The sequence below is a fragment of the Dermacentor variabilis genome, chromosome 9 (assembly GCF_050947875.1).
Source record: "Dermacentor variabilis isolate Ectoservices chromosome 9, ASM5094787v1, whole genome shotgun sequence".
Lineage (NCBI taxonomy): Eukaryota > Metazoa > Arthropoda > Arachnida > Ixodida > Ixodidae > Dermacentor > Dermacentor variabilis.
This window is the reverse complement of record NC_134576.1, coordinates 92,093,467-92,310,757: the sequence shown is the minus strand read 5'-3', so window position 1 is coordinate 92,310,757 and position 217,291 is coordinate 92,093,467. Positions and strand designations below refer to the sequence as shown.

Sequence of the window (217,291 nt, the reverse complement as noted above, 5' to 3'; positions counted from 1 at the left end):
CCGGCCTTGACTTGCAACGCTCTTACGATAAATACAGTTTCGTTTTTTGTGGAGTAAATATAGATTACGAATGCTTTCTTTTATTTATAATATATATAAAGCAATCGCTTTTCAATATGCTTTTTTTATTTTAATCTACGTCTTCAAAAAACACGTTTTAGTCGGTCGCCATTTTTTTTATGCGAGCGCACTCTGTTTTCCTGTTTAGCACCGCATAGCCTAAGTGTCACTCAAGGACCCGAAGTGCGCTCCCCATGAGTGGACCTAACTTGCCCGCTTGACAGGGGTATTGGTCATTTGTATGGCCACGTATGTGTTTATCGCCTATTTGCAAGGTAGGACTGCGGCAGTCGCACCTGTTGTTTCGGAGGATGGTGAGCTAAGCACGGCTCTAAAACAGTAAAACTAGGCATTAAACACTAGATGCTCAAACTTAACACGACGTGATCACGTGTTGTACCAACCCTTTTGGCTTCGAATGTGTTCAGCCAAAGCACCCTCTTTGTTACTTCCTCCCTCCATGCCTTATCGGCGGAACCCGCCACGGTTGAATGATATTGTAACGTAGAATGAAGACGGAGTCTTACAAAACAGATGCTTCTGTTTAATGGCGGTCCAGGAGAAGAACATGCAGTTCACGCGCTTCATCGTGTTTCATGGTGCCGACCTTTGCGCGCGCCGTCCCGCGGTGCGGAAGCCCCACATCATTGCGTCAATTGCCCCCCATGCGAAAAGAGACCGTCTCGGTCGCGTCAAAAAGTTCTTTCGGCGACAAGAAATGGAGCTCCTCAGGTGCATCTCGGCGTTCACGTACGCGCATAGTAAGGTTTCACGTGCACTACATGAACAATTTCAGCGCGAGGACGACCAAGGAGCAAACCGGGGTCAGAACTGCAGGGGATGACTTCGTAGGTCATGTCACTGCGGCGGCGTGTAACCTTGTAGGGACCAAAATACCGGCGGAGCAACTTTTCTGAGAGTCCACGGCGATGGATGGGCGTCCAGACCCCCACGAATGCGCCGGTATTCTAATGGACGTCGCGTCGACCCTGGTTGTTGCGAAGGGTGTCGGTGGGTTGTTGGCTCCGGATACGATGCCGAGCAAGCTGGCGTGCTTCTTAGGCTCTTTGTACGGATTCTTCCGCGTGTTCGCTCGGCGGGCTATTATCAACCAGAGGTAATATGGCGTCAAGTGTTGACGTGACGTGGCGCCCGTATACAAGTTCGAACGGCGTAAACTGCGTAGTCTCCTGTACAGCAGTGTTATACTTGAAGGTTATATAGTGTAAAATCTCATCCCACGTCTTGTGCTCTACGTCGATATACATGGAGAGCATATCAGCCAGCGTTCTGTTCAGACGTTCAGTTAATTCATTGGTTTGAGGGTGATACGCATTGCTCTTGCGGTGAGAGCAATGCATCAGCTGGAGAACGTCCTCCATAAGTTCGGCTGTGAATGCTGCACCGCGGTCGGTGATGAGAACAGACGGCGCACCATGTCGTAGGACGATGTGGCGTACAAAGAACATGGTCACTTCATACGAGTTTACTTGCGGAATAGCTTCGGTTTCGGCCTACCGGGTTAAGTGGTCGGTAGCGACGACTATCCATTTGTTGCGCGAAGAGCTCACTGGGAATGGCCCAAGTATATCCAATCACGGCACGTCTTGACGTACCGTTGCACAGAAGAAAAAAGCCGGGACCAGTAATACTTCTGGCATATCCTTGCTAATGTCTTAGCGAATCTCAGGTATCCCGCACATGGCCCATCATGACCGGATTGCAAAATGTCTTGGCGCAGCGCCGATGGCACGACAAGGAGGTACGTATTTGGACCGCTTCCGCAGTTTTTCTTGTAGATGACGTTGTTTTGCAAATATTACAATAATAAGCCGCGCACGAATGACCGAGGTAAGACACCCTCAACTCCTTGAAGGTGCTTGATCAACGGCAGCAGCTCAGGGTCAGAGCGCTGGTGCTCAGCCATCTTTATGGCGTCGATAACGCCGACAAATGGCTGGTCATGCTCAGGGTCCGAGGACGTCGTAGGGAGTGGTGCGCGTGACAAACAGTCGCCGTCGCTGTGCTTCCTTCCAGATCGGTTGACTACTGTAATGTCGTACTTTTGTAAGCGCAGACTCCAACGGGCTAGTCTGCCTGAAGGATCTTTGAGGTTGGCAAGCCAGCACAGGGCATGGTGATCGCTGACAGCCTTAAAGGGTCTACCGTACAAGTAGGGTCGGAATTTGCCAATCGCCCACACAACCGCCAAGCATTCTTTTACAGTGGTTGAGTAGTTTTTCTCAGCCTTGGTGAGACTGCGGTTTGCATAAGCAATGAGGCGCTCCGCACCAGCTTGCCACTGCACATGAACTGCGCCGAGACCCATATTGCTGGCGTCAGTATGAATTTCAGTGTCAGCGTCTTCGTCAAAATGAGCAAGTATTGGGGCCGCTTGCAAGCGCTTGCGCAATTCATTGAGCGACTGCTCCTGATCATCCGGCCAAATGAAAGGCACATCGTCGCTTGTGAGCCGTGGCAGAGGCTAGGCGATTCTCGAGAATCCCTCGTCGAAGCCCATATAATATGCGCACAAACCAAGGAAGCGTTGGACAGCCTTCTTGTCTTTGGGTGGCGAAAACTCGGCTACGGCAGCTAATTTGCCGGGGTCTGGTCGGACGCCTTTAGGACCAACGAGACATGGCCAAGAAATTTGAGCTCTTGGATCTCGAAGTAGCATTTTTCAGGCTTGATGATCAGGCCGGCAGTACGGATCACCGCAAGGACACTCTGGAGTCGTGCGAGATGTTCGTCAAACGTGCTCGAGAACACGACGACGTCGTCCAAGTATACGAGGCAGGTTTGCCATTTGAGTTCAGCAACCACGGTATCCATCATCCGCTGAAAGGTAGCAGACGCTGAACAGAGACCGAAGGGGAGAACTTTGAACTCATAAAGCCCGTCAGGTGCCACAAACGCTGTTTTTTCACGATTCTGTTCATGGGCTTCAGTTTGCCAATACCCTGATTTAAGATCCAACGAAGAAAAGACATTGGCATGTTGTAGACGATCCAATGCGTCGTCAATGCGTGGCAATGGATAAACACCGCGCTTGGTGACACGGTTCAACTTTCTATAATCTACACAGAAGTGTAGTGTGTTGTCTCTCTTTCTGACTAACACTACAGAGGAGGCCCACGGGCTTGTGAACGGCTGGATCACGTCATCTTGGAGCATATCTTTTACCTGATGCTTGACCGCTTCCCTTTTTACTGGAGACACTCCGTAAGTGTGCTGACGACCAGGACGTGCAGACTCGTGCGTTATAATGCGGTGCTTTGTAATGGACGTGCGCCGTGCTTTTGGACGATGTTGATTAACAGTCCGCAAATTCATTCACGAGACTCAGTAGACGGTCTCTCTGATGGTCTGGCAGAGCAGCGTTAACGTGAATCGTGAATCCGTTATTTTAGGCTGGATAACTCAGATTGCTGAGACGATGCGATTTCCAGTGTGGAAATGTCAGTAACATCAATGACTTTGCGAAGAAATGCGATTGTCGTTCCTCGTGGTACATGCCGACATTCGTTGCTAAAGTTTGTTAGCAAGACGACTGAACATTTGTTGCGCACCTGAAGAAGCCCTCTCGCTATGCAAATGTGGCCCTCAAGAAGCAGAGGGATGTTTGCCTCCGCAATTCCTTCGGCATCGTCCTCCATGTCGTATCGGACAAGGGTAAGCACGCTGCTCTTGGGTGGTAACGTGACGTGATCGTCAGCTACGCCAAGCGAGATATCACCGTCGCTGCCGTTCTTGTTCGCTATGGCTTGCTTAGTAGCGCAGCTGACTCTAGACTCTTGCAAGTCGATGATGGCGCCGTTCGCCTGAAGAAAATTCATGCCTAGTATAAGGTCCTTCAAACATTCAGGAAGAATGACGAAGTAGCCGATGTACGTGAAGCCCAGAATGTTGACTCGTGCCGTGCACCGGCCCGTTGGAGTTATGAGGTGCCCTCCTGCGGTAAGAATCTGAGTCCCGGTCCATTGCGTCGAAACTTTGTTCAGGATACGCGCGAGATTCTGGCTCATAACAGACGTGTCCGCACCCGTGTCGATTAACGCCGTGACTTCATGGTTTTCTTTGGTAAGTGGTAGGTTGCCAGATACTGACACCGAACTAGACTGCTTTCTCTGCGTCCCAATTACGTCATCTCGCGGTCGTCTTAGTGGAGGATCTTCAGCGTTCACAACGTCAGAGACCTCACCTCCGCAGGTCGCTGGACTCAGTTCTCCCGGAAGGCAGGGCTGGGTGAGCGAGGCCTTGTTGCGCTCGGTGTGAAGATGGGGCTAGAAGACCTCTTTCGGGCGGGTTACGGTGTCCGAGGGACATTAAATCGCGGAGCACCACAATTAAAACACAAGGGCCTCCGGTCTGCAGTGCGCCATACGTCACTCTTGCGGGGTGGTCGTGTTTCAGACATGAATGGCGTGCGGCGAGTCCTCAAGTCGCCAGTTGTTTCTTAGACGGCGCGCACACCATGAAAGTCCGGGACGTCGCGCACATCGTAAAAAGTCGGGGTCAACGAACTTATCGCAGCTTCCACATAAGATATGCGAGGCTGTGGCTGCCGTAAGTCGTGCTGTTGTGTCTCGCTTCGCTCCGGGACTTGTACTGCCTGCCTGATTTCCTTCCAGACTACCTCAGCCAGAGGGAATCGCGGTACCGATACTGGAGCCACCTGAAGCTTTTGAAGCTCTTCTCGGACAGCAAGCCTAATGAGCTCCCGCAAGGCGTCGGTATTCTCCAAGGGTATAGCGACAGGGTCGCGCGATAGGGTCGCGGTTGCCTTGTTGGCTGCTGCAGTGCCTTTTCTATGGATATGGCTTCTGCGAGAAACTCTGCAACGGCCTTTGGTGGGTTGCCTATTAGTCCACCGAATAATTCTTGCTTGGCGCCACGCATCAAGTTCCTGAGCTTCTTTTCTTCCGGCATGGATGGATGCGTGCGTCGGGAAAGTCGGCACATAGCTTCCACAAACATTGCGACGCTTTCGTTCGGCCGCGGCACTCTCGCCTGAATTGCAGATTCAGGTCGCTCATTGTGATCGAGGCTGGCGTATGTGCTGATTAGCTGCCGTCGGAATTCGTCCCATGTCGATAGGGCAGCCTCACGGTTCTGAAACCATGTCGGCGCATAGTCTTCGAGGGCAAAGTAGGCGTTGCGTAGCTTGCTCTCTGGAGTCCAGCCATTGAATTCTGCGACACGCTCAAAGTGATCGAGCCAGTCCTCAACATCTTCGAAGGTGTCTCCATGGAAGGATGTGGGGATTCGCGGCTGGTTAAGGACGACCTCGGTCGGTGAGGTCGATGAAGAAGACGGAACTGAGGTACTCATCCTTATGACCCGATTCAGTCCTCGGCAGTCCTTGAAGTCTACGGCTTGTCCGTACGTGAACTGGAGTCAACTCAAATGGACTTCGTACTGGGCTTGTAGGCGGTGTTCGATCTGGGAGTGGTAGCATGTACCCAGCTCATGCGGCTCATGCTCATGATCGTATAGTTAACTCGGTATCTACCAAAATTAGCATAGTATGACAACAGTGTATGACAAATATAAATGATAGATCATGACATGAATATCATAACATGTGTGTCACGTAGGTCATGAAACAGCCACCTACATCTTGGTGCTCTCAGGGCCGTCCGTCAACTTGGTATGCAGCAAAATTGGCATAGTACGACAAGAGTTCATGACGAATATAAATGATAGATCATGACATGAATATCATGACATGTGTGTCATGTAGGTTATGAAACCGCCGCCTACGTCTTCGCGTTCTGATGGTTGTTTCGTTAAATTGGTAAGCTCGCCGCACACTCCTTCGCTTAACATCGATTCCCACAGGATATGGGACCTGTCCATTTTTTTAACCGCACCGGTTTGGTGTTCTTAAAAAAAGTACAGGTAAACTCTGCCCTTAAAGGTGATGAATTGATAGCGATAAGCAAACAAAATAACCTCAATTATCTGGGGCACTGGAAGACTGCCTGCTTCAAGCCAACATCGTTCTCGCCTCCCCCTCATAAGCTTTGCCTAGCACCCGCAACATACAGTGCGAGATGCGCGATCTTATCATACTTGCACTTTATACGGAACGGCATTGTCAATATGTTCCGTATATAGTACAACTGCGATATTGTGCCGAAATTGGAACCACGGTCCGAGGAACCTACTCCCGCATTAGTAATGGGGGAGCGAATTCTATTTCCTCTCAGATAGTTATTACTTGACTTGACCTGGCTTTTTAGGGTACAGCCAATGAGTAGTGCGATCTAAGGTCACAAGCCGATGCACTCCTTCTGCTTCGTGGAGCACAGGTAGTTTGGTGCATTGTTAAAGGAAACATAACGTCAGTATTTCGGGTATGATTATGCCCAGTTTTGGCAGGAAAGCCTCGGCAATTGCTGTTAGCAATAAGATACGTGTACTAACGCCTTGCACGAAGCACTGTTTACCCGCAGGGGTTGGAAGTGGCTTTGGTGTCGCACTGCCAAGCACGAGGTAGCGGGATCAAATCCCGGCCACCACGGCCGCATTTCGATGGGAGGCGAAGGCAAAAACAACCGTATACTTATATTTAGCTGTACATTAAAGAACTCCAGGTGACCAAAATTAACCTAAAGTCCCGCATTACGGCGTGCATCATAATCAAATCATTGTTTTCACACCTAAAACACCATAATTTAATGTAATTTTAAGCACTGTTTGCTCATGAAGTGGACACAATGTGCAAGTTACATTGCTTTCAATACTAATGAAGCGTTTCTGTTAAGAGTGTACTAAACCAAACGTCCCCAGCAACGTAAAATATCCTTACGTAAGAAATTCGGGTACAACCTATCTCTCAATGAATGTCGACGTTAATGCGATTAGCATTCCTGCAATTTAACGGCACACTGTCTTGCCGCTGCAGAGGCGCGTTTTGTATGAGGCATGTGTGCAGTACGGTTCCTCTCACGCGTTCTCTTTCGACATGCTGCGCCATTTAGCGCCACCACCGCAAACACCGAACGTGCATATCCTGACAAGGTTATCTGAATGTGTGATGCGGGGTCTCGATTCCGCCCTTCAACGGAGATGGTCATATTTTATCATTGAGGACATGCGCATGCCTTAGTGGCGCATACACAGTGACTCAAGTTGGCATCGAATGACTTTATACAAGAGCGGCACATAGCAAGTGTGTGCAATACCATAATCAGACAAACAGACAGGCGAATAGGCAACAGAAAGCGCTTGGCAATTCCAATCTTAATCGCATAAAAACGAGGCTTTTTTACAAAGTTCACATACATGACCTGCATATCGTGCTGTATTCGTGTCCCAAACCTCTCGCGATATTTCGTACATATGGTCATGGTTTCCTTTGCGAAAAGCCTTAAAAAGCTCACTGCTGCAATGCAAGTGGAAAACCGAAGCCATGAACGCCCCTGACCGCTGAGTGGTGCCAGAAACGTTTGAAGCAAGGACTTCATATTATGTTTACATTGTAAACAATGGCCAACCCGCCTGCCCCCATCAATACTTTGTTCAACGCAAAACAACAGACACAAGAAAGACGACAGGACAAGGTGCTCTCTTTCTTGTGTCCGTAGTTTTGCGCTAAACAAAGTAGTTGTGGATTCGCACCAACTAGCCCGCCAACTCCTTGTGCTGAACTATCCCCCTCCCCCCCCTACCTGTGTGTAGGTGCCACAAGTTGAAAGTTACAGCAACATTTGGGGGGTCGAAGTGTGTAGGTCGCATACCACGCCAGTTGCCAACGCCGACTGTTTTCACGTTCGACTGCGGCTGAGCTGCTTCATGGCTGCACCAGGGAGCTGCAAGTTAAGCGGAGCGTAATTTCGATGGCGGAACTACCAGCAACAGTGCCGCAGTGCGACAGTTGAGAAGGACCGTATCGAGTGACTGTGGCTGACGACAACAATAAGGAACGCTTTTGGCGTGCACTGGTAAGAATCGGCGTTTCCGAGAGTTTGAGAGCCTGGGCTATAATAAACCGTCAATACTATCCGCAGCTTTCAGTGACTGTCAACCTACTAGTGTTGAACGCGATCATGATCGCTGTGCTCGCGAAGAAATCTGTTTGTGGCAATAAAAGGAATAATAAGGGGGCGAAGCTTCTGCGTATGTGTAACTGTACCATGTAGCCATTCCCAGGAGACCGCTTTTTTAACACGTACGGAATCGGCGTAGCTTCCACGTGTGACGGTTTCGCATTGTCCCGAACGCAATACATGATTCAAGAAAAATAAGTCATATGTAACAATTATGATGTACTTGTGGGATTTTTTGCTGTTTGGAAAAAAGTAATTATGTGTTTTCCTCTTTTTTTCTCTTCAGCAGTTCGAACTTATAAGCGGATGAGAATGTGGGACTTCTTCCAGGAGCGCTCTTGTATGCGCTTTGCTTCCCTACCTTTTCCTTCACTGCCACAGAAATTTGGGTTTTAGTATAAACAGAAAGGGTAACTAACGAAAGCGCCGCACTTCGCATGCCGTCAAAGGCATAAAAATGCTATATGCTTGATGAGTGAACGTGGCACCCGTGGGCGCATGTTCGCGCCATAACGTAATTACACCGTGCCCGCATTTAGAAAGCGCCTCAATGTCGAGTGCTCTCTACAACGCAGATCATTTCCGATGGGTGGACTTTTCCCGCGATGCGTCGTCTAAGAAAAGCACGGGCGAATGAGTAGGCTGTACGGCTTTAATGAAAAAGATATTAGCGAACTGCAGCCATCTTCAAATACTTACTTTATGCTGATAAAACATTTTCTTTTTTTTCCTATTTTTCTGTCGTTATCCCTGGTGATTTTCTTGAGTCCGATTATGTTTGCATTCTTGCGGAACTCTAGGCGGATGTGCAGCAGCAACATTTCTTCAGCGGCGAACTGGTGTCTGAAACTTCTTCTGGAAATGATTCGCCTTCCCTATAATAGCTTCTGCAGGACATACAGGCTTCATTGGACATGGAAGCTCTAGCAGGATGACGGGCTCATGCTTCACGTTGCTAATTGCGCGGGTTACACGTCGTCCTGACGTATACCCTCTCTGTTTCAAATCTGACACTCCTTTCATTGTTGCGTTTCCATGACTAGGAGCACTACTTGAGCCATATTCCATGCTCAATTTCTCATTATGTGCGGTGACGATGAGCAAAACCGCGGTCCTTGATGACAAAGCTGCAATGAGTGAGCTCCTTAAATTAGTAAAAGAAGCTAGCGGTGGCAGTGTTCGAACAAAATCCACTCAAGCAAGCATGCCACAGGCAATCGCTGATGTTAAACTTGCACACCTGTCTATGCGCGCCGTCATCTCTGGCACGCACGAGAGCCTGCAAACAGTTGAAAGCCAGACCGCTGCTTCTGAAAAGTTAAGAACAATGGAAACGGAACTTTGTAAACGTGAAAGATGAGGGCTTAGCGCTTCGCAGTCACCTTAACGACGGAGAAGACCATGTACGTCGCGATAACTTACTTTTCTTTGGTATCCCTGACAGCTTATCAAAAACATCGGGCCAATCCTAAGAAAAAAATTATCGCACTAGCCTCTCACTAGCTCGATATAGCATTACTATCTGATTGTGTAGCGCGTGCCCATAGAATTGAGTCCTTTATTTCCGGTAGCCGCAGGCCACTAATTGTCGAGTTTGCAGAATTCAAAACTAAAGAGCGCATCCTTTCAAAACGGGTGTTGCTGAAATCAAGTAGAATTAACATGAGTGAGGACTTTCCTTCCTCCACGCGTCGCGCTCGCGAAAGGCTACTTGAATTCGCCGAAGGACTTAACATGCACTTGAACCTGCACTATAAGAAACTGACGATAACAAGTGCTGGATCTACAATGCTGTCGAACATAAGGTTATTGGAAAGGTTCTAGTACTAGCTTCAGTTTCTGTAACCACCGGTCCGACGTCATCCTCAACGTCAGCCTCGACTTCAAGAAGTACTCGCCCTCCCCATGGTCGCAACACAAATAGGACGGAGCGAGGGGTGGTAGCTCTAAAGCAATGTTCTTTACACTAATATTCGCAGTCTCTATCACAAAAAGAATCAAACTGAATGCATTATTAAAAACATTGTTATGCGCACATCGTTGTACTCACAGAAACTTGGCTTTACGATGAGTCTGCACAGACCATGCAGGAGTCTGTCCATCTTACGTTCAAAAGTAGCTGGAGCATTAGATAAGCCGAAAGGCATGACTATGAACTGCTATAACCCATCGGGCGTTATAGAGGCAGTCTTGTCACGGTCCATGTCGTCGACGACAAACTCCCAGTTGCCAGTTCAAAGGTCGATGGTAGAAAAGTACTTCGCACCTTCGAGGCAGTCGAGGGCGTCATCAATCCGTGGTATAGGTTAAACATCTTGGGGATATTGTTGAGGTGTCGGTAATCCACGCATAAGCGCCAGGTGTCCACTTTTTTTTACCGATAATGTCAGGGGATGCACAAGTACTGGAGGACGGCTCGATAATACCTCGAGAGAGCATTTTCTCGACCTTCGTTTGACTGACTTGTCGTTCATGCAAAGACACACGGTATGGTTGCATGTGAATGTGTTCGTCACCGGTATCAATACAGCGTGTCGTGACAGAGGTCTGGCCTCAGGGGCGACCATTCAGTTCCAAAATGGCGCAGAACAAGGCAAGCAGGTGGCATCGCTCGTCGGCGTGGAGAGACGGCAAGTTGGGAGCAATCATGTTTGTGAACTCAGGAAAGACAGCCGACAAAGAAGATGAAGTGTAAACGAGACACGACGAAACATGAACAGTCAAGGCTGATAAATGGCAGTCTTAAGAGGAGGACAGCGTACTTAAGGCTTGACCTTGTAGTAGGACATGGTCGCCAAATCCGAAATTAACGAGAGGAAGGCTGCTGGAATTGTTAGTGATAGTGACGACGCTGTGCGGAGGAGCAATGTGATGGGCAAGGAGGACGTGCGCGAGAGGAGAAACAACATGGTCACCGTCAGGCAAAGGTGAAGCAGGAGGAAGGAAGACCCAGGTCATGGTTTGTGGGGCGGGTCGAATGAGTTCAGTAGAGCAGTGTCTCCTGGAAACTTCTTCGGGAGGGTCTGGACGAGACAAATCTAGTTGGACAAGTCCAGTGGTGAAGTCTATAACTGCGGAGCGAGCACTTAGAAAATGAAGGCCTAGAATAATGTCCTGAGGACACTTGAAAAACAGTAAACAACACAGATGTTTGGCGGCCAGCAAAACCAACGTGAGTGGCGCACATTCCTATTGTGGCCAGTGTTCTTCCATCAGCGATTCGCACAACACAGTAGGCCGCAGGTGTTAGTTACTTTAGTGAGCCGTTGACGACGCTGGTCACTCATCACAGAAATATATGCGCTGGTATCAAGCAGAGCAGTTACTGAGACACCATCTATGTACACATCAAGTACATTATTATCCGTCGGTAAGGTCAGTACAGCAATTGAAGTCTGGGCCGTTCTAGCAGCGTTACTCCTCGGAGCTGCACCCGTCACTTTCCCGTAGAGTCCAGTACATGGGGTACTGAGAACGGCGAATAGTTGGCGAGCGATAAAGAGCACATCGCGGCGAGGCAGGACGACTCAGCCGTGCAGATGAGAACGCCAGAGTAGAGTTTTACGGCGCGGCGGAATCTTCCGGTGGCTAACGAGTACCTGGTAAGCAGCGGTAAGGTGAGAACGCAGACTGATATTGGGTAGGCGTCCATGCACTGCGGCAGTGGCGGGAAATGCGGCGAAGGCTTCGGCAGTTGAAGCAAATTGACCGCTCATAGGATCTTCGCCATTCCGCTGGGTTGCGAAAGGGTCGAGAGGGCTACTGGCGTTGCGAAGACGAGAGCGCAAGAAATGCGTAGGTGTCCGATCGATTGACGGAACAGAAAGACTGAATGCCATGGTCCGCCAACTTTTCGCATGCGATAGCCGGCACAAGAAAATGGTCGGTCGAAATCGCTAGAATAGGTCGGGAAGGCAGCGGGTGCCACTGATTCGATCTCTGGGTGGACAATGCGAGGAAGGCTCTCGAACGTTGGCAGCTAACGCGGAGAGTGAAGGGCCTCGCACGACGACGTCCCAGCTATATTTGGAAGGCGCTTGAACTGGTGTGAGATGCGACGACTTTTTGCTTCTTCGATGCGTCAACATCCATTAGCCACGTCGAGGATTGTTGAAAACTTGTGCACTAAAAGGTTAAAAGCGTCGTCCGCATTGCCCTTCAGTACGTGGTTCGATTTATCTTCTACTGACATCCTCCCGTCGACCTTCTGGCAAAGAGCCCCGCAGGGGCGTCTGCGTCAGGAGGCGTTTGGTGTGTTGCGACACCACGTACCCGAGCACACGAGGGTTGGACCCTCCCGCGTGTAGCCGTGCGCGGCTTAGCCGTGTCTGGGGAAAGGGGGATCCTGGGGGTTGAGCTGATGCTGGGTGTTTGGACCTTTAAGGACCCCCGGCGGAGGCAACACACCCCTTTGGCCTCTGCTTCCCATAGACGGCACCTCCAGACTGACCCACCTGGAGCACATCGGCAGTCGCCTTTTCCTGTCTCTCCCTCCTCGAATCTTCGTCTTTATCTCGCACTTTTTGACCTTTCCTGTCTCCTTCTCTCTTCTTTTTACTTCCTTTCTCCTGGCGGCGAGGGTTAACCCTGCGTGGCTATCCAACCTTGGGTATACCATATTCGGTTATAATGACGGCGTACGACTGGGGTCGTGCAGACTTGTATGCAAGCTCTGCCGCGTCCCCTCGTTGGGCTCCGTGGTGGGCGGTCGGCGCTGTTGCCGAATATATACATTTTTTCATGGAAACTTCTTTCCCCTCCCTTGCTGATCGCCCTCAGAAACGAGGGCGCACCGAAAATGTCTTCAAGTTTTTTGGACGCCAAACCCAGAATTTTCCCCGCTTTCACGTTATTCATTCTGAAAAGCCAAACAATGTAGTCCGAAACATTTCACCGTTCCTTGTTTCAAGATCCCTGACTGATGTTTTTGGTCCAGGTTACAAGGTGTCGAGGATGGCAAGCGGCGACCTCCTCTTGGAGCTCCGCGATGTAAAACAATATGAGAAACTACCGCAACTAGTGTCATTTGGGGAAACCCCCATAACAGTAACCCCGCACCATACAATGAACACCACCCGTGGTGTTGTGTCAGATGATGATTTGCTTGAGCTGACTGAAGCGGAACTCCTGGAGGGCTTCAGCGAACAAAATGTGATCAATGTCAGAAGAATTAAGATGAGGCGGGATGGTAAAGAGATTCATACGAAACACCTAATAATTACTTTTGGATCAAGTATCTTGCCCGAATCAATCGAGGCCGGGTACATCAAGCTTCGTGTTAGGCCGTACGTGCCAAACCCACTCCGATGTTTCAAATGCCAGCGCTTCGGTCACAGCTCGCAGAGCTGCCGAGGCCGCCAAACTTGTGCAAAGTGCAGTGCTCAAGAACAGACCTCTGAAGTTTGTGAGAACGCTCCACACTGCGTGAACTGTGATGGCAAGCATGCCGCATACTCGCGGTCGTGCCCGTCTTGGAAGAAAGAAAAAGAAATAGTCACTATCAAAGTAAAAGAAAACATCATTCAAAGAGGCACGCAGGTGGGTTGCATACCTTCCTAAGGCCAGCTTTGCCGAAGTGGTGCGTCAGGGGGTTGCGTCACAACGGCCTCCGGCGGCTGTCCGACCCACAGGTAGTGAGTCGGCAGTTACGCCATCTGCCCCCGCGGCGGTTGCAGCTCGCGCTGCTCCATCAACCCAGCAGACGGGGCCACCGACCCCGAAGATGGGTGCAGCTGAGGCTGCCCCAACCTTCCCGGCGCCTTTCAGCGCTGGCATCAGCCGGCGCAGCCAAATCCCTCCGGGAGCCCCATCGACCTCCGGGCTGGTGGGCGCAGGGGCCTTGCCCTCCAAGGCGTGACTCTCTCTTGTAACTTCTCGCTCGCAAGAGCACTTGTCCGGCGCTTCACAAGAGGCAATGGACACTACACCTGTCCTCAAGGCGCACCAAACGCCTAAGGAGCGGCGAGGCTCCCTCGAACGCTCCAGAAAGGGCAGAACCCCCGTTACAGGGCCTCGGAAGAGCTCTGTAACCTAAGGCATCACCTCCGTTTCCATACACACAGCCCTTATTTACATTCAATATGGATACACAAATTATTCAATGGAACGTTAGAGGTCTTCATGGGAACCTTGATGACGTGCAAGAGCTTATCCAAAAACATAATCTAAGAGTGCTGTGTTTACAGGAAACACACTTAAAACCACAACACACAAACTTTCTGCGACCGTATGTCAAGTTCCGCAAAGATCGCGATGATGCTGTCGTATCATCAGGCGGTGTTGCCATTCTTATTCATAAAAGCATCGCCTGTCAGCGTTTACAGCTACAAACGCCCCTTGAAGCAGTGGCGCTTGGAGCTGTTCTTCTAAATAAACTCGTCACCATTTGCTCGCTTTACGTACCCCCACACTACAAATTAAACAAACGTGAATTTCAGTCATTTATAGACGAATTGCCAGAACCTTATGTTGTTCTTGGCGATTTCAATGCGCACAGCTCCCTGTGGGGTGACTCTCGTATAAATGCGAGAGGTCGTCTTGTTGAACAGTTCCTTTTTTCTCCTGGTGCGTGCCTTCTGAATAAGAAGAAACCCACTTATTACTGTCTTGCAAACAATACCTTTTCTTCAATTGATTTGAGCATAGTTTCCCCGTCCATACAGCCTGAACTCGAATTGGAAGTTACGAACAATCCTTACGGAAGCGACCACTTCCCCATACTATTAAGAACACTTAAAGAAAACGAATATCCACACAGGCTCTCAGGTGGAAGATTGACACAGCAGACTGGGAGCAATTACGAAATTTAACTAGTATATCATGGGATGACATGTCTTCTTTAGAAATCGATGCTGCTGTGGTGTACTTCACAGCTTTCATAACAGTGCTGCATCTAAATGCATACGTGAAGTAAGTGGCTCGGCATGCAAACGGCATGTCCCGTGGTGGAACGATGAATGCAGAATCGCACGTAGGAGTCAGAACAAAGCCTGGGGGTTGCTACAAGCTTCGCCCACTGCAGAAAATCTTGTCAACTTTAAAAAAGTAAAGTCCAAAGGCAGGAGAAGCCGCCGACAGGCTAGAAGAGAAAGTTGGGAGAGGTTTTAATCAAGTATAAACTCCTATACAGATGAGGCCAAAGTCTGGAACAGGGTAAATAGAATTAAAGGGCGACAAACATATTCACTCCCTCTAGTAAATACACAGGGCGATACACTGCAAGATCAGGCAGACTCACTGGGGGAGCACTTTGAGTGCGTATCAAGTTCAAATCATTATTCGCAATCCTTCCTGAAATGTAAACAAATAGAAGAACGTAAGCCATTAACAAGAAAATGTCGAGAGAATGAGCCTTACAACCGTCCTTTTAGTATTGCCGAATTGAGAGCTACCTTGAGTGCATGCAAGAGCTCCGCACCACGATCTAATAGAATCATGTATGAAATGCTCAAAAACTTACACAATGACACGCAAGTTACACTACTCACGCTTTTCAACACCATCTGGGATGCAGGGTACCTTCCAACCGCATGGAAGGAAGCCGTTGTGGTCCCTGTTTTGAAACAAGGCAAAGACCCTTCCTCAGTGGCAAGTTACCGCCCGATAGCCCTCACAAGTTGCATTTGTAAGGTGTTTGAAAAAATGATAAATCGGCGACTCATTCATTTCCTTGAACAGAGCAATATGCTTGATCCTTATCAGTGCGGATTCCGAGAAGGGCGCTCCACAACCGATCATCTCGTACGTGTTGAAGGGAATATCCGGGACGCATTTATGCATAAACAGTTCTTCCGATTGATATTTCTCGATATGGAAAAGGCGTATGACACAACGTGGCGTTACGGAATCTTAAGAGACCTGTCACAAATGGGCATCCACGGTAACATGCTTAATATAATAGAAAGCTACCTGTCCAATCGCACCTTCCGGGTAAAAGTCGGCAATGCACTCTCACGTCCTTTTACGCAAGAAACGGGTGTACCCCAAGGAGGCGTGCTCAGCTGCACGCTCTTTATCGTGAAGATGAACACGCTTCGTGCTTCATTACCACCGGCCATTTTTTACTCTGGCTATGTGGACGACATTCAAATAGCTTTTAAATCCTCTAACCTTGCAGTGTGCAAGAGACAGATACAGCATGGTTTGAACAAAGTGTCCACGTGGGCAGACAAAAATGGATTTAAGATCAATCCTAACAAAAGTTGTTGTGTTCTTTTCACAAGAAAGAGAGGCCTGATCCCAGATCCTTGCTTAGAACTATGTGGACAACAGATACCTGTCAACAAAGAGCACAAATTCCTAGGTATTATACTTGACGAAAGACTCACTTTCATTCCACACATCAAATATCTGGAAGAAAAATGTCTAAAAACAATGAACTTAATGAAACTTCTATCTAAGACTACGTCGGGCAGTGACAGAAAGTGTCTAATGAATCTCTACAAGAGCCTAATACGGTCACGATTGGATTATGGCGCCGTAGTGTATAACTGCCGCCCCAATCGCGCTAAAAACGTTGGATCCTGTTCATCATCTAGGTATCCGCCTAGCCACTGGCGCTTTCAGAACAAGCCCGATCGAAAGCTTATATGCCGAATCGGATGAGTGGCCGCTCCACTTACAGAGATCATACGTCACCTTTACATATTTCCTTAAAGTGCACTCCAATCCTGAACACCCATGTTTTAATACCGTTACCGATATGACGTGTGCTACACTTTTCCGCAATCGTCCATCTATAAGACAGCCTTTCTCGTTGTGTGTGAAGGAGCTTAGCGATGAAATGCGTGTCCCACTCCTCAAGCATCGCTTAATCCACCTAACCAAGCTCTTACCTCCTTGGGAGTGGCAGGTGATACAATGTGACATATCCTTTACAAAAGTTACAAAGCACGCTCCTGAGGCTGAAATCCGAATGCATTTCCTAGAACTTCAGTACAAGCACTCCTGCGCAGAGTTCTACACAGATGCTTCGAAGTCAAATACCGGAGTATCCTATGCAGCCGTCGGCCCATCTTTTTCGGAATCCGATGTACTGCACCCGGAAACAAGTATCATTACGGCCGAGGCCTACGCATTACTCTCTGCTGTGAAGCATATAAGAAAAACGAAGCTTTTAAAAGCAGCGATCTATACAGACTCTCTAAGCGTCGTGAAGGCCTTAATGTCACTCAGCAAACATACAAATCCCGTATTTAATGAACTATATTCGGTCTTGTGCAAAGCGTACTCGTCTAACCAGAATATCATAATATGCTGGGTCCCTGGCCATAGGGGAATCGAAGGTAACGTTCTGGCAGACCAGATGGCTACGTCAATTGCACCCCCTGCTGGTAATAATACTGCTTTGGTGCCTCTCACAGATCTGAAACGTTACATACGGAAAAAACTGCGAAACCACTGGCAACGCATGTGGGACGCAGAAATAAATAATAAACTACACGTTATAAAGCCACAGTTAGGTTTCTGGCCCTCCCCAACAAAATCTCGGCGAACAGATGTCCTATTCTGTCGCCTCAGAATAGGACACACATTTGGGACCCATCAATTTCTACCTACTGGACGGGAACCTCCAACCTGTGGTAGATGCGGTGAGAGGCTGACCGTCCTCCATGTCCTCTTGGAGTGTCGGAAAGCCGAACCTGAAAGAGAGAAACATTTTCCATTTGCATACCGTTATTACATCCCTTTACACCCGGCTATGTTTCTTGGTAAGGAACCGCTTTTTAATACCAAGGCAGTCCTCGACTTCTTAAAGGATGTAGTTCTACACGTTATAAGCCCATTAAATTCGTAGAGCATCCTCGCTCCAGAGGATGCCACTGCGATAACAGTTTTGCGTAGCACAGGCCTCCAGGCCCTTGTTTTTCAAGGGCTCTAAGGAGGCAGTAGTGCTCTAGCATATCTTATAACCTTATATATTTTTACACATCGTATCATTCTTTTTAAATGCATCTTAATGTTCATAGTACACGTCATAAGTCATCGCCATAATCTTATTATACAGATTTTACGCACTTTAGCGCCACCATTTTTAAGGCCCCTCTACAGCCACGTCACACCAACTTCATCGAACTCATGAACACTGCGAAGTCATTACCACGGACATGGCGCTCTTTGGCCATACTTGGCCCTTGCGCCATAAAACATCAAACATTCAAGATTGTGGCAAAGGCGGAGAACGTCCGTGATATATGTCACATATGTTAAGGTCGACTATGGAGGTTGCGAGGCCTACGATGCCACTGGTGGCGGTCCTCGTTAGGGCAGCGTCCTGAGACGCCTGGCAGCTGCCGGGGCACCTTTCCTTCGCAGTTGCCATGAGCGCTGCGTCGCACCAACGTGTCGCACCCGCTTGTGGTTAGAACACCGACCGAGTAGTTCGAGCGCGATGCTAAATTTTGATTTACCTTGCAGTGTTTCGCCCTTCCAGTGCTACGGTCATTTTCCTCGTTAATGCCTGAGCATTAAGAGCATCGAAGTGGGAAAAAACGTGTATCTATGGGAAATGTGGGAAGTCGCTCACGTGAATTGAAATGAATCCTGTGGTTTTTCGTGCCACATCCATGATTTGATGCTGAAGCACGCCATAGCGGGGAACTCCGGATTAACTTTGACTAATATTTAGCGTGCCCCCACTGCACGAAACACCGGCGTTTTTGCATTTCGCCCCCATCGAAATGCGGCCGCAGCAGCTGCTAAACCGCAGTGGCGGGTCCGGTCACGTGGTAGAGGTAACAAAGGGCTTCGGCAGCTTAGAAGAGCGTGTATGTGTTTTTATATATACATATACATAAACGAGGCCAAAGAGCGAAAACCGACGGGCTCAATTCTATAAAGCCAACTCAGAGGCGGAAAGTACCGGCGTAGTTAGCGGTTGATGAAACTGAAATGTAGGAAACAATAAATAAAAGGGAAATTAATAATAATATTTGGGGTTTTACGTGCCAAAACCACTTTCTGATTATGAGGCACGCCGTAGTGGAGGACTCCGGAAATTTTGACCACCTGGGGTTCTTTAACGTGCACCTAAATCTAAGCACACGGGTGTTTTCGCATTTCGCCCCCATCGAAATGCGGCCGCCGTGGCCGGGATTCGATCCCGCGACCTCGTGCTCAGCAGCCCAACACCATAGCCACTGAGCAACCACGGCGGGCAAAGGGAAATTAAACTGAACGACAAGATAACGTGCCGCCGGTGGGAGCTGAACCCATTACCTCCGAATTATGCGAGCGTTGCAGTTGAAATTTCGCAGCGGCGGCGGCTATCAATCCGTCTACTAAGTTGAGTATTTACATTTACTAAGTCTAGCACTGGGAGTTTTAGCCAGCGCGATTCAAATCCATTGAAAGCGGATGGACACCCTTATTTGTTTTTGCCTGATGACATCATGTAACATGCAAACTTAGGGGAGCAGGCACGGGGCTATCCTATGTGCGTGGCGAAAAGACTCGTATGCTAGCTACTGGATGCCAGATTCGAGACGCTTGCTGTGAATGAACGAGAGAGACGGGAAACCGATGGGCTTGATTTCAGTTAATCACGGCCATCTAAAGAAAACAGACAACGAAGCCAAGGAAAGAAGCGGGAAATTAGCTGTGGTTGAAACTGAAGTGTACAAAATCGCAAATAAAATGGAAATGAAAGTGGACAAAAAGATAACGTGCCCCCGGTGGGAATAGAACCCATTACCGCCGCAGTACGCGTTAGTTGCCCAAACAATTGTGCTGCGGCAACGGTGAGGAATCCGTCCACTAATTTAGGTATTTATTTTTGCTAGGTCCTGCCCTCCGAGTGTTAGCCAGTAACACTGAAAACAATGGTGGCGGGACGTTGAGATAATATATATATATATATATATATATATATATATATATATATATATATATATATATATATATATATATATATATATATATATATATATATATGAATAACTGCACGCACGCGTACAAAAGCTCAAATATGAACTTTGTTTTTTGCTGTGGTGTTCTTCAGGTCAAAATAGTATTCGGCACACACGTTCCGATTTAGGGTGGACATCCTATGCCACACGTAGTCACCAACCTCCAAATTGTAGGTACTAATCATTGGAAAATTAAGGCATAGGTGGCAAACTCTGTCAATAAATAGCTAAATATGTAAAGAAGCAAAGAAATGAGAAGTAATTAGGGCTTGAAGTAAGAACAACTTTAATGGGTAACTAAATGAATCATTCCAACAACTGTACCCCTCATGAATCAACGGAGGTTCGCGTTGAAAGCAACACCTAAGACGTTCACCTCCGCAAAAATTCCAGTGCGTACACTGCGAGATCTCTGGTTAACTAGCGAACACTTTGATTAAGGTATAGAATGTCAGGTATGCATTGTCCCTGACTTCGCAGCTGGATTGGATTGGACGAACTTTAATGAAGGTCGTACAGGACGCACGTCAGCACACAGTGGGCGTCTCCCACGCAGGGACCTGGCGGCCGCTGCGCGAGCCTGCTGGACGGCCGATTGCTTGTCTTGTAGGAGCAGGCTTGCAGCTGGCTTCAGTTCACAAACGCATATGTCTAGCCGTACGAGCTCCATAATTTATTTATTCATTAAAAATTTTAAAAATGAATGTTCTTTAGCTAGGTTGAGAACTGCGGTATAATGGCTGCGTCCCAGCCTGGCTGCTTTGGAGGTCATTATATCTTTGCAGCTTGAAACCGCTTCAAGCGTTCTGCTTTTTTAATTTCCCTCGGAGCCTGCCTATTTGAGCAGCAAAAAAATGCTGTTCGCCCTGTCCCATGCACTTAATTAATTTGGCTGCATGTCAGCTAGAATCACTTGGTTCCCGTCAGCTAGGCAACCTTCTCAATAACGTCATCGTCCACTGTAAACAACAGCTGACGGCATAATTACCGTAAATCTCTTCGAGCTCACGCCTCAAGTCACTTTCCAAACATGTAATGACCGGAAACGGTGTTCTAATGTGAAGAATTATTAGGAGCAATACCCGTAGTTTTTCATATGCTAGGTGGGGCATTCTTCTTTCTTATTTTTGGCATAGAATCTCGTGGGAGTAAACACACCTATGCTCTGCGCCGCAAAAACCAATAAGCCAGGACAAAAGGTATCTCTGCAAAATAGCATCGCAAAAGAAAACAAGGAGAAGACGGATCGGATGAGGTATTTCTCAAACACAGGTCTGTTGTAGTTATGGGGAATGCAATCTATAATGGAATTGAATAGAAGGTTCATTTCATAAACAGGACGACACATGCCACCTGCTCTCGCCAGCAGCACTTCGTTTTCATTTTTATTGGAGCGGGTTCTGCTTCGGGCGTCGGAATTCTGCGTTCTAAAATTGAACTTTTAATGGCGCCCTATGGAGGTTGACGTCAAAGTAGCGGAATGTCAAACTGCGTTTGTGGCGTCTATGCGAGCTCTGCCAGAGAGAGGTAGTAAAGCGCGTAAACTTCGTTCTAGGTATAGTATACGTCGTCGTATTTGTGCGAAAAACGAATATAATCGTTAACTAGGCTTACAAGCAGAATAATTAGACATTTCAGTGAAGGTAACCGCATTTATTTGCTTGCATCTGTCTCAAGGAATTTATTAGCTTTCGAACATTTGGAATTGAAGCTTAAATTTTATATTCCACAGCTTTATCCACCCCCTCCCCAATAATACGCATAAGCGACAAGTTCAGAGGCCGACATCAACAAGGACAACACGAGAACGGGATAAAACAAATGGCTTCCTGTGTTCATGATCAAGGCAGCGGCGCTCGACCTCCTAAACACCCGAGTACAATACAAGCACCGTTATGTCCTGTTAGACTGTCCTGTGTTTTCCCACAGTCCCGTTTTCACTTTTAAATAAACACGCAGGGGGCGTGTGACTCATCATATGTTCGCAAGAGGGATTCAAAATTTCATTGTGCATGGCTATGTCTCGTACTTAAGTCTTGACGGGCAGCTATGCAAAACAAGAGCAGCTACGAGGGCTTTTCTGCACTAAAATGTTCAGAGCGCCAGACTGAACTGTTGGCTTTAAGGAAACCACTGTGCTGCGCGGATATTCTGAGCGCTCATCCCTTCCTCGGGGAGAACTAGTACTAGAGTCGTCATGCAATAAATTATTTGCTTGTTTCTCCCCTCGTCACGTTACATTATCTCTTGTTTCTTATCCTTCGTTCCTTGTGCTACGTACCAGGCCAGAGTATACCAGCTTAGGCCAGCATGTCTGCCTTTCTCTCTCTAACGAGTGAAATATTGGGTTTGTCGTGCTTTTGTTGGGAATGAACTTTTTAAGGATGGTAGGAAATATTACATGCAATTATGGGCGTGGCTTGCACTAACTCAATAAGAAAATTGGCTTAATATGACCAACTGCAAATCGTTTAAGTAATTATGCGGTGGCCATGTTGTAATTAAACGCCAACGTTAAACAGAACAGGATTGAAGTAATGTCTGTTGAACCAAAATCCTGACACTCATGGGCAAATTGCTGCGAAAAAAAATGCATCAGCAAAAGTTATTTGTGCGTGCAACAATATGATTCGTCTTTACATCATACGGTGCGCCTTCTGTACTTGTTCAGGGAAGCTGTATTTATTGAATTCTTGGGTTTTACGTGCCAAACCCACAATTTGATCATGAGGCAGACCGTACAAGGAGGACTCCGGATGAAATTTGGCCACCAGGAGATCTTTGACGTGCCCCCAATGCACGGGACCTCGCCTCAATCAAAATCCGGCCACCGCGGTCGGGATTCGATAATCGCGGGATCGAATCCCTGCCGCGGAGGCCAGATGCGGTTATGGAATGATCTCGCCATGGAATGATTTCTCCGTACCTTAAAGATATGAATTTAGCCTCAAACCGAAGTCCCCCACTTGAAGATCTCTCAGCCGCTTGCCTTTCGTAGCGCTAGGGTCAAGCACGCCCTGCGATGGACACTGATAGAGCCACCTGTCTTTTTGACATTCCGCCTCCCAGGGGATGTTGCTCTGATCACACCACTTTATCATGCTCGGAACCCGCTGTCTAAGTTGTTCGACTTTGCAACTTCTGCCGTCGGCTCTGTGAACCTCCATTACGCGAGCAGCAACGCCAGTCGACTAACTTGACACCCGAGTAAACGACCTCACCTCTTGTGTTTGTGTTGAGAGTCGGTGCTAACGACATCCCAGTGTCCCTACGATGGTGCTTAACAAGTCATCAAGCAAAGTACCAATGCGTTCACACTCGACATAAGCAGCCGAAGCTACACGGATTCCATCGATTGCTTGAAACAGGTTTTTCCGGATAGCTCTCACTAACTTAAGCATTACGACGAAGGTCTGCTCAGTGCATCGGTGTACACCGAGGCGTTCCTTTCGCATGCTAGTACTATGTAGGCCGGTGTTGTTGAGTCTGAAGCCTTCGTCTGAACGTCTTCGCTAAAGGAGAGAATCCTGTAGCAGACTAGTGCCTGCCAAACGCAAAGATGAAGACCACCGCCCGCGATAGCCAATGACTGGAAATGTCGCCACGAAGCTGGTGCCCTAAGCCTCGTGGGATGGGTTCGGTCGTTGAACAGCCTGCCTCACGCTGGTCGCTTGAGTCCTCCTTAAGCACATAATTCGCTGGCTGGTCCTCGGTATCTTCTGTAAACTTTTACCCCTTTTGTAGTGTGCACCATGTCCTTCTGTTCCCACCGTATACTTACCGGCGAAGAACAGGAAAAAACTAGGGTCTCCGATATGAAGAAATTATCAGCCAAAAAAACATGGAAGCTACAAATACCAAGGATATGAAGGGATAAACGGCCTACACAGAAAAGGTTACATCGTGTTTCGAAAAGAAATTGTTAGTGGAGGCGGCCATTCCAAAATTGTCTAAGAAGTCGAACCAATACAATCTTTCTATGGTTGGTGCTGAGTTCATAACACATTTAGCTTGTCATCGTCGTAACGGGTAGCTGCATTTTTGGCAAGAAACGTCCGGCTGACTCACCTCAGTTCTTCATGTGTACAAAACCTTTAGGCTGGTCGCTATAAGTGGAACAACAATAGTTCTTTTCTCAAAGAAATGTCGATTTTAGTGCCCATTCTAGCTACGCTCTTGACATGGGTCGTGCTCGAAAACGACCCAGCTAGAATACCTCAAAATTAAGCAGAAAGTCCATGACGGATTAACGCCAAGCTGTCTCAGCGAATCTCTGATACTTTCCACCTTTGCACGCATGGGTGCCCAAGTATTGGCTAGCCAATTTATTTTAGAGTACATTATTTCGCTACATTCGTGGAAGCGCTTGAACTTTTTCATTCAAGTCAAGAAATTCACAGGCAAACGTTTTATTTGGAGTGTTTTGGAATACATACAGAATACCCGGGAAGAAGAAAGAAAAAGGCTGTGAGCACATAAAGTGCCCCAGTCAGTGCGTGTATTTAGAAATTGCTTAAACTATCCTAAGTAAAGCACAGTGAAATACCATTCCCAGAAGCTATACAAAAGCTCGGCACATTATTATCGGAACTTAAGACAGATGCGTCTCGTAATTATTCCACCCTTTTGCAGCCACTACGAGAGCCAAACTTTAGATATCATCGCAGTTAATAAACAGCAACCACGAGAATAGAAGAATGGGGACCGCAGCCCTTCACAATCTCGAAGACCTCCACGAAGATTTCATTATCGAAAGAGGGAACTCAGGGTTTCGTTTCCTCTAGGCAAAACTGATAAAAGTTGTAGCCAAGAAAGAAATCCACACTGCTGCCGAGCAAACACTTCTGGCTGTTCGCTAAGAATTGGCTCTCGCAGTAGATCGGCAGAAGGAAGATTCAAAGTAGAGATTGGTGATATTGGCTACCCATATAAATTAATCAGAGAGTAATGAAACTGATGTAGGTAACGAGTGTCACATATGTAGCCGTTAGTTGAATTACGTAATAAACGAAGTGGGCTTACGTTCACATTAAAATACTACAGGTGGCTTAAAATCCCATAACAACTCACAAGGGCTTTGAGAAACATCATCATTCGGTGCCCCGGATTAATATCTGTCACCTGGGGTACTTTGACGTGCTCTAAGAGAAGCCACAAACAGCGTTTGCGTCATTTTCTGCGCTTCGGTATAGATGTTGAGATCAGTCGATGCTGTCTGGAATGAAATAACTCACCGTATTTATTCGAGTACGGTCGACATTCCTTTTTTTTCGGAAGTGCTCCCGAAACGAGGTATGGACCTAGAGAGAGATAATTTAATTTAAAGAAGGCAGAGAGGTCGGCCTGAGCTAAGGCGCTCTAGCCTGCTACTCTGCACAGGGGGAGGCGGAAGGGGGAAATAAAGGTGTGATGAGGGATGATGATGACATAGCAAGAGGGATGCGCAACGGTGAAAGCAAGTTCAACACTCTGATGATAAACATTCACAAATGTCATCCATGAAGCCACTATCAGGTTTCCTACCAAGCCTGTAGTCACCAATTCAAGAGAACTTAAATATAGAGGCGCTAGGACGAAGCTGGTGTGTGGGCCTCCCCTGCGTGAACAGCGCAAGCGCCAAACAAAATCTTTGTAGCATATAAAGAGCTGCGATAAGCGGCTCTAGCACGGCGAGCACTTGTAGAGCACTTTTAGCGGCCGGAGTCTCGAGACCACCAAGAATCACGCGCATTGACTCTACTAGATGCTTCAGCATTTTTTGTACACTCTCCTTCTTTTTGGGTTCATCTTTTGCTTGCCCGTAGTGCCACCAGTTTCATTGGCCCTATAATTCTTGGCTTCAATGCGCAGAAGACCACTAGTGCCCGCTGGCATTGCCGTGGGCCTAGAGGGCAGCAAAGGCCATTGCGTGTCTGTGTCAGCCGGTGGAAGTGAATGTTTGCCGCGTGCTCTCGTCGACCTTGATTTATCAGCAGACGCCGTTACAGTCCTTGATGCACGCACATGCAGATGTGGTCGTGGTACCTGTGCCTAGCTAGAGAGTTCTCCGGAAATTGCTTTGTGGTGCTTTTGTTGCGAGCGTTGGTCACTTTGGCGAACAGATTGAGCAGCCTCTTTACGTGAAGATTGGTCTCTTGCCATTTTTCGAAGAATACGAACCTCTTGTTTCATCTTCGGGCATTCCCTCGAAGTTGCTTCATGAAGGCCAGTACAGTTGGGACATTTATATGAGGACGTCTCACAGTCGGTGGTATCATGCTCTCCGCCGCAACGCGAGCAGGTGGCTTTGCTTCTACAAACAGCGCTCACGTGTCCTATCTTGTGACATTTCCGGCACTGAATAGGCCTCGGAACGAATGGTCGTACTCGGTGCACAACGTAGCCCACTTTGACAGACGCTGGTAATGTCGAAGAAGCAAATATTAACTTGATACATCGGGAGTGCCCCAAGCGGTGAATGTCAAGAATGCGCACCGATGACCTCAAAAGACTGTTGAGGTCCGCATGCTTGATTTCAAGCTCAACGTCGCAAATCACTCCAGTTGTTGTCTCCTTCCCGTAAGTAATACAGGAGCGGACGGGGATTGCGCTTAATTGTGGAATGGTCTTTAACTTCTCAAGTATTGCGTAATTTTTCACATCTATTGTCGGGACGTTCTTTCGAGTGTTGATCCTGATCTCGTTAATTTGCCCAGGGCGACCCTTTCAAAATATTTGGTTACAAGCTGCCTGCTGAGGGAGTTCATGCTGTGCGACGTTGAGAGCGGCACGTAAGAAACCATGAAGGATTCTTGCTCACTCTGATGCGATGAAGTCGCCTCAGTCGACATACGGCGCATCTTCTTCATACGGCGGCCCATAACTACGGTGTATTCGCTGTCAGAGTCCATGGCTTCTGGCGCTGAGCTCTCCCGGGAATCGAGCTGGTCCGAGTTTCCAAAGGCACGTCGTCCAAAAATGAGCGATGAAGTAGACGACTGACCTTGTTCAGGTGGTCGTGGGAACATGTTCTTACTCATCCTTGATGCAATGATTCTCACGAAAATGGCAAGAACGTAAAAAAAAAAATGCATAACAGCGAGAGGCCCAGAGCACCAGTGAGCTCTGGGCACTTCTTTCTCTCATGTTCGTGACCAAAGAACCTCACCTCTACCTATATTTGTGAACGAAGCTAGCTAAAGTACCAAGCTAACAGAGTCCCTTTCTCGTACCCACCACGAAGTCAGTCGGAAATTCTCCATACTGGTTTTCCGAAAATCTGGACACCCAACGCACTCGATGATAGGGAGGACGACAACGCTTGGGGTTCCGCTGACGCCTGCGAGGCATCCTGTGACTACGACCTCACTGGCAGTTTCGACGAACATGCCTATTGTAGCATTGACAAGAGTGATTTAGTAGCGCAGCTTAAGGTAATAAAGGTGTCATGCTCAAATTTTTTCGTGTCTTTAAAAAGATAGGGGTGAACCTATACTACACAACTTTTTTTTGTCGGCGGGTTCAATACATAGTTGGTCGATCTATATTTGCGTTCGACCAATCTTCGAGTAAATACGGCATGTTCCTACGGCTTCCACCAGAACTGCATCAGCGTATTTTGCCGCAGGTGTGTGTTTGCTAACGGAAGTTTCCTGGAGAATAATTTTTGGCTTAGTGCTTCATTTCTTCGATTGTCCTACGTGGACTTCCCTATGCAAAGTCTTTGTTCTATCGAATAAAAATTTGGGTACGTGGGGCTAAAGACAGCCAAGTGTAAGCGTCCATTGCGATGCTCTTTACAAGACGCCGCCAGTTGAAAATACTTGTTTACTGGATGCGCTATTTGTCAGCACTGACCTAAATGAAATTTACAACCACAATCAGCATGTTCGCGTCTGTGGGAACCGCAATAATTCCTAGATTCAACCGTGGCCATCATTTGACTTGCAAATAAGAGTATCCCTCAGATATAAATAAAATGAACGCAAATAATCAAACAAGATAAGTCGCCTGCTGCTTGGCTTTAGAAACTACGTACATAATGTACTACGCCATGACTGTCTTCTTCCTGTTCTCTAATTCGCAGAATAATGAGACACAAACCACATCGCAGGCAAATACCTACATAATTTTAATGATTATTATGTCAACTGTGCTTGGGCTGACGCCGCTACAATAAAGACTTGTGAAGTCTTTTCCAAAGCACACGAACTGAACAGCAGAGTACACGAAGAAACATTATTCAGAAGCACTATTGCAAGCAAACGCCCTCTGGGAGCTTCATACGAACATGAAAAGAATCTGTGAAGGGCATTTGGAGCTGTTCAGTGAGAGACATTGACAATGGCGATAGCACGACCACGAGAAGGACAACCTTTATGCAGCGAGTCCAAGTTGTTTTGCGACGTCAATGGCTGACGCACTTGTACGAACTTCGCCGGCGATCAGCCACGCTATGCACCTCAGAGATGAGCCATGGCCGGCTAGATTTTTTCAGTGTTTAAAGGACATTTGCCAGAGGCTAAAACATTACAGGCTCCATTTCTTCAGCTCATTAATGGTGTGACGCAATTCGGGCAGCTGCAGTGTTACTGAGAGCTGAGTACAAATCCCTACGTTCATGATCCTCGGAGGGCTCGATGCCACATTGAAAAGCCCATGCTATCGTAAAGGCCCTTCAAGTAGTAATGGCATTTTCAATTACGTGATGCGTAGCAGCTAATAGGTTGTGTGATACCTCAGTAATGAACTTAATTCATATATAATTCAATGCGATTCATTATACGCACAAGAATATGTGAAATGCGCATACGGGTTACTTCATAAAGCACGCTATATTGATGATAACAGCATGAAAAACAGTGACTGGGACGCTAGAAATGTAGTGATTATATAAATATGCAGACGAGATTAAACATTCTACAGTTTATGTAACGTCGCTCTAGCCGTAGGGTACACAGTTTGCTCCCGGAGCACGGGCTTCTACTCGACATGGCCAGGAAGGAGCATAGCGAAATCAATTAACACCCTGACGGACCGAATATCATCGCCTGCACCCGTCGTACTGCAAAAACCGAGGGAACCACCCATTGTCCGTGGAGCTTCGTGCGAGGACTCGGAAAGCTGGCTCGATACATTCGACAGCGTTTCAGACGTCACTTATTCAACGTGACAGACTCCGTCAGCGTGACATCTATTCTTCCGCACCGTTCCCGTTTTCCCCCACAGCGTTGCCGGCCGCCTGCAGTTTCGCAAAATCAGCGAAACTACCGTGGCCAGGCCGTCTGTGAAACTTTGGCCGGCGTAGCTGCACCGCCCGGCACCAGGAGCCCTTAGTGGTCGCCCGAATCCTCACCCTCACAACTTTCGCTTTCTCGCATCCCAAAGGTAAAAGAAGTAACTCTGAGAGGAAGTTACGCAAGAGAGAATGTCAGTGGGAGCCATCTCAGCTTTACTGTCAACGTCAATTCGATTCACGATACAATGTAGTGACTGACTGTATTGCCACCGCTGAAACTCATGATGTGTAATGCTCGCACTGCACCCACATTACTTTCTCGCACTTCCCTCTGTACACTCTGCGCCATCTAGCAACAACGCTGCGATGTCTGCTCGTGGCACGTGTCTTTATATATATCCAGACGAGGTTATCTGCGTATTTATTAATTAATTTATTTATTTATTTATTCATGCTTTACAGATACTTCTATGGCGCAATGGCATTGCGAGAAGTGAAGACAAATATAATACAAGGCAATAAAAGAATAACAATTAAAATTTGCATCGTACATTAGGCATCATATACGGCTGTCTTAAATAGCTTGTCGTTAATAATGGCGACGATGGAAGAGGCAAGGCTGTTCTATTGCCGGCTGGGTATTCAGAATAAAAAAGTACTCATGCAAGTTAGTTTGGCATGCTGGCACTCCTTTCTCAAACACCTGATCGCAGTGAGAAGAGAAATGAGAACAGACATGGGGGCAATGACAACCGTGGTGCCATCCTGCGGGAGTGCGCCTCTGACGTGGCATGAGAAATAACACGGGTGGCGCTCGTCATAGTTTGGCTGCCGCAAGCACCCCAGATGCCGTTCTGTAAGTGCCATAAAAACAAGGAAAGTGGGTAACTGAAATTGACTGGTCCTGGACAAACTGTCAACACAGCAAATAAGCCGCATCTTCGCAAAACAAGACTTAAAATTCCGGGCCATTGGGTGCGATTGTCACAATAGAGTAGGCCGAGCCGGTATTTTGTGGGAAATAAGCTGCCCAATATAATACGAGTTGAACAGTGTAAAAGGGCAGCCATAGTCTCTGTCAAGTGCGTTATATACACGCACTTAACGAGCCGTCGCATGTGCGAGTATAGGTCATCATGCAATATTTACATTTCGCTGCGAGTAGTACCGTTCTGTACCTCACTTTTCTCTTCTATTTTCTGTACTTTTTTGTTTTTTAGGTTGAAACATATTTTCTCTAGATCGCCTGCGAAAGATAACTCAGTTTTGGTGCGTTCAAGTAGATTACATAAAATGGTGGAGATTACTTGAACGACACACTGGGATGACAATTTAATTAATTAAAAATATTGCCCTAATTATTTCTTTAACGTAACCACTAATTGTAAATGGGAAATGAGGCAGAGACGTAGTGAAGTCAATTTGCCCAGCATAAATCCTGAAACTACCCTCACATTCGAGATATCTCGCCCCAAAATGTGATAAACTTTCCATTGGAGTTATAATTATTATGGTTTCGAACTACCAGAGAACTACTCTTGTGAAATTGTTAAAAGTAACGCTCATACATTTCGTAGCAGATTTCGGAGACCTGGATATCTCTACTGGTGCTAGCGCTAAAATTTACACTAGTCAGGCATGACTTCACAACTGCTCAATTTCAACATCCAACAAAGTGAAGAATTGAAAAGGCATTTGGTGATTCTTTTATTGCTTATAGCTACCTGGACACTGTGGCTTACCGTGGAAACTAATGGCCACCTCTTGAGATAGCCCATCTCAAGAGGCGATTTCTATAAAGAATATTCACTATGCGTAAAAACATCAACAGGAGAATAAATCACGGTGTATAGTAAACACGTCTGCATCTGTCAAGTGCCACTTCACGCTGGCAATTGACAGATGCCGGTTCTTTTCTTGCAGTGAAAACACGATGCATCCAAAACAAATCACAACAGTCGTGCACACACCCGCGGTTGATGATGCAGGTTGCATGTGTGCGCAGTCAAGAGACATCTACAGCTACTATAGCTATAAATACAAGACATACTATAGCTACCGCTGCACCGAAGGGCTATGCAGTGGTTCTTCGACGGCCTTCTATGAACTGAAATCTCGTCACTTTCACGCAGAAACGTGCATCTCGAAATAGTTTCGCAACACGCAACACATTCAAGCAGCTCCACGCCGACTTGCACAAGCCAAACTCCTCGCCAAATGAAAACTACTATGCAGGGGGCAAACGTTGGGCGATACTGGCGTCGTCAGCGTGACGTATCCGACGTCGCCGGCTGCTGCGTGACACGCTGAATACGTCAGACTACAAATTCCCCTGAGCGATTCCTAACGACAACATGCCGCCGTGTCGCAATCGCGCCGAGGCCCCGCGCATTCGACGGGCCAGTGAGAGTGTCGACGAGCGTTGAGCACATGCGTCGGCCATGCCAAGAATTCGGCCGAATCTCGCGAGGCCGGTCTCACCTAAATGCTTGATTGGCATTGCGCCCGCCAGAAGCCGCAGGACCTCGGGCAGTGTTTCGGGGGCCAAAGAGCGACGCCCAACACCAATTCGCGACTACCGAAACTTCTGAACGATACTACGCGTGTCTACTACGTTGCAGAAGGAACAAGGAGGCCCGTGGGTATCATCATAATTGCGCATGAAATACGACACAATACAGATACAAACTAGGCGAATAATAAACTTGAAAACTAGACAGATAGAGACATATAATCAACATTCAATCGTACAATCAGTTGCACAACCGCATACGTTGACTTCGTCATTGACTTTGGAGAGCGTCGACACTTCGTCGATAATGTCTTTTCCTTTGTTATTTTTTACGTCATTTTATTTATCATAAGTCGGCAACTAACCCCATGCAGCACTCATGAGGCTTCTATGACGTCGGTACTGCTTTCGTTCTCGGCCCAATCCCCTAGTTTCGAAGCAGCCGACGCGGCAGCTGCGTGCACGTCATCTCTCATGCCCCGTCATGCCGAATGCAGCGCCAGTCTTTCAGGTGGTGGACCTTTCCCCAAATATGACATGGTTTCGACTCGTCGAATTCCGAAGTATCTTTTTTTCTAATCGAAGAGGCGACACATACTTAGTGGCACATACGCAGTGACCCAAGATACCGCCAAAGATGTTCACAGATATACTGCACATACCGAATGCGTCAAACCAAGGGACCCAAGTTGGTACGACGGTTTGTTTTAACCCAGTTGTCTAATCACAGAAGTCGCACGTCACAGGTCACAGAAGTCACAGGTCGACTAATCAGACCGCGGGCTGGCCAGTGAGCCAAGCTGACGGGAAAGAGGTTGACTAAAGAGTAGCACATGCCCAGCGTCACCAACTCTGCGACTAAGTTAGTCCCACGGTTGGTTTCGAACCCTGTTCCCTCAACACAACGGCCCGATGCGCTACCCATTGGACCAACCACTACCAAGTGAGCCAAGTTGGCATGAAAGAGATTAATCAAGGACGAACCTATATGGACACACCACAAAGTGGGTGCAGCTCACAAAAAAAAAATGTTAATCCCATTTTTAACGAATTATGAGGTTTTACGTGCCGATCGCACAATTTGATCATGAGGCACACCGCAGTGGTCGACTTCGAAATAATTTTGTCACCTGGGTTTCTTTACCGCGCACACGTAAGCGAGCATTATTGCATTTTGACCCCATGAAAATGCGGCTGCCGCCAACGGGAATCGAGCCTTCGACTTCGTGCTCAACATCGCGAAGCCATATCCATTTAGACACCGCAGTAGGTTTAAATTCGTGCAGTAGTAAACAAAAAATAATTTCGGTGGGTTCTGCATACAAATACTTTTCTCGTTTCTTTACTTACCTATGTATACACGACGACACTTGAAGCTTTGTTTGAAATTGAGCATCTCACAAAAAAGAAGTTTATAAATGCTGAGCACTTTATTTTCTTGCACGGCTACTTTTGCAATACCTATTTTCCGCATTGTGTTATTTATACCGGTATATCTTTTAGTGAAATGCTTGATATTTTTGACGACGCACTCTTTCTTGTGGACAATACGGACGCACTTGACAGCGCAACGTCGCTCGAGGCGAGCCGTAGATATGTTTTGATTAGCTCTAGCTCGAAAAAATTCCTTTCGTAAGAGTCAAATGAAGCACCGACAAGGAACAAACAAAATACCGCAGTCATTCTTGGAATAGTCTCAATGTTCCCTTTGGTAATTCTACAAACAGCTTTGCCGCACATGTCTGCATTTTAGTAGGATACTTCTCAGCAGTTTTACGAGCCTTCGCGGTCGAAGGGTCTTCACAATAATTTCGTGACCTTAAAACGCATAAAAATCAGTGACGCTTTGTGTCAACGTCACAAGTCTTTCTTGAATCTTAAATTCAACATACGCATGCTAATGACGCAGAAAACGGACGTCACTTCGGCCAGCGCGCCAGGCAAATTCCTGCTATTCGTGAAAAAAAAATTCAAGCTCTGTGTTCAGAGACTGATCTTTTAGTTTACTCTGCTAATGCCAGGCGCTGACATTTCTTGAGGCATCGTCCTATGATATGCGGACATTTTGTTTTTTCTGGTTTCTCTATACCGATCACCTCACCGGCCGCTGTAAATATGGTGATTGCCCTTTCCACTGCCTCAGCTTGCTTGCCTGACCTGCCGTGTTGTGGTGGTGGCTTTGGCATTGTCTTGCTAAGCCCGAGCTTGTGGGATAAAATTCCGGCCGCGTCTACCGCATTTTGAAGAAGCGAAATGCAAAAACGCCCTTGTACCGTGCTTTGGGGGCATTTTCAAGAACCCCAGGTGGTCAAAATTATTCAGGAGTCGCCCGCTACGGCGTGCCTCATAACTACATCGTCGTTTTGGCCGCGTAGAACGCTAGGATGTCATTTCAGTTCAACTTGCTTTCCTGGCAGGAACATCCTTTAAGGTTTCATCTTCTAAGTGCAGTACTCAAGACACTCCTGCCGTCATGAAGTATTCTTGTGGTTGGAGACTCCGTGCAAGAGTTCTTACAAAAGAATACATAAAAATAAATGATATGCAGGAGCAACCAAGCTCAGCGCAGCCCTCGTTGTTTCCGCGTGGTACATTGAATCTTGTGACACTTTCACCGTCATCATTGTTGCTCGTAGCTGTTTTACGGCGGCACGAAGTGCTTCACAGTGAGCGCTCCAATTTGTCCGGTTAGGACATTTAACTGTTAAAATACAATAGTTCACTAATTCTCATCGCAGATGCAGTTCTCTCATGTCACTAAGCATTATCTAGTTGCCTCTGCCACATTTACTGTTACTACAATGTTTGATTGTTATCGCCTTGCAAGATTTCTAGCTACGTTTGCTCATTTTTCCTTGTGCTTAAAGTAAGATTTGTTCGTTTATCAACGCTGTAAAGCTGCGCTTTCAAAGGAAGCTTTAGCATCTTAATTTAGCATTTTAGTTAGGTTTCTTGATTTAAAGAAAACGTTCAAATGGGCACTTCCTACAGGGAAGCAGGAACTCAATTATTAACTTTATAATTACGTAACTCAACATAGACAGCGATATCATAATTCTGTCGATTGAACATAAAAATGCAACTAAAGCATATCAAAGTAATGTATTATACACTGTGATGAAATATGTCACTAATTTGTGGATAAGACTTTTTCATGATAAGTCATGACTGGGAGTTCAGTGTCATGCTGTTTTCTCAAATTTATCAATAAAAAGTAGAGGTGCGTGTGATGCGATCATTTACAGTGATTGTGTTTATTGAGTTTCCCACCTGCAAGTCGTGTTTCTTGCCGCCCAGAGCCGCGTTCATTCTCCGGTATACCTGTCATCATCATCACCATTCGTAAAGACAGCGAGAAGCGCTGCAACATAGCAACAAACTCTGCAAATATAATTGAACATCAGACGTTGAGGCTGCTTGTTGCCTCTACAAACTGATAATCCAGCCAGCTGCGCCAGCACGTTTATTTTCTGCTTGACTGTACATTGAGAATGCCAAGTCATCCCATGAACATGCAGTCAAATTCACAGAGGTTGGTTCTTCCATTCACCCCTCCCACCCGTGCGAAGACGGTGAGCTCTCCCGGTCCTCCGGTTAGTGCTCCCAGGTGGCGGATCTTGGCTGTCGCCAAAGATAACGAGGCATCTATTTGCAGATAATATATATTTGCGAGTCTATAGGCAGCAAAGCATGTCGAATGCGCTCAGTATATGCTTTCGACGTGTAGGGCTGCCATTTATGACACTATAGCGGTACACGCCACCACCATACAGCCTTCGCACTCAGCCCGCAAGAGGCCCTTCAAGTTCGATTGACAACAAATGACTTCGCTAGATTGTGCACCTCTCACTGTCCTCCGTGCGTCACTGGCGCGCACTCGCACTCGCACTCGCCTCTCTCTCTCTCTCTCTCTCTCTCTCTCTCTCTCAATCCGTAAAGCCGGCCCTCCACTCCGAAAACGAGTTCGCAGACAGCCACAAGATGCCAAGGTGCTTCGTATTCGCCCAGGCCGGGAGCACATTCCCCCTTAAAGGTCACGCGGACATTTTCAGCCTCCCGGCTTTTGAAGAGGGCTCTACGCGAGCGAGCATGCAAGCAGGCCTTACGTATACCTTCGCGGTTGAATTTTAATTGCGTCAAGTGTGTATGAGTCAGTGTCACTATAAAAAATAAATGAAGATACCTGGGCTCTGCACAGCAACTTTAACGGCGACAGCATAAGAAATCACCTTCCATGTGTGTTACCTATAGTGAGCTGCCAAGCATGCTAGGCCCTCTGGGGGACTTGACGCGAACTCGTAGAACGTTTCTGAAAAGCGCACTGCGCTCAGCGACGGAACACAATGACGACGGCGACGTGGCAGCACGGAGGACGACTTTTTTGCGTGGCGTGTCCAATCTGCTTCAGCAAAGGGACGTTGGCGGAGCGCTAACTGCATCAGGATCCAGCATGCGCGAGCTTTGCTACGACGCCCGTCGCCTGCAACACTTTCTAGTGCTTGAAGTTAATAGGTATCATTCTTAAATTGCATGTCCCATGAAATACAGTTTCAATTTGTGGCATGGGTTAGGCGCCCGCAGGGTTAAGTAGCATATATTTAAAAGATCCCGAAATCCTGATAAGTAATAACTATTGTCAGGCAAAACTGGGTCATTTCAAAGCCAAAAGAGCCTATTAGCTTGGCAGGACGCCCGTCTAATGACCAATCATAAAATCAAGAAAACAAACTATCCTTTTTGTAAGTGGCAAATCATTCTATAAAGTTTTACTCTCTCTCTAGAAGTACACTTGTTGAAAGAAACATGCGAATACAGAACATTTACTATTAGTGAGCATCTAAGTACTACACTGTAGTAATAAATATCCACGCTCTGACAAGCGCGACAAACTCAGCCGCACACGGATGCACATTTGCAACACCCTTTTCATAGGCCGACACACAGCACATAACACGTGGTGGCTGATTAACACGGGGTCGTAGTGCAATACATAAGCAGTGAGGACGAAGGACAGCGAAGGCAGTGTTATGAAGGGTGACACGAGCAAAAGAATGGCCGGCAACCACTGGTTCGCCACAGCTGCAGACAACTGGATAAATCTATACCCGCCCTGTAGTACATAATAAATTAGTATGATTATATAGGTTCCGATCAGCTTACTGTCCGTTGCCTACAAAGTATTTACTAAGGTAATTGCAAATAGAATCAGGAACACCTTAGACTTCTGTCAACCAAAAAACCAGGCAGGATTCCGTAAAGGCTACTCAACAATAGACCATATTCACACTATCAATCAAGTGATAGAGAAATGTGCAGAATCTAACCAGCCCTTATATATAGCTTTCATTGATTACGAGAAAGCGTTTGATTCAGTCGAAACCTCAGCAGTCATGGAGGCATTACGGAATCAGGGTGTAGATGAGCCATATGTAAAAATACTGGAAGATATCTATAGCGGCTCCACAGCCACCGTAGTCCTCCATAAAGCAAGCAACAAAATCCCAATAAAGAAAGGCGTCAGGCAGGGAGATACGATATCTCCAATGCTATTCACAGCGTGTTTACAGGAGGTATTCAGAGACCTGGATTGGGAAGAATTGGGGATAAAAGTTAATGGAGAATACCTTAGTAACTTGCGATTCACTGATGATATTGCCTTGCTTAGTAACTCAGGGGACCAATTGCAATGCATGCTCACTGACCTGGAGAGGCAAAGCAGAAGAGTGGGTCTAAAAATTAATCTGCAGAAAACTAAAGTAATGCTTAACAGTCTCGGGAGAGAACAGCAATTTACAATAGGCAGCGAGGCACTGGAAGTCGTAAGGGAATACATCTACTTAGGGCAGGTAGTGACGGCGGATCCGGATCATGAGACGGAAATAATCAGAAGAATAAGAATGGGCTGGCGTGCGTTTGGCAGGCATTCCCAAATCATGAATAGCAGGTTGCCATTATCCCTCAAGAGAAAAGTATATAATAGCTGTGTCTTACCAGTACTCACCTACGGGGCAGAAACCTGGAGGCTTACTAAAAGGGTTCTACTCAAATTGAGGACGACACAACGAGCTATGGAAAGAAGAATGATAGGTGTAACGTTAAGGGATAAGAAAAGAGCAGATTGGGTGAGGGAACAAACGCGAGTTAGTGACATCTTAGTTGAAATCAAGAAAAAGAAATGGGCATGGGCAGGACATGTAATGAGGAGGGAAGATAACCGATGGTCATTAAGGGTTACGGACTGGATCCCAAGGGAAGGGAAGCGTAGCAGGGGGCGGCAGAAAGTTAGGTGGGCGGATGAGATTAAGAAGTTTGCAGGGACGGCATGGACACAATTAGTACATGACCGGGGTTGTTGGAGAAGTATGGGAGAGGCCTTTGCCCTGCAGTGGGCGTAACCAGGCTGATGATGATGATGATGATGATGATAGGTTCCACGAGCATTGCACCTCGAAGAAGATGCCCAACATAATATGCGTAGAGGGCTCGCTTCCAACTCATCTTACTACAGCAAATAGAGCGTGAAACACTGCTAGTTTTACTGCTCGCAATGTTTCACTAATTATTGCTCTTCACTTTTTCCCTTCCGTTGAAGCTACTTAAAAGGAAAGTATAGCTTAGGAGATTATATCTAAATTCCTCGGAACGGAGTAATCGTTCTGTTCGGCAACCATTGCATTTTTTTCTTTTTTGTGCATTTAAAAGAAACGTTCAAATTTGGCGACTTTAGTGAGCAGGAGCTGAATTAGCAAATATCGTTCGTGGGTGCTATTTGCCATTGATCGATCACTCGCGCAAATAATATGTCCAGCATGAGGATTGGGTTATCTTTGCACTTAACGAATACATTATAACGTACGATCTTGTTGTGAATACGAGCCCAGGTTCTTTATTTATAGGCCATCAATATTTTTACAGATTAAGAAACCACAAGCATCAAGTTTTCAACTCCGTATATTCTATGTTTCGTTTCTTTACCTATTTATTTATAATTTCAAACTACAACAGCATCTCCATTCTGTGCACAGCACCTAATAAAACCTTAAAGCAGACAAAAATGATTTATTATACGCAGCATTCAAATATGCGACAACCTGGGCCGCTATGCGGCGAAAGACGGCGGAGGCCCGTGCCGCTGGAGCGAATGCAAAAATGCATGCGTCAGCGCACCATCTAAATAACGAGTCATCACTAGCGCCACATCCATTGTACGAATTTAAAAGATTGATCACAGCGACGTCGCCAATGATCTCCGCACTATGGACGCGCTGCCATTTGTAATAGTGTCACAGGTACCAGAATGAAAACAAACTTGAAAGTACCTACCTTTGCTTCTACTAGCCAGACGAAAAAATATTGCTGTGGTTTGTGCTATTCGCAGTGATGTAGCTACAGTGCGCTCTAACTGGGGCTAGTTCTTGAAACAGTGATAATTTGATCTTCCCTCGTCCAAGTTCGTGTGCGCAGTTACTAATGTATTGAGTTATAAGTAGTGTTTCCAAGTCCTCAGAATTCGACATCGGAAGACCTTGCAGTGCGTCGGACCTGTGCAAAAAGGAACGTGTGGGGTTTCTTTGCAAATTTATTTATTTAGTAGTATAAGGTTCTCGTTGGTATAGGAGAAAGCAAGGGGAAAATCCAGTAGTAGCTTGGGCCACAGTATTGTACACATACGTCACGAAAGGGAGAACTTGGTCCCAGTTTGAATGATCAGCGGCGACGTACATCGAGACCATATTGCCAAGAGTACGGTTGAAGCGCTAGGTCATGCCTTTAGTTTGCGGATGGTATGCCGTACTGGTGCGGTGGACGATTTGGCAGTCGTCGAGTAGTGCCTTCGAAGCATCGGAAGAAAGGCGCGGCCTCTATCGCTCAGAAGTTCGCGAAGGGCACCGTGGCGAAGAAGGAAATGTAACAGAAACGATGCAACGTCGCGAGCGGTGGCAGTCGGCAGAGCAGCTGTTTCAGAATGGCCGGTCAAGTGATCCACTGCAACAATAATCCAGCGGTTGCCTGGCGGAGTGGAGGGTAGCGGTCTGTGTATGTCCATACCAACACGATCAAAGGGCCGACTAGGGCAGCGAAGTGGGTTTGATGGGTAGTCTTGTCCGGGAGGTAATTTTCGGCGTTGGCACGGAGCACACGAGCGAATGAACTTTCGGCCATAATTATACATGCCGCGCCAATAAAATCGGATGCGTAGTTGAGCATATGTCTTGAAGAGGCCGGCATGCGCGCACTGAGGGTCAGCGTGGAAAGCATCGCAGATAAGGTCACGCAGATGGCGGGGTATCACAAGAAGCCACTTACGACCATCACAGAGGTAATTACGACGATAAAGAAGGCCCTCGCGAATGCAGAAGTGGGTAGCCTGGCGGCGAAGAGTGCCAGATCGCGAAGAGGTGAATGGATCAGAAAGGATTCTAATGAGAGCACTTATCCAGGGATCCTTGCGCAGCTCCGACGGCATGTTGCGCAGTGCATGAGATGTGAGTGTGGGCTCAAGGGCGGATAGGCAAGCGCAGTCAGCGGAGACCGATGAGCGAGAAAGGGCGTCAGCGTCCACGTGTTTGCGGCCGGAACGGTAGAGAACGTGGATTTCGTACTCCTGTAGCTTAAAGACCCAGCGAGCAAGTCGGCCAGATGGGTCCTTAAGGGTAGACAGCCAACATAGGGCGTGATGATCAGTAACGACATCGAAACGATGACCACACACATAAGGACGGAAGTTTCCATGGGCCCAAATAATGGCTAAACACTCTTTCTCTGTAACAGAGTAATTAGCCTCGGCCTTTATTAGAGTTCGGCTCGCGTAGGCAACGAGATATTCATCAAACCCCTCTTTTCGTTGCACGAGTACGGCGCCGAGTGCGACGCCGCTAGCATCAGTGTGGACCTCTGTCGGGGCTGCAGGATCGAAGTGGCGGAGGATAGGTGGTGAGGTTAGCAGGTGGCCTAATTTTGTGAAGGCGTCATCACAGGCGGGCGACCAAGCGGAAAGTGCTTTGTCGCCATTTAGAAGGGCTGTCAGAAGCGAAATTTCTAATGAAACGTCGGAAATACGAGCATAAACCAAGGAAACTTTGAAGCTCCTTTAACTTATTTGGTTGTGGAAAGTCGGTGACAACGCGGATCGTGGCTGGATCCGGAAGGAAGCCGTCTCGCGATACAACATGGCCAAGAATAGGGAGCTTTCGGGCGCCGAAACGGCATTTTTTAAAGTTGAGTTGAAGCCCCGCGTCAGTAAGGCATTTCAGAGCGTGCTCGAGACGGCTGAGATGTGTTCGGAAATCTGCGGCAAAGACAACTACGTCATCCAGGTAGCATAGACATCTGTTTCATTTGAGGCCGCGTAAAATAGTATCCATCATTCTCTCAAAAGTGACTGGAGCGTTACACAGGCCGAAAGGCATTACGATGAATTTTTATAATCCGTCAAGTGTTACAAATGCTTTTTTAGGTCGATCAGATGGTGCCAAAGAGACTTGTTAGTATCCGGAACATAAATCCAGCTAAGAAAAGAACTCCGCTTCCTGCAAACAGTCGAGGGCGTCATCGATGCGTGGTAACGGGCAAACGTCCTCGCGCATTATCTTGTTCAGACGTCGATAGTCGACGCAGAATCTAATAGAGCCATCCTTTTTCTTAACTAGAACGACCGCTGATGCCCAGGGGCTGTTGGAAGGCTGCACAACGTTACGCTTGAGCATGTGAGCAACCTGGTGGTCAGTGACATGGCGCTCAGACGCGGATACTCGGTAAGGGCGTTGCCGTAAAGGTACATGACTGCCTGTGTCTCCCTAGAGAAAAACGGTAGATGTGGGGCTCAAACCGGAAGCATTGCTGTCGAAAGAAGTGCGGAACTTCCGCAGGAGAGCGATACGCTGGCTTCGCGTTATGAAGATGACGTTCGATCGTCGATGGAGCAGTGGAAAGCATCAAGGAGCGACTGATCAACCCCAGGGTCACAAGTAAGTGCGCCTAGGTCCGCAGGAGTAGAAACGGCAGGAGCGTCAAAAATTCAAAAGGCGTCGACCGGTTGAACGAGGCCTAGGCATCCACCATGAACTAAAGGTAAGGGGCAGGCCGGAGGATTCTCGACGACCATTTTCCTGACGCCACTGCGAAGAGTAAGGAGAGCAAAGGGCAGCGGAGAACATCGGGGGCGAATTAACACCTCAGAGGGCGTAAAGAGAAGTGTGCCATAAGAAATATCGGTGCATGACACAGGCACAAGCAGGGAAGAGCGTGGAGGGACAGCATTGTCTTCGGACATAAACAGTTTAGCACTATGAGGGCCGTTTTCGATAGTCTCAAGGTCAGGAAGTGCAGAAAGTTCGAGTTCGGCGTGACAACAGTCACTAACGGCGTTATTATTTGCAAGGAAGTCCCAGCATAATATAATGTCTTGAGAACACGAGCGCAGCACGAAGAATTCGACGGTATACAGTAGTCCTTGAATCAAGATGCGAGTAGTACAGGCAGCAAGAGGCGTAATATCGTGAGCGTTCTCGGTTCGAAGGGTGAAGTCGGAGAGAGGCGTCAAAACCTTTCGTAGTGTGCGGCAGAGTTCGGAGGAAATTATGTATACGGCGGGTCTTGTATCTACAAGTGCTCGGATGGCGATTCCTGCAACAGACACTTCAATTACGTTGGCTGGAGAGGGATGAGGATTTGGGCATTGCGATGTGGACGCAGTTCGTGCCTCGGGAACAGTCGCCATCAGTTTTCCTGCTCGGTGGACATGGGATGGCGCCGCATCGGAGAAAGTGAGTGACGACGGAGAGATGGTGAACGGTGGGTGGATGCGGTTGGGCAGTCAGGGGAAAAGGAAGAGGTGGGAAGGCTGGAAGGCGAAGAGGTAAACGGAGCGGAGAAAGGTGGCGCTCGCCGAATGTTCCAAAGAGGAAGCATGCAACGACGACAGTGGGGCTCCATATGACCAGCTGCACTACAAACAAAACATATTGGGCGGTCATCGAAGGTGCGTCACTGGTAGGGGTAAGGTCCGAGTCGCGGTTGAGGAGTCGGAAAATGCTGTCGGTCGGTTAGCGGCATAGGAGGAAAATGCTATTGGTCGGGAAGCGGCATAGATGGCGGCAAAAATGTCCGCGGTCGATGCATAGAGGGGTGCAAGAGCGTTTGTGGACGAAATCGGGAAACTGCTTAAGCGCAAGTGAGAGGTGCAGTGACTGGCGCCTGCCAGTCACTAGAGAAACGGCTGGAGGAACGGCTTGAGATACTTGCTTTTGAATAAAGTCACGGATCGTAGGAGGCAACGCTGGTGGTGGTTCCGGGACAGAAGATATCAACGATAGCTGGCGGGTTACCTCTGCGCGAACGAATTCCTAAATTTTTATGAACGGAGCAGCATAGTTGTCGTCGTCTCCGAAGTTCCATGGTAGTCGAAATCCCGCACCTCCACCACTTGCTAAGAGATTTATTAGCAACGGACGCAGGCGAATGGGTAGCAGTCACAAGCGTTCGGCCAAGGACAGCAACCACGAGCTGATACCGGTAGTGATGGTGCTGTGGCGCAGGCAGGCTACTCTTCTTCGTTACAATTTATTTATTTATTTATTTATTTATTTATTTATTTATTTATTTATTTATTTATTTATTTATTTATAACTTCACTCGGTGGTGGTGGCAATGGATAAAGCGGCTTCTCACTAATTGCTGCCATCTAACTTTGCAGGTTGACGCAAGCTTTATATTTTCACTGAAATTGATGCTGTTCGCCACCACCTCCACCACAGTTGGAATTCTTTCCTGTTGATGGCCACTGCAGTTGTGGTTATTGCGTGTTTTATGCTTTTCCGATCGACGCGTCTGAGTCTTAGACCGGCCTAGGTTGTTTTGAGTTAGTCCCAAAGTACGGCACCAAGTATCTAACTTCGTCTGAATGAAACTGCGTCTATCATTTGGGAACATGCTCAGAGGCAAGCAAGACGGATTCTTAGGCAAAAGATGATACAGTGTAGCTTTTTAAAGACGAGCTGCTAAAAATAAGATAAAAAACGTTACATGTACCACAAATACGCGCTGGTCCTTCTTTGACTGTTTGGTGGAGGTGCTGTCTCGAAATTATACCCGGTCTCTATCCGACGTGTGTGTCGAACTCATGATTTGTGATGGGACAGCCTACATCATATTTGTCATATTTGGTTGCTGCGACAAATGCAATTTACAAAACTGCAATATCTATTTTTTGTGCAAAGTTGGCTGTTCGTACACTACACTTCTTCTTTAACTACGCTTATCAAGTTTCGTGAATTTTTGTAAAGATATCTACGCCATAAACATAAATTTCGCTTAAGCGATGTCATAATTGAGCGTTTTCGCTCAAGTGCACCAAGGTTCATTAAAATCGGCCCAGGGGTTATTTGAGAAAAGTGCTTCTGCACTTTACATGTATTTGAATAGGCGGCGTTGGAGTTGTGGCCGAGGTAACGCTTCCTCTTATTAGGAGTTTCCAGCTGAAATTCAGGCATTAGCATTTTCTGCAGCCGTACTATTCTCCAAATTTAACCGTGACCATCATTTTACGTGCCGATAAGAGGCGGCCTAAGATATAAAATAAACGCAAATGATTGAATACATCAAATTCCCTGCCGTTTGGCTGCATCAACTGATGATAGAAAATAACATGTCAGGACTGTCTAGTTTATTTTCTCTATTCCGAAGTAGAATAAGAAACACAAACAATGTCGCCGGTGCATATACCGGCATGGTTTGCATAATAATTACGCCAAGTATGCAAAAGCTGACAATGGTTTATTAAAGGGACACTAAAACAAAACAATAAATCAGTTTAGACTAATGAAGCATTGCTTGAGAACCCTGCAGGCAGTTATTTCAGAAAGATAGTTTGATTATTAGATGAGAAAATGAAGGTCCAAGTATCAGTATTTGAATTTCGCGCCGAAACCCCAGCGCCGGTACGTCAGCGTGTCGTCAGGGATTCCATAATATGTTTTCGCATTTCCGCCACGTTGGCTGAATAAAGGTTCCCGAAACTTGCCATGTTTAATATTTGGTTCCTTTAGAACACAATGCAGTCAATCTGTGCGGCTATATATAATTAGTGGGGCCTAGAAGATGCCATCAAAATCCAAGACGTCACAGCCCCCAGGCGCAGGAACTTAAGTAGGCGTCGCCACCCGTATTTCGTTCTTGCGCTTTTTCTGGCTTACCAAACGTCTTATCGTTGTAAGAGTGGTGTTTTTGGTGTTGTAGAACGGTAATTTACTGATGCAGAAGAAATCATCTTTCACTTTAGTGTCTTTTTTAATAAAAAGGAACTCTTCCGCAGCGCACAAATATTGCGCACCCGTAGAGGAATAAGACATCTTGAGAGAGCACCATATGGAGCAGGCTGCGCCCGCTGGCAACTTGAAATGAACACGAAGTAAAAATGCGAGGAGAAGAATGCTGCGCTCTCAGGCTAGAATAAATTATGATGACGACAACACGACAGCGAAAAGGATGACCAGCTGTTTTGGCTGTGCGACGTCGATCGCTGACGCGGAGTGCACTGCTACGGTAATCGGCTTGGTTACGACTGCCAGATTTTCCGGTACTTAAGCAACATTTATTTACCTGGAGCTAAAAAATGTTACGCTCCAATCTTATGAGGAGTGGCATGTTTCAGGGAATTGCAACGTTACAGAGAATAAAGTACAAAACCGTGATCATTGGAGGGCTCGACGCCAGATGAATATGAATAACCATCGAATCAAAAATTCCTGCGATCACAAAGGCTATTCAGAGTAGTAATAGAATGTTGAATGACCTGGATCGTAACGGTTAAAGAATTGTGTCATACTTGCCGAATGAACGTACACGAGGTAACATTCACTGTGGTGATTAATAAGGAAAACGTGTAATGCAATATGCGTACGAGTTACTTCATAAAGCACGCTCAATTGAACACAATATTGCTGCGAGACAAAACAAGTCTGTCGCAATAAACCAGCATCTGTGAAGAAGACGTAGAACTGGCAATTGCAACGTTACAGATAATAAAGTACAAAACCATGATCATCGGAGGGCTCCATGCCAGATGAATATGAATAACCACCGAACCGAAAATCCCTGCCATCACAAAGGCTATTAAGAGTAGTAATAGAAGGTTGAATGGACCTGGATCGTAACAGTTAAAGAATTGGTGTCGTACTTGCCGAATGAACGTACACGAAGTAAAATTCATTGTGGTGATTAATAAGGAAAAGGTCTAATGCAACATGCGTACGAGTTACTTCATAAAGCACGCTGAATTGAACAAAATATTGCTGCGAGACAAAAAAAGTCTGTCGCATTAAACCAGCATCGGTGAAGAAGACGTAAGAGTGGCTCCTCACCATATTGGCTGCTGTGACTCCTTTGCTGCTCGCCTTATTTGTAAATATTTGTAAATATACGTGTTTTCTGCAACATTTCTGATGGAGGAGCGGGGTACGCTGCCTGTTCATCATTATCATCCCAGCACGGAACTCCAAAGTGTCCCCCATGTTGTTCCCTCGGCGATTGCCACTGAAGCACCCACCGCGCCGGAACTTACCGCGCCGCAGCCGTCCCCACCGCCTGTCATCTTATCGCTTCCAAAAGATCCAGGCACCTTCTGTGGCACAGGTGATGTAGACATTGAAGATTGAATTTCATGGTACGAGCGTGTAAGCAAACAGAGCAGGTGGGACGGTACCCTTATGCTGGCAAATCAGGTATTTTCTCTTAAGGGAACTGCACGTGTCTGGTACAAGGCGCGTGAGCACGATCTCACTAGCTGGGACCTATGCAAATAAAAACTGAACGAGTCGTTCGGCAAGCCCTTGGGTCGTCAACTAGACGCTACAAAAGAACTTGGCTCTCGCGAGCCGTCATCTACTCAATAATGGATTTCGTATATTCAGGATAGTCTAGCGCTTTGCCGCAATGTTGACGGTAACATGTCCGAAGCGGACAAGATCGGGCACGTACCCAAAGGTATCGCCAGCGACGCATTTAACCTCTTGGTATTCAGGAACTGTGCTACCGCGGATGCCATCGTGAAAGAGTGTCGGCGATTCGAACAAGCAAAATTCCGACGTATTCCACAGCAAATCACCACCCCTCCCCCCCCCCACAATTCTGCCGCAGCGTGATCATGCGAGAGAGAGAGAGAGAGAGAGAGAGAGAGAGAGAAACTTAATTATTGACAAACGATTTACGTGCAGTGTTCGGAGACCCTTTAGTCCAAGGCCCCGCTGGCCTCGGCCGCCCACTTGACCTGTCTTATAAAGGACTGTTGTCCCGCCAGGTCTGAGCTGGTTAGCTGTGCCTCCCATTGCTCCATTGTGTGGTTTGTTTTATAGAACGGGCGTGATTCACAATCCCGAGTAATGTGTTGTGTTGGTGTGCATCCGCACCACGGGCAGTCGATCCTGTAGCGAGTGGGGAACATGGCATTCTGGGGAATACCCCAGTCTGAATTTTGCGCCAGCTGGCCGCTTCCTGTATACTGAGTTGTGGGTGAGAGGAAGGTATTGTTTTTCTGGTTGCACGCTGATGAGCGAGAATCTCCCCGGCATTCGTTGGATTCGGGTCATTACAGTGGCTACCAGGGAGCGTCCCAGTCGAGTCGGCCCGGTTAATAATACCTCGGGCTAGCGAATCGGCCAGTTCGTTCCCCTCAAGGCCTGTAGGACCTGGACACCACAGAACCCGGTGATGATGGGCAAATTTCGTCGGTATTATTGAGTGACATGTTATGGTCACGTGGCCACTGAGAAAAAGGCGACATGCTTCTTGTGAGCCTCTTATTATGGTGACGCTCGTTTGCGTGCGTTCTGCATGAGCGAGGGCCATTTCCACGGCGAAAGTTTCGGCAGCCGCCGGAGTACCTGCCTTAACGGATGCCGTAAATCGTTGCTGTGCTTTCGTGTCGACGATTGCCACTGCGTACCTCCTGGTGTTCTTTTGAGCATCACTGGCATTCGAGTGTACGTGCGAATACACTGCTGCGTCCGTGTATATTGTGTTGGACGTGGGATTATTTTCATACATTGTTATAATATGTTGTGCGCGTGCTTTTCGCCTTGCTTTAGTGTATTCAGGGTGCATGTTTTTGGGTACCCAGAATGCGAAGAACCGCCTCAGACTTTACAATCGCCTGCTTCGGACACTTTGACACGTATCGTTCGTCGTGAAATAGAAGCAATTTCACCATCTTGTGCACGATGTCTCGACTGCTAACCAACCTACGGTTTCCTTTATTCAAGCCGTGGTTCGACAAGAAGCCCTTAATCTGTGACTCTCCTCCGTCTGCACCGTGCGCGTCCCACCAGTTACAACAGTCACACCATCAGTTCCAGAAGTCGCACCGATGGGGCCAGCCCTTTTATTCGTGGTATCGCAATCCCGCCAAGTGGAGAATGCCAGGTATTTCACCCCGTATGTTTCGCCTGCTCTCGAGTTGAGCATATTGCGCCGCACTAATAGAGCTATCGGACGTCACCGACTGGCACCCAGAACCCTTGTTCTGAAGGCTACTCTCGTGCATCATCGTCGCTCTCTCTAGCGACTGACACGCCCGATGTCGACCCCTCGCACTAACCCGTATAGCAGGTTGCCATCCCCGCGCGACCACCGTTCTCGCTTGCCGCAAGCCCGGCGATTCCCCTCGCCTTCGCCGCAAGCGCGCCGTTTTCCGTCGCCTGCAAAACCTGGACGCTACGCACCGGAAAACTAACCAGTAGAATGTCCGGAGGTGACGCTGCATTCTTGACTCGGCTTCGAAATCCTCGTCTTACTGTCCCTATCCGCTCTAATTTGCTTGAACTCCAAGTCGACAGTGTTACCGCTACGGCCCTTATCGACACCGGTGCACGAATCTCTGTGATGAGCGCTAGTCTACGTGAGAAGCTGAAGAAAGTCCTGTCACCTGCATGCGGCGCAACATGCAGTAAGAGTAGCCGATAGGAGCACACCTACCGTTGTTTGAACATGCACTTCCCGCGTCACTATACCTGGCCATCAGACAAGTGTTCTGTTTCTTTTGCTTGAGCAGTGGACCATTCGACGTGATCTTGGGCATTGACTTTTTATCCACACATTCAGCGCTTCTCGACTGCGGCGCCGGTGTCTTTCAAGTCGAACTCCCTTCTGTCCCCGATACTATTGCTGCCCGGCCTACACAACTGTGTACTGTCGAGTTTGTGCGACTGCCGCTGCAATCCACTAATGTTCTTTTGACGCCCTCTCCTTCTGTCGTTGATGGGGATTACGCTGCATCCCCTATTATAGACTGTTGTCGAAATTGTCGACGAAGAAGCGTATTTCCCTGAGCTCAACTTCGACTTACCCGCCCTGTTCTACCTTCCAGAATTGCGCTTGCAACGTTTTCATCCCTAAACGACGGTCAGATTTCCTACCTAACATGTGAAGCCCCTTCACGTCCTACGAGCGCTGCAGGAACGATCAGCTTGCCCACCAGTGAATTCTACTATATGATCACTGCACACGCTGCTGATCTTTGCCGTGTGTTAGCGTCGTAGCGGTATTTTTTTTTACTTTGACAAGTGCCCCCTTGGCCCGACAACAGTTGTCATGCATCGAATCGACAGCGGCGACGCAAACCCTATTCATCATCGCGTCTCTGCTGCTGAGCGGGCCATTATACAAAAATAAGTAGACAAGATGGCAGAAAAAGACATAATAGAACCCTCGAGTAGCCTATGTGCATTTCCTGTTGTGCTCGCCAAGAAAAAAGACGGCACCTGGTGTTTCTGTGTCGATTACAAACACATGAACAACATCACTAAGAAAGACGTATATCTGTTGCCTCGCAAAGATATGCCCGCGACTGCCTCCACTGAGGGTTATCGTCCGTCCATCGATCTGCGGTGGCTATTGGCAGGTTGCCATATATCCTATGGACCGCGAGAAAATCACATTTGTAACACCTGACGGGCTATACCAATTTAAGGTTATGCACTTCGGTCTATGCATTGCGCCAGCCACATTTGAGCGCGTGATGGATTCGCTCCTTCGAGGCGTGAAATGGTTGACCTGCTTATGTTACCTGGATGACATCATTGTTTTTCAACATTTTCTAGCCATATTCAGTGCCTTTTGGCCATTCTCCAAGGGTTCCATAGCGCCGGTCTTCTGCTCAGCTCGTCCAAGTGCCACTTTGGTCGCCGCGAAATAAAAGTGCTCGGTTACCTTGTTAATGGCGTAGGTATCCGACCTGACCATAAAAAAATTCGTGTCGTGAAACATTTCCCCGTACTTCCCTCTACCAAAGACGTTCGCTCCTTTATTGGCTTATGGTCTTACTTCGTCGCTTCATCAAAAATTTTGCTGACATTGCACGTACGTCCACTCACTGAATGTCTCAAGAAAGATACGCCTTTTTCATAGGGCTTTCATACGATGTTCTCATACGCTTTCTGCGCTTATCCGCCTTCTCACGACTTCCGCTCTGCTAGCGCACTTCGACCCTTCTGCTCCTATGGAAGTTCGGATGGACGACAGTGGATTTGGAATTGGAACTGTCCTTGCCCAGCCCCAGCATGCTCGTGACTGCGTCATAGCGAATGTTAGCCGCCAACTCTTTGCCCCGCAGCGATTTTACTCAATAACTGAGCGTGAATGCCTTGCCCTTGTTTGGGCCATCTCCAAATTTCGGTCGTACCTCTTTGGCTGTCCATTCACGGTAGTGACGGACCACCATGCGCTCGGCTGGCTTTGCTCACTGAAAGATCCTGCAGGCCGTCTTGGACGCTGGGCTTTGCGGAATAAAGAGTACTCGTTTTCCGTAGCGCACATGTCTGGCCAATTAAATCAGGACACGGACTGCCTGTGCCGATATATCGTTGAATCACCCGACAACCTTGACTCTGATGCCTGTGTTTCTTTAATACATCATGTAACCGCGCAAACAACAAGGGACAAAGAAAGAACACACAAGATAGGCGCGGCTGTCTTGTGTGTTCCTCCTTGTCCCTTGCTGTTAGCGCGGTTACATGACGCATTCCAATATCGACCACCAACTAGCCCGCCTAACCCTGTTAAATATGTTTTTTTCTTTCTCGGAATTTCTTCATGTCGGCGATGAACTGCAGCGTGATCTGGCGTTGCATTCCATCATCGACAATCTCAACTCAAGGGCCTTTGACGAGTCGCTCCGTACTTATACTTGACATCATAGAGCTTTATACCACCTTGCGTACTTGCTGGTGGTGCCCTCCCATATGCGTTCTACCGTACTCCAGCAGCTACAAGACGATCCCAAAGTGGTCACCCTAGCGTAACGCGCACTTATGACCGCGTGCGGCGTCGTTTATTTAGGCCGTGGCTGTATCGCTCCGCGCAGAAGTACGTTGGCAGCTGCGAAAAGTGTCAACGATGCAAGAGTCCACCGACGCTTCCTACCTGCCTTCTTCAGCCTAGCGATGTCTCAGTAGAGCTGTTCTAACGCGTCGGCCTCGATCTGATCGGACCTTTCCCTACATTAGCATCAGGGAACAAATGGGTTGCTGTCGCTACAGACTATGCCACGTGCTACGCTGCTACACCCACGCCTCCAGCCACCTGTGCTACCGATATAGCCGACTTCCTTCTCCGAGATGTGATTCTGCATCACGGAGCTCCTCGTCAGCTGCTGACCGATCGTGGTCCTTACTTCTTGTCCGGTGTCATCGATGACCTCCTCCGTTCATGTTCCACAAAACACAAGGTCAGCACCGCCTGCCATCCTCTTGCAAATGGTCTCACCGAACGGCTTAATCGCCCCATAACCGACATGCTCTCAATGTACAATGGCACCGACCACCACAACTAGGATGTTACATTACCCTTTTTTACCTTCGCCTATAGTACCTGGGGCCCCGATACTGCATGTTGTTCCCCGTTTTATTTTATTTTTGGCCCTGAACCGACACTGCCAATGGATACATTACTCCCATGCCCTCCACAACAACCATCCGAGTACGTACAAGATTCTAGCTTAAGGGCGAACGCTGCACGTCATATCGCACGTGACCGCCTTAAGATGTCGCAGGCATCACAGAAGTTGCGTTACAATTGTCGTCATGAGGATGTGTATTATGCTCCAGGATCCTTAGCGCTCCTCCCGCCACCAACTCGACGAGTTGGTCTATCAGCGAAGCTTCTACAACGCTACAACGGTCCTTATGGCGTTCTGCGCCAAGTTACTGACGTGCCTTATGACACTGTATCAGCAAAGCCAATGTTACCTTCTACGCCGGTCCAGATTGATGTAGTTCACGTTACTCGGCTAAAGCTGTATACCCCGCCCATTGCTGCTGCAATCTAGCCTACCTGAATGGAGCGAGTGTTTTCGCCCCGGAGGTAATGCCGCGAGACATAAGTCTGTTGCATTAGGCTGGCATCGATGAAGAAGACGTTGCTCCTCACCATCTTGGCTGCTGTGATTCCTGTGCTTCTCGCCTTACTTATAAATATTTGTAAATACACGTTTATTGCAACATTTTCTGGGCCCGTTCCCGCGATCCTCCAACGGCAATCGTTGGATTATTGTGTGTGTGGATACCGGACGCGTTATTGTGAGAGGCAGCACTGCCATTTGCAAGACCTGCAGAAGTTCCTCTTTTCCTGTGATATTTGATAATTCTCTGACAATGGCCTTCTCGTATTATAATCAGCCATCGTGAAAAATAGTTTACCGCAGACGTTGTCGAAGAGACCCTTCGTCTGTGTTCAGCTAGCTTCTAGCATTCGACGCCATACCACCCACAAACTAATCGTCTGGTTGAACACACAAACAGAACGATTGCCAACATCCATGTACGTTGATTCTGCACGTTATAACTGTGAGTGTCCTCCTGCCTTTTGTCATCTATGCCTTCAACACCACAACACACCGAGACCATCGGTTACTCACCGTTCTTTTTTATTTACGCTCGTGCGCCTCACTACGTGCTCGGCACCCTGTTTCCTTACTTCGCTCATGACAATGACTCTATTACCAATGTCCAGTGTCGAGCACAAGAAGCGCGACGACTTGATCGGGTACGCACCCTGGCTTCGCAAGACCAGTCAGAGATCCGCTACGACGGCCCTCGCTTACTTGTGTATTTCTATCGTGGTGATCTTGTGTGGCTCTAGACGCTTTTGCAGAAGCGCGGCTTGTGCCAGAAGTTCTTGGCCCACTATGTTGGGCCATACGTTATACTCAAACGCCTCAGCGAGGTTAACTACCACTTTGCACGTCTCACGAACCGTAGACGATACTCAGCCAAAACCAGTCTGAGTCAAAAACTTTGTTTTCGCTCATTCTGACCCGTAGGCTTCACAAGTTGCCTTTGTAAAGTAATGCAGAAGATAGTGAACAGTCGATTGTGATGGTGATGTAAAAATGCGAATGTGCTTTTCGACTACCTGACAGGGTAGCGAAAACGGTGATGTACAATGGTTGCTGTCTTTGGCATTGTCGCATGCGTCTAACGGGAAGGAATTTGGGGAAATATAGCAATCGTAGTATACTTCAAGAACCACACAACATTCAATAGTGTAAGTCCTGTGCATGGACTTGCTACATATTGGAGCTTAACCTAAGTGGCTGGTCAGGATTGATGGATTTCGAAATCTTTAAGTGAAATGGAAGTATTTGTACAGAGAAATGTAGGACAAAGAAAGCTACAGTGCCATGCAGGACGTCCCAAAGCGCAGTCCGTTTCTCTTCAGATGCGCAGTGAAAGCCTTCCTACAGAAACTACTACCTGGTTTGCTGTATTCACTATGCGCATATAACGTCATTATTGTGTATAAGTCAGATTCAATCGACGTTGCAATTTTCAGCCTTTTCACTTTCCTAATGGTAATCTTAATTCGAATTCTCTTTCTCGTCCGAGAAATTTTTCTCAAACAAGATCTTCGAGCATTCGGCTAGCGTTTAAATAAAAAGATTATAAAAGATCTGGCAGGGAGATACGATCTCTCCAATGTTATTAACAGCGTGTTTACAGGAGGTATTCGGAGACCTGGATTAGGGAGAATTGGGGATAAGAGTTAATGGAGAATGCCTTAGTAACTTGCGATTCGCTGATGATATTGCCTTGCTTAGTAACTCAGGGGACCAACTGCAATGCATGCTCACTGAACTGGAGAGGCAAAGCCGAAGGGTGGGTCTAAAAATTAATCTGCAGAAAACTAATGTTCAAAAGTCTCGGAAGAGAACAGCAGTTTACGACAGGTAGTGAGGCACTGGAAGTGGTAAGGGAATACATCTACTTAGGACAGGTAGTGACTGCGGATCCAGATCATGAGACTGAAATAATCAGAAGAATAAGAATGGGCTGGGGTGCGTTCGGCAGGCATTCTCAGATCATGAACAGCAGGTTGCCATTATCCCTCAAGAGAAAAGTTTATAACAGCTGTGTCTTACCAGTACTCACGTACGGGGCAGAAACCTGGAGGCTTACGAAAAGGGTTCTACTTAAATTGAGGACGATGCAACGAGCTATGCAAAGAAGAATGATAGGTGTAACGTTAAGGGATAAGAAAAGAGCAGATTGGGTGAGGGTACAAACGCGAATTAATGATATCTTAGTTGAAATCAAGAAAAAGAAATGGGCATGGGCAGGACACGTAATGAGGAGGGAAGATAACCGATGGTCATTAAGAGTTACAGAATGGATTCCAAGGGAAGGGAAGCGTAGCAGAGGGCGGCAGAAAGTTAGGTGGGCGGATGAGATAAAGAAGTTTGCAGGGACAACATGGCCACAATTCGTATATGAGCGGGGTAGTTGGAGAAGTATGGGAGAGGCCTTTGCCCTGCAGTGGGCGTAACCAGGATGATGATGATGATGATGATGAAGAAAAAGATTATCTTGTGCTTTTCAGCAGAATGAAAGCGTGTCGGGACACTTTAAAACGCGCGGCTACAGCAAAAACAAATACACAGACATATTCCTAGGCCTGACATGAACCTAGAGCTAGAAATTATTGGGATCGAGTGACATTACCTCTCCTAGTTTTGTATGGTAGCTCATTGTGGCCAATTTATAATGTATTCTCACGGCGAATTTTTCTTAATTTGGTTGCAAAAATAAATGTGTAAGCTTTTTTCTTGTTGTTACTGTGTTTGCGATTAAGAAATAAAATAACTAAAGTAAAAAATAATTGTGTTCCGCGTCATTGTACCTAAGCAATGACGTGCCCTAGCTATTACTCTCATAAAGTGAAAGAGGTGTTGTCCCTTATGTCCGCATGAGCATCCCTTATCAGTGCGTAATTTTTGTTAAGTTTCAACTATCTAAATAAGAATGAAGTAATTCTGCTGGCGCACTTCCTGCCGATGTGCTATTGCAAATAAAAAAAAACAAGCCTTAGAAATATTTGTTTAAATAGCAGAGAGAAATCGAGCACAAGGCACCTGAGATTGTCTACTCAGAAAATACTGCAGCAAGATTTTATTCAACCAAAACACTTCCGTGTGATGCAGGGTAACAGCTGGAGCTCGTTGCGCTTTACCTGTTATGCTGTATCCTGTGTTACACTCTTTCAAGCTGTTGGTAAAACACTTTCACCTTTCGATGAGTTAGCAATAAACTCAGTTATCAGGAAGTATGGTTCATCAGGTTTCTCTGCGGCACCATAGTGACTCATGCCTAATATGACAACTTCTGTGAAGTCATGCACTGTCTTCTTATAGCCAGCAAAGCCGTAGTACCCCTGATGCGGCTGCCAAGGATAACGAGGGGTATTTCTGTAGTCAACTGCGTACGTCCAATTCAACCTTCTATAGTAATCCCGTTGGTTTACCGATGGAAAAAGTGCGTCCATTTGTCCGTTGTAGAACAGCACTCTAGATTCGTTTAGCACATGTTCATTGAAGGTGCTGATATCTCTCAAGCTGTCGATAGCAAAAGTCTGTAGCATAACTTCATTGATGATTTGAAAAGTGTTGTTCGCCCCAGCATGCAGCAATACTTTGGTTGCGCTTTGATTTAAAAATACCGCACAGTATAGCATTCGAACTGGCCTGTGGGTGTACATGGGGCTTGCCTGATCATGGTATAAGGTGAGATTCTGAAACAGTGTAGGCGACGCATCATTTATAAATAAAGTGCTGGTGAGCAGCATCAGTGCGTACATTTTAAGGGTAGCATTTTCAGACGCTGCCAGCTTTTTCATGAGCTGAAACCGTTCTCTAAATTCTGTCCGTCCTTTCGAGTCGACCATCGACATCTGGTAGAGGAAGTCGCTGGAGTCGGCTAAATCAAATATAGGGCCCAGGAATCCATTGCCTCCAATCACCCCCTTGAGGTTTAGCTTTGACTCGTTCAACATCATCTGGTTCCAATAGTAAGCGATAGCGACGGAATACCTTGCTGGAAATATAAAATATTGTCAGGTTAGATTAGCACAAGTATGTTGACTAAGTAGCTTGTAAAGCTAATCGCATAACAAGATATTTTGCAGAAATTTTCTAACAATGCCTTTGTCTCTTAAACATATATTTTAAAAGATATATGTTATTTCAACTTAACTATATGCCTCTGCTGTGCTGGATACCGTTGACGCCTAATTTACCCTTGGCATCGAAGATAATCAAAACCATGCAACCGGCTGTAATGTCTCATTGGTTTTACCACGGAGCGTATCATTCATGAACTAGACACTTAAAAGGACACTAAAGTCAAATACTAAGTTGACGTGGACTGTCTAAATGTCTTTCCAGAAACCTCGCTACGCTCATTTCGTGCAAAGAAAAGTCTTCGTTAACTAGAAAATTGTATCTGAAGGATCCGAATATCTTTTTCGAAATTAAAATCTCCCACCTCCCATCCAGGGGAGTGGTGACGTTGCATAGGACATCAGCGTCCTTTGCTGCCGTCGGGGAATGAAACGGCATCCGACAGACGGCGGCACCGTGCCAAGACAGAGCGGTGAATTTGCCGCTCCAGCTGCTTTTTCGTCAAGTGGCGTGGACCGTTCGGGCTTCCCGCGACGTCACATGGAAGTTGAATTGTCTGCTACTTGCAATTTCTGTGAGTTTCGCGAGCCAGCAAAACCAGCGTAGTACTACGCGATCAGGAAAGTACTGAAACCCGAAAGCGCAGGCTGCGCAGAGTTGAATGAAAACGAAACTTTCGACCACCCGCGTCGTTGTCAACGGTAATGTCAATGAGTTTTTTTTCCTAAAAATGAACTGGAACTGGACAAGTAGCATTTTATTTCATCTTATAATACAATACAAGGATGTTTTTTTTTTTTGCAACGAGTAGTTGAGTACTAATGACAGAATTTACCTGAAGAGTGCTTTCGTCATCACGTAAGTGCTTGAATGTCCCGGGGGAGTCTCTAATCATGTCTTGCATTTACCTCGATGTGTCGATTATTAAGGCTCTGTTCGGAATAATATTGATGCCTCAGGGGTTCTACAGCAGTAATCTATCACTTTAGCTTGACTTAGTATTTGCCTTTAGTGTCCCTTAAACAAACATTTCGTGACATCGCAAGTCCACTCCTTTTTATCATTTCTATAAGACCTACTACTACAAACTGATATTGAAACGTAAGCTCTCTGTGCCACATTCCTACATTTCTCGCTCATATAATCAAGCACGCATATAGTATGCAGTTCACGTGCAATCTTCTTGCACAAAATTCATCATTCTTCATCTATTCGATGCAAGTGTGTATACTGGAACCATGTTCCTGAACCTCCCACTGCCATTAGGGAAACTAAAGTTTAAAAACAGCTATTTACCATCCCCCACATTTAACCTAACGCGTTATTCTTTAGGAATAAGTTCTGTTGTTGTATTGAATCACTTTTCGGTTGCACCCACGTGCTGTGAAATTATGAATAACCAATTAAATAAACGAAATAAATAAATAACCTAATATGTGAAGAAGAAGATGGGCACGCTAAAAAGCCCAGTCGCGATCACGTGGCTCATACCCAGTTCGCTCTCTGGCTCCGCCCTCCCTGCTGGTGCTGCGTTGGTCGCTGCTGCTCTACGACCCGAATAAACCCCCTTTACCATTGGTGGAGGCGCTGGGTACAACCGCAATTCTGGAACTTCAGAATCGGACACTGCAGCCTGTCTTCCTTATGCCGGAAGAAGGACCCACCACAACCCGCTGACCGATGACTACCGTCGTCTGCACCGGCTCGTTGCGTCAGCGCGACCCACCCATATCGAGCGGTACCCAAGACCATGACGTAGAAGACTGGCTCGCTGACTATGATCGGGTGAGCATCCACAACTACTGGGACGACACCAAAAAAAACTGAATTACGTGTCGTTTTATTTGAGCGGTGTCGCCAGCATGTGGCACCGCAACAATGAACGTGATTTCCCGACGTGGACGGCCTTCAAAACTAACGTGATGGAGGCATTCGGGCACCCCGCCGTTCGCAAGCTTCGCGCCGAGCAATGTTTGCGTGGCCGTGCGCAACAGTGCGGGGAGACATTTACCAGCTATATAGAAGATGTTGTCGACCTCTGCAACCGCGTTGACGTCACAACGGCTGATGCCGAGAAGATCCGCCATATCTTAAAAGGCATTGAAGACGACGCCTTCCAGATGCTGTTGGCGAAAAATCCGGTGACAGTCTTTGAACTCGTCAGCCTTTGTCAAACCTTCGACGAACTACGCAAACAACGCATAGCCACCCGCCAATCTCCTCCTCAGGCGACTTCAATGTTGAGCTTGGCTGTTGCCCCGAAAAACACGTCGCTGCGGCTACAGATCAAGGAGTTCGTCCGTGAAGAGGTGGCTCGTCAGCTTTCTGTGATTCCACTTACATACAGCCAGTCGAGTTCTCCATTGACGCCCGCTCTCCAATCTGTCACCAAGGAGCAGGTATCCGACCATATTTCGCCTTCTCTCCAGCAGGCTCTGACTGCCGCTCCCCTGACGTACGCCGAAGTCGCTACGAGGCCTGCACCACCGACCTACGGTCCCCTTCGCCCGCCTTTACGCCCGCCCGTATCCCCTACAGTCCGGCCACTGGTGCAGTATGCACGACCTCAACACCATTGGCACACGGAAGATAATCGCCCGATTTGTTTTTATTGTGGCCGTGCTGGACACGTAGCACGTCACTGTCGCCTCCTTACGCCGAACGTTCCCAACAACGTACGTCCATGCGCCACGTGTCCAGCAACACCGCAACTATTCGGACACTTTTGAATCTCCTCCTGCCGTCGAGACCGCATTCTCCGCTCGCCGTTCACCTTCTCGCCGCCGGACCCTTTCCCCCATGCACCGTCGACGGAGCTCTCTGCGCCAGGAAAATTAAAAATTGCAGTTCAGGAGGCGAGAACTGCGGTGTCAGCGAAATGTATAAGGCCTCACATTTCCCCGAAAAATGTTATTCAAGTCGCAATAGAAGGAACATTGACGCTAGCTCTTGTCGACAGCGGCGCTGCACTTTCAGCGATAGATGCCCGTATTTGCCGCAAGATAGGAAAAGTGACGACGCCGCTTTCTGGACTGTCCCTTCGGACTGCCAACGCGGAGCACGTCGCGCCATACGGCGCCTGCACCGCTCATGTCGTCATTCAGGAGGTCCCCTATATCTTAAAATTCATCGTGTTGCCATCATGTTCACACGACCTCGTATTAGGTTGGGATTTTCTCTCCGCACATCATACAATCATTGACCGCGCCCACTCCGAAATCAAGCTGTTTCAGTTTTCGAGCGATATACAGTGAAACCTCGTTATAACGAACAGTTTAAAAGTCGGAAATTAGTTTGCTATATCCATAATTCATAATATAAAATTTCGTAAAAAATACATGCAAGAGGAGCAAAATTCAATCAGAGAAGGCACAGCAACTCGAACGATGCTTACTTGGGTCACGTTCATTTATTTACGCACAAAGAACTGCTTTATCGCGGCCTGCTTCTTGGTGTTGATCGCATTCCGTATCACGCCCTGTTCCACAGTTTTCAAACACTCAACAAGGGCAAACCCACTGCCCTCAATAGCACTGCAGTGGTGGCGCAGTAAATCCAACGCAGCAAGTGCTTCTCGTGAACTCTGAATGTGCTCATCGTCTACAGGGTCAGCCTGAGCTTCGTCTGCGGGATGTTCAGAGACTTCCGCAGCGATTTTGGCGTCCGTCAGTACAGCCGTGGTCTTTGGCTGTCAACTCTCGATGACGACGTGGCATCTGTGGCGCTGTCAGCGCCTGCGAGGTAGCTCTGAACGTTTGTTGCGCCGCACAACAAACTTGTAGTGCAACGAAGCCTGCCGCCTGCTAATAAAGTGAGCTAGGGCTTGGCGTCGCGAAGTTCGTTACATCCGTTTTATGCCAAACCGCGTTCGCTATAGGACGTTAAAAATACATGTGTTTGACAAAAATATTTCGGAAGAGTTCAATATATTCAATAATTCGTTATATGCGTGTTCGTTATATCGAGGTTTGACTGTAATCACTGACCACAAGAACCCTTGTCGCAAAATCGGCGTTTCTCAACACACCGTTATACCTGCCTGGTCTTCCGCTCTTGTCAGTATCTCTTGTGACTCTGTAGATGACGGAACAGTACTCTTCGCTCCGTCTGAACTCTTAGTTCACCGCCCTTCACTACCACTGCCGTTCGCCATCCTCGAGTTCAAAACTGGCACCTTTCTGATGTGCGTGTCAAATCCACCCGCCGAACCAATTACTTTGCGCCGCCGTGAAACCCTTGGCAGAGCAGAGCCCCTGGCCTCATCTTTAATATTTGACACGATGGACGACTCGAGTTATGTTGCCGCTCCGGAGGCATCGCCCCCTCAGTCACTGCCGCGTTCTTTTGCGCCAACTATTGACTGTGACCTCACGACGACGCAGCGCGACAAACTTCTTCCCTTGCTTGAAGGCCTCACTTCTTCTCTGGACTGCCAAGCCACGTCACTCGGCCGCGCAATGACTGTTTCGCACACTATCGACACTGGGAGCCATGTACCCATTCGGCAGCGTCCCGACCGAGTATCGGCAACTGAAAGACGCGTTATCAATGACCAGGTGAATGATATGCTGAAACGCGGTGTCATACAGCGTTCTAGTAGTCGCTGGGCATCACCAGTCGTCCTAGTTAAAAGAAGATGGCACCATACGATTTTGCGTTGATTATCGAAGGCTTAACAAGATTATCCGAAATGATGTATATACCCGTTGCCACGTATCAACGACGTGCTTGACTGTTTGCAAGGAGCGGAGTTTTTTTCCTTCTTAGATCTCCGCTTTGCCTACTGGCAGGTGCCCATGGCTGACGCTGACAGTTCTAAAACCGCGTTTGTAACACCAGACGGCTTGTATGAATTCACTGCAATGCCGTTCGGTCTGTGCAACGCGCCCTCCACCTTTGAACGTGTGATGGATGGCATCCTGCGCAGCCTGAAGGGGCATACTTGTCTCTGATACCTCGACGAATTTTGTCGTCTTTTCCCCTGATTTTCCGACCCATCTTCGCCGTTTACATCAAGTTTTGACCTGTCTCCGGAATGCTCGTCTCTAGTTTAACTTTAAGAAGATCCTATTTTCAGCTCGGAAACTGAATATACTAGGCCATGTTGTCTCCAAAGAAGGCGTTCTTCCTGAACCTGCTAAACTTCGCGCCGTATCCCAATTTCCGAAGCCCACTAATTTAAAAGCACTACGCAACTGCATTGGCCTATGCTCCTATTTTCGACGTTTCCTTCGCACTTTCCCTACTGTGATCGCACCACTAAACCAACTCCTACAAGGCGACAATGAACTTTCTACTTGGTCGGAAGCCTCCGAGAATGCCTTTACGACTTTTCGTCGCCTACTCACGTCTCTGCCGATCTTGCGCCATTTTGATCCAAGCGCACCTACAGAACTTCACATTGACGCCAGTGGTGTCGGCCTTGGTGCCGCACTCGCACAACGTAAGAACACTAATGCCGAATACGGGGTCACTTATGTCAGTCGTGCCCTCACAACACCTGAGGCCAATTACTCAGTAACTGAAAAGGAGTGCTTGCTTTTGTATGGGCTCTCCAAAAATTTCGCCCTTATCTCTATGGTCGACCCTTTGACGTGGTGACGGATCATCCCACTCCTTGCTGGTTGTCTAACTTCAAAGACCCGTCGGGCCGCCTCGCTCAGTGGGCCCTCCAAATCCAGGAATATGATGTCTGTGTCGTCTATCGCTCTGGACGTAGACACTCTAACACCGATGCCCTTCTCGCGTTTACCACTTACTTCAGACAGCAGTGCTTCTACCTGCAGTCATGATATCTCACCACTTGACATCCTGGACATGGCCTCAGAGCAACGAAAAGACCCATGGATCGTCAGGATATTCGAGTTTCGCCAAATTCGCCGCCAGTTTCGGTACCTCAAGCGTTACGGTGACAGGCGCAGCATTTCACCATCCGCGACGGACTTTTATACTGCCGAAACTACCGCAATGACGGCCGCACATATCTCTTAGTAGTGCCCCGTCACCTTCGACAAGATTTATGCTACAATATTCCTTCTCACCCTCACTGTGGACACGCGGAGTGTCAAAAACCTACACACGGCTTCGCCTACAATATTATTGGCGAGGTATGTACAACTTGGTCCACAAATAAGTACGCTCCTGCATTGCCTGCCAATGCCGCAAATGTGTCTCGCATTTCTCCGCCGAACCTCTCCAGTCACTCCGCTGCCCAGCTCAGCCACTCGACCATGTCGGCATTGATTTATACGGGCCTCTTCCATCTACTGGTGCTGGCAATCGATGGATTGTTGTCGCCGTAGATCATTTGACACGAGATGCTGAAATCACCGCCTTGCCTGCCGCATCAGCAAAAGACGTCGCCTCATTCATTCTGAACGACTTTGTTCTCCGCCATGGCGAACCTCGTGAACTGCGCAGCGATCGGGGTCACGTATTCCTCTCGGACGTCCTGCAATCACTCCTAACCGCACTACTACTGCTTATCATCCACAAACCAATGGCTTAACAGAACGATTCAACAGAGCTCTTGGTGACATTCTATCAATGTCTGTTGCGTCTGACCACTCCAACTCGTATCTCATTCTTCCATTCGTCACATACGCCTACAACGCTACCTCTCAAGTCACTACCGGATTCTCACCATTCTTTCTGCTTTACAGCCGCCATCCCTCCAGCACCATTGATACAGTTCTCCCGTACCGGCCGGACCTTTCTGAATGCTCACCTGTTTCTACGGTCGCTCAGTAAGCCGAGAAATGCCGACAACTGGCCCGTTCTTCAACGTCTGCGCAACAGTGCCGCCAAAAAGAGCGCCATAACCTCAGCCCACCCCCTCACCCCTTCCCTATCGACTCACTCGTGCGGCTTTGGGTCCCAGCTGTTGCTGCTCCTGGCCTTTCGTCTAAACTCCCTCCGAAGTACCATGGGCCCTACCACGGAGTTGCTCAACCATGACCAGTTAATTACGTGGTCGAACCCGTATTACCATCTCCCGATCTTCGTCGTCGGGGGCGAGAGACTGTGCACATTGACCGGCTGAAGCCGTATTACGGTCCGCTCACCTATTCCTAGGTTGCCAGAATGGCTACTCTTCAATGCCGGGGTGATTCTGACGAAGAACAACGGCAGCCTAAAAAGCCCCGTTGACCATCGCGTGGCTCATAGCCAGTTCGCTCTCTGGCTGGGCCCTACCCGCTGCTGCTGCGGTGGCCGCTGCTGCGATAGAAACCGAATAAACGCCTTTACAAAAAATCGATTATGATAGGCCTCTAACTCTATTGGTTAAGCACTACCTCTGTCTCCATCTCCCCCCTCTGCATCACACGTCTCTCCTAGCCGACACATAAATAAAACAGAACTAGGTCAGAAACTTGGCCTGTTTGTACGCGACTAAAAGGGCAAACCAGCTAATGTTCCATCTTTCGCTAGTTTCTCCCCCTTCAAATAAAATGCAACGAATCAGTGTAATGTTCGATGAATGACATCTCAATTACTTCACTTCCATTCGCGCCTTCGTTTTTATAGCATATTTTATCTTTTTTGACAGCGCGTGCCCTTTTGAACACTGAGAGCCCATTTGGTGGGCGTCTCTCCGAGCCGTAGTTTTTCGTTACGCGCTCTTATTATTGCGCCACGGTACGTTTCTTTGTCTATTGCCTCGAGCTTACTTTTTGTCTCTAATTTCTTTTGTCAACAAACCTGGCTTGTAACACTCCTTCCTAAGCGTGAAATCTTGGGCCCTGCGAAGCTCTTTTTCCCGTTTTTCTTTCCGCTGTAGCACACATCATATATCAATCGCAGCTCTTCTAATATCGCATTTCAACTGCGCCCATACTTGTATAAAACTGTCTCACTTTGCAGCACGTTCGCCATATAGTTCCTTGACTTTGGCCGCGTACTCTTTATCTTGCAGTATTTATCATTACTCTTCCACAATTCCCAATTAAACTTCGCAGCTATTTTATTCGTACTCATTGTAACCATGACTAGACAGTGGTCACTAAAACTAACCTAGGTCGTCTGGTAGCTAGAACAGAGAACATCTCATAGTAATATACAGAGTGTCCCAGCTAACTTGGACCAAGATTTTGAAAAAACCTATGCGTTCTTCAGAGCAGAAATTGCGTGGATGTTGTTAGCGTTTATCTAAACTTACAGTACCATGTTTTGCTCGTCCTTTTTTTTTGAGTAATTGGCCGAGATAAATTAACATTTTAAATATAGCTTGAAACCTTCAGGCGTCAATGGGAAAGTTGTGGAGCTTCACAAATATTGGCCAATTCAGGTACTCCCAACGAGATAGACTTAGCGTGGCCGCTTTTATTCTAGAAAAACGAAAATCCCGCGGAGTTTAAAAAAATACCACGTCACAGCGCGCTCTGTGCGCCCGAATGCGCCGTAATTACAGCGCTCTCATGAGGACCTTACTTTATTTTTTTTTTTTGTTTTTTACGTCGACTTTCGTTGACACGCCTTTTTCAGCCCACGAGAAAGTCAAAAAGCAAGTATGCCAACTGAAGCATGGGAATGACTTTGCACAATGTGCTACGAGACTCGCGTAGCCAATTCCATTATGACGGATTCTGTTATCACGTTATCGACTGAGTGGTGTTTGAATGACAGATTAAGAGAACACGCTCAAGAAGTAAAAAAAAATAAGACAGACAAATTTGCTCGTCTTGTTGCACATGTTTTGTTTCTGTGGTAGGTGTTGACTACGATTTGGTTAAACGCGTGTTCTCGGCAAAAGCATTAAAGGGCCGTCCCCTATGGCCTAAAAAGCGGCTTTTACACGTAACAATAAGCACCTGTGCATCACAGCGGCTCCGAACAACAGAAAGCTGAGCTTGTTGGTAAGAATTCATAATGCAAAGAAGACGTAAGGCAGACACGAACACAAAAAAAGAGAAGTGGACAACACGAACTCTGTTCGTGTTGCCCGCTTCTCTTGTCTTGGGTTCGTGTCTGCATGCCTTAACCCTTCTTTGCCCAGAGGCTCCTTCAAGAAATGGCCTTGATCATGTATTGCACATGCGCGGCAGTCGTCTATATTAGGAAAAAAAGCATTCGGAGTGAGTGCCTCTCGGAATATGAGGGCTGTCTTTTCTGGAGGTGTATTTGTGTGTGTTTACGCGCGTGCCTGTGAGCGTCTTGTCTTGCGCTTGACACCAAGGTCGATCACCAACAAGCCCACCTACAAGTTCTTTTAAGGGATACTTTTCTGTAAGACATTTTTCTCAAAATCGCACGTTCCACATTTGGAGCAACTTGTTTGAACGTATGCCACGGTGACGTTTTATTTCACGAGGCCCTTCAAAAGCGGAAAAGGTGCAACGATAAAAGTAGCACAGGGCAAAAAGGTTTCATATGTGCGATAAAAATGTAGTATTCACACACTGACCGCAAGTTCAGCAGTTAATAATAGTTATATTTGCCCTAGTAGATATTTCTTAGCAGAGAATAAAATAAAATACCGTTAATCTTTACTGTCTGCTACCAACTAGCAGTTTGTTGATGCGTATACAAAAGCGCGCGCTAGATACGGCAACCTGCGCACTGAAAAAACGACATATATAATCTTCGAAACGTGCATATTGCTAAAATGTACGTACCTCTAGCGGCTCCGCCACTTAGTGGCAACTGGGATTATTTTTACTTTGCACTAGTCATTTCCCAATTTTGTCCTCGGCAGAAACATCTATCCCCCAGTTAGGGGCCATGTCGTAATCGAGTGTGATAAATTATTTCACCCGTTAAAGGCAACTGCGCTAAACAGTCGCATTTTCGAAGTGCCTTAAATGCAGGCTATAGTCGATCTCCCGGAATGTGGACGTTTTGTTCAGGGAGATATCGCCATATTGTCACCAATCTGAATTACTGTCTGCGGCTGGCAGCGATTAGGCAAGTGCCTAATCGTGTAGCGCTACGATGTTCTCGGATGGCAGATCCATACCGCATTGTTAAGCCCTAAAGCAAGCGAGCCTTTAGAACCAAGAATAACTTTTTTTTCTTCGCATTAAGGCAAGGCACAAGTGTAACGAGAAGAAGGAAAAATACTGACCTCCGTATGACTCTCCGGCGAGATAAAAGTCCCGATATTCATACTCAGAGAAGACTTTCATGAATTGGCTCAAAAATTCCTTCACGTGCACTACTATGTCCTCGAGGGTTCTTGGGTAACCGTTTTCTTCGTCTTCTGTGAAGCTGAAGCCAGCCCCCACCGGTAGATCCAGGTATAGGACGCTCATGTTCTTTTGTAAAGTATTAATTCTGGGTTGTAATATTGGATTGTGGCTTGAGTCAAAACCAATAAAATCCAAGGGCCCGTTCTCGAGAAACAGACCAAACAGTGCTGACAAACCCGGGCCACCTTGAGTCCATAGTAAGAGGGGTGCACCAGATGAGTTGCCCTAGAAATGCATGTGAGTGTTAGAGTCTCCTATGACATTTTCGTCACGTACAAAAGTACGAATCGCATTTTCACCGAAGATTCACTCGCAGCCAGTTCATATAGCACCTGTCTTCTTCTTTAAGTTGGTCCAATTTTGTTGAAATAACATCTTACATATACCGTCTTTCGCTTTATCAAATGGAATAATGGAAGACGCAGAAATTATCTGCATAACAATAGAAATATCTAGATACGTGAACAAAAAGAATCATTAATTACCTTTTTCATTATTCATGTAGGCGGGACATCTTATTCCGACATTGAAGTCAAGCAGTTGTGAGGTCATGCTTGCTAAACAGGAATTTTAAGAGTACCAAAACTTCAGAGATATCCAGCCTTAATTTGTTCTACAATGTACATTGGTGTTCCAGCTTACAGTTTCTCGAAAGCGTGAATCAAGCATGGTAACTCACTTCGCTCAATGACTTTGGGGACAGAAACCTCAATAGCAGTGTGTCCGAACAGAACGAAAAAGTAACAAAGAAAACGATAATTTTCATTGGGATGAAAACGTAACCGGAATGTAGTTTACTATTTTGTTTCCGAGTGAAACCGAATTATTTTTTACCAGTTTTCGGTTGAAGCGGAAAGTCGGCAATCCGAAACAAGCGGCGTCAGGCGACGTCCTCATTAGCGTGCATTTCAGCCAGGGATTGTCCGAGCGATAGCCGGTCGAGCGCTCCACTGACCTAAGCCGACCATTCGGTCCGCTAGCTAATCGCTCTAGTAGCAAAACCCAGAACTGGCACGCAGAAGAACTTATCGTTTCATTTTCTGCGAGTGCAGTGATTTGTTACCGAACTTTTATCGTTCGTTTACGTTCGTTCAGGTTCGTTTTATCGGAACAGTGGCCTCTCATTTCAACGAGTACATTCGATGACGTGCGGCTTTCGAGATCGCGCTCCGTGCCTTGACTCAAGGCACTCAGCATAATCTCACAATTCATAGTTCACTTATCGAGAAAAATAATTACTATATTTTTATCATTACTCTGTTTCGAACATTTTCGCATGCGAACCAGAACTGTTACGGACCGTAAAGAATTTTTCACGTTACAGAGCAGAACGGGAACGGAACTTTTTTTTCAGTGGAACGAAACTAAAACCAGATCGAAAAACATTTCGTACCGACATCCTGGTTTGAATGCACATAAATATACTACTTTCTTCAAAACAGAGCCAGCCTCAAAACTTTTTGATATCACCTTATCCGCGCCATCATTTCAGCGCCCTTTCATACTGGCAAATAGTACATGTGTCTGTCAGGAAGAGATACGGCAATGCAGTAAATGCAGAGATCGCTGTTTAATGCCACTAATTTGAGCACGTGACAAATGTAGAGTAGCAATCTTTGATATGTGCTCACTAAGGCTGAATCTTTGAAATAATATAATTGTAGGGAGCTAATAAAAATAATTTTACCAATTGTGCCCACTCTCATGAGAAGTATTATGTATTTTCCGAATTCAATCAACACGGGACGCTGCTGTAGAGTACGAAAAAATCCAAAAGACTTACGTACCTCTACTTCAGTCAGGAGAAAGAAGAGATTGCTTCGAGCAGTTTTGTTCACAGTGATGTAACCAGAGTAAGCAGTAACTCCGAACTCCTGTGCATACTGTATTTTGCTCTTCTCTCTTGCTTCGTAGTAAGAACACTTGTCAATGTATGGAGTGAGAAACAGAGGCTCGGGATCTGGTGGGCTATGCAACACAAAATAACCGTAACTGTAATTTCTTATCGCGAAAACTTAGAAGAGTGCACAGGCGTTTCTTGTAATCAATAGCATATAATAAATGACTGTCTGCTTGAATATGTGTTTGGCTCTTATTTAATAAAAGACAGTTGTTTAAACCGTTCACTTACTGATTAGGATATATGCGAATGCTTTCTGGCTGAAGAGGATGAAGCCTCTCAATTGTTTGAAGAGCTATCCATTTTACTTTCAAACAAGCAAGCATATTTATACTCAGGAAGCGTTAATTTTTTGAAATTTCAAAAATATTCTTAAGACGCTGTATTAGTATTGACACGTGTACTTCTTTATCTTTATCAGGCGACCACTTCTCACCCCCTAACAAATGTCATCGCACAGCGCAGGACGCGTCTGCATGTAAAATAAGTTTCTGGAATGTTATCAATGGTTCCATTCGCTGTCTTTCCCCGCAACTTGTGTAATATGATTGCATGTATGCGCGACGCGAATAGTGTAGAACTTTGTGGAAGACACGCGGGTCCCAGCGGTTGCTCTGGAACATTCGACGACTGATCTATAAAAGCGCGCTTGGCCCGCTGATCAGATTTTCGACGATCGCCGACTGTGTTCGCCGCTATCGTTGTGCTTTAAGTGTACCCTGTCTTTGTGGGTACAGGTTCGGCCAATAAAAGCTAGTTTTGTCTATCACAGTATTGCTACTGTGTTGTTTAACGTCGCTACCACCTGACATCTGGTGGAGATGTTTTTCGTCCATGCACCGGACGCCCCCAACAAGCCATGATCCAAGCCCGGACCACAAAGAGAGCACCAACCTAGTCCCGGACCATCGAGCAAGCCGTCGTCTACAACAGCTACCCCCGGAGCAGGGACTTCTACCTGAGAAGACCAAAAAGATTGTGGTCAAGACAACCATAATGACAGCCCCAGTGTCACCCGTCGTACTTCAACAACCCAGAGAGCCCCCTACCTTCCGTGGAGCTATGTCGGAGGATCTGGAAACCCGGCTCGAAACCTTCGAAAGGATCTCGACCTTTAACAACTGGACATCTGAGGATAAACTACGACATGTGTACTTCTCCTTGGAAGATGCCGCAAGGACTTGGTTCGAGAACCGGGAGTCTACCCTTGCACCATGGGACCCGTTCCGCAATAACTTCCTGAGGACGTTCACGAGCGTTTTCCGAAAAGAAAGGGGCGAAGTTCTGCTGGAAACCCAAGGCCAACTACCCAAAGAGACCATTGCCATCTGCACAGAAGAGATGACCCGTCTTTTCCGGCACGCCGACCCGGAAATGTCCGAAGAGAAAAAAGTAACGTTCCTTGATGCGAGACATAAAGCAAGAACTTTTCGCCGGACTAATCCGAAACCCACCGAAGACCGTAGCTGAGTTCCTGACAGAGGCTACGACGATTGAGGAAACTTTAGAAATGCGCACTAGGCAATATAACCGCCAAGTGCTCACGCCTCAGTGCGCCATCCAAGTGCTGGGCTCCGTTGATGTCCAAGAGACCATCAGGGCCATTGTGCGCGAAGAACTGCGCAAGGTCTTGCCTTCGTCGCAGCCTCAAGTAGCTTCGATCGCTGACAACGTGAAAGATGAGGTTCAGCGATCGCTGGGTGTTCCTGAGGTGCAACCTCGATTACCGCATCCCCAGCCAGAAGCGATGACCTACGCCGCCGTCACACGCCTTCAAGGTCCCCCTCTGCGACCACGCCAGGGCCCTGTAATGCCCCAACCGCTGGCACGCGTCGGAATGCTTCGGCACGCGCCGAAGCGTCAAAAGCGTCAAAAGTGTCGGTCGGGAACACGGCGAAGCATAATGACGCGCAGCGTTTATGTCTACTGCCGATGCTAGAAGTTTGCCGACGCACGGCGAAGCTGCGCCGGCGTGCACCAATGAGAGGCTGCGACGCGTCGCAGGCGTCAACCCATCGAAGGCTGCGCAGCCTCCGGCTGCTATGCCTATAATGGCCGCCCAAGCGAAGGCGCCGGCACCAACGATCGTCCGAGTTTTTTGGACGCACGACGCGCGCGACAGTGTTCCTGAAAGAATGTGTTGTAATAGTAGGCCGACAACGACACGACCGACCGACCGACGACCGTGGGTTGGGGCAGTGCGACGTGGATCCGAAGCGACTTCGAACGACGCCGACTAATCCAACTTGCCCTCTGGGTTCCGCCGGGCTCAGTGCGATCGTCTGCTAAAACAGCCAACCGAATCACGATTGCCGCAACGTCTGTGCTTGTTGTATGTGTATATTGTTGTGCTCAAAACGAATGGAAACATGTTTACGAGCTCCGAAGTCTGGATAATCAACACTCGCCTAGTGCCGATGTTGTTTACGTTACGCGTAGGCCTAGCGCGTCCATCGAGTTCGTAACTGGCGAGTGAACGAACTCACCTGAGAAACTCTGTCGAAGGAAATGAATTTTCAGGTCCGTTTGGTGCTGCAGTGATTTAAAATATGGCACTCTTGACTTCATGTGACCTGTGATGGGGTGAATGAACCGTGTGGAAGTTGGGTTGGTCAACCGCGGCGTGTTTCGTGTGGTGTCGGTTGACTCAAGTTTAACGGGCAAGCTCTGCGCTGTTTCCAGTGGTAAAGATAACTTCCGAAAGCGAAATACACTAGTAGCCGAACTATTAGAAGTACTTACATAATCAGCCGTGCCGCCTGTTTCAGCTGACACTGCGCTCTTCTATTCGGCATGTGAATCCAGTTCAGTACAAGTTCACTGTACTCATTCACTCACTTCTTTCTAGTGCGTCCGTCTTTTGGACTAGTTCGGCATAAATCGCTCGTGTAGCAATCAAGAACACTGACGCACTGAAGCATACGTGACAACGCAGTCATGTTTGAGTCATTGTGTCCTTATAGTAGAGCACTGCAAAAATAAATTAACTGTTTGTAACGTGTGCCCTGTGTGCAGTGCATAGCAGGACCTGCATCATACAAGTCCTATGCATGTAGCAGCGTATACCACGATTGCTTCGATGCCCGCTTCAGAAACAGCAAGTACTGAGTCAATGAAACTGTAATAGATTTTTTATCTTACTTTTTGTTTATGGAAAGTGTAGATGGTGTTAGTGCATTGCGGGAAAGGTGAAAAGGTGTCATCAGTGTTTTGTGCAGTCGGTATGCTTAAACTGCTGCTATCCCTTCAGCTTCTACTAAAATGTTTCTTGCTGCGATACTATAAAATGTAGTCTACTCAAAACCATGTTACTAATGCAACTGCGCAGAATGTGCTTGATTAACAAGTTAACACTTCCACAACAACAATATGCCCATGCACAGCATATGTGCTTACAATAAATACATTCCGTAAAGGTGAACGACTGGGCCTACAACATCAAACTTTGTAGTAGCACCGTAAAAAGTGCTGCCATGCGTATCAGCCACAACGAAACTGCTGCACGTCCAGACTTCTACCTTGGAGGCACCTCTATAAAGACTGTTCGGGCCCTTTCCATTCTGGGTGTAACATTTAGCTCTTCTCTCAACTTTTCTGCAAACGTCACCAGCAATGTATGTAAGCACCGGCCCATTCTTGGGTTTGTGTCCCGTGTCTCCCTTCCCTGATGACCTAAGGTTTTCCTAGCACTCTAAACTTCTATCATTCTGTCACTACTTGAGTACTGCTCATCAGTATAGTTCCCGTACCAAACTCGCGACGCTAACCAACTTAAGCTTGTTCAGCGCCGGACAATACGCACCCTTTACTCCCGTCTTTTCGGTTGTCACAAGCTCATGCCAGCCTTCGAGAATTGCCTCAAACCCCCCAAGTAGCACACCCTGCAATACCAGCGCAGCATTGCACTAGTCGATACTGCAGGGCGCTTGACGACTCTCTGGACAGCACTAATCTTTCTTCAGTTCGTGGTCAGAACAAGTGGTCAGCACAGCCTGAGCCCTCATCGCGCCTCTATGGCCCGACACCACAACTCCATGATTATATCTGGCATACAGAGCTTTATCTCCATCCCCCTGGCCATTTGGATTCTCCTTCCTTGGAACCAGACTGAATTGGCACTCCTGTGTGTTGTGCACCTGTCGAATGTGTGCGTGTGTGCCGTGCTGTGTTATTGAGCAAGTGTGTGTGCACGTGGAGAGAAGGAAGTGTCTTCTGCATCCTGCCAATTCCTGCTCTAGATGGCTGGTTATCAGATGCTCTAACATACAGGCATCAGCCTTTCTTTAGTCTAGTGTGCCAAGTTACCACTAAGATTATTATTATTATTATTATTATTATTATTATTATTATTATTATTATTATTATTATTATTATTATTATTATTATTATTATTATTATTATTATTATTATTATTAGAATCACCACTACGACCACATTGATTGTGTTGAGGCCAGCGTGACACACCATTCAAAATCTTTCTGAGGCTTTGTGGGCTCCCTCTTCTAAAAAGAGTGCCAAAGATGTACGTCTTCTTCGTGAAAATAGTGGTGTTGTCTCGAACACTGCTGATGCCTTTGCAGAACATTTCTGTTTGCTACATGCTGTGAAATATGCTTCCAGTAACCTTCCTTCTCAGTCTGGCACAGTGTATGCTATCAGTCAATGAAAACCTTGTTTCCAAGTATATGAAGTGCCTTAAGCTTTCCCTTAAGCTTTCCCTTTCTTGTGGTGTTGATGGTATTTCCTCCGCAGAGCTTAACCCTTTGAGACGCTGTCTACACAACTGTGCACAGCAGGAGAGTGCATGAATAGCAAAAGCACTGATGAAAGTAATGGTATTTAAAATGTGTTTCATATATCTTGAAAGACTTATTATTGGAACTGTGCTGCAACTTTGAATAACGTGCAGAATGTTTTAACAAAATGAGTGGGAAAGTAGACGGCTGGGTGTTTTTGCTCTGTGTGAGTATGTTGTATGTAGCGGGTTCACTTCTTTCATTGTTTTTTACAATGTCGCGCACGAGGCATAATTTTGAAGTGGCTGGATAAGTGCTTTTCAAGCTTTTCAAAACACGAAATAGTACATGTTCTCATATGTTGTGTTCCTGTAGTGAGTTTTCGCATGGAGTCGAAATTTTGTAAACTTGACAAAACTCGCTAAACAATTGAAAATTCTTAATATTTGCTGCAGGTTTACACTTTCTACGATTCTGAAGATGCAAGAGATGTGGTGAAAGCAACTTTGAAATGAACGGGATAAAGTGGTGTCTGAAAGGGTTCAGACGTATGGAAGCATACTTGTTCCCCGTTCCCACAAGCATCTTCAATAGTTCCCTAATGTCTAGTACCTTTTCTAGCACTCGGAAGGTAGCAAGAACATTGCCCTTGCACAAATCAGGTGCTAGATGGGCGGTTACTAACTGCCGACCTATATCTATCCTCTTCAGTGCGTCAGGTGTTTGAATCGATATGGGATTCCTCGTTTTCTCTTAGTGCTAAGAGCATTTTAATAAATGAACAGCATGACTTTGTGTGCCAACAACTATTTCAGACTGTCAACAGTGTTCACCACTGCATCGACTTCCAAAAAGACATTTTTTCACTCTCAAACTGGTGCAGAAACAATAAGTACTCTTAAAAGCTTCCAACACTATGGCATTAACTTACATGCACAAAACGCACCATGTGAAATTTTGATACACCCTTCGTGATGCTCCACTCCTTAGGATCGATGAAATGAAAGATTTTGCTGTGTACTTCGACAAAATGCTAAGCTTCTCTTCACTTAGATAATTACACAACATGTCCTTCACGCTCCTGGAATTGCATGCCTTATATTGCATGATTTCCATTCACCTGTTGTGTTTCTGAAATTCTGCTGTGTGCCTCCAACTACTAGTGTATGCCTCTGTAGGAGGGGGTGCAATGAGAAAATCTAATTCTGACCTCATTGAACGCATCCAGAATAAATTGATACCTATCTTAAAGCACCACTTTTGCCATTCTGGCGACCACAGTTGAGCCTTCTCAAATACACTTCAACTCGCACCTCTAGATTCAAGAATTAATTAATCACACCTTTTGTTCCTGTATAAGGTGGTCCATGACATTATGATTCCTTAAAGCTTGTTGATCATATGCATTTGTTCGTGCCGCAACAGTATACCAGGTAGCATTCCACATTCGTTGCCTGGGCTTGTTACAAGATTGTGCTAATAAGACTCGACTCCAAAACATACTTCAGAGTTCATTTCCTGTATTTTGTGTATCTGTAGATAATCACGTAGGATTAACTCCCTCTTACTTTTCCGCGTTTCCTTTATCCCTATTTGTTTCTCTGTCTTCCATTTTTTGTCTACTACATTCATGTTTTCTGTACATTTTGTCTCACATAGTGCTCGTTAAGTGCACCAGTACAAAGGCTCTCTAGCTGTTCCTGGGCACTACAATAAAAATTTGAATGATTGATTATTATCGTAGTATAAAATGGTGGTTTTTAAGTATGTACTAGTATACTATTTCAGTGCAGTAGCTTTTGTGCAATTAAAAAAAGGGCATGAATTAAGAAAGTGCAATAATATGCTATGTGCCTGATGATATGCATTGTGTTATTAATTTCTTCTGAGTTTTAATAATGGCTGGCTACTGTATCCAGTGTTGCGCAATAAAATAATATGCCACAGCAATTATTGCGGGCCTCGCGGAACAAATTGAATATATCTTTCTCAGTCAAAACATCATAGCAGGCTGAAAACAATAAACTGCAATTTTTCTTTTTGTGGGGACGAAGTGCATAAATTGTGAAAATAACCTGTTTATATATTTCTTATACTATGCAAATGAGCTGCTCCCATACATTAAGATAAGAGCTTCAGTAGTACGACTTGGCAAAGGGCAACGAAAGACTCCTATTAAAAGCCTCTAATTCTCAAGCTTGTATTATCTGACGGTATGTCATTTCATTATTGTAAAGGAAGATAAACTTGATATGTGGAAACCAGTTACAATAGAACATGGCCCTTACACTGTTAAAATGTTTTTTAGCAATAAACTCGATGTGAAGGCCTGAGGATGCAGTGTTGATGCATCAAAACAACCTAGAATAATAGAGGTGCTCCATGGGCTAGATTTGACAGAATTATAGGGGAGACAAGGTACGAATTACATACGTTTTAGCTATTCTAGTTTTTTTTTGTGAGTGCTACAAGTGTTTTAATTCTGTTTTGCTGATTTTCTCAGAACCCACTTTTTCACGTTTCTTTCATGCATCAACAAGCATAATTATATTGACACGGATGCTTTATCTGTACGCGGTTATCGTATTTCACCGGCTAAAATATGTTAAACGTTATCGATCGGTGCAGGATGCGCCTGAACGTATCGGAAGTTTCGCGAATGTTATCGATGGTTCTGTCTGTTGTCGACGAACCTTGCTAATCTGATCGTCTACGCGACACGAATTGTGTAGTAGTTTATGCAAGACGCGCGGGCACCAGCGAATAGGCTGTAACTTTCGACGACTGACGTATGCAAACCGACGTGCTTGACCCGCAGATGAGATTTTCGACGATTGCCGACATTGCTCACCGCTATCGTTGCGATTGAGCCGGCACTATTTATTTGCCGTCACTACTACGTGGCAATATTTCCAACACAGACTTTTTCAGTTATACTTTGCACGCCTAATTCTTACATAGTTGGCTGTGCAATGAGCTACCAAAAAATGAAATGGAACAACAGTTTTTGATATATGGCATCGCCGTGCAGGTGTTTGCAAAGCGATCTTGCAGACAGACGACGTGCGAGCGCTGATGTCGATATATTGTGCACTATTCTTGCTTCAAAAATAAAAACAAACTGTTCCGGCAGGTGTATATTCATTATTCAAACGTGTTTTCTATAATGACGCGTGTACTTATCTTTATCGGGCTACCAAGTTTCGCTACCTAACAAATGTTATCGCGCAGCGCAGGACGCGCCTGCATGTAAAAGAAGTTTCTGGAATGTTATCGATGCTTCCGTCCACTGTCTTTCATCGCAACTTGTGTAATCTGATTGCATGTATGCGCGACGCGAATACTGTAGAACTTTGTGGAAGACACGCGGATCCGAGTGGTTAATCTGGAACATTCGACGACTGATCTATAAAAGCCGACGCGCTTGACCCGCTGATCAAATTTTCGATGATCGTCGACCGTGTTCGCCGCTGTCGTTGTGCTATAAGTGTAGCCTCTTCTGTGGGCACAGGTTCGCCCAATAAAAGTTAGTTTTGTGTTTCACAGTATTGCTACTGTGTTCTTTGACGTCACGGCCACGTGACATCTGGTGGAGGAGCTTTGCGTTCATCTACCGGACGCCCCCACAAAGCTGTGACCCAAGCCCTCACGCGGAAGACACCAACGTCGCCAAGAACCAGCGAGGTAGACGCAGGCTGCAAGGACTGCCCCCGGAGCATGGACTTTTGTCTGAGACGACTAGGAAGATCGCCACCAAGTCCACCCCAATGGCAGCCCCAGCGTCCCCCGTCGTGCTGCAGCAGCCCAGGGAGCCTCCGACGTTCCGCGGTTCAACTTTCGGGGACCCGGAAAGCTGGCTTGAGACGTATGAGAGAGTCGCTGCGTTTAACAACAGGAACAGCTACGACAAACTGCGACATGTCTTCTTCACATTAGAAGACGCGGCCAGGACGTGGTTCGAGAACCGAGAAGCCACCTTAACGACCTGGGAACTTTTGCGTAGCGACTTCCTGCAGACATTCGCAAGCGTCGTGCGCCGAGAACGAGCCCAAGCGCTATTAGAAACCCGGGTGCAGCTACCTAATGAGACAACCGCGATCTTCACGGAGGAAATGAGCCGTCTCTTCCACCACGCCGACCCTGAAATGCCCGAGGAGAAGAAAGTCCGCCTACTCATGCGTGGTGTGAAGGAGGAACTTTTTGCCGGAATGGTACGAAGCCCACCGAAGACCGTCGACGAGTTTCTTCGCGAGGCCACCAGCATCGAGGAGCCACTCGAGATGCGAAACCGGCAATTCGACCGCCGCACGAACTCGACAAACTACACTGGAGTTCAGTCACTGGCCACCGACGACCTACGCGAGACTATCCGAGCTGTCGTGCGAGAGGAGCTGCAGAAGCTGTTCCCATCATCACAGCCTCAAGTGGCTTTGATTGCAGACGCCGTACGTGAGCAGCTCCAACAACTCGGAGTAGCCCCTGAATCGCCGCAGCCTCAGCCGCAAGCGATGACCTACGCCGCCGTCACACGCCGTCAGGGTCCCCGTCCACAACCGCGCCAGGGCCCCGTAACGATCCACGAACGCAATGTCGTCCACTTTCTTGTCCATGCGCTTGAGGAATGCGGTCGCCCGGGCTAGACGCCTGCCTCAATTGTGTTCAGGATGTACGTTTCGCAGAATGGGTGCGATCGGGACCAGATCGCGGAACTCGCGGGGAACCGGCGTAAAATCCGGTGGATTCTGGGTGGTCGGTGGGAAGGAGCCGAGCTCGCGCAAGAGGTGGTGGCCCGTCGTAGTGGTCGTCAGTCGTATCACCTTCGCTTTCTCCTGAGCCTCAGCAATCTCTTCGAGCGTATTGTGCACCCCGATCTCAAGGAGTCCGTGGTGATCGGGAGCCCTAGGGCCCCCTTCACTACCTTTCGGGTTGAGCTTGTCACGCTCCGATTGTTTCAACTTGCGCATTGCTGCGACATAGGTAAAGTGACATAGGATGAACGCATGTACGAGACGTAGCAGATTGTCTTCTTTGAAACCGTGGTGACAGTTGGCGACTCCGTGTATAAGTCGTAGCGTGTTGTCCGTCTTTGTCGTCAGCTTGTGGACCATTTGAATGTTTGATCCGCCCACCTCGATTATCATTCCCAGGAATCGGATGCAGTCGAACCTGGGGGTGGGGCGACCATCTCTGGTACGGATGGTAATGTCGCGCTCGGTCGTGGGTTTCCACCCCTTGGACCTGTTGCCTTGTCATGTTGGACAGTTCAGAAGCAGCTCCGATTTGGCGGATGAGCATTTGAGGCCCGTGTGGTCGAGGTAGGGCTCGGTGGTTTCGACAGCCTCTGGCAGAGCGGATTCAATAAAACCGTCCGACCCCGCGAAGCACTAGATGGTGATGTCGTCCGCGTATGCCGTATGACTAAAGCCTTCTATCTTTCAGAGGCGTTCGGTGAGCCCAATCACCGCCAGGTTGAACAGCGTCGGTGAGAGGATTGAGCCCTGGGGGGTGCGACGCCGTACGGATTCGATTGCTTCCGACGTGAGGTCTGCGGCAAGGAACATGGCCTTGCGACGAGTTAGAAAACAGCGAATGAACTCGTAGAACCGGCGCCCATGACCTAGATCCGCGTTCACCTTAACTATTGCCGAGTGCTCGATGTTATCGAACGCCTTCTCCAGGACGAGGCCGAGTATCACACGGGTGCCACAAGTTGCCCGGGCGTGTATGATCTGGTGTTTCAGGAGTAGCATCGTATCCTGCGTCGAAAGCCCGGGTCGGAAGTCGATCATGCGATCTGTGAAATAGTCTTGGTATTCGAGATACGGGCCGACTCTGTTCAGTACGACCTGCTCGGCTACCTTACCCACGCACGATATGAGTGAGATGGGGAGAAGGTTATGGGGCGAAGGCATCCCATGACCTTGGGATGCCGATAACCTTGCCCGGTTTTGGAATGAGAATCGTGTGGGCGAGTTTCCATGCGTAGGGTAACTCGCCCCACCCTCACACGTCGTTGATGGCGTCCGTGAGATAAACGACCAAGAGGTCTTCTAATTTTCACAGGATATTGCTGGTTAGGCCGTCGAGGCACGGGGCGGAATGGCCGTTGAGTTCGTGGAGAGCCCGCCGCACCTCTCCGACAGAAAAGTCGGCGCCGAGGAAGGTGTTGCCGGTACCGGTGTAATCGGGATGTAGGGCCGGTGAACCCTACATCCTGATTCCTACCGATGAGTATCGGTAGGTACTTTTTCACAAGGGTTTTGGCGACGTCATCTGGTGATGCGGTTCCGTTGGCCTGGTGAAGATTTATGGTAAGTGAGTGGCTCTGGTTCGTGCGGGTGTTGGTGTCGTAGAGCAGTGTTTGAGGAGGTTCCAAGTCTTTTCGTTGCGCATCTGCTCGTCGACCAAATTACATATCTCGTCATACTGCTGTTGGGATAGGGTGCTACAGTGTTCCGTTATGGCCTTGCTAAGTTCTGCGGTGCGTTTGCGGAGCCTATGGTTGAGACGCTGGCTCTTCCATCGGGTCAGTAGAGACTGACCTCGAGCTAGTGGTCGAGGCGGCTGTCTATCTTCTCAGTGGGCATATGCTACTGACTGTCTTCGTGGCCTCACCGACGTCGGCCTTAAGCTGAGCCATCCAGGTCTCGAGGTTTGGGGTAGTTTCGGGAGGGAGTCATGCGGCGCGAGTCTTGCGAAGGAGGTGCCGCTCAATCCACGTGTACGACTTGGGTTTCCTGACGACGGTGGGTAAGTGCACGGCTAGTATAAGGTCGTCGCTGCCAAGATCCTCCGCGAAATTGGACCAGCGCACATAGGCTGTGTTCTTCAAGAAGCAGATATCCCAGATGGTGTCTTCGTGCATGTACGAGCCTATGCGGATGGCGAACGCCTTGTCCGTCACTAGGGTGACATCCAGGTCGTTAGCAGCTGCGACAGAATGGAACCCTTGGGGTGTCATACACATAACCCCAGGCGTGATGCGCAGCGTTAAGTGGCCAGCAATCACGAACATGTTTGAGCCTGCAAGACGGATGGCTTTCTGGAATAGGCGTCGGAAACGTTCACTTTTTTGTCTGGGGCTGCTGTACACATTGAGGATGTACACACTGTGTCACGACGTGTCGCTTGGGTGAATCTTCCTCATGACGTTGTCCACGTCGGACATGCCGAGGTCGTACGTGAGGCAGGTCAGCTTTTTAGCGACCAGCGTGGCGATACCGCGACCTCCTGAGGGGCCGGGTAACCAATGCTAACCAATGAACGCGGCGGTGTGTGTGCGAGTTTCTTGCAGTGGGATTACGTGGAGCGTGGCGTCGTGGCTGCGGAGGCAGTGTTACAGGGAATTTCCCGTGCAGTGAAACTGCCGCAGTTCAACTGCCAGATGCGGAACACTTCGTCTGGCCTGGCCATCTTGCTGCTTGTGGGGGTAGGCCCGGACGCCCGACAGTTGGAAGTAGGATAGTTGTAGACGTATCTATTTCATTACGGTAGCATCAATGCGATGCATTGCCACCAGTAAAATGGCATCTTTTCGTGTCGCGGAAGTAGTACCTTGAGGTATAAAATGAATGGTCAAAGTTGTTGTTCCGGCTCATCTGGAACAGCACATCAAACACATTTCTAGCACGTCTTTGAAGTTACTGGCACATACGTTTTCTCACGAAGCACTGCAGTGAGTGCAACCTGGAACTACAGGTGCAAAATATCTGAAATGCTTGAAGATGGGCAAAAATCGTCAAAACGGCACACTCTTTCCGAAAATTCCTAAACATAGGGAATACCTGCTAAAGTTATAAGACAAACTGTTAGCTAGAGTCCAATAAATATATTTTTGCTGGTTCCAGGCAGAGATCGACATCGTCGAATACGTATCCCAAAATTTCCCTTTATTTAAAGGTTTACTGTGCCTTTCAGAGTCGTCATACGCCGACAAAGGAATACTATTTATATTCGCACTTCTCCGAAGAGGGAAGCTGGCGCGCTGCAAGCACCTTCACGCTTGGAGTTATTTAATCTCTTCATTTTCGTTGCAGTTCCTTAGGGCGCAGTGGGCGTCATTCTATCGTAAATTTGATGTTGCAGGTTCGTTACGAGAAGGACGTCGACATTCCAAATAGTTGAGACGAATATAACGGGAAAAAGCACCAGTAATTAGTAGATCAATTGCTGCGTGATTCCTGTGGTTGGATCTTACGTGAGGCAGAAAGCTTCCTTCCAAATTTTAATAGATCAAGAGCCTTCTATAGAAGATTAGCTTGAAATATCTCTGCGAGTCACTCCGCTGAAGTTTCATTTTATTAAATTTCAGTACATTTCACCATTCTTTTTACAATAAAAAGTACGCCAGGGCAAGAATAGAAAGCTCCAAAACAGCAGCTTGACTAGATCCTTGCCCCTTTTCTTGGCAACAGGCACAGATTCATGCGTACATTCAGAGTACGTATTATATAGATATATACACACGCGTACCAGAAAACTTCCTGCTATAGATTGTCAATGCACATATACACCAATGGAAAGAAACGTAAGTACATATATAGCATTTTCTGGAAACATTGTTCTTCAAACAATGTTGGAACATTCAGATTTCTGAAAATTGCCATTAACTCATACAGCCACTCACACAAGTGTATAATTTAGTACAATACCATGCTTTGGTGCAAGGCATCTTCATCAAGATACATAAACAAAATATCGTCGTATAAAGCTTTTCAATCAAATTGCACAAGCGCATATGTCAGCGGTTCCATGCAAATGTGCCCTATTCTGAAAGCTGTACTGTCAACGTTCGCTTAGAAATTTTGTTTAGGGTTATATCAGCATTTTGCAAGGGGTTTACTAACTTCGGTATGCGATATCCTCATCTAGTGAATCCATAATTTGTTCTTGAATATGGCAGCAGCCAAGGGTACTTTTGCCTCATATTGTACGGTACATGTGTGGGGAAAGTTAATTTGCATAAATCTAAGAAAACTGCTTTCTTAGATAGAAGACGGTTGAGGCATTCATGATAATGCGAACGGCATTTTTCTGCAGGACTGGTAGTTTATGAATATTCATTTGGGAAGTGGTTGCCCATGCAAGGTTGCAATAACTAATATGAGGAGCAAGCAGGCTGTTCTAGAATAAAAGTTTAATTTTAGGGGGTAAAACATGCCTGAATTTGCATAGTATGCCACAAACCCTGGCCAAAGACGTTGAAACTCGGGCGACGTGATCATCCCACAATAAATGCTCATTAAAAACTACTACTAAAGTCTTTACTGTTTTTAAAAGCTCTGCCCATTCTGTACCAAGCTTAAACATTACGGTCCTATCAATTTTTTTCTGTGGTGGAGAACACAGAATAGCTTTTGTTTTCATAGTATTAATTTCCAATGAGTTAATTTTGCTCCATTTAGGTAAACTACTCACGGTGTCATTTGCCAGGTTTGAAAGGTAGGCCAGACTTAGCGACTAGAAAAACAAACTGATGTCATCGGCATAAATTATGAACTGTGTTTCTTCGCTTATATGAACGGCGTCATTTATGTGAATGTTGAACAATGTTGGTCTAAGAACGCTGCCTTGCGGAGCTCCTTGGAATATTTTTTGAACAGTAATTGGTGGGATTTAATTGGGACGCACTGATTTCTAAGTCTTAAATATGAATGTATAAGTGCTAATAAAATTAAATGGTTAACATGGTGTAACGCTTTGGAACAGTCAATAAAAACTCCAATTGTTATACTTTTATCTTCAAAACCGTTAAGAATGAATTCTTTTGCTGATAATATAGCAAGCTCAGTCGGCATTCCTTTTCGAAAATCAAACTGCTGCTTGGATATGATAGAATGTTTGTCGCAAAATGATGTAACCTTTAAATAGATAATTTTTTAATCCTTTTGAATTTACACGCAATACTGAAACTAGGCTGTAATTTGAAAATTCCTTTTTGTTCCCGGATTTTAACAGTACATTAACTTTGGCATGTTGCATTGCTTCGGGAAAGATTCCAGTAGATAAAGCAATATTGAATATATGAGTGAGGACACGTAACAGAAGATGACGCACAAATTTAATGTGTTATTTGCAGCCCATCAATATCACCCGCTTTGATGTTTTTCAGGGACATGAAAGCTAGGAAAACCTCTTCCAGAGACGTTGGCTCAAGAAAGGCTGAATGTTTATTGGGTATTACCCCCAATAACTCAATTGTTGTTTTGTTGCAATCGCTTGACGCTAGAGAAGTGAAGTAGTCATTAAAGCTGTTTGCTAGCTCCTCGCCCCTTAACAACTTGCCACCCACAGTACCTTCCAACTCATCTTTATGGTCTGGTCTTAAAAGCTTCTTAAGTTCATGCCAGAGTGTTTCGCTTCAATTGTTTGCTGAATTAAACCGATATTCAAAATATGCACGTTTTGTGTTTTTCAAAAGTTTAGCTACACCATTGCGGCATTTCTTAAATGCTGCGACATCATTAGTGGCCTTTGTTTTCATGAATTTAGCATATAATGAATTTTCTTGCCAGTCATTTTGAGACACTAATTCGTAACCCATAGCTTGCGTATTTTACTGTACCTTCTTGCTTAAACGAAAAACAGCAACAATATGCTTCCTTCAGAATGCTTATAAACGTATTGTAAGCGTTGTGGGCATCAGTTATTTCAAGCAGGGAGCTCCAGTTGATATTTTCAAATTTCGCGCAAAATTTTCCTAATATTTTGCCGTTGATTTCCGGTAGGAAATATGTCTCAGCGTGATGCGTATCTTTAAAACAGTGATTAAAATGACAGAACATATCAATTGGCAAATGGTCACCTAATCATGGAACAATCCCGCCTTAATCTGTACAATGTTCAGAACAAGTTGCTATAAATACGTCTATCGAACTAACAGAGAGACGGCCGATGCGTGTAGGTTCCGTAGTAAAATTAGTGCAGTGAATCACTCGAGAACCATTCGGAAATTCACAACATTTTGATGTCTGGCGTAAAACATTTATGTTTAAGTATCCTGCCATAGCAAGGCGCAGGTCGTTCACTGACGCAAAGTCGAGTAATTTCTTCAAAAAAAAGGAAGTGTTGGTGTTTCCATCAGGTGGCCGGTTTACGACAAACACGCATTTTCCACACTGCAGTGTTAAAACTTCATAATCTTCGGCAGCTATAGAAAAGTCAGCGAGCAAGTTGCACGATAAGGGCACTGACACAAGCTGCAACACGCGCCCGCCGCGTCGATAAGACCTGTTCACAAAAAAGGTGTAACCAGGCAATCGCATTACTTCATTTTCAGACACATACCGTGTCACGGTAATCATGATAACTGGAAAATGGGAAGAAAATGCATTGAAAAGTGTAGTGAACTGGTCATGTTTAGTACGCGCAGATTGCGCATTGCAGTGTAGAAAGGTAATACGATCACTACATTTAGGGGTAACAACGTCTCTGGCTGTCACCGTAAAAAAAAGATAAAAGTGGGCTGAATGCGCTTTCCTAGCTGTCTTTAGTTACCGATTTTTCGTAAATCCACTTTACACGCAATTCGCACTATACGAGACTCCTCTGTATTCCGCGCGAGAACCTTGTCTCCAGTTGCGCAGCCATATAGCCCGCCACCGGGAAAATGTTAGCACGAAAGCTGCGGAAGGTTTGAGATCAAGTCGAAGCAAAAAACCCCATGGAGCCTGTTCCGTAAAGAATGGGCTTGAAAACCATATAAAGCTAGGTGAGGCCATCGATAGCAATTTATTGTAATCCTAAGCTTGCGAAAAAGAGCTGAAAGTATCCCTGGCGAAGTGTGTTAACTCTTTATTATCGCTTTTATTCCACCTTGGTGTAATCTACGGTAAGCGTGTTCTTCCTTAATTCCAATGCGTGAGCATTTCCATGCCTACCGAACGAGAAAGAACGTCCGTCCATCCGTCAAGTAAGATGATTGCTTTCAAGATAGGGCTCGCAGCAGCGAGCAAATTGACCTCCGTGTAGCCTCTCGCTTCAACGGTAAGCGGCAAGAACACAGCGCGCACGAAGCTATCAGAACTTTCCGTACTCTGTCCCCATGGCAGATCGCGTTCAAGATAGGGGCCCGCGTGGCCTCGCCATACGCAGCCGCCGCTGAAGTACAGTTGGTCAGCATTGATAATGGTTCAACGCACTAAATAGATGGATAAGGCACTAAAGAGCAATAACGGCTTATAATTATCGCTGCCACTGCCGCCTTCAGTAGTTTGCTTGCTCATCAATTCACCTTGCGCCGCCGTCCGCAAAAATTCGTGTCGCCGCAGCGCTGTCGTTTGTACTGGTGGAATCAAGTTTCGTGAGATTTAGGGCGACACTGAGCTGCGTGAAGGTGAGCAAGTGACCCAATGCTTACGCGTACTCAGACAACTCCCAGAGGAGTTTCTGCTTGAATGTTGCAGCGATGCTGTTAAGAGCTAGTTTCCCCAGGATCGTGTCAGCGTATAGACATAAAATCCCGAAGGTGGTGCAATGCCTGGCCGACTCGTGGCGGAGGTGAAGCAGGCGTTAAACACTCCCCACACGCGGGCCGATCCCGACGATAGTGCAATGCCGGGCGGACCCGAAGGTGAAGTAGGCGGCCTTAAGCACTCTCCATAATTAACACTGTTGCGCAAAGAAACGACGGGACAGGACATGAGCGAGAATACAACACATGACGCCAGAGTGTGTTGTTTTATCGCTCACGTCCTGTCCCTACGTCTCTTTGCGCAACAGTGTTAATTATGTCGAACCAACTCGCCCACTGCGAAATTTTCCGTAATTACGCCCTCCATGCGTGCGCCGATCCCGAAGATGGGGCAGTACCGGGCCGACCTGTGCTGGAGGTGCAGTTCGCCTTTAAGGGGCCCAGATACACCGCTTCGCTGGTCAACCTTCACTGAGCGAGAGGGCACTGAGTTCCTTTGTGAGCAACGGTAAATGCTCGCGTTCAATATCTTGCGCTAAAATGTACAACACTGAGGAAATACTGTGCGTCGCTTGACGTGAAAAATGTGAACTGGTTGAAATAATGCGTGGCATAAAAATATTTGTGGAGAAAAATGCATGAATGGCGACGTTCACGCATTTTTGCTTTATCGCGCTTCAACTGGTAAGTTTTGTGGATATTCTTAAGGCAATTTCCCACACAACAAATTTTCACCGCGACTACTCACCCTCTTCATCTCAGCCCCCCCCCCCCTCTTCGCTATCCCTATTCCTTGGCATTTGTATTTTCCCGAGCCCCCACATCTCTACGTGGCGCGCATATCTTGTGCCGTTCTTAGCTACGCGTACGTTTAGTGGTTTCCGCAGTTGAGGCCTAGTACGCGCTCATTGCGACCGTCATTCGCTAGATGCCGCTACGCGAAGTGGCATAGCTGATGCAGCACATAGCTGTTAGCGTTACAACTTTACGTACATGAACGCAATATACTTTCGCATTTAACTTGTATACCAACAGGAAGCAAGCGTACGCCACTTGTATAAAGTCTGTTGTGTCGTATATGTCGAGTTGCTTACTGCGTTTTTTTACTCATTGGACTTTTTTATTCATAAAACGTCCTCGTGCATAATGCACAAGGAAAGTAAGGCAGCGCATGCGTTTATTACCGCAACTATTACAGGCACTTCTGATGCCTCTACTATGGCCCAGGGTTCAAGGCCATTATACGATGTATGAATACTTTATATTAGTGCAATCTTCGCGCTAATAACTGGGGAAACAACTTTGACGCATTAGTAGTCCTCAGGAGTTTTGTATCTAAATAAGCTTAAGTACATGAAGCATCATCTGTATCCACAATGCACACTGTCACATCGCGGAGCGTTTTTCCCTATTTACTATTATTGCGACAGAACTGCTTGTTCGCATGGTTGGTGCTTAATAAAAGACATGTTTTTTGCCGCAAGTTAACACACACACAAGGAAGACACATTAAGGCAACACGGGCGGCTGTATATCGCGGTTGTATAGTGGGTACTTCAACGAACAACTTAACGTTATTATAAAACGTAAAATATTCGAAAACTTTGAACACTACTTTCATTTCGCAACACTTTATTAATCAAGCACAAAAATAACTAATGGACGAATGTGAAACGTGAAATCAACTTTCTTAGTTTATGTGAACACCAGATAATCAGCTAAGAGATGCTAGGAGGACGTAAATACTATCCGAGCGCGATAAGGACTTAATAACCAAATATTACACAGGCTTGAAAATGATGAAATTTTGAAATTCCCGAAAGATGCCAACTATCTGCTACTGCGTCCATAGATATCCATCGAAGTTTTCTGCTCCATTCAGACAAATGTGTACAACTGTTTTGCATTTGTGAAGCAGACCACCAAGGAAGTGAGTAATTGGCATCGTTATGCAAGCGAGTGCCAACACACAAAAATTCTCGCACTAATAAAAATTAACCCAGAAGCCAAGACGAAATAAAATGTGAAGAAAGGGAAAAGTATTCTGCTATCTAATTTTAGAAAAAGCACCTAGAGTAAGCGCCGTATGTATAAACGAGCACTCTGAATAAACACCATCATATCCAGTGGTTCATGATTGTTGATATCGCACATGAGCGAATAGGAAGGAGAAATACAGCGTTCATTTCACCATCAGCCAAGTGTTCTATATCTAAAGCTTTAATTTTGAACTGACTCAAACTTCCATAAACGAGACCTTCCGACCAATAACATAGCTCGGGAGTAGATGAACAAAGTCATTTCTTACTTTTTAAAGCGCTAAGGTCAACCTTCCAGTACTGAAACGCAAGGTCAGCTACAATTTTTTAGGAAAGTCATACGAGTTTTTTGTTCTCATTACGCTGTCTTGAATATTATCACCCTCATAGCGTCTTCCACGTGATAAACTCCGTGCAGCAACACTTCGTAACACAGTGGTTCTGTTTCATTACACGTTGTACAAAAAATAAAACATCAGTATTTAGGTGAAACAAATTAATGAAGCAAGCTTTATGTTAAAACCAAGAGAGGAGACATGACGAAACAGAGGACGCGAAGGCAGTGGCCCTGGAAATAGTTCATTTTCTGCACGGAGTTTTTTTTCTGCCGTTATTAAGTGAAAGAAGCGTATCTTAGGGCACGTATGGTGACCCTTTTATCAATGGTACTTCCTGATACATTTATGTTGAACAATGTGGCAGGTTCTCATATGCGACTGTTTCACTTGTAAAATGTTAACTTTGTACGCTCCAAACGCCAAGATGTCGTTTCGTAACCATGTCATTATGCTCACCTGCCCGCTGGTAAGGCCGGCTGTTGGCTTTCACTCGCAGCGTAATTGGATTGTGACCTGAAAAAGTGAAAAAGAAAACTCTTAGTGACATCAAAAACAGTGTCAGAGCAGGTACAATCAGATTCCCTTTCAGAAGTCTTCATTTTTTCACTTACTACGAAAGTTATTTTTTCTCTTGTGCTCAAGAAAGTTGTCTATTCATGCCTTTCTTCTCTTCCCTTACCAGGCTTTTTGCCGGCAGTTGCGTTTCTAATTGAAATTCCTGCTTAATATTCCAGTTTGTCAATTTCCCTCTTCAAAGATTGCCCATATATAAACTGGTCATGTTATCCTCGCTCTGCTCAGTCGGCCGAAGCTACAGATTTTCTTACTGTTCCTTGCCATTTTCATTTATTCCAATTGGTTCAGCTTAGTAAAGACCACCGCTTCTTCATTTTCACAGCGTGCTGACGTCTTTCCATCTCATTGCGTCTGCATTGGCTCGCATGCCTTGTACGAGCGATCACGATGCCTTGCGCATGTCGATTTATGGTCGTTCTACTCAGACAACCAGGCACGCTAAACGCATCTGAGAATATGACAAAGGTAATTTTGATGTTATTGTAGCAGCACCAACGAGTCAACGCGCCGAAAGATGAGACAGCGCTACTGCCGACGCCGTCCGCGTTCCTCCGCGTTCACGCCGAACGCGCGCAGCGTCCGTGGATACAGACAGGGCCTCTGACGGTGGCTCGGAAAGTTTCAACCTTGGCAGAACAATGGATTCACTCGTCGGGTAGTGTCGAAAGTCGCTGCCTCTACTTGCCTCGCAACGTTTCTGACACAAGTTCCTGCTGTAGATCTGCGTTTACTTGTTTTCACGTAATTTCATTGCGTAAACACATGTATGTTACGTTTACAATACCATAAATAGCGCCGAACGCCGAACGCTACACTATGTACACTATGCTACACTATGTATGCTACACCGTACACTGTGTATACACTGTGTACAGGTGGATACTACACTTGTACACAATTCTACACTATGTACACTCTGTAGCACCGAGCGTTGCACGTGTGCCGCGCAAGCGCATCGTATGTCAAACCGCATGCGCCATGTGCTCAGGATTTTACTCCAACACTTATCTGTTATTGACAAAAATACACAATTTTAAACCTATCGAAATCCTATATTGGCGACAAGCTCCACCACTGGAAAAGCTGGCGCCAGCGTCGGCGTGGCGTTGCATGAGGGATTGCGTGGACACAGCGCCCACTTCGGCTGCTTCGGAAGCGCCGAAGCCAACTGAAAACGAAAGGTTAAGGTCCCACCTGTGCTTTGGTTCTGATGAAGTGGCGAGGTTCTCCAGCCTTGGGTATCAGCTTGACAGCATTTGAAAGCGCTATAATAGGTAGTGGCTGCTTTTGGAGGCGTGCAGCATAGCAGGCTACTACACTCGGTGTAGTAGCCTGCTGTGCACTGCGGCACCGCACTACGCTGGGTGCCGCAGTGCGGTAGGTAGGCAACGCAGCCTGGTGCCAGCCTTATTCACACGTAGCCGATGGCCAAGAAGCTGCTTGAAGCTTGGCTCGCGAAACTAGGAACCGGCAAACAGCCATCACCTACAACTCGGGTATGCAGCGGGCACCCACGCGGGGAATATTTCTGATTCGGCGTCGGGACTCCGATGTTCGGTGAGTAGCAGAAAACGCGCACGGAGACGTTCGACCGCTGCCGGGAGTGTCATGACGCTTTATTTGGTCTATGAACTTTTAAAGCGAAAGCTTTACTGACCGCGAACTTGCGATTTCCCTGTGGCGGTGCTCCGAGGAGGCACATGACGTCACAACGCGCGCCTCGCCGCGGATATTAAGCGGAAGCTTTAGCTCGGGCCCAACTCCGACGCGGCCTATTCAAATACATGTAAAACGCAAAAACGTTTTTATGAGATAACCCCTGGACCGATTTTGATGAAATTTGTTGCATTTGAACGAGAAAGTTAAATTCTAGTGACTGTTGGAAGTGGAATTTCTATTTAGGACTTAAGTTTTCTTAAAACGATTTTCACATATTTGACCGTTTGAAAAAAATAGAAGCACGAAGTTTACAAATTCATAGCTCTGCATCAAGAACTGATATCGCGGTTCTGCAAACGGCATCCATTAGACCATTCAAAGCGGACAAATTCAATATGTCATTTTACATCTTGCGTGAATTTGTTACGTTGGTTACAACGGTTTTGCAAAAGTTGTATTTTCCTATGATTAAATTTTTTTTTATTCATGTGCAACATATCAATTTTGTCCGCTTTAGATGTACTATTAATACAATCCACAGAATTGCATTATCATTTTTAGTGGTTGAGTTACAGAGTTGTAAACTTGATAGTTTCGTTTTTTGAAAATTTACGATTTTTGCCAATTTTTAATAAAAAATTGACGACCTAACTCAGAAATTCGAAACCAGCAGTCACTAGATTTTAATTTTGTCTTTTAAATGCAACAAACCTCGTCAAATTTGGTGCAGTGGTTGCCGAGAAAAACGAATTCTCCTTTTACATGTATTTAGATAGGAGCACTAGAGCTAAAGCTTCCTCTTAAAGCTCCGAGGAGGCGCATGACGTCACACCGTGTTCCTCGTCGTTGCGTTCGCCTCCGCTAGCTTCACCAGCTGCTTCGCATGCCTGATATCATGTCGCAGGATCGAAAAGGAGAGCTCGCGTGCGCCGCAACCACAGTTGAGGCGGCAGCATGGACGGCGACAATTCTGATAAGCGGGAGGAGGCCTGGAATCGACATCGGGACGAGATGAAGAGGAAACGAATCGCCCAGAAAACAGACGAACAGCGCCCAGAACGACTGGCTAAACGCCGCAACATAGGTATACAACCAGACCAACCTGCACTTGCAATCAAGTTCAACCAAGGCTAACCATGCTATGCCTTAGCTTTCAATACGTATATCCTGGCATATCCTGGCACTGCCATTTTCGTAGCGTAATGCTACACTACGCGGGTTGGAGCCGAGCTTCGCGTGCTTCTGCGCCTGCCATACTGCGCATGCGCGAGAGCCACGTGACGTCGCGAGAGGCGCAGCTGCGTCACCCTCGCCGCCGCCGTGGACGCAGCCAGCGCGTGCTCCAGAGGTGTGACGTCACAGTCTCTACAGACGCGCCGGCGCCGTGTACGCCCGCTGCTGTATTTACGATTGCGGCGCCGCGTGGCACTGTGTATGCGCGAGGAGGGCACACCGTGCGTATACATGCGCGGGAGAGACGGTTGATGCAGCGCGCTCGACATGGAGGTTACGGTGAGTCGAGCCGCTGCCAGTCGGCGCAAAAGACTGTAAAGCATAACCGTACCTTTACGCTACGTATATCCTGGTATAACTTAGCTAAGCCACTGCCAATTTGTTTTCTCTCTCTCGCTTCCTCGTGACTACTGCGCATGCGGTACTAAAATCACCGAACCACAGGTGTTCTGCTGCTGCGCAGCGACGCGCTATTCCGCGCGCGTTTAGTATGACGTCACACCGCGTTCCTCGTCGTTGCGCTCGCCTCCGCTCGCTTCGCCAGCTACGTCGCATGCCTGATAACATGTCGGAGGATTGAAAAGGAGAACTCGCATGCGCCGCAACCACAGTTGAGGCGACAGTATGGACGGCGACAATTCTGATAAGCAGGAGAATGCCTGGAATCGACATCGCGACGAGATGAAGAGGAAACGAATCGCCCAGAAAAGAGACGAACGCGGCGCACAATGACTGGCTAAGCGTCGCAACATAGGTAGACAACCAGACTAACCTGGAATTGCAATCAAGTATAACCAAGGCTAACCATGCTATGCATTAGCTTTCACTACGCATATCCTGGCATAGCCGAGCTAAGCCACTGCCATTTGTTTACGCTAGATAGTGCCAAGTTCACCGAATGGAAAGGGAGCGGTAAAAAGCACAATAAATAAAGGCATCGCACATGGTCATGTTTGTGTTATTAATTAATGCACTGGTTTACGAAAAAGAACCAGCGGGAAATCGCACGTTAAGATCGATAAAGATACAGTGCGGCGCAGCATGATAAATAATGATATTGAAACATAAGAATTTAGAAGAAAAGAAAAAAAGGTTGAATCGTTGCGACGGCACGAAATTATTTTTGAACAGCTCTGATAGCGTCCACGCAACAATGGTTCCTTGTGCACTGTCAAACGCCCATATTATGCGGCCTAAAACTCATGGCACGGTGTGAAGACGCGCTCGCAGCGAAAGCAAGACATTGTGCGCAGACATGCATGCAGACGCGGAATCGGTCGCTGCGAACCCGTGCGATCCCTGCATTGAGGCTTCATCCTGTGATGCTCTATTCGGTTATACAGACAGCCCACTATGAAAGCATATTTCACATAGTTTGCTCTCAGCGTTTGCCTGCCTTTCACGCAAGAAGCCGGTTCGGGAGACTCCATCGCGGCGACCGCGCGCAGTGACGCTTACTGTGCATATTCGGCAAAGCGATAGCGTTTATAAATGATTCAGTGCTTTCAGTTCGCCCAAGATTATTGTTTTTACAATAAACACTTCCCTCGTTTTCAGAGTTCTTAGAGAAATCTCCGGGAGAGCTGCTGCGTGGGGTTCTTATTATGCACCGTAAGCCAAACCTATGAGGAGCGCGCCGCCTTATCCCTGATACTACGCAAGGGAGGCGCTTCCAACAGATCGCGACTCCGTAAGTCGGTGCTCCCAATATGTACACGTGTGCAATAAATGGGCAGTTTTTCCCCCACTGCCCCGGCGCAGCACGTTTGACTTTCTGAACGCTACGATACGTGGTGTCAAAAGTGGAATTTAATCACTTCGTCGGCCTTGGGCCAACTTGCTGCCGGTTGAAATATACCATAGGATGCGCCCAAGTCCTGGAATGAAGTGAAGCAGCGTGGTGCTGCATTCATACGGTGGAGACAGAATAAAGCATATTGGTGTCGTTCGAACAGAAGTAACGTTGGGCGACCGAACTGTTCCTGTGAATTTTTTTGTGGCGCGCAAAGGTCGCGCAATTGGAGGCCTACAAGCAACCTAACTGCGATTGCTCTGGCGCGTCCACAGCGTATCACATGACGAGAGTGAAGAAATCATGCAAGGCTTTCATCACCTTTTGCGGGGACTGGCTGCGTGAAAAAAAGTATATCACGTGGTTCTGGCAGACAAGGCCGTTCCAGCCATTCAACCAGTCAGACGTTTGCCGTTGGCCCTGACAGAACCATTACGAAGTGAACTTGAGAGCATGGAGCACGTCGGAATCATCACAAGAGTCACCGAGCCTACTGACGGGGTGAGTCCCCTGGTGATATTTCAAAAAAAAAGAACAGGAAAATTACTCTCTGCGTCGACCCTCGGAAAATCAATGGGTGCATAAAGAGGGAGCACTACATGATGCCGCGAAGAGAAGACAAGGAAGCCCAGTTAGCTTGTGAAACTGTGTTCTCTTGCTTAGATACTAATTCTGGATTCCACCAAGTACCCCCGGATAACTCGACATCGCGGATTTGAACATTCTCTACTCTGTTGGTCGTTAACGCTTTTTACGATTACACTTCGGCATATCGTCCACCAGTGAGGTGTTCCAAAAAAACGCTCACTAAAATTTTCGAAGGCCTTCCCGGCGTGAAAATTTACGTGGATGACATTCTGGTCTGGGGCTCGTCCATAGAAGAGCACATTGAGCGTGTCAAAGCTGTGTTGCTGGCAGCGAAACGCCTCGGATTAACCTTCAATCCTGATAACTGCATTATAGGCGTCCATGGAAATCGAGTTTCTTGGAGATGTAATTGATAAAACAGGCATCAGGCCGAGGCCGACGCTGATTGATTATATACAGCACATGCGATCCCCAGAAGACAAGCTCGCGGTGCAAAGCATGCTAGCTGTCGTCACAGTTTTCGGCAAGTTTCTTCCATCTGTAGCGCAAAGAACAGCTCTTTTGAGGAGCTTGATCAGACAAGATGCCGTCTTTGAATGGATCGATAACTACGAAAAGGAATGGAAAGAACTATCTGACTACCTTAGCACAGAGCGTTTGTTGTCGGTATTCGATCCGGCCAAAGCAACGAAACTGTCCTGCGATGCATCCCGAGGAGGTGTCTGGAATCGGTGCCGCTTTGTTGCAGTGTCACAACGACACACGGAAGACCATGGCGTATGCGCTGCGAGCGCTTACCGAAACACAACAGCGTTATTCCCAAAGTGAAAAAGAAGCTATGACCGGGGTGTTTGGCTGCAAAATATATAATGACTTCGTCTACGGTCGCCAGTTTACTGCTGAAACAGACCACCGCCCTTTAATCGCTATCTCCCAGAAGGCAATTGGTGCCATACCTCCGAGGTTGCAAATATTTTTTCGGAGATTGCGGCATTATGACCTTCCATAAAGCTTTGTTCCAGGTAAGCAGCTTCTGCCGGCTGACATGCTGTCACGTGCCACAACCAAGACAACGGCCTGCGACCTCGACAGCGACGATGTAAAGGTAGATGCCGTAAGTACAGTTTCATCAATTGTTAGTGAGCGTTCATCGCGGCGGCTCGCTGCGGAAACGGCGTGTGACGAACAGCTAAGAAACGTGCGGTGGGGTTTAGAAGCTGGAAAATGCTTGGAGGGGCCGCGTAAGCAATCCGAAGGCGAGTTATCACATGTGAACGGAGTCCTGCGCAAAGAATACAAAGTGGTCATTCCGGCAAGCATGAAACGCGAGACATTGGAAAGGATTCACCAAGGGCCTTTGGGAACACACAAGAACAATGCCAGGGCAACACGAGTTTTTTTGGCCGGGAATGAACTCGGACATAAAATTGTTCGTCCAGACATGTTTCATCTGCAAAAAGTAAGCATATAGCCAACCTCGAGAGCCTCTGCTGATGCGCCCCGTGCCGGACATACGATGGTGCCGCGTCGGCATTGACATTATTTAATACGGCGGGAGGTCGTACCGGTGAGTTTACGACGCCCTGTCAAACCTTTCCGAAGTTTAACTGCTCAAAGACACCATAGCCAAAACAGTAGTTGACGTAACAAGTGCGATCTTTGCTATGCACGGCATTCCCATAGAAGTTTGTTCTGACAATGGCCCTCAATTTTCATTCCGTGAATTCACGTTGTTCTCACAACTGTACGATTTGAGGCATGTCGCGTCTAGTCCGGAATACCCACGTTCTAAAAGGTTGGCAGAAAACGGTTGTCAGATGATTAAGCGTATCCTCAAGAAAACGACTGAAGTGAAACAAGATTTCTCGCTGGGACTGCATGCTTTCAGGACCACTCCACTCCAGTGCAGCGCATCGCCTCCTGAACTGCTGATGGGACGACGGCTCCGCGAAATAATTCCCGACGTTCAAGACAACCCCAATCACGGTCACAAGGTGCTCCAGCGCCTTCAGTCAGGCCACTCTAGGGGACCAATGGCCCGCCTGAGCCCGGGAGATACGGTCCGGATCAAGAAAGGTGCATGGGCGACGAAAGCCAAGGTTCTCAAGCCTGGCGGTAATCCCAGGTCGTATGCAGCCGTCACAGAAAACGGCACAGTGTTGAAGCGCAACCGGCAGCATCGGCCACTGACCCGGGAGCCTTTCCGACGCAACGTCCAGGAAGGCGACGACGTTGACTTCGAGGGAAAGCAGGGCAAAAGAAACGGGTCGGCACCTCGCTACACAGAATGCACAGCCCCGCCTATTCCCGTGAATCTCGATGCCCCAATAAGTGTCTCGTCCACACCAGTCCCAAGAAGGTCGCTCAGACAACGTCGAACGCCACAACGTCTGGCCTACGACGAAAACTTCGTGCAAGTGCTTTGAACCAAAGTGCCTGAAAATTTTCATTAATATTATTTTCCCGTTTCTTGTTTTGCTTTTCGAACGGAGGAAGATGTATCGCATCTTGGGCTCGAGTGCCACACGTGTGCCGCGCAAGTGCATCGTACGTCAAACCGCATGCGCCATGTGTTCAGGCTTCTACTCAAACAACTTATCTGTTATTGACAAAAAGACACACCCCTTTCGAAATCCTATATATGTACACGCGTCCAATGAATTGGTAGTTTTATCCCCACTGCCCCGGCGCAGCTTGTTTGGCTTATGGACGCTACGATACACTCCTAACTTTCACTTGCTATCCGTACAAGAAGTGTCGTCATCCTTCAAAGTAAAAGTACCGAATTTTATATATTGATAAATACCTCTAAAAACAGTCTTCGAATCGTCTCGCGCCACATCGTACAATCAGTAACCAAAACACTTATCAAATAAGCAACGCAGGCTGTTCCATGGCGCAAAATCCTTCCGTTATGCAGATATGTCATCCGATTCGGCATGCGCAGCACAAATATGAGTTCATATTTTGAAAGCAGTAAAATTCACACTTTTTAAGTAGACTGTCCTATTGATGTGAAGAAAAAAACAATCTTAAATATTCCTGGAATATTCTGAAGCCCAAGTGCGCCATAGGTACCACACCCTCAACAACAAGTTGGGGGAACGAAAGTTTCTTGCGCCTGATTATTGAATGACATGTTTTCGCAATCATTTCCTCACAACTCGATCGGCACTCAAGCACCATACTCTGAAGCTAAACTCGTTCGCACGGATCCTATATTCTTGGCCAACCTTTTGTCCAAGCGCATATTAGAAGTTTCAAGCTTTCCTCCTCAAGTGATATTAATGACGTCACATAAAATTTTCTACAAAGCACTAAAGAATATGCACTACATCTTTTCAAAACGCGTATAGGCAGCTTCGTATTAAAAGAGCGGAAATTAGGTAGCATCTTTTCCTTTTTATAGATGAGATAAACAATATATTTTATCCAAATATATATGGCCCTATTTCTCTCACTCAGGTTAAAGGTACAATATTCAAACATATAATTTCCTCACATCTCAACAACTTATTTTTGAACAAACTTTTTCCCACCATTCACCACATGGAATTCACGAACTTTTCTTCTGGATATACAAGGAAAGATAAGTTTCTTTTTAAAAAAGAGCGCCAAGGCCTCGTCTTTCTGTAAAGGCGCTAGAATGCTAGAACTGAGCTCTGATCAGGCACCATTGTGCCTTTGTTTAAAGCCGTACCTTGTTTAGAAATATCCTAGAGCAGCCCAAAAAATACGTCATCCATCCTGAAGCATAACTGCGAGTCGGCATAGTTGGAAAAGATTAATTTTTAAAAACTCTCTGTGCGCAACATAAACAGCGACGAAGAACAGGAGCAACACAAGGACGAGCGCTTTCGAACAACTAGCTTTATTTTCGAAGAACCACCAGCTTAAATACCCACAGATCTGCGCGATACAGTCAATAGAACACGCCAATACCGCATATAACACTTGGGATAAAATGCCGCGGATCAGTCCTACCCAGTCAACAAAAAACTGCTAAATGTATAAAACAAGCACTTAAGACAAAAATGCGTTAAATATATGATGACAGGAGCGAATTCTTTTTATCTAACAATGAAACGGAAGGATGACTGATGTATTTTTCCTTTAGTTTTGCAATCCCGTGAGCTTCCACAATTTCTCTCGCGGTTTGATTTCTATGCCTAAACAATATGACGGTGCTTCTAAGATAGGGTGAGCACGCATGTTCTTGACAATGCATTGCCAAATACATACTAAGGCGACCTTTCAGACTAGACAAGTGCTCCCTTAGTCTCGTGTTAATGCATCTCGCAGTCTGCCCTACGTACACATGACCAAACGTCGTAGGAATCTGATACACAATGTTCTTCGCGCAATCGTCATGTTGGTTCTTAGGCGGATGTTTAATACTGCATCCTTTCTTTGCATCATCCTTACTTTAGAACTTACTTTTTGCCCTAGAATGCACAATACCTATTTCATTTTTAGCTGAAAACACGACTTTTACTTCATAACTCCCAGCCAACTTTTTAAGTCTGTGTGAAAGGCCGTCCACATATGGAATCACTGAAACCTTGGAAGCTAAATTTTTCTGCCTTTGATTCCTTGTGCATAGTTCTTTATCCTGTTGAAGGTTTTTCATTGGTCTAGCGCATGACGCCAGCATCACAGCGAGCGGGTACCACGCCTTTCTCAACCGATCAACTTGCTCAAGAAATGCAATGTTTACAGTGTGGTAACATGGCTTCAACAACGCTGCCCAGAAACATGAAATGACTATACCATTCTTCACAAGCCTGGAATGGTTAGAGGTATAGTCCATTAGCGGTTTTCCAGCTCGGGGCGAGAATGACCTACACACGTGTTCCGGTAGAAGTTCTAACTTGACATCAAGAAACTGCAGCTCATTGTCTACCGGTACTTCCGAAGTAAACGTCAAGCCCTTGACCAGATATTTAAAGGCTTCTACTACCCTATTCCTGAAAGCATCCTTGTCTACATGACAACCCAAAATCAGGAAGTCATCTACCACATCCGTATACATTAAATACTGCACCTTCTAAATCTTTTGCCAGTTCTCTGTCTATGCTTGCCAGTAAAATGCTACTAAGGATGGGAGCTACCTTTGACCCGATGGCCACACCCACTGCCTGCATATACGTTTCATCACAGAATCTTACGTGTGTATTCTCTAAATAAGAATGCAGAAGTTCAAGACAGGAATGAACAGCCATACCGCACTTGTTGCGGAATGTCACCTCGTCGTTCTCATTTGTTATGCAATCATTAACACTGCACAGTAGGGGCCTATGCGGCGAGGAATAGTAGAGATCTTGAACATCTATGCTGAATCGCCAGCAGCAATTTGTACTATCTGATGCCAGAAAATTCACCAGGCCTTCAGAGTTTTTCAGTAAGTACGGAGCCTGCACTTCAAGGAAGCCAACATTTTCTGCAGGAACCCCGCGACCAGAACCTGCCAAAACTCTCGCTTGTACACAATTTGCCTAAACGGAATTCCTCGCTTTTGTGTTTTCCAAGTAAAAAATATATCCAAGATCATTCAATTTGAGTTCTTTACATGTGACGCGAACTTTTCTTGGTAACATTATTTTCACTAGCTCCACCGCCTTTCTTTTTACGTTTTCTACATTCACATCACATTTCTTAAAGCACTTGTTCGCCACTAGGAAAGCCTTTTCTAAATAACAATCATTTGGCACAACAACCAGAAATCCTTTCTTGTCTGCTTGAACCACACGCAGATTGTTCTCAACCAGATACTTAGCAGCCCTATCAACATTAGATCCGAATCTATCGCTTACCGAAGCCTTCGCCACCACGTCCACACATTCCACCACACATCGGTCTTTTTCTTTTTCTCGTACACTCCTGGCAATGTCCCTTGTAAGTGCTAACCTTTCGACGATGCCGATCCTTGGCACCACCCAGAACTATGGCCCTAACTTGAGTACCTCTTGATGCCGTGCTTCCACCGTTGCGCCCCCTAGCTTAGAAGGCGTCTCTCTGGCATTTCCCTTCTCTTCTTCTTCGGCAATTTCCGATGCACATAGTTCGACATTGCCTCATTCACAATATTGGCCTGTCTGCAGCAGTCACGCAAAGAAAATGCTGTTGTTTGCTTTAAATCAGGGGTACAATAGTACTTGACGAGAACCAAAGGTTATTGGGACGCCTCGCATTGGGCGCTCACGGGAAGACTACAGATGAAGCTATGCAGGGTGATATGGGCTGGACTAGTTTTGAAGTGAGGGAAGCTCGCCGTAAAATTGAGTATGAAGAATGACTGAGGAATATGGAACAAAGTAAATGGGCTGGGAGAGTGTTGAGGTATCTGTACAGGATAAACATTGATTCGCAGTAGAGGAAGAGAACTAGAAAGCTTACCAGCAAGTACGCGGCCTGCGGGGTGGGCAACACAGCAATAAAGAACGTCAAGCGAAATGTCAGAGATGCTGAAATAATCTCATGGGTGGCAGCAATGGAAAACAAACCTGCCATGAGTAACTACTTAAGAGGAAAAAACGAAATCAGGAAAGACACAATTTATGATAACTCAAAGGGAAGCTCATTACTTCTTGAAGCGATACCGGGATGCCTTAGAACCCGCAACTATAAAGCGGGATATAAGAAGGAAGAAGAAGCATGTGCTTGCTGCAGTAAAGCCAGGGAAAGTATGGAGCATGTGTTATTAGAATGTGAAGAGGTCTGCCCAGCGGTCGATTTGGGCACCACTCGCCTCCTTGAAGCCCTTGGGTTCAGCGAGAGCAGTGGAAAAGTAAACATGTGCGCAGTAGGGATTAGTAAGAGGTGGTTGGAGGATTGGTGGAACAAAAGTATGGAAACGACAGAAAGCGGAGACGTACAAAAGCAAAATTCGCAATAGGGGATCAAAAAATTTGGTTATGGGAGTTCATAGTGCTTTTTTCTTATTAAAGCTAGGTAGGAAATTAGGCAGTATAATAGCAAGAGCTTGGTGGCGCAACCCACTGCCGCGTTCCAAAGGGGACGCTCATAACGTCCATTCATCCATCCATCTGATGTCATTCCGCCTTTGCAACGCACCTGCGACAATTGAGGGCATGATGGATACCATTCTCAGAGGCCTCAAATGGAACACGTGTTTGTGTTATTTGGATCATGTAGTAGTGCTTGTTACATATTTTCCTACTCACCATCATCGCTTAGAGCAGGTTTTACGATGTCTCAGTGACGCTGGCCTCCCCTACACTGGAAGAAATGTCACTTTGGGGCACGCAAGCTGGCCATTCTCTGACATGTTGTGTCGAAAGACGGCGTTCTCCCTCATGCTGCTAAGGTACGTGCTGTTAACGAATTCCCGAGGCCCACATCTCTAAAAGATTTGCGCAGTTTCATTGGTCTCTGTTCGTACTTCCGCCGCTTTATTCGAAATTTCACTTGGATTATGGCACCACTGACAGAGCTTCTTCGCTGAGACCCCAATCTTTCCGCGTGGCCCCCGGCTTGCGATGAGGACTTTGCGACATTGTGCCGCGTGCTCACAACATCGCCAATACTGCGCCATTTCGATCCAATCGCTCCCACGGAAGCCCATACGGATGCTAGTGGCGTTGGACTTGACGCTGTGCTCGCCCAGCGAAAGCCCGGCCACAACGAATATGCTGTTGCTTACGCAAGCCGCACTTAACGAAAGCTGAAGCGATTTATGCAGTCGCGGAAAAAGAATGTATAGCGAAGAACCGGGCCATAACAAAATTTCGTCCATACCTGTACGACCTGTCCTTCGAGGTCGTTACCGATCACAACGCACGTTGCTGGTTGTCGTCAATTAATGGTTCCTGCGGCCGCCTAGCCTGGTGGGCACTGACGCTCGAAGAGTACGACATCCGGATTGTCTACCGTTCAGACAAGAAGCGCGCCGATGCTGCTGCTCTTTCGCGCTCGCCTATCCAAGCCAACATCGTCAGTGTCCCCGTCCTAGACGACCCACTTCCTCTATCAGTTTCTGTGGACAGGGCTTTGGAGAAGCGCAAGGAATGATATCTTTGATATCTTACCTCTCTTCATTTTTGATATATTCATCTTTGATATATTACCCCTCTGATACGTCTGCACATCCACCATCCCGAGCGCTACGCTGAGAAGCTTCGTATTTCGCCATCCGCGACGTAAACGTCTATCGTCGTAACTACCGTTCCGATGGCCGCAAATGGCTGCTAGTAATACCCCGGCATCTCCACGCGGATGTATGCGCCGCTTTCTACGCCGATCTTCAGTGCACACACGCTGGTATCTTCAAGCACCGCACCAGACTACGTCATAGGTTTTATTGGCGCGGTATATAGAGCTTTGTGCAAAAGTACATTCCCTGATGAACAGAATGTCAACGCCGAAAGCCTCATCGTTGCCGCTATTCGGGACCAATGCAACCTTTGCCGTGCCCTACGCAATCCTCTCACCGGGTTGATGTAGACCTACACAGGCCTCTGCCATACTCAGCTGCTCGCAATCGCTGGGTCATTTTGGCTATATATCACCTCACCAGATTGCACAAACGGCCACGCTGCCAGCTGCGACGGCTCGTGACGTTGCCTCCTTCCTGCTTCAACGCTTCGTTCTACGTCACGACGCTCCCCGCGAACTTCTGAACGACCGAGGGCGCATTTTCTCGCCAATGTCATTCATTAACTTATCACTGAATGCCACGCTATTCATCGCGGTTCCACCGCATATTACCCACAAACAAACGGCTTGACTGATCGCTTTAATCGAACTCTTGACGATATGCTTTGGATGTATATCGCCTCCAACCACACCAACATCGTCCTTCTCTATGTCACGTACATGTACGCCTGCAATACGGTACTTTGAGCAACGTCGGGCTTTTCTCCCTTCTTTCGACTATATGGCCGAGAGCCGTCATCTCCCATTAACACTATTCTTCCTTACCGTTCCGAATCGTCAGAGGCTACACCGGTGTCCGGAGCCGCCCCGTATGCAGCATAATTTCGACAACCAGCACGCTCACTTACAACCCAAGAACAAGCGCTACATAAATTTCGTCATGACGACGCGCGCCCCCAGCATTAGTTTTCGCCTGACGCTCTTGTTTGGTCGTGGGTGCCTCCTACTTCGACACCAGATGCCTCCTCCAAGTTTGTCTCCAGATACCATGGACCCTACTGGGTCCTACAGCAAACTTCTCCGATAAACGGCGTCATCGAGCCTCTGACGCCCCCTACGGACTTGCGTCGCCGAGGCCGCGAAACTGTGCACGTAGATCGCCTCAAGCCATATCACGAACCCTTCATTCTCACGACGCCTTGAGTGTGGCTCCGTCTTTAACGAAGAAGGAAGACGTAAAGTGCACCATGCAGACCTCCAAAGCCGTATCGCCAGCGCTACGCAAGTGGGACACGGGCTAGACGTTGTTCCTGGTGTGACTGATTAAGGCTACGCTGTTGCATCTTCCAGTCGGCGTTATTCGTGTCATCCATAGCCGTGTCGGACTTCTGCGGCATAAAGCTATTATTATGGAAGAAAGCAAGTCTGAAACAACGCGCTTGGTTATATAGAAGCTAAAGACGTAGTAGCTCTTGGTAATGCATGAGTCACAATATGTTTGATACCATTATCCGGTAAAGAGGTTCAATATTGTGTCATGCCTGTCAGTAATCTACTTTACGATGCTGTATACTCTAGTTATCGTCCTTTTTTGTTTGCTATATACGAGCATGGCCTGTAATGTCCCTGCTTGAGATGTTTATACGTTTGCTTGTGCTTATCTGTCATGATACGTGTGCGCTTTGACTTTTTCAACGATGTAAGTGTGGATGTGAAAACTCGAAAATAGATATGTTGTAGGAAGTCAGCGCTTTGTCTTGCCTCCCATGCTTTCTATGTTCGTGTGGTTGCGGCTGTACTACAACGAATTAAAACCTGTCGCTTGACAATGTGTCCACTAAGAAGGTGTGTTCTGTGGCTAAAATTGCAACGAAGGCATGCGTAATATGTAATTCATACGTAATGAAATTGTGCTATTTCAATATGGCAGCCGACATGCTCAGAAAAAGGCGGTGAGCTGTTACCATTGCCATTCATGTGTTGGAGGGACCACTGCTTTTTAAAGCAAATGTTAAATATATTTATAACGCCATTCTCTCCAGTTCAAACAACATCGTTATATTACGCTACATTAAAACATTTAAATTCTTGTGTTGCGTTTTGATCGTTAGTCCACGTGTTACTTCCGCTTCTCTAGATTTCAATCAGCCTCAATTTGGGCGCGGACAAGCCTTTTCGCGCTCCTTAAGACTGTCAGGGTTTGGACAAACCAGTTCACTTTTGTTATCCCAAACTTCTCTACCCAACGCAGCTGCCCAACCCAAATATTTTTCTTTTCATAGATAAAAAGTACTTTCGTCAATACAAAATTACTACGGCAGGAAGAGGTTTCTAAAACAATTTCACCGGCCAATCGTCAAATGATAGGGTGCAGCGCACCATTACTAACACAAAACACTGCTCATGTGTCGTAGGAGGTCCTTTTTTTACACGTTTCTTTTGCAAACGCGACAACTCGCAGAAAGCAGGGGCAGCGCAATGAGGAAGTCGCTTTGGCTAATTAAGAGTGTACCGCCGTACATGGGCATCAAAAGGGCAGGGAGCGAGCTGTACTAGTTTGAAAATTGTGGCCAATTTGTTTGTCGGTGACAAACAACACAAATTTTGTGCTGTTTGTTAATGCCAAATTTTTTTCTCTTTCGCAGAACGGCTTTAGTATTGTGATTCTAGCGGTTACGTTGACATCTTTTTGATCAAAGCTTCAATCCTGGCCAAGTAACTTCCTCGCTTAACGCTGCTCTGCAAGAGCACAATTGGCATCCGCCCGAATCGTAGCACAAAGCTACAAAGGAAACCCCTACGGGTATCTCAGAAAGAAACATTTGCACTTGAAGAAAAATTTGTCCTGGTCCGGGACTCGCACCCGGACCAATGCCTTTCCGGGGCAGCCGCTCTACCATCTCAGCTAACTAGGACCCGAGGCAGTGGGACACTGAATATGGCAAATCACTCCTGCGGAAACCAGCAAGGTAGAGGTTAGCATGGATGGTTGAGCGAACGCCCTGTAAAGATTTTGGTCCCTGGTTCGAATCCCAGTTCAAGACGAATTTTTATTCAACTGCGAGCCTTTCTTTCTGAGAAATCCGTATGGGTTTCCTTTGCAGCTCCGTGCTATGATTAAGGTGGATGTCAATTTTTCCCTTTTATGTACTTTTCTCCACCTTGCGTGCTTCCGCGGAACTGATTAAATGAATAAGCGCTGCTATGTGGCCTGGTTTAAGGAAATCGGCATGGAGTAACCAACGTGACTGACGCATTTTCTAGCTTACAGGTACTGTTCACACTAAAGGTTGAGAACTGGCTGCCGTTTCTGATTGACTGTTTTTCTTTTACTATTGCCTTATTCATACTTAAGCTGGAGCTATCTTCAGAGATGAACATAGGTTAAATCCAAGAATGTGCTAAACAAAGATCAGGTGCCATAGTAAATATACCTTCAATGCAACCGCAAGAGAAGGTGTAAGATGTATACGAGTTTGCAAGAAGAAATCTAATCTATATTTATTAAGATAAGCCTTGCATTTTCTTTAATAGCACTGTTACATGGCGCATACAATAGCTTTGAAGCACTGTAGCTCATACGCGACAGGAAACTCCTACTTACCCAGGTACAAATTGGAGGACAACTACAACAACCAGGAGTGTCCATGCAGATTCCGATATCATGCTGTTTTTTTTTTAGTTGTCAGAGTCCGTTCGTCGCAGTACGCACGTGTGCTGGCGATTGGCGTACTTAAGCCTCTACAGCGTAGTGCACTATGACGGCCTGTAAGTCAACAAAGTTTTATATGAAAGAATTTCACATGAGCTTTCAGGCTTGAAGGGAATAACAGTGGTCAACAAGGAATATCACTGATGCCAACATCTTCGGCAAGGGGATTTTTCTTGGAGACTTGCCGTCTTCATGAAGACACGTTTTCTCGTCGAATAATTGGCTTCAGCGATATGTATTGCGTTAACACAGATATTCAATAAAGCTTTATGGATTACAGCAATCAGAATTTACGCTTGCCTGTATATTGAATATGAGGCTCAATATGAGTGCAAGATTGGTAGCATTTTTGGAGCAGAAGAGTGTTTTCCTACTCTAAAGAGTCTGCATCAGTAGAAGATCGCAAACAGTGAGCGCCTGTTCCAATGGACAATTTATATTGAATCAAAAGACGAGATCGCACGACGGAAACTTCCAGGCTGTTCCGTCAGCATCGGTCGATTCGATGGGCACATTATTGGACGTCGTTTATAGACTGATGTTTCGCCACAATAATACGTGTACCAGGGGAAATGCGAAACAATATCAGTGCAACATATTTTTGCAACAGCAATGTACTATATTGATGTTGCAGTAGTGGGTCACCTCTTCTTGGCAAAGTTGCTCTAAAAGGCAACTCCAGGCACGTATGAATTTCAGTCAGACGTCAGAGGACAAAGTAACGCCTAAAACCTGTTATGCTCCCTAATCACAAGGCTCAGTGTTCGGCTTATAGATATTTAGGTTTGGTGGAAAGGAAAGGATTGTATGGGCAGTGAAGTAATCTGACAGAGAGGTCAGCTCAGCCGCACTGCACTGGGGAAGGGGGGTGCTTTGATTCAGCAGAAGTCGCATGATAGAGGCGCTTGGCAGAATGGAGCTACAGTCGCTCGGTGAGGCGGCAGTCGTTAACGAAGCTGAGGAACTTGCGGAGAACCTTGCGCGTTGTTTTGCAGCCCCAGGGATTCTCACTTTTATCCCTACGCGGAGGTCGTTGACTACCACTCAGATAAACGCAAAATATAAGGCCGAAGATAAGTATTGGAGAGCGTCTCTGTTTCATTTCGGTTTTTATTAACGGTGACAACTTATGTTCCCTAGACAATTTTATGTACCACGACACTGTAGCGAGATAATAAGTGAGGGGGGAGTGGTTGCAACTTATAGACAGTTTTTCAACTATCACTAGCATAGGGTTGCGCAGTTGGGAGTGAACTCCAATCACGCGTTCCTTATTGCGCTTGTCTGTTTTCCGAAGCTTGTTTGAAGATAACTGAAAGAGTGGTCGTGCGAAAAATCAAATTATTAGTGCCTATGAGGCTATTGGAAAGTCGCATGCTTTCACTTTCGCTATCACAAGAGTTCCCATTTTGTTGTACGAGCTGGGTTGGCACCCGAACGTCGTGTTTAGTAAAGCCCTTTTTTTCGAGACGTTAATAAACTTCATAAATAAGATGTTAAAGGATAACCGCTTCCACGAGGACATCGCTCTGTGACAGATATTGACAAACTTTTGGGTAAAATCAGTACGATTCTGTGCGTCCGTGGATAACTTGTTGCTCAGCATTTGTGTTTTTCTTGAAATTGAGTTCGCAAGGTCAATGCTACTGACGTCGATCAAAAACCGCGGAAATGGTGTGTAGCCGAGTCCTGAAACATACAATGAAATCAAAAACTTATGTAAAAGAGATTCCGTATCATATATTGTGGCCATACTTTGTTCAAAAACAAACCTTTACCGAACACTTTCCTCCAGTGTGAAGACAAGAGGTACCCGCTTGCAATTTGAATTTTGAGAAATGAGCATAGCGAAAACAAGTATTGGCTTTGTCTAAAACATGTAGACATACTAGGGTGCGGTTGCTAACTAAATAACATGAGTGCAGTTGTAAGATTGATCAGAAGGAAAGAAGCTCTTACATCGAGCTGCTAATGCTGGCGGAGTCAATATTACATATCCAGGCCGTCCACGCGACCTCAAAAAGATATGTCCGCACTTTTATCGTATAGAGGTGTTGCCATGTTTGTATCAAAGCATTTCGGCGAAAATCCGCGATGTAGAGGAAGTTTTACCAACGAGCACATTGTCATCCACCTGAAGCTAGCGCAGACAATAGTACTGTCGGGTGGAGGAAAATATTGCCTTTTATGATATTGTGACGGTGTAGAAGACCGAGTAGCAGTTAGGCACTCATAGAATTTCTTTGTTGAGATCGAGACCGTAACGAAATTTTCAGCTTAAACACTGAAGATAGTGGGGATATGCCTTGAGCGCCGCTTTTAAGACGGCTAATGATAACACGCACTGGTATACATAATTTTAGACAGTCTCATCATGGCGTTGTACATTTGCTTACCTGTTAACACCAAGACGCTCCTGAAGGGATCAGCAGCGCTTCAGTATAGCTTGAAGTGTGCGCGAATATAAATGGTTAATTTGTCCTTTATATTGTTTTGGTCCCGAACATAAAATGTCAAGTCAGTTCTCAACGGGCACCGTGGCTGAACTTTCGTGTTCAAACAGCGCCCGTATGACAGTGGGAGGGTTCCCTCACTTTGATTGAGCGTGTGACGTGTTTTCTGTGCCTGCAACGAGTCCAGGTACAGCCGTGATTCCAAGTTTCTTTGTCGACTGACAATTCTTGAGAAAGCACGTCATACGCTAGATCTAAATGAACAAACCCTCCCCCCGTCGCACACGCGCTGCTTACATCCCGTGCTGAAGAATACATAAGCTTCCAGCAACTTTCCTTCAACCCATTGTGAACAAGGCTTCCGTAGCGAAGCCGAAACGTCCCAAAGCATAATTCATTTTTAGCATCCCTATTAGTCGGTGTTTGTCGTTTCATTGCTTTCAAGTTCTTGAGTTCAACGGCACAAATTACCTAGCTCTATTCTGTTCAAGGTTTCATGCGTTGTCTCGAGGCCCGACACGTACTAAAAAACTGGCGAACCATGTCACTTTAATTTTTAACAAAAGTCGGCGCTGAAAAGGAGAGGTGTTGAAAGTTTGGTGTTCAATTTTCGTGATATTCCGGTAAATATTTAAACAAATTCGGCAGATGCACTTAAGACTGCTTATGTGTGAAAATGCGAAAGCATGGTACCGTTCGTAGACCTTGGAACGTCATAAACATGCTCATTTCATACACTCATAGTATGGAACCACGTCTATCCATTGTCTGCGCCGTCACAGGCCCACTGCCGCACGCAAAAGCACATTCACACCGAAAGCGGAGCGTCTAAGCGGACAAGCGGATTTTCAAAGCGGCGAAGCGGCGTGCGCCCGCGCCTGTTCAGACCAGCCGCGTTGTCCGACTATCCGCGCCGCCGGGAAAGCGGGGCATCTCGCAATTTCTTTAGCAATTTCAGGGACGTGCCGCCATCTTGCGGCACTTTGGGTTTGTACGCGCACTTTCGATATTTTTTGTCGTGGATCGGCGCGCTCCCGTCCGCTATATACTTCTGCAAAATGATGAGCTCAGACGAAGAAGACGAGATCGTTGGCATTTTACTCGCCACTTGTCTAGTCGATTTTAAGGATTTGTTACAGCGCAACACAAGACAAGGACAAAAGAAGGTATACGCCGTGTCGTCGTTTTATATCTTCTTTTGCTTTGTCTTGTGTTGCGCTGTAACAAACCTTACTATGAATCCCAACCAACTGGCCCAACTTGCCGTTTTGACGCTTTTGAATAACAGAAGCGAAAAGCCCAGAAAAAGACATTCGTTTGCATTCGTTCACCAGCGCTTCTGCAGTGTCGGGTTCTGATTGGCTGCGGCCAAAGCGGCCAACTTATCCGCGCGGAAAAAATCGGTCCGGGCGCGATCCAGCCAAACGGCCGTGTATTTTCCGCAAAGCGGAAAATCCGCGGCCGCTTGGCCGGATCCGCTTGTCCGCTCCGCCTCCGGTGTGAACGTGCCTTTAGTCAGCCAGAACCGTGTAGCCGCGGCGACGTCGGAGAAATCTACTCGCCTCGCACCCCGCAGGCCCGGATTCGATTCCCACCCAGAGCGAAATGTACCGCACTTTCTTTAATATATTTTAATTTGTTTACAGGAACCTCCCTGAAAATCTTTGCGCCATCGGCCATATTTGGTTCCATCTTTCGGTCACGCAGTCTACGACGAATCTTTGCTCAATAGGCTATATAATGTTTTCGCATTAAAACGAAATCACAGCACTTTAACAGCGATATAAAATATTCAGGCGTAGTTTTCTTATTTTTTGCAAGTAATAAGCTCGCTAACGAGTTTTAAAACTTAAGACTCCTAAGTTCCCCTTAATAGTTATACCTTGCACTTCTAAAAATGCTGTACAAATGGAAATAACGTTTATTCACTTCAGCAGCATGAAGTATCGTGAACGGGTGCAGCTGTTGTAAGCTTAGCTGAGATCTAGCTGACGTATGCACCCTGCAATCTAAGAATAATTTCAGTTATAGTAGTATACTGCTTAAAGAAAGCAGTGATATGTTTTAGATCCTTCTTTTTTTGGTGAGAATATGTTGTTGGCGCCCGACAAGGTTTTGACCCTTCAAGATACTTGCACTAGCAAGACATTCTCGTAATACGAGTTATTTTCATGGAAAACAGAGGGAATGCAGGAGATGGAACTTCAAGACGATGAACAAAATGAGAACAATATGAAAGCAGGAGCTAACGTTTCGACAAGTGCGCTTGTCTTTTGCAAAGCGACATATGCTTTCCTCGGCGCAGTGTATACAGGGTGCGGCAGGCATTTGAGAACACACATTTCCTGACCCCCGTCCTCTAGGTGCAAAGACATTTTGCTGCAGGTAACGATGGCAGAACTTCAGCTAACTCAGAAAATGAAGGGGCGTACAGTTATTGTGTCCTTGGCTGCAGGACACCCTGATTTAGACATCGCAACATTCTTGAAGGCTGCCCTATAAGTTCGAAAAGAACTGGACGCTGCAAAGTGCGATGTGGACGCTGTTTCACAAGGTAAGCGACATTTTCAGCGGTCTGACAGTCTTAGGACACCAGAATTCATAAGTCGCGTCCAAGGTATCATTGATGGAGGTGGAGGTTGACGAGGTCACTGTCAGACGAGTGATTCATGAGGAAATTCGCTAAAAGTCTTACGCTATTCGTAGAGGACAGTTAACGTCTGAGAAAACTAAGAACCGCCTGACCAGAGCTAAACGCCTCCTGACCAAACTGAAGCACCCAGAGGTGCCTGGAATGTTGTGGTTCTTCTGCGATGAAAAAAGTTCGTTCAGGACAAGACGGTAAACCGCAAGAATGATCGGTGGCTGTGCAAAGACACCGAGGATCGTCCAACTGTCATGAGCACAAGATTTCCAGCATCAGTGATGGTCCTGGGTGTCATGAGCAGGGAAGGAAACGTCATGCCTCCACATCTTTTTCTCCAAGGTGCCACAGTTAACGCTGTTTCCGACACTTAGGTATTAAACATCGTTCTGGAGCCTGCGATTGCTGCTGTAGCACTTGAGACGCCGTACGTTTTTCAGCAAGAATCTGCACCATCTCTCACAGCCCATACCAGGCAAGAATAAATGGCCGAAAACCTCCACGACCACGTTACTCCAATCATGTAGCCTCCCAGTTCCCCAGATCTCAACCCAATCGGCTACTACGTATGGGGCGTAGTTGAGAAGGAGTCCAATATGCACCCACACAACACCCTTGAGGATCTCAGGGGAGCTATTGTTGACGCAATGGCGAATGTTCCGAAGACACACCTCATCACACCATGTGGTCGGTTTCGGCAGTGTGTGGAGTCTGTGTTGCTGCTGTCGGCGGTTTCATTGAACGATAACATTCATTGCATGCATGGCCACCTGTGTACAACGTTGAATACTCATAAATTATTTGTATCCAGTATATGTGTCTGTTTGCGTGTGGGCGTAACCTTATTCTCAAATACATCCGAACGCAGTATAGGTATAGTTCTTCTAAAAAGGGAGAGAGTGTGAAGCGCATGGCGAGGCAATGACTGAGGGTGTCTTAGCGGCGGGGGTGCAGAATCGAAAAGGAGGATGTGCTGCTCAACGTCGTGTCATTCATGTCATTTTCATGTCATACGGAGTAAAATATTGTATTTGTTATTTTTTTCTATAATTGCCACAAGAATTTCTGCCTCCATCTGAAGGACAACTTTAGAAGTTTAAAAGATACTGATGGGCCAGTTGGTGAGCCATAATACTGAAGCAGCGCGCTTACATCTGACACGTACACGTAAACATAGCAAGGACATGCACAGGGGCTGCACTGCGCTGAAGTTGACATCCCTGTCTCGCCAACTCATCCAGAAAATCGCTTCACCAACGAAATCCAACCAAAATTGTTTGAGCAATTCCTGTCACAGCGACGTTTCTTACGAGAAACAATGTTTGTTTCTTTATTATCTTTTATTTACAATACTGTAAGCTCTTTGCGTGCTGTTACAGGGCGGGAAAGACAAATATGCGAAACAAAATGCTCGCTGCTACAGGAAGCACAATTCCAGCTTTCTCTTAACTTTAAGCTGAAGCGGTGTCGTGAAACACATGCAAATCCGGTTTAATATATTCAACAATGTTTCTTGGAGGGAAAGAGTCCTTAAAGAGGTCACCTCTAGGTGTGCACGGCATAAGAGCGAATGGGTGGTTAGTGCGGGGAGATATTCTGCATGGGGGTTGAGTATACAGAGTAGAGTCTAAATTAAAATTATTTTCACGGAGGATTTAAACAAACTTGAGACGAGCTATTTTTTCAGCAGGGGTTAAATATTGTGTATTGAAGCAAAGTCCTGACACTCATATCCGGAAACGTAGGATAAACTGCAGATGCTGACGTATTGCGTTAAAGTGTTTGATCTATTTTTTACATAAGCTGCACCTTTTATGATTATGCAAAGAAAACCTACTTGTGATTTACGAGGTATAAATGAAAAGTAGATTCATAACAAAGTCGTTCTGCTTTTTTGTATGATGTTAAGCCATACAACGAAGCTTGATATATTTTGGTCATGATGGCTGCTGAATAGACTACTTTTCCACACCGGTGTAATAATGAACGTGGATTTTAGCCACTTTATTTCTCGCTTTCGAAACTTCTTAATGGACCAAGGCTCACTATACACATTTTACAATATTCTGCATAGTGGTGGTGGGCTACAGGAAGTGTCACAAACAGAGGTAATCAAATGGTGGCTTTGAATAACAGAGTTCTTTCTTAACGATAAGGCCCATTCTTGGATGGCCGTGAATGACTTGAAGTCTATTCCAGTACGCTATACTTAAAGCTGTGGCCGCAGGGTTGAAGCGACGCGAAACATGGCGTAAGAGATTACGGCTTTCGGGCTCGGACATCTTCTTGATGGCTGCGTATGTCGGAAGGTACGAGAACCATTGTTTAGAAGGTCTCATGGAGATTGTCATTATTAATTAAAAATTTCTGTGGGATATGTGTGCAAATTACGTTGCCGGACGCAGTAGGTTTGTTAGCAAAACGTGGCTAATCATTGTGATCGCACACTCCGGCAGCCAATTTGCAACATTCTTCTTCTTTCAGTTCTACTTGTGCAATTTCGCTACATTCTACCGTGATAGATGAAGCTCGGTGGATGACTCACGCTCAATTCATCCACAGTGCAGGGAATGTTTGAAGGCGCAGAACAGCTTGAGTATTGCTCAACCGCATTACGATCAACGAAAGCGTAACTTTTATAAACGTACGGTTACTCAAGCTGATACCTGCAAGAACGGAACAGGCCTTGTTGTAGCAGCAGAATATTTTCGCATAAATTTAACTTCTTTCGTGAAAGTCGCCCTTGGCAAAACAAACCGGCAGATTACGCACATCTTACAGCTTTGAGTGACGTTTCAAGGGCCTGATATAGAGGGCTAATTGAAGGGCATCTTTGGCAAGGTACAAGGTCTGAATTTAAAGGTCATCGATGCGATGGAGAAGCTACGTGGGAAAGCTGCATAACACAACATGCAAAAAATATCATGCAGAGCCCACGTTTTGTCAGAATCAGTGTAATCGAGATTTGGTCATCTCGCAAGACAAAACTGTGCATCGTAGTAAGGAACGCGCAGTGGACTTTCGCGGCGAACTTGTATTCCGACGGTGACCAGCCACGATGATGTACATTGCAGTGATAAGGGGACTTCTGTGCATGGGCAATATTCTCGAGCGATCACTTTTGACTATACTGTCGCCTTCACGAGATTTTGAGGTGTCTTGGCAGAAAGATAATCTTCTGCTCAATTCTTCAGCAGAAAGATGATCTTGGCTATGCTCCACTCGTTAGGAAGTCATGTTCTCTCAATGTCGTCCCAACGCTGTTATTATTCTTTGTATTTCTTCACTTCAATTTAGCCACCTAGGTCTACGCTTGGAACATTACATATATACAGGTAAACTGGACCAGAACACCGTCATTTGCAGTTCGCTCCTCCAACCGGTTGGGCGGGCATCGAGGGAGCTTAGGAAGAACACTTTACAATGCAATGAGCGCGGTTTAAATCACGGATCTCGCATTTACCGCTAACTCGCCATTGAATTTTGGTCTGTGGATAATAAGCTGTTAGGTTTTAGAGTTGTGAAATGCACACATGAAGTACAGTTTCTCAGTGACTTAGCAGTGAACTAGTAGCCACGGATGCTAAAAAGTACTATCGGCGAACAATTTTGAAGCATAACAAAGCGCAACGGTGCAGCCACATGGCAGTGACGCAAGTACGCCTTAAACAAAATGATTGGCTACGGTATCCGCGTAGTCTAAAATCCACAGTCATCGCGTATGATGAAGAAAAAGAATTTTGGGGCTTCGTATTTCACGGCGTGTCAACGGCTCAAACGATCAGGAAACACAAAGGTAGACAAAAAGGCGTGTTGTGATTACCATGCTATCTCCTCGTGCGTTTATTCTGGTGCTGTTTGTAAACAAAGATAAGGTGCCTCAGAAAGGCTGGCCAGCCTTTCTGAGGCACATTATCCCTGTTTACAAACTTTATAACACAGTGTGGTATTCCATCTGTCAGCCCCTTCTTGAAAATACTGCCTATATTTATTTGTTTGTTCAATACGAAAACAGGCCCACACTTTCAACGTCTGTTTGCTCAGGAAGAATGCTTGGTATTGACAAAGGCCAGCACGCCTGCAGGGGCAGTTCGTCGTTTGTCACGTTGATATTTGTCGCAATTGGTAACGAACGTATATAACGGGGCCGTAAGAAGGTTACATATAACGCGAAGTTTTCGGACGAAGCCTAAGTGGACAAACGTCGTATAATCGTCCAAGGAGTGTGGAAATCATGAGTGGAGGCTTTCTGGTAGAGCCAAAAAGAAAGTCGCACCACATGAAGATTCAAGCAATGTTCAAAGTGCATTTGTAATTTACTCACTTATGCAGCAACACTGCTACTTGTGTTTTGATTTCCCTCACCGATGTCGTTACATAATGTGAACAAAAATGCATGCATTTTCCCTTCAATCGTATTCATTCAAACGTATCATTATACGTTTAATAAGATATTTATGGCTTGTTCTATAGCCGGCTATTATTTTAGGTACGAACAATGAACGCTTGGTGGTTGTTTCTGTCTGAAGCCTTAAAACTTTTGATACGTTTGCCAAAGTGTCCCTTTGCCGTACTGACCATCGCGGGCATTACTAGCTCTACAATTATTAGCACTGTTCGTTGGGGACATCAGCAGTGGCCAACGCTATGCACATTATCACTAGCCAGTAAGAAACACACATGAGGCAGTGATGTAATTCTTGGTCAAATATAATGCCCAGTAAGCCGTAGACTGCTTCCTTTTGTGTTTCTTGAAGGAAATATTCACCGTTGCGAACCAACAATCTCCTCTTGAAAAGTAAAGGAATTGTGAGTCGTATTCATTTGGGGAAGATACGCCTGTTGGTGGTGAAGTAGAAAGACTTGTTTGTTTTGCAGCATGTAACCTATTCGGATTAGCCCATTGTCTCTACAAAGAAACTTTAGCTTATAACTGCTTCATTTGTTTAGCTTTTCTGAAAATTATATTTGGGCGACGCCATTATTACGGCTTATCCCATCCTTGAAGAAACCAAGACGACGTCAGCACCATATACCAGGCGTGAGACGATGCCGAACGATGAAATAAGGTAGAGCTAGTGAATACAAAGCAAACGGGCTTATTCATTATCATCACGTCTAGAAGGAAACTTAATCGACGACCTCCAGTACTGAAGCGGCGACGTGCGACAACACGAAGGTGTCGATGCCAGCTATATCTAGTACACAGATGCCTAGTGGGTGTAAGCAACGCATGAGAGCTTCTGGCACGATCGTGCTGTCAAATTCTTCACTGCTACAGCATTGCACACTAGTTGAGAGGTTCAACTCTTGACAGCCAATCTGTTGGACGTGAGTTCGAGTCCCGTAGTACAATGATAATTCTTCTTCTCGCAAGAGATCTTGCAATTCCTGGGAAGGACAAAAGTTCGCGCTCAGCGTCATGGTGACATATTGGATGAACTTCAAGATAGAATGTGCGTCAGAGGAAAATGCGTCAAACTCGAGCGACCATGGGGAGGTCACAGTTTATTACACATCAGCAAATGAATAATATCGGTAAAGCTAGGCTAGAAAGGGCAAATCCAGAATTCTCGCACATGGTTATTCAAAGCGTCGAGTAACTTGACTTTCTGTGAGTCAAACCTAAGGTCATCCTCGTTGACTAAGTGCCTCGGAAGCTTTCCGAAGTTTCCTAAATGGACATATAGTTCAGTGATAAACCGGGCAACCTTTCACCGTGATGCACAGGGTGCTGCATATTTAGCTTCGAATGTTTGAAAAAAGGTTTTGCGCTTACCGCTGCACTGTTCTTGCTCAAATTTTGCAGAGACTGCATTTCGAAATCTACGTCGTTTGGCATAACACTTACCACATTTAATTGTCTGGTTTTTATAAGAATGGCCCTTCAATATAGTTATTTTATGTCACTACATATTCTTGTTCTTGTGCCTGTAATATCACTAGATCACTTTTCTCTAAATACAAACGGAGACACATTACATGTTGTCGTTGTTGTGCGTCATTTTTAATTGTGGTGACATTGAAACTTACAACAATTACATGCCTGCATGATTGTGATATTTCATTGATTAATAACATGGCCGCGCATATATTCTTTCGCTGCTCTCCCCTTATGTAATGCCCAAACCCAGGGCCCTTAAGGGACACTAAATAATGATGATGTTGTTGTTGATGATGATTATGATGATGATGATGATGATTTGCCTTCGCTTATGGGGATGCGAGCTGCTGCAGCGATGACTCTAGCATAAACTTGTGCAGCCGCCTGCCGGCAGCTGCAGACAACAGCTGGTCAGGGACATTTGCAGCATGCTACAGGCCCGGGCAGTGTTGCCAGCGCGGGCAAAAGCAGCTACGACGGCTATTATGGACTATGTTCCAAGGACTAGGCTCAACTGGAGATATTAAGGAAAGCAATGCGTTACGCGAACATCCTATGTACACGTCCCTTCTTAGGGGACGGCTTGGACGAGAGCGGTTGTACAATATGTTTTCATCTCCATCCTCCTTTCATCATCTCACGACATTATCCCTTGTTCATTTCTTATCCCTTCTTTCCTGTGATAAGTATCAGGCCAGAGCATACCAGGTTAGAGCAGCATATTTGCCTTTCTTATATTAAATTCTCTCTCTCTGTAACGAGTGAGATATTGGATTTGTCGTGCTTTTGTTTCGAATGAAATATTCTGACGTAGTATAAATTATTGAAGTACTGTCTGTTGAAGGGAAATCCTGAGACTGATGGCTAGATTTCTACGAAAAAAATGCATCAGCTAGAGCATTGCATGTGCAACAATCTGATCCTACATTGCATCATAGGCTACGCCTTTCATATTTCTTCAACGAAGATTTTTTTCTTCATATCCAAGTCACAGCTATGGAGTCGAGTCCCATATAGTTATTCATGTTTTTAATCTGTGCGGAAATAATTTTGCTAAGTAAGAAGTTGATTTTTTAAAGAAGGTGGCTAATTATTGTTACCGCCCAGGCTAGCCGCCACAATTCAAGATTCTCTTATCTCGCGTGCACTTTCGCGTTCCGATTAGACGAAGATTAGACGAGTAGACGAACCAAGTCGACAATTGAAATTTAACCATTTTTACACACAGCAAAAAGTGACGAAGAGAACTCGCCAAAGATCTATATATTCCATCGAGCCCCCATTTCTATTCTTCCACACTTAAAATTTAGTTCACAGTGAAAAAATTTACGAACCTAACTCGTCTTGCGTTTTGCCGCGCCACCCGCCATTGAACAAAGAAGGAGACTTCTATGTACGAAGGGCTTCTCAGGCGGCCCAGCACGAGAAACGCCCCGTCTGTAAGTTGGAAAAAGCTTGTAATGAAAGCTGGCCTTAAACTGGCCCCAATAGTGCGTGCGATCCACATAAATTACTGTTCTGGGATAGCAGAATTGGGCCCAAAATATCGATGCATGTTTGTTCCGAAAGCAGGATACGCCATGTGAAAGCGCGAAGACTTTGCGAAGCGTTGTTTGTGGCTTATGACGTTGACGACCACGTACGGTTTGATTGTGTGGCGAATATGGGACCGATAACAGCACTGCCATGTGTGATGCGATGGTTGTTAGAAGCCGAAGCAGCTTAACGTCGGATCGTTGTGCAAGTAGCATAGAAATTCTAGGCCTAGTGTAGGACATATCACGCAGAAATCCTGCCATTTATTTCTTGTACATATGACTGGTTTTCCTTCCCACTGAAACGCTGGCGGCTAAGAAAATGCTCCTACAGTCAATGACAGCGCTTCGTTCTTGCCTTTCCTTACTTGTGCACGCGAGTCATCCTTTCTTCTTTTGTTCTTCGTTCAAACAGCATTTGTTCTGAGTTGCCCATCTCGCAGCTCTTCAATCTTGGTAAATATATGAATTGTAGCAGTGAAATACATTAAACATCCTGACCGCTTGTACATCGCACTCCCCCGGAATGCGGAAAAGACTACGTGTATAAACGGGATGGTATAAAATTTTTCAAGGATGCAGTGACTCTGTCGTAGGCACCGCAGTGCAGTTCAAGCCAGCAGATCACGAATACTATAGTAAGCAGCCCGGAGAATGACGGCCGGCGATCAGCAGCAACTAACGTCCATAAAATTTCAAAACTTCATGAGAAAAAGCAAATGCAAATCTATCTTGCTTGCTGACAGAATAACTGCGGTGGAAATTTTAGCACAAATAGGCAAGCTCCACTATATGATTTTCTGTAAGCACGAACTTTAGCAGATTCAGCGTGTGTCACATAATAAAACAATGCTAAACGCCTCGGCGTTCCTTCATACATTATACTTTTGGCATACGAAAGGCAGCGATGGTGCGCAAGAAATTGGCAAAGGGAAGTTCCTGCACAAAATGCGCTAATTTCAAGGCGCTGACTGTCTCAAGCTTATGAGGCTCGCACCTCGGATCATTCTTCTCAACTAGGTGTCCCAGAAGCTGTCTAGCATTGCCAGAGTGGCACATGCGTGAAGTTCAACCTAGTCATCTCTATTCACGCAGTCTAGAAAATATCTCAAGCTGCACTTATGCGGCCGTTACAATACGATTCACGCAGGATAGAGTTCAAAAATATTTGAAAGTCGGGGGACCTTCCAAATTGGAGCAACTTATGTTTTTATGGTTTCTCCACCTAAAGGATGGTTCATGGTAAAATATGAACAACTTTGGGTGCAGCGTTTCATTTCTCTGATCATCCCTTGCTAATTAGTCTTTGTACACAGCATTTTAAAGAATGTCATGCGTCAACGCCAATTCCATGACCTTTACAAGTCCCTGCTTTTAAGAATTAGATGTGCGCATTATATGATCCTTGAGAGTTATGGCCTTAATGGGAGTCTTTCCAGCGGAAAATTCGTGCCCTACTGTCTGTGTGGCCAACTATATTCCCGAGATATAACTGTGACCATCATTTAATGACATGGTGATAAGAGGTTGCCTAAGGTTTAAGCTAAGTAAACCCGCGTAGCTGTTGAGCATATATCCTGCTGCTTGGCTGTAGAAACTGATGTGACAAAGTACTACGTCATACTTGTCGCGTTCAAATCTTTTTTCGCAGTATAATGAGAAACACTAACCACATCGCAGAAGCATATTTCACGCGGCCTAAATGACATTTATGCCAATGTACTTAGGCCAACGGCAATATATATATATTAAAATATTTTTGAACTCTTTTGCAGGGCAGAAAAGCGGCGTGACAGTAGACGAAGAAAGCCCTTTGAAAAACACTATACCAAGCATTCCGTGCCCTCTGTGAACCTGACGCGAATACCAAAGAACGTCTCTGAGGATAGTGTAGTGCTCTTCAGTGAAGAAAAACGTAGGCGACGACAAAACGATAACGCGAAGGACGACCTTTATGCTTCGAGTACAACTAGTTTTACAGTGCGACGTCGACTGCTGACGTACAATGCACTGCTTCGAGAATCAGCTCGGCAACAACGGCCCATCACCCACTAAATATTTCAGCATTTATATAACATTTATAGGGCGCTCGGAAATAACACGCTCAACTTTTATCAGGCTTAGCCTATATGAGTCAATTGTGATGTTACAGGGTGCTCAGTACAAACCCGTAATCACTCCTGGGCTGAAAAATAACAGATTGGAACGGAGGACCATCAAATCAGAAAGGAATGCCAACGCTAATGTCGCTGAGCGTACTAATTGTATTTTCAACGACGTGGTGCGCAGCGGTTTAGAGTTGGTGTCGTAACTCGCAGACGAGCGTTGATCAGTTACAATTCACTGTGATGAATAAGGAAGAAAAAAAACAGTGCAATAGGCATACGAGTTACTTCACGAAGCGCGAATAATCGGGAAAAAAACGGCATGATGAACCGTGACAGAGAGATTGGTAATGTAGGCATTGAATATCGTGTGATTCGTATTGCCAATAACCTGACTATGAACGCTTACCTGACTATGAGCGCTTACACAAAACATGTGTCATTGGTTTTGAAAAAATCATTTTTTTTTCGCACTGTTTTCAACACTGCAGAAGCAAAGCTGAATCAGTGATCTACACATCACTCGTGCGTCCATTGTTTGAATCAGTCGATGTTTTCTTGGGAACAGGCCCACAAGCAGACGTCAACTGCCGTCAAATGCTTTAAACGGAAACACTCCAATTCGTTTGCACCGCGTTCGCAGACTTTGACATTCCGTGACTGTCATTCTGTGACAGACCGCATGACCGTTCAAACTTCAAATTTCGAGGAATCCAGAAAGCTGCAAGTTTAAATCATGCACTTTCAAAGAGCGGGTAAAGAAGCCGAAATTTAATCTGGCAGCTGCGCACAATATCAAAAACATATATGTAAGCCGGTATTAGACTCAAGAGCCATATTTTGACGCCCCAATCAAAAAGGAGACGTGTACCGGTTTCCATTTCCTTTTTCATGAAATATAGCCTACTGATATTTTCCTCCCCGTGACTTGACTTGCATATCATTCGCAGAATATTTCTTGTATCTGTCTCGAAACATTTCCAATGTCGATTCGCGCATTTCTTTCTTTTTGTCTTGGCAGTTCGCATTGACGTCACTCATTCTTCTTCTACGTCGAAAACTGTATTAGTCACTTCATCTTTCTCTTTTTGTCTATAAGAATATCTACTCAAGTCTGCGTGGCGATACCAATCAGTGCGCGCGTTTTTGTAAATAAGCGGTGATGTAGAACATATCCCAGAAAATTGAAACGCCAGTCGGCAATGTGCAACATACGCTGACTGCTTTATTATAAGGCTCACGGTGATAACACCGTTGCCTTTGATGCCAATGGGCAGCTAGCAGAATCCAACATGTCACATTTATGGTATATTGTATAAAAACAACGTGAGCTTATGCTTTCATTTCCTGTGGCCATTTTAACATAAAAACTCGCGTTTGAACTCCGCGCTCTCACTTTTTTGGAGGGTCAGATTTTAATTTCGACTGACTTCATTCGATTAAAATGCTCCGAACATTACGTGTCAACAGACCTATCAGGACGCAGTTGTAGCGACAAAGATTTGCTCACACCACTTCAATATGAGATGGAGAGAACCGCTCTGCCAAGTAACCCCAGGGAATAATGACAGCGCAATGAAGGAGGTAATAATGACTCATGCCAACGCACGATGATCCTTCATTTGTGATCAGGTAGAATCGTGCGGTCTAACATCTCTAGACAGCACAGTGGGTTGAGAGGGACATTTCTGCATTTTTTTTGTTTGCTCACTTCGTACAAGACGTCATACAAAAGTTGCCGGAAACTAAAAAAAAGGAAAAGAGTGGGTTGCCAGAGCAACCGAACTGTGTGCAGCCCTCTTTTCTTTCTATGTTGTACATTGCATCTTGCAATGCTTTCAGGGTCGAGGATATGTGCACATGATGATCTCCAACTGCATGGACTGGTTCGCAATGATCTCTCGAACTCCTCTGGCTGTGCACATGTCACAATGGCTGCGTTCGACGTCTAGTGACTCAAAACTCCTTCTCAATGAAATTCCAAGTAATTCACACTGATAGTCCTTTGAACTGCCGGAGGTGATACCAGCTCTTAAATGTCAAGAAAACGAGGAGACTGCATGATATTTTACCACTAGCGCTTTCTGCCGAGTAGGCACCTAAATGCCCGAGCGGAAATATATCTCCCCGATTTTCTTGCAGATTCCTCCGCTTGAATCCAGCTGGTGCCCTTTTTTCACATTACTTCTTCATTCATGACATCATCCTTGCGTTTAACCCCGTATCGCCCAACGCATCATACGTGCTACGCTTCGTTTGACGCCTCAAAATGCCGACATAAGCCCAGGAAGCTTAACGCAAAGCCCGTAGTGGTGTTCCCATTAGGCCGAAGTGAAGACTCAGTCGGGAATATTTCAAGAAAATAATTACTTCTTTTGAATTAGTGTGCTAATTAGGTTCTAACTCAAATAAAGTTCCATTTTTGGTGCAGATACTCCCGATGGTAAGAAATAAAGATGAGCAATTTTTTAAGTGATTGTTGATCTGGAACTTAACCTGGGCACTACAGGGTTCATGTGGTCCCTTATATCATTTTGCATTTATAAATATCACCGTTCAGCCGACACAGCCGCTTGAAACAACTGAGACGTGCCTCGCTCAAACGTGTTCGCCGACACTTGCAGAGTGTAGTGTTCCTTGACTCAATTTATTAGATTGCGGCGAGGGATTTCGGCAAAATTGACCGCAGAAATCATTCCGGAACCAATCAGCGTAGAGAGGGCCTTATCACAGTGGAAAATTTAATAAACTTCGAAATGAACTACGGAAATAAATTACGTCAAACTAGCCAACCATCAGAAAACAACTCTACATGAAGACATTCTCTTTTCTTCTGAAGGGAGGCTGTTGAAGCCCCTTCCGCCCTTTCAGTCTCCATTTCTCAGCGCTCTCAACCTGTTGGAAGCGCACTTGACATGAACACAACGGCAACGAGAGGAAGCTGTCGTTCAGTAAAAGCATAAGTTGCATGTTCGATATTTGATTCCCAGTTCCCCAAGCACAGGCTCCCGACCCTCAGATCGTTAGGCCACGGATGCGTGCCTAAAAACTTGGAAGACCCTATCGAATATCCTCGTCTGAGACATCGCTTTAAGACATGGAGCGTTATCCACGTTGCATATCGACAATTTACACATAAAAAGCGAACGCGCTCACTATTTGTACCTGACGGTGGAGACACAGAGAGACTGAGAGGAACAACGTTTATTGGTTCAGTTATTGTGGTTGGTTCCCCTTATCCAGGGCTCCAATGACTGATGACCCTTTGGAGGAGCTCCAGCAGGACCCGAGGAACACCGTGGTGCAAGACGGCCTCCCACTGCAGAGAGGCTGGGGTGGGGGTGTTTGGAAGATTGATATCATTATGTTGGTATTGGCACTTCACCGTGACATGAAAAGTGGTTGTCGGGGCGCCACAGCCCGGACATCTATTGGGATGTTATTGGCGACGTCTATTGGCGATCGATAGAAGGTGAAACGCGTTCGTCGCCGAAATTCGGTCCGCCTGTCTCAGGTATTGCGGCGCTTTGGCGCGTTTTATAGGACGAGTACGCCGCATCTTATGTTTCCCCCCAACACGCCTTATTGCTGACTAAAATTTTCGTTTGCTTAGTATGAACATGTCATCACTGAAATCAGCAGCGTGTCTCATTTCGCTATGCACCATTTCGTCTGGATGCCTCGTGAAGGCGTCGCATATATAATTTCTCGCACTAGGTAATGCCTATATAATAACTGGTTCTCCCCCTGAAAATCGACATAAATCTGCGGACTCTGCCGCGTGGGCTTCGTTCGCGGTACATGTTAATCAGCACGCATTTCAACAACCAGTCAGCGAAACCAACCATTTTAACCACTCTGTGAAATTTTTTCCCCGATCTGTTAGAGCAACTTTAGTCCTTTATATTGCAACGTATATGTTTATCGCCCATTTGCCACGTAGGACTAGGGCAGTAGCAACTGTTGTAGTTTCGGAAGATGGTGAGCTGCGCACGGCCCTAAAACAGTAAAACAAGGCACTAAACACTAGACGCTAAAACTTACCACGACATGATCACGTGTTACGCCGATCCTTTTGGCTTCGAATGTGTTCAGCCAAGGCACCCTCCTAGTTACTTCCTTCCTCCGTGCCTCATCCGTGGAACCCGCCACAGTTGAATAATATTCTGCATCCCTCTAATTGCCGAATGTCCTACAATGAACTTCCACGCCGCGGAATGTCATCCTCGGGCAATCTAAAGTTTACCACTTTTCTGAAAATCACATATTGCCTTATGTGCCTATAGTGTAGGTGTCGCCTATAGCGTCGTGTAGGTTAAAGAGCAGTCTTTTCTGCGCTTTGGGTTTTGCGGCACAATCACCGAACTACCCCTTGTTATCAGAATGAAATCCGCGCCTTGTTGTCACTGATCATTCTCAGTTTTAAATGCGAAGCATTTCTGGAAGAATATCTGCCACTTTGACAATTTCTATGTAGCCGCCTACGTATTGGTGCTCTCATGGTCGTCCGTTCAATTGGTACGTACCAAAATTGTCATAGTATGGCAAGAGTGTATGACAACATAAGTGATCGATCAAAATATGAATATCATTACATGCGTGTCATGTAGGTCATGTAACAGCCGCCTACGTCTTGGTGTTCTCATGGTCGTCCGTTAACTTGGTATGTACCAAAATTATCGTTGTATGACAACAGTGTATGGCGAACATAAATGATCGATCATAACATGAATAATGTTTCATGCGTGTCATGTAGGTCACGAAACAGCCGCCTAGGTCTTGGTGCTCTGAGGTCGTTTCGTTAACTTGGTATCTACGAAAATTGGCATAGTCTGACAGGAGTGTATGACCAACATAAATGATCGATCATAACATGAATATGACGACATGCGTGTCATGTAGCTATAAAACAACCGCCTACGCCTTGGTGCTCTCATGGTCGTTCGTTAACTTGGTATTTACCAAAATTGGCATAGTATGACAAACACAAACATAAATACCCACCGTGGTTGCTCAGTCGCTATGGTGTTGGGCTGTAGAGCGCGAGCTCGTGGGATCGAATCCCGGCCACGGCGGACGCGTTTCGATGGGGGCGAAATGCGAAAACACCTGTGTACTTACATTTAGGTGCATGTTAAAGAACCGCAGGTGGTCGAAATTTCAGGAGTTCTCCACTACGGCGTGCCTCATAATCAGAAAGTTGTTTTGGCATGTAAAACCCTATCATTTTTAATGACAAACATAAATGATCGATCATGACATGAATATCATTACATGCGTGTCATGTAGGTCACAAAACAGCCGCCTATATCTAGGGGCTCTGATGGTCGTTTCGTTAACTTGGTACCTACTAAGATTGGTATAGTGTAACAAGAGTGTATGACGAACATAAATCATGGATCATGATATGAATTCAGCGCCGCCACCGCTAAGGCCGCACGTATATATTCTGAAGAGGCTATTTGAATGTATGCGGCGGATGCTCGATCCCGCCCTTCAACGGAGGTGGTCGTTTTTTTATCATTAAAGACATGCGCATGCCTTAGTGGCACATACACAGCGACCCAAGTTGGCATCAAATGACTTTATACAAGAGCTGCACATAGCACGTGTGTACAAAACCATAATCAAAAAGAGACAGGCAGATAAGCAACGGAAAGCGCGTGACAATTCCAATTCTAATCGCATGAAAACGAGGCTTTTTTTCCAAATTTCATATGCATGATCGGCATCTCGGGCTGTGTTCGGGACACAAAACTTTCACGATGTTTCGTACATCTGGTCATATTTTCTCGTTTGAAAAGCCTTAAAAAGACCGAAACCATAAACGCCCCTGCCCGACGAATGGTGGCAGAAACGTTTGAAGAAACGACTTCATATTATCTTTGCATTGCGAACCATGCCCAACCATCCTCGCCCCCCCCCACACCTGTGGGTAGGTGCCATGAGTTGAAAGTACCAGCAACATTTGTCGAGGTCTGTAGGTCGAATACCACGCCAATTGGCTGCACCGACTGTTTCCCCGTTGAACCGCGGCCGAGCTGCTTCAGGGGTGCATCACAGAGCTGCAAGTTAAGCGGAGAGTGATTTCGACTGGCGAAACTATGAGCAACAATGCCATAGTGTGACAGTTGGGAGGGACCGGATGGAGTGACTGTGGCTGTCGACGACAATAAGGAACGCTTTTGGCGTGCACCGGTAAGAATCGGCGTTTGCAAGAGTTTTGGAGCCTGGGCTATATATAAAGCGTCAATGCTATCCACAGATTTCAGTGACTGTCGAGCTACTACTGTTGAACGAGATTGTGATCGCTGTGCTCGCGAAGAACTTTTTTGTGGCCATAAAGGGAATACTAAGAGGGCGAAGCTTCTGCGCATGTGTTAGTGTGCCATGTAGCCATTCCCAGGTTAGCCACTTTGTTTTTATGAACACATACGGAATCGGCCTAGCTTCCACGTGTGATGGTTTCCCATTGTCCCAAGTGCGATAGACGACAGCAAAAAGACAGCAAAATTATGGTGTATTTGTGTGGTTTTTTTACTGTTTCAATTAAGCTAAATCTCTGTTTTCCTTTTTTTCTTCCTTCAGTGGTTTGAACTCATATGCGGATGAGAATGTGGGACCATTTCCAGGAGCGCTCTTACTTGTATGTCCTTTTGCCTCCCTAGCTTTTCCTTCATTGCTACAGAAATTTGGGCTTTAGTATAAACAGGAAGGGTAAATAATTGCAGTGCCGCGCTTTGCACGACGTCATGGCCAAAAAAATGCTGTATGTTTGATGAGTGAACGTGGCACGTGTGGACACACATTCGCTGCATCGGTCGCCGTCGGCAGCCCCTCGCGCCTTCCTTTCGCTCACCGCCATTTCGAACCCACGTCAAGCGCTTTTCCACTACTTCACAATGTTTTCTACACAGCGGCACGGAACGCATACCATTTGTGTGTATTATTTGTGTGTATTATGTATTATTATTATGGTATTATTCTGACGCTCTATTTGTCTATATAGAGCGTCAGGAAACTACAATGCTTGTCTCAGGCTGATAGGCACTAAATTAACGGTTTCGCGAGCCGTAACATATACTAATTACGTCGTGCGCGCATTTAAGAAGCGCTGTAAATTCGAGAGCTTTCTCAAGTGCAGGTCATAGACCTTTCAGTAGCACTGGTTTTTCTTTAAAAAGCTTCACGATTGTTCGAATGAAATATTCTTGCAGTTTTCAAATATACCAATTTTTTTACTAAGTGATCTTAATTTTTAATTATTGCAGTACTGTAACAGTAGCACTGGTTTTTCTTCAAAGCTTCACGATTGTTCGAATAAAATATTCTCGCAGTTTTCAGGTATACAAATTTTTTTACTAAGTGATTTTAAATTTTTCATTATTGCAGAGGCAACACCCTTGGCGCCTTTCTGAACCAGCATCTGATGAAGCTACTTCTTTTCTAAATATCTGCTCTTACTTCACCCTGTCGAAACTCGTCTAATTTCCAACAAGTGTAACGCAAGGATCTTCGTCATTGCTCGATTTACACCGAGTTCATATCGTGACATTGTCTCGCCTATAACCCACACTGCTGGTTTCAGTGATCATGACGTCCAGCGCCTAACCATTTGCATCCCACCAACGTGAAAAGGCAGGATCACAAAGCGTATCAGAGGATTATAAGAAAGGCAATTTTGAGCGCATTAACACTGAACTTACTACCTTTGTTGATGATTTTTTTTGTCAGCCCAAACTAACCTCTCGATTGGCGATATGTGGAACCTATTCAAGAATAAAGCATTGTATATTAACAACTCCACTAAAAACTGTCTATCATTATTCCAACGCTGCCGGTTAGAACCGATACCTGAAACGCTCATCTAACAAAAAAGGACGCCTCTTTTGCACAGATATAAGCTCCGCTTGTGCGAATAAATAGGCCACCTACAAATCGTCGGCAGATTCCACATTACGGAAATTGATAAATACTAACCCGATGCCTTCGTGGAATATTGTTAAGAGCTCGGAAAACTTAACTATACCTTTATTAGCGAATCAGGCGAACTAGTTCTTAAACACCTCTGTGCCTCCGTACTCAGTGACCCATTTGCAATTTCGTTTAATAATTTCCAAATATCCGATCTTCCAAATTACCCTGGTGCACAGTACCTTGTATAGGTAAAATCATTCTCAACCAAAAACGACCATCCTTCTGCGGTACTGATGGAATTAATTCCAAGTTTCTCCAGCGCACTAAGTGTGTATCTTTTATTTTTCCGTATTGCATTTTTCGTACATCAATTCATGGCGGGCAAATGCCACGAGATTGCAAAGCAGGCAAGGTGGTTCTGCCTCACAAGCCCAGCGACACGCATTACCCATGTAACCATTGGCCAATATCAATTACGTTTGTCTAATGTAAAATATTTGAGCACATAATTTTCACCCATTTAGCAAGCTTCCTTGGTTCAAATCATTTCTTGCACCGCTGTTAACATGGTCTCTCGAAAATATTTTTCTTGTGCGACACAACTGGTTACATTTACTAATGACTTCCGTGCATTCCGTGACTCTGGCTTCCTAACTGACTGCATATTTCTCAAAAACATTAATCTTCAACTACTAATACTTCCATTAAATCGGTGGAACATTGAACCATTAGTGCTCCACTGTAGTGAAATTTTCCATACTAACAGAACACAGTGGGTCGTTGTCAACAATGATAACTCACCTTGGCGCCTGTAAGGTGAGGTGTGCCGCAGGGATCGGTTCCAGGACCCTTGTTATTTCTCATTTATATTAATAATTTAGCTGAGAAAATCTCTTCTTCTTTTTGCCTTTTTGCTGAAGACTTCGATATTTAACGAAAAATTTCTTTCGACACTGATACTTCTAATCTCTGGCCTGACTTTAATAGATTTTTTACCCGGTGTAAATTGTGGAATGCGGAATTGAACATAGCCAAGTGTAAATCAATTATAGTTTCTTACAGTCGATCCCCCTTGTCCTACTTATTCCCGGAATCAAGAAAAGAACTGACAGATTGAAGAGCACACTGTGGTATAAAGGTTCTGAGGCACCTTCTCCTTGTTTTTAATCTTTATACCACAGTATTCCATTAACGGTACTTGCCTAAATTCTGTAAGTCCCTACAGACACTTCGGAGTTCACGTCAATAACAATCTTTCTTTAAAAATATCTCAGGTGTCTTCTACTCTGTTAAGAAGGGTGACCATCGAAGCTGTGTATGTGGGCCCCTTAATGGCGAACTGCACCTCCGCCACGGGTCGGCCCGCCATTGCACTATCTTCGGTATCGGCCCACGTATGGGGAGTGCATAACGCCTGCTTCACCTCCGCCGCTGGTCGGCCCGCCATTGCACTATATTCGGGATTGGCCCACGTATGGGGAGTTTTTCGCTTACAACGAAACGAACATTTTCTTGGACGGTAGAGGTATACAGCTTCACTGTAACGTGCATGTTGACTCCATATATAAAGCCGGTCGCATTCTTGGCTTCTAAAACGAAATTTTTCACTGGCTCCTACAGCGCTCAAAAGAGAACTATGCATTTATGTTCGCCCTAACCTGGAATATGCTTCATTGGTGTGGAATCCCGGTCACGTTACGCTAATAAATAAGCTTCAAGCGGTACAGAATCGCTCGGCTCGGCAATAATCCCGTATTCAATGCACACTGTATTAGACTACGTCCCTTCATGTCATCACGTCTAAACCACATGGTCAAAGTTAGCATCAAGTGTCACAACAATATCACTTATACCCAATCTTACCCGGAGAAGTTATATCTAGAAAAGGGTTCGGCAGGAACGTCAAGAGGTTGGAGTCGACCACCAAGGAGTACGGACGGCTTCTTCCAGCGCTGACACAATTCACAAAAAGCGACATAGCGGCGCACAGATTGGTATAGCCAGGCCAGAAGAATTGGCGCAGGCATGGTCGTACGTACGAGATTCTCCGAGGGGACCAGAAGTTGGTACGTTGTACGCCGTACCACTGTTCTGGAACAGAACAGTGGTACAACGAAATCGGGGAATGACAAGCAGGTGTCAGGTCCACTAGTGTGCATGCGGCGCCTATGTAAAATGCCATCTTGAAGAAAGAGCATGCGAAGGGAGCGATTGCTTGACGCAGATATGAGCTTGTTCATGATAACACGTATTTTTGGATCTCGGCACTGTTCGGTAGCGAGGTCAACGAAAGCAGATATCGAAAATAGAGAAGCAGAAGCATCAGTCGCAGGAACATCAGCAGGGCTGACTGGATGGTGGGACAAGCAGTTCGCATCCTGCTGTAAATGGCCGGACTTGTAGGCAATTGTGTACGAGTATTCCTGTAGGCGTAGCACCTAGCGGCCTAGGCGACCGGTAGAGTCTTTGAGGCTCGAAAGACAGCGGAGTGCATGGTTGTTTGTGGTGACCGTGAAGGACCGACCATATATGTACAGGCGAAATTTCGCCACTGGTTGGACAAGTGCACGGCGCTCACGTTGAGTGATGGAATAATTCCGCTAAGCTGGAGATAGCAGACGGCTGGCGTGCACACGTTCGTGAACTCGCTGACGTTGGCATAAAATGGCACCGAATCCATGACCACTTACATCAGTGCGGGCTTCTGTTGTGGGCCGAAGAGCTCCGGAATGGGTGGAGATGTCAGGAGAAAGATAACCTTCGAGAGGGTGGTTTCCTGTGGAGGGTTCCAAGAAAATGAAACGTCTGCCTTCGGAAGAACAGTAAGAGGACGTGTGACTTCTGCAAGATTATGCACGAATCGGCGGGCGTCTTATTACGTGCTGGCACGAGAAACGTCTGTAAGGCACGAACTTTACCCTGGCCTGGGCGTACAGCAGATGAGTCAACAAGATTACAGAGGAGAGTGATTTGGCGGCGGCTGAAGTGACACGTAGACGAATTAAGGCCAGCATTGCAAAAATCAGAAAGAACAAGCGAGAGGTGCTATAGGGGCGTGGCAAATGTAACGGCAAAATGGTGACGTCACCTTAGTAACAAAGACAGATGGACCACATGAGACCATGCAGAAATGTGTCCATTTTGCGTCCAAAAGTAGCTGCAGCATTGCATAAGCCGAAAGGCACGACTTTGGACTGGTATAAGCCATCGGGCGTTATAAAGGCAGTCTTGTCGCGGTCCATGTCGACGGCAATTGGCCAGTAACCGGAACGAAGGTCGATGGAACAAAAGTATTTTGCACTGTCGAGGCTGTCAAGGGAGTCATCAATCTTTGGTGTAGGATAAACGTATTGGAGATATTATTATTATTATTATTATTATTATTATTATTATTATTATTATTATTATTATTATTATTATTATTATTATTATTATTATTATTATTATTATTATTATTATTATTATTATTATTATTATTCTATGAAAACATAGAAATACACAAACAAAACGGAGGGAGCAAGCTGACAACTGCCACCGAGAGGAGGGCAACGCCTGCCTACTTTGTCAGGAGAAGGTAACGCAACAGGATAAGAGAAGATGAAGATTGGAAACAAAGAAATTAAAACATAGGAAATAAACAAATGACAGAGGCATGGACAGAAGGAAGTAGAAACACGGACACTCCAATACGGGACACTCGAATTCGGGACACTCCAATATAAAGGGTTCAAGTGTCTCACAGGAGCCACAAGACGTACATGATGGACTGTCCACACGTCCTTGACGATACAAGCGTTCCCCCACCAGCACAGAGTCAACTCTTAATTTCACAAACATGCTCTGGCACTATAAGGCAAGCCACAGCCACGAACACTCGGAGGGCACGAGCCGTTTGCAACACGATGGTCTGGGTGCTGCTTTAGGAGGTACCGGCGGATTAACAAACGGGTGTTGTCAATCATACAAGAAATTTCTCGGCAGTCATTCCCGTTGTGAGCACAGGTTGAAGTGAGGTGATCAGCTTCTTCATTTCTAGCAATACACACCTGCGAAGATATCCACTGAGCAATGAATGATACCCCACGAAAAGTAATCTTGTTAGCGGACTCTATTATATGGCGGAGAATCGGGATATTGGCATCCTTTCTCAACAGCCTGCCAAGGGCAGCACGGGAGTCTGTAAGGATGACGACCTTCGACGTAATTATTTCTTCCTGTACATACTTCCGAGCAACATCAATCGCTGCCAGCTTCGAAGCTGTTGATGAGAATGGATGACGTATTCGAAACACCCTTCTTATGTCAGTCGAAGGGCAGAAGAAAGCTCCTGCAGTGCCTTGGGCATCGCTGTTTACCGTTGCGTACGTGAATACTTTAAGATGTTCTCCATATTTTTCAGATGAGTGCAAAATAGTGCGGAAAGAGGCAGGTCAGACTTTTGTGTATCTCCGGAATCGAAATATGAATAGGGAACGCGCATCTGTTGTGTTCCGTTGGAGTAGTCAGTGAGGTAGTGTCTTCTGAACTGCCAGCAATGACAACGAACAATGCCGCCATTTCCCCATGCGGGAAGATAGTCATTGAATCAACCGGTTAGTAAGTGCTTGTCCATGTTACGCTCGGTGAAGACGCTCTGCTGATATAACGCTCTCGGGTCTGCATGCAGCCTCAGGAGCAGCTGGTTCGCTTCAGTGATTAGTGGAGCAAACTGCGCCTCACGAAGTAATCCAAGAATGGCATGGAGGGCAACACGATGGCCCCGTTCCAATTGAGACATCTAACTAGGCGGCACGTTCAACACTGGCAAGGCATTCATCATGCCTCCCCACAGAAGCGCCAGGTGTCCTTTTCTTGCCTAGAATGACGGGGGATGCGCAAGGACTAGAGGACGGTTCGACGATACCTCGAGAGAGCATTTTCTCGACGTCCATTTGAGGGACTTGTCGTTCGTGCAAAGACGCACAATATGGTCGCCTGTGAATAATGTGCGCGTCACCGGCGTCAATACGGCGTTTCGTGAGAGGAGTATCGCCTAAGGGGCGACCATTCAGGACAGAAATGGCGCTGAACAAGCCAAGCAGGTGGCATAGCTGGCCGACGTGGGGATTCGCAAGATCCGGAGCAATCATCTTTGTGAACTCAGGAAATACAGCCGGCAAAGACGATGAAGAGTCAACGGGCCACGACGAAACATGAACAGTCAATGCTGATAAATGGCAGTCTTGGGAGGAGGAGAGCGTACCTAAGGCTTGACTTTGCGGTAGGAAATGGTCGCAAATTCCCAAGTTAACGACAGCAAGGCTGGTGGAATTGTTGGTGAGAGTTGCGACGGTGTGCGGAAGAGCAAAGTGGAGGGTAAATAGGACGTCCGCGAGATGAGAAACAGCATAGTCACTGTCAGGCAAAGGTGAAGCAGGAGGAAGGAGGACCCACGTCATGGTTTGTGGGGCGAGTCGAATGAGTTGAGCGGAGCGCAGTCTACTGGGAACTTCCTCGGGAGGGTCAGGAGAAGGTAAATCGAGTTGAGCAAGTCCCGAACTGCGGATTGAGCAGAGGAACATCAAGCCCTAGGATAATGCGATGGGGACAATCTTGAGGAACAGTAAACAAGACAGGTGTTTGGCGGCAGCGACACCAATGCGAGTGGCACGTATTCCTATTGTGGCCAGTGTCCTTCCATCAGCGACTCGCACAACACAGGAGGTCGTAGGTGTCAGTTACTTTAGTGAGCCGCTGACGAAGCTTGTCGCTCATCACACAAACGTGTGCGCGGTGTCAAGACGAGCAGTAACCGAGACAACATCTATGTACACATCAGGTAAATTCTTATCTTTGGTAAGGTTCGTACAGCAATTGCAGCCCGGGTCGTTCTAGCAGCGTCACTGCTTGGAGGTGCACCCGTCAGTTTCCCGTAGTGCGCCAGTACATGGGGCACTGAGAACGGCGCATAGTTGGCGAGCGAGAGAGCGCACGTCGCGGTAAGGCAGGATGACTCAGCCGTGCAGATGAGAGCGTCAGAATAGAGTTTTACGGCTCTGTGGAACCTTCGGGCGGTGAACGGATACCTGGGGACTGGTGGAAAGGTGGGAGCGCAGATTGATATTGCGTAGACGTCCAGGTACTGCCGCAGTGATGTGAAATGTGGCCGACGCGTCGGCAGATGAAACAAATCGCCCGCTCATCAGACCTTCGCCATTCTGCTGGGTTGCGAGAGGGCCGAGAGGGTACTTGCGTTGCGAAGAAGGGATTGTAAGAAAGGCGTTGGCGTCCAACCGGTTGACGGAACAGAATAACTGAATGCCAAGGCTCGCCAACTATTCACGTACGACAGACTGCAAAAGGAAATGGTTGATCGAAATCCTTATAATAGGTCGGGAAGGCAGCCGGTACCGCTGCTTCGATCACTAGGCGGACGATGCGAACGAGGCTCTCGAACGTTGGCGGCTAATGCAGAGAGTGAAGGTTCTCGCACGACGAAGTCGCAGCTGTACTTGGGAGGCGCGTGAACTGGTATGAGATGCGGCGACTTTTTGCTTCCTCGATGCGTCGACATTCATTACTCACGTCGGTCATGGTGGAAACTTTCTTGCGCACTAAAAGGTTTAAAGCGCGCCCGCTATGCCCTTCAGTACGTGGTACACTTTATATTCTTCTGACATCCTCTCGTCAACCCGCCGTCCTCTCGTCAAGTCCTTGATAAATGTCACATATGTTACGGTCGACTATGGCGGTGCTACGCCTACAGCGCAACTGGTGGCGGTCCTCATTAGGGCAGCGTCCTGAGACGCCTGGCAGCCGCCAGAACACTGTTCCTTCGCAGTTGGCATGAGTGCTGCATCGTGCCAACATGTCGCACCAGCTTGCGATTGGAACACCAACCAAGCAGTTCAAGCACGAAGCTAAACTTTGCTTTGGCTCTCACTTCGCCCTTCGATCGATACCGTCATTTTCCTCGTTCATGCGTTAGCATTAAGAGCGTCGAAGTGAAAAAAAGTGTAGGTATGGGAAGCGTGGGCAGTCACGTGAATTGAAATGGATTCTCCGGTTTTACATGCCACATCCATGGTTCGATGATGAGGCACGTCATAGTGGGGAACTCCAGATTAATTTCACTAATCTTTAACGTGCCCCCAGTGCACGGAACGCGGGCGTTTTTGCATTTCGTCCCGATGAAATGCGGCCGCTGCGGCCGCGATTTCAGCCTGTGACCTCGTGGTTAGGAGCGCAGCACCCCAGCTGCGGGTACGGTCACGTTGTAGAGGTAGAAAAGGGACTCGGAAGCAGTGTAGTAGGCCTTCAGCCTACTGACGTGCACGACATCACTAGATGCCAGAGTAGAGGACGAGGTTGAACGCACAGGAGCAATTTCGTATGTCACAGGTGTCACCTGGCGCAGCACGTGGTAGGGCCCTGTATATCGCGAAAGGAGCTTCTCTGAAAGTCCGAAGTGACGAGAGGGCGACCAAAGGAGCACGAGCGCACCATGCAAAAACTGTACGTCACGGTGGCGGGCGATGTACTGACGCTCCTGAGTGGTTTGCGAGGCCGCCAGTCGAGTACGGGCAAGCTGGCGTGCATGGTCCGCGAGGGCGATGGCGTCGCGCGCATATTCGCTTGTTCAGATCGCAGCAGGAGGAAGTGCCGTGTCTAGTGGCAAGGTCGGTTCGCGACCGTACAATAGATCAAATGGGGAAAATGTGGCAGTGTCGTGCTGGGAAGAATTGTACGCAAATGTGACGTAAGGAAGGGCAATGTCCCAGTCGTGGTGGTCCTTGGAAACTTACTTGGACAGCATATCGGTAAGAGTAAGGTTTAACCACTCTGTCAGGCCATTGGTTTGAGGATGGTATGAGGTAGTCAGCTTGTGTTGAATGGAGCAGGAACGCACAATGTCGGCGATAACCTTCCAGAGGAAGTTACGACCACGGTCAGTAAGCAGCTGTCGTGGGACGCCATGAAGTAAGATATACTCACGCAAGAGAAAGTCCGCGACGTCAGTGGCGCAACTGGTAGGCAGAGCCCGCGGGATAGCGTATCGGGTGACGTAATCACTTGCTACGGCTACCCATTTGTTCCCAGAGGATGATGTGAGAAAGGGACCGAGGAGGTCTAATCCAACACGAAAGAACTGTTCCACAGGGACGGTGATCTACAGAGGTGACCGGCAGGTAGCACCTGAGGTGTTTTCCGACGCTGGCAGGGATCACCGGCAGCAACATAGCGTCGGACCGAGCGAGCGAGACCAGGCCAATAGAAGCGGCAGCAAACGCGGGCGTACGTGCGGGTTAGCCCAAGATGCCCTGCAGTGGGTGCGTCATGCATCTCAAAGACCACAGTCTGTCGTAGATGTTTTGTTACGACAAGAAGATCAGAGCCGCCAGGGATGAAGTTCCTTCGGTACAAAATGCCGCCCTGGAGGACATATCGGCGAAGGTATGCGTCGGTAGGTGTAGAGCGCAGACGCTCGATGAGTACTCGCAGCGATAGGCCTCGGTATTGCTCATCGGCGATGTTAGCGAAGGCAGAAACAGAGAAAATGCCGTTGGCGGTATTACTGTCGGCGTCGTCAGGCTCGTCTACCGGATAGCGAGACAGGCAGTCAGCGTCCTTGTGTAGTCGGCCAGATTTGTAGGTGAAAGAGTACGAATATTCTTGGAGGCGTAAGGCCCAGTCACCAAGTCATACTGTAGGATCTTTCAGTGAGCATAACCAGCAAAGCGCGTGATGGCCTGTGAGAACTGAAAAGGGTCGGCCATATAAGTATGGGCGGAACTTCGCTACCACGCAAACTTGGGCCAGACACTCACGCTCAGTGATGGAATAGATGCGCTCCGCGGGCGAGAGGAGCCTGCTGGCGTAAGCGATAACACGGTCGTGGCCGCGCTGGCGTTGGGCCAGTACTGCGCCAATTCCGTGACCGCCGGCATCAGTACGGACTTTGGTAGGCGCAGAAGGATCGCAATGGGCCAGAACGGGAGGCGTTGTCAGAAGATTAGAAGCGAGAATGCAGAGACTTCGTTATCGCCCCACTGGGAAGGGGCGTCTTTTTTCTTCCGCCGGTTACAAAGGTCAGCGCTCATTACCGGCAAATGCGCCCCAGTGTCTATGAGAGCATATATATATATATATATATATATATATATATATATATATATAAGACAGGCAGAAGAAGGGACACCGAGGGGCGCGATCCTATACAGCCAACTTAGACGCGGAAAGCACCGGAGAAGTTCGCTGTGGAGGAAAGTGTCATGTAGGAAATAATAAAAAACTGGAAAATAAAGCAAGACGAAAAGATAACGTACCGCCGGTGGGATTACCTTCGAATTACCATTACCTCCGAATTACGGGAGCGTTGCACTTGAAATTACGCTTCGGCGGCGACTATCAATACGTCTACTAAGCTGGGTATTTATGTTTACTAAAAAAAGTAAAGTCTAGCCCTGGGAGTGTAAGCCAGCGCCATTCAAAGCCATTGAGGGCGGATGGACATCCTTATTTTTTTTTTGTGTCCGATGACGTCATGTAACAAGTAAACTTAGAGGAGCAGGCACGTGGCTATCCTATGTGCGTGGCGAAAAGACTCGTGTGCTACCTACTGGATGCCAGATTCGAGACCCTTGCTACGAATGAACGAGAGAGAAAAAAGGGAAGCCGAGGGGCTCGATTTCAGTTAATCACGACCATTTAAAGCCAACAGACAATGAAGCCAAGGAAAATATTGAGGAAATTAGTATGGTTGAAACTCAAGTGTAGAAAATCGCAAAGGAAAAGGGAAATAAAAGTGGACAAAAAGATAACGTACCGCCGGTAGGAGCCCAATCCATAACCTCCGTATTACGCGTGATTTGCGCAAGCAATTATGCTATGGCAACGGTTAGGAATCAGTCCACTAACTTGGGTATTTAAGTTTACTAGGTCCAGCCCTCGGAGTGTTAGCCAGTTCCACTAAAAGCCATAGTTGTCTGATATTTATTTATATGTTTACGTATTTATTCATTATTTATTTATTTATTTATTTATTTATTTATTTATTTATTTATTTATTTATTTATTTATTCATTCAATACAACCTTACAGACCCTATGGCAGGGCATAAAGTAAGGGAGGCATCTTAAACAGCAAGATGTAAAACGTACAAATTTCCTACACGAACAGTGCCATAAAAAAAGATTTCTGTGTTACACAATACTCAAGCCACAAGGAATACAAAGCAATATCTGAAGGCACACGAAGGCTTGTTACCATTAACAGAGCAAAAGCAATAGTGTATGGGAAATTATTATACAACATTGCAAAAATGCGCGATCAAGTACGCTAGAGTGGGCATTCGTGAACTGTATTAAAATGGGTAAAGCGTGAGTAACTGACAGCGCAACGTGTCGGGGTTAGATATGGAGGCTATGTTATCAGGGAGGTCATTTCATAGACGAATGGCACGAGGCATTTCAGATGAAATAAATGCATTCGTTTTACCGTATATGCGCAAGAAACTGAAATGAATATGTAATGTGCGTGAAAAAGAGTGGGGCATTTGCAGTTGTAACCAGGTTCGTTTCTTAGTGTAAATATATTTGTGGAATAAGCTCAGAAGAGCGATGTTGCGGCGGATATCTAATGACGGCAGTAGAAGGTCTAGTTTAATTTGTGTAATGCTTGAGTTTTATACCTTAGTTACGTGATATGAGCCGGGCTGCTCTATTTCGTATTCTTTCCGTTATACTGATTAGATATATATCGAATGACTGCACGCACGCGCACGAAGGCTCAAACAAAATGCTTGTTTCTTTCTGTGGCGTTTTTGAGGTCAAAATAATATCCGGCACACAAGTTCCCATGTAGGATGGGCATCATGAGCCATACATAGTCACAAACCTCGAAATTGTATGCACTGATCACCGGCAAATTAAGGCATAGCCTACACACTCTATCAATAAATCGATAAAAATGTAAAGAATCAAGAAAATAAGAATTTAGGTGAGAAGGGGGGAGTAGCACCAACTATAGTTCGTAACTAAATGAATCATTACAACAACTGCACCCTCATGAATCAACGCAGGGTCGCGTTGAAAGATGCACCTATGACGTTCACCTCCGCAAAAATTCCAGTGCGTACACCGCGAGCTCTCTGGTTAACTAGCGAACACTTTGATTAAGGTATAGAATGTCAGGTATGAATTGCCCCTGACTTCGCAGCTGGATTGGATTGGATAAACTTTAATAAAGGTCCTGTAGGACGCACGTCAGCGCGCAGTGGGCGTCTCCCACGCAGGGACAAACCTGCGTGAGAGACAAACAGGGAGTACCTGGCGGCTGCTGCGCAAGCCTGCTGGACGGCCCATTGCTGGTCTTGTAGGAGCGGGCTTGCAGCTGGCTTCAGTTCACAAACGCATGTGTGTGGCCGTACGAACTCCGCCATTTATTTAATCATTAAAAATTTTCAAGAATGAATGTTTGCTAGCTAGGTTGAGACATACGGTATAATGGCAGCGTTCCAACCTGGCTGCTTTCGAGGTCATTATACCTTTGCAGCTCGAAACCATTTGAAGCGTTCTGCTTTTTAATTTCCCTCGCAGCCTGCCTATTTGAGCAGCAAAAAAAAATGTTCGTCCTGTCCAGTGCACTTGATTGTTCCCTTCAGCTAGATAACCTTTTCATTAACGCCATCGCCGACTCTACACACCAGTTGTAGAAAAATTGTAGTATATCTCTTCGAGCTCACGGCTCAAATCACTTTCAGAACATGTAATGACCTGGCAAGGTTTTTAATGTCAAGCATTATTAGGATCGATCAATCCCCGTAGTTTCTCGACTGTTAGGTCGGGTATTATTGTTTATTTTTGATATAGAATCTCGTGGGAGTAAACGCACCTATGCTCTGCGTAGCAAAACAATTAACCGCTGCAAAAAGTATCTCTGCAATATATATAGCAAAAAAAAAGAAAACAGCGAGGAGGCGGGGGAGCTGAGGTATTTCTCAAACACAGGTCTGTTGTAGTTATGGAGAATGCAATCTATAATGGAATTGAATAGAAGGTTCATTTCGTAAATAGGACAACGCATGCCACGTGCTTTCACCAGCAGCAGTTCGCTTTCATTTTTATTAGAGCGCGTTCTGCGATCTAAAATTCAACTTTAATGGAGCCCTATGAAGGTTGACGTCAAAATAGCTGAATGTCAAATTGCATTTGTGGCACCTATGCGAGCTCTGCCAGAGAAAGATAGTGAAACACGTAAACGTCGTTCTACTTATAGTATATCTCGTCATATCAGCGCAAAAACGAATATAATCGTCAACTAGACTTAGAAGCAGAAAAATTAGACATTTTGGTGAACGTTATCGCATTTATTTTCTTGCATCTGTGTCACTGAATTTATCAGCTTTCGAACATTTAGAAGTGAAACTTAATTTCTATATTCCTTAGTTTCATCCACCCATTCCACAATAATACGCATAAGCGACAAGTTCAAAGGCCATCTTAAACAACGATAACACGAGAGCTGGATCAAAGAAATCCTGTGCTTTCTGCGTTCGGGAATGAGGCATTGGCACTCTACTTCTTAAGCAGCCGAACACAACACAGGCACCTTTATGTCGCGTTAGTCTGTCCTGTGTTTCACCACAGTTCCGTTTTCATATTTAAAGAAACACACATGGGGCGCGTGACTCATCATATGTTCGCAAGAGGGCTTCAATATTTTTGTGCACATGACAATGTCTCGTACTTAAGTCTTAATGGGCAGCTACGCAAAAGCCGGAGCAGCTACAAGGGCTATTATGGAACAAAATGTTCCGAGCGTGAGACTGAACTGGTGGCTTTTAGGAAACCACTGTGCTACGCGGATATTCTGTGCACAGATCCCTTCCTGACGCAGGACTCGGACTAGAGCCGTCATGCAATAAAGTTTTCTTTTTTCTTTCTACCCTCGTCACGTCACAACATTATCTCTGGTTTCTTATCCTTCTTTCCCTGTGCTATGTAGCAGGTCAGAGTATACCAGCTTAGGCCAGCATGTCTTCCTTTCTCTCTATAACGAGTGAATTATTGGGTTTGTCGTGCTTTTGTTGGAAATGAAATTTTCAACGATGGTCGGAAATATTACTTCCAATTATGGCCGTCGCTTGCGCTAACTCGCTAAGAAAACTGGCTTAATATGTCCAACGGCAAATCGTTTCAGTTTTTATGTGTCGGTCATGTTGTAATTAAACGTCGATGTTAAATAGGACAGGATTGAAGTAACATCTGCTGAACCAAAATCCTGACACTCATGGGCAAATTGCTGCGAAAAAAAGAATGCATCAGCAAAAATTCATTGCGCGTGCAACAATATGATTCGCCTTTACATCATAAGGTACGCCTTCTATATTTGTTCAAGGAAGCCGTAGTTATCGAATTCTGGTGTTTTACGTGCCACAAGCCGCAATTTGATCATGAGTCGCACAGTACAAGGAGGACTCCGAATGAAATTTGGCCCCCAGGAGATCATTGACGTGTCCCCAATGCACGGGTCCTCGTCTCCATCGAAATCCGGCCACCGCGGTCGGGATTTGATGATCGCGGAATCAAATCCCTGCCGCGGAGGCCAGAATCCTGTTACGGAACGATTTCGCCATGGAATGATTAAGGTGTACCTTGAAGGTATGAATTTAGTCTCAAACCAATGTCCCCCGCTGGAAGACCTCTCAGCCGCTTGTCCTCCATAGCTCTGGATTCAAGCAGGGCCTGCGGTGAACACTGATAGAGTCAGCTTTCTGTTTGACATTCCGCCGCTCCGGGGATTTCGGTCTGGTTACGCCCCTTTATCATGCTCTGATCCCGCTGTCTACGTTGTTCAACTTTGCAACTTCTGCCGTCGGCTCTGTGAACCTCCATTACGCGCCCAGCAACGCCAGTGGACTAACTTGACACCCGAGTAAACGACCTCACCTCTTGCGTTTGTGTTGAGAGTCTCTTTGAAGTTTCAAGTTTATTACGATTTGGACAATGCAAGGTTGTCATGGCGCCGGAGCAAAAGGCGAGACTATACTCGCCTGACTTGGCCCCTGGCGCCACGAGCACAGCAGACAACCGTGCTATAGAACATATGTATACCTATATACACATAATACACACTCATATACATCCTTACATATACATGTATATATACGAATGACAAAAATATACATACAATAAATCAATGAAGCACAATAAATATATATAATACAAATGAAGGAATAAAGTGGTACAGAAAGGCCACAAGCCAAATGCGAACAAAAAGTCTTGGAACGCATGAAATTCCATATCAGTCGAAAAACAGAAAATCAATCAGAAAAAAACAGGTGTCAGTTGTCGGGAAAATACAGTTCTGATTTCTTTCTGAGTATTGAAATGGTTGAGGAATCTTGCATGATATCAAATAAAGCATGCTCATCAATAAGTAACTTAGGAATCTGCCACTGTAAAAACTGATTGCCGTAGTTTGTTCTGGTTTTTACCTTAATAAGGTTCCTAGCTCTTAAGGTGTAATTAGTTGTGGTATTAGTATATATAGAAAAAGGTTCTCACGATTACTTATGAATCCTAAAAATGCTTTTTTCGGGTAACTTTTGTTTATATAGACTAGTGAGAGTCAAAATACTGTCCCGATGAAAGTACTCAGAGGTATGTTCGTAGATCGATAGGTTATGAATAATACGAACACACTTTTTCTGCATTCGGAATAGAGTTTCCAAGTTTGCTTTAGAGGTGACGCCCCAGATAAGTAGACAATAGTGGAATCTGTAATGAAAAATATAAAAATATAACTGACGTTTCAGCTTTAAAGGTAACAGCGTACGATGCTTATTTAGCATACCGATTAATTGTGCTATGCTACGTTTAATATAACTTACGTGATGCATCCATCGTAGATTTTCATAAAAGAGTACACCCAATAACTTTTACTGGGAAACCCTTTGAAGTGGTTGCGATTGAAATACTAAAACAGATGCGAACTTAACTGGCTTGTTAATAGGAGTAACAACAATCTATTTTGTTTCTTTAACATTTAGGCTCAACTGATCAGCCGATAACCACACTGAAAGGGAATTTAACCAGTTGTTAATAAGAGGAATTAGAATAGAGCTGTTATCAGAGGAGAAAAAAACGTTTGTATCGTTGGCATATAATACAATACTCGGTGCTTCTGGTATTGCCACGATATCATTGATATAAAGCAGGAAAATCGAAGGACCTATAATAGCACCCTGCGGGACGTCCTACCTAATGTCTGCTAAATCTTATTTTATGCTGTTGATTTCCACAAATTGGGAGCGGTGTGATAGATAGCTACGCAGTAAATCTAAAGCAATGCCTCTGATTCCATAAAAGGGTAATTTAGAAAAAAGTATGTCATGTTTAATTGAATCAAATACTTTATTAAAGTCTAAATATAAGCCTATTATGTATTGTTGGATTTCTATATTGGCAACAATTTTATCAATTTTTAAGCATGGGTGCTAAAGGCATCCCAGTGTGCCTACGATGGTGCCTAACATGTCATCAGACAAAGTATCAATGCGTTCGCACTTGATATAAGCAGGCGAAGCTCCACGGCTTCCGTCGATCGCTTGAAACCGGTTTTTCCGGGTAACTCTCACTAACTTAAGCACCATGACGAAGGCCTGCTCAACGCATCGGCCTACACCGAGGCGTTCCTTTCGAATGCTAGTACTATGCAGGCCAGTGTTGTTCAATCTCACGCCTTTGTCTGAACGTCTTCACTAGTGCAGAGTTCACTAGTGCGCTCCTGTAGGAGACTAGTGCTAGCCAAACGCAAAAGATGAACACCATGCCGCCCGCGATAACCAATGACCGCAAATATCGCCACGAAGCTCGTGCCCTTAGCCTCCTGGGACGGGTTGGGCCGTTGAACTGCCGGCCTCACGCTGGTCTCTTGAATCCTTAAGTCCATATTTCGCTGGCTGGTACTCGGTATCTCTGTAAACTAGTGCCCCTTTTTGCTGTGTTCCCAATGTCCTTTTGTTGCCACCACATACTTACCTGCGAACAACATGAAAAAACTAGGGTCACCGATATGAAGATATTTTCAGCCAAAGAAACATGGAAGCTAGAAATACCAAGGATATAAATGGATACTCGGCCTACAGAGAAAAAGTTACATCGTGTTTCAAAAAGACGTAGTTAGTGGAGGCAGCCATTCCAAAATTGCCTAAGAAGTTTACCCAATAGAATCTTTCTATGGTTGCTGTTGAGTTCATAACACATTTATTTATTTTGTCATCATCGTAACAGGTAGAGACAAGTGCCTCTCTGGAGCCTACGCCAAGCAGCGGTATCCTCTGTCTTTAGATTGCGATGGGGTGGTGGATATCGCAAGCGACACCTTTTGTGCTGGTTCACGATGGCTGAATACTCGAGGTCGACAAGGTCCGGGTCTTCTTCAGCCGGCCTGATGAGTGCTCGGTTATGTACGAATCCTCGAGGTGCTCTGTCAGGCTGCCCGTGATGCCAGTGTGGCTCGGTATCCAGATAATGGTTCGGGTGGTGAAATCCTAAGGGTCCCCTTTGAGTATTTGTGCTAGTACTTGTGCAGCAGGTCTTCCAATTCTTCCCCGTAGGAAGTTGCGGCAGGCCTGCTGAGAATCCGTGAGGATCGTCAGTGGTTGGTTTGCGTGTAGGCCTTCGCGGATGGCTAACGCGATGGCCAGCTTTTCGGCTTCCGTAATCGTGCGGGGCGCGGGTCGATGCAGTGGAGGTAACGTGGTCTCGGTGGTCGCATACCACTGCCACTGCGCTCTTGTTGTTCCTCGCGTACATGACGGTGTCCGTAAAACGGGCCGTGGTATTGAACCTGTCTGCTTTCTCCATGTACTGGGCCCTTGCTCTCCTCCTGCCGGAGTGTAGGTTAGGATCCATGTTGCGTGGTATAGGAGCAACACGCAATCAGTCCTGGACGTGACGAGATATCAAGCAGGTTTCTTGGCGTCGTGTTGTTATAGATGGGAACTTCATGGTTTGTAGGACCTGCCGGCCCGTATGAGTCTGCGCAAATCTGTGTTGTTGCGAGACGTAAAGGGCTTCTGTCCGTTCGCTGAGGATATTGTGCAACCTTGTGCAACCAATTTTTCAGTCGATGTACTCCTCGGCAGGCGGAGAGTGGCCTTGAAAGCCATCCTCAAAACTGTGTCGGCCTGCTTCATCTCGGACTGTGTCAGATGGTAGTAGGGCAGGCTGTATGTGATTCTGCTCACCACCAGCTTCTGACCAGTCGGAGAGGGACCCTTTCCTTCATGCCTCTGTTCTTGGATTTTATGCGGGCGATCATGCGTTCGATCTATCGCCTTGACACTAGTTTTGAGGAGTGTAAGGGTGTGTGTGGCCCGCTGGGTGGATTACCACCACATGCCCAGCACCCTTAGCAATGGATTATCTGGTATGAGGCCCCCATTGAGGCATACCTCGAGTTTTCTTGTTGGGTCTTTGCGGACTGTGTGGTTACCCCGGCCTCGCCAGACTCGTAGGAGCTCAGATTTCTCGGGGGAGCATTCTATTCTTGGATGAGATATGCTACAGTTTGCAGCCGTTGTTCTTTTTTCAACGAGGGACGCTGTTATGGTCCAGAGTATTATGGCGTCTGCGTAGACTTCGTGCCGAAGACCTGCTATGTCCTGCAGTTTGCTTGCGAGGCCGATCATGGCGACGTTGAACAGCGTGGGTGAGATGACAGCCCCTTGTGGTGTGCCCTTGTTGGAAGGGTGCTACACTGGAGTCGGGATCTCTCCTATCTTCAGCTCCGCCGTGCGGAGGCTCAGGAAGCTCTGAACATACTTGTACGTTAGCTCGCCGCAGTTGGTGTTGGCCAGCCCTTCCAGGATTCCTTGGTGGCTGACGTTGTCGAAAGCCCCTTTGATGTCGATTGCTAAGAGGACGTGTCCGCCGCTGCGGGAAACGTTGCTGAGGACTTCTTCCTTGATTTGGAATAGCACATCTTGTGTGGACAGGCCAGCGTGGAAACCGAACATGGTGTCCGGCAGGTGTTTGTTATGTTCTAAGTGTTTCTGTAGTCTTGTGTTTACAATTTTCTCGTACACTTTGCCGATGCAGGACGTGAGCGAGATGGGTCTGAGGTTGTAAGTTGCCAATTTCTTGCCCGTTTTGGGGATCATGATTATTCGTGCGTGTTTTCACATCGCCGACACCGCACCTTGTTCCCAGTGTTGGTTCAGAAAGGCCGTGAGCGCGGAGATAGGCCTGTGGCTCAGGTTTATGATCATGGAGTTCGTGATCTGGTCCGTGCCCGCCGCTGTGTTACGGGTGGCGACGGCGATGAGCGCTCTCATTTTGTTTTCTGCGATAATTTCGTCCATTAGTGGGTTGGGTTGTCTTGTGTAGGCTGTTCTACATGGTTGTGTGGGAGCGAGATCTCCATAGCACTTGGTCTTGATGGCATCGATAAAGTCTTGTTCGCTACTTGGGTAGGTGTGTAGTAACCGCTCCAGAGCCTTGTGTCATTCCCCTTTTGTTTTGGTGGGGTCCAGGATGGCTTTGAGGATGTGCCACGCCTTGGCCGTATCCAGGGTGCCAACGAAGGAGTCGCAGAATCTATACCAATTCGCGGAGGCGAGTTGCATGGCATATTCTTCTGCTTCCGCTGTTATTTGTGCTATGCGCGTCTTCAGTTTCTTGTTGTATTTCTGTTTTTTTCCAGTGGCGGGTGAGGCCCGGTTTGGCAACCCACAGGTGTAGTAAGTGAGGACCCACCTCTGGTGTCTTTTCCGTTCTGGCGATTTCCTTTGTGTGGTGTTGTTTATGACGACGGAGGTTCTCGCACCTGTGTTTCAGGTTCGTGGTTGTGTGGGCTTCCTGTTCTTGGGCTTCCCTGATTTTTCGCCAGTCAGTGAGTTTAGCTGTGCCGATCTTCCTGCGTAGGCGTCCAGTCTGTAGTGTTATGTTTAATATGTAGTGATCGCTGCCTAATTTTCGAGTGGGTTAAGCCATTCAGCTCGCGTGGTTTGAGCGATGAAGGCGAGGTCGAGAGTGGTGTCGCGTGTTACGCTGTTTCCTTCCCTCGCCAGTATGGTCGGGTCTCTGATGATTGTCAAGTGACACTGTTCAATTAGTTTTTCTAGCTGGAGACCCTTGCGATCCTGCCTCTGGTACCCCCAAAGCGTGTTTTGAGCGTTGAAATCTCCTACTATTACCAGGGGATTGTCTTTAGCAGGGTGTAGGGTGTCCCCTAAGAGTTTTCTGATGTTTGCCCGCCTTTGACTGGTGGGGGGGGGGGGGGGTCGCAGTAAATGTTGAGGACGAAGGCGCTTTGTTTCTGGTTGCCTTTGTATACTATTTCTAGAAGTACATGTAGTATGTCCACGCCGTCTATGGATTTGTGTTGTATGGTTGTGATGTTTGTATCTACTAGTGTGGCTACCTTCAACTTGTCGTCTTGACTTGCGTGGCATTCTTCGTAGCCATGTAGTGTTGGTCGGGTACCGGGCCTTGTACGGCTATGACCTTCGGTGGATTTGAGGAACGAGCGATAAACTTTGTCAGCAGCCCTTTCTTCGATCGGTACCCACGGCATTTTCATTGCCAAATGTCTAAGTTTTCCTTGACTTGCCTGTATGGTCTAGACATTGTTGGATGTGATCGGTGAGTTACGATTTGGTTCGGTCCTGTTGCAGATGTGGCCTTAGGTTTTGTCATAGTGTCTTTCGTAGGTTTATGAAGCTGGTTCTGAAGCTTGCTCTCTACAGCGCCTTCCATGCGTTTTATTGCTGCCTCTGTGCGTTGTATTGCCACCTCTGTTATTTGTTCCAACTGGGCTCGTGTACTCGTGTAGTGTCCATGAAGGTTTGCATCTGAGTGCGGATGGCATTGACATGGGTTTGTAGGTCAATGATGACCTTGCGTGGAGCCATCTCTTGTGATATTTGTGTGAGCTGCGTCACTTGTTGTTTGAGTTGTCTGTTTTCTTGTGTGAGTGCTTGTATCTGTGCGCGCATGGTCGCGAGTTTGAAGGTAATTGAGGAATCGCTCACGCAGATGAGAGAGGCCTTAGCTATTCAATCTAGCACTGTCGAGCATATGGACAGTAACATCTCCCACCTAACACGTAGAGTTGGTATGCTCGAGTCTAAAATGAAAATGATAGACTCTAGCAAAATCAAAAGCATCTCCACTGGCACCACTGCAAAAGCTAAGAAAGTACAGCAGGAGCTCGATAACACGAGTACCCTGCAGGCTTTGCTAGTTCAATAGAAATCAAAATGGCGGGACAAACCGGAAACCTAATTATCTGGCAGTGGAATTGCGCCAGCTTCTTAAGGCGCAAGGCTGCTCTATTGCAGCTCATCAAAGCACAAGTGATAATGCCGCACGTCCTGCTCTTGCAGGAAACACTTAGTGAGAAGGTAAATTTATCGGGCTACCGTTCGCTTAGCCAAAAAGGGGAAAATGGCAGAGGTATCGCCACATTCGTCAGGAAAGACATCTCTTTTCAGGAGCATGAAGTCAAAATTTGTAACTTGGATAAGAAATCCGGTCTCGAGGCACAGTTAATTGAAATCATCCCCCACAGAAAAATCCGATGACACATTTTCATTCTCAACTTGTACAGCTCTCCTTCCGCTCATAAGCATAATCTCCGGTCCCTACTAAATAGGGTCGCAAGCGCTGCGAAATCGCAGACCTTAATAGTCGCAGGAGATTTCAACGCTCCCCACCCGGCTTGGGGTTATGTAACACGAACAAAAAAAGGGGCCAACCTAGTTGCAGCGAGTACAGGCCTAAACCTGACGCTGGTCTCGGACCCACGTTTCCCCACGAGGCTGGGAAACTCGGTCGCCAGAGACACGACCCCTGATCTCAGCTTCACTAGAAATGCTGCTGCCACGTGGTCCAACTTACAAGAGAACTTGGGGAGCGACCACTACATAATAGAACTCAGGATGGAAATAATAGCAGCTCCTCCCAAAACCTATAAATACACAGACTGGGACCTCTTTAGGAAAATAAGAGGTGAAGATGAGGCAGTATACGACACGTTCAGTGAACTGCTTGTACAGATACAAATGGATGTCGAGAAGGCCACCAAGGAAATAGTTACGGATTTTGATTCCCCAGGGATGGACGCAAGGTTAGCGCATCTCCTCGAAGCCAAGCGCTCTCTCCTCGAGAAATGGAAGACACAAAGACTCAATCGCAGGCTACGGAAAAAGGTCGCGGAGCTCAATAAACTCATTGAGGAGCATTGCTCCGAACTTAATAAACAGCAATGGACAGACGCCTGCTCGGCAGCGGATGGAAAAATGCGCAAAGGAGGCAAATGGACCCTCTTTAAACATCTCTTAGACGATGGACAATCCAAATGTAAACAGAGACTAGTCATAGACCGATTAATTAATAAGGAAAAAATGGAAGGCATCTCAGAGGCCTCCATATTTTGGAAACTAGCGAACAAATACCTTCCAATTGGCCAAAACCCAGGTTCTCCACTCCCTCTGTATGAGGGCGCGCCTGCCCCAGAGCTGGACGTCCCCTTCTCGGAAGCTGAGATCAGGGAAGTGCTGCACATTTTCAACGGAAGGTCTGCCCCAGGCCCCGACGGAGTTACAAACCGGCTCTTAAGAAATTTGGACGACAAAGCAATTCAAGCTTTAGTGAATGAGATAAATGAGGTATGGGAGGAGGGCGTTGTACCGGAGAGTTGGAAGAAGGCCACAGTGGTATTAATCCCCAAGCCAGGTAAATCACCCAGCTTGGGGAACCTCCGTCCTATCTCCCTTACTTCTTGCATTAGCAAAGTAGCGGACCATGTAGTGCATAACAGGATATCGAGACATATTGAGCGCAAGGAACTATTCCCGTACAATATGGTTGGTTTCAGGCCCTTGCTTTCAACGCAGGATGTCATGCTCCTGCTCAAAACACAGATAATCGACTCTCAAAGCAAAGATGTAAAAGGGGTCCTCGCACTGGATCTATCCAACGCATTCGATACAATTGCACATGACTATATCCTTCAGGAGATATCGGCCTTGAACTTAGGAGTTAAATTCTTCTCCTTCGTTGCATCCTTCCTCGAGAGTAGGACGGCGGCCATAAAGTTGAGGCAATCAGTCTCGGAATATTTCACACTCGGAAACAGGGGTACTCCCCAACGGGCAGTTATCTCACCCCTTCTGTTTTATATAGCAATGCGCAAGTTGTCGGAAAGCCTTGCAGCAATTCCTTACGTAGGTCAGGCATTATATGCCGACGATATTACAATCTGGTGTCCTGGAGGATCGGAGGCTACGGTCGAACAAGCTCTGCAGGAGGCTCTGCATGTTACAGTCTTTCTTGAAAGGTACAGGACTGGCACTCTCGCCTGGAAACTCGGAACTCCTCCTGTACAGACAGGCTAGACGAGGTGCTAGGGGACTCACCCCACTCGATCAGGTGCCCATTAGCGTTCGTACAAGAGATGGGCACACCATCCCGAGAGTAGACTCTATCAAAATACTAGGGCTTTCAATAAACTCAAAGGGATGCAACGCTAAGACTATAGCCCAACTCACCACGAAAACTGAAAACATTATTAGATTAATTATGAGAGTGTCCAACAAGAAAGGTGGCATAGGCGAGGATATACTCCTTAGGGCTCACCATGCTTTCCTCATCAGCCATGTCATTTACATAGTCGCAGCCCTCAATTGGATGAAAACAGAAATGGATAAATTAGACACGCTTATGCGCAAAAGTATCAAAAGGGTGATCGGCGTGCCAATCACGGCTAGTGCAGAAAAACTCATGATATTGGGAGTACACAACACAACTTCGGAATTAATAGAAGCACAAAGATCAGCACAAATTATTAGATTATTAAACTCCAAAGCAGGCAGAAGACTTCTGGATGCGGCAGGCCTCCGTCCTAGTTTCAATCAGAGAAATATCACGCAACTTGATATTCAGACAAGGAACTCCTTTATTGTTGACCCTTTTCCAAGAAATGTCCACCCCCAACACAATAAAGGTCGAAGGTTAGCGAGGGCCAGAAATTTCTTAAACAACATATCCGGAACGGAGACCTTTGTTGACGCGGCGCGACACGCCAGTGCCAACAAGTTCTCCGTAGCCATAGTCAATGACAGGGGAGAACTCCTCTCGGCAGCCTCGCTGAAAACCTCCTCGGTCGATGTGGTGGAACAGGCTGCTATAGCTCTCGGATTACTGGACTCAAAACGCACTATGACGACACGGACTCCCGAGCAGCCGTTAGAGCGTTCGCATCGGGATTGATAGCCAAAGAAGCAGCCAGGATTCTAAACGGCAAACAGCCTTCTAACATTGTTCACACCATAGTCTGGTTCCCAGCTCACATGGGACCAGACGTATTACCGGGTCACCTGAACCCCAATGAGATAGCCCACGACCGTGCGCGAGGTTTCGTATGCCGCGACGGGATGGTGTCTCGGGTGAGTTCGGGAGAGCTCGTCCACAGTGATCCACTGGTTACTTTTCATGAAATCACCTCTCATTACAGAGGGAATAGGCAGAGTTTTCCTTTCCCCCATCATAAGCTCAACAGGCCACAAGCTAGCACGCTTCGCATGCTCCAGACGGGGTCCTACCGCTCTAGGGGCTTTTTGAACATCCTCCACCCGGACATCGATCCATTCTGCCCAGATTGTGGCACTGAATTTAGCTCAATCAATCACATGCTCTGGTTGTGCCCTGTGTTACAGGATTTTAATACAGAAGACTGGACGAAGGCCGTCACAGACCCGAGAGAGGACGTCCAGCTCCTGGCTGTCCAGAGGGCCCGTGAACGAGCGGAGAGGCATGGCCTATCTGTTCCGACATGGGACTAGCCAATGGCTGGGTAAGGACCTGCAGGCCCCCGCTTAGCTCCTCAGGACCTCAATAAAGTCGTTTGCTGCTCCTGATGCTGCTGTGGTTTTCTTATACGAAGGGGAGGGTAGTGCTGACCAGCTTACCTCTTGCTCTTCGGTGGTAGTCCTCTTGAGGGAGGCTTCCTTCGTCTTTCGTTGGTGCTGCTGGGGCCCTTTGTCTTTGAGTGTCGCAGTGGTTCGTGCTGCCTGCTGTTCTTGCTTGGACGTTGACCGAGATCGCCGTCTGGGTGACCTAAAGTGAGGCCGGGGGCGAGAGCAGGAGCGGTAGGACCTGGACCTCGGTTTAGAACCGGACCGCAATCCGTAGATGCCCAAACACTCCTAGTAGTCGAAGTCGGAGTCCTCCCGCTCGAAGCTGAACCATCGCGGGCGAAGGTCAGCCGCCTAGGTCGACTGAGTGACTGGATGGGGCTGTCGCTGGGTTTTGGGTGTGGCGGTGGAGGCAAGCTTCCATCTCGGGGGAATGCGCTTGAGCTTGTTGTTGCACTCTGTTGAGGCCGTAAGATGGACCCCTCCGCACAGGACGCACTTCGGAAAGTTAAGATGGTTGCAAACGTTGCACGCACGAACCGTTGGGTTGGGGCAGACGTCTGGTCGATGTCCGGTGGTTCTACAGATGGAGCAGAACTGCCTTGTCAGCTGGTAGTCTCGGCAAGGCATCTCCCCTCCGTAGAAGTATACAGATATAGGCACCTGGGGTCCCTCGAAGTGGAGTTTGGCTGTCTGGGATTGTCCGAGCATACGGGCGCGCACGATGAGGACTGCCTGGGTGCGGACCCGAAGATTCGCCATAAGCGCTTCTTCACCGGCGCCTGCGTTGATGCCGTGTACTGCACCTTTAAGCAGGCCCTCGGGTATTGATAGACACACCTTTACAGGGTGCGATCGTCCATGAAAGATGCGGCCCATAATTTTCATGAGGGTGGCCGCCGTGGCCTCGTGAGGGGTGCTCACGATGATGATGTTCGAGCCCTGTCGCAGGCGGACGATGAAGTCATCCCCCTTGCTGGTCGACGCGCCTCCGGTGGCTTAGATGATCGCCTTAGCCACTTGGTGGGTCTGTAGTTTCTGAACGATGAGGCCTGGGGTCGGGCGGATAATGATTTTCATGTCAGTGCGCGGGGGTGGAAGCACGCATCGGCGAGGCCTGATCCTTACAGCCGCCTCTTGAGCAGTAGGTGTTCCGGCTCCGCGCTCTTCGCAGGTAGCTTGCGACGTGGCTTTCGCGGCGGTGGCTGGCGCCTGGGTTAGAGCTAGCCCTAACGGCGTGGTTTTCGATGCCGGAATTTGCCCGACTGGGTCTTGCTCACCAGTGGATTGTTGTTTTTGCAGGCGGCGTCTCCGATGAATGGAAACGACCGTTTGCCACTGGGATTCTTGATTGGGGAGCTGCTCCGAGAGGACGGGAGACGGTCCCGTCAAGGCCTCGTCAGGCAGGGGCCTCGGGTGACTCTCGGATACAGCTTCCATGGTTTCGCTATCGGGGGGTTGATAGGTAATGGCGACTGGGTTTCCCGCGATCGTAGCGTTCCGGGCTGGGTCGCCCCCACAACTCATCGTCGACACGGTGGCTGCTTGCGGGTCTCCGAGCTCCAGCGCGCCAGCGTTCGGCGTTCGTAGCCTACCGTCGGCGTGACCCAACGAATAGGGCTCGCTTTGGTCTTGATAACTGCGGCTCACAGAAGTTCGGTTCTGCTAAGTCCCCTTGATGTTTACAAAGATATTCCGCTGATCGCAGTGGTACCAGGAGATATTGGGCGCTTAGAAAATTCGAAATCACGAAGCCGATGTGAAGCGCGTCTGCACGCCTTGAGTTTCTTCTTACAAATCGTACAAATCACTACGTGCATGATCCTAGGAGGGCTCGACACCAGATTTAAGAACCCATGCTCTCGCAAAGGCCATTGAAGTAGTAATGGCATTTGCAATCCCCTGGTGCGTAGCAGCTAATAGGTTGTGTCATACCTGACTAATGAACTTAATTCATATAATATTCACTGCGATGAATTATACGTAAGAAATATGTGAAATGTGCATACGTGTTACCTCATAAAGCGCGCTAAATTGAAAATATCAGCATGAAGAACAGTGACTGAGACACTAGAAATGTGGAGATCATATAGATATGCAGACGAGATTAAACATTTTACAGTTTATATAACGTCGAGCTAGCCGTAGTCCGGAGACGTCGTAGCGTCTACATATAACGTCGTAGCCGCAGACCCGAGACGACCAGGAAAGAGCGTAGTGAAATCGACTACTACCATGACGGGCCGAGCATCATCGCCTGCAACCGTCGTACTGCAAGAACCCAGGGAACCACCCATCTTCCATGTAGCTTCGTGCGTCGATTGGGAAAGCTGGCTCGGAACCTTTGACGGTGTTTCAAACGTCACTTATTCAACGTGAGAGACTCCGTCGACATGACATCTATTCTTCCGCACCTTTCCCGTTTTCCCCCACAGCGTTGCCCGTCGCCTGCAGTTTCGCTAAATCTGCGAAACTACCATGGCCACGCCGTCTGTGAAACTATCGCCAGCGTAGCCGCGCCGTCCGGCACCAGGAGCCCTTAGTGGTCGCCGAATCTTCGGCCTCGCAACTTCGCTCTCCCGCATCCCAAAGGTAAAAGACGGAACTCTGAGAGGAAGTCACGTAAGAGAGAATGACGGTAGAAGCCATCTGAGCATGACTGTCAAGGTCAATTCGTTTAGCGGTGAGACAATGTAGCGACCGAATGTATTGCCACCGCTGAAACCCGTGATGTGTAATGCGCGCACTGCACGCTCATTACTTTCTCGCACTTCCCTCCGGGAATTCTGCGCCATCTAGCGACAACGCCGCGATGTCTGCTCGTAGCGCGTGCCTTACTATATATCCAGACGAGATTATCTGAGCATTCATTCATTCATTGATTCATTCATTCATTCATTCATTTGTTAGATACTTCTAAGGCGCAGTGGCATTGCTAGAAGGGAGGACAAATATTATACAGGGCAATAAAAGAATAATAATAAAAAAATTGCATCGTACAACAGGCATCATGTACGGCTGTCTTAAGAAGCCTGTCGTCAATGATGGCGGCGATGGAAGCGGGAAGGCTGTTCTATTGCCGGCTGGTTTTTCGGAATAAGAAAGTACTTATGCATGTTAGTTTGGCATGCTGGCACTGCTATTTCAAACACGTGATCCCAATGAGAAGAGAAATGAGAACAGAAATTAGGGGCGATGACAACCGAGGTGCCATCCTGCGGGAGTCAACCTCTGACGTGGCATGAGAAATAACGCGGGTAGCGCTCGTTATGGTTTGGCTGCCGAGGCTGAAACAAAGAACCCCACGTGCCGTTCTGCAAGTGCCTTAAAAACAAGGAAAGTTGGTAAGTGAAATAAGACTGGTCCTGGACAAACCGCAAACACAGCACATAAGCCGCATTTTCGCAACAAAAGAAATGTAAAGTTGGGGGCCATTCGGTGCGTTCGTCACAATAGAGTATGCCGAGCCGGTATTTTTCGGGCAATAAGCAACACAATATAATTCGAGTTGAACAGCGTAAAACAGCAATCATTGTCGTCTCAATGAATGGATCGCACTGAACCTTGACGAGTCGTTGTACGTGAGCCTGTAGGTTAACATGCAATATTTCCATTTCGCTTCAAGTGGTACCATTGTGGGCATCACTTTTTCTCTCTTCTTTACTTTTTTTGGTTAGAATATATTTTTTCATGATCGCTTGGGAAGAATAACTCAGTTCGGACCGCTCAAGTATATTACATAATGTGGTGTACATTGCTTGAACGACTCATGGAAATGACAATTATGTTAATTAAAGTAATGCACTAAGAAGCTTTTTAACATATCCATTAATTGCAAATGGCAAATAGAGACGGAGATGTAGTGAAGTCCATTTGCCCAACATAAATCCTGAGACTGCCCTAACATTCGAGATATCACTCCACAAAAGGTAATAAACTTTCCATTGGAGTTACAGTTATTATGGTTCAAACTCTTAGAGGGAGGCTCATGTGAAATTGTTAAAAGCAACGCCAATACATTTCGTACCACATTTCGGAGACCCGGATGTCTCTACTGGTGCTAGTGCTAAAATTTACCCTAATCAGGCATGACGTCACAACTGCTCAATTACAGCATCCAACAAAGTGCACAATTGAAAAGGTATTTCGTGATTATTTTATTTATAGCTACCCGGACACTGTGGTTTACCGTGGAAAATATTGGCCACTTCTTCAGATTACCCATCTGAGGAGGCGATTTTTACAAAGCATATTCACTGTGCATAAAAGCATTAACAGGAAAATAAATCACAGTGTATTGTAAACACGTCTGCATCTGTCAAGTGCCACTTCACGCTGGCACTTGACAGATGCCGGTTCTTTTCGTGTAGTGAAAACAAGACGCAGCCAAAACAGTTTACAACACCCGTGCACACAACCATGGTCAATGATGCAGGTTGCATCTGTGCGCAGTCAAGAGACATCTATAGCTACTATAACTATAAATACAAGACATACTATAGCTACCGCTGCACCGAAGGGCTTCACAATGGTCATTCGACGGCCATTTATGATCTCATATCTCGTAAATTTCACGCAGAAACGTGCACCTCCAAATGGTTGCGCAACACGCGACGGCAACACATTCAAGCAGCACCGGCTTGCACTAGCCAGAAAGGATGAAAGGCTCGCCACGCGCCCTCTTCTCCTCGCCCAATAAAGAGGTCTATGCAGGGGCAAACGTTGGGCGATTCTGGCGTCGTCAGCGTGACGTATCTGACGTAAACGGCGGCTGCGTAACGCGCTCAATACGTCAGACTACAAGTTCCCCTGAGCGATTCCTAACGACAACATGCCGCCGTGTCGAAAGACAGTGGTCGACGCTCAAGGGACGAAACGCAATCGCGCCGAGGCCCCGCGCATTCGACGGGCCAGTGAGAGCGTCGACGAGCGTTGGGCACATCCGTCAGCCATGCCAAGAATACGGCCAAAGCTAGCGAGGCCGGTCTCACCTAAATACGTGATTGGCATTGCGCACGCCAGAAGCCGCTGGACCTCGGGCAGCGTTTGGAGGCCCGATAAGAGACGCGCAACAAAGATGCGTGACTACCGAAACCTCTAGACGATACAACGAGCGTCTGCAACGTTGCAGAATGAACAGGGAGGCCCGATGGGCATGATCACAATTTCACATCAAACACGATGCGATTAAGATACAGATTAGGCGAATAATAAACTTCAAGACGAGACAGATAGAGACACATAATCAATGTTTTAACGTAGAATCAGTTGCACAACCGCATACGTTGACTTCGTCTTTGACTCTGGACAGCGTCGATACTTCGTCGCTACTGTCCTTTGCTTGTGATTTTTGACTTTTTATTTATCATAAGTGGCAACTAACGACATGCAGCGCTCATGAGGCTTCTATGACGTTGGTACAGCTTTCGTTCTCGGCCCAATCCGCTAGTTTCGAAGCAGTCGATGCGGCAGCTGCGTCCACGTCATCTCTCATGCCCCGTCATGCCGAATGCAGCGCCAGTCTCTCAAGTGGTGGAGCTTTTCCCAAATATGGCACAGCTTCGATTCGTCAAATTCCGAAGTATTTGTTTTTTTTTTCTAATCGAAGAGGCGACACATAGCTAGCGGCACATACGCAGTCGCCCAAGATACCACCAAAGAGATTCACTGAGATACGACACATACCGAGTGTGCCATACGAGTAACCCAAGTTGGTCCGACGGTTTGTTTTAAACCCGCTTGGCTCATCACAGAAGCCCCATGGTCTACTAATTAGACCGCGGGCTACCCAGTGAGCCAAGCTGACGTGAAAGAGGTTCATTGAAGAGTGGCACAAGCCCCGTGTCACAAACTCTGTGACCAAGTTAGTCCTATGGTTGGTTTCGAACCTCAACACAACACCCCGATGCGCTACCTATTGGACCAAAGACTACCGAGTGAGCCAAGTTGGCACGAAAGAGGTCAACCAAGGACGAACCTAAATAGACACACCACAAAGTGGGCGCAGCTCGCAAAAAAATGTTAATCCCATTTTTAACGAAATATGAGGTTTTGCGAGCCGAACCCACAATTTGATCATGAGGCACACCGCAGCAGTAGACTTCGAAATAATTTGGTCACCTGGGGTTGTTTACCTTGCACATAAATGCACGTAAGCGAGCATTATTGCATTTCGCCTTCATGAAGATGCGGCTGCCGCCAACGGGAATCTAACCTTCGACTTCGTGCTCAGCATAGCAAAGCCATATCCATTTAGACACCGCAGTAGGTTTAAATTCATGCAGTAGAAACAAAAAATAATTTCGGTGGGTTTTGCCACCAAATATATTTCTCGTTCCTTTACTTAACTTTGTATGCACCTTGACACTTGAAGCTTTATCTTAAGTTTAGCATCTCACAAAAAAAGGAAGTTTAGAAATGCTGAGCACTTTATTTTCTGGCACGGCTACTTTTGCGATACCAATTTTTCGCAGTATCTAATTTACGATCATAAATCTTTTAGGGAAATGCTTCATATTTTTGACGCGCTCTTTCTTGAGGGCAGTGCCGACATATTTGAGAGCGCAACACCACTCGAGGTGATCCACAGATATGTTTTGATTAGCTTTAGCTCGGAAAAATTCCTTTCGCACGAGTCAATTGAAGCACTCACAAGGAACAAACAAAATACCGCAGTCATTCTTGGAATAGTCTCGATGTTCCATTTGGTAATTCTACAAACAGCTTTTCCATCCATACCTTTATTTTATTAGGATACTTCTCAGCACTCTTGCAAGCATTCGCAGTCGAAGGGTCTTCACAATAATTTCGCGGCCTTAAAAGAATAAACATCAGTGATGCTTCGTGTCAACGTCACAAGTGCTTCTTCAATTTCAAATTCAGCATAAGCATGCTCATTGACGCAGAGAACGGACGTCCTCTCGGCCAGCTCACCAGGAAAACTCGTGCTCTTCGTGAAAAAAAAAATGCAAGCTCTTGAGTTCAGGGACTGATCTTTTCGTTTACTCTGCTAATGCCAGGCGCTCACCTTTCTTGAGGCATCGTCCTATGATATCCGGATATTTTGTTCTTTCTAATTTCTCTATACCGATCGCCTCGCCTGCCGCTGTAAATATGATGATTGCCCTTTCCACTACCTCAGCTTGCTTGCCTGACCTGCCGTGGTCTGGTGGCGGCTTTGGCGTTGCGTTGCTAAGTCTAGCGCGTGGGATAAAATAACGGCCGCGACGGCCGCACTTTGAAGACGCGAAATGCAACAACGCCCTGGTACCGTGCTTTGGGACCACTTTGAAGAACCCCAGGTGGTCAAAATAATTCAGGAGTCACCCACTAGGGCGTGCTTCATAATTAAATCGTCTTTTTGGCCACGTAGAACCCTTGCACGTGATTTAAATTCAACTTCCTTTCCTGGCAGGAATATCTTTTAAGGTTTCGTCTTCTAAGTGCAGTACTCAAGACTGACTCCTGCCGTCGTGAAGTGTTCTTGTGGTCGGAGACTCCCTGCAAGAGTTCTTGCAAAAAAATACACAAAAATAAGTCAGATGCAGGAGCAACCAAGCTCAGCCAGCCAGCGTTGTTTTCACGTGGTACACTGAATCTTGCCACACTTCCAGCTTCAAGATTGTCTCTCGTAGCTGCTTCTACGGCTTCACGGACTGCTTCACAGTGAGCGCTCCAATTTGTCCGGTTCCAACATATAACTATTACGATAGAATTATTCACTAGTTCTCATCGCAGATGTAGTTCCCTCATGCCACTAAGCACTATCTTTTGCTTGTGCCACCTTTGCTGTCACTACCATGTTTGAATGTTATCTCCTTACAAGATTTTCTGCTATGTTTGCGCATTTTTCCTTGCGCCTAAGTGCTGCTCTTTTATCAGCCCTATCAAGCTGCGCTTTAAAAGGAAGCTTTAACTTTTTAATTAGATTTGTTGACCTAAAGAAAACGTTCAAATGTGTACTTCCTACAAGAAGCAGGAACTCCATTATCAAGTTTATAATTATGTTACTCAACTATAGAGAATGATACAATAATTATGTCAATTGAGCGTAAGAACGCAACTAAAGCATATCAAAGTAATGTGCTATAGACTATGATGAAATATGTGACTAATTTGGGAATAAGACTTCTTCGAAATCCTCGTGAAAATTGTGACAATCTCACATTAGCTGTAAAATAACACAGGCATGTGTGTGTGTGTGTGTGTGTGTGTGTGTGTGTGTGTGTGTGTGTGTGTGTGTGTGTGTGTGTGTGTGTGTGTGTGTGTGTGTGTGTGTGTGTGTGTGTGTGTGTGTGTGTGTGTGTGTGTGTGTGTGTGTGTGTGTGTGTGTGTGTGTGTGTGTGTGTGTGTGTGTGTGTGTGTGTGTGTGTGTGTGTGTGTGTGTGTGTGTGTGTGTGTGTGTGTGTGTGTGTGTGTGTGTGTGTGTGTGTGTGTGTGTGTGTGTGTGTGTGTGTGTGTGTGTGTGTGTGTGTGTGTGTGTGTGTGTGTGTGTGTGTGTGTGTGTGTGTGAATGGGTGGGTGGGCGCGTGTACACGGACATTTCCTCAGAATCCGATAAAGCATGACGAAACCAGCACACAGTCCGTTTTTCCGCTATCATGCAGTGTTGTTTATGTTAGAGAGAAGCTCTTAGGCGCCCGTTGCTGCGGCGAGCGTCACCATTTTCGACGTAACCGAGCGAACGACCAAAACGAAAGATAAAAGCGAACGCGGCGCGCAGCGGGGGATGAAAATAGCGACGAGAAAGAATAGGCGCTTGGAGGAAAGCGGAGAGGAGGGTGCAGCGGAACCATGGGGCGGAAAGCGCAGCCGAAGGGTATGGCGAAAGGGTGAGAAGAGAAGCGTAGTGCGGTGACTGTGGCTACGAGACGGCGCCAGAGTAGCGCGCGTCATTTTGAGATAGGGGAAAAAGCGGGAGTGTTGGGGCAAGCACAGGGCGGTGTGATACGGCGAGGCATACTCTCCGCATGCGGACAGTTGAGTATAGGGTTGGTCGTATTGTGTGGTGGAGGCCTTATTGTGGATAGATGATTGCACTTTCTGCAGCAACACTGCCTCTTCGCGAGTGAGGGTTCTAAGAGGGTGGGTGAACGATAAGTCATGACTGTGAATTTAGTGCCATGCCGTTTTCTAAAATGTGTCAATGGAAAGTAGAGATGCGTGTGATGCGATCACTAACGCGTTTTTGTTTGCTGAATTTCCCAGCTGCAAGTCGTGTTTCTTGCCGCCCAGAGCCGCATTCATTTTCCGGTATACATGTCATCATCATCACCATTCGCAAAGACAGCGAGAAGCACTGCAATATAGCAACAAACTCTGCAAAATTAATTGAACACCGGACATTTAGCCAGCTTATTGCTTCTACAAACCGCATTCCAGCCAGATACGCCAGTACGTTTATTTTCTGTATGGCTTCACATTTAGCATGCACAAGTCGTCGCTTGAACATGCAGTAAAATTCACAAGGGTTGGTTCTTCCATTCACGCCTGCCACCCATGCGGAGACGGTGAGCTCTCCCGGTCCTCCGGTTAGTGCTCGCATGTGGCGGATCTTGGCCGTCGCCAAAGATAACGACGCATCTCTTTGCAAAGAATATATATTTGCAAGTCTACAGATAGCACAGCAAAGTATAGCAATGCGTTCAGTATATGCTTTCGATGTGCAGTGCTCCCATTGAGCGCACTATAGCGGACCACGCCACCACCATATTGCTTTCGCACTCAGCCCGCCAGGGGCCCGTCAAGTTCGTTTGACGACACATGCTTTCGCTGGGCTGTGCACCTCTCACTGTCCTCCGTGAGTCACCGCCACGCACTCGCACTCGCCTCCCTCCCTCCCTCTCTCTCTCTCTCTCTCTCTCTCTATATCTCTCTCTCTCTCTCTCTCTCTCTCTCTCTCATTCCGTAAAGCCGGCCCTCCACTCGACAAATGAGTTCGCAGGCTGCCCTCAAATGTCAAGGCACTTTGTCTTTGTCCGCCCAGACAGGGCGCACATTCCCCCTTAAAGGTCACGTGGACAATTCCAGCCTCCCCAATTTTGAAGAGTGCTCCACCCGAGCGAGTATACAGCAGGCCTTACACAAATTTCGAGGTTGAATTTTAACTGTGTCAAGTGTGCTTAGGTCAGTGTCACTATATTAAATACTGAAAAGACTTGGGCTCCGCACGGCAACTTTAACGGCGATAGCAGAAACACATCATCATCAATGTGCACTGTCTAGTGCGCTCTCGAGCATGCTAGACCCTTTGGGGTACTTGACGCACACTCGTAGAACGTCTCTGAAAAGCGCGCTGCGCTAAAGGACGGTACACGATGACGATGGTATCGCGGCAGCGAGGAGGACGACCTTTTGCGTGTCGTGTCCAAGCTGCTTTAGCAAAGCAACGTTGGCGGAGCGCTAACTGAATCGGGATCCAGTATTCACGAGCTTGGCTACGGCGCCCCGTCACCTGCAACACTTTTTACTTGAAGTTATACGTATAGTTCTTAAATTACATGTCCCATGGATTCCAGTTTGAATTGTGTCACGGGGTAACCGCCCGCAGGATTAGTAGCACATAACTAAAAGATCCCGAAATCCAGATAGTTGGGTCACATATATAGCACATATAAAAAGCAGCAGTTCTGCAAGATATGCGAGGGCGAGTCAAATGAAAGTGAGCCAATGCGACTATATGACTAACGGCGTACTTTATTTAAACATAATATCCATGAGTATTTAGGCATTTTTCCCACTGACTAACGAGTCGGGTGATTCCCGTCTCATAAAACTCCTCGTGTTGCTGCTTCAAAAAGTCTGAAAGTTACTCTTTCACCTCATCGTCCGACAGTAATCTGGTTCTCTTGAGCTGTGTTCTTTTTTTCAGATGCCCCAAATTAGTGGAAGTTACAAGGCGACAGGTTTGGGCTGTATGACGAATGTTTCATTGTTTCCCACTTGAATTTTTCCAATTTTCTGTTAACCGCATCAGCGACGTCAGGATGGACATTGTCGTGGATCAAGATAATCCCATTCCTCATTTTTCCACGTTGTTTTTTCTTGATTGGGACACGCAGCCGATCCGACATTTTACAATATCAGAAACGATTGACAGTCTCTCCATGTTTAGTGTATTCAAAGAATAATGCCCGCTGACAACCAGAAAAAAATGAACAACACCTTGCCGGCGCAAATGACAGCGTTTGCTTTCCTTGGGGGTGGTGAACTCAGGTGTTTCCACTGTGAGCTTTGCCGTCGTGTTTCAGGCTCGTAATAGTGGCACAATGATTCGTCCCCGGTCAGTAATGCACACAAAAGTCGTCACTCCTATTGTGATGCCGGATTAGATGAGTCAAGGTAGCGCCTAACCTCTTGGTCTTCTGTCGGTGGTTCACAATCTTGGGCATCCATTGCGCACACAAGAGCCGATTACCGAGGTGTTCATGAATTGTGGTGTGTCCCGGACCGTGACTGCCGTTCACATGCCCTGCCAATTTATCGATGCTTATCCTCCGTTCTTCTCTAATCAGCCTTCGCACTTGTGCTGGGAATGATTACACGGTGGCTTTGGCCCGATTCTGAGTCATCTTACACGTCCTTCTTCGAACCATTTTCTCCAAGACTTCACAGTACCAATGAAATGCGATGTTCAACGTACACCGCAGCCATACGGTGTCTAATTTCTTTTTGAGGAACATCTTCGGCTGTCAAAAATTTCACGAAGCCAAGCTGTTAAACTTTTGGAGTGTCCCTTATGCCACGAAATCAAGTTCAACCCACTGTACCAGGTCATTAAAGAGCATTCATCCTCACACCTGCGTGTCCCTTTTGTAAATAAGAGATGACTGTGCCACGGGCATGTCTCGCACATAATGAACCGAACCTCTATTACGCCGGTTGGGATGGCTCACTTTGATTTGACTCGCCCTCGTAAGATAGAAATGGAAGATACAATGCAATATACAAATGCGAAAATACAGCTTGATAAAGGGCAAAAAAGTGTCACTGGAAGCAAAGTTCACTGCACGTATACACAAAATCTCGCAACAAGATATTTAAATATGCGTTACAGCGCGCGCTTTAGGTACTATAGATGAGACGAATATTTACAATTATTATTAGGGTTATAATTATATTCGAGTGCTGATTGCCGTGTTATAGTTTGTTAACGAAACTACCCCTCAATTCTAAATATTGTAAGGCAGTTTGTCGTGTGCCTATCATGGCCACGCATGCTTATATCGCCTTTCCGTTTCTCTACCACGGTTGCGCTTTAAAAACCACGGCGCTGCAAGTTTGCTTTCCTTTCCTTCCCTCTTCTCCGCCCTTAAACTGACTCTCTTAACTACTACACGCAGAGACAAAGAAACAGCACGCGCATGCGATCGCATAAATGAGATGAATACATATATATAGAAAAGCATCAGTCATAGCTCTCGAAGTATAATATAATATAATATAGAATAGCCCTCGAAGATAGCTATTCCGGCGGCTAGCTTCCCACGCTATGCGTGCCGTCCTCGCACCTGTTAAAACTTTTCCTAGACGCTAGAACTATACTATTCTTACGCAACCTTGAGCGATCGGAAAGCGCGTTTTCCACGCCTGGCCGGCGGAGAGGGGGGGCTTCGTTCCGGCCGCGAAGCTCTCCACATCCCCGTAAGGAGCCTGCTGGTGGTCTCGTGCGGACGATGCCCTCTCGGTGAGCGCATATTTCCCCCCTCATCTTTTAAGAGATTCAATACATACAAGCATTTGTCTCGCAAACCAGATTTATTTCAAGGGAATTTTCCACGTCTCAATTATTTCTCTCGTCGTATTCGAGTGCTCATTGCCGTGTTATAGTTTGTTAACGAAACTACCCCTCAATTCTAAGTATTGTAAGGCAGTTTGTCGTGTGCGTATCATGGCCAAGCATGCTTATATCGCCTTTCCGTTTCTCTACCACGGTTGCGCTTTAAAAACCACGGCGCTGTAAGTTTGCTTTCCTTTCCTTCCCTCTTCTCCGCCCTTAAACTGACTCTCTTAACTACTACACGCAGAGGCAAGAAACAGCGCGCGCTTTAGGTACTATAGATGAGACGAATATTTACAATTATTATTAGGGTTATAATTATATTCGAGTGCTGATTGCCGTGTTATAGTTTGTTAACGAAACTACCCCTCAATTCTAAAAACTTTAAGGCAGTTGTCCTAGCCTCTAAAGCCGCTCGAGTTCACGCTGCTCCTCTGGCGGGCATTTTTCCAAGAAATTATGCCTTCCAACCACTCAGAATGCCGGTGACAACTTCACGTTTGATCAATTCTGGATATTGTAAATAGTAAACAGCTACTAAATCGACTGTCGCGGACAACACCAGCCCCTTTCCACATAAGTATGAGGCTCGGAGCAGGAGCTATGGCGCTTGAAAGTAACCGCTGGCTTGACGAACCAACCGACTGAGCTACCTTTCCGGGCAACATTGAAGGATCACGAGTTCAAATCCCATGTTATGTTCCTTCTTTTTTTTTTTAAGGTATTTTCCTTCCTTTTATCACTGTACGGAAACCCTCCTAAAAAGAAAAAAATTATATATCCTCAATTATGTGTGGCCACACATGTGCAGGTCATAAATACCAGGTTCTCTAGCCGAGTGCCATCCATGCGGTATAACCGAGCTCAGATTGGTCCACCTTGACTGATCAAATAGGGCGCCACTGTAGGTTAAATGAGGCGTACAACTCCTGCGGGACCCGCCGTGGTTGCTCAGTGGTCATGGTGTTAGACTGCTGAGCACGAGGTCGCGGGATCGGACCCCGGCCACGGCGGCCGCATTTCGATGGGGGCGAAATGCGAAAACACCCGTGTACTTAGAATTAGGTGCACGTTAAAGAACCCCAGGTGGTCGAAATTTTCGGAGTCCTCCACTACGGCGTGCATAATCAGAAATTGGTTTTTGTCACGCAAAACACCATAATTCAATTTTTAATTTAGCTCCTGCGGGGACGGTAGAGTATCCGTCTCCAGTGCAAGAGGACCGTGATTCAAATCCCGGGGCCGCGCAATTCTCCTCCGGGAAATACAAAAAGAAAAAAAAAGAAAAAAAAACCGTGTGTTGAGAAATTGCACAAACAGGCCTGGAGTGCGGCCTGATCCCGGTGACCAGAACCGGTAACGCACTCTCTCACCAGAGCAGGATTGGCCACCCTGGTGCAGTACTTGGCCACAACCTCCTATATGAATACAACAATCAAACCCCGGCCCTCAGTCCCCAGCAGCCGCGAAGCAACTGACCACGGCGGCGGTCAGATCTGTAACGCTGCAGAGGGTGCTAAGAATACCTGGCTCCGGACAGGCCGCCATTGGAATCTGAACCTGGCAACGTTTAACGTTAGAACGCTATCTAGTGAGGCGAGTCTAGCAGTATTATTGGAGGAATTAGAGGGTAGTAAATGGGATATAATAGGGCTCAGTGAGGTTAGGAGGACAAAAGAAGCATATACAGTGCTAAAAAGCGGGCATGTACTGTGTTACCGGGGCTTAGCGGAGAGGCGAGAACTAGGAGTCGGATTCCTGATTAATAAGGAAATAGCTGGTAACATACAGGAATTCTATAGCATTAACGAGAGGGTGGCAGGTCTTGTTGTGAAACTTAATAAGAGGTACAAATTGAAGGTAGTACAAGTCTATGCCCCTACATGCAGTCATGATGATCAGGAAGTCGAAAGCTTTTATGAAGACGTGGAATCGGCGATGGGTAAAGTCAAAACAAAATACACTATACTGATGGGCGACTTCAATGCCAGGGTAGGCAAGAAGCAGGCTGGAGACAAGTCAGTGGGGGAATATGGCATAGGCTCTAGGAATAGCAGAGGAGAATTATTAGTAGAGTTTGCAGAACAGAATAATATGCGGATAATGAACACCTTTTTCCGCAAGCGGGTTAGTCGAAAGTGGACGTGGAGGAGCCCGAATGGTGAGACTAGAAATGAAATCGACTTCATACTCTGCGCGAACCCTGGCATCATACAAGATGTAGACGTACTCGGCAAGGTACGCTGCAGTGACCATAGGATGGTAAGAACTCGAATTAGCCTAGACTTGAGGAGGGAACGGAAGAAACTGGTACACAAGAAGCCAATCAATGAATTAGCGGTAAGAGGGAAACTAGAGGAATTCCGGATCAAGCTACAGAACAGGTATTCGGCTTTAACTCAGGAAGAGGACCTTAGTGTTGAAGCAATGAACGACTATCTCATGGGAACCATTAAGGAATGCGCAATAGAAGTCGGTGGTAACTCCGTTAGACAGGAAACCAGTAAGCTATCGCAGGAGACGAAAGATCTGATCAAGAAACGCCAATGTATGAAAGCCTCTAACCCTACAGCTAGAATAGAACTGGCAGAACTTTCTAAGTTAATCAACAAGCGTAAGACAGCGGACATCAGGAACTATAATATGGATAGAATTGAACAGGCTCTCAGGAACGGAGGAAGCCTAAAAACAGTGAAGAAGAAACTAGGAATAGGCAAGAATCAGATGTGTGCGTTAAGAGACAAAGCCGGCAATATCGTTACTAATATGGATGAGATAGTTCAAGTGGCTGAGGAGTTCTATAGAGATTTATACAGTACCAGTGGCACCCACGACGATAGTGGAAGAGAGAATAGCCTAGAGGAATTCGAAATCCCACAGGTAACGCCAGAAGAAGTAAAGAAAGCCTTAGGAGCTATGCAAAGGGGGAAGGCAGCCGGGGAGGATCAGGTAACAGCAGATTTGTTGAAGGATGGTGGTCAGATTGTTCTAGAGAAACTGGCCACCCTGTATACGCAATGCCTCATAACCTCGAGCGTACCGGAATCTTGGAAGAACGCTAACATAATCCTAATCCATAAGAAAGGGGACGCCAAAGACTTGAAAAATTATAGACCGATCAGCTTACTGTCCGTTGCCTACAAAGTATTTACTAAGGTAATCGCAAATAGAATCAGGAACACCTTAGACTTCTGTCAACCAAAGGACCAGGCAGGATTCCGTAAAGGCTACTCAACAATAGACCATATTCACACTATCAATCAAGTGATAGAGAAATGTGCAGAATATAACCAACCGTTATATATAGCTTTCATTGATTACGAGAAAGCGTTTGATTCAGTCGAAACCTCAGCAGTCATGGAGGCATTACGGAATCAGGGTGTAGATGAGCCATATGTAAAGATACTGGAAGATATCTATAGCGGCTCCACAGCCACCGTAGTCCTCCACAAAGAAAGCAACAAAATCCCTATAAAGAAAGGCGTCAGACAGGGAGATACGATATCTCCAATGCTATTCACAGCATGTTTACAGGAGGTATTCAGAGGCCTGGAGTGGGAAGAATTGGGGATAAAAGTTGATGGAGAATACCTTAGCAACTTGCGATTCGCTGATGATATTGCCTTGCTTAGTAACTCAGGAGACCAATTGCAATGCATGCTCACTGACCTGGAGAGGCAAAGCAGAAGGGTGGGTCTGAAAATTAATCTGCAGAAAACTAAAGTAATGTTTAACAGGCTCGGAAGAGAACAGCAGTTTACGATAGGTAGCGAAGCACTGGAAGGGGTAAGGGACTACATCTACTTAGGGCAGGTAGTGACCACGGATCCGGATCATGAGACTGAAATAACCGGAAGAATAAGAATGGGCTGGGGTGCGTTTGGCAGGCATTCTCAAATCATGAACAGCAGGATGCCACTATCCCTCAAAAGGAAAGTGTATAACAGCTGTGTGTTACCAGTACTCACATATGGGGCAGAAACCTGGAGACTTACGAAAAGGGTTCTGCTGAAATTGAGGACGACGCAACGAGCTATGGAAAGAAGAATGATGGGTGTGACATTAAGGGATAAGAAAAGAGCAGATTGGATGAGGCAACAAACGCGGGTAAACGACATCTTAGTTGAAATCAAGAAGAAGAAATGGGCATGGGCCGGACATGTAATGAGGAGGGAAGATAACCGATGGTCACTAAGGGTTACGGACTGGATTCCAAGGGAAGGGATGCGTAGCAGGGGGCGGCAGAAAGTTAGGTGGGCGGATGACATTAAGACGTTTGCAGGGACAACATGGCCACAATTAGTACATGACCGGGGTAGTTGGAGAAGTATGGGAGAGGCCTTTGCCCTGCAGTGGGCGTAACTTGGCTGATGATGATGATGATGATGATGATGATGATGATGATGATGATGATGATGATGATGATGATGATAAGTCTCCAACACATCTATTCATCTAAGAAAATGTCGCTGTATATAAAGCGTCAAACAAGGCAAATAAACATCTTGCGCAATCACAGATTTTAATCACAGCATCCTAAGGCCCGCTCCCTCTCCCTCCACTACCCTGATGCAACGCGCGCGACGGAAGGTGGCGCGCATTCTCCCCGCTTTTCTCCCTTGCGCACACAAGACTGAGCGATCATCGTCGGCTCACCGATGCTACCCCTGCCCCATTACGCTTTCGCTCGCACATACAGCATACGGCGCGTGTTCACGAGGTTATCGCCCTTTGACTTTATACGGAACATGACAGCGACGCTAAGAATACGCCTGGAGTGTTCATATAATTGCTATCGCAATAATATGTAGGGGTATCCGGCAACTTAAGCGTCCCGTGGCCGATTACTTTCCCCAAAAGAAGTAACAAAATTGAACTTTCACCATGCGACAATTTGCTGCACCGCAACGATGTCCTTCTTTTGTGGGGCGGGGGCACGGAAATGAAAGAACGCAAGGAAAGCATGTTGGTCATAATCGAATGCCTACTTTGGGCACCTAATGTGGCTACCGAAGGAATATCAAAGAAAATGTGAGACGCTTGGTTCATAGAGAACCATATGCATACTGCTTGGTATTCTACACCGGCGAAACAAAATTTTCCTGAGAGGTTGCGCTCAAGAGAACGCGTTGCAATCCGTGGAGTCCCCGCAGTGATGACGCCGAGAGACCATTCATTGTTTCTTATTCTCATCTGCTAGCCAGAAAGGGTCCAAAACTATGCCAGACGAAAATCCACTCGGGCAGTGAAAAACGAACTTGCGTCGAAATGCGCCGCGCTGTGGTCGGGGCAACACGACAAACACGCATGCGCTTTGCTGGTTCCTGCAGCCCGCTGGTATCGAGAACGAAAACATTGAAGAGTCTCAATGTGTCCTGGCAACTAAATGTCGGAGTAGAAATATAAATAAGACCGCAGTTATCTCTGCTGACTTTAGTGTCTTGACATGGATGCTTTGGCGCAGGTGAAAAAAAATGTTGGTATTTTTTTTCTGTGACATAACGGGCGCAAATGAACCACCAGAACGCTTCGTCTCATCGGACCTCGCTGCGTGTTTTCTCAACTTGTCTGATAGTGTGTTTTTTTGGCTTGTCTAGTTGTATGATCCGATGCTCGACTTTAGAAAAGTCAATGCACCTGTGGCGTTAAATGTTTATAACAACATTAAACCGACAAAGTTCCCAAATGGAAAATCTAAACCGCTGCTTTGGAAATGTCCTCATAATTCGACTTTGGAAGACACTGCAGTGCGTCAGACCTGTGCGAAAAAAAACGAGTGGTTTCTTTTACAAATGTATTTATTTAACTAATTGATTTTTTTTATTTTTTTATTTATTTATTTATTTATTTATTTATTTATTTAAAATGATGACTTCGCTCCGCTCTGATGGCAATGGATAAAGCGGCTCGTCACTAATTACTGCCATCTAACTTTGCAGGTTGGCGCAAACTTTATTTATATATTCACATAAATTGATGCTGCTCGCCACCGCCTCTCCCGCTGTAGGAATTCTTTCCTCTTTATGACCATTGCAGTGGAGGGTTTTGCGCGTATTCTGCTTTTCCGATCGACGTGTCCGAGTGTGAGACCTGCTTAGATTGTAATGAGCGAGTCCCAAAGTACGGGACATAGTATCTAACTTCCTCTGAATGCAATTACGGCTACCATTGAGGTGAGCAAGACTGCTTCTAAGGCAAAGCACGATACAGTGTATATTTTTAAAGACCAGCTGCCAAAAGTCATATTCAATATAGAGGTATATGTACCATAAATACGGGCTAGTTCTTTGACTTTTGGTGTACGTGTTGTCTCAAAAGTATATGCGGTCTGTATCCGACGTGCGTGTCGAACTCATGATGTGTGAAGGGACAGCCGCAGTCCATATCATATTTGGGGTCTTTGGTTGCTCTGGCGAATGCAGTTTAGAAAACTATAATATCTATTTTTGGTGCAGAGTTAGGCGTTCGTAAACTTCACACTTCTATTTTTTTTTGTGCTTAGCAAGATTTGTGAATTTTTTTTAAATCAACGCCATCAACGTAAATTTTGTTTAAGAGATGTTATGTTGGAGCTTTTTCCCTGAAATTCACTAAGTTTCATTAAAATCGGCGCAGGTGTTATTTTTTAAGAAAAAGCACTTCTGCGCATTTCATGTATTTGAATAAGCGGCGTTGGAGTTGGGGCCGAGGTAAAGCTTCCTTTTAATAGAAATTTCCAACTGAAATTCAGGCATTAGCATTTTCTGCAGCCGTACTATTCTCCAAATTGAACCGTGACCATCATTTTACGTGCCAATAAGAGGCAGCCTAAGATATAAAATAAACGCAAATGATTGAATATAGCACATTCCCTGCCGCTTGGCTGCATCAACTGATGATAGAAAATAACATTTCAGGATTGTCTTGTTGTATTTTCTCTATTCCGAAGTATAATGAGAAAGACAAACAATGTCGCAGGGGCATATACCGGCATGGTTTGTATAATAATTACGTCAAGTGTACTAAAGCTGACGCCGGTGTATTAAGAAAAAGGAACTCTTTCGCAGCGCACAAATATTGCGTACCGGTATAGGAACAATGCATCTTGACGCAGCACTACATGAAGCAGGCTGCGCCCTCTGGAAACTTGAAGCGAACACGAAGTAAAAATGCGAGGAGAATGCCGCGCTCTTCAGCGAGGAAAAAGAAGTACGATGACGACAACACGACAGCAAAAAGCACGACTTTAACGTGGCGAGTCCGAGCTGTTTTGGCAGTGCGACGTCGATCGCTGACGCAGACTTTACTGCTTGGGGAATCGGCTTGGTTACGACTGCCAGATTTTCCAGTACAACCTACCGGGTGTCAATTAGTTTTCTCATTAACTACAGCCGACGGCAACCTTCCTCCCCACGACGCAGCTTTCATATTATCCGCAAAATATTTGTGTATGTGTAATAATCCAGTATGCGTGAAGTTTATTCGCGTATTTGTATATATTTTGTCTTGGCGGTTAGCCATTCACGTCATTTTTCTTCTAGAAAGCTTCCTTAGGCTCCACATCTTTTATTTTTTCTTTCTCTAAGTCGAAGTCCGTGCACGTGGGCCCGTTGACCCGAAAGCTTCCTTTCATTTTTCCTAATAAAGCAGTGACGTCAAACCTATCACACGAAAGGAAGACACACAAACCCGCACTGCACACCATGTCCTGATTGTTTTGCAATAAAGCCCATCGACTACATCGTCGCCTTAGCTGCTAATGGCCAGCTAGCAAATCGAACATTTAACATTTATGTTAGTTATTTTTTACAGCGATGCTTTCAGCGTCTATTTGGTCGGGATTTTGCGTGTCCATGTGCGAAGCTTTTCTCACAGAAAAAAAAAAAATTGCAGCTGTAAGGCTGCAATTTGCGTTTCAGCCCGGCAGAATGATGTTTTCGCGTATACTCGAATTACATTCCGACGTTATCGTGCCTGCATGTTGTGTCTAAGTCGTACTTTAGAAATTTTATGACGCGTTTTGTTTTGAGAATGAATTAATTCAATAACGCACTTGAGCCAAGTGGAGGGTTCTCCAGAATGAAGAGCATGTATGCGGCTTTTCCGCAGACATGCGTGTCCGCGTGCACTGTATCAGTCCTTGATGCGCGGGCGCTCTGCTGGTTGCATCGACAGTGGTCATGCCGTTCCCTCTCGGTGGCTGATGGCCGCGTACGGCTTAATTTTTGACCAGCCTGATTCTGGTAGTCAGGCCATCGAAAGTATTCATTGAATGTACATGGAATGTAGGTACCCGTGATTGCCGTGTGTGCGTGCTCTCGCATGCATGATCATTGTTACATATACAAGTCTCATAGCATCACTACAAAATTATGTACAATGTCTCTCTCACATCATTGTACATGAGCATTGTGTACACTGTTTATATTGAACGTCATTTTATATAACGTGATTGGTTATGTGCAACTCGGCATTTCCGTGGGTCTATGTGGTTGCATGTTAGTGAGGCCTCGGACACTTTGAAAACGTGCCGGGTATACAATGCTTCGTACTTTGCATATATTATCGTCCTGGAGGAATTTTGCCGTAATTGCGACTCAGTGTTCGTATCGTCTCTTGTTGAAATAAACTTTTTCCAAACATAAGCATCTGTTGCACAGCGTGTGCCGCTACCATACTTGACGTTACGGCAAACACTGTTCAAAAAGTTTGTGACGTTTCACTTTGTGTACGCGGGTTACGCGCGAGCTTATGTACGCCGCTAACATGCACCGAGGTCACGGACGCGGCAGTAATGTCGACGGTGTGACGCCTGGTGGGCTGCCGGGAAAGCGCCTATATCGCTACACATGCAACTATGATAACGCCAAGAACATGCACAGCGACTACCGCGGCGTCGAAGCGCGTCGAAGTTTCATTTTGTGCTTGTAAATATATAAAGTTTTCGTGTTCATATTACTCTGTTGATCCTAAACTATCTCTACTTGGAAAGTTGTATAGTGATTGTTGAATTTAATGCGCGTATGTTTGCAATGTATGCTATGTATGTCTAATCCACGCTATTGATATGTGTGTATACTATCTGTATGTTATATGCTACCGCACTGTTGAGCAATGTATGGGTGACAGGGCCTTAGTCAGGCAGACAATGTACTGCCTTTAGCCTTGCCATCCAAGACCTTCACTGTGTCTAAATCAATGCTGAATAAAAAAAAAACGCGGTCGCGGACGCTACATTTCGTCGGCAGCTCCGCCGTAGATCCACTTTGACAGGGTGGAATGGAGGCGGATTTTTTAATGAAAGATAATGTCAGTAATTTTTTTCCTTTCTGGTTGCCACTTTATTATCGAAATTCGCGTTTTGCGCCATTCTCGCGCTTCATTGAAAGGTTGGGCAGGCTGTTTCACGAAACTCGAGCCAAACATTAAAAATATGCAAATGCCACATAGCTGGACCGAATCAAGGTGATGTTTGCCGTCGCTTGGAGATTCCGCCTAATAATCAGTCCTAATTATTCAACTTCTGCATTATTATATTTAGATTAAAAGTGTCAAACTTACATCGCAACATGCAAACCTCGCGTACAGCTTTGTGTTGCTCAATACGTGCTACATAAAAGTGTTCTTCCTAGCGTGAAAGAAGCCCGCAAATACGCGAAAATTACACACTTGACGTCTTTTCTAGTTATTGAACAGCATTACTCAGAGGCGAACTGTACTAGCGCGTGAAATGAAAATCCATAGTAGATTAATTAACGAGGATTTTCGGACTGTTCAAAGGATTATTGCAGGAGGCGAGTTCGCAAGGCGTATTCGCTTGCAATTTTTGTTTTAATTTTAGGGTTTTACGTGCCAAACCCACTTTCTGAGTATGAGGCCCGCCATAGTGGAGGACTGGGATTCCTTAACGTGCACCTAAATCTAAGAGCACGGGTGTTCTTGCATTTCACCCCCATCGAAATGCGGCCGCCGTGGCCGGGATTCAATCCCGCGACCTGCAATGATTTATCATTGTGACGCCAGTTTCAACACATTCATTCCCAAGGTGTGCGTCGAAATACATGGACGTTCCAGTTACTTTTGTGCTTCAGTGCATAAAGGGCATTTACCACAAGTATCACGGCGCATATTTTCGCCACTCGCATGTCTGCAAACTCGCCAGCCAGTCCGTAAATTGCAATATGTGCCACAAAACAATTAAGAACGCTAACTACTAAGTTTTTGCTGATTAGGCAATCACGTATTCAGATTTTTCATGGGAGTAATTTTCGCCGCATTGAGTAATCCAGCTCAAGCACTGTTACGCTATCTGCCAGAGACGATTTTTTTTAATGTCGTATGGTTTAAGAAAGCCTCGTATACCGTGATAGGTATACCATGATAGGATAGATACCGTGATAGAGAGACAGTTCATTACACATAATCTTAATAGACACAGATTGATAGGTCGATTGACGAGACCAAGTAGATTCATAGGTAAAACAATAATATTTAAGCACACAAATTACGAATATATCTTGCGAACAACATCAAGAACCGAGTCCACCAATTCGGCAACTTCAGTGTGGTGACCTTCTGCCCAGTTGTTGCCACCAGCCCTCTGGCCAAACAAAAAGGTTGTCTGGACGGTCTAGCTGCCCAAACGCTCCCGACAACAATGCGTCCATTGTGCGAGGTTCCAGGTCACCAAGAATGGCTCGGGGCACGTTTTCGCCTGCAGGAGGACCAGAAGAGTTATTCTAGTAAACGTTGACAAAGTTGACAATTGCAGGTCAGAGTCGCCGTGGTACGTTCCAGTCTTGTCTATGCCATGTTCACTCCAAATGACTTCCCCAAATTTCGCTCCAATTTTATTCCCACACTAGCTAGCTTTTATATCCAACAACAGACGGCACAATAAGGCTAATACTCGAGGAACCGTCAGCCGCAATCTGCAAGCCTGCACCAAACCTGCAGGTGTCATACGGGCCGATTAGATGTTAGAGCTGCAGATTGGCTGGCGGTCGCGTTTGCACGTATGCCCCAACACACGAATGTGGTGGTCTGTGCTGTAAATGAGCAAACAGTAAACAGAGCACAATTAAAACACAACACAACAGAAACATCAATGAGACGCAGCTGGCTGGTCGTGCTAGTTGGGCCTCCAGGTCGGCCGTCACTGCCGCCGTCCTTCAGCGTAGCTCCGGCGCTGCCGGCGTGGTCGTAATCGGGAGGCCTACATGTGACCGCAGCGCCTTCACGGAATGCTCGGCACCTGTAACCTCTGCCTGGTCTATCCCCCACACGGATTCGCCAAGAAGTGGGTACGGGTGTTAGCATTGACAAGCCGTAGCTTACAAAATCTTTGTATGAAATAGCATAGATATATGTACACAGCGCCATCTCCGGTCATGTGGACAATGGGACAATCTCAAGTTTCGTTCACGCATTACCTCCTCTTTAACTAAACATGAATGAAAATAGCCGAGTCGCTGCTGGTTTGATCGCTTCGAATATCATTGGAATTGACGGGTGGTCTGCGTCATCGTTGGTGCTACCGTTGTGTCGCACACAGTGATTAGCCCTGTCTCAAAAGTATGTGGCAACAATATGATTAAGCCGTGAATTGGTGGCGCCGCCGCGCATTGTTGCCCACTTTTGAAAATTATGAGCGAGCGAATGTACACGAACATGAAAGGTGTTTTCGGTAGGATTGAAACAAGACATATTAATTAGAGTGCACGTAGCGCACACCTTTGGTGAAGTTAGGTGTAGTTAGTGGGATTACTCGGGGGGAGGGGGGGGGAGAGGGGCTTCTGCGCATTCTGTATGAAAGACGGAACACGCTGTTATTGTCATAATGCATAGCATGTTGCGCTATGCTTAAAAAGTGATGTGAAGCCGTACTTTCATAGAAGTCAAATTTTCAGCGTGATGCCTGCCGCTGAAGTTGCTAGGCGTTTTTTGATAGCTCGCCGTTGCTCTAAAAAAAAAGGACTGCCATGAAAATTGGTTGTCAGTCCCTCTAACAACTACCGCTGTGCATTTTTATACTAATGTAGTTAAGAGGGAGGTTTAACTTGGGAACTGCTATATTGACATATGTGATTTGAATAAATCATTTTCTCGGCAACAACAGCACGAATTTTCATAAGATTTGCTACACGTAAAGAGTGAAAATTTAATAACTGTAGGAGGTGGGCGGGGGAGTTCAATGTTACTAATATTACCAAATAAAACCAAGGAACTCGGGTGTTTACTTTTTACAAGTATAACTGACAGGTAAGTAAGATATATCAAAATTCTGTAAACTGCACCAAATAATACACTTAAAAGAGACAAAGTTGACGTATCATTCAGTGCTATTAAATCAACTACAAGATTGCGAGTATAAGCTTTGCAAAACCCCTGTAAAGATTGTTGAAATTACACGTGAGCTTTTTATTCCTAAATCAGACTTATCTGCTTGAGATGGCAAATGCATTCTGTAGAACTGCGTGCGATACCTCTCTTTCTGGTGCAAAGTTAGACATTTCTAAACATTGGGCTTCTATTACATTGAAATATCAATTACGGCCATTTTTTTCAAAGGAAGCGAAGTCCTACATAGTAACTAAGCTTCTCTCAGTTGCTAGAATTGAACTTTCGCTCTGGAATGCGATAGATCTCATTAAAATGATTCCAATGGTTGCATAATGCGCACCTATGCGCTTTACATGCATGTGTGAATATTGACAGCACAGTTGGCCCCAAGCTAAAGCTCCTTTTGAATGCTCCGTTTTAGATAAAGCCTGCTGGCTACTTGGGAAGCCAGGCAAAAATAAGGGGACGACGGTCACCTCTCGGTGCGAACCAGCGTGGTGTAATGTCTCCCTCTTGTTTTAGTCTGCCTGCGCTGAAGTGCTTTTTTAGCACGTTCCGTACCTGCCCAGCACACAGCTGTACTTGAGCAATCCAACCACGATTCAAGTGCACCTGCCAAGATATAATACCTAGTAACAAACATTAGTCGAAATACCAATGCTTTAAACTTTTTTTTTACACATCACAGGATACTGCACAATACCAGTTCAAGATTGACTGTCGTGCATCAGGCTTGCTCCAGAAAAAACAACAACTACAAAATAGACTTCTCAATGCTTATCTCCGCCATGTATTGGGTTCTCTTCTTTCTCTTCTTTTAACAGAGGACGACGGAGTCACGTTGGGCTAGGTTGCGTTGTATTAACAAGGTTCTTTTACGCCAATTAGTATGTGACGGAGTTGTGATGTTGTGATTCGCTTATGCCTTAGTATGATTGCATGACGTTAAATACAAAATTTATACCTTATGTGTGAAAGCCACGACCTGGTTATGAGGCACGCCGTAGTAAGGAAGTACGGAATAATTCTGACCTCCTTGTCTTACTTGTACGCAAACTTACGTGCACAAGCGTTTTTGCATTTCGCTGCCATTTAAATTCGGCCGATCATACTCGCAACCTTTATTTAGGCTGCGCCACGTTATAGCCACTTGACTTTACTGCGAAGCCATGCCACAATTAAAGTTAAGTAGATTTGTTTAGGGGTTTCTTTTAAATAAACGCTTCATGTGTAACAGCCGATAAAGTTGACACAGCTTAAATGGTGAACATTAGGATATCCCGCTTTGAATAAGCATCCGTTGAAAAAAAAACTTGCAAACAATTTCATTCTTTTAGCCTTCTAATGGGTCGATCCTTCAAATGATGCGAGCTCACATTCAGCAACAGAACGCGAGGGCCTCAAAGCCGTCATGGCGAGACCTGTATTACGTGAGGCCATAGTTAGTTAGGCTAGCCCTTTCAGACATATCATTCTGCGTGCTGAAAATTCAGTTACATTTACTTTTCTCTCAGAAAGCTAGCCGAACAAACTGGTCTGATCTGGTATTTCGATATCAACTTCCAGGTTGACTCCGAGGCATGGGCTTTCTACTCATGGACACGAGGTCGCAGGCTTCCTGTGGCGACAAAATGCAAAACACCTCGTCAACTTTGCTTTAGGTGCACGTTGGGGAAACCCAGGGGGTTTTTACTACGTTTTTGATAACCTACCGCGCAGTTTCCATGCGTTTTTTTCTGTGACCTTTAAATAAAGCAAGAGCATGTTCTCGAAATATGGTGCTTCTCATCTAGCTGTTGTATATTACCTGTTAGTGCCCGTGTCTTCGCACTCGGTCTTTCCTGCGCTGGAAGCTACCGCGGATCTGGCAGTCGCCACCGTCGCGTCCTGCAAACATTTAGGTCCGAACAAAGTCAGCCAACTTCCCATCGGTCACGCACCTACATGCGATTATGCAATCGAGAGCCTTCGAACATTATATTGCGGTTTGCCTATAAATGTTCACTAAACAGAAACACTTTTTCGGCATGCTGATATTCGGTATGCTGGCTACAACCAGTGGTACAACCCACGGATGCCTGTTCGACCAATGTATTGCTCTGAGCCCTCGCATGACGTTGCTGGAATAAATTAAAACCTTACGGTAATGCCATGGTCTCTAACTTTTGGTGCGCACTGTGCACCTAAACACAGCAGCTGGGAGACCGATCAGTGCTCGGCTTGCCCACGTGGTATTACCGACCATGACTGTCACATTCCGATAGTTGGCGGCGTGCAAAAACGTTGGAGCGCGTTGAATAACTCCAAGAGGTCAAAATCAATGTGGAGGTGGTCACTATACGGACTGGCTGAGCGCAGCTGCTCTTCTAGTACGCTGGCCCCACTAAAGTGGTTGATCCATCGGTGAGCTAATAATTGATTATTCAATCAATGATTCAATCGATCAGTCCATCACTCTATCGATCTATAAATAAACAAATGAATAAAGTGCTCGAATGGGTTAATGTCTCGACTTTAATCTGCAGCAATTTACGCTATACTCTTTCTTTTAAACCGTTTCAGCAAGGGGGCCTTTAGAAAGGAAGTACAGAACAGGTATTTGGGACAATCAGGCTTGTGTTAACAAGAAATAGTCACAAAAATCACATGAAGCACTGGAAAATGGCATTAACAAGTTTGAAAGAAAGCAAAACACATACAATCGAGCACATAACTATACCGAGCCAGGAATCGCCACAATAAGGAGATCTAATATGCGATACGAATGTAATGTCGAGTAATCTCTGAAACTTGGGCGCACAAATTTGCAATCAGTACCGGTGCCTGCGAAGTCGACGAGTCCGCAGATGCAGCAGCGCCCTCCGATATCCGCGCGCGTGCGGAAGTCGTCCCGACTGTGCGCTGCCTCTGCGTCATCAGGCCGCCGACGTCGAGTAGCAGCGGTTCGCGGGGCACCTCGCAGCCCGTGGACTCCGACGTCTGCCACGTGATGCCGGTCGTCGCGAGCCACGACGACAACGACGACGACTGCGACGACGACAGCGACGACGACAACGACGACGATAACGACGACAACGACGATGACAACGACGACGACGACGACCACTGCGATGGGTCTGCCTTCCAGCCCTGGCCGGTACCTACGCAGGAGGAAACAATTATGATGGTGGATCTGCGTAGCGGGGACCGGAACGTGTGCAGTAAAAAAGGGAAGAAATCTGGGATTTTACGCGCCAAAACCACTGTCTCATGATGAGGAACGCCGCGGTATGGGACTCCGGAGTAACTCTGAACACCTTCGGTTCGCTTGCGTGTGTCCAATGCACGGTGTACAAAGGCGCTTTTTTTTTTGCATTTCGTCTCTACTGACATCGGCCGCCGCGGCGGAAATTCAGTCCCGCCACCTCTTGCTTAGCAGCGTAACGCCATTGCCCCTTAGCCACAACGGCGGATGTGAATGCTTGCGGGATTATTTGCATTAATTCTACCGTATTTACTCGTGTAAGACCCACTCTTGTGTAAAACCTGAAACCTCAACTTTTGAGGTCGAAAACTTGACCAATAAAAAAAAACTTAGGTTACCTCTCACAATGCATGAATTAGCACAGCGCCCGTCTTTGGCAGTATCCCGATAGGGTAAGCAGTCAGTTCGCGAGCATGAGCGTTTGAGAATGAAGCGGAACTGTAGCACTGCTACTGAATCTTAGATAATTGAGCGTGCATCATGTAGTATTATCACTCGCATTTGCGATATGCTTATGTAATTAGAGACAGCGTCAGTAGTGTGAGCGCGTAGTCCCGTGCCTCTATGGTCTACTGCATCCTGCCGAGCTTCCTACAAAAGCGGGAGCCGTGTTAGACGCGGTCAATATTAACTAAAGTTCGTCTAGTCAGTGCTTTTTCCCCAACTGAACATAGTGCGAATGGGAGTGCAATAGATAAATATGCACACAAGACAAACGCTGAATACCAGCTATAGTCTCTTGCACACGAAGTGGTCCATTGAGCGTGAGCCATGGTACAACGTGGCGTTCCATACGACACGCATTCGGGACGTTTACATTTAACGCCGACTCTTCGAACCTTCTACAGAACTTGTCGGATGTGGCATGCTTGTATGTACGACAAGCCATGCGCCGAATCCTAAGTGGAATGCTACACTACGCGTTTTCTGCTTTATACGCCTCTTCGCATGGGTTATGATTCGTTCAAGTGTCTTTATATGGAAAGACTCAATTTAACAACCGGTTTTGACGCAGGAGGTCCAGCTACGGTTCGTTTTATGATTAAGCACCATACGTCAACACATGCCCATCGTGCCAGTCAGCGGGCCAATTGCTTAGGCAGCGTACTTTGAGTGTACGCTTGCTCACACTGTCGGCGACGCATGTCTATTAACAGCGACATCAGAGGAAAAGGTAATAATTTCTCAGTTTCAGTATACACAGCCTCGTATTCGCATATCAAGCTTTAACTATACGTGTACGTGCGGACGACGTATTATCATTATCATACAGTCGCACTCGCTATGGTCACAAGCTGCTCGGAAAATGTATGCTATCTCGCGGCCCCTAAGGTATGGACTACGAGTGATTGCGTACCAAGTTCGAATCGTGTAGCACTGATACATTTAGGCTACGAAGGGAAGAATGGGACGAAGCGGTTGAGGCGCGAAATGAAACCATAGAAAGCTGCGTCAAACACGACACACTATGCTAGAGCATTGTCACGTGATCGCAGCAGCGGGAAATCAAGGAAAAGCACTTGACAGCACAGACAACGCTACACCAGACGCTGACCACAGTATATCTGATGGTGCATCTAAAGGCGCACGAAAAGAGAACACATGAATGCGTGTCCCTGCGCGTCGCAATGTGGGGCTCTGTGCTACCTATCGAGTCCAGTCTGACATACGTCCATACGTTACAGCACCCAAAGCCCTCATAGCATTCATCAATCCAGGTAACCAATAAATGTCGCAGCCGTGTGTCTTAAAGAGCTGTACCGGAAAGCTATTGCTTGACGTGGGACAATAATCCATTGATTATTAGTTCTTAATGTGATTAGCATTCGTGTGGTACTTAATTAAACTTCAATTCTCTGGTTTTATGCGCCAAAACTACCGTGCACATGACTATGAGGCACGCCAGAGTCTCGACTCCGGAATAATTTCGACTACCTGGGGCTCTTTAGCGTGCACCCATTGCACGATTACATGAGTGCTTTTGCACTTTGCCCCCATCGAAATGCGGCCACCGAAGCCGGGATAACCAGTAGGGGGGTCACTTCCGTATCCTAGTACCCAAACACCTTCTGCAATACAAGCGTGCACACTACAAATAAGGAGCGAGTACAAAGGCGAAATTAGACAGTGAGACACCCGCTAGCTGTAACATGAATTATGGCCGTAAGGTTTACAGCGTGTGAATAAATTTCTTGAGTGTTTGTTTGTCACTTTTGTACCATAGTGACCATACATCCTCTGCAGCACGCAGAAGTTTCACATACCCCAATGTGGTTGTGCTCTGAGGTCGGCTATCCAATCTTTTCTGTCACTCACCTCCGCAGCGCTTGTAATGACCCGCTTCTCCTGGCGCCGTGACCGTTACATTGCCCCCGGGTCCTATGACAGCAGCAGGTGTCGGGCTGGTCGGGGAAGACGTGGTGCTCGGCCTCACGTTGCTTTTGCGTCCTATGACACTGACGCCCTTAAGCATTCCGGCCTTGACTGTTGCCGTGTCGTTTCTGACACTGCCACGAACACCTCTGGATACGGCAGCTACCGGAACCACGACCTTGGCTAGAGCCAAAGCTGCGACCACCAGGCGGCACATCCTGGCATAGCGGAAGTGCACGAATTGACAGACGAGTTAAAATATTGTTCCATTATATAAACTTGCTATATAATAAGCGAATTCTGCAGAAGCTTGCTAGGAGGAGGAAGAATCTTGAAAGGCAATGTATTGTTATTCTCCCGACAGTAGTGGAAGAAAGGTTTTGAGAAAAGAACAAGCACGTACCAGTTTGCATTGCAGACCTGACTATACTTCCGAATGGATGACAATATTTTAGCTTTCATACAGCGTTGGCTATGAAAAGATACTGGAGGGCTTACAGGCTGGGCCAGTATGAAAGAAAACGCACTATTTGTCTGTAAGACTATCTAATTCTCCAAATGTAGCTCGTCCGTTATGTCATGCTTAACATGTTTATTCTCTATGGATCTCGGAAGCCAAGGAACATTGCAAACGTGTCGTTGCTTACTAACTACAGGTTTCACAAACACAGTACTAATATGACAACACTTCACCGCTGATGTTCCAACTTGTTGTGAACTTATTGAATTACGACAGGTCATACGAGCAACCTCCTCCAATGAGCTTTCAAAGCTTTCGAAGAGAACAAGACAGTTGGGACACATGTTTGCTATACTAAATGTGTTCACATGGTACAGGGATTAAACATTTTACGTACAATTAAAGGGTACACCAACATCCGCGTCCAATAACTTTTTCTGAAATTCCAATAGATTTTTAATACGTTTTTCAGAAATACAAGCAGCCATACTTCCGCCACGTCGTTCGAAGGATCTCGTCATTCAGGTGCACGTGTTGTGCGGCGATGATCGTTGCGTCAGGTGTATTGAATCCGTCGGACGGCGCATAGGAAAGAAGGCTGATTGAACTGTCCGAATATTTTTGGAAGAGTGGTTGCTTGATTGCCAGATGCGTTGGTTTGGCCAAGTTGTTGGCATGCAGGCTTCGACACAAGTGTTTCGCGCTTAACACCGACCAGCCACACGAGGCCGCAACACGGCTCTATACTCCAGTGTTCTTACCATTTGCTGTTCACTGAATCCGCCTCGTGCCGTGGAATGGCAGGCTCTTGCGGCCACTCGGGTCGTGGCTCCTGGCAGGTCCACATATAAACCTGCGCGTCAACACGAGATACTCTCATTGGCTTTCTGTATCGCTTTAAGGAATAAAAGCGACGTAGCGATAATTTTAGCCACCATGCTCCGTCAACAAGCTTATCTCGACTATACTTATTACGCCATTTTGCGCGTAATTCTGGTCAACAGTTCGAAACTCTACGTAACAGGTTGTTTCCACATCTCGTCTACAAGCGACGGTTTTCTCGAGTAATATCATTTATCTAGAAGGTTACGGCTTTCACGTACTGCAGTCTCGGAAAGCCACGCAATGGCTGGCATATTTAGGACACCGCTTAACGATTATCGCCATCAGTGCCTCTCGGGTCAACCGTCCCCCGCTAATGTATCCCCGACAGTGCCGGACTGCCCGACGTGGCGCTTACGGCCAATGGGCGCTGCGGGTGCAGCGTTTAGGGCAGTTCAAGAGGGCAAGTCGAAGAAGCATACTCCCCGTATTCAGAAATGACGCCTGGTGTGAACGTGCCCAGAACGCTCATTGTGTTTCCATCGACGCGTTAACAACAGACGTCATTTAAATCAAGTCAAGCATGGGCTTCAAGTTAAGATGCATTTCTGAATACGGGGGTTAGGCTTGCAAGCGTTTGCTTGAACGCAGCGTGCCCGGTTTCTTTTCCAGTCAGGAACGCAATGCGTGTCTCAGTGTGATATAGCGTTCCTGAAAGGCAAGTAGCAAACAGGCCGCTTTAAACGGAAGAAGCACACACAAGGTTGACTGCTGCGCTACAAAATTACAACTTGGAAGATGTAAAAGTCTTCAAGAGTTCACGGAGAATGTTATTCTTGAGGGCGCATCCTTAAACGTCGTGCGCTGGGTACTTCCAACTCAGTAAAGGTACCATTATGTATTGCGTTCTCCGGCCCGAAGAGTACCTGTGACAGAGCATTACATAAAGAAAGAAAACACTGGTAAAAGTGGTCACATTTGTCTTGGGGTCAACATTACGCCTTTACTATAGCAGTTGCGTGCGGCTGCTTGGCGGGAAACATTTGATTGAAACAAGATCCGGATTTCCACTAGTACAAATCTTCGCCGGTTTGCCAGCAAAGAACTGTGGACACGATCGACGTCTTTTGCACGATGTGGACAATCGTGCGCACAGATTTGGCTGCCGTCATCATGGAGAATATACATACGAGTGAGAGTGAGAACAGGACGCTCGTTGAAAGTTGTGGGGCGCGCACGTACTGCTACAGTTCTCGCTGAGATTGCTGTGGCGCTTTAAATGCAAATAGCGTGTTCACCGCGTAACATGGCCTGTGAACGCAACCTTGTTTCACCGAAAAGGGATAAATAGAATATCTTGGCATTCTTTCGTGCGCCCACAGCGAAGTTTCGTTGAAAGCAGCGACGGAGAGATGTATTAGTAAGATCTTGATGATGGCTAGTTGGTTCATACTTAGAACTGAGGTGAAACAGCACGAAAAAAGACGAGGACACAAGGAAACGAATACCACAGACAAGCGCTGACTGCCAACTGGAAACTTCCAGCTGGCAGTCAGCGCTTGTCTGTGGTATTTGTTTCCTTGTGTCCTCGTCTTTTTTCGCGCTGTTTCACCTCAGTTCTGAGAGATGTAATGGCAGCGGTTTGATAATTTTGTAGAGTCCTGCGAAATGACTAATTTTATGAGAGCAAAGCACGAGAAAAATAGGGACGCAAACCAAGAAGCGCAGCGTTCTTTGATATAATCTATATATTTCGGATTTTGACATTCCACTACCGCCATCTTATGATGAGGCACAACATAGCGAGAGACTCCGCAGTAATTTTTACCATCTGTGCTTCTTTACCGAGCACACGAATTTAAGTACACGGGTGTCATTGCCTTTCGCTCCCCATCGAAATGCAGCCTCCGTGGTGGGGGTTCGAATCCGCAACCTCGAGAGCTCAGTAGCGCAGCGACAGCCCTACTGCAGCAATCCCGCGCCGCCACCTAGCTCGACCGATGCGGCTTTGCCAACGGCAGAGGATTCGGCAACACGATTGGGTCAGCTAGTCGTAGCCATTGTTTATCGGCTTATCGGCTTATCGTCGTTGGATCAACAAAATGTGACGTGTCGCATATCTGGCTTTAGGTTAGTGAAGCTGCTCGAAAGAACGATGCAGCATCTCATGAGCACACTTGAGGGTGTAAAATTAGTTACAATCCATGTGTAGGTTGCACACATTGCTTTAATCATGCTGTGTGCGCGCTTAGCCATTACGCGTGTGAAATACGGCTGAATTGTCTTCAGAGGCCATGTAGGGGGCGTACGTCCCAAGCGAAGTCTGCGTATTTAATGCAGCGGCTGTAAACAGCGCACTGATTTCCTCAGCTGTAGCCTGAGGCCGCAAACCGAGCACATTGCTTGCATGGGGACACGTAGCCGTAAGTCCGTATGTCGAATTTCCGCTAAAGTAAGCTGCAGAGACGGCGCTGGTTAGCTTAAGGCTCACTGTAATCGGCACTTTAAATCACCTTTGAGGACGGATGCTTTGCGTAGATGTACGTAAGGAGTGAAAATCGTGCAGCCGAAGAATCGCGTGAACGTCTGACGCACAGCCACAGAAGAGCAGACGTAGCGTTCAAGTTCAATACGTGTTCCATTCATGCCATTCACTTACGATAATAGGATTGGACAAGCTATAGACCATCTATAATCCATTCTATAAAAATTGTCAAATAATCAATAAGGAACGTAAAATTGTGTATAAGCATATATAGACTCTATAGATATGCGTATGACCGTTCAATAGACGATAGACGACAAGATTGCACGGCGATGAGTCATTAGGCTGCCTATAGATCAGTCTATAAAGATTGCAGGTACTGTATAGACAATACTCGCTGAAAAGTGTAAGGACGCAAATATTTTGATAGGCTTGCATATACATAGTGCATAAAATTTGTCTATATAATTTGTTTAAGCACAGTCTATCGACCGTATAGGCAAATGACAACGGACGTCCAATTAACTGTCTGAATATCAAAATTTTGTATAGGTTAGTTACCCCTTATGCCAGGCGTGCGCTCGCAGGAGAGCTGCGACGGCAGCCCCGCGTTCATAAAGCGTCAGCTTGTTAACCTGAATGTCTTAACAGCCAATGTACTGCGGTCAGTAAATTTGAATTTTTCACTTCAGGTTAACGAACCTCATCGAACTCGCTTCAGTGCCTGCCGCGCATAAAGATTCCTGCGTTACCATGCAATTTTACATAGACTTCTGCAATAAAGCTCCCTCTCAACACTTTCAACTTCAGTGCGCCGTACGTGGCCACAATATTGACCTTGAAAGAAAGCAATCAGGCGCATATTTTTCAGCGTTTTTCATTTTTAACACACTTGGAGGATAAAAACAACTTGAACAACGTGCCTAATAAAGCAGTGTGTCAAAGTAAACATTGGTCGGACAGGACATCTCTATGGGAGGCAGGGTTTCGTCAAGGGCACTTAACTTTATCAGCAAAGGACTGCTCAAGACAGCAGCAGTTTCCTTGGCAGCGCCATTCACTCTACCTCACAGAGTTTCCTAAAAATATTAGTGGAAATTTTGGCACAAGTGTGTGGAAGCTGCAATTGTGGCGCTCAGCCAGTAAGGTAACGCGGGATTTCCCTAAACCTCGTCCTTTTTGCTTCAAACAGCTCTGTGACTTTGAAAATTGATCATTTTCTACCAAACATTGTGCTCTAAATCGAACAATTCATTAATCATTAAATATGCACGCAGAAACAAAGCCTCGCAACGTTGGAAAACATGGTCATTGTAAGTTTAGAAAGATAAGAGGGTAATAGTAAGAGCACAGAAACGTTTGAAATGCAAGCATGGAGATTAGGCATATCCACGTGTGCCATGGTAACGGAACGATTGGAGCGCTTGCGTTTACTTTGTGTGTACGCTCCCACACTCACAACGGGAAATTACTAAAACTGGCGCGTAGTGTAGCGTGGGCCAAGTATAAGAGACATTTCCTAGAAGCCTCTACTTAGCAATATCTAGTCCCTGACTATGAGGTCTGTACGATTGTAGACGCAATGCCGCAAACAGTTAATTAAGGCAGCACGTACAGTAAAATACGTGGTGTACCGTACGTACAAGAAGTCCAGCGCGTACCGGCGATGGCACTCTGAAGTCTGTCGGCACCGCGCTGTAAGCCATGCTGGCGTTCGGCGTTCCGGGCGACCGGGGTGATTCCCGCTCCTGCAGTGTGATGAAGTACGGACTCAGCGGTCGCTGCGCGGGAGCTCGAGCTATCAGCGGGCGACACACGGAGTCCGTCGAATTCCCGCTGTACGAATCCAAGTAGTGCGTCCTGTCGAACGTGCCCGGGTGCAGGCCCGAGAACAGGCCCACCATGATGACTGACATGCCGACACCGCGTCCGCTAAGGACCAGGAGAACCGGGCTCTGTAACTTGCAAGGGCTTAGCTTGGCTGACTCGAAACGCGGTGCCGGCTCAATGGTACGAGGTGAACGAATCGGTTCCTGGGACAAATTTTCAGGCTTCATGTCCGAAGGTCTCGAACGCTGGCTGCGCTAGCTCGTGCGACACGTGCAACGCGAGAGGTGCGCGTTCCGCACGTTCCTGAATGCACATGGCAGGGCCGACGGCCGATAGCAGTCTCTTCTGTTTAACCGTCATATATTATTTCTTTTTTTTTGTTCCCTAGTGAAATGGCGCAACCCACTCTGGGGGATCGGCCATGAATCGGGCAGTGAAGGAATTGCTAGCATTAGAACTGTTAGCAGGAACTGTTAGCACGTAAAGTGTCTACTGTTGCAGGTATGCATAATCAATTGCTGTTTTTCGCATGTTGTGAAGACGACGATGAAGTACGTAACCGTCCCAGCATGCGGGTATTTTGATGGGTGCAGTTTTCAAGCACCCTAATGTGGCCAATCCCCGCTGTCGGTACGAGCCATATTTTGCGGCAACAATAACAACAAAAACATCAGCAAGGCTCACTAGCGCCGAGCTGAATACACTGTGGCTTCAGTGTGGTGTATAAATCAATGCTTTTATTCGTTCCAGTCAGCGGGAGATTAAGCACCAGGCAAAAAAGAACTACAACAAAGCAGCTTGTCATATGAGGCCCCGATAAAAAGTTCCACTATCGTACAGTGACAGCATACAGGTGTATGGGAGCATGCGGTTTCAAAATAATAAGGATTTTGCCATCAAGAGCACAGGATACAATGAGAAACATCGGGGCACAAGACATGTGAAAGCGTACCCAAGCGAAAATATAAATTGTGGCGAAATGCTGCATTGCAAAACAGCATTACTGGATACATTTTATTACTGAAGCCGAAGAAAGCAGGGCTAAGAACAGTGATGTCTCTTGTACTGTTCTTGACGCTGTTTCCTTCCGAAGTCGGTAATATACCAATCAGCCCAATTCAGTGCAGTAACAAATTACATTATACCGATGCAAGTATTGCGTAGTTCGTATAAGATGAAGAAACCGTTGCTTAAGACGGAAAAGAACCTGGTGCCTCGGACGCAGTAGCCCTCAATACAACGGATTTGCATAGAACTTGTGGGGCAGGATGTGTCTGAAGAAAACGATAATTGTGAAGTCGAAATAACCTCGTTAAGAAAATTATCATACCAGCAATCTTCAGAACCGGTTTCACAGCATTGAATAAGCAATGCACTGCAAGGAGGTCTTATAACAAACGCTCTGAAACCTTCGCGCTCGTCCCTGACGCCCATGGCCAGAGAGGCGTGGCTACCGCGTGGATGCTATGGCTGAGATCGCGAGCAGCTGTTATTCCGTTATTGATGTTCCCAAAAGCCATTAGACCCGCAAAGCTAAAACGCCATCCCACATCAAGGAAAATTAGAACAAATCGTGTTTATTTCTGGGTGTCGGGAGCTTGTTTCCCAGAAAAAAAGAGTTAATTGAGCAAAATTAACTAGTGTAGTGTTTAGTCAATTAATCTGCTAAAGTCGGACCTTCCGAACACTTGTTCCAGCCTATCAGATACGCTACTATGACCTTTGCGTTAAGTTTTCTGCGCTTATCTCAACATTACGGGATATAAAACTCAATGCAGCAAAATTCAAACGTTGTGCTCTGAGGGGTGAAAGCCAAACGGTGAATTGTAGTCAAATATTATGCCCATCCAGCGCACATACTGGGACCTATGTGGACCGAAGCTGTCCTTTACACGCGGTAATTAAATACTACATACCGATCATGCAACGCCCGCAATTATCTTTATTTTCTTGTTTTGCAACGTGTCATTTAGCGCACCTGTTTATTTGCTACACAGGTCACAATGCTAAAGCCAGGCAATGATTACGGTTATTTACTACAAAGTTCACAAGCTATGTCAAAAAGCAAACGCCAGTTCAGGTGGACGCCAACAGCGAGACTCCTGCAGTGTTTTATCACAGATGAAGTAAGAAAAGCGGCCCAGTCCGCAAGCTAGGAGGAAAGTGTGGTTTAAATCTCGCGGTATTTTTCACTGTAGCGGCGATGTTGTCGGGGCACAACGGCGACCTTGTTACGGTGGTGTGTGCTCATGCGTGTGCTGGCCCGTAGGCCTCGTACCGTGGCAAAGGTGTCATGTGTGCTGGTTTCCGTTAGTCTCCGTGTTTTGCTCCGATGTGTTATCTAAACTGTGCCCTCCCGGCTGTTGTATCCAGGTGGGACTGGAAGACGTAAAGAAGCGCGAAACGAGCACAAGTGCAATGCCATATACAGAATGTACCACGCCGCGCACGAAGGACTAATTATTAATTACGTGTATATTTGCCGGCTTCGGTGGATTCATGCTAACGCGTCAACAAAGGCGGTAACATCTGTGCTTAAGAAACCGTACGATAAACGCCTCGCAAGTCAGTGACAGCTGTGAAGTGTTCCTGTTTTTAACAGCGCACGATGCATTTGTGGCACGTCACACAGCCATGTGGAAGGATTGGAAAGAAGCGGCAGCTGTGAGTGATTGACGGACGAACCCTCCCTAGCGCCGATATTTAATCTGTGTGCCCGAGGAGCTCAGGGAAGTGAAGGTTGGAGGATGTGGTTCAAGACCTTACGATATCCGGGTATCTGATTCCACCTATTTTCTTTAGTTTCATTGTCTCGCATTTTGCGGAGCATTGAGTGGTCGCCCTTCCTACCACCTGAAAGTGCTGCTATGGCAGGAATATCTTTAAAGATTTGAGGTTCCAGTTGTGCGGTGCTCAAAACGATCTCCCTGCGGTCGTGACATATTACTGTGTTTGCTAACTTCCTGGAAAACTTCTGACCAAAATTAGGGGAAAAATAAAGACATCATATAGCAGTAACCAAGCTCGGCGCACCGCTCAGTTTCCACGTTGGGCTTTGAATTTTGCAATGTTTTCAGCGTCAGTATTGTGGCCCACAGCGATTACCACGGCTGCATGGACTGCTTCACAAAAAGCAGCACTTCTATACAAAAAGCGCTCCAACATGTCCGGCTAAGACATTGAACTATCACTCCGTAACAGTTCACTCGTTCTCATCATTGATATGACCACTAAAAATGCATTCCTTCCTATGTATGAGAATACGTAATGCATGTAATGACCCTTCAAAGTTAGAAAGCACTGCGAAATTCGGATAATAATTTCCACAGGTCGTAAGAAAGGTTTTCAAATTGAATTTCTTTATTATGGCCGTTACGTCATCGTAGATAACATCCATATCTGGATGCGATGAAACAGACCGTCTGTACTCTTTCAGAGGTTGAGAAAGCTTGCGTAATTGTTGTATAGGGTAAGATTTTACATACAGTGAGATTTTCTCTAGCAAAATTGGCAAATATTGGTCTGAGTATTGGGCCTACTGTCCCGTGGTACCGCGTTTTATCCCAGAAGAAGCTTCATAATATAAAAATACTCAGAAAGAAACTTTACATTTCCTTTGAGTGAGCATCGAAGCTCGATACAGGAAGTCGCTGGAGTCGTTAGTGCCTAATATATTGCCCCGAGAAATCCGGTGCCGCCAATTATCACTTGTTAATGCACTGATATACTCAGCGTGTAGAACACCGTCATTTCAGCCACTGCAACTGAATACTTGGCCGCAAAACTAAAGAACGCAGAAAGTTATAGCATGTATTTCGCAACTCAGAACTGTTAACGCACATTAATTTAATAACCCCTTCAGTAGCAGTTTATGATAGATGTCAAGGAATGTGTCGAAGTTACGTAATTTTATTCCAAGGTGTTGCGTAAAGATAGTCAAGGTCGCCCTGCAATGATTTCTGGATTTCCTCATTAATCCTCATATTTACAGTCTTAATAAATTCCGTCTAACTGTACAGTCAGCCATGTCGTGTATATCTATAAAATAATTGGAAGGCCAGCTTATAGCAAAGGCACCATGTAGCTAACCATTCGATGCAGGCATTAGAAGGAAACAAAAAAACCCGTTCCTTCTTTGGCCTGACTAAAGGCGCACTGCGAATATCTTACGGTACAATCAAGTTGTCGTGTGTAGCAACGCTTAGGACACCGACGTGTTATGGAGTCACATTACGTAAATCCAGGTCTAGCTGACCCACAAACCATTACTTTCTCGCAACTAACTGGCTGAAATGGGGAAGACAAGTTGCGTACAATAATGTGCACACTGTTACTCATTGCGAATAAAAATCACCAGTAACAGCAGTGTCTCATAATGCCACACCAAGTTAAATATGCCACATGAAACGTATGCTTTCACTTACTACGTTATTAATGTAAACATAGTCCTGGGAGCTTTATCCACAGCTTGCCGACACTGGTAAAGCAGGCAGTGCCTTGTGTATGCGCACAACAACGTAATATATTTAAGATTTTGCACTGTTCTTTCTAACTGGCGTGTAGACAACCCCTGACTGAAACTTCAATCATGCAACGGCACTTGGCCCACGTTGGAAGTGAGAGCGAATGCTAGGATTACCAGCTCATCAACACGTCAGATGACATATGTTCTTACAATTTTCAATAGAACTAAAGAACAGTCTCATAACAGATCATACCATTTGAATTTGGGATACAAGTGCCGTGTCGGTCTCGATAGGTACGCCCTGGAAGCTGTGCTTGCGTGTACTTGAAGAAAAGAGCGCTACGACGATGTGGACTAAAAGAGGAACATGTACGACGGACAAGGCGCTTGCCCGTCGTGCATGTTTCTCTTTTAGTCCGCGTCTTCGTAGCGCTCTTTTCTTCAAGTATGCAAAACCAACTCGCCCACATCAAGCTTCTGCTTGCGTGTACTCTGCTTGAATAACAAAAAAAGCTAGTTACACCACATTCGCGTCTTCAGAAATCTATTAAGGCGAAACCTTTTAGAGCCTCATGGTGAAGCTTATGTCAGCAGACCTGACCGCCGTAGTGCCCGCCGAAGCGTCATCATGCCATATGAAGACAGATTAAGGACAGATTAAAGAATGAAAATTATTGATAGTGACACTTAGCGAATGGTAACCTTATAATACAGACTGGTAGAGGTTAATAATGACTAGTAATGACTAATAATGACTACTAATGACTACTAAGTGACCATAATATCTAACGACGGCTTGTAATGACCACAATTCATTGCAACTGACTAAAAATGCTTACTAGTAAGCAATGATGACTAATAATGACTGAAATGACTTATAATGACTACTAATGACTACGAAAGGACCAATATGGCTAACGGCGAATGGTAACAACTACAATTGATCAGGAATGACTAAAAATGCTTAGTAATGACCAGTAATGTGTAATAATGACTGAATTTTTTATATGGGGCTGTGACGTAGTCAAGCTTTTCTGACAAACAGCTTTTTGTCCGAGTCCTTCTTTCTGCATATTTGACAAAATGAAAATAAACTTCATTGAAATGACTTGTAATGGCTACTGATGACTACGATATGACCAACATGTCTAACGACGGCTTGTAATGACCACAATTTATTACAAATGACTAAAAATGCTTAGTAGTGCGCAGTAATGACTAATAATGACTGAAATTACTTGTGATGACTAGTAATGACTACGAAATGACCAATATGTCTAACTACAACTTGTAATAACTACAATTAATTAGATATGACTAAAATGCTCAGTGATGACTAATGATGACAGAAATTACTTGTAATGACTACTAATGATTATAATATGACCAACATGTCTAACAAAGCCTGTGATGACCACAACTGATTACAAATGACTGAAGATGCTTAGTAGTGAGCAGTAATGACTAAAAGAAGGAAGAGAAAGAGAAGAGGCAAAGAGAAAGAGGCGAATTATAAGAGGAGGAAGAGTAGGCTTTCGCCGTTCACGTCTTAAGAGAGATCTTAAAAAACCCTGTAATCTCTTTTTTTTTCAATATTAAAGCATCAGGGAACTTTTCTTGTAAATTTTACCTGCTCTGCGATGTATACCAAAACGTGTTACACTGTAGTGATTTCTAGCACCGTGTGACCCCCATGAATGTTGACCACCTGGTGTTTTTAACGTGCTTCTGGGTCTCTGCAAGAGAACACGGGCGATAGAGCCGACTTGGACAGAAGCGAGCCTGTTCGTGTCCTGTGAACAACCACCGTGGCTGGTAATCTTTATCGCTAAATTGGAATAGTAGGTGGCGGTGTTTGCCTCATTTGTCCGGACATCTAGCTGCGTGTTCAATCCTCAGCGAAATTCCAGAACGTTTAAAAGAAGCTAACGTTGCGTTTGGCAATTATTATCAATGGTTTCTCCAATAATATTTATTGGCCTTTCCAGCTGCACCTTGTGGTCTGCGTCAGTGCAAAGCAACGGATCCGCCGTTCTCACGGTGGGTCTCTGTAGGTGTTCGCTTGGTTGCTGCAAAGTGGCCTTCCCCGCCTTCGTGTCAGTAGAACCTCGGTGATCGTCTTGTCGAGCACAGCGGGGAGGACCCAGGCCACATACGTGATTGGCTGGAAGCCATACGGGATCGGTTTAAGCAGTATTCTTGCGTTGGCTCCTTTGATTAAATCGCTTGAAGCGGTATTCTTGCGTTGGCTGCTTGGATTAAATCACTAGGCTGGTAATCCTTTGGATATCTATAAACGTTGACCGTCCTGTTCCTGTTTATTGGCTTTGCATTGCAAGCAACACAACTATTAATATAATCCTCGATGTCCGTGTCACAGTTCACATCCTTGCAGCGTTTTACGAAGCGCCCATGTGTTCCACAGCTATAAGATTTCAATACATGGTGTTTTAGAAAATACAAAGTGTTTTTAAATCGCCTATGGCAAATAGCATATTTCCAGCGGGTAATACAAAATGCGCAGAGGCGCACATTCGCGAGTAACGAAAAGTCATAATGGACAAATTACGTATTATATTGCGGTGGATGGATGGATGGATGGATGGAAAAACTTTATTTTCGTCAGAACGCATGTGCGGACGATTCCGTGCTAGATGGCCATCAGCTCATGGCTGACGGCGACCTGGGTGGCCCACTCCACGGCCCTGGTCTGGACGACCGGGTCTGAGCTGGCCAACACGGCCTCCCACTGCTCGAGAGAAGGATCACGCATAATATCCGCCGGTGGCGGCGCTATGCTACAGCTCCATAATATGTGGTCATAGGTGGCCACTTCCTGGCACCATTTGCATTCCGGCTGAACGTCCGGGTAGATTTTGTTTAACACGTATGGGCTATAGAAAGATCTCGTCTGCAATCTTCGCCAGACGCTTTCCTGCGCCTTCACCAATTGCTTGTCCGGTGGAGGGTAAATTCTCCGCTCAAGTTTGTAATGGTTAGTAATGTCGTGAAAGGACACCAGCCCATCTCTCGTGGACCTCCCGGGAACGTCCGGCTCACCTGCTCGGCTGACGAAACCTCGAGCATTCATGTGAGCCGCCTCGTTCCCAGGGTTCCCAGAGTGGGCCGGTACCCAGACAATTTCCACCTCCGTAGTCCCTCGCCCCGTGGCCCGATTTAGTAATCCTGCCGCTGTGGCAGAGATTCTGCCCCTCGCCAAATTTCGGATGGCTGTTTTAGAGTCGCTGAAAATCAGGTCAGCTTCAGTATTACCTATAGCTAGCGCTATCGCCGCCTCCTCTGCAGTTTCTGAGGAGCGGGTTTTGACTGATCCAGAGGTGACTAAGCGTCCCCGGCCGTCCACCACCGCAACTGCAAATGCGTCCTTGTTCTTATACTCGGCGACATCTACGTAGACTGCCCCGTTGTACTTCCCGTACTTAGCATGTAAAGCTCTGGCTCTTGCCCTCCTACGGTTCTCGTGATGTATCGGATGCATATTTTTAGGTAAAGGTTTTATGTACAAGCCCTTGTGCATTTCTCGCTTCACCTGAATTTTCATGTCCCCAGCTGGAGGATCAACTCCAATGCCGATCCCTTCCAATATATCCCTCCCTACTTTCGTTTTGGAAAGTCTACTGAGTTGCATCGCCAAGTGTGCCTCCCGCAGTTCTTCCAAGGTGTTATGCACCCCTAATCCCAGCAGCCTTTCGGTAGAAGTATTGTTAGGCAACCCAAGGGCCGCCTTATACGCCTGTCTAATCATAGCCTCCACCTTGCCTTTCTCCGTCGCGTCCATCTTCATATAAGGCGTCGCATACACTATTCTACTGAGCACAAACGCCTGTACCAGCTTACACAAGTCCTTTTCCTTGACGCCTTGTTTACGATTGGCGATTCTCCTGATAAGTCTCACGGTAGCATTGACAGTATTTTTGAGTCTTTCCAAGGCCTCCCTATTCTTCCTGTTAGTCTGCAGATACAGCCCCAGGATCCTGATCGTTTGGACCTCAGCGACCGGTGCACCCCCCACTTTCACCTTCAGCGGTGGTGGCGGCACATAGTGCCTCGCATGTATCCCTCTTGGTTTATGCCTAAGCACAAAAAGCTCGGACTTGGGATGAGAGCACGAGAGTCCTGCCTCCCCCGCTAGCTCCTCCACAATATCCACTGCCTGTTGTAAAGTTTCCTCCAATTGTGCGTCGCTTCCCCTTGTTACCCACAGAGTAATGTCATCCGCATAAAATGTATGTTTAAGTCCCGATATCATTGCCAGCCTGGGCGGTATCTTGATCAAGGCGAGATTAAACAAGAACGGCGATAAAACCGACCCTTGTGGTGTCCCCCTGCCCCCCAACGGGAAAGGATCCGATTTAAATTCTCCGACTACAATCTCCGCAGTCCTATCCTCCAGAAATGATCTGATGTATCGGAAGGTTCTACCCCCCGGTCCTATGTCCGATAGGTTCCTTAATATTGCCTCATGGGTGACATTGTCAAAGGCCTTTGTAAGGTCGAGCCCCAAGATAGCCTTGGTGCCCGTGCCGTACCCAGGATCAACCACGTCCTTTTTGAGCTGTATCATGACGTCCTGCGTTGATAAATTAGCCCTAAAGCCAATCATCGTTTTAGGTATCAACTCCTTGTCCTCCACATAACCCTGAAGCCTGTTGAGGACCACATGCTCCGTCAATTTGGCCAAGCAGGACGTCAGCGAAATGGGTCGAAGATTCTCAATACAGATCTTCTTCCCTGGTTTAGGAATAAATGTAATCCTAGCATGCTTCCACTCTGCGGGGATCTCCCCGGCCGCCCAATATTTGTTCATCAAGTCCGTGAGCGCCCCCACTGACTTGAAATCCAGGTTCCTCAGCATTTTATTAGTGACCCCGTCCGGACCCGCTGCCGACGTAGTACGAAGCTGCCCCATTGCAAACTCCACCTCCGCCACCGTAAAGTCCGCATCTAATTCGAGGTTTTCCTCTCCCGAGTAATCCGGCAAGAAACCGCCCGCCTCGCCGTTTATGTAACGACTTCGGAGTTCTTGAATGAACTCCCCAGTCGTGCCTTGATACTGATGAACTAACCTAGCCATTTGACCCTTCTGCGCCGATTTGGTTGCCGCCGGATCTAAAAGGTGCCTCAACAACTGCCATGTTTTTTTGCATCCGAATTGCCCATTCATCCTGTCACAAATCTGCCCCCATTGTTTGCACTGCAAGTCCAACGTGTAGGTTTCGATTTCTCGTTCTAGCTTGGCCACCTTCCTACGGAGGACCCCATTATGCTTTTGTTTCTTCCACCTCCGAAGCAGACTCGCATGCGCTTCCCACATGTGTAACAGTCGAGAGTCCGCCGTAAAACCTTCCTCCACCGTCGGAACCTCTTCTGTGGTACCCTTCACGTCCTGCTTGAGCGCCTCAACCCAGGCTCCCAAGTCCTCGATTTCCCCGCTCACTGTGTCTTTCCTGACTTTCCGAAATCTGTCCCAATCCGTCACTCTAGTTCCTTTTACCCTGTCTTTGTGCTTAGCAGCACGAAATACCGTGGAAAGGATATAATGATCACTGCCCAGTGGCTGTCCCGTGTTTACCCACTTTGCATCCCTAATACCTTTAACAAATGTGAGGTCCGGAGATGTGTCTGTGCTAACGCTGTTGCCTATCCTCGTATAATCGAGCGGGTTATTCAAGGTTGTCCATTGTAGGTCCTGAGCTACCCGCCAAAGCCTATTTCCCTTTGGAGTGGCTCGGATGTAGCCCCACTCCGGATGAGGCGCGTTGAAATCTCCAACCACGATGAGTTGAGCCCTAGCCGCTAGCCGTTGCGTCTTTATCAATAGGTCTGGCAAGCCCAGCCCTTTATCTTTAGGAGAAGAATATACATTAAGTACAAAGAGACTCTTATCGTCCTTTCTTTTGGGCAGAACCTCTAGCAGGACGTAGTCCTCTCTGCTGCTATCTATGGTATGCTGAATCGCCGTGGCGTTGCGATGGACTAGAACGGCCGTGAAGACGCTCGATACACCCCCCCGATCAATCTCTGGCGGTGTAAATGCCTTAAATCCCGGTAATTTCACCCAGCCACTAGCCTCTTGCAAAGCTATAATGTCAGGCTTACTGTCCAGATTTTGTATGTGCAATTGCAGGTTCCCCCGCTTGCGACGGAAGCCCCTGCAGTTCCACTGCCAAACCTCAATTTGCTGGCGAGGGGCCATGATTAGGCACTAGGTTCACTAACATCGGCGCTTGGCCGACTACGGGAGGCAATCTAGCCTGTAGCGTGGCATTGAGCTGTTGAAACATGCCCATAACCTGTGTTTGGAAAGCCCGCATATCATTGGTGAAGGCGTCAAGACGCTCCTCAATCTTGTCTAGTCTGGCTTCGATCCTGTCGACCCGAGCTTCCAACCTACCCTGTCTTTCCTCCTGTTTTCCTATTCTGTCCGCAAGGGCAGACATTTCCCCCCTAAGACTAGTGACTTTAACGACTGGCTGCGGCGTGTCCGCCGTTGAAGTTTCTGCCACTCTTTTTGCATTAGATCCATCATCCGCCGATGGCGGCCTCTTAAGCTTCCCCCGATTCTCCACCTCCATAGCTGTGCTCTCGCTCTCGCGAGAAGCAGTCGCCTGTGCCGCTTTCAGTGGGGCCTGGACCACCGGCGTCTGTACCCTTTGTCCTTTGTCGCTTTTAAGCGCGCGTTCCATCTCTGCTATCCTGACTTCCATCTTTTTAATCGTCTCAGCCTGCTGCTGCACCTGCCTTTGTAGCTCCTTCTCTCGAGCAGTCTCACTCTGGGAGGCCACGTAGGGCCAGCTCACCTTTTTTCTCGTGGCACTGGGACTTCTTCCATGACTGGAACCCTGTTCTCCTTTGCCACGCTCGGGTCCGGGCAGTGGTGGGCAGGAAGTGGACCGGTCCCTGCTCTTGTTATCGTCTCTCGCACCGCTGGATGACCGCTTCCTGGGCCTCGAGCGCCGCTCCTCCTTGTCAGTTTGGCCGTTGTCCTCACTGGCCTGCTGCAGGCCCGTCGGCTGCTTACGGGCTAGACGAAACTTGCAGTTCCGGCTCCCCGTGTTGTGCGCCCCATGGCACACGATGCAGTCCGGAGTGCAGGTCAGCGGCTCTCCTTCCGGTGGCGCAGGATGATCCTTTCCGCAACGGCGACACAGATTAGTCTTCGGACGATAACAAACGTCCGCCCGATGTCCCACTCGTCTGCAGTTATAGCAGGTCTCGACTAACTCTCTGTACGGAATCACCGCGTACAAACAGTTCCAGTAAATAACCTGCCAGGGAACATGCTTCCCCCCGAACGTTATCTGAATCGCCTTCGACTTTCCCAAAGGTCTGGCATCCAAAATTTCTATGCCGTCATTCCTCTTCAAGAATCCCGCCCGAACTTCTGCCAGTGGGCATCCGTTGTACGCGTTGTAAATGACTCCGCGCACAGAGTTCTCCGGCGCCGCCACGTACGCCGAAATCTCAAGGTCATGACCGCTCAGCTTGAGCGTCTTTACATTCGCATATGCCCCACAGCGATGCATACACGGCGTGCTCACCGTCATCGTGTTATTTGTCTCGTTGACCCGCACCAGGTCTTCCTCCGCCGCAGTCGCATTCGTCAGCTCCGCTGCCGCTCTCAAGGCATATCCGAGTTCCCTCGACGTCACCATACTCAAGTCCCAATTCTTGGGTCGGCACACAACCTTGAAGTCCTTGGCTGGCATCTTCAGAAACGGTCCCCGTTTCTTCCACACCGGCGCTTTCCCGCGCTTGACTTGTTCTGCTCCGTGCGTCTGGCGCCCGTCGCTGCCCGCCTGCTTCTCGCTAGGCCTACTCTCGGGATTGTTCCCGTATACAGATTTCTTGAATCTATCTTGAGCCCGCAAAACCCAGGCCCATTCTCCCGCCTCGAACTCTTCGGGCGTTATAGTCTCTCCCTCAACGGAGTACTCCATTGTCTTCAGCCTCACAGAGGCCCACAACCACAAGTCACCGTCCCGGAGCCCGGTGCCGTCGGCGGCGGCTCGGCCTAATGATGAGGCCTAACTTTGCCGCGCGGTGGTTGAGCACGAAAAGCGTGGAAAAACCCCTAAAAAGGGGGCAAACTTGCCGAAATTAGGTGTCCGCAGGGAGAGGGCAACTTCCTGTGGACAATCCCACAAAAAGCAAGTCCACAGCACAGGGAGTTCCACCGAAAAACGGTCTCAAAGCGGGAGCCCATGCGAAGCACGTCCGCAATCTTCGACTTCGTCGTCTTCCCCCATTATATTGCGGTACATATTGTAATTTACGAACTGCAGCCGGCGACTTCGCAAAGGGTATTGGCTTGCAATGATTTTTCATTGTGGCACCAGTTTTTAACACATTCATCACCAAAGTGCGCGGCGAAACACATGGGCGTTCCAGTTACTTTTGTGCTAGGGTGCATAAAACAACGGTTTAAGAAAAGCAAGTGGTACTATAGTGTTTCTTTACCGCAAGTTTCACGGTGCGCATTTCGATACCCCTGCGGATCGTACGATTTCTTACAAGTGAACATGCCTGCAATCGTCGAGCCCACTACGGTCCCGTTCTCATGACACAGGATGTAGGCGTCGTCGGGATACACTGTCGGCATGTTTGCTTTTGCCTCATCTCGTTGGCATGATGAACGCTATGAATACCAACTCATCAGTACATCAGACGACATATGTTCTTACAATTTTCAAAAGTACTAAAAAGAAAAGTCGCATAACAGATCATAAGATTTTAATTTGTGATGCAAGTGCCGTCTCGGTCTTGATAGGTACGCTCTGGAAGCTGTGCTTGCATTTATTGTGCTTGAATAGCAAAAAAATACTAGTTACACCACATTCGTGCCTTCATAAGTCAATGAAGCCGTCCTTCAGCAAAGCGCCGGAAGTACCGGCGTGGTCGTAATCTGGAAACATGTATACATGTCTGAATAAACGAAGCCAAACTAAACTCACCAGCCTAGTTACTATGCTTTAGCTTAGTCGATTATGCATTCCGATTTCTCGTGCAAGTCATGTCCACCGCTGAGAGTAATCCAGTAAAAATTACTATAATTATGCTAGACAATGTTTAAAAAGTGAGTGATATAAAAAAACGCTCCCTATAGACACGTAGTCATACTGTTCAACATAGATACTCGTAACAGAGAGACACGGATCGACAGACGAGACCAGGTATGTCACTAGATAAACCGATAATATATAATTAGGTACATCACGCAAAGATATCGCTAGTAACAAAAATTTTGCCCAATCCAGCAACTTCAATGTAGTGACCGTGTGCCCAGTTGCTGCCAGTGCCACTCTGGCCGACCACGACAGTTGTCTGGGCGGAAATGCTGTCCACGTGGTCCCGATAACAATGCGTCCGCACTGCCAGGCTCCACGTCAACAAGAATGGCCTGGTACACGTATTTTCCTCCAGGAGGTTCGGAAGCTTCGTCGATGCGCACGCTGAGGTCTCTAAATTGCAGGCCCGAGCCTTCTTGAAACGTTCGAGCAACGTCTATGCCTTGCTCATCGGAGATGACTTCCCGCAGTTCCACTCCAGCTTGGACGTCCGAGAACGGACGACGCGCTGAGGTTAGCAGTCGACGGCGAACCGTCGGCTGTGATATGACGGCAGGCACCAGCCCTGCAGATGTCAGACGTGCCAGACGAGATGATATAGCTGCACTTTCTACGGCGGTCGCATTTGCCCGTATGCCTCAGGGCGTGAATGGGCCGGTGTGTGCCGTAAATTAGCAAAGAGTAAATAATAAGCACGATTACAAGACAACACAATAACAAAATTATACCTCCACGTAGCCCGTCATTGCAGCAGTCCTTCAGCAGAACGCCGGCGGTACCGGCGGTACCGGCGGTACGCCGCCGTATCGGGTCACATGTAGGCCGGTACCACCGGTACCGGTCTACATGTGACCTACATGTGGCCGATGTGTCGTCACGGAGTGCTCGACACCTGTAACTTCTGCCTGGTCTATCCTCTTTACGAAGGTCGCCAAGAAGAGGGTACGAGTGCAGTATCGGCAAGCCGTAGCTTACGAATTTTTGGAAGAAATAGCATTGATATGTATACACGGAGCCATATCGCTATGCCTCTGGACAATGAGACAATGACAAGTTTTGCCCACGCGAAACCTCCCGTTTGCCTAAACATGAATAAAGATAACCGAGTCGTTCTTTTGTTGATCATTTAGAATATCAGTGGTATCTCATAGAACATAAGTCTACATGAGGGGCCGTGGTGCCGTTGTGTCGCACATAGCGATATCCATGCCTCAAGAGTTGATGGCACCGATAGTATTTAGCCGTAAACAGATAACGTGGCCGCGCATTTTCGTCCACTCTTGAAAATAATGCGCAAGCCAATGTTCACGGAGATGAAAGACGTTTTCGGTAGGATTTACACGAGAGAACACAATTACAGAGCACGTATCGCCAGCCTTCAGGAACGTCAGATATATTAGGCAAGAGTGCTCTGATTCCGCGCATTTTGAATGCAACACAAAATACGCTGTTCTCGTGGCAATGCAAAGCATGTTGCAGCGTGCTTAAAGTAATCTTTAAAGCAGCAGGTCTGCAGTAGCGTGGAGCCGGACGTTAATATGAGTCAAACTTACAGAATCGGCAAGAAGTAAATGCAATGTCAGGTGTTTTAACACGATGCCTCGTGCTAACGTTGCTAGGTGTCATCAATTATTGCAAGTATAGACCCCTGCAAATTTTGTTTACAGCAATGCTACTTTCAGACAGAGCTGAAAATAAGCAAGGACTTCAAAGCCCGTGCTCGCTTTTCATTATTGGCATTAAAAATTGCCGCTGTGCATTTTTGCACCAGTGCGCTTAAGATGGAAGTTTGGTTAAATGTGTTAAATGGAGAGATCTTTCTTTTTTGGCACCTACTGCGCGAATTTTATAAAGTTTGCTCCACTTAAAATAGGCGACAATTTAGTAACTGTAGGGTGTAGAGGATGGAGGGGCGGGGGAGGCAGGAGTTAATTTACTGCTATCTTATAAACCAAATCTTACAGTTTGGAAACATAAAAACAATGAACTCGTGTATAGAATTTGCAGATATAACTCGGCACAAAATGGGATATATCAGAATTCTGTAAACTGTGCCTGGTAATATATTTAAAGTGGGACAAAGTTGATGCGTCACACAGCGCTTTTAAATCAGATACTAAGATGCAAGAAGTTTTGCAATACCCTCGTAAAAGCTGTAAAAATTTCACACGAGCTTTTTATTCCTAAACCACACTTGTATACTTGATATACGCACTGACTAATGCATTCTATAGAATTGCACGCAATATCTCTCTCTGGCACAAAGTTCCAGGTTTGTAAACATCTTGGTTGTATTATACTGAAACATGAATTTCGGAAATTCTTTTGTAAAAAAAACCAGTTCCTAAATATAACTTCATCTTCAACCAGTTGCTAGAGTTGAACTTTCTCTATGAAATGCAATAGTAAAACGATTTCAGCGGTTGTTCCGTAAGAGACATCGGAGTTGGCCCAAAGCTAAAGCTTCCGTTTAATACTCCGTTTTTATTAAAATGGGCTTGTTGGTTGCTGAAGAAGGCAGGCAGAAATAAGAGGACGACATTGACCTGACGGTGCGAACTACCGTAGTGTTAATACCTGCCTCTTGTTTTAGTCGGCCTGCGCTAGAATGCTTTTCAAGTACGTTCCCAACGCGCCCAGCCCACCGCTGTATACTTCAGCGGTCCAATCACGTGTCAAATGTGCATGCCGGCATAATAGCTGGTAATAAAAATTAACAAATATACCGATGCATTCTATCTTTTTCACGCATCATAGGAACTACTGAATACCAGTACAAAAGTAACTCCTGTGCACCAAGTTTGTTCTAGGAAAAAGAAACTACAAACTTCTGAATGCCTACCTCCGTCATGTATTAGGTTTTGTTCTTTCTCTCGTTTTAACAGACGATCACGAAGTTAGGTTTGGCCAGGTGGCGTTGCGTGAATAAGTTTCTTCAACGCTAATTAGTATATGGCGCTACGGTGATGTCGTAAGTTGATTATGTCTTAGTATAACCTTATCACGTTAAAAATTAAATTCATACCTTACGTGTTAAAACACGATCTGCTTTTAACACGCCTCTAACTAAGTGCCACTAGCGTTCTTGCGTTTTGCCACCGTTGAAATGCGGCCGCTGCTGCCAGTCGACCCGTAACGGCGCCACACCGTAGTCGCTGGGCTATACCGCGGAGGGATTTCTTATGGCAGCAGGTTTTTATGGGGGTCTCCTTATGCTTTTAAGGATTAAATGCGGCCGCATGATGATTCACGTTAAGTAGACACTTCCGTATATTTAATATGCACTGCATGTCTGATAGCCGATATAGTTACTATAGCGTAAATAGCTAACATTCAGGGCTCCCGCTTGGAATAAGCAAACGTTGAGACAAGAACCTCACAAGAAATCTCAATTTCAGATTGTTTCAGTGCCGCCATCTTTCAAGTGATGCGAGCTCGCAGTTAACAACAGAACGTGAGAGACTTCAATTCCATTCATTTCTAATCGTCGAAGTAATCATGTAAATATTTATTTACATTGTGAAGTAAAATTGATCAATAAGTGCATGCAAGTCTAGACCACTGTCACCACGGACGACCAGGACCCGGGATGGGGTAAGAAAAAATCTACGAATCAAGAACCTAAACAACAGAAAAAAAAAACCAACTGCTCGAAGCTGCCCAGCTTTGTCTCATGTTGTTTGTACACCCTGCTTACCACTATTTATCGAAGTATTTGTATTAATTACGCCAGGCTAGGTTGTAAAGCGCCCTTTCAGAATAATTATGCGTGCTGAAAATTCAGTTATATTTGCTTTCCTCTCAGAGAGATAGCCTAACTAATGGGTCTAAAGTAGTATTTCGCTGTGACCCTCCAGGTCGACTCCGTGGCACGGGCTTTCTACTCATGAACATAAGGTCGCAGGTTTGAGTCCCCTCGCTAGCTCTGCTTTGGGTGCACGTTGGGCAAACCCAGGTAGGCACTATCACGTCCTTGATAACCTAACGCAGTTTCAACACCGTTTTTTTTTTCTTTCTCTCTGACCTTTAAGTATGGCAACAGCCTGCTCTCGAAATATGGTGATCCACATGAGATTACCTTATATGGCGCGTGTCTTCGCACTCGGTCTTTCCTGCTCTGGAAGCCACAACGGAGCTGGCAGCTGCCACCGTGTCCTCCTGCAAAAGCGTAGGCCCGAACAAAGTGAGCCAACTTCACAGCATGGCTGCCCTAGAATAAATTAGCTATTTTATGCTAACGCCATTGTTTCTAGTTTTTGGCGCCGACCGTACACTCGAACACAGCAGCAGGGAGCGCGATCAGCGCTCGGTTTGCACTCGCTTATTCCCGACCATAAGGCCAAGCATTCAAAATTAATCTGGAGGAGGTCACTATGCGGACTGGCTGAGCGAAGCTGCTCTTGTCCGACATTGCGACGCTCAAGTGGTTGATCGATCAGCGCGTCAGTAACTGATTTATCCATCAGTTGTTCAATCAATAAATAACTTAATAAATCAATCAAATGCTCCAAGCGGCGAATTTATTATTAATTTCTCGATATTACGCTTCGTTTGCAGCTATGTCCGCGACACTCTTCTTTTGAAATCGTATCACCATGGGTGATTTCAGCGAGGAAGGGAAAAAGGGTATTTAGGACAACAGTATGTACGTTATCTACGTATCGAGCATAAATGACCATCGTGCTGACAAGAAAGAATCCATAATATTCACACAATGAACTGGAAAACAGCATTACCAACTTGAAAAAAGCGAAACGTATACAATCGAACACACAACTTTACGGAGCGAGAGTAGTCACAATAATAAAACGCGTTGCGCTAGCTGGATATCGTGTCGTGTAATCTCTGAAACTTGAGCGCACAAATTTGCAAGCAATCAACCAGTACCGGTGCCTGCGAAGTCAACGAGCTCGCCGTGGCAGCGGCGTCCTCCGATATTCGCGTGCGTGTGGAAGTCGTCGGGTCTGTGTGCCGCCTCCGCGTCGTCAAGCCGCCGACGTTGCGTAACAGTGGTCCGCAGGGCACCTCGCAGCCTGTGGATTCCGAGGTCTGCCACATGGTGCCGGTTGTCTCGGGCCACGACGACAACGACGACGATGACTGTGACGACGACAACGACGACGACGACGACGACGACGACGACGACGACAACGGGCCCGCCTTCCAGCCCTGGGCTGTCCCTGCACCGGAGGAAACAATTATGATGGTGGTTCTGTGTAACGGTGAGGCGAACGCATGTAGTAAAAGAAGATCCGTGGTTTTACGTACCAAAAACACAATCTACGAGGCGCGCCGTAGTGGGGACTCCAAATCAACTTTCACCATTTTGGGTTTGTTAACGTGCAGCCATTGAATGCTATACTGGCGTGTTTAGCATTTCGCTCTCGTTGAAATGCAGCCGCCGCAGCCGGGATTTGATCCTGCACCTTGGGGCTTAGCAGCGAAACACCAAAGCGGCGGGTTTAGGGTACTTCACGCATTTTCCGGGGCCCAGCTGTCTATTGATCTTCGTATATAACTGTTTTCCACAAACCTGGTCTCTAGATAGTCCATGGCCGAATGGGCAATGCATCGAGCTCCTGTGCAGTGGCAGCAGGGTTAGAAAGCAACCATCGAGCCGACTTCGATCACTAGGTATGTGGCATTGTGTACTGATGTGCCGCTCTTCAACGAGCCTCTATGAGGCTGATATAGGTCACTGGGGATGTGGCTCTCAATGTGCTGCATACGTATGTATCGCTCTTCAACTGATTGCTTTCACGCTTACTTGGACTACTGCGTATACGTGCCACTCGGTCTGTGCTATTCTTCATGAGCATCTCTGATACCAAGTTGGACTACTGGGTTTCTGCCACTCTGCAGTGAACATCTTTAATGCCAACTTCGGAAACTACCCAATCACCAATGAGAATGCGCCACTCTACAATGACAAAAAAAAATCCTTTCAATTTACCTGGTGCTCGCCTATGGGTGGTGCAGCGTGTTCAATGGGAAGCAGCGTGCACAAGCTGAAGTGCAGCAGGCTGCATTTCTACCAGCCGATTTCCGCCGGACGAATGCACCATTCGAAAAGCTTTGAAATCTATCCCATGCTGGGCAGAATCGAAGCCACTTCACAGATGTTCCGCAGGAGCAGCAGCCTGATGCTTTAGCAAGCTGTGCCGCAAATGCACTAGGTTTTGTGCCGCTTTTCTATGATCGCCTTTCTCGCCAACGCTTGAGCGAGCTGCGCCACGAGTGCACCAAGTGTGTGGCTCGCTTCAATAACCCTCTCGCCAATTCGGCTGACGGAGTGATGCGCCACTGGGTATGGGCCAGAGATGGAACAATTCTCATCATTCGCACTAACCGGCGCGCCACTGTCTCTCGCGTCTCGCAGGCTGGGCGTGGACTTCTCGGCAACACCACTGCTTGGCTCAGCGTGTCTAGAAAAAAAGCCCGAGAGAGGAGCCCGGCAGCCGCATAATGCATCTCGGAGGTGACGCGCACGCTTTGCGACAGCGCCGCTAGGAGGAGGAGGAAGCAGGAATAGACAGGAAGACAGGGAGGTTAGCCAGTTATCAGACCGGCTGGCTACCCTGTAGGCGCCGCTACATGGCGCATTGTGTTCACAGGAAAGCTCGACGGAGAAGTTCCTCTAGAATAGCAGCTTGGGCTTGGTTTTCCATCCTGGTGTTAACAGCGCAAAACGTTGTTGAAAGTCAGCGCTTGTGGTGTCTTCTCGTCTCGTGTCTCGTCTACGTTTTGCGCTGTTACCACGAGAGAAATTCCGCTGCAGCACACGCCTCATACATAAGGTGCTTCGGCAGCGGCAATACATTCTGTCGCTATGTTGCTTCAACGCCAAGCGCCTTACCGTCGTCAATCTTATGGGTCCTGCCGATAATTTTTTCGTCTTTCGGTTCGGTCATACCACGGGATCGTTTGCTAAAACCACAGCTACGGAAAACGTGTTGGGTTCTTATCACTTATGTCTTTAGAAGCGTACTGCGCATGGGCCTTAATTTGATGTAGTTGTGTAGAGGAAAGCCATTGCCCGATCGCGCATGCGCAGTACGCATGCGCGCCCGAATGCTTCCGCTGCCGTGTGACGCATGATGCAATCGGGCGTAAAAATATAGCCTCTCGCTCGGCATTCTGGGTGTCCTTACTCCACTGTAAGTTAGTTGATTCGAGGAGTGGTCGCGTTTAGGAAGAATTCGTCATACTCAAACCAGTGCTCATCAGGATTTGTAAGGTCTACAAACGTACAGTTTTTTCCAGGAATTCCCGCTTGCTCGGCTGTGGCCCCTTGCATTCAACACGCAGTGTCTATAAATGGCGTGGAGAGACTCGGATAGGGAAATACATGAGGATAGCCAACCCCATTGACGAAGGCGGGACGTGTCCGTCTGTATAGGGAGCGCAAGCGCCGGAACCCTAACCGCATACGAGTGCGGCGGGTTCAAGTGGTGCGCCAGTCTGGGACACCATCAGTAGGGGGTCATTTTCCTACCCCACGCCCAAGCACCTTCTGCAATACAAACGGGCTCGCTACAAGTAGGCAGCGAGCACAACTGCAAAATCGGATCGGCAGACGCTCACTATCTGTTACATAAATCGTGTATGTAAGCGTTACATAACGTGAATAAATACCTTTTGCATTTGGTTACGTGATTTTCACGCCATATATAGTGACCGTACTTCCTCTGGAGCACGCGCAAGACTTTTCACGTATCCCACTACAGCTGCGTCCCTGATGCAGGCTATCCAATTTTATTCTGTCACTCACCTCTGCGGTGGTTGTAACGAACCACCTCTCCTGGCGGCGCGATCGCCCCGCTTCCCCTGGCTCTTGTGACAGCAGCAAGTGTCACGTGGTTCAGGGAAGGCAGGGCGCGCGGCGTCACGTTGCTTTTGCTGGCCACGGAATTCGCGCCCTCCATGTTTCCATCCTTGACGGTTGCCGCGTCGTTCCAGACACGGCCAGGCGAGACACTCACGAAGACCACAACCACCGTGACTGCGACCTTGACCAGATCGATGGCAGCGACCGCCAGGTGGCACAGCCGGGCATAGCTGACGTTCCCGAATCGAGGGTCGAGTTAAAATATTATTATACTATATAATTTTGTAATAGAAGCCAGGTCTGCAAACGCTATCAAGAAGGAGGAAGAATCTTGCAAGGCAATATTACGTCTTTGTCCCGGCAGTAGCGGAAGCTACAAGTATGGGTTTTTAAGAAAGGATAAACGCGTATGAGTTCGCATTGTCAATTCGACTATAATGCTGGACGGAGGACATTTTCGCTTTCATACAACTTTGGTTACAGAAGAACGCTTGAGGGCGTACAGGCTGAATCATTGTGCAAGAATACACGGTATTTGGTTGAACAACCATCAAAGTCCTCAAATGTCGCTCATGAGTTATGCCATGGTGAATGTGTTTGGATCGCGGAAGTCAAGCAGCATGGGACTCACGTCAATGCTTAGCATTAAGGCCTTTCACATACACAACGCTAATTTGACTCAATTTCACTGCTTCTACTCTATCTTGTCAGAAACTTATCGAATGCGGTTTGTGGTACGACTGTCATACGAACAAACTCCTGCAACCAGATTTCAGCTGTGTGCAGCAGAATCAGATAGTTGCTACAGAAATGTTTTCTACAGTAACGATCTGTTCACATGGCAGGCACAGTTGCTCGTGATATTCTACGAACGACTAGTGCATGCGTACAACCGCATCCAATGAATTTTCAGGGGATTCAATGAGGTTTCGCTAGCAGGTTTTTCAGAAGTACAAGCAGCCATATTTCCACCACGTCGTTCGAAGGATCTGGTAATTCTGACGCATGTGCTTCTGCGGCAGAGACAGTTGCGTCAGGTGTATTCAATTCTTGAGACGGCGCATTGGAAAGATGGCTAATTGAACTGTGCGAACCTTTTGCAAAAGTTGTTTCTAGCTTGTCAGATGCCTTGGTTCGGCCAATTTGTTAGCATGCAGGCTTCGACACGCTTGCTCTGCGCTTAACACCGAGCAGTCACACGAGGCCACAACATGGCTCTGTACTCGCACCTACTTACCCTTTGCTTTTCACGAAATCCGCCTCGTGGCGTGCAATGGCAGGATCTTGCGGCGACTCGGGTCGAGGGTCCTGATAGGTCCACATATAAGCCTGCGCGTCCATACGGGATACTTCCATCGGCTTTCTGGCTCGCTTTAAAGGTACAAGCAACATAGCGATAATTTTAGCCACCATGCGCCGTCAACAAGCTTATCTCCAGTGAACTTATTAAGCCATTTTGCGTGTAATTTTGGTGTCCACAGTTAGGAACTCTAAGCAACTAAGGCGCGCAGTCGCAGAAACTCATACGCATCATTTAAGTTCAACACGCGTTACTTCGTTTCGTTGCCGCTTCGGTTAGCCGTCCCGACGGAGAAAAGCTGCGTCGATAGCCCCGTCTAGATAAAGCAGCAAAGTGTTAACCTGAACGTTTCTAACCAAACTACTACAGTCCATATGTCTGAACTTTTTTTTTTACTTCCGGTTCCCATGTATTTAAACAGAACTCCAGCGACAATGCTCCCTCACTACATTCAGCGGGCTGCACATGGCCACCATAATGGCGCTGCTGGAAAGCAATCAGGCATACATTTTACTGCACAAGCCTTTTTTCGACAAACTTGGAGCATTAATACCAATTTTGAACAGCGAGTCGAATGAAGCAGTACGCTAAAGTGGGCATCCATCGCACATGATATCTCGCTGGGAGGCCTGGTTTCATCAAGCTGTTTCGTCAATGTTTGTCAGGGAAGGACTCTCGTCAGGACAACAGTGCTTTCCTTGGCAACGTCATTCACTTTCTCCTACATGGAGAAAGTACAGTTTCGTACAAGTATTACTAGTGACAATTCTTGCCCTAGTGTCTGCGGAAGCCGCAATTGTTATGGCTCAGCCAGTAAGGTAATCACGGGCATTATAACCGATGGGCCTAAACTTCGACTTCTTTTATTCAAACGGCACCACTACACTGCAAGCTGATCATTTTCTACGAAATATTGTGCTATAAATGCAACCATTTATCAATCATTATACATGCACATATGCACTAATTGCCTAGCAACGTTTAAGAAACTTATTTATTGTAACTTTAGGCAGATGGAAAAGTAATGAACAACGACACATTAGCGTTTCAAGTCACAAGCGCGGTGATTAGACAAATACAAGTAGTAACCGTCACTGTCATGATAAAGGAACGATTGCAGCACCAAAGATCCCTCTGGTTATGATTGTAGATTCCCACACTCACAATGGTGATGGAGAAAAATTGGCGCAGGGTGTAGTGTGAGCCAGGTACAAGAGAAATTTTTCTCGAAACCTTTAGTTGGCGATATCTACTTTCTCCCACTATCAGGTCTGTACAACTGTAGACGCTGGGCTGCAAATAGGGTTAACTAGGGTAGCACATACCGTAAATCATGTACCCTACCGTACGTAAAGGGAACCCAGCACGTACCGGCGATGGCGCTCCGCAATCTGTCGACACCGCGATGCAAGCGACGCGGCCGTAAGGCGTTCCAGGAGCCCAGGCTGGCACCCGCTCCTGCAGCATGATGAAGTATGGTGCCGGCGGTCGCTGCGCGGGAGCTCGAGCTTTGGGCGAACGATGCACGGAGTCCGTCTGGTTCCCGCTGGACGAATCCGAGTAGTGCGCCATGTCGAACAGGCCCACAGAGAGGTCCGTAAACTGGCCCACTGTGATGGCGGACATCCTGACACCGTGGTCGCTGCTGGACAAGGGGGAGCGGGCTCGCGAACTTGAAAGAGCTTAGCTTGGCTGACTCGGAATGCAGAGTCGATTGCATGCGACGAGACGAACGAATCGGCTCCGAGGACAAATTTCCAGGCTACGTGTCCGCAGGTCTCGAGCGCTGGCTCGCGCGGCACGTGTAACGCGAGGTAAGCGCGTTCCCCCCGTTCCTGAATGCCGATGGCAGTGCCGATGGCCGATGGCAGCCTCTTCTTCTTAACCGCGACAGATGATTTACTGCTTTGTGGATATTCTGAAGAGGACGATGAAGTACTTAACCGTCGTGGCATGCGGGTATTAGTTTTTATTCCTGATTTAATCCATCGTTTTCTTCTGATTGCTTTTTTTTCCTCTCACAAAACCTTTACTTTTTTCATTTCTAACATCCAAATTGTAAATTTTCTTGTTTTTCCGGCTCAGCTTACCCACCCGATTCATGACCGATCCCCCACTGTTGTATGCCCCACAACAACTCAGGTAGACGACAACGTCAGCGAAGTTCGTTAGCGCTAATCTGACTACACTGTGGTTACATGGTGATGAAAAAAATGAATAGTATTATTCATTCCAGTCAGCTAGACAGTGGACACCAGGCAAGAAAGAACTACAAGAAAATATGTTGGTGACATCTAGGACCCCGAAACAAGTACAGAGATCACGCAGTGGCAGCATGCAGGCGCATAGCAGCATGCGGTGTCAAAGTAGTGACGATTCAGTCATCATGAACACAGGATACAATGAGAAACATCGGAGCATAAAACATATCAAAGCGTACCGAAGAGAAAATATTAACTGTAAACAAATGGATCTTGCAAAACAGCATTACCTGGATACATTTTATTACTCAAATCGAAGAAAACAATGCTACAAATAGTGCTGCCTCCTCTACTCTTGTTTTCTAGTAAACATCCCATTCATGGTGCTGTTTCATTTGAGTTAACTGATATACCAGCCAGTGCAATTCAACACGCTACTACATATTTATTATAACGACGTATGTATTGTGTCGCTCATTGCGGATGACGAAACCGTTGCTTAGCATGGAGAGAACTATTGTGCTTCGGGTGCAGTAGCCCTGAATACACCGGACTTTTAGAGCAATTTCGGTGCAGGATGTGGCAGAAATTCTTGAAATTTCACAATACCCCCGTTAGCAAAATAACCACACGAGCAATCATCAGCACATGTTTCGTAGCATTGTATCAACAGTACACTGCCAGGAGGTTGCATAATAAACGTTTTGCAAACTTTGCGCCCCTGATTGATGCGCATTGACAGAGAGACATGGCTACCGCGTGCGCGCTATCACCGAGATCGCGGTCAGATTTTGTTCCGTCATTCATGTTTCCAAAATTCTTTAGGCCCACAGAACTAAAACACCAATCGACGCCAAGAAAAATTAGAACTTGTGTTTATTTCCGGCCGTCGAGATCTTTTTCGCTACAAAACAAATGTTAACTGCGCAAATTTAACTAGCGTAGTGTCTAGCCAATTAGTTTGCTTAACTGGGGTCATTTGAATACTTGCATTAGGCTACCAAAAACGCGACTATATGATTTGCATTAAGTTTTATGCGTTTATATAAAGGTTAAGGGATAAAAACCTCAAGGCAGCAAAATTCGTATGTTGGGCTTTGCGGGTTGAAAGGCAGGAGTAGAATTATGGTAAAATGTTGCAAACATTCAGGGCGTATTTTTGGGTCTATGTGGAGCGAAGTTATCTTGAACACGCAGTAATTAAACGCTATATACAGATAATGCGAAATCACTTTATTCTCATTATCTGCAACGTGTATTCTAGTGCAATGTTTACGGGCTGCATAGGTCATAATTTTATTGACAGGCAACCTTTATGTTTATCTTATTTTCTTGTAGCGCAAGCCGAACAAGGACAACAGAAAGGCACATCTGGGACGTACAGCGCTGCGTGTGTCAGATATGCCTTTCTGTTGTCCTTGTTCGGCTTGCGCTACAACAAAATAAGCTATGCCGTGCCAACAAACCACTATAGCTATCCTCATCGACTTTTGCAATGCCCTGTTCACAAGCTGTGCCGAGATGCAACCACCACTTGAGGTGCTCGCACAGAGCGAGACGTCGGTGATGTTTAATACTTGTCGGGTGAAAAGTGATGTATATTGGCTTATTTCCAGACACTGACGACACCCATACTTTACACCATGCCCCTTACGTTACAGCTCAGATGGGCAAGTATATTTAAGGTTTCCACACTCCCGGTGTCATAGTGAGACATTCACAAGTCCTACTGTGGCACATAGTGCACCTTTTGGAAGAAGACTAGATGGAGGACATTTTCTGTGTAAGCTTTATGAGCGCATATATATATATATATATATATATATATATATATATATATATATATATATATATATATATATTGCCACACCCTAGTAACGCTGGCAGCGGCTGTGAAAACGACCAGTAAACGACCATTCGCTAGGAACTGACTGCCATGCCTTCCCCACTGCAGGGTACACGTACGCCCTATGCCTGCTGATCCTGACGCCAGTACTTCGAAGACGGCGGAAATCCATCGAAGCAACCGTCGCATCCAAGGTCTTCCAGCGCAATATTCCCTGGCAAGCTCTGGGAAGATGTCAACAACAACCGCAAGCCAAACCTAGAGGATCCCAAGTGCTGCTGTACGATGCACTGTCAACGCACCTCGCGCGCCTGACCCGTTCCACGGCGACGCCTTTGAGGACGTCGAGGACTGGTTAGACCATTTCGACCGGGTTGCCCCATTTAATGACCGGGACGATCGCCGTTAGTTGAAGAACGTTTGCTTTTCCATTTTAGACGTGACAAGAGTGTGGTACAAGAACCAGTAATCTTCATTTACCAGATGGCTGGAGTTTTACCGACTGCTTCACAACGTCTTCAGCACCCCCTAAAGGAAAAAAGAGAGCTGAACAGGCACTATCTCCGAAGTTCCAAATGCCGAACGAAACTGTCGCCATGTTCGTCGAAGACGTGACGTGGTTGTTCTGTAGGGCCAATCCACTAATGCCAAAAGACAAGGTGCGTCTGTTAATGCGAGGCGCGAAAGAACAGCTTTTTGCGGGCCTCGTGCGCAATGTTCCTACAAGTCTCAGTTCGTCCGTGAAGCAACAGACATGGAACGCATGCTTCGGCAGCGGCTCTTACATTATGAACGCCATACCACTATGGCTGCTGCATGCTCACTTGTCCCTGCAAATGATGACGCGGAGTCCCTTACCGAACAAATAGGGCAGGTTGTTCGAGAAGTACGCCAGAAGTATTTTGCATCGGCTCTGGTACCTCCGAGTCCCGCGGCTTTTACGGACATCATTCGGGAGGAAATCACGCCGGTGGTCCATCCCTCGTCGCGAACACGAACCGAATCTCCCACGTTCTCTTAGGTGGGTGCTCCTCGTGTTTCTACGTCGTCGACGGCCCGTTTCTCGCAGCCACCTGTTGGGATTCCTCAACGCTTCCCTAGTCAATCCACTGCACGACTCTGCTAATAGTCTTTCATCCTGGTCCATAGTATGGCGCGCTCCTGACAACAGTCCGTCGTGCTACCACTGTGGGGAAGCTGGACACTTGTATTGTTACTGTCAGTACTGACGGATTCGTCTGCGGGGACACCACTCGGAAGGTCGTTGCCCATGCTATAGCGAACGCCCGCACGAAATCGAGGAATACTTGGAAAGTAACCATCGTCCTCCTGCCTCGCAGGGAAGGCAACCGCAGTCACCACCACCTCGTCGGCACGCGTCACCAAACCGCGCTAGACTCGCCTGCCTTTGATTCCGCTAGAGTCAATGGCGGAAGCCCGCGCCAGCGAAACTGAAAACGGCGACCTCCGGTGGTGAGGCCATTGTCATGCGAGCCGTCCCAGTATACTCGGCCGACACCAACCCCTCGCGACGTACCGCTGACGCCTTCCTTCGAAACCGCCAAACGAACTTCCGCTGCGATTACCGTTTCCATCATTTGTTATCCGGTAAGTGCACTTGTCGATACGGGAGCTGATTACTCGGTTATGAGTACCTTACTGGCCACTCAGCTACGCAAGGTGCTGACAGCGTGGGACGGCCCGCATCTGATCACGGCTGGAGGACACCTCGTGTCCTCCAGCCGTGGACTCGACCAGTCACATTAGCGTCGATCCACGGCTGGAACAACCCGAAAAGGAGAGGCTCCTCAGTCTACTATCATAATTTAGCGACGGTTTCGCCCCATGTAAAGGTCAAGCAGACTCCTCTAACCATTGGACGATGTACCGCCAGACTTGCAACTTCTACGTCGACCTTAGTGGCATCTTTCCTTGTGCTGCCCAAGTTTTGTCAGCTGATAATATTGCATGGCATGTATTTTATTCAGTAGTGTGGTACGATCATTAATGTGCGTGACTTGTTCGTGACCTTTTTCTATGTTTCTTCGGATTTGAATGCGGAGGATGAACATCATCGCGCGGCTTTACGCGTGGTCGATGACTGCGTAACGTTACCGCCTCGAAGTACCATCTTCGTCCTCGTTGTGTGCCCACTAGACCAACTAGATATAGGTAGTGCCGAAGATAACCTCACAATTTTGCTGGATGGAGAATTCAGCGTCGCACAAGGTCTCGTAGAGCTCGAAAATAAGCAAACCACGATCCTAGTTACTAACTTCAGTAGTGAATACCAGCACTTTGCCAGGAAAACCACCATGGCCTGCA

General features: G+C 46.6%; 2 protein-coding genes across 6 annotated transcripts; both read right to left on the bottom strand.

Annotated features, from left to right (window-relative positions):
- Positions 1 to 55,233: 55,233 nt before the first annotated feature.
- LOC142558448 (venom serine carboxypeptidase-like) lies at positions 55,234 to 153,364 on the bottom strand. The gene is made up of 7 exons (XM_075670582.1): positions 153,261 to 153,364; positions 151,979 to 152,126; positions 130,710 to 130,795; positions 88,263 to 88,319; positions 68,169 to 68,349; positions 66,258 to 66,606; positions 55,234 to 56,108 (listed from the first exon to the last, which is right to left on the bottom strand). The coding sequence occupies exons 1-7, from the start codon at positions 153,362 to 153,364 to the stop codon at positions 55,279 to 55,281; spliced, it is 1,755 nt and encodes a 584-aa protein (XP_075526697.1). The 3' UTR covers positions 55,234 to 55,278.
- A 21,786-nt stretch (positions 153,365 to 175,150) lies between these two features.
- On the bottom strand, positions 175,151 to 212,745 carry LOC142557132 (uncharacterized). 5 transcript variants are annotated; one of them, XM_075668773.1, is made up of 9 exons: positions 212,291 to 212,745; positions 210,857 to 210,990; positions 206,679 to 206,971; positions 205,870 to 205,949; positions 183,862 to 183,953; positions 182,584 to 182,858; positions 179,841 to 180,163; positions 178,831 to 178,910; positions 175,283 to 175,395 (listed from the first exon to the last, which is right to left on the bottom strand). In XM_075668773.1, the coding sequence occupies exons 1-9, from the start codon at positions 212,543 to 212,545 to the stop codon at positions 175,365 to 175,367; spliced, it is 1,563 nt and encodes a 520-aa protein (XP_075524888.1). In that variant the 5' UTR covers positions 212,546 to 212,745; the 3' UTR covers positions 175,283 to 175,364. The 5 variants fall into 5 exon arrangements, with proteins under 5 accessions (XP_075524889.1, XP_075524891.1, XP_075524888.1 ...); XM_075668775.1 differs by having other exon boundaries at positions 210,857 to 210,948; XM_075668774.1 differs by lacking the exon at positions 178,831 to 178,910 and having other exon boundaries at positions 175,151 to 175,395.
- Positions 212,746 to 217,291: the final 4,546 nt, after the last annotated feature.

Bases quoted from the DNA above. Each gene is read 5' to 3' on its own strand.
- LOC142557132 (XM_075668773.1), bottom strand. From the start codon at position 212,545: ATGTCCGCCATCACAGTGGGCCAGTTTACGGACCTCTCTGTGGGCCTG. The intron at 210,991-212,290 runs GTACGTGCTGGG...GTACCTTTAAAG, and splicing joins ATTGCGGAGCGCCATCGCCG to CGAGCCAGAAAGCCGATGGA. The intron at 206,972-210,856 runs GTAAGTAGGTGC...CCTCCGGTGCAG, and splicing joins GATTTCGTGAAAAGCAAAGG to GGACAGCCCAGGGCTGGAAG.
- LOC142558448 (XM_075670582.1), bottom strand. From the start codon at position 153,364: ATGGAAGCTGTATCCGAGAGTCACCCGAGGCCCCTGCCTGACGAGGCC. The intron at 152,127-153,260 runs GCAAACGGTCGT...GCCTCACTTTAG, and splicing joins CCCAATCAAGAATCCCAGTG to GTCACCCAGACGGCGATCTC. The intron at 130,796-151,978 runs GTAAGCTGGTCA...AACCCTCCACAG, and splicing joins CTACCACCGAAGAGCAAGAG to GAAACCACCCTCTCGAAGGT.